The sequence below is a fragment of the Bidens hawaiensis genome, unplaced genomic scaffold (assembly GCF_021521415.1).
Source record: "Bidens hawaiensis isolate Kalapana, Puna unplaced genomic scaffold, B.hawaiensis_p1.1 tig00024946_1, whole genome shotgun sequence".
Taxonomy (NCBI): domain Eukaryota; kingdom Viridiplantae; phylum Streptophyta; class Magnoliopsida; order Asterales; family Asteraceae; genus Bidens; species Bidens hawaiensis.
Window position 1 is genome coordinate 45,309 of NW_027493958.1, and position 288,358 is coordinate 333,666.

The 288,358-nt window shown below is 36.6% G+C and overlaps 2 protein-coding genes, 1 long non-coding RNA gene and 2 pseudogenes across 5 annotated transcripts; 2 read left to right on the top strand and 3 right to left on the bottom strand.

Moving 5' to 3' along the window:
• Positions 1 to 44,585: 44,585 nt before the first annotated feature.
• LOC143570383 (uncharacterized) lies at positions 44,586 to 126,553 on the bottom strand. Its single transcript, XR_013141920.1, has 3 exons — positions 126,433 to 126,553; positions 122,576 to 122,713; positions 44,586 to 44,656 (listed from the first exon to the last, which is right to left on the bottom strand). It is a non-coding gene; the product is annotated as an uncharacterized LOC143570383 (long non-coding RNA).
• LOC143570382 (uncharacterized) lies at positions 44,665 to 51,189 on the bottom strand. Its single transcript, XM_077056045.1, has 5 exons — positions 51,129 to 51,189; positions 50,197 to 50,426; positions 49,941 to 50,086; positions 45,509 to 45,627; positions 44,665 to 44,785 (listed from the first exon to the last, which is right to left on the bottom strand). Exons 2-5 carry the CDS (start codon positions 50,409 to 50,411, stop codon positions 44,684 to 44,686), a joined length of 582 nt encoding a protein of 193 aa, XP_076912160.1. The 5' UTR covers positions 50,412 to 50,426; positions 51,129 to 51,189; the 3' UTR covers positions 44,665 to 44,683.
• Positions 126,554 to 134,042: 7,489 nt separating the features above from the next.
• Positions 134,043 to 138,546, top strand: LOC143570385 (phosphoethanolamine N-methyltransferase 2-like). The gene is made up of 12 exons (XM_077056046.1): positions 134,043 to 134,087; positions 134,168 to 134,283; positions 134,933 to 135,070; positions 135,147 to 135,284; positions 135,534 to 135,677; positions 136,393 to 136,503; positions 136,740 to 136,884; positions 137,337 to 137,617; positions 137,695 to 137,856; positions 137,936 to 137,989; positions 138,178 to 138,252; positions 138,368 to 138,546. Exons 1-12 carry the CDS (start codon positions 134,063 to 134,065, stop codon positions 138,461 to 138,463), a joined length of 1,485 nt encoding a protein of 494 aa, XP_076912161.1. The 5' UTR covers positions 134,043 to 134,062; the 3' UTR covers positions 138,464 to 138,546.
• Positions 138,547 to 142,218: 3,672 nt separating this feature from the next.
• Positions 142,219 to 149,062, top strand: LOC143570387 (uncharacterized; annotated as a pseudogene). The gene is made up of 5 exons (XR_013141922.1): positions 142,219 to 142,325; positions 142,387 to 142,436; positions 142,842 to 142,968; positions 147,890 to 147,994; positions 148,341 to 149,062. The product of XR_013141922.1 is annotated as an uncharacterized LOC143570387 (transcript).
• A 1,792-nt stretch (positions 149,063 to 150,854) lies between these two features.
• Positions 150,855 to 162,757, bottom strand: LOC143570386 (phosphoethanolamine N-methyltransferase 3-like; annotated as a pseudogene). The gene is made up of 9 exons (XR_013141921.1): positions 162,587 to 162,757; positions 162,333 to 162,476; positions 162,013 to 162,123; positions 161,758 to 161,902; positions 151,692 to 151,972; positions 151,451 to 151,612; positions 151,305 to 151,358; positions 151,092 to 151,166; positions 150,855 to 150,999 (listed from the first exon to the last, which is right to left on the bottom strand). The product of XR_013141921.1 is annotated as a phosphoethanolamine N-methyltransferase 3-like (transcript).
• Between the last annotated feature and the right edge of the window lie 125,601 nt (positions 162,758 to 288,358).

The window sequence follows — 288,358 nt, forward strand, 5'->3', positions numbered from 1 at the left end:
CCGCCGCATGGTCATTCAATATGGTTTGGAGTTCTGCTGCGGTTAGGTTGATGTTACCGCAACCATGTCCAGCGTTTCTTCCAGCCATCTCCTAGAATCACAGCATAAAATGTTAGACATGAATTCTCGGTTTCATATGCAACACACCATACATGTAATAAAAGGTAGGTAAGAAAGAAAAAAAAAAGAAGCAAACATCACATCACAACCATAATATAATCCAAATAATAATTCATGATTAAAACCATTGTATTCGCTACAAAGTATTTTAAACCAATCCTTAAAATCATAGAAAATAATAGTCTGGATGGAGACAACCCCTCCATCTAGGTGTTATCATCCTTAGATGTCATCGTCTGAGGACACCTCTAAGTGTGCCTCCGGCTCAGCCGGTTCTTCCCCCGGCTCCTCTTCGGGTTCCTCCTCGGGATCTTCCTCAAGTTCTTCCTCAGGTTCTGCTGCATTCTGAGCAATTTGCGTCTGTAAGATATCGCATCGCTCTAGAGCTATCTCTGTCCGGGATCTTGCCACAAGAAGTTGCTCTTGCAAATCTATCATCTCTGCTTGCATTTTTCTCATAATCTTCATCTGCTGATCATTAGTATCCTGCACTTCCTTCATAGCCGCTGTCAGGCGGGAAATTTCCTCCCTAGCCTCGGTTCCATCTCTTATCAATCCGGAAACGTTCGCTCTCGCCGAGCGCATAAATCCCGCGTCACGCTCTAAACAGGAAACAACAGCTGCAAGAACACGCTCTATAGGTTCGGTTATGGATGGTAGGGTGTTGGGGTAAGAAGGGCAGCTCGGGTGAGGTAGTGGAGGAACTTGTTCGTGATAAACCATACGCCTGATCAGACTCGGGTACCAATCCCAGCTAACGTCGTCGTCATACATGCCTCCATATACGCGATACCTCTTCGATGCAGGGGCTTCTAGTTCCGGGGCTACTCGGGGTGGCGACGAGGTAGGTAGCTGCGGTTCCTTCCCATGGGCATGAGTCACCTGATCGGATGATGATGATGATGATGGTGGTGGCGTCGACATCCCTACAGGCAAGTCGTGTATGTGCGCGCATGAGTGAATGAGGTAAAGAGATAAAGATAAAGAAAGACTAAATAAAATATATATGCGGTGCATAGAAATTATAACTAATGGGTCGTTGCGGTTATAGTCTAGTATGCATGCAATTTCTAGTTCGCTATAGGCTCTGATACCAATCTGTCACACCTTCAAAATCCACTAACGGAGTTTTACCGTCAGAGGGTGTGAACTAACAGGATCGGAATCATTAGTTATAATCAAACACCATAAGTAAAGTTTTCAAACCACGAAACATTTAAGTGTAAATAAGTGCGGAAGCGTAAATTCATAAACCAAGTGTTGCGTCACGCAGGACGACTTAAAACCCAATTAATAACAGTTTAAAAACAAGTTTGCAAAAACGATAGAGTTCAATGTAATGCATGTTCCTATACCGCGCGCCCGCCTCGGCTACCTGAGAATAACATACTAAAAGTGTCAACACGGGGTTGGTGAGTTCACAAGTTTATATAAATAAAGCGTTTGCGTGTAAGTGTTTGCGTTTTGCGTTTGCGTTACCAGATAATGTTATGTCAATTATATATCGATAGGTATCTAGCCTATACAACAAGTATTACTAAGTGTTCGACACCGAAGCTGACTGTTTATCAATTGCCTTGCCACCATGTCTACCACGACCATGGAAAATGTGTTTGCCAAAATTACACCCACTCGACCTCCAGTCGAGTTTAGAGTTGGGTGGGGTTTGTCAAACCCAGTAGTACTACTCAACAGTGACTCGCTATTATCCTAATATTAAACGGTTCGATGTTATGAAGGACTTTAGTTGGTTCGCTTGCCACTTAGCCTTACAAGTGATATATAATTAATAACAACATCTAAAGCGTTTTGGAGTATGTTATCTCCCCAAAGTAAAAAAGCGTTTAAGAGAGTAAAAGGGGAACGTGAAACTCACTGTTTGCGAAGAATTCAAAAACAAGTCAACCGAGAGATGCGCGTCACAGAAAATCCTCACTAGCGTTCTAAAACAAGAATGAGATTTTCTAAGTGTTGGAACTATTATTGAGTCCCTAGACTCGGCACATAATACCTATGCACGAGATACGTTTCGTGTTTCGTTTGTGAATTATGTGTGACTCGACAAACACATTAGTGACACGTTACATATGTATACAACTACTTAAGCATCAAATACTAACATTGTACATTACTAGTAAATTATTCCCCACCAGGGGCAATGTAGTCAAAACATAGCAATTATCGATCAACAAACACGTTTCATGTATTTTCACATAGTTCAGCAGCTAGTTTTATCAAGACAGATTTCTACTTGAAAGATTACTCTATTCAACAGATCATAACATATCAATAATTCACCAAAAATCTTCACAAAAGAACACATGAGTTAGGTTTCCCGAAATATTTTTATTGGATTTTTATTCCACATAGTTTTCTCACAAAGACCAAAACATTACAGTAAACTCACAGCAGTCAAAATCATGCGCAACAGAATGATATTTGTTATTCCCGTTAAATGGTAATTCCAATTAATGCAATACCAATTGGGTTAGTTTCTTAACTCAACATGTTAACCTCCAGAAGTGGAACCAACCCATTTGGTCTTGTAGTTTATGAGATATGATAATTACAAAACAGCCTAACAGCAGACCTCACAATTCTGACTTGCATTTCAGTTTTGTAAAATAATAAAAGTTAACTTTTACACGTCCAAATATTACAAACTTGGACTTTATAGAAACTAGACTCAACCTGGTACACCTTAATGTTAATAATTTCGACCAATTACCACATTAACATTCAGTTACAGTTGTCTAAACATAACTTACAATCTGCCCAGTACCAGTTTTGACCTTTGATCACATTTAAATCGTTTGAGCAACCAAAACACCTCTAAATCAGGCGTGGTTGGGTTTTCTGAAATCTAGACTCAGAGTACTACCTTTTAGACTCATAAATAGTCCAGTTTGGTTTTATATTTAACAAGTTACACCTCGTTCAAGTTTAACTATCCCTGCTGTCAAAAATCAGCAAGCACACACAACCGTCTAGCATGCATCCTAAGCATACGACATATCCTCAAACATGCAATAAACATAATTATCCATAGAAATCAGTAGTAAACCCTCTAGGGTTTACGAAAAATCAATGATCTAACAATCTTTCACCGTTCAACATCACAGATGATCATTTAAATCAATAACCAAAGCATAATCAAGCATCATCTAATCAAAACAAAGCATATGAACACTTAACATATGATATTAGAAAATTAGGGTTTATGTTTATACCTTAAAAACGCAGAAACAACCAAGAGGAAAGTGAGGGATGACTAGAAACAAGTGTGGGATGCCCCGATTATGAAAAACAAGGCCAAAACGGAAGTGATATGGTGGTTAGGGTTTTTATTATTATTTAATAATAATGATATTACACAAAGGCCCCTCTACTTTTAGTTATTACTTTTCTAGTGCAAAATAGATTTTTTTGCATCTTGAGTTAATGTTCTACACAATATTATCAAATAACACATAAGCCTAACACATAACTATCAAATACTTATTGTTTTGAGGTTTGTCGTTTGTTCACTAATGGTTTTCGTCAACTCGTTTGCGTTTCGGTGCAATCCCGAAAGACTACATGTGTAGCGATTGTCAAGCGTCATTTAAAAACCCTAGTTTAAATGTAATGAGATGTGCATTATAGATCAAGTGATCTTAAGTTTGAATTTGACGGAGTTTGAATTAACGGAGTTAACCTGAAATTGACGAGTGTCACATCATTCCCATGTTGAAAAAATTTTCGTCCCGAAAATTTGAGTCAAGTCGCGATGGGTGTCTGAAAAAGCAAGAAAAATTTTCAGTTTGTCATATCATCCCCTAGTAGAAAGAAATTTCGTCCCGAAATTTAATTCATACCTCTGGTGATTTCTGACGGTTTGACGGCTTTCGCGGTTTTTGGTGTTTGGTCAACCCTTCAAAAAGGTGAGGATACTTTTTCATCATTTGGTCTCGCGTTCCCACGTGAACCCTGGTCCACGTCTCGAGTTCCAACGAACCTTAACGATTGAAATTTTGCTGTGCATGAGTGTTTTGGTTTCCCAATCCAAAACTTCGACTGGTTCTTCGATGAAGCGTAGCTGTTCATCAACTTGTAACTCGTCCAAAGGGATTGCTTGGGTTTCATCGGAAAGGCATTTCTTCAAACTAGATACATGAAATACATTGTGTACGCTACTGAGTTCCGTTGGTAAATCCAGTCGGTACGCTACCGGACCAATGCGCTCAGTTATCCGGTAAGGGCCAACGTATCGTGGATTGAGTTTGTTTCGCTTTCCGAAGTGAACTACACCTTGTGTTGGGGATGTAATTGGTGTGGGTGGGAATGTTTGTAAGTATGTGGGAAGAGTTTCTGGTATATATGGTTCATGTATTGGCTGGCTTTGGTCTTGGGTAAGGGTTTGGGTTAAGGGTTGAGTTGGTCTTAGGTTTGAGGTTTCAGGTGGGCTTTGGGTTAGGGTAGGTGGTGTTTGAGGTGGGGATTGGTCATGTGGTGGTGGTGAGTAAGGTGGTGTGGCTAAGGGTGTGGTTGGTGGTGTTGGAATGGGTGTTTGTGGTGGTGTGGGTAAAGGCTGCTCCCCCCCCCCTTGATCCTGTACAGCATCAACAAAAACTCCTTCAGCTCCTCCTTCATTACCATCTCCTACATTATCATTGTCATCACTATCATCAATCTCCATCTTATCATCATCCTCCTCCTCTGAGGTTAATTCAGGAACAGGCATAATCTCAGCATCATGGTTAACCAACCATGGTAAAATATCAAGTTTAGCATTTGGATTGAATCTGCTTGTTCTAGCCAGATTAGCAATCCTTTTGTAGGTGTTTGGATTCTGCAACACATGTGTTGTACCCATTGTGGGCAAATCTTATAGCTCATGATTGAAGATTATCTGCTGAAACCTGGGATAGGCTAGGAATTTATCTTTGTTTGCCTTTTTCAATATGCTTACCATTCCCTCAAAAAATCATCTTTGAAAAGTTGAATGGTAGATCATACACCACAGCAACTGTAGCATTGGTTAAGTCACGACTCATAAGATTCCAAGATCCCATTCGAGGGGCAAAGCCCTGAATAAGATGATGAATCAAATATATTTACAAGTTTGGGAACATCCCCTTTTTAAATTGTCCTTCCTTCACGTTCCCTTGATAACCCATTGTATTCACAAATATCTTCAGTAGATGATCGATTGTAAAGTGAATAGGATTGTATCATCATCATGTAACTCAAGACATCTTCTGATTAGTATTTCAGTAATATGAATTTCCTGTCTTGCCACGGTAGCTTCGATCCACCTACCATTTATATCATCAACTGATTGAGCTGAGCGCCAGGAATCTAGTAAGTGATTTCAATACAACACCGGGCACTCTGTCAAGGCAAAGCGTATATTTGATCGGTGTAGCCACCTTGTCATCAGAGCCACATCCTCATTACCTGCAGTAACTTGTAACAAAGCACACATATTGTGCTTGTACTCAAACGGGTATGTCGGTTTGTCACCCACCATATATGTTCAAACAAATAAACATATTCATAGCAAAAGTTTGTCAACAAGTTCATAGCTTTAAGCAATATTAGGTTATAATTTGAAGAAGATAAGAAGAATTTTCCTGTAAGAACCTGATCTCTGAAAAAATAGAAACCTACACAAGAAACAGAGAGTTAGTAAAAAATGAATAATCAATGCCAATAATCACTCAATCGTTGTTGGAAAACACTTAATTGTTTCTTACCGAGTCGGATTGAGTGGGCTGACTAATTAGGGTTAGGACGTTTAGATTATTGCAATAAGGCGGTTGAATTTCTGAAACGAGAGTGAGAGAGTGGAAGGTGAGAGAGAAAAGTGGCAAAATTTTCTCTAACTCCCTCTTATATACCTTTTGAAAGTGGTTTTAAATGCATTTTGCCGTGTAGTGAGTTAATAGCTGTCAAACAGTATTATTAACCATTTAAAAATATTCACATTTAAAACCTTGCTCGATAAAGTTCTTTTAAAAAATCTTGCTCGGAAAAGTAATTATTCAAAGCTTGCTATGAACCTTCCACTATCTCAAAGCTTGTTCGTTCCAGAATTAATTCAAAAATTATAGGTTATTTTTAGAAATAAGGCTAAGAAAATACAATGAAGGAAGCTTACTCGAAATACAAGATTGCTCGAGAAATGAATCACAAGACTAATAATCAAGTATAAACTATCAAAATAGGCAACCTTGCTAGGAATCAGTTAAGATCCCCAAATAAATACCTTAGACATACTTCTAATAACAAATCATGCTCGAATAACTGAACCTATCACAAACCTTACCCGAATATTTCAAAAAGTTCACAAATATTCAGTCAATTATACTTTGAAGCAAAGTATGCTTGAAAAACTTCAAGAATACAAAGTGTGCTAGAAAGGAATTCTAAACACAAAGTGTACTCAAAAAGTAAAGATTTGAGATTACCAAGTATGTTAAGAGAATATTTGAAATTTTCAAAGTGTGCTCGTAACATAAAGTGTGCCAGGGAGACAATGTTTGCCCGAAAAACACATATAATTTCAAAGAATCATATTCACATGTAACACATAGCTTGCTAGAATGAGTTTAAAATGTAAAAGTAACACCTAAGTGTGCTATAAAGTCTAAAAACATTGAAGCTTGCCAGAAATAACGTATTCAATCACAAAGCATGCTAGTATGACTTAAACAACCTATAAAACAGTTAAGTTTGCTAGAAAGTTTAGAATTCAATAAAGCTTGCTAGTGAATAGTAACATATCCAATAGCTTGCTAGTAAACAGTTGTACTCCCAAACAAAATGGTAAAGTGTGCTAGGCAGTACAAACTACATAAAAGCTTGCTAGAAATTTCATATACAGCATTCAAAAATGCAAAGCTTGCTAGAAATGATTCAAATATTCTACAAAACAGTTAAGTGTGCTAGAATAACTTGAATTTGTTAAAGCTTGCTAGTAATAACATATTCAAATTTCAAGTATACTCGAAAGGGTTAAACTTCAACTAAAACAGTCAAGTCTACCCGAAATAATGTAAAATACCAAAGCATGCTCTAAATTTATAAACTTCGACAAACAACATCTAAGTGTGCTCGTAAAGGTTGAAAACATTAAACCTTACCCGAATATACGTATTCAAACCTTTTGAAGGTAAAATGCAACTCTTTTTGACTTAAACTGAATATCAATCAAATTTATCATTAAAAATCAATGTTTAATAGCAAATGGTGCATTTAGAGATCAAATTTCAATTATCATTCCTTTCAAAATAGTTTCTATCTTTTATGAAAAAGATCTCAATCATGGGATCATATTGACTAAGTAGCTTCTCAATTACTTCATTCTCAGCATTATTATGACAAATTAGACAGATTAACAGCAGGTCTAGACTTATCATGAATTTCATCTCTTTGGTGATATGATTAAGGTTCATTTAATATGCATCATACTAAATAGATAACACATATTATTTTCTGATGCTCCATATCTATTCTCAAGGCTTACTTGGCTTTCTCCAGATCACCCCGAATTGACTCCGACCCCCGGATATATGGTCAAAACCTTTTAATGACAGAACATTTTAAAATTTTAGATATTTCTTTTCAAGTCTTACAAACATATGTGAGGTTGAACGTTTGACTTATAGGCCACACTTGTTGGACTTACGTGCCTTTCATTCGGAATGTTAAAAGGACTTATATGATTGCTTCCACCCCTATAGTTCTATTATTAACCCTCATGTTTGCATTTTCTTTATAAAAGTTTGTGAATATATATCAACTTTTGGTTGAGTAAATATTTGAAATATGTAGTTCACATTTGTTCTTTGTCATTCTTAAATAAGATATATCATTTTTGGTGACCAAATACCAACGGGCTCGTGTATGACTAGATATTCACTTTTCTGCCTATCATTTGAAAAGATGTATCTTGGAACATGCATAGACAACAATGTAACTCCACATTAAGTTTAGCAGTTTCTTTATGTTTATATCACCTTAGATTTTACACATCATGGAAAAGCAACCATACATGTCAATGACTACACTAAGTGTCTTTTTTAGCCTATTAAATCTTTATGATTGGCTAAGTAATCAATGTACTGTCATTTCCCAATTTAAAAATTCAGTCACCCCAATTACTCTTTATTTTTAGGTAAATGGCTATCATGTTTGACCACAAGTGGTTAACAGGACCAAACATATATGAGAATACATGTCCTTCAATATAGAGTTATTGACATAATTTTAAGTGAAAGAATAAAACAAGTTACAACTGCCCCAGATGCTTTCAGTCTTCAGGTTAATGGTTATCCTTTCAATCTGAAAACAGATGACAGGACCAAACATATACAAGTATTTGTCCTTCCAACTTGAGCAAATGACATAATTTAAGCAAAAGTAACTCTTTGAGTCTTTTCATTGAAAATCCCAATTTTTAAGCTTATATAAAGCTTTGAACTGAATAGTATTATTATATCGCACCATTAAACAACATGCTCTGTTTTATCAAATTGTTTTGAACAAAAGCTCCTTAAAACTCTTCATTTGAGCATATCTTTTGACACAAAAGCACATTTTGACACAAACAAGTGTAACATATTCAAATCAAAATCATCAATGACATCATTAAAACGGGCAGACTTCACATAATGCATAGTCTAACAAATCCTAATAATATCACATTATATAAGGCACATAATCAAGATATCAGACAAGCACATATTATAAAGTCAAATCAAGTACTTATCTAGATATCATACACATTCACTAATCATTATCCAAATCATCAGAAATACCTAGGATTAACAGTTAATCATTTAAGCACAAATCAGTGAATAGCAAACAGAATCACATTCAAACATAAAAATTTGTAGATCCTCTACCAAAATAGTCAATTAGCACATAGAGGCACACACACATCATACAAACATTCATAAAGACTTTGAAAAGATTGTCAGTTTGCACAGTAAGCACACATCATTAATCAGACTTCATTTGAGTTGATCATTCTCAGGGCTTTCAGAAGAAAGTTGAATTTGGTTCTATCAAGTGGTTTTTTGAATAGGTCAGCCAAATTATCACTTGTATCAACTCTTTTTACCTCAATTAAACCTTTTTCACTACAATCCCTTATAAAATGATGTCTGATTCAATGTGCTTAGTTTTGGAATGTTGAACATGATTTTTAACAATAAAAGATGCAGCAGTGTTATCAATGTAAATAGGGGTGTTTAAGAAATTCAGACCATAATCCAACATCTGATTTTGAATGCAGAGGACTTGTGCACAGCAGGCAGATGAAACAATATACTCAGCTTCTGCAGTTGAGATTGACACTGTAGTCTGTTTCTTGCATTGCCATGACACCAATCTGTCCCCAAGAAATTGACAACCTCTAGAAGTAGACTTCCTGCTTATATTGCACCTATCATAGTCATTATCTGTGTAGGCAGTCAGATCAAAGGACTGGTTCTTTGGATACCAAATTCCTAGATCTGGTCTTCCCTTCAAATATCTAAAGATTCTCTTCACTGCATTCATATGAGAAACCTTAGGACTTGACTGGAATCTTGCACAAACACAAATAGCAAACATGATATCTGGCCTTAAAGCAGTCAGATACATTAGAGATCCAATCTTTGCTCTATATTCATGTTCATCCACTGGCTCCCCTTTTCATCTGCTGCCATCTTCTCTTTTGTATCCATAGGATTTGAAGCAGTTTTCATATCATTATACTTGAATTTGTCTAATATGTCCTGCACATACTTATACTGGTATATGGAAATCTCATCAGTCTTCTGTTAAACTTGTAGACCAAGAAAGAAGTTCATTTCTCCCATTGAGCTCATACTGATGTGTTGTAAAACACACTTACTTTACGTATCATTTTATCATGTTTTAAGTACTTTATTATTTTAATTATTAAGAGTTATAGCTTGTTTTTGCTTAATTTTACAAAGTTGGATTGATTACTTGTAGGTTTTGTGTTTTAAGGAAAAAAAGTTAAGTTTGGAGACTCCAGGGGCCTATTTGATCAAGTTTTAATACTACAACTCAAGGCCTGAGCCAAGCCTACAGGTTAGAAGCCTTACATGCTTATTATATTAAGTAAAAAAAAAAAGAAAACCCTAAGCTGGCCATAATCTGCGACCGGAAATCAGCAAGGGAAAATAAGAGAAGAAAGGTTTGTGGCGGCTGTTGTGGCGGCTAGAAAAGAAGAAGAAGAAGAAGCTTAAGACAACTTGGTACAACATTTAGGCATCATCCCTCATCGTTTGTTTCAGCTATAATTTTAGGTAATCACTCATAAACTTTGTTTTTTGTTCAAGAACCCTAACTAGTTGATTTGATCTTTTACTTTGGATTGTTTTGCAAGTAACTTGAAGATTGACTTGTGTTTCGTTGTTATTGAATCTTAAATGAGTTTACTTATGTTTATGTTGATGTTTATGATGTTTAACTTAAATATATGTTGCTGTCCAAAACTAATGTTAGGCTAAACTAGTTAGTTCTACCTAGGTTAGATGATTATTGTTAGGTTTTAGTAAGTAAATTGGATTGTTGATGATCATGATTTGAATTGTTAATGTAAAGTTTGGTTTAATATTGAATTAGGTTGTGTTTATTGTCTGTGTTTTGATTAATAATACTCAATTACCTCTTGCTTTGATTGATTGAATCGATTTTGGTTAATTTTAGCTTGTTTGAACTCTTTACTTTGTGTTTAGAGATTGTTTGCGGGGTGATCAACCGTAGTGTTTAGTTGGGTATATTAGTTAGTTAAAATCAGCCGGTAGGCACCTTCTTAGAGACCGAGAGGTGATAGGAAGTAGGTTCGTCTCATAGCTTTTACTTGTTAGGATTAGGATCGCGCGAGAGCGTGTTCGGTTCTTGTCGGGTTTGGGTTTGTGAGCTATTAGTTGACCTAATTTCAGTTAAACTAAATTGTTCCTCTATCCTTGGTTGTGTAGTATTCGTCTCCATTAGGGTAGTGTGTCGGTGAGACCGAGAGGAGAGTCGACATTAGAGCACTTTAACAATTCGTAACCCGGTTAGGTCTTAAAATCAACTAAGGATAGGTTAGGGTTTGTTAGTGAGACCGAGAGGTGATCTAGATTTCTTGAGTGAACCTTAGTTGTGTCATCCTTAGGAACCGGTGTCATGAGATTCTACAATCCATTAGCTTATTATAACTTCAATAGGATACTTACCTAGGTAAGTGTTTTCTCCATTGATAAGGCTCGTTTTCAAAGTTTCGTCTAGTCTTGTTAAGTTTAGTTAATTAAGTTAGTTAAAGTAAGTTAGATTAAATAGTTAATAATTAAAAATCAATTAAATAATATTATTCTTAGGTGAGTCTGGTTAGGGTTAAGTAGTAAATGTGTTTTCAAGTGTCCTTGTGTTCGATACCCGGACTTCCTTAGGTCTATACTATTTGTGATCGGTACACTTGCAGGTTGTGTGTGGATTCGTTAGATTTTCGTTTTATAAATTTAAAGCTTAGTTGTGAGTTATTTAAAAAGGGCATATCATCTGTCACACATCACATACTGTATTTGGATTTCAGCACCCCTTCAAACTCCATGCATCAACATAAACTTGCAGCAACAGCAAATCTCTTCCTTTCTTCTTGTAAAAGTGGGTCTTGTCAATGGCTCCCCTTTGGAAACCATGTTCAAGTAGATGATTGACAACTCATTATACCAAGCTCTTGGAGTTTGATGCAGTTCATACAAGGCTTTGTTTAACTTATACACCTTGTTAGGATAATCAGGGTCCTCAAATCCTGGTGGCTGAGTTACAAACACCTCCTCTTCTATTTTTCCATTTAGGAATGCAGATTTGACATCAAGTTGGAATACCCTTATATTCTTTGAGGCAGCATAAGCCAAGAAAATTCTTATTGTTTCAAGTCTTGAAACTGGTGCAAAACTTCCTCAAAGTCACTCCCTTCTTCTTGTAGGCATCCCAATGCAACAAGTTTGGCTTTGTTCTTAATCACAATACCTCTTTCATCTTTTTTATTCCTGAAAACCCATTTGGTTCCAATTGCATATTTGTTTCTTGGCTTATCTACAAGTTCCCACACTTGCAGATCTCTGAATTGATCCAACTCTTCTTGCATAGCTTCTACCAAACTGTTGTCCTTCAATGCTTGAACAATGTTCTTGGGTTCTATTTGGAATAAAAAGCAGGAGTACAAACAGATGTTTGCAGATTCAGATGCACTTCTTGTTACTCTTTCATAGATGTTTCCAATGATATTCTCAGGGGGGTGATTCTTTTCAACATAAGAGGATTGAACAATTATATCAGTGGACACATTATAATCTAGATTTGTATCATTGAGATCAGGTTCATTAATGATCAAATCAGTTGTTGCATCATGAAACTCTGGTGCTTCTTCATTGTTCAGTTGAGAGGTTGATGCACCATTGTTTCCAACATTCAAAGTTTGAAACAAGTCCTCAAATCTTGCATTTCTTCTTTCTTATGTATTATCAGGATCTTCTTATTCATTATTCTGATCTTGAACTTGGTCTAGAACTTGTACATTTTCAACAGTAGAATGATGCTTAATGAAATTATATTCTTGACTTTTTTCAACAACATTTGACCACAGCTTGTCCAAATCAAGATTCTTTGAAGATTCTTCTGTAACCACACTTGTCTTATACATAGCTTCATCGAAGTCCTCAAGATAAATCTTGAAAGACTTGATTTGCTTTTCAAGATCAAACAGCCATGCAGCACCATCAACTGTATTGAATTGATTTTCATTGAACACAATATCAGATGATTCTATCACACTCAAATGGTCATTGATATATACTCTATATGCTTTTGAGTGTGTATAGTAACCAACAAAAGAGAAATCCAAGTATTTTTCTTGAAACTTACTGAGATAATCCTTGGTGTTCAGTAATGAACATTTGCATCCAAATGGCTTGAGAAACTTGATGTAGGGCTTTCTTTTAAACAAAATCTCATAGGGAGTTTTGTCTAGTCTTTTGTTGAGAAGCACTCTATTCTGAACATAACAGGCTGTGTTAATTGCTTTAGCCCAAAATGTGACAGGCAGAAAAACATCGGCCAACATGGTTCTTTCAGCTTCTATAAGTTGTCTGTTTCTTCTTTTTGCTACACCATTTTGTTCAGGAGTTCTAGGAGCAGAGAATTGTTGAAGAATTCCTTTTGCAGTACAAAACTCTTCCATTAGTCCATTTTTGAACTCTGTACCATTGTCACTTCTCATTATCTTTACCCTTGTATCCAATTGATTCTCAATCCTAGTTACACAACTCTTGATCAACTCAGCAGTCTCATCCTTCGTACTTAGGAAATAAACCCAAGTGTATCTTGAGAAGTCATCAATGATCATAAGACAGTATCTTTTCCTGCCTATACTTGGGACACTTACAGGACCAAAGAGATCCATGTGAAGCATCTCAAGCACACGATCAATTGAGTTGATGAGTTTTTCTTTGTGAGAAAACTTGTGCTACTTGCCCTTCTGACATGAGATACAGTTATCATCCAATTTGAACTCTCTTGTAGGTAAGCCAATAACATGCTCACCCTTCACAAGTCTGTTCATGTTCTTCAGATTCACATGACACAGTTTCCTATGCCACAATTTTGACTCATTTTCAGTGGCTTTAGAAACAAAACAGGTACCACCCCTTGAAACAGCATCCTTCATGTTTAGTTCATATAAATTTTCATTCCTTGGGGACATCATCATTATCATGTCCGTAGGGATTACAAATTCAGGTTGAAGAATGAAACAGTGAGAATCATCAAACCCAACTTTATAAACTTTATCACACATCTGAGATATGCTTAAAAGGTTATAATATAACCCTTCCACATATAAGACATTGTCAAATGTGACCTTTCCATTTGTCAAGATTCCCTTTTCAACAACTTTACCACCATTTTCATCACTACCAAAGGCTACTAGACCTTCAAACTTCTCTTCATAGTTGACAAGTGACCTTTTGTCACAAGTCATGTGCCTGGAACACCCACTATACATGTACCATACTTCATTTAGTAGAGTGGATGGTTCCTGTGAAGAAGAAGATGCAGCCTCACTTTCAACTTTAGCCATTAGAGCAACATTGGCTTTTGTGATGTCATCTGCATGGTCACTCCAATCAAAATCTCCCTCTTGTTGTGCAGCCAGTGCTATATTCCTTTGTTTCTGGGTTGATTTTGATTGTTTATGTTAGGGTTATTTGGAGCATTTGGAGGATTTTGGTTGTTTCTTTGGTAGTTCTGGTTCTGGGGCACCACCTACTGGTTGTTCATTGGGGCCTGCTGGTAGTTGTTAAAATTGGGGTTGTTGGTTGTTGTTTCTTGAAACTGGAATCTTGGTTGTTGGTTCTATTATTGGCTCACTTGGAAGTTTCTTGGCTGGTTGCATTCTCTAGCAAAGTGCCCAGGCTATTGGCAGTTATAACAAATGGCCTTTGACTTGTCAAATCTGATTCTTTCATTAGGCCCTGATAAAAGAGATTTACCAGTCCTATTATATAGCCTTTTGCTTCTAAGTTCCAAGATGGCAGCCTGCCATTTCAGGTCCATGTCTTCAAGGTCATCTGCATCAATCTGTTCCAAATCATCTTGAATGACACTTGTGTGAATCATGTTTTTGGCAACAAAAGCATTGTAGGACTCTGTAAGCATAGAGAACAATGCTTGAGTTTCATTCCATTGACCACTGTTTCCACCAGCATAAGGTAAATGTCCACTTGCCATAGAGGCAGATTCATTGTCATCTATAAGTTGGACATTAAACCTTGATTGGTTTCCTGGGTTGCTTGTACTCCCACCAACAAATGCTTTTGGTGTATCAACACCATGTTCATTTGGTTCCTCTATGATAGGGATCAGTTGTTGGTTTTTGGTAGACAAGTTTCCCATAGGTGCAATAAGTGCATTGGACACATGGAAACATGGCTTTTCTTCTTTTATCATTTCATTCTCAATCATCTCTATCTCAGCAGCTTGAAGAAAGCAAATCACATCATCCAGCTTGAGTCTTTCAAAGTTTAGCTTTTGGATATGAACTTACTAGCTGTATACCATTATTTGGTCAATGATGATAACAGTTTAGTGTTCAAGTCAGAGTCTGTCATCACATAATCAGTGGTTCTTAGATCATTCACAATGGCTAGAAACCTATCAAGAATTGATTTCAATCTTTCTCCATCTTTATACTTGAACCTCTCAAGTTGTTGATTGAGTCTTTGCTTCTTAATGTTCTTCAGCTCTGTATTTCCCAAAAACATCTCAAATATTGCATCATACATAGCCTTGGCTGTTGTATGATGTGCAACTTTTGTGAGAAAATCCAAGACATCAATTTTCCACATATCCTGTCACCCTTCATCTTCAAATAATCAACAATAAGCAATAAATCTTCATCAAAACAGCAACAAACAAGCTCTGATACCACTTGTCGGTCCCATATTGATCACTCAAACTCACAATAAATGTCACAACCCACACAATAAATGTGTCGACAAGAGGGTTGATGACGTTGCTATTTATGGTAAGATTAGTTATTTGTTAACGGCGGAATCACTAACAAATACTATATGTTGCTAAAGGATATTAAATGTAACAAACACAAACAATCACTCAAAAGATTTCCATTTATAGAAGGTGTTCATACAAATGTAAATCTATTAGGGTTTCTTGTAATGAATGTTTATCCGTACAATCCTAGGATAGCTGTCACACTCAAATCAAGAATATTCGATTAGTCTGAAAAGTGTAAAGTGGCAAATCCGTGGTAGGCGTGCCCTAAGTTATTCTATTTATAGGCCTGCGACCACCTGACAGCTGTCCTAACTTCTAGAAACCCTAATGATAGTTACATAATCATATTACATATTAAAAACATATTAAGTGTAAAAGCATGTCTTCTGGATAGGCTTTGTGCCATTTGTCTTCTTCAAGTAGACCTGGTAACCTTTAAGTGTGCTGGTAAACAGTTCTCTGGGTAGACTTTACTTAAAGTATTTTCCTTAAAAAATACTCACCTAGCAGACTTCAATCTTCTTGACCATAGCAAACTTTGCTCGATACGATCTAACGAGCAAACTTGTTCTTCAGAGATCCTTTCAACTCTTTGTTAATGAATAACTTATTAGCAAATCCAAGTGTGTTGGTAGCACTGTAGCTTGCTCGGAGTTGAACCATGCCCGACGAAGTCCTTAAGATAATTATTTATCAACTTTCATCAAGCATGCTCGGACCACTGTTTTATTAAAGAATACCTTTCTGGATCTTCCAAATACTTGGCTTCAAAAGCTTGGTTAACCGAGAGGCTACTCGGAAGTAAACCTTGCTTGGCTATGAAGAACAACCTTGCTAGACATAGTGAACCCTGCTCAGATTGGCACTAAGGAAGACTTCAAAAAGATAACCTTGCCCGAAAGGCAAAATAACTTTCTAGGACAAGTAAAACCTTGCTGGGAGGTCCAAGTGTGCTCGGTTTCCATACTTAGTCATAACTGAGGAGTGTTGAGAAGATTCCAATCTCCCTTAATCTCCTTTAAGTCATTTCGTGTCAGATCTTTGACTCAACAGTGGTTGAAAAATTCTATAACGTTCTTACTCCTGAAACCCAACAGCGGTTCAATACCACCGCCGGAGGTAACATGCTCGATAAACATACCATAGAGGAGGCTGAAGAAATGTTCGAGAGCATAGCATTAGGGGATCAGCATACACCAAGTAGAAGGTATGTCTCGGCTACCAAGGACGCAGCCATCTCAGCATCATATGGAGTGCATCATGTTGATCAGAATACGAGTGTGTCAGCATATGTGGAGGCACTAAAGAGGGAGATTAAAGAGCATAAGTTGCAAGCTCGTAGGTGCGAGATATGTCGTGAAAATCACGAGACAGCCGATTGACCCATTGATTCTTATAAGGAGGTAGATTTTCTTGCTAATAACAACCGTTCCTTCAATTCAGGGTGGCGAAACAATAATTCTAACTCTAATTGGCGAGCGGGTAACTCCGGTTATCAGCAACGCTAGTATCTGTTCCAAGAACCCGCCCCCGAACCTGATCCTGTACCAAATAGTACTTCCATGATCGAGGAGATGTTGGCTAACCAATCTCAATTGTTAAATCAGCTCTTACAAAGTGATACCAGCACCAAATCAATGCTTTTGCAGCATGAGACGTTTATGAAGGGACAACAGGTTGCATTTCGGAATCTCGAGGCTAAGTTTGGTGAGTTGTCCGCAAAGATTGATCAACGACCCTCGAGGAGTCTTCCAAGTAACACCTTCCCTAATCTCAGTCCCACCTATTCTAAATCATTTCAAAATGCTCAGTCCAAGGCAGTGACCACCCGAAGTGAGAGAGGTGTCGTTAGAGATACACCAAGTGAGGAAGAAGTTGATGAGGAGTTGGAGATAGAGACATTGCCTGACAAGGTGAACCCGAGGCGGGGCCCATCAAGTACCTCACGGTCAGGCGATGCATTAGTTGAGAAGGAGAAGCAAGTTGAGAAGAAACTGGTGCGCGTCTATAAGCCAAAACCGCCATATCCCGGTCGTCTAGTGAAGAAGAATGATTCGAAGCAGTACTCTAGGTTTCTCGACATGCTTAAGAAGATCCATGTGAACATTCTGTTTATTGAAGCTCTCGCGAATATGCCAAAACACGCCAAGTTTCTTAAAGATTTGCTTACAGATAAAAAGAAACTTAAGGAGCTTTAGACTGTTACTCTTAGTGAGTAATGTTCTGTCGTTGTACAAAACAAACTTGAGGAGCTTTACCATTCCTTGCTTGATTGGTAATCTTCATGTTAGCAATGCTTTGGCCGAACTTGGTGCAAGCATTAACCTCATGCCCTATTTTGTGTTTGCCAAACTTAACGTGGGAGAGCTGCTTCCCACCCGAATGAGTATCCAGCTGGCAGACCGATCTGTGAAGTTTCCAAGGGGCATTGTGGAGACCATGTTGGTGTAGGTGGACAAATTCATCTTTCCGGTCGACTTTGTCATTCTTGATATGGATGAGGACTCAAACGTTCCGCTCATCCTCGGTCGTCCTTTATTAGCCACCGCACGCGCTCTCATCGATGTTGCCGATGCCAAATTGACTCTTCGAGTTCATGATGAAACGGTCACATTCGACGTGCAGAAATCCATGAGGCATACTCAGCAGCATGATGACACTCTCTACTTCATCAGCACTTTCATGATCGTGTAGGCGACTACCTTATGAAGGTCTGCGAGAGGGATACGTCCGACACTTAAATCATCGATGTGGAGAATCAGTCATTCGAGATGACAGAATTTGATTTTGAGTTGCAGAAGAAGGAGGAGCAGCAGTTACCTGAGACAGGAGGACACGAGCCGATCATGGGTTCCCAAATCTTTTCTAATGTCCTTGCGGTTGAAGAACGAGAGTTTCCGATAGAAAAACCATCTGTTGAGAACCCCCCATCTTTAGAGCTGAAAGATTTACCATCTCACCTTTAGTATGCGTTTTTAGGGGAGGAGTCTCAACTTCCCATCATCTCTTCGAGTTTGGAAAGGAGAAGTTGATGGTTGTTTTAAAATTTCATTAGCTTGCCATCGCATGGAAGCTTATGGATATCAAAGGTATAAACCCATCATTTTGCACACATAAAATCTTTATGGAAGACGAGTTTAAACCTGTAACGATTCCGACGAAACCAGGTATACCCTAACCGGTAGACATTAGTTACGTCATATGTAACGTCGGGTACATGAGTTACCATGGTAATTATACGAGAAAACATGATTCATTGTATTGATTGTACGTGAATATATAATTCACCGTATTGAATATGCGATCGAACGATCGATAGTTATTGAAACCCGAATGATTCGAGGGTTCAATTATAGACGAGATATATGATATTTAGTGATGACTACGAAGTATTAAAGCTTCGGGATAAGTGATTTACGGCACAGAAAGAGAATTTCGATTTAATGGTACGTCGGTACCTTAAACGAAACCTTTAATACCAAACCGAGCAAGAGACGATCGATCAAGCCGAAAAAGAGGCACGATAATTAATGATATGATGTTTTAAGTTAATAAACATCATGGTTTAAGTTTTTAAAGTTTTTAAATCGGTTTTATATAAATTTCTTTTTTTAAAGCCGAAAAACGACCGTTTTAAGCCGAATTAGACGTTTAACTGAAAAACGAACTGAACCAGATTATCCAAAACATTATCCAGATTACGGAAATCGGAATGAGTGGCTAGAAATGAAGTTGTGGGACCCCCCACCCATCCAACATAGGCCGATCGGACTATCAACACCACCAAAACAATTCATTTTCTTTTTTTACAAACACAATCCCACAAACCATGAATTCTCTCAAGTTCTTGAACCAAAACCCGAGTTTTCAAGCAAGAACACAAGGTAAAAACCGAGTTGTAATCGTGTTTATCTTCCTTTCTTAGGTTTTCTTTCAAGAAAATGAGGTTTCAAATGAAAAATGGGTGAAAACCCGAGATGAAACCGATTCTTGCATGATCAAGTGATGTATACGTGTTATACAAAGGATCTTGATCCAAGAAATGAGTTAAACGAGTCAAAAACGAATTTTTACGGTTAAAATCTTTGTTTTTATATCATAACCGTAACCATGAAAGAAATGGCTTGATCGTGAGTATAACTTGCTTGGTATTGTGGTATGTTGTTTGTAGGCTCTGTATTTAGTGGTAGATAAGGCGGAAAGATGAGTTTGTAGCTTGTAATGGCGGAAAACGAAAGGTATATTCGGTTTTTGTCGGTGTATGTGTTTTTGGACAGATTGTTGGTCGTTTAGAGTTAGGTCACAAAATTTTACAGAAGTGTTAAACACATGGAAATATGAGTTTTGTGAATTTTTGGTAATTTTTGGATGAAGGATGAATATTTGGTGAATTTAATGCTTGGTTTTGGCCAAAAATGGTGAAAAATAGTTAAATATCATGAAAAATTCTGGAAACTTGTGGATAAGCTTTTTATAACATATAAAAGTCACACACAAAATTTCAGGTTCATTGGAGAAGTCTAAGTAGGCTTTTCGGTAAAACGAGTTCTAGGGATTTCTAGCTCAGTTTTGGTAAAAAGGGGATGTAAAAGAAGATTTTGGTTCTGGAAAAATTACAGGGGACTATGTTGATGGCAGGGGACATCCAGGAAAAATTTGGGTTTTTCTAAGATCGTTTGGTATTTACGACATATTTAGTGTTTAAATGGTATTTAAAAATAGATAAATAAATTTTAAATATAAGAATTAATTCTGGAAATATTTTTATAAAATTCCCCACTGTTAAAAAGTGATTTGGCCAAAATTTCAAGATCCGAGGGTAAACGGATAATTAATTGTGCTAATTAGCAAACTTTTAAAGTTAAAACGCGTAAACCGGTGAAGTTCGCATAAGCGAGCTGACTGGTGTATAAAAACCTTAAAAATGGACTATTTTCATATAATTGAGTTAAACAAGTAAAAATGAATCATCCGAAAATAATTCGGATGATTTGAGTATTTTTAACCGATTTAACAGTTTCCGGTACGCCAAAGACGGAAACGGGTCCCGAGGTCAATCGGGGCGTCTAAACCGAGTACTAATTTCACCACTTTAACTAAATTATCAGTCAACAACGATTTTCGGGTCGTGTGTGACCAAACTCATTTTGAAACATAAAACGGATATTCGTGCTAGGCACGCAAAACGAGAAAACGACTAATAGAAATTGTGACCATGGAACTCTAAACGACATCACAATCTGAGTCCGGAGAAGTGTTTCTGGGTTAACATTTCCCCGGAACAGGTACAGTACTGGGTTAACAGTGTCCCCAGATGTACCGATTGATAATTATATAAACAATAATTGCATAATAACGATCGTAGGGATCATATTACAGATTGGACGTGTTAACTGATATTGATTGTTGTTACCTGCTTGCATGTGCTAAGGTGAGTTTCACGGGCCCCTTTTTACTGAAATGTTTTAAATATTTTCCCGGGGCGGAAAGCATGTTTCTATCAAAATGTTTAAGTACATGCTGATCGCATGGAAATGAATGTATTTATATAATGTTTATTGTACGGGAATCGTACGGTAATGTATTAAAATGGTAATTGTCTGAGTTGTTAATATTGTAAGGTCCCGCAACAGTATTCTGGGTTAACAGTGTCCCCAGAGGTTATTAAATGTATTTCTGGGTTAACAGTGTTCCCAGAGGTTATTGGAAGTGTTCTGGGTTAACAGTGTCCCCAGAGGTTAGTGGAAGTGTTCTGGGTTAACAGTGTCCCCAGAGGTTATTGGAAGTGTTCTGGGTTAACAGTGTCCCCAGAGGTTATTAAAGGTGTTTATGGGTTAACAGTGTCCCCAGATAATATTATATTATGATATGAATTTATCATGGTTTACTAAAATTGTGAAACTCACCAACTATTCGTAGTTGACCCGTTTTCTCACATGCTTTTCAGGTACAACTAAGATAAAGTGATTGATTACGTGCTAAGTGCTTAATGTGTGTAAGGTTTGCGTGCTGGACGTTAGGATACATTATAACAATTAGAATTATGAACCGTATTGTATGTTGTGTGTATCACCTAGACGGTAATGAAAGATGAGATAATGTAATTTTGAAGTATACTAATGCATTCGGTTTTCTTTATAAACAATGTGGTTGATATCAGAGGTGTCTGTTGCATCCCGTTTACGTTTCCGCTGCGGTTGCGGGGTGTTACAGAACTTGGTATCAGAGCCATTGGTTATAAAAGAATAGGATGTCTTTAAAAGATACCTAAAATATAACCAGTAGCTCAAGTGTTATAGGATCTGAATATCAACTAATAATTTATTGTGACGAGGTCTGGATGAACTTGGAAGGACAAGTGAGTTATTATGGTCCAGAACATAATAACAGACTTGTCCGCACGAGGGAATTCAGGGGAAGTCATGGGGTACATTAATAGGTAAAAATGGCAACATATGTGTTAAGTATATAGTATTATTTATACGTGCTAATGTGTGTATATATATATGTACATATCTTATGGGTACATGTATTGAGAAATGGGACCCGGATAAGGAACCGGGGAAGGAAATAATAAAAAGTACCGAGGATGCCGAAATTTCTAGAGCATCGGTTGATGATAAGTCTAACTTGTCGGGCCATAGTTATGATAGTACCAAGTTAGATCTCCCGTTTGACATTAACCAGAAATATCTAGTAACCGTCACTCCCAACCAAAATTGATGAATCCCTTACCCTACCAACACCGGTACCGTATATCCTAATAACCCCAGATGTTCACCCGAACCGTCGACCCTCACGTACGAACGGATCCGCACCTGAACCCATTCTTATCCCATTAAGGTAAATAAATAAATAAAATAATAATAATACTAAATTTGATAATAAATCAGCAGATAAAAATAATATATAGAAATATATATATGTATTGCTCACTCACAAACATATGAGACGGACCAATTTCAGATCGAGAATTACTGATTTTAGCAAACCTAGAACGCCTGAGGACATTGACTGAGCCAGTGATAGAGTTCCCATAATAGTAATTAATAATATTTGAAGGCAACCCATGTAGCGCGATTACCTTGAACCTTGCAACTCCCTATGTTATCCTTACATCTGATAGATGCCTATACCCATGTGTACTCGAATAGAATGATTACCCATACACAAAGAGGTGTTGGAATCATTATAGCATAGTTGGTTATTCGTTCGTAGGTGGTATACCGTGTATGACTGATATACGAATAGACACGGATATTATAACTCCGTGGTATGTAATTGTTTGGTGCTCACGGTGAGCATGTATCGGTTATGCTGACATGCAGACGGATATTGAAATCAAGCATATTAAACATTGATCTTTGTTGAGAAGATCTCTATGTCAGTTAGTGACAAGGGTTATGAAACGTATTTAAAAGTTAACCGACGTCAGATTAAGTCCGTATGTTATTATATTTGTGGGACATATATTTATACTAGATGCCGGTATGTGTAATATATATGATAATATTTGGTGTGTATGTGTACCTGCTGTTATGATTGAACTGGTAACGAGTTATACGGTGAGATTAGTATTGATTACTGCGTACGGGATGAGTACGGCAGAATGACATAAAAAGAGTAACTCCAATGATGGAGATTGATATGATTCAGTTGATTGCTCAAGGATAGCAGATGATGATACCGAATGAAGTATCACAGATCACTGCTAGTGTTGATGCGAATGTGAACGCAGAATTATAGAACGAGCAATCACAGGATTATGAATATTTCAATTCTTAGTGGTATTACTAAGAGTGATAATGTTCCACCGAATGCTATTATGACCACAAGTATTAGTTATATACTAAACCTGAATAGTAGTCGTAATAAATTAGATCCGGTGTGAAGAATATAATTATCGGTTGTGTTAAAGGGATTATTAATAGTTTACAGATGGTAAAGGGAGGAATAGATTAGCGAGTGGATGGAAAAGATCGAAATGGTTAAGGATATTGGTAAGAGTCTAGAATATTGTGTAGTGAAATATGCTACAGATATGTTGGTAGATTATGTTGTATCGTGATGGAACACGATGGTACAAAAATTATAGTTTGAAAATTATTACTCAGATGATATGGTCAGGATTTAAAATTCTAGTACCGGAGCACTCTTATTCGAGTAATTGAGTTCAGAGATTTGAAACTGAGCTATGAAAGATAGAAATGTTGTGTGCTGATCACTTAGAACGCGCTAATCGTTTAAAGGAATTGTCATGTCTGGTAACATGACTAATTACTCCTGAAACTAAGCGAAGTAAGTGCAATATTGGGGACTAACTCCATCGATAAGGAGTATAGTCAAACCTGTAAAATATACAACCTTTGGAAGGGTTGTGTCGCAAGCCAGCATTGATATATTTGATTCTATGGGAAGGGGAATGAAAGGACGTTAGGTGAAACGTCGAGTGTTAAATAAGGGAAATGGTAAAGGTATAGTGCAAGATAGACTTGCGAATAAGTAGGTACGTCCTACAACCCAGAATTATACTAAGACTAGTTCTGTTGCGAAAACATGAACCGCATAAAGGGTCCTTCCTTAAATGTGGAAAATATGGTTATCGGCAGGATGAAGAATGTCGGGTGATAGTAGGCCACAGGTGTGATAGAGATAGACGTAATGTCCCAATTGTAGAACCAATTGAAGCCATGTGAACCGGCAACCCCAACTCATTCGTGTACAACCACTCCGAATCCAACAACTTCAATAACAATCCACCCAAAGAAATCAAATTATGCCAAACAGTTGTATTTGCTATGAATGTGGCAGTACAGAACGTTTCAAGAGAAATTGCCCAAAGTTGAACCAAGGTGTAGTTGGAAGACGAACCTCATGACAAGCATCAACCTCTGATCAAGCAAGGAGCCGCGCTTTTGTGAGTAATACGAATAAAGCACGTCATGATCCAAAGGTGGTATTAAGTATGTTGTAGTTTCAAATCAATAGGCACCAGTGATTTTTTTACGGTCGTCGATAGTAGTTAATTCCTGTTAATCTCCTACCCTTTGGAAAGATACCGATTAGTGAAACTATAGAACCCTATACTGTAGAATCGCTAACGGTAAATCCCTAATGGTTAACTAAATTGTTCGGAATTGTCCTATTATTCTGAACGATTAACCTTTCCCTATTGACCTACGACCAACAAAGTTAAGAAGTTTTGACGTAATAGTTAACATGGATTGGCTAACTCAACATGAAGCTGAGATCAAATAGGAAAAGAAGATGATTAGAAGCTCTCTTTCGGACGATGAAGCGATTAGATACAGAGAAAAGTGTACGGTATTATGTTACCACTCTAATCTCATCTTGAGATGTTATAATATTTACGACAAGAAGACGTGGTGTATTTAACAAACGTGATTGCCAAAGTATTTAAAAGAAAACATATAGAAGATATCCCGGTAGTGCGCAAATTTCCACAAGTTTTCCCAGAAGAACTTCCAGGATTACCGCCAACCCGACAGGTCGAATTCAGAATCGATTTAATACCTCAAGCTGGCCCTGTTGCTAAAGCATCTTACCGACTTGCACCATCTGAGATGCAAGAATTATCCAATCAGTTACAAGAATTGCTGGATAAGATTTTATACGACCTAGTTAGTCACCATGGGGTGCACCAGTTTTAATTGGGAAATGAAGGACGGAAGTGTTAGGATATGTGTTGATTAGGGAGAATTGAATAAAGTGACGATCAAGAGTAGGTGCTCACTTCTTCGAAGTGAATGATCTGTTTAACCAACTGCAAGGGACGAATTATTTTTAGAAAAAAAAAATTGATCGTGGATATAGTTATCACCAAATGAGAGATCCAAGAGGAAGACGTTGCAACAACAGTGTTTCGGACTCGCTACGGCCATTATGAATTCTTAGTTATGCCTTTCGGGCTAACAAATGCGCCGGCAGCATTCATGGAACTCATGAACCGAGTCTGTAACTTTATTTTGACAAATTTGTCATAACATTCATTGATGATATTTTAATATATTCGCAACGTAGAGAAGAGCACGAGCGATGGATAAGGAAAATTGTGGAAATGTTAAAGCAAGAGGAGTTGTACGCGAAATTTTTGAAATGTGATTTTGAATAAAGAATGCATAATCCCTTGGTCATGTTGTAAAGCAACAAGGATTTCACATAGAACCAAATAAGATAGAAACCATTAAAATTGTGCTAAGCGCCGATTTTAAGTCTCCCCGATAGAGACGATGGTTTTGTCGCGTATTGTGACGCATCGCGTAAAGGGTTAGGATGCGTGTTGACGCAGTATATTAAGGTTATAGCCTATGCTTCCCGACAGTTAAAAGTACACGAGTAAAATTACACTACTCACGACTTAGAACTGGGAGCGGTTATCTATGCACTTAAAATGTGGAGACATTGTCTCTACGATACGAAGTGCACCATCTTCACTGATCATAAAAGTGTGCATCACACATTCGATCAGAAAGACCTAAATATGAGGCAACGAAGATGGGTTGAGTTGTTAAACAATTAAGACTGTGACATCCGTTACCACCCGGCAAGGCTAACGTCGTAACCGATGCCTTGAGTAGGAAAGATCGGGTTAAGCCATTGCGAATGAGGGCGTTGGGGATGATAGTCCAGTTGAACCTTCGAACCTGATTCGAGACGCTCAACGTGAGGCGTTGAAAGAGGAACATTTGGAAAAGGAAGGACATTACGGCAATGAGAAAAGTTCGAACAGCGCATGGACGAAATTCTATATTTCAAAAATCGGGTTTGGATCCCGACCCTCCATGACCTTCGTGAATTAATCATGGACGAAGCGCATAGATCGAAATATTCCATACATCCGAGATCGGATTAGACTATTGATGATACGGATATCTGAAAGGATTTTTATTAATGGCCGAGTTTGGAGAAAGATATGGTTACGCGTGTTGGTGAATATTGGGTTATGCCAGAGATAAGGCTGCACACCGAAAACCCTAGGGAACGCCACGACGACAGAAAATTCGCCAATGATAGTGGGAATAGATTACAATGAATTCTTGCCCAAATTCCTGATGGTGAAATGGTATCTCGTCGTGGAGTACCATTTTCAGTGATCTCAGATCAAAATAGTCATCCTACTTCCATTATTGGAAGGCGGGGAAGGAAGCATCGAGAGCTTGAAGCTTTCTATGGGTGAAGTAATTATCACCAATTTGTAAATTGAAAATGGGCGTCAATCAAGCCATAAGATTTGAATTGATTCGAGAAACAACCAATCGGATTTATAATATTTAAGACAAGTTGAAATCAGCGCGTGATTGGCAAAGGGTTTATGCCAACGTTCAAAGGAAACCTGTGTCCCTGAATAGAGGTGACAAGGAATTTTAAGGCATCACCTTAGAGAGAGGTGATATGAGGTTTGGCAAAACCGAAAATAGCTTCTTAATAAGTTGGACCCCATGAGAACTATCTCCATGGTTGGTCATTTAGTTATCGATTAAAGTACTCTAGGGGCTAAGTACTATACAGGATATTTTGCCATGTATACGGATTGAAAAGTGCCTAGGCGTTGAGGCAACGAAAGTACTAGTAATAGAGGTACTCATAGAAGACATGTTTGATATCATAAATAATTCCGTAGAGATAGTAGACGGAAAACTAAGCAGTTGGACATACCAAGCGTTATTAATTAAGATTAAGTGGAAATTCACAGGGAGGACCAGATTATACTTGGTAACGCGAGGGTGAATTCTGAAAGAAAACCCCCCACCTTTCTCTCGAAAGGAGATAGTGGGCGTGTAAAATTTCGAGGACGAAATTTCTTAACGGGGGGAGAATGTAACGATTCCGACGAAACCAAGTATACCCTAACCGGTAGATGTTAGTTACGTCATATGTAACGTCGGGTACATGAGTTACCATGGTAATTATACGAGAAAACATGTTCATTGTATTGATTGTACGTAAATATATAATTTACCGTATTGCATATGCGATCGAACGATCGATAGTTATTGAAACCCGAATGATTCGAGGGTTCAATTATAGACGAGATATATGATATTTAGTGATGACTACGGAGTATTAAAGCTTCGGGATAAGTGATTTACGGCACAGAAAGAGAATTTCGATTTAATGGTACGTCGGTACCTTAAACGAAACCTTTAATACCAAACCGAGCAAGAGACGATCGATCAAGCCGAAAAAGAGGCACGATAATTAATGGTATGATGTTTTAAGTTAATAAACATCATGGTTTAAGTTTTTAAAGTTTTTAAATCGGTTTTATATAAATTTCTTTTTTTAAAGCCGAAAAACGACCGTTTTAAGCCGAATTAGACGTTTAACTGAAAAACGAACTGAACCAGATTATCCAAAACATTATCCAGATTACGGAAATCGGAATGAGTGGCTAGAAATGAAGTTGTGGGACCCCCCACCCACCCAACATAGTCCAATCGGACTATCAACACCACCAAAACAATTCATTTTCTTTTTTTACAAACACAATCCCACAAACCATGAATTCTCTCAAGTTCTTGAACCAAAACCCGAGTTTTCAAGCAAGAACACAAGGTAAAAACCGAGTTGTAATCGTGTTTATCTTCCTTTCTTAGGTTTTCTTTCAAGAAAATGAGGTTTCAAATGAAAAATGGGTGAAAACCCAAGATGAAACCGATTCTTGCATGATCAAGTGATGTATACGGGTTATACAAAGGATCTTGGTCCAAGAAATGAGTTAAACGAGTCAAAAACGAATTTTTACGGTTAAAATCTTTGTTTTTATATCATAACCGTCACCATGAAAGAAATGGCTTGATCGTGAGTATAACTTGCTTGGTATTGTGGTATGTTGTTTGTAGGCTCTGTATTTAGTGGTAGATAAGGCGGAAAGATGAGTTTGTAGCTTGTAATGGCGGAAAACGAAAGGTATATTCGGTTTTTGTCGGTGTATGTGTTTTTAGACAGATTGTTGGTCGTTTAGAGTTAGGTCACGAAATTTTACAGAGGTGTTAAACACATGGAAATATGAGTTCTGTGAATTTTTGGTAATTTTTGGATGAAGGATGAATATTTGGTGAATTTAATGCTCGGTTTTGGCCAAAAATGGTGAAAAATAGTTAAATATCATGAAAAATTCTGGAAACTTGTGGATAAGCTTTTTATAACATATAAAACTCACACACAAAATTTCAGGTTCATTGGAGAAGTCTAAGTAGGCTTTTCGGTAAAACGAGTTCTAGGGATTTCTAGCTCGGTTTTGGTAAAAAGGGGATGTAAAAGAAGATTTTGGTTCTGGAAAATTTACAGTGGACTCTGTGGATGGCAGGGGACATCCAGGAAAAATTTGGGATTTTTCTAAGATCGTTTGGTATTTACGACATATTTAGTGTTTAAATGGTATTTAAAAATAGATAAATAAATTTTAAATATAAGAATTAATTCTGGAAATATTTTTATAAAATTCCCCACTGTTAAAAAGTGATTTGGACAAAATTCAAGATCCGAGGGTAAACGGATAATTAATCGTGCTAATTAGCAAACTTTTAAAGTTAAAACGCGTAAACCGGTGAAGTTCGCATAAGCGAGCTGACTGGTGTATAAAAACCTTAAAAATGGACTATTTTCATATAATTGAGTTAAACAAGTAAAAATGAATCATCCGAAAATAATTCGGATGATTTGGGTATTTTTAACCGATTTAACAGTTTCCGGTACGCCAAAGACGGAAACGGGTCCCGAGGTCAATCGGGGCGTCTAAACCGAGTACTAATTTCACCACTTTAACTAAATTATCAGTCAACAACGATTTTCGGGTCGTGTGTGACCAAACTCATATTGAAACATAAAACGGATATTCGTGCTAGGCACGCAAAACGAGAAAACGACTAATAGAAATTGTGACCATGGAACTCTAAACGACATCACAATCTGTGTCCGGAGAAGTGTTTCTGGGTTAACATTTCCCCGGAACAGGTACAGTATTGGGTTAACAGTGTCCCCAGATGTACCGATTGATAAGGTTAAAGATTATATAAACAATAATTGCATAATAACGATCGTAGGGATCATATTACAGATTGGACGTGTTAACTGATATTGATTGTTGTTACCTGCTTGCATGTGCTAAGGTGAGTTTCACGGGCCCCTTTTTACTGAAATGTTTTAAATATTTTCCCGGGGCGGAAAGCATGTTTTTATCAAAATGTTTAAGTACATGCTGATCGCATGGAAATGAATGTATTTATATAATGTTTATTGTACGGGAATCGTACGGTAATGTATTAAAATGGTAATTGTCTGAGTTGTTAATATTGTAAGGTCTCGCAACAGTGTTCTGGGTTAACAGTGTCCCCAGAGGTTATTAAATGTATTTCTGGGTTAACAGTGTTCCCAGAGGTTATTGGAAGTGTTCTGGGTTAACAGTGTCCCCAGAGGTTAGTGGAAGTGTTCTGGGTTAACAGTGTCCCAAGAGGTTATTGGAAGTGTTCTGGGTTAACAGTGTCCCCAGAGGTTATTAAAGGTGTTTATGGGTTAACAGTGTCCCCAGATAATATTATATTATGATATGAATTTATCATGGTTTACTAAAATTGTGAAACTCACCAACTATTCGTAGTTGACCCGTTTTCTCACATGCTTTTCAGGTACAACTAAGATAAAGTGATTGATTACGTGCTAAGTGCTTAATGTGTGTAAGGTTTGCGTGCTGGACGTTAGGATACATTATAACAGATAGAATTATGAACCGTATTGTATGTTGTGTGTATCACCTAGACGGTAATGAAAGATGAGATAATGTAATTTTGAAGTATACTAATGCATTCGGTTTTCTTTATAAACAATGTGGTTGATATCAGAGGTGTCTGTTGCATCCCGTTTACGTTTCCGCTGCGGTTGTGGGGTGTTACAAAACCTGTGGTGTAGCCGCAGAGGAGGCTTAACCCGAACATGCAGGAGGTTGTCAAGAATGAGGTTATTAAGTTGCTCGATGCTGGTTTAATTTTTCTGATCTCCGACTCTGCATGGGTTAGCCCTGTTCAGGTGGTCCCTAAAAATGGCGGTATGACAGTTATCACAAATGAAAAGAATGAGCTCATACCGACACGGACTGTAACAGGGTGGCGAGTTTGCATCGGCTACCGCAGACTTAACGAGGCCACACGAAAGGACCACTTCCCGCTACCATTCATCGATCAGATGCTTGAGTGTTTTTCAGGACAGCAGTTCTACTGTTTTCTTGACGGCTTTTCTGGTTATTTCCAGATCCCCATCGCACCGGGTGATCAGGAGAAGACCACATTTACATGTCCTTTTGGCACATTCGCGTACCGACGCACGTCATTCGGATTATGTAACGATCCTGCTACATTTCAGCGGTGCATGGTGGCCATTTTTCATGAATTAATCGAGGATTCCATGGAAGTCTTTATGGATGATTTTTCTGTCTTTGGGAATTCTTTCGATGACTGTTTGCGTAACTTAGATCGAGTGCTCGCTAGATGTGAAGACACGAACCTTATGCTTAATTGGGAGAAATGTCACTTTATGGTTCGTGAGGGTATTGTTTTAGGTCATAGGATTTCTAGTGCGGGGATTGAGATAGATAGATAGAGCTAAGGTAGACACTGTTTCCAAACTCCACCGCCCACTTCCTTGAAGTCTATTCGTAGTTTCTTAGGTCATGTGGGATTCTACCGCTGATTTATTAAAGATTTCTCGTAAATCTCCCGTCCGATGACCGAACTTCTAGAGAAAGATAGGCCGTTAGATTTTAGTGAAGAGTGTTTGAGGGCCTTTGAGTTAATTAAGGAGAGGTTAGTGAGTGCTCCTATTCTTGTTGCTCCCGATTGGAATCTTCCGTTTGAGATCATGTGTGATGCGAGCGATTTTTCTGTTGGATCCGTAGCGTCGAGAGAAATATTTTCATCCCATCTATTACGCTAGCAAGACCCTTAACGATGCTCAGGAGAATTACACCACGACAGAGAAGGAGCTTCACGCGTGCGATAAATTCCGTTCCCATCTCGTACTTTCTAAGACTGTCATTTTCTCTGATCATGTGGCTCTGTGTTACTTGTTTGCTAAGAAAGATGCGAAGCCCCAACTCCTTCGTTGGATCCTTTTGCTTCAGGAGTTCAATATAGAAATTAAAGATAAAAGAGGAGCTGAAAATGTCACCGCCGATCACTTGTCGCAGCTAGAGAATTCCGACATGGGAATTGGTGATGATTTCCCGGGTGAGACTCTACTGTAGGTAAAGGTGAGTGATGAGGGGTTTCCATGGTTTGCTGATCTTGCGAATTATCTATCCTCTGGTGAGTTAGTGCCTGGACTAACATACAAGCAAAAGAAGAAGTTCTTTGCAGATATCAAGTTCTACATCTGGGAGGATCCATACTTATTCCGTATTGGTTAAGATCAGGTGATTCGAAGATCTGTTTATGGTGATGAAGCTTGTAGTATTCTTCGACATTATCAAGAGGGCCCGACCGGTGGCCATTTTGGTGCGACTTATGCCGCCAAACGCGTGTTTGATGCAGGATTCTATTGGCCGACTATTTTCATGATGCACATGAGTTTTTTCGTTCGTGTGACGCATGTCAGAGAGCTGGTAACATCTCATCCCGAAATGAGATGCCCCAAAACCCCATCTAGGTGGTTGAGATCTTCGATATATGGGGCATTGATTTTATGGGTCTGTTTCCTATGTCAAGAGCGAACAGATACATACTCGTTGTTGTCGACTACGTGTCCAAATGGGTAGAGGCTCAAGCCTTACCTAAAAATGACGCGCGAGTTGTAGTGGGATTCCTTCGAAAACTATTAGCTCGATTCAGTAGTCCTAAGGCCCTGATTAGTGATCGGGGTACCCACATTTGTAATGCTCAGATGGATAAGGTTCTAAAACGTTATAGGGTCACCCATCGACTTTCTATGGCCTACCATCCTCAGACTAGTGGTCAAGTGTAAAACACCAATCGTGGCATTACGAGGATCTTAGAGAAAACAGTAGGGAACAGTCGCGGGGACTGAGCTGAAAAGCTAGATGATGCACTATGGGCCTTCCGTACTGCATTCAAAACGCCTATCGGGACCACTCCCTTTCGGCTAGTTTATGGAAAGGCGTGTCATCTCCCCGTTGAGTTAGAACATCGTGCATATTGGGCTTTAATATCCGTAAATGTTGATATATCTGCGGTGGGAAAGAGTCGTTTTCTTCATATTCATGAGGTTGAGGAGTGCGGAACGAGGCATATAAAAGAAGTTAGGGGTATAAGGAGCGGACAAATGAACGTCATGTTAAACATATTAAGGGGCCCCAAGAGTTTAAGTGTGGGGATAGAGTTCTTCTGTGACACCCGGTAATTTCCCAATCCCATAAACCAAGTAATCAACCTAACTATTAGGTGATTGTGAATGTTATGCGCGCCATGTTAGGATCAGCGCGGTCATATGTTATATGCGCCATGCGCTGATGCGATGCGCGCCATGTTAGGATCAGCGCGGTCATATGTTATATGCGCCATGCGCTGATGCGATGCGCACCATGTTAGGATCAGCGCGGTCATATGTTATGCTGCGCGGATGTGTTGTGTTTTCATAACTTAATTTTATGTCGTTTCTGTCCAATGGGTTAGCCGCCTCGCTTGATGCTAAGGCGGGTGCATACCTCTTCAATAATCAAATCATTTTGTGCGCGTGCGGAAAGGGAACTAACCTCCCCGCATGGCGGGAACATTGAGAGCTAGTTTGTGTGAAGCTCCAAGATGGAATTGACTTCAACATAACTGATCACTATGTTGAAATACCAAGACCTCATGGAGAATCTACAAATGAAACTCAACGTCCCTGACTACGAGAAGGTTACGCACCTACCCGCATCAATTAAAAAGGAGTTATGTGAGACACCTGCGGGAAGAATCCCCGCGGGACACCTTAAAACTAAACCCTTTACGCATGAACGTCTGCACAGAAACCAACCACCTTCTCGCTTAAATCCAAAAATTCACCCTGTTAATAAACTCTGAGAGCGCTGGTTCCAGCAGAGCCAGATGGACTCGCAGGATTCCTTATAAGGACGCATGCGCAGTGATACGCGCAGGATTCGTTACAAGGACGCTTGCGCGAAGACCAACTGGAGCCGCCGGACCCACAACGTTCAAAGAAATGGCCTTCACGCAGAAGGCTATACGCGTAAGGCTACACGAACAAAACACTTAGTCTATCCTTCAGATGTAAGGGGATTACCCCCGCCCAGAAAGAACCAATTGCGTGTTTCAGAGATTTTTACCTTTTTGACTGCACACTGACAACAGTACCAGGAAAAGTATACTGTAACACGAAATGTCAGCTGTCAGCCGCACCTACTCTCACCAACCACAGTCCTGCATGTACTGTCAAATCCATCAGAATCTTTATAACCACTCCCTAGGACCATCACCCCCATCCCTAAATAAATAATAATAATAAACCCCATACCTTGTCATCATTACACCCAATATAAATAAGATTTCAATCCCCTAAATCAAGGGATTGTGTTCCCTTGAATTTGCCTATAAATAAGTATCAATTCATGAATAAAAGTATCACACAAACACACTTCAAACTCCTCTCTTAAACCTGTAATTCTGCACTAACCATCTCCCAAGCATCCGTTTCCAGTTCCATCGCTAGGTAAGCCGAAACTTTAGTCTTAAGAATTACTTTCCTGACCAACCCTTATATTCTTCGATTTCTTGATCTTAATATACATATTTCTTGTTATTTAAACATATTCTAGACTTCCAATTTCGAGGCTAACATCAGGAAACCCGAATCTCGTTTAATCTCTCTCTAAACCATCACTTAACAAGAATCACAGGTGAGTCTCACAGCCCCTATTTTCACTGTTTTTAATCTGTTTTCGGGGCGAGGGACACGTGTTTAAATTATGTTTTATCATGGTATATTTACAAGCAATGCAAACGATTATCTGTTCATGGTGTTTATCTTGGTTTTCAATGTAAGTGCGCAAGTTTTAGACAGTGATCACTAGTCCGTGGAACTCTAAGGGTAGGGACTGCTGTGTTTGATCAACCCACTCGTAGGGGTCGCACCTCTTTGCATAGACGAGTGCCTAGTATGGTCATGGGGTAGTACTACTGGTAAAGCCCGCTCTAGGGGTCGCACCTCTTTGCACGGACGAGCGCCTAGTTTTCCGAGCACAACGTCCGCGCGTAACCCGCGGGACGGTATTGTTTTAGCTCGTAGTGGCAGCGCCACTTTGCATGGACAAGCCCGGTTTTCAGAAATGTCCGCGCGTAACCCGCGGGACGGTTTTATCAAGCATATGTTTTAATGGTGTTATCAGAAATCTGTTTCAATATGGTTTTATCGAGGATATGATGCAATACGATTTATCAAGTCACCAAAACTTGTGAACTCACTCAGTTTATACTGATTCAAATGTTTTTACGTGTCTTTCAGGTGATAATTAGTAGCGCAAGGAGTCACACTTAGAGCACTTCAAGCAGAACATCTATAAAAATGGTTTTTGGAAGATTTTAGTTCTATCCCTTCCACACGCGTGGTTGCTCCCGCCGTGTAAGGGGATATGGCGCGGAAATCTTCAACGTTTTTCATATGTGGATGTTTTTATATGTAATTCTAAACAATGTAATGTATTTTGTACTAGACATTTCATGCGCAATGGAAATTTTATTTGAATGTTTGCAATGACCCGTGCTTGATTATCAATTCCCACTCGCGCGCGCCCGGCTGTTTCCGCCGTTTAGGGCCGGGTGTGACAGATTGGTATCAGAGCACTGGTTATAGCGAACTAGGAAAGAAGTTTTAACCTAGACTATAACCGTAGGGGAATCGCATGAAATATTTTGCAAAGAAAATATTTTCAAAAGAAAAACCACACACACACTTAGGAACACGGGCCACACAATGTCTAGTGAACACTAAGGATAAGAACATTATGTGCTCAGGGTACATGCGCTAAGTTTGATATATTTTCGTTCTCTTTTAAGAAAAATGAGAATGCCTCCAACCAGAGCCACGGGAATTACCATGACACCCGAGGAACTCGCAGAAATAATCGCACAGGCGATCGCAACGCATGAGGCCAGCAAGGCCGAATCAAGTCAGGGTCGTCAAGAGACCGAAACCCCAGAACCCGAATCAGGAGCTTTGGACAAAGGATGCTCCTATAAGACATTTATGGCCTGTAAGCCTTGGCCATTCAAGGGCACCGAAGGGGCCATTGGGCTCTACAACTGGATCGACAAAATGGAGACAGTTCTCTCCATTAGCGGGTGTAGTGAAAATCAAAAGGTCCTTTACGCGACCTGCATGTTCCAAGAAGCGGCCTCGTCTTGGTGGAAGCTTCAAGTGAAAACATTGGGACGAGAAGTTGCTCTCCACAAGACCTGGGAGGAGCTGAAGGAAATGATGATGAAGAAGTTCTGCTCTCGCGCCGAAATTCAGAGTCTACAGCAGGAATTTTTGAACCACACCATGATAGGAACTGATATCGACACCTACAACAACCGATTCAATGAACTTTGCCAGATGGTGCCGGATATGGCGAACACGGAGGAGAAAAAGATAGAGAGGTATATTTTTTGGTTACCCCATGTTATCAGGGTTCCGCTCAATGCCGCAGCGCCTCCAACCTTTGATGAGGCAGTGGCACGGGCCATCACTCTTACAAGAGATACGGTCCGTGTGGGCATGTTGACCTCGCGCGGGAACGAGCAGCGAACCTCTGACCCCAAGAGAAAATGGAACTCTCACCACCGAGGGTCCGACTCCAAGCAACCACCATTCAAGAAACAGGAGAGCGTAAGGGCTTACGCGATACAAGCCCTGGAGCCACCACGAAGAGGGTATAATGGGCCTCGCCCATGGTGCAGCAGATGCAAGTATCACCACGAGGGTGAATGCGCAAGCATCGTATGCGCCAAATGTAGCAGACCAGGGCACAAGGCGATAAACTGCCAGAAGGAAGCTGGAGCAAACGACAACTGCTACGCATGCGGGAAGCCAGGACATTTCAGTCGGAATTGCCCGCAAAAGAGAAACCAAGCTCGCGGGAGAGCCTTTGTGATCAGCGCGGGCGAAGCAAAAGAAGAACCGAATATGGTAACCGGTACGTTCCTACTTAACGACCATTTTGCATCTGTCTTATTTGATACTGGCGCTGACCTAAGTTTCATATCCACTGAGTTTAAAAACTCCCTACGCCTAGTAACCAGTAGGCTAGACACGCCTTATACTATAGAACTAGCCAATGGTAGGCAGATACGCGCGAACGAGAGGACTGAGCAATGTGTATTGGTCATGGGAGGTCACGGATTCAATATTAACTTATTGCCAATAGACTTGGGAAGTTTTGACATTGTGGTAGGCATGGATTGGTTAGTCGAGAACCACGCGGAAATTATTTGCCATGAGAAGCAGGTTCGGATTCCACTGTTGAGCGGGGAAACCTTAGTAATTCAAGGGGAAAGAAGTGGAGTTGCGATAAAACTCATTTCGTGTCTAAAGGCGCGCAAGTGCCTGAGGAAAGGATGCTACGCCTTCCTGGCGCATGTAGTAGAGAAGAAAGGAGATGAGCGAAAGATTGAAGACTTACCAGTGGTGCGTGAATTTCCAGAAGTTTTCCCTGAAGATTTGCCCGGATTACCGCCACCGCGACAAGTCGAGTTTCGAATCGACTTGGTTCCAGGAGCTGCACCCGTAGCTCGAGCACCTTATCGACTAGCTCCATCCGAGATGCAAGAGCTATCCAATCAGTTGCAGGAACTATTGGATAAGGGCTTCATACGCCCAACCTTTTCACCCTGGGGAGCTCCAGTACTTTTTGTAAAGAAGAAGGATGGTTCATTTAGAATGTGTATTGACTACAGGGAACTGAACAAGCTGACAGTCAAGAATCGGTACCCCTTACCGAGGATTGACGACTTATTTGATCAGTTGCAGGGATCCAGTTATTACTCGAAGATAGATCTACGGTCAGGAAACCACCAACTTAGGGTCCATGAGGAAGACGTGCCGAAGACAGCCTTCCGAACTAGATACGGCCATTATGAGTTCTTAGTGATGCCTTTCGGGCTAACTAATGCGCCGGCTGTATTCATGGATCTGATGAACCGTGTGTGCAAACCATACTTGGATAAGTTTGTGATTGTGTTTATAGATGATATTCTGGTTTACTCCCGAACCAGAGCTGAGCATGAACAACATCTGAGATTAATTTTGGAAATGCTGAAGAAAGAAAAGTTGTATGCAAAGTTTTCTAAATGTGAGTTTTGGCTTAGAGAGGTTCACTTTCTCGGTCACGTTGTAAACGAGAAGGGAATACACGTCGATCCTTCCAAGGTCAAAGCCATCGAGAATTGGGAAGCGCCAAAAACACCAACTGAGGTGAGGCAATTCCTAGGACTAGCTGGCTATTATCGACGTTTCATTGAGAACTTCTCCAAGATAGCTTTACCTCTGACTGCGCTAACTCAGAAAGATAAGAAGTTTGATTGGGGCGAAAACCAGGAAGCAGCGTTTCAAATGTTAAAGCAAAAGTTATGTAGTGCGCTAATTTTGTCGCTACCCGAGGGGACGGACGACATGGTCGTCTACTGCGACGCTTCACATCAAGGACTCGGATGTGTCCTTATGCAGAGAAACAAAGTCATAGCGTATGCCTCTCGTCAACTCAAGGCCAATGAAAGGAATTATACAACGCATGATCTGGAACTTGGAGCAGTTGTTTTCGCGCTAAAGATTTGGCGCCATTATCTTTATGGTACAAAGTGTTTGATTTTTACGGATCACAAGAGCCTTCAACATATATTTGATCAAAAGGATTTAAACATGAGGCAACGAAGATGGGTTGAATTACTGAATGATTATGATTGTGAAATAAAGTATCATCCTGGAAAGGCGAATGTGGTAGCAGACGCTTTAAGTAGGAAAGAGCAAGCAAAGACGCTACGAGTTAAGGCTCTAAGATTGACCATTCGCGCAGACCTCACTACCCGCATCCGAGAAGCTCAACAAGAAGCCTTGAAATCAGAGTTTGTCAAGAACGAATCCCTTGGGGGTATGATTAAGAATTTGGAGCTCAAAGAGAACGACACTCGATATTTTGCTAACCGCATATGGGTCCCTCTTAAGGGAGGATTGCGTGAGCAAGTGTTAAACGAAGCTCACAAAATGCGGTATTCCGTACATCCTGGCGCAGACAAGATGTACCAAGATGTTAAAGCGCTGTATTGGTGGCCCAATCTTAAGGGCGACATCGCGACGTATGTCAGTAAGTGCCTGACGTGTTCGAAGGTGAAGGCTGAATACCAGAAACCGTCGGGGTTGCTTCAACAGCCAGAAATTCCCATGTGGAAGTGGGAACAAATCTCCATGGACTTTATTACCAAACTGCCAAGGACACCTGGGGGTTACAACACGATTTGGGTTATTGTAGACCGGCTAACTAAGTCAGCACACTTCCTGCCGATCAAGGAAACCGATAAGATGGAAAAGTTAGCCCGATTGTATATTCGAGAAGTAGTTTCAAAACACGGAGTTCCGGTATCCATCATTTCTGATAGAGATAGTCGTTTCACCTCAAGATTTTGGAGATCGTTACAATGGGCTTTAGGTACTCGTCTTGACATGAGTACGGCTTATCATCCCCAAACAGATGGACAAAGCGAGCGAACCATTCAGACATTAGAAGATATGTTGCGCGCGTGCGCAATCGATTTCGGGGGTAGCTGGGATACTCATCTCCCATTGGTTGAATTTTCATACAATAACAGTTATCACACAAGCCTCAAGGCTGCGCCATTTGAAGCCTTGTATGGGCGCAAGTGTAGGTCCCCACTGTGTTGGGCTGAAGTGGGTGACAAGCAAATGACTGGTCCAGAATTGATCCAAGAAACGACGGACAAAATTTTCCAGATACGGGATCGCCTAAAGGCAGCGCGCGACAGACAGAAAAGCTATGCAGATGTGAGAAGAAAACCGTTGGAATTTCAAGTAGGGGATAGAGTACTTTTAAAAGTCTCTCCATGGAAGGGAGTCCCCCGTTTCGGAAAGCGAGGAAAGTTAAATCCGCGATACATCGGACCATTTGAGATCCTGGAAAGGATCGGTCCAGTTGCTTATAAACTCCATTTACCCGCCGAACTTAGTGGAGTTCACGACACGTTTCATGTATCCAACCTCAAGAAGTGCTTATCTGATGAAACGTTAATTTTACCATTGGACGAGGTTCATATCGACAAACAGCTACACTTCGTGGAAGAGCCTATAGCAGTAACCGATTGGAAAGAAGAAAAGTTGCGAAGAAGCCGAATCAAGTTAGTAAAGGTTCAATGGAACTCAAAGCGTGGACCTGAATTCACTTGGGAAAGAGAAGACCAAATGCGCAAAAAGTACCCATACCTCTTCCAAAGGATAGTTCCTACCAGCGACACCTCCTAAATTTCGGGACGAAATTCTCCTAACGGGGGGAGAATGTGACACCCGTTAATTTCCCAATCCCATAAACCAAGTAATCAACCTAACTATTAGGTGATTGTGAATGTTATGCGCGCCATGTTAGGATCAGCGCGGTCATATGTTATATGCGCCATGCGCTGATGCGATGCGCGCCATGTTAGGATCAGCGCGGTCATATGTTATATGCGCCATGCGCTGATGCGATGCGCGCCATGTTAGGATCAGCGCGGTCATATGATATGCGCCATGCGCGGATGTGTTGTGTTTTCATTACTTAATTTTATGTCGTTTCTGTCTAATGGGTTAGCCGCCTCGCTTGATGCTAAGGCGGGTGCATACCTCTTCAATAATCAAATCATTTTGTGCGCGTGCGGAAAGGGAACTAACCTCCCCGCATGGCGGGAACATTGAGAGCTAGTTTGTGTGAAGCTCCAAGATGGAATTGACTTCAACATAACTGATCACTATGTTGAAATACCAAGACGTCATGGAGAATCTACAAATGAAACTCAACGTCCCTGACTACGAGAAGGTTACGCACCTACCCGCATCAATTAAAAAGGAGTTATGTGAGACACCTGCGGGAAGAATTCCCGCGGGACACCTTAAAACTAAACCCTTTACGCATGAACGTCTGCACAGAAACCAACCACCTTCTCGCTTAAATCCAAAAATTCACCCTGTTAATAAACTCTGAGAGCGCTGGTTCCAGCAGAGCCAGATGGACTCGCAGGATTCCTTATAAGGACGCCTGCGCAGTGATACGCGCAGGATTCGTTACAAGGACGCTTGCGCGAAGACCAACTGGAGTCGCCGGACCCACAACGTTCAAAGAAATGGCCTTCACGCAGAAGGCTATACGCGCAAGGCTACACGCACAAAACACTTAGTCTATCCTTCAGATGTAAGGGGATTACCCCCGCCCAGAAAGAACCAATTGCGTGTTTCATAATATTTCTTTAAATATGAAATTGGTATGTATTTTAGAAGAAATTTGAAAAAAGACCGTTGTTGGTATCTTGTGGATTTTAAGTAGCACAAGTTACTTACAGTATTTAGTCAGTTTTTGTTTTCTCACTTAGAACTTTTACAGAATGGTAACTAGAAAATTCATGTGCATGTATAATATATACACGACGGGTGGACCTTAGAACTTTTTTCACATTGGTCGGGAATTTTTATCGGTTGTTAAGTATTGTGTTTTTTTATGGAGTTGTTATTAAAATTTCTTGAATATGTGGTGTTTAAATAATTAAGATGAAAGTTTGAACATATACTAAGTGTATTTAATATTATATCGACTCTATTAAGTTTTAAAGGATAATATCGTCCAAATATATAATATATGGAAACGTGTATAGGAAATTTAATAGCATGTCTATCATCTTAGAGGGGCCGGGGCACTTGTGTGGGTAGGCTTTAATGGTTTTTTATCACGTGACAAACTCACCCCTATATATATGGGTAGTTTTCCAAATAACAATTCATGGCAAATGTTTACCGTGAATATACTACTCTTGAGACCTTTAAAGAATTAAAAACACCCATTAATAATCAATTAATTACACATAAAATTTTAGGGTACTTGTGGGTATGTGTTGTCATTGATTTTGTGGTTTGTGGGTACTTGAGGGTAGATATGAAATAACGATGTAGGATTGGCCGATGCATGGGTAGTACCCATGAGTGCCCTTTCCCCTATTGTAGTTTGTATTGACTTGATATCCTGTGATTTTTGAACTAGAAAGTTATTTTGTAACCTAACAGTGTTTGAACTTGATAATTGTTATGCATCCTATGATATTTGAATTAAAAGGTTCTTTCGTAGCTTAAATTGTTTGAACTCGAGTCTTGTTGTGTTGTGCATATATAAAATTCATTAACCAACTCATATAGAACAATATTAGTGTTGGATTTTCTTAAAATGAGAAATTTGTACGTATTTTAGAAGGATCTTGAAATAATGACAGGAAAAAAATAGAGATGAACTGAGTGGGTTAATTATGATTAATTCTAAATATGGGAAATTAGTATGTATTTTAGAAGGAACTTGAAATAAGACAAGAAAAAAAGATAGACAAACTTAGTGAGTTGATTATAATAGTTTCGTGAAAATGGGAAATTGGTATGTATTTTATAATTAACTTGAAAAAAAAGACTAGAAAAGAAATAAACGAACTAAGTGAGTTGATTATAATTGTTTTTGAAAATGGGATATTGGTATGTATTTTTGAAGGAACTTGAAAAAAAAAAGAGAGGAAAAGAAGAGAGACGAACTGAATGAGTCGATTATAACTAATTCTAAATATGGAAAGCTGGCATGTATTTTTGAAGAAATATGAAAAAAAACAAGAAAAGAAGATATACGAATTGAGTGAGTTGATTATAATTATTTCTGAAAATGGGAAAGTGATCTGTATTTTAGAAGGAACTTGAAAAAAAGACAGGAAAAGAAAAGGAACGAACTGACTGAGTTGATTATAATTATTTCTGAAAATGAGAAATTGGTATGTATTTTAAAATGAACATGAAATATAAACATGAAAGAAGATGGACGGACTGAGTGAGTTAATTATAATTATTTTTGAAAACGGGAAATTGGTAATGTATTTTAGAAGGAACTTGAAAATAGGACAATAAAAGAAGAGGACGAACTGAGTGAGTTGATTATAATTAATTCTGAATATGGGAAACTGATATGTATTTTAGAAGGAACTTGAAAAAAAAAGCATGAAAAGAAGAGAGACGAATTGAGTGAGTTGATTATAATTTTTCTAAAAATGAGAAATTGGTATGTATTTTAGAACAAACTTGAAAAAAAAGAAAGTTGTAGGTATCTTGCTGGTTTTAAGTAGCACAAGTTACGTATAGTATTTAGTCAAAGTTTTTTCTTTCTCACTCAGAATTTAAAAAAAATGGTAACTGAAAAGTTAATGTACATGTATAATGTATATACGAGTGGTGGACCTTGGAAATTTTTTAACACAGGTCAAATTTTATCAGTTGTTTTACTCTTGTTAAGTATTAAGTTTTTGTTCATGGGGTCGTTATTAAAATTTCTTGAATATCTAGTGTGTAAATGGCTAGAATGAAGGTTAGAATGAAAGTTTGACCATATGTTAAGTGCAGCGCCGTCCCCGAGAATGATAAAAAAAATTAGGCCTCGTGCGAGATAAATTTTGGGCCTCCTCCTTATAATATAAACTCGTTAGTTATATATCAAAAAACCAAAATATGAATGCAACTGTTGTGAATAAAACAATACAAAAGTAGTGTATCAAAATGAACAAACTTAAGCAAATTTTAAAGCTTTCCTAGCGTTTTGGAAAGCAAAAGTCTGGATCAAGTCTTTACAATCCATACCTTCTAACTTCTTCTTTTGGGAAGCAAACCTTAATGTAGCTTCCTTTATTTACGTTTTTGGCACTGATAAGATAGTTTTTAGAAACGGGAGACATGATTTCTAGACAAAAATGAAAACCAAGTATTACCAGTATATCAAACAAACACAAAACTACACTAGACAAACCCAAAAACTCGAGATTCATAGATTTTTATCAAGAAGTTAAAAAAATATTTTCTTACAGGTTTAAAAAAAATATTGTTATAGAAAACTCCTATTAGACACACAAAACACTTCCTCCCGAAAAGAGTTTATAATAAGAAAAATAAAATCTCCAAACAAATTGTCAGTGTATTAAATAGTCTGGCTCAACGAACACAACTTTCATCATCAAAAACCCATTTAATTTCTAGAATTTTAAATATAAACGATTTTCCAAGCATAGAAATCATATCATCGAGTTCGATTAAAACAATACCTAAAATCAAGATTCAATTTGCAAGCATAAAACTAGGTCAAACATCCACTAACAGAAATGAATAAAAACCATACCTTCAATTCTTGTGGTCTGCTTGCTTATCTCCAATGGTTTATCCCTTTGCCCGATCTCCAGACTGCATATGTATAACAGAAAACCCTATTGGGCCTGCATATCTAAAACAAAAGGTTAAAACCATTAGCCAACTCATGTAGCAGTAGAACCATATTAGTGTTTCATTTTTACATATATAAATTTAATACCCGTTCACTTAAGTTATAGCATGTTTCGTTTTTCATGAAAAATATTTTAATTTAATCCCTGTAAAATTTTTAGGCTATATATTTACATTTTTAAATTTTAAGAAATAATCCAGTTTAGCAAGTTTTGATGTTCAAAAACGATTTTTATCATGTTCGGTTTGGCTTCAACCAGTTTCCAACGGATATATCTCAAACCGATTTCAAACTAGCGGATGGTTGGTACCGGTTTCTATATCGGTTTAGAAACAGATTTATTGACACCTCTAGATGTGCCTCCTGGTTTGAATATGATAATTATAGTTTAGAGGAACTTATACAATGATGTACTCGGGCAAATCACATGATGAAAACACAATATTTCCCAAATACACTCATTTTTAATACAATCTATTGGGACATCTACTTCTTAAACTAGAATCCATTATGTCAATAAAAGGAGACTGTGTAGACCACTTTTCTTCGGTGTTTTCGCTCAAATGCAGATATAATATCATCAATTACATCCTCCCACCCATTAGTTTCTTCAAGCTGCACATTGTACAAACAATGAAGTAGTTGATTAAGGTTATATAAAACTTTAATGCATATGTGACTTTTTATATTAACTTTTTTAGTTAATGTATTGAATAAGTTTATAATGACTATCAAATCAATTCGATTGACTGATTCTAGGAGATAGGAGTGTAAATGAGCCAAGTTGCTCGTGAGCTAATTGAGCTCGGCTCGCTAAAAGATCGAATCAAGCCAAGCTTAAGCGAGCTTGAGCCCGAGCTTAAAAATTATTAGCTTATTAATAAACTAGCCCGACTTCACTTATCAAGTTCAAGCTGACTCACAAGCCTAAACAAACCAATTATGTCTATAGAGTTAAAATCATATAATATATATATTATAATATTATATATAACTATTTATTATAATATATAAATTTATGATAAAAATAACTAGAAATATATAATGTGTTGTATATAAAAATAATAATAAAAATCATTATAAATGTATACTTAATTAATAAATAATAAGCCAGCTAAGCTCGAGCTTTAGAGACGGAGCTCAAAACGAGCCGAGCTCGAGCCTCCTAGCCCCGGCTCATTTTGGGTGAATTTCAGCTCGCTTGACCCACTCAAATTGTCACCTTTGACAGATTCGACCGCTTGTAGTTGAATTTAACAGGAATTAACTAACTTTAAGCGAAATGGATGCAATAGAAAAGAGATGGAATTTTAAAAAAAAACAAGAGATAGTGCAGACCTCTTGACATAAAGTTAAAGTTTGGCGAGCACCAATTGCAGCCTCCTCATGATTATCTTTTACTTCCAAGTTTATCACTAGCACCGGTTTCAAAAGAACATGATCACGAGTATGCAGATCTGCATACAATAAAACAAGTTTCAGAAACAGTAATAACCCAACTCCACTTAATGATTTTTAAAACTGCACGATGTAGATTACTGACGATATGTTGTTTGTCCATTAAAATATTTGAAACAAGTACAAAACATGTCAACCTGTTGACTGAATTATCTGATTCAGTTTGTTTTATAAAATGAGCCTCATAAGAAAACTCATTCAAATATGGAATCTTAGTCGCACGATAATGCACTAACAAAAGGCACCTATAATAACTCGTGCAAAGAAAATCTAACTATGACAATAAGTTCATTAAACTCTTCTTTTAGTGTTTAAAGCTATAGAACAATACCTATACATGGGGCAATTTCAAATCTCTCCTTTAAACTTGCAAGCTATCATATTCCCACAAATCATGCTTCAAGAGCATTGTAGATTATGCATTAAAAACTAGTACTGTAATTTCCTTCAAGTTCAGAGAGGGATATAAGAAATCCCCCTTTTAGACCTATCTAAACTCTATAATAAACAAATACATTATCTGTCAGTTGTCATTCTAATATTCATCCATTTTATCTCTTTCCCACCCATGCTATTTCCCTTCAGTTGTTTCACACGGATCCAAGGTCCAACCCATTCTCGTTCTACTAACCCTATACAGAATTTCATATCACGCTACGATGGAAACAAACATAGTATCGGATCCCTGAATCCATCGCCTTCTTCTTGCCGAATTTCATATCAATCAATCAAAATCAATCAACCGTGATATCAGTCGTGTTCGGTTTCAGTCAGGTATTTTGTTTATGTTGCTTCTGTTATTCGATTTAAAGAATTAAATAAACCTTAAATCAATTTCTATTGATCAATCCAATTAATCCTAAACCGATTGTTGTTCATCAGTTTATTTGTAGAGTGTTTAATGTGTGATTACTGAAGTTTACAAATGGTTCCACAAATTCGGTTTCTAATCTGATAGGGGTCTGAAGTTTGTAGTAATCTCCTGTTCAGGCGATTGATTTAGGTCTCAATTCAAATACTGAATGGCAATTTGGGTTAATCGGTAAAGGTTTTTCTCAATTCTCATTTTATTTTGTTATCCAGATTTAGGTCTGCTTATTCTAATATTCTATTCAGCCCAAATTTAATTTGCTAATTGCTATTGCTCTTATTTAGCAGCGTGTAATTACATTTTTTAGGTGAAATTCAGTTGATCTCTGCTAGAACTCTTTTTACATTTGACATTGCTTTTAAAATTCAGTAAGCATTGCTTCTTTTTTTTGCAAGCATTCTTTATAGAGGACCGATTCGTTGCAAAAACATCCCCAGAATGATTCTGATTCCTAGTAATTACCATTGTGGATTTCACTTTGCTATTTTCATTGTTTATTTGTTTAATATCAAATAAACTATATTTATTGTTGTATCTGTGATGAATAAAGCCACTATGCATTGGGGTGCATTTGGTCATCAAATATCAATACAAAGCTACAGATGAATGATTAAAGGACCTAAAAAACTGAAGTTAGTTTTTTTAATGTTTACATTCCATTCTATATTTTAGTTTAAATTCACACAACCTTCTTTTTCTATGTAATTTTTTGTCCTATGAAAAGTCAACATATGTTTAAGCCGGTGGGATATGCATAAGATTGAAGATGTTTTTTTCTTTAAATTTGGATAGATTATTATTTACAAGTTTGAGGTATTAAAAATAAGTTTAGGTGACTTTCTATACGTTCCTCTCTTTTAATCTGTTTTGTTTTAAGGTTTTTTTTTTTGTTTTTAAGTTTTGCCCATGTTACCCATTAGAGGGAAATAAATGTAAGTTGAATTGACCCATTGATAAGTGAATGGGTACCTGTCAATACTGGTACTTTTTTTGGTGTGTATGAGTGTATCAAAGCGAAATGAATCGGTTGACATAGTTAGAAAGGTTGTTCAGGTTATTTTGATATCATAGTTATAAAATGCGACAGGCGCACACAAGGCGAACATGCCTCTCCTAGGGGGTAGGCGCTAGGCGCAAAAAAAGTGTGGCCTGAGACAAAAAAAAGTGCACTTAAATAAAAAAAATCACAAACAAAATTTAGAATGGCAAACAATATTTTATTCAAATACCAAAACAATTCAAAAGCATAATCCTCAACCATAGTTTCCAAAATCATATGAAAATCCAAAATAACCAAATTGTTCATACTCAAAAGCAAAAAAATTCATAAAGTAATAAATATATAAAAGAAATCAAAAAAATTAATAATCTCATAATCTAAAACAAAAATTAAAACAAAACAGAATATTAATAAGCTCATAATCTAAAACAATATATATATATATGAATTGCTAACCTGTTTTCTTCTGGTAGCAGCTGGTAGGCTTCTTGATATGTGATAATAAAGTTTAATGCGTTCATTAGATAGATAGAGATTAACTGTTAATTATGTTAACCCCATAAATATTTGGTAAGTTTTTCAGGTATTTATCAAATAAAATCAAAGTAAATAAAAAAAATCAAAAAAATATGCACATGCCGCCTTTACTCCTAAAATGTCGACTTTAGTTAACCAAGGCGGTTGACTAGCGCCTCGCCCTGAAATCTCGCCTAGGCGCAGGGGCGCACCGTTTTTAATAACTATGGTTGACATTAGTTCATTTATTTAGTAGCATTAACTATTATAGGTTTTGTTTTGGTTGAGGAATCAGGAGGGGTATAGTAACAAACTAATCATTTAAGATGTTGATGATGTAGTGAAAGGTGGTCAACACTTAAAATATGTGAACATAAAGGATTTGAATGAAACATGACTTTAAAGTGAAAACTTGGTCAAAGTATTTAGTTTCATCATGTCCTGCAAGCTAGACATTTAAAGGGGCCTTGATTTCACTTGTATTGAGCATATGCTACTATGTTTATAACTATTTATTTTAGCTACTCATTCATATGCTACTTGGAATAAGTGTTGATATATGCAAGGTTATATATCAAATATTGTTCGTGAATATAATAAGGTTTCTGATCTTTATTTGCTGGAGGAAAAGAGATGTTATATGGCCAGAACATATACTAATTGTTGTATACTGATGTAGTGTTAAGCGGATGATTTCATTGTTGGAAAACCATGTTTTTTTCTCTCATGGAGGATTCAGTGCCACTTAAGCGATGGGGTTAGTAATTCGGCTATGATGAATTTGGCTCAAAACTGGTGTGGGTTCTTTAGAGGACCTGAAGGATGTCAAAAGCTGGGAAAGAATTTGCAGTCTTTTTTATGAGAAAATAATTGTAAAAGCAAGAGTTTTGGTCAACATCAAGTTATATTTGACCAAAAAGTCAAGGCAGTAAATAACAAAAACAACAAAGTCAAAGCTGTTCTCATTGGGGAGATGATCGAGAGACAAAATGTGTGTCTTGTGATGCTGCTGTCTAAAGGTTTCGACTTTGACCAAAAAGAAAGTCAAAACTATAAAGCCTTTGAAGATACGGATGGTCCTTAGGACTGGACTTATCATGTATTTTCTTATACTTTTGTACAAAAGATACGGTTTGATATATAACTTAGCATTACGGCTTATATTTATAACCTTAGCTTGAGTTCTGGATGAGTTTTCTTTTACTCTACAGTTTATGTTGTGGTTATAAACATTATAATTGTTGCTTAAGATCCATAAGTTAGGTAAATATGATGTCAGAAATACTATTTAGTTTTTATAGTTATAGGGAAAGTTAACATACAAATGAAATTAATGTGCTAATTGTGAGAATCAAGTAGAATAATTATATATGCAAGTAGAGTAATTATGTAATTACTCTACTTGTATATTGATAGGAATCATGATCTAGTATTAGCCTAAATATCATTTGTCTATTTTGGGAGGGGTTAAGTGCAACTTATACTTCTATAAATAGGTATTGATAGCTAATAGGGAGAGGAGAGTATGTTTTAGGTTTAAGATGGCATTGCCATGGCTCCCGTGTATGCGGTGAGAGAGGGCTAGGCCCGGGAATATCTTGTAATCTTTCTTTACGTTTATAATAAAATAACCGTTCTTCCTTTTATCCCTACATCTTCTCTAAATTCAATATATAACATATCAAACCCTAACATATATATAATTACTCTACTTGATTCACACGTTTAGCACGTTAATTTCATTTGTATTTGATCCAAACCCTATAGTTATTATAGAAAAGTAATTGGGAATTTATGAATTATACCGTTTTCATTGTTCAAACCGTGTAAGACATGGGTACCTAGCCTAGTACATGAATATAAGAACTACATATTTGTATAGGCATATTATGTAAGACAACAAAATGTAAAGGCAAAACACTAACCTTCAACCACCATATCAAATACTTTTTCTTCAAATGTAAACACAACATCAAAGTGTCCATCCGGGCCATTTTCTTGCCAACGTTGAGGAGCGGTTTTAACCCCCAAGTTCCTTTTAAGCATTGGAAGAATGCCATTGCGTTTATAGCTAAAAATAATCAAGAATAACAATCTAATTCTTAACTATGTACAACCTCTTAATGCACAAAAGTAAGATCAAACAGACTAATATAATAATATTAAACAGAACAAGGATACAGCTCGAGATCTTTACGCCTAAGTTCATCAAACATCTGCTTGTAAGGGGTCCCAAACTCATACACATTTGGCTCTCGTAACGAAGGACCCGGGAGCTTAACGTGGGTCCCAGTTCCGTATGAGCAAACATCAAAGCCTTCCCTTTTTAGTAGAAAGTGAGCCTCCATGCTTCTGTTCTGATTTGAAGAGCATACCATTGCATATCTAAGTCTCATTGGGCACAGTTTTTTCTGTTAAAATTAAGGTGATTCTTGTTAATATATAGATTATTAAACGTTGTTATTTGTTTGAGATTGAACATTGAAAATTTAGCAATCGATTAAGCATTAGGCCTGTAAACGAACCAAAAGCACACGAATGGGGGCATGTTTGTGTTCGTTTTTAGCACGAACATGTAATCGTACAAATATTTTTGTTCATGTTCATTCATTAAGAAAATGTGCATGTTCGCTCGTTTAAAACCTAAACAAATAGTTCATGGCCATAAACAAACATAACTGAACTAATATAAACATACGCAGATTAACATAAGTTAGCATTAATGAACACAAACGAACAAGTCTGATACATCACAATTTATTTGAAAATGAATTGCTAATAATAACTAAGCCCATCCATGTTCATCTATTTAACTTTAACCGAACACGAACAAAACATCTTTTTGTTCATGTCCGTGTCTGTTCATGTTTGTTTAAAACCTAAAGGACCAGTTTAAGAACATAAACAAACAAACATAAACGAACTTCCAATTGCCTTAACAGTTGATGATTTTTTCTTTTAACGAAACCCTAAAATAAAAACCTGTCCGGAGAAACGAAACCCTAAACATTCAACCTTTTTTATTTTAATTACAATCAGAAAGTGCAAATTAAATAAAACCCTAGTTGTATTGTATGTATTTGTGTGTGCGCGTATGAAATAATAATAATTACCGGAGAAGGAAGAAACAAGTGACCGGAGTGGAGGAGGAGGAGGCTGAGATGGGATGATCGATAAAAAGAAAGTTTTAAATGGTAAGCTTGAGCTTTGTCTAATTTTAAGTTTACTGTTTCTTTATTTATATGCACCACAGCACCAGGTTAGTTACCATGTAGCATAAGTAGTTTTTTTAATCTTAACATAATCTGAAATACTAAAAAAAAAATGTATCATGTATATAAAGATATATTATACAGTAAAAGAATTACATATTACCCTGTTTAAAGATAAAAAATTGTTAGAAAATTCATAAATCATAAATTGTTTCTTTATTATTTTCTATATAAAAACTTAATTGCAAATGACAATTTTTTTAAAACAACTCGTGGACCAAAACTCATTCTATCTTAACATGTTTTGTTATGAACAATGTTTGATACTTTAATCGGTTAAAGTAACCAACCCGTTTCCGTTTCGTATTGGTTACTTATAAAAAATCTAATATTAATAACTAATGCAATACATTTTATATTAAAAAAGATTAACATATTTATGATGGTATTAATTCTTTTAAATTAGGATGGAATTATTAAAAATTTAAAAATGAAATATTAAAAAGAGAAATGTAGTTAATATGAGAGAGATGAGGGAAAACTATTTGACTAAAACTACATATTTCGACAAACCATAGGGACGAAAACGCAGTTCATTCAATAATAATAGATTGAAAAGAAATAAAATATAAAACTATTAATAAGAACGAGAAATATATATTTAAGATGAGAGAAATGAGAAAATTTTGTGAGGAACACTTATATGTAATGACATATGGCATTAAGACCCGTGTAAAACACGAGTTAGAATAAATAAATAAATTTGTTTAGATAATAACACAATGTAAATATGTTCAAATGATATAAATATATAATATATGGTAGAATAAATTAAATATCAATATGAAAATAAAAGTTGTTGAAAATTCACAAATCTCTAAATATTTTTTGTATACAATATTTGTAATTTTAACCTACATATCAAAATTAGTAGTTTCGTTTTTTTTTCAACTTTAGATAATGAAACACATAACCTACCATGCGTTAAAACAGGTTGTCTAAAAAACAAATCAAACCATCTATAGTGATTGACTTTAGCTTTTATTAATTTTCATTGCAAAACAAACATAAAGTTAAAATTTCTTTATTTGAAATTAATTATTTTATCTAAATCAACGTGAAAATTTGTTACTTATAAAAGCTAAATATTAATAACTAATACAACATACTTATATAAAACTAAAAAATGTATTAAAAAGAGAAAATAATTGATTAAGAAGGAAAAAAAAGTTAAATATAAAACTATTAATAAAAAAAGAAATGTATTTAATAAGAGAGAGGGGTGGGAAATTTTGTAAGAAACTATCTTATGTGATGTCATGTGGCATTAAGAACCATTATTTATTATATAGTATAGATTAGTTTCACCCCTCCCATGTAATTAGGGCTGTCACTTTTACCCGAAACCCGAAACCCAACCAGAGAAAACACGTACCCGAACCCGTACTAACCCGACCCGAAAAACCCGAACCCGAGAAAAGACTAATCCGAACCCGAACCAAATTAATTCGGGTTGGTTCTCGGGTTTGATTTATAAATTTCAGGTCAACCCGAATAAACTTTTAGTTTTGAAATTAAATATATTTTTAGATATACTAGGCTTAGTCTTAGCCGCTAACGTTATCAGAATCTGGTCCTAATCGGTTGTTGTCATTACAACTATTATAGATCGATTGTTTATTTAGTTAGTATATGTTTTCCGTTTATTACTAATAGCAACCGTAATCGAACAACCAAATCACGTGTAATATAAGACGATTATGGTTCGAGTTAGTTTTACACTTCTTTTGGATTGTTTTATCAAGTTATGTTGGTTTATTATATGATTATTTGTTTAGGAGCAAAAAATAATATGTTGTTTTAGTTTTAGCATTGTAGTTTATTGAATTTTTTTGCATTTTGTTTTGCTTTATAGGATACTCGAAACCCGATTAACCTAACCCGAACCCGAAAAACCCATAAGAGATTCGGGTTGGGTTTCGGGTCAAGATTTAAAACTTTGAAACCCGAAGAACCCGACCCGAAAAACCCGAAACCCGAAAAACGAACCCGAAGAACACCCCTACATGTAATACACGAGCACCACCCGACTTAAGGGGTTTTTTCTCAAACACAATTATCGTAGAAATCGCTAAGCACTGCCAAGTTGATCGGGGGTTGCGAGTACCCGACCGAGTCAGGGAGTAGTCGAAAACAACTTGACGAGTACTCGGCTTAGGCAGAGGTTACTCGTCAAGTACTTGGTGTCTAGCATGATTTTGCAACCATCTCAAAAATATATATATAAAAACAATTAAAAGCAAATATAAATTAACTAATAAATAATTAGTTAGTCGAGGCCTGAGCCCAAACTTGAAAATCAATTCGCGAGCCAAGCTTAGGTTTTTCCTAAAACAAAAAAAAAGGTTGAAATGAGCTTTTAGCTCTCATAAGTCAAAACGATCCAAGCGAGTTGTCGATTCAGTTACATTAAATTAAAGAAGTAAATAAATTTAGAACCAAATAAGTGAAATTGAGATAATACTTGATGCATGGACAAGCATTTACTTAATATAACAACTAATAAATAATAAACGAGTCAAACTTGGGCTTGAAAACTTTTAGGATTAGATGGTTTACACCATGACAACTGTTGAGAAAACAATGGTTTAAACTTTAATCCACCTTAATGTTTTGATGATGACTTAATTAATCTATTGTGACGTGAAAACTGTTTTAGTTCATCATTTATGTTATATCTCACACATATGTTCCTTAACACTTGATTAGTCACCATTAGTCACAATTAAGTTTGTTCAATCATTTAATAAAGACTACACACTTAAAATCAAAGATGTTGGAATTAACATGTTCTAATCTATGAAATGTTACATGAAAATTTCTACATCAACATTGGGTAACACAATTCTGATCAAGGAATCTTTAATTCATTGTTATGCTAGATTTAGTTTCTATCATGACTGCTACTTAATTTAATTGGGTAACACATTTCTATTATAACAGTTTTTCTGGGTTCGCTAATTTTAGTTTGGTTTTTTCGATTACAGGTTTTTTCAGTTTCATGCACACCATAGCAAGATGGTTCATTTCATATTCATTTTCGCATGCATCTAAGACCGAACAGAATTTATAAATTTTCATTTGTAATTTGAATTTTAAGTACTATCTAAAATTTAAAAAGTAGTGTTACCCAAATTGCGATAAGCAATTAATTATGAAGTATGAACTAACAACATTTAGGCCCAAAGTTCAAAGATTGGTAAGAATGACTTCGTAGTTGTGTTTGCTAACTATATGATTCAAATTAATAGGTTTTTTTGTGTGCTCATATCAGTCAGGAACTACTATTAATCCATTGAAAAATAATAAATAATTTATTCAAGCTAAGTTGTTAACTTTTATAAACTTAGGAAAAGTTTATAAAAATATACTTTAACATATTTGTTTAAATATTTATTTATAGAAAATCAAATAGTACTCGAATGAATCATTCTTTTAAGATAATATATTTCATTAAGACCTTGCATTAGTAATTTAACCATCATCAAACGGGTAAGTCAAACTAATAGAAGAAAAGGTTTAAAGCTTTGGATGAACAAACCAAAGTTTGCTTAACCAGTTAAGCGAAATACTTGAGTTTATCTACAAAGATGAGTGAAAAGTGATAAGGACACTTTCCCACATGTGAAAAACATGCAAATGAAGGCAAAAAGCAAGATAAATATTTCACGTGGCGTTCAAATTGTCAAAACCATATTTCTCGTTGGGGATCGATCGTCGGGCACCAGTCAACAACCTAGCATCTCACATGCTTGGTTATAAATAAAAGGCTTATTCAAACTAAGTCTTTTCCCATTTGATCTACAACTTCTACACAATTTTAATAGATAATATCTTCTAAAATTTTAGAAGAATTCAAGCTTCAAGGATCAAGAAGATTATATTAAAAGCTAGAGCAAAATGAACCACACATGTATTTTGAGCAGTCACCACTAGAGATTGTACTAGTGATTTGAAAAGTGAGGATTCGTCATTTTGTTGATGATTTGAGAGAGTAACACATTATCTTGACATTGTGTTGTTTTGTATTGGGTTAGAAACTCTATCTTGATATAGAGTTCATTAGGGATTAAGAGAAGACTCGCTATCTTGACATAATGAGCATTAGAAGAATTGTAAAGCTAAGCCTTGGTGTGTTTAGTAAAGAAGGAGATCACTCCCTTTGAAGAGTGAGACGATTGTATCGGTGATCCCTAGCGTTTAGGAAGACGACTAGTGAAGAAAACTCTCGACCGGTAGATTGGGAAGAGAATGTAGAGTTAATTAGTTAACATTCCCTTAAACCTCTATAAAGCAACATATCTATACGTAAACTCTTTACTTATTTTTATTTATGTTTATATGTTGTGAAAAGAGTTTAACAAAGTCATTAACTCATTAAAACCAAATTAAAATCTATGAAAAACTATTCACCCCTTTTCTTGTTTCCTACAGTTGGTATCTGATGGTCGGGTATTTTGTATATATATTAGTGTATTAATTATGTAGTTTTATTGAGTATACTGTTAGAACTTTTGTACTTCATACGTGCTTTTGTATTTCAGGTAATTGATTGTTAAAGATGCTAAATGCGAGACCTGTACGAGCATGGAATGATATCTCGTGAAGACCGAAGCATTATTTGATGTCTTGGGAAGTGTTACAAGGATTTGGGAAGAGTATGGATGAGAAATCATAAGCCGATGCTAAAAATGAACAAGATGGGTTGACAAAATGCGACCTTGAAGTAAAACGAGCATATCCTGAGCTAGAAAATGAGTTATGGGAGCCATAATATATGAATTTTGGGTCTCTCAACGAGAGGAATATGAAAATGAGGTTTTCTCAGGTCGCGATATGTGATGGGATGGTCATATGTCCATCGCGTATCGCAATGGACATAAAAAACGAGAAAATTAGGTTATAATGATATTCTTCATGATAAAGAACCCTAACTCCGTTTTTACGAACCAAAGGAGATTCCAGCAGCTCCAAGAGGCGATTTCCACCATCATAGCTTGTGCCAAGACCCTCCGCATGATTCATATCACCCGTATCGAAGATTTGATGATGTCTAGGCTCGGCTAATCTCCTAGAATCGCACATGGGATGTATAGTTTGTAACCTTTACAGTTTTCTCATGTGATTAAGAACACTTGTGTATTATTATTTATGATTGATATATGATTATTGATGTTTAGTATTTCTGTGTGTCCGGTCGGTTTAGGTTTACGTTGGTCTAAACGATCTGTTACCAGTTGCTAGATAATTAGTCATATAACTGTTTGGTTAGATTGAATACGATAAAACATACAATTTCCCTTAACTGAGTCACACTGGCAAGGACTGTTTGATAACCAGTGACGTGTGTAAAGTAATTGTTGATGTCTAAGGTTTTGTCTGATTGATCAGTTTTCAGTTAATTGTTAATAATTAATCTGTTAGGTTGCATGAGATAACTGTTGGTTGCTTACTTGAATTCCCGGGTGTGATTTGTTTGTTAACTGCTTAATACTCGTTTACTTGTTCGTTGCTTAGTTCTTTAAATTCAAAATATTGCTTGTGTGATCAGCACTAAAAAAATCATTCACTTCATAATTAGAAATATTTTACACTAATACATTGACCACATACTCCTTGTGATACGATACCCTACTTGCTCTAACTATTTAGAATAATTAGGTTTTTGATTGACTCAAACGACGGTCATCAGTATCAGAGCAAGTTGCTTAAAAGGTTTTCAAACTATGTTAAAAACTTTGACTTAGATCCATGGCTCAAAACTACGTAGTGTGGAATTTTATGTTAGACCAAATTTTCTTGAAAATGAAGGTTATTAGTTATTATGTACTTGTAAGTTTGACTGGATTGTGCGTCAAAGAAAGTTTGTACTTGTAACCATATGATTAGTCCATGATGTGGCATCTTCTCAGAATACTTTTGTATCTTTCCCATGTTGCGTGTAACGACTCATCATCATCGGTCCGAAATCCGGTAATGATGGCTCGATATTTGGCAGTTTTATCAGGCGGAAAGTATTTGAGGAGAAACTGTTTAACCATCTCATCCGTTGGTGATGGAACCAGAGGGAAGAGATTCTATCCATTCTAAGGCTTGACCCCTTAGAGAGAAAGGAAAGAGTTTGAGTTTGATATGATCTTCTGTACAGTTTTGAATTTTAAAGGTATTGCAGATTCGTAAGAATCGAGATATATGAGAAAGAGGGTCTTCGTCAAGGAGACCATGAAATTAAACTGAATTTTTCATCATATGAATGGTGCTTGATTTGATTTCGAAATGTTCGGTGATATCGGGTGGAGCCACTCCATTGCCATAACCTTCGAGAGTTGGCTTGGCATATTGGCTCATGTTTGGTTCATTGTTTTGTGCTTCCATTATTTCTTCGGTTTGATTTTCTCCTGATGCAGTGGCGTCTACTGACTCGTCTTTGATTGTTTTAGCGATTTATGCGGTCCATTTACGTATTCATCGACGAAAAAGTCGTTCCGGTTCAGACATTGGAGAAACAAGCCCAGGTCCGAATGTAGAGGATATACATGGGATTAAATAAAATTTAGACTATTTAATACTAAATTAAAAGTTAGTGAAAGTTAAACTAAAGGTTAGGCTAGCCTTTAAAAAAGAAATCTAATCTAATAGTTAGTAAAGAAAATAAAAGTTAAAAATTTATACAATTATAAACAACGATTAAATTAAAACTTGGATCGTTCTTAGAAACGTACCGTTTCCTCGGCAACAGCGTCAAAAACTTGATGTGTGTGTGGGTGCGGTTATAAAATATGATATGGGAGATTTAGTTTTCGCACAAGATCGTGTTTTAAAATTATAAAAGTGATTTCTACTAAGACTACACACACAAAAAATAGGCAAGTGTATATATCGTATATGTAGAATAGTATTGGTAAGAACCAAGTATCAATCCGTGGACACAAATGTTTCTAATAATAAATCTTCGTGTTACTTTAATCTGAGAGTTTAATCATTTTGGGGTTGATTTTCAAACTTTAATAAAAATACTTATATATAATATATAGGTGTCAAGAAGAGAAATTCTAAATGAGTAAATCAATTATATGAAGGCTACCATCTAAGATCAAGAATCCACTCCATTCTTCCTTGATGATTTTAAGTAAACATGTGATAAACTTGCCCTAATAATATATGATAGAATAGTCGCTCATTTCTAAGTGAACATATTCTATGACATAAAAGAAAGTAGCATGCGTAATTTCAAGTCCATCCTTGCTTAATCCCATACAACCATGAGAATGCCAATGAAAGTAGGCAAGTAGTTTAGTAAAGTAGAAAGATTAGGATTGACTTTGATTTCTAAAATACCAATTCTAACAACTTCGGGTGGTTATAGTTTAGTCATACAACCTCTCCTTGGTTAATTTAATTAGGTTATATTTACACATTCCATTAACATGTGATTTCTTTGACTAGCATGATAACCTAAGCAATAGTGTTAACGATGTTATTTCAAAATTATCAAAACTAGATAAATAGATCATAACTTATATCTCATCATTTCTAAGTACAATATAAGAATACATGTTTTATCTTGAATAAGTTATCAAGGTATTATTTTTACCATTTCTAGTCTCCAAGAACATGAGTGAATCATGAATGATTATTAGTCATCAACCTTGATGTATTGAGTTAAAGTGATAAAACATTTCTTCATGAAAGGATAATTGCAAAATAACCATGTACTTTACTAAACTAAATCGCATGTTCAACATAATCATCAAGTAAAACAAAGCTTATTCATTGAAATTAGATGGTAAATGGAGTTTAGCTCATAATGAGCATGGTTATGAACATTAAAATAGATGAAGATAACAAACACATGATCAAACTAGAATAATCTAACCAAATGTGGATGAATCTTCCTTCTTCAATGGTGATGGATGATGGTGATGATGGATGATGATAGCCTCCAAACCTTCAAACTCTCCACAAGACCTTCAATATGAGTGTAAAGTGGGTGTTTTATAAGAGAAACCCGTATAGAAGTTTTCTTCAAGCACACCAAATGAGTGCAACATGCTCCTCTATTTATAGGTTGTCTGGGAAACTAGGCACGACCCCGTGCTCCATGAGGCACGCCCCCGTATCCAGGTGTCCAGTCGCATTAAATGCTTTATCAAATCGTACATGATGACTCACCACGGGGGCGTGCTTCGTGAGGCATAGCCCCGTGTTTTTGGGTGTCTGTTATATCTTCTTTTGTCTTTTCTGAAAGGTGGCCACGACCCTGTGTCCAGCTGTCCGATATTTTGCCTTTTCTTGTAGATTTTTGTCTTTTCTGAAAAGTGAGAACAGCCTTGTGTTCTATGAAGCATGGCCCCGTGTTTCCTGAAGCACAACACCATGTTCTCTTAAGCATAGGCCCGTGTTCTCTGAAGCATGGGGGTATAATGCTATTTTCTTTGGTTTTCTTTGATTTTTCTTTGGCTTTTCATTCGTGTCTTCGTTTGAGGCTTGGGTTTACCTGAAAATATATTTTAAGATGATAATTAGCTATTTGAGCTATATTATTTGATGGAAGTTGCAGTTTTTATAGATTATTTGATGCTAAAAAGATGTATAATTTTATACATCAGAAAACAAGACTGAATCACTTAATGTCCATGAAGTAATCATGAAAAGGGATAGTGATAACCATTGAAGAATCAAATGATCTTATTGTTCTTCAAATGAATGAGCTAATTAGAAACCTTAAAGTCCATGAAGTAATCAAGAAAAGGGATGACGAAATCTCCAGTCTCAAAAAAGAAGAAACCAAAGCCCATAGCTCTTAGGCCGTTGGGTATAAAAACTGGTTTAAGCTTAGAACTTATCAAACCGCTCAAGACCGGTTCGGTTAGGTTAACGGGCTTTAAGAAAAAAACGGTTTTAAATCTAGTTTGATTGTGAAATGGCCGAAGTGCTATAGGAACCTACAGTCCGGTTGGGTCTTGGGATTGGGAACCAATTTGATTGAAATGAGTTTTAGATATGAACCAGTCCGGTTTCTGGTTAACCATTTCCAGATCGGTTTTTTGTGCAACTCTAATCGTAAGTCTTATGAAATTGGGCCTCCGTGGATAGATAGTGCCAGCTCAACACTAGCGATGTTTCTAGGGTTAAATACTTGAGTTCCCTTCTCTGAATTGAATTGGTGAGGTGCTCCTGGACTAATCGTAACTCTATACGCCGCCACGGTACGAAGTGTGTGTTGTGAATCTATTTTTTTAGCTAATTTGTTGATACTAATTTTACATGTGTTTGATTCTCTTCTAGTTTTGCAGCATTCGAAATGGCTAATCAAGCTACAGCATTCTCGCACCAGGCGTAATTCGTTTTGTTTAAATATGTTTCAAAATGTTATATTTATCTAACTAATATAATATGTATTATCTTACCAGAACAATCTTACGTTTAATCTTCTTGCTTGTACGGGAGGGAATTGGGTTGACGTTGATGGATGTGCCCAGTATGTAGGGGCAACTAACAATCGCATGTGCATACTTCCACAAAACATTGGATTCGATCAGTTTACTCAAGAGCTAAGGCAGTTTTTTAATTATGATGGACATATTCGAATGGGTTACAATAGTTTGTTTCATCAAGTTATGGTTGTGGTGGAAGAAGATTTCAATAATTTTATGTTGTTTGTCAACCCTTAGGATCCACAATTCCATTTTATTTTGGCCCACTGCCTTGAGTTTATGTTGGAATACTTATGTTGGAATGTTGTTGACGGTATTATGAACCGAATTGGTATTGATGGTCTATGGTTGTTATGGTTTATTATATCAAATTACTATTTGCATATGTATTCTGAACCATTACCGTTCAGAGACGAGAAATATGATTTTGTATGTTATCTTTGTGTTGCCTACATTTTGGTATTTTTTACTCTATTTGACAGGCTGGGAGCTCTACTACCTCAAACATGACATTCAGGTTTGATTTTATCTCTGGCTTTATTTAAATAATTTGTAAGGTAGAGGTTAAATTTTGTTCCGGTTTATTGTTTGTAGTGAAGCTAGTTGTAGATCTATTGTTTCTGTGTTGTATATATTGGATTTGCACTTGTTGTAATCATAACTTCATATCTATGAGTATTTGCTGTTGAATTTGCAATTTTATTTGATATATTGAAGAAATTACAAATTTACGATCACATTAGGCATCATAGTCTTTAGTCGGTCTGTCAAAAATTTGTTTTGATTTTGTATCTAAATAGATTAATCCCCAAGGTTATATGTACGTTAAGATTATGTAGGGTTTTTAATCAACCTGTCTTCAAATTTGCCTGCATTTTAGATCTACATAGGCAAATTTGGCACAATATAAATTTGTTGCTTGCAGAAGTTTATATTTATTCATTGTCAGGTCTTATTTTTTCAGACATTGCTAAGGTTCAACGGGCTTTTGTATGATATCCAACTAGACTAGTGTTAATTAAGTATTGATTGATGTCATAATTTGAAATGCATGTATTGTCTTTCTGGTGTTCATATCAATTTTGACGTTGACTTTAATAAGTCAACAGATCTTATTCATTAAGTGTTCATTCGTTATTATTTTAGTAGCATTCGTTCATCTTGTGAAAAATGAGCTTCAATCGTGCACAATGATTAACGAATGACTTCATTCGTTGAATTTCTAACGAATGAGGATGTGTTACTCATAACGATTGTGCTTTTTATTTTAGATTTTAACGAATGTGTATATTCGTTAATAAATTTTGAATGAATAAGATTTTTTGTCATTCGTTACACTTTAAAGTATAATGAAAGAGGGAAATCTTGTCATTTAAATGTACATTTCAAAATAATTAACTTGTTTGTTTTGCAGAAATGGCTAACAATCCTCAGGTGAATATTCCCGAGGGTGAGGGCGAGGGCGAGCAAGAGCAGCATGTTGAGAACCCCAAGGCTCAACAACATGAAGAAGCTCAAGTTGATTTACCATATGATAAGAAACACATTATTTGTGCTTTCTTAAAGAATATTTCTTTGGATGAGGCATATTCGGGAGTGTGATATCATTCTTGAAAAGATCACGAATTCACCATGCTATATCCACAGATCTGCCTATATATTTTAGCGTCATTCAACCGTTTTGAAGTATTGCTAAGTGCATTTCGGGAGAGAATCACATTGTTGCAACGATTCAAGATAAGAAGATTGTAATGCCCCGTTACCGGTGCCCTACTTTGGACGTTGGATTTACTCATAAACACAGTTCATAATATCAGAGTTAATAAAAACATTCGCGGAATATTAAAACATTCAAACCATCATATTACAAAACCATACTTTGTTGTTTTAACGGGCATTCAAATTATTTAAAACATAAAACATTGTCTTTTGAATAACATAACATTTCTTGAGATGTCAGCTTCTTCAAGTTCATGCCATGTGCTTCCTCTTATGCAAGCTGTCTCAATCTACTCACCTGCGTGCATACTAAAAGTCAGCTATGCTGAGTAAGTTCTAGTTAATCATACAACATACAATCTGTTCTCATACTTGCACACGTGCCCGAAGGGGTGTATCTTTATCATACTTACACTTCATATATAACTATCCATCCTATTTAAAGAGCCTTCTGCCCTATAACCTCACAGATATTATAAGGGTCTGGTCCCTAACATCAAAGATATTATAAAGGGTCTGGTCCCCAACATCACAGATATTATTTGGGTCTGGTCCCTACCATCACAGATATTATTAGGTTCCGGTACCTACCATCACAGATATTATTAGGGTCTGGTCCCTTTGTTTCATGCAACTGTACCGTACCTGTTCTTACATACTTTCATTGACAATACGTGCAATCTCCGAAGAGCGTTCACGTACCATCAACATAACATACATACATTATGCATACATCATATATTCATACATACATCATATCTTACATCATACTTATCCGAAGATCGTTCACGCACCGTCAAGCAATCATCATACATAAATCATACAGGGCATACACTTACCACTTAAGGTAAGTGTATTAACTATCACATCGAGTATGCACACAGCCCCGAAAACATAACAAGGAAGTGGGGCTAGAAACTCACCTGAAGTCAGTTACGTTCACCGTTAATAGTTATTCCTTTCTTCAGCCGGGCACGGCTAACTGTATAATAATTACAAGCATCAATTAACTATCGCTGCTCATCTCGCGTCTCTAGTCTAATTATAACCCTCAACGAACGGGGGCCCGGGGGCAGCGCCCCAGGCAGCGGGGTTCAAGGGGCAGAGCCCCTGGCTGGGGTTAAGCTGCCAGGTCAGCTTGAAAAAATTTTATTTTCATTAACTGTCATAACACATTTCCATTAGGATTTTAACTCATTAATAATTTTCTAACTTAAAAGTTCAAGGGTTTCTTTGCACTTAAATCATTCATTTCTAAGTCCATGGACCATTCTGTCATTTAAGTAAACTTCCAGTTCACTACTGGGCTTTTTAACGAATTGGTTTGTCATCACGAATTGAACCTTATGACGAATTGGCCCTTATTAACGAATTGGACCTCCTAGCGAACTGAACCTTTATAACGAACTGAACCTTCTAGTTCATTATCTCATTTTAACGAATTACTATAACGAACTGTGGTTAATTCGCTATCTTTTTTCTTGACGAATCTGGTTGCGAACTAGGGCTGGTTCGTTATACTTCTTGTAACAAATTACGTGGCGAATTACCTCTAATACGTTAACGAATTAGGGTTAGGTCAGAGAATGTCAGAAACATTCTCTGACATGTTTACCTCGTACCAGCCGCCGTCGCCGGAAAACCGCAAATCTCCCCGGAAAAACGTATTTTCACCGTTTTACACCGTTTTTCATCTTTTTTCGTCCCGTTCGATCCAGATCTGAGCTAGGGTGATCCTTAAACTCATATTAGGTTCGGTTTATACCCAATTCTACCCGGATCTCGTGACTTAAACGGTTTAACGGTGTCGTCTAGTCGTTTCATGACCATATCTAACGGGTTTAAACTTATACAACATCATATTATCATAACCTCGGGTCGGTGCTCAGTTTCCTTCTTGGTTTCGGCTAGAGAGAGAGACTAGAGAGAGAGAGAGAGCTTAAGTGTGTGTTTTGGGTGGTGTAAGGGATGTAGGTTCCCTGGACGGATCACACGAGATATCCCGGTCTACTCAGGTGCGGAATCCCTGCGTAGATCGTTACGAGCGTAGAAAGCAAACCAAACAAACACACACGAACAAACCGAAACACGTTATATATTAATAACCGAACTCACGTGATATGAATCACTGATACAGACTCTCAACAACTCGATCGACTCAAACGACTAACTTGAACAACTCTAAACCAAGCCGTAAACTGTATTATAAATACACGACAACTTCGCCTGATATGTTCAGGCGAAGTTGTCCATAACTTCGCTTGTTCAACAAGTTCGCCTAGGCGAACTTGTTAACAACTTCGCTTAAACAAAAACATAAATAACATTACAGACTCGATTACAGACACTAGACTATGAACTACTGACATTTATGCACCAACAGACTCCCCCTTGGCAGTAGCTTCATATCTTGATCTTTAAGCTCTTGTCTTGTAATCCTGTATCTTCACGCATGCACTCCTTCTCTAACACAAACTGACACGACTCTTTGATACTTCCTCGCTTCATCCTTCCAAGCAGGAATATAAAAGATTTTCTTCTCATTAAGCACCTTCAGATCAACTTGCGATAAGTTTACCAAATGCATCGGATCGTAAACTCTAAGGAGCTCTTGTTCATCCTCGTCTTCCATCACTGCCTCTGCTGTCTCACAATCCACGTACCACCACTTTATGTCTTTAAGCACATCCTTGGGCATTAGTTTCATCGGGACTTCTTTCAGGCACCGGATCGGTTTATACTTCATTACCATCCAAGGTTTTCCATCATTTCTTAGACCTCTATCCTTGTCCTCAACAAGTTTTCCCTTTTGTTGCTTCAACAGCTCAAACTTCTTCTCTTTTATACTCTCTCTCCAAACAATTTTCTCAATGACTCTAGCCATATTATCGTCACTTCGATTGATTAACCCCAATCTGGCTAAGTCTTTCACTTCACATTCCGGCAGTGTATTCAACGACCTTAACATTCTTTTAAAATACTGTACGCCGTCATACCGTTTGAGCACAAAGAGCTTCAACTGCTCATCATAGATCCAGCAAATAATCCCTTTCTTCGCTTCAGCATAGCCTTTGATATTATAATTCTTCTTGAACATGATTGGAACAGCAGGCTTTTTAGTCTTAATAAACCAATGAGCATATCCTTCTTTCCACCTAGGCTGCTCCTCCCACTCTGTCTCATCATTCTCCATCTCAGTACCAATATCGGCTTTCTCAACATCTGGGATCTCGTGTTCAACATTTTCTTCTACTATCTCACCCTCTTCAATCTCATCTTCAATCACAATTTGTGCGCCAATCTTCTCAATCTCCTCAATCGGCAGCACATCATCATCAAACATATCATCATCTTCTAGCATATCATCATTCAATTCTTTCAACGCATCTATCACATCATCATCATCATCAACCATCACCACCTCATCACCACCAACTGCACCTGCAGACTCCCCCTGAGCTATGGAAGTCCCAAGAGCTTGAGTAGTTCTTGGCAACTCACCACCTGCACCTTTCGGTGCATTGGGATCATCGTCTCTGTCATTTCTCTTCTTCGTCCTTAACTCGTCGCCTCTATAGCCTGTCTCCCCCTGAGATGCCAAGAACTCCTTCATAGCATCTATAATTTGCCCATGTTCAACCAGGAGGGACGACTGTAGTTGATTCTCTGCTACAAGGCGCTGAATAGCCTGGGTCTGGATAAATTTTATCCTCGATTGCTCTGCCACAACCCGCTCAAGTGCAGCTATTCTCTCCGAGTCTGAGAGGGTTGCATCGAAATCAAACCTCATGTTAGATGTGTCTTGAGTATACTGAGGAGGGATCTCGAATGTAACCGGGACTTCAGAAGCAGTTGTGGACGTAACCGCAGGTGGTATCGTGACCGACAACCCTGCAGTTGCGACGACCGTCGACTCTACAAACCGTGCCACCACCTCTGAAGGAGTAAGCGTTGGAGGTGGTAACGACACAATCTCCGGAGTCGTCGTCTGTAGTGTGATGGATGGGATGCCGACAGCTGATGTAGCCACCACAGGAACATCTGCGGCGCTTGTAACCTGTACAGAAGTAGGAACAATCGACATACCTGACAGTGCGGATGGAGCAAAACGTATAACTCGTGAAGTCTCTCCAGCTCCCATACCAGCACCTGTCCTTTCACGTCTTGATCGTCTGATCAACTTGTGTATATCCTCCTCTTCTTCTTCTGACTCACTATCATCCACTGTCCTCTTCCTTTTCCCCAACGTCCTCTCTCTAGTCACCAACATCCTCCTCGCCTCATCCATAACATCGTCAAGATCTGAGTCAGCCACTGTCGTAGCTGCTCTAGTTACACTCACTTCCCTAACCTGTGCAGCAGAGACCTGCACTTCTTCATGTGGATCAAAACGATCCATGTCAAAGAATCCTTGGCCGCCAAATGCAGCATCAAGGTCAACATCCTCCTCAGCCGATACAACAGGCACAGTAGGTACATCTCGAGTTGCTCCTGCCTGTTGTGGTTGAGGGTCTCTGAACTCGTCCCCCCGAGCTGGCACATACCCCGGGTTTATCAAGTACCGGAAGAGTGGAGTATGCCTTGGACGCAGTTCAGGCTTGCTCCTCGCACTGGATGTACGGCATTGAGCAAAGATACGTTTGCTCACATTCTCCACGTATCTTATCGGGCGTCGTTGAGGCAAATTCGGAGCCACATGGTTCAAGATCATCTGGATGAATCTTGGATACATTATGAACCGCTCACGAGCTATCGCCCTCCTTTGTCTGTCGATCTCATAAAAGACCATCTGACTGAAGCTATAACGTTGTTATAGGTCAGTGCAGTCATTGCGGACTGCATGGTCGCACCCATTCCGTCAGTACCCGCCTTCCTCCCAGACATACATACAATCATGACGTGCATGAGGAAGCGCCACTGATCGAGCAGGAACCCCTTCCGTCTCTGGGTATCGCCCAATGGACCAGAATAGCCCATTCTTAGAAATGCTCCATCGCGAAACGGAGCAACAAACTCCGTAGGGTCATCCCTAGTCTCCTCTCCAAAACGTAACGCCACCCGTATCTGTTCAGACGAGAACTGAACTTCCTGGTTGTTGACTGTTGCCCTCAAAACCGGGGGCTCAACACAACAATCGTACTCCACCGTCTGCCAGAAGTCCTCGATATTGGGTAAGGATATCGGCAGTGTCGTCGTGATTGCGTGGAATATCCTCGAGCGTAGGAGGAATGTGATTATCTCGCGATAATCCTCCACACCACTCGCTTCCGGGTCTAAGGTGATGAACATGTTGTGACCTGGGAAGAATTGCCTCTGATTATCTCCTCCGTCATCTCCTCCAGCACCTCCAGCACCGGCAACAGCAGCCATCTCTGCAACAAACGAACCAAGTTAGATAAACATTAAGACATAACACAAGTTCGCTTGTTACCATGAGCGAAGTTGTGATAAAGACTGTATAGGCGAAGTTAAAGTTGGGGCGAAGTTGGGAACAACTTCGCTTCATCTTTAAGTTCGTCTAATAATTGTTAAGTTAAAAGGATCCAGGCGAAGTTAATGATAACTTCGCCTCACCACAACATCGCCTCAGGCGAAGTTGAGCCTCAGGCGAAGTTACAGATAACTTCGCCTAAACCTTAAGTTCGCCTGAATCTGAATAGGCGACAGTAAGGATTTCGAACGACGTGCCGTTGGCGAATTTAACGATTGTGGAGATTAAGGACTCTTAAACACAAGTTTTTAAGGATAACTAGACGACCAGTTTGTACATGACCACGTGAAAACTAGGTTTGAAATCGGGTTTAAGGATCGATCGGCCGAGGTTATCAACCGGTTATCGAAACAACCTTAGATTAACGTCAAAGAACAGATAACACGATGTAATGACCCAACCAACCTTTAAATCGGTTTGAAATCGAAGAAAGAAAATCAGATAATAATGAAATAAGTTCGCTGTGATAATCGAGATAAGTTCGTTGATATTGAAAGTTATGAACAGATGACTTTTAAAAATACTTATATAGGGGCGAAGTTATACAGGCGAAGTTACGGTTAACTTCGCCTAGGCGAAGTTATTCTCAAGTTCGCCTGTTTAACAACATCGCCTATATTTACAAAATCAACCCTTTTAATTTGAACATTTTGCAATTAACTTTTAAAACTTCCCTTTAAGAATCAAATAACACGATCAAGTTCAAGTAACCTTTTATAAAAGCATACAACTACATAAAAAGAAAACTTTTAACAATTAAAGTATAAGGGATCAAATTTCAGTCTCGATAGGGATCACTACTGTTTTAGAAAAGATCCGAACAGGAATCATACTAACTACGTGACTGTCACATAGATCCGTGTTTAGCTGTATTATGACATATAGAGACAGGTTGTAAGCAGGTAAATAACTTAAGATGGTTTTCATCGTTTCTGTGATACGAGTTAGGTTCAATTAAGCCTCAAAATTTAAGTGGGCAACAACTCAGAGATTATGATGTCTCCTATCTATTCTCAAAGCGTATTTGGCTTTCCCCAAGTCACCCCGAATTGACTTCGACCCTTAGTGTCTGATTAAGTTTGTAATTACTCTTCATCTCCTTCCCGTTCTCTTTCTTATTCCATGATTAAGAAGTCTTGATATGTTGAACTCTAGAATGTTTCAATAACTCATAAGTTTTTTTTTTTTTTTTTTTTTTTTTTTTTTTTTTTTTTTTATGATAAACATTTACATAGACTTCAGAGTAGTAAGCAACTGCAAGTCCCGAATCTGGATCACCGCAGTTTCTTGAAATGCTATCCTCACGGGAATCAGAACACACATGGGCTCGTGTATGACTGGGTAATCGCTTTTCTGCCTATCATTCGGAAAGATATATATGAAGACATGCAAAACTCGTAAGGAGTTTCCACGTAAAATCAAGTAGTTTTAGTTTGTATCACATCTACTTTTACGCACCATAAAAAGTTACCATGACATACAATGATTGTCCTAAAGCCTTTTAAGCCTAATAACTTCACTAGTTAAGCACACAGAATCAGTATATCTATCATTTTCCAAGGTTGGATCAATTTTCTGTTAAACATAGCTAACGAACTTCTTACGAAGTAGTAGACTTGAAAAATAATTTCATTTCCCTTAAAAAATTTAACATTAATCGCCCCGACCAAAACAAAGTCTTCAGGTAAACGGCTATCCCGAAGATCTAATGGATCATCTGGACCGACCACATACTAGTATGTGTCCTTCTAACTAAGTACGATGATCAACTAATTTTAAGCGAAAGAATGAAAACTCATCATAAACCGCCCCGGACACTTTCAGTCATCTGGTTAATGGCTATCCTCAAAATCTACAAGTAGAAAATGAGGACCAAAACTTATCCGAAGACAAGTCCTTCAAACTGAGGTAACCGTCATGTTTTAAGCGATAGTGATTTTTTTTTATTATAACTTGAAAAGCATGGTTACTCGGGATTGATCATCCCATTCAACTCAATAAGGTTTTGAAATCTCGTTTTGTCAAACGCTTTAGTATATAAATCAGCGAAATTATCAAGCGTATCCACCTTTTCAAGCACAATCAGTTTCTTCTCAGCACAATCCCGTATAAAATGATGACGTATGTCAATATGTTTAGTTTTACTATGTTTCACGAGATTGTTAGTTACTGAGATAGCAGCTGTGTTATCAATGCAAATAGGTGTAAGTAAGAAATTCAGACCATAGTCGCGCAACTGTTGTTGAATCCAAAGAACCTGGGAGCAGCAGTTGGATGCTGCCATGTATTCTGCTTCACAGGTTGAAATTGCAACTGAAGTCTGCTTCTTGCATTGCCACGACACCAATCTGCCACCAAGAAACTGACATCCTCCAGTTGTTGACTTCCGACTCTGATTGCACCCTCCATAATCAGAATCTGTGTAAGCGACTAGCTCCAAGTCTCCTCCTCTCGGGTACCACAACCCCAGCTTCGGTTTGCCCTTGAGATACCGCAAGATCCTCTTCACACCCTTCATGTGAGATTCCTTTTGGTTTGCCTGAAAACGAGCACAAAGACAAACAGCAAACATTATATCAGGCCTAGAAGCAGTTAAGTACATTAAAGAACCTATAATAGCCCGATACTGAGTTGGGTCCACATCTGCATCACCGTCTGACTCAGCACCCAATTTGTGATTGGCGCAGATTGGAGTGTCGAATGGAGTGCTGTCCTCCATCTTGAAGCGTTTGAGCACATCATAGACATACTTGGTCTGATGAATGAACATCCCATCCTTCTTCTGATTAACCTGCAATCCTAAAAAGAAAGTTAGTTCACCCATAGCACTCATTTCAAACCTTTTCTTCATGACGTCCTCAAACTCCTGACACATGGAGACTTTAGATGCAGCAAAGATAATGTCATCCACGTAGACTTGCACCAGCAGGAAGTCGCTTCCTTCTCTCTTAACGAACAACTTGCTATCAATCTTCCCTCTTTCAAAACCATTTTCAAGCAAGTAATCTGATAAAGTTGAATACCAGGCACGAGGTGCCTGATGTAGTCCATACAATGCCTTGCTCAACTTGTACACGTGATCAGGAAAGTCTGGGTCAGGAAAACCCGGAGGCTGCTCAACATATACAACCTCATCAACTTTCCCATTCAGAAATGCACTCTTCACATCCAACTGAAATACCTTCATCTTTTTATAAGCAGCGAACGCCAAAAACATTCTAATGGCTTCCAACCTTGCCACCGGAGCGAACACTTCATTATAATCAATACCCTCTTGTTGATTAAATCCTTTCACAACTAGCCTCGTCTTGTTTCTTATGATAATCCCTTTCTCGTCTCTCTTGCACTTAAACACCCATTTTGTGCCTATCGCATGCACATGCTTTGGTTTTTCAACCAAATCCCAAACTTCCATTTTCTTGAACTGAGCCAACTCTTCTTGCATAGCTTCGACCCACGAGCTGTCCTTGAGAGCCATTTGATAATTCTTCGGTTCAATCTGGCTGATAAAGCAGGTGTACAAGCATTCGTTGATTATCCCTGTCTCCTTGATGCTTGTGTAAACACAGGTGTGCTCATTCAAGCTACGTCTTGTTTGTACACCGGAGGACACATCACCAATCACATTCTCCAAAGGGTGATCTTTATGAATTCTCGTGGTCGGAACAGAACCAACATGCAAATTGTCTTCCAAGTTAGAAGAGAGCTCGTCAATGGTTGTTTCATGCTGAGAGTGAAATGGATTGAAAAATTCTTCTTCAGTCGAGGCAGTAGGTGTATCGACAGCATTTGATGAGGAAGGTTGACATTTATCGATCAGCTGTCTTTGCAATAGATTTTCTTCCTCATCAAGGATCATCTTCGTAGCAACTCTCTCTTCTTCTTCAGCAATATCCAAATATGGTATGTTAAAAGACTTAAAAAGTTTAACATAGTCGAAAACCTCAGCAGGTCCGTTGCTTGGTTTTGGCGGTTGGTAACTTGTGATATCGGTGTTACACACCACCTCAACCTTGCTGGTCGATGTATTGAAGACACGTCTGTTGGGAGTCCCAACAACATAACCGACTAAGATTCCTTCATCGGCGACTTCACAAAATTTAGAATTTGTCTTCAAAATCGAACAAGGGGACCCGAATGGTTCAAGACCACTCAAGTTGGGCTTTCTCCCATGCATAAGCTCATAACACGTTTTACCAAGTCTTTTAACAGTTAAGACTCTATTCAGAACATAACAGGCTGTAGAAACAGCTTCAGCCCAAAACACCACAGGAAGCTTCGAATCAGCCAGCATAGTTCTGGCTCCTTCAATTAATGTTCTATTCTTCCTTTCAGCCACTCCATTCTGTTGCGGTGTATACGGAGCGCTGTATTGGTGTTCAATCCCTCTCTGAAGACAGAAGAGCTCCATCTCAAAATTCTTGAACTCCGTTCCATTGTCACTTCTGATGAACTTAACCCTTTTATCCATAACGTTCTCAACTTTGGTAATCAAATTCTTCACCATCTGAGCCGTTTCGTCTTTTGATTTCAGGAAATACACCCACGAATATCGTGAGTAGTCATCAGTGATCACCAAGCAATAAGAAGTTCCTCCTAGACTTTTTGCATTCACGGGACCGAAGAGATCCATGTGAAGCAACTCCAGAGTACTGGCAATTAAATTGACTTTCTTGGTGAGATGAGATTTCTTGTGCTGCTTTCCCTTCTTGCACGCTATACATTTATCTTCAAAATTGAAATTCTTCAAGGGAACGCCCAGCACAAGTCCATTCCTGACAATGTGGTTCATCTTCCGAAGATGAATGTGCCCCATTCTCCTATGCCACAATTCGGACTCTGATTCACTCGCTTTTGTCATAAGGCATGATTCTGCCGTGGCCATTTCAGTTGATCTCACATCCATAATATATGTATTTCTTTCACGTGGAGCCTTCATCACAATCCACTCCTCTGGTATCTGAAAACCAGGTTTCAACACGATCGCCTCATTCTTTGTAAAGTGAACGGTGTACTCCTTATCACAGATCTGCGACACACTCAGCAGATTGTGCTTCAATTCTTCTACAAAGTTAACCTTCTCCAAAGTCATCTTTCCATTTGACACCGTTCCCATTCCTGTAATCTTGCCACCACTTTCACCGGCAAAGCTCACTCTCCCTCCTTGAACAGGTTTCAAATCGTGTAACAAGTATTTGTTACCCGTCATGTGCCGGGAACAGCCGCTATCTACAACCCAAAGATTGTTGGCAGCCCTGTTCAACTGTTCCTACACAATAAAGCAAAAGATTAGAATTTAGGGACCCAAGACCAATTGGTCTTGGATCTATACATCCCAAACTTTGGCTTTCCAAAGTTAGTATCTCGGTAATTCCTGTAAGTCCCATTAGGATATCTCATTGAAGGTTGATAGTGAGGCCTACCAAACCTTTGTGAATTGAAAGAATTATAGCTAGTGGTTTGGTTATAAGCAGTGTAAAACTGAGATTTGTTTCTATGAAAACCTGAATTAGTCACATTTTTGAATTTTAAGTGGTTTTCATTTTTAGCAGCATGATAATTACTATTAGGTTTATTCTCAGCTTTAGTAGGCCTTACACCTCTGAATCGCTGCTTCAGAGGGCAATTTGCAACAAGATGTCCTAATTGATTACATCTAAAACAACACCTATGCTCAACCTTTTTATCAACCGGTGTTTTAGATGTCGAGGCTATATTACCGCCCGTTCGTCTCACATATGGTGGGATGTACGGGTTTAGTGGAGTACTCCTTTTATTTGTTTTATCTTTTTCTCCACTCTTGGGTAACACAACCTCCTCTTTTGCCTTACCAGACTCGGATGACTTATCCGAATCTGACGAGACTGGACTTTGATCAGAAATTTCAACACTTGAAACAGGCGAACTTGTTTCGCCTCTACTAACATTTGGTTCTTTAACCGTTACTTTAATTGGCACTGTCTGAGAAACCTCAAAGTCAACAGATTTCTGAACACTAGGGTTAAAAGTGTAATTGTGATTGTATGGTGGTGGAACCTCATGATAACCGATTCCTCCTCTCTTAGCAGAGGAACCTTGATCACTAACAAGGTGATCAAGAATAGCAGAAGAATTTCTGAACTGCTCCAGTTTTCGATTCAGTTCCACCACTTTCACCTGGTGGTCAGCAATCTGTTTTTCTCTCTCAGCAATTAGTTTGGTCTTTTCTTCCAAAACTTCATAACTTAAATCAATCACTTCAATTTTTTCAGCAAGTTTTGTTTTTAGACTTTTAACATCTTTTTCACAAGCTTTTATTTTGACTTTATAACTATTTTCTCTTGCTTTTGTAAAATGATGGTCTTCTTTTAAGGTTTTAAATTCAGCATCCAACCTAACATACTGATCGGTTATAGTTGCTAATTGCTCAGACAAGTTTTCACATTTTGAACATGTAGGTTTAGAACATACCTCGGAGAGCTGGTCATTGACATCTGCCATAAGAGCTTTTTCTTCTTTGGTAACCTTCTTACTTTCTTCAGTGTCAACCTTCGCCAGATTTTCCTGCTCAAAAGTTTCTGTAGAATGCAGGTTCCAGTTGTATTCACCATCTTCTCTGGACATCATGGCACTATAATCTTTTCTACCCTCACTTTGCTGTGGAGACCTACCATGACTTCGTTCCACACGCTCATTCCTGCATTCTTTTGCAAAGTGACCGTTTTGTTGACAATTGTAGCATCTCACCTTTGCCTTGTCAAACCCCGGCTTTCCACCGACAAACTTCCTTCCCGTCTTTCTCATAAACCTTTTTACTCTTCTCACGATCATGGCCATTTGCCATTGTAAATCCATTTCTTCCATATCGTCAGCATCAATCTGATCGTAATCTTCATCCAACATAGCTGGATCAACAACCTTCCCTTGAATGTAGTTCTCATAGGAAGCAATAAAAGAAGCATAGAGACCAAACTGCTCTTCAGCAGACTTGACACTCATAGGCATCTTGGAGTAGTTGTTGCTGGGAGAACTTGGAGAGCAACTACTCTTGCTTACCTGGGGTTGAGAACCACTCGATCCACTTGCTACATAGCAAACATCCCCATTTGTGTTAACTGACACATGCCCCTCATTTGATGAGTTGGGGCCCGACTCTCCCTTTGTGTAGTAGGCAGCAGATTCAGTCTTCGATCCTGAGCTAGTGTTGACTTTAGCTCCATACATACCTGGATCTTGAACCTGATCCATAGGTGTCTCTTTCCTGACCATGTTAAGCTCAAAGGTTCTGAGCTTGTTGACTGTCGTTTCTAGATCATATGTGGGAAAGTCTTTGTCTTCCCTCATCAGCACAGTGTAGAAAATGGAATAGTTGCTCAATTCAGTCATCAGATGGTAATATCGAGTGATAATATCATCTAAGGATTCATTCTTCAAATACTTGAAGACTGAGAACTGGGTTTTGAGCAATTTTATCTTTGAAGCCCGGATTCCTACATTCCCTTCAAATCTGCTCTCAAGAGCTTCCCAAAGCTCTCTTGCTGATGTGTACTTTCTAAACGTATGAAGGATCTCTTGTGGAAGAGCCATAGTAATAGCAGCATGAGCCTTGCTCTCAGCCTCATACATCTTTTTCTCTTCTTCTTACATTTTACTATACTTCTTGATTTGGTCACGACCTTCATACTCCATAATTGGTGGAATATAACCATCCTGGATGCATACCCACATCTTCGCATCCTGGTATTTGACGTACTGTATGAACCGATCCTTCCATGCAACGAAATCGGTTCCCTTCAGCAATCTTGGGGCCTTAGTAGCTGACCCTGCTTCAACTTCCATCTTCACTAACTCATAGATGTTGATCGACGACAACTTTCCCGAAAAGTAAGAAACCTGAAAAGTTAATTTTTTTTTTTTTTTATATTAAAGTACTGTAGGCGAAGTTACGGATAACTTCGCTTGAAGTAGGCGAAGTTGTAGAGAACTTCGCTGAAGAACTTCGCTGATAACACTGCTGATTAACTTCGCTGATTCTTAACTTCGCTTGAGGTAAGCGAACTTAAGAGGTAGGCGAAGTTGTAGAGAACTTCGCTTGAGTTAGGCGAACTTGAGAAGGTAGGCGAAGTTGTGGATAACTTCGCTTAACCTTATATCTTCGCCGAAACCCTACGCACAGTGACGGCAACTTCGCCTGATGAACACGAAGTTTCTGCAGATCTGTAAATCGGATTTTAACGAGGTTTTTGACGGTGTAAAGGCTTTAACACGATGGTAGGAGGTAAGAATGATCAAAAGCACAGAAAACACGTCCCGCGAATAGTCGAAACGGGACGATTTCTACACCCGCGTGAATATCCCGAACCACACAATCGAGCAAATGCTCTGATACCAATTGTAGGTTTCCTGGACGGATCACACGAGATATCCCGGTCTACTCAGGTGCGGAATCCCTGCGTAGATCGTTACGAGCGTAGAAAGCAAACCAAACAAACACACACGAACAAACCGAAACACGTTATATATTAATAACCTAACTCACGTGATATGAATCACTGATACAGACTCTCGTCAACTCGATCGACTCAAACAACTAACTTGAACAACTCTAAACCAAGCCGTAAACTGTATTATAAATACACGACAACTTCGCCTGATATGTTCAGGCGAAGTTGTCCATAACTTCGCTTGTTCAACAAGTTCGCCTAAGCGAACTTGTTAACAACTTCGCTTAAACAAAAACATAAATAACATTACAGACTCGATTACAGACACTAGACTATGAACTACTGACATTTATGCACCAACAAGGGATATGTGTAAATGAGAGAATAATTGGTGATTATGGTTTATATATTTAGGGATCATGGGCTTAAGCCCATGGTCTTTTTCCTTCTTTCATAACCCAAGTCCATAACCCGTATCCATTTACCCAACACTAGCCCGACTCATAATAACTCATATTTCGTTTATTAACCGAAATCAGAAAACGAGATGTTACAGTTTGTTAGTGCACTGTTTTGCGTCTCGGCCTTTGTTAATGTATTTTGAATAATAGTTAAAGTATTAAGGGTATTTTGGTAATTAGTATATGGCACATTCGCTAATGTATTGACACATTCGTTAGAGTAGTTAATAATGAATGTGTCTCCGCGTGTCATTAGTCCTCATTCGTTAGGGAATGTTAATGAATGAGGCTAATGTATAAGTCCATTCGTTAGGATAACAGATGTTGTTAAAGTATGATAGCGTATAAGTGGCTCATTCGTTGGGGTCTGTCTAACGAATGAGACCATCTTTTATATATACCATGTAACATATTGTGATTTACAACAGTTCTTCATTTATCAAGTTTGCTCTCGTTACTCTGTCCAATTCACCTCTCAACACACACAATTAACGTAATCAATCGTACCTAAACTATAACATATCATAAGACTAGATCCGTAAAGTATGAACTCGTAATAAATCAAATTAGGTTCTCTTACTTTTGCATCGTATGCCTTTTAAACTTATATGTTATGGATACTTATACGGCGGATATCTGATCCTATATATACTCATCTTATACGCCGGATAATTCATATCTGTTCTTGTTGAGACTTACATGTTGCATTAAAATAACATCTAATTTGCATCTACTGAGTTGTTATTCTATCAAAAATTTTAGCTAGCCTAGTGATTAACTCACTGAGTTAACTATTCAAGGAATTAAATAGTTACATGTTTAACATCACAATGTTTTAGGAAGTTAAATACATTTCAAGTCTGAACCAAATTATAAGATATCTTTTATATTCCATTAAATGATTTCCAAATTCGTATTGACATTAAAACCAAATTATTAAGAACTAGTTTTTGTATCCGGCGCATTGCGCAGGGCCAGGTCGGATCTTTTTATGAACCAGTTGTGTTACAATAGTGAGTCAACGCGAATTCGGCTAATATCAATTACGTCTATTACGATATAAGCAATATTGGTAAAACTCAAGCGTTAAAACCTAAGAAAAAAGTTCTTCAAATTAATAAACCAATAAAATATTAAAAGAAATGTTTATCCGGTCGGTTAACCCGGATGTTGGTAAACGGGGGCGTTGTTGGTGTCGGACGTTGGGGCGGTGAATCGATAAAACCTATGCGTTGGTCAAACTCGAGCATTGTCAGTCGTGGGCGTTTCTGCAATGAGTCGATGCAAAATCGGTCGGTTTTAGTTACGTTCATTAGGGTACCGGAAGTAAATCAAACATGTCGGTAAAACCCGGTTGTTAGTAAAACGTAGCTTTGTCGTCCCGAGTGTTGTGGCGGTGATTCAGTAAAATCCGAGCGTTGTCGATCCCAAATGATGAGACGACGTGAATAACCATTTAATTATCAATATAAAACAAAAAAAACAAAAACAAAACACAATATATATATATATATATGCAGTCCAATCAGAGCATGCGAAGTGGACCAATCATGGTCCAACGTCACCAAACTTCTTATTTATAATATATAAATAAATAGAATAATTAGTGAACTGGTATGAATCACCACCGACAATCTCTTGCGACAATAGTTTGTATGACACAATTTCAAACCAATTATATGCATTTGTCTCCTTAATAGTGTTTTTGAATAGTAGTTTTAGTATTATAATATCATGTGATTGTAACGAAAGTTTGGCATCCCAGTAAGATTAATAATTCTTACATTTCTTATTCCCTTGTCTCTTGTTAACTTCAAAGTTCATATATTATTCTAATAAGCTTGTTATAGTTAGAGCTAATATTATAACACGTTATCAGCACGAGCCGCTTATATCCTAATCAAGAAAGGTAATAGACACAAAGGTATCCACATAAGCATCATAAACACTTCTCTAATTATGTTCATTGAAAATATATACATATATAAGTAATAGCAATAATGTGTATAAACATTGTTATTAAAATTTGATAACTATTCTAACTTTTATTTATATATGCACACTAATATTTCATTTAGAAGTTAGATTTATTTACACTAACAAATTTTATTCTTATTATTATTATTCATACTAGTTATTTTATAAAAATAAACTTTATTTATTATCTTACTTTAAAATAATTAATATTATATATATATACACACACACACACATACAAACGGTAATGTTACCGTTATAAAACGGTAATATAACCGTTGTAAAATGGTTATGAATTTTTAACTATAAATAACCAATTATCAATCTCAAATATTTCACAAATACAAAAACTTTCTTCTCGGGAATACTCAAGATAATATTTGGAAAGATGATTCATCCGGTTTTAATGTTAACTACCATAATGTTGATAATCTTATTGTTCTTAATTTGTAATCTCCCACCTAGAGAGTTTAATCTTTTCTTTTTTCTTTATCTATTTATAGCTCTTTTATTTCAATTTTAATAAGTATGCAATTCTATTATTTATCTTATTTGTGTTTAGTATTAAAATGGCAAACATCGCAAAACTTGAATTTCCGGCTCTTAATATCACCGGAGATAACTATATGTCGTGGACGGCACATGTTAAACGACATCTCAAGTCAATGGGTGTTTTGAATACGATAACAGTGGGAAATAATTGCGAGGATCAAGACAAGGCAAAAGCCGATGTCTTCCTCCACAAACACATTGACGAGATGCTACAATTTGAGTATTCAAATTGTGAGGATCCATGCATTTTGTGGGAAGATTTAAAAAGCAGATTTGATCATCAAAGGGAAGTTCTACTTCCCTCTGCTAGAGATGAATGGAACAATCTTAGGTTCCAAGATTTCAAAAAAAGTAAATGAGTACACCTCTGCTTTGTTCAGAATATGCTCAACGCTCCGATTTTGTGGGCAAACTGTTACTTAGGAAGATATGTTGGAGAAAACTTTCTCCACATTTCATGCATCAAATATAACCTTGCAAACGCATTATCGATTGCAGAATTTTAGGAGATACTCTGATCTAAATGATTACTCCTTGTAGAGAAAAAAATAACGAATTATTGATGAAAAATCATCAATCTCGTCCCATAGGTTCATTAGCAATACCAGAAGCAAATGTTGCTCATAAAATTTCTCATAGAAATTCTGGTCATAAATGGGAACAAGGTCGTGGACGAGGCCATGGACGTGGTCGTTGTCATTTTGACAGAAGGCATTTTAATGATCGTAAACATTCATTTAAATGGAACACTAATTCTTACGGTCGTGGCCGTGGTCGTGTCGTGGTCGTAGCCAGAGAGCCAATAATGTTCCATATAATACCAATTCCAACCACCATAATAAGTGGAATGAAGCTGGTAGGTCCGAAAACAATGGCACACCCTGTTTTAGATGTGGAAGTACAAACCACTGGGCAAAGGCCTGTCGCATAGCTCCACATCTGTGTGAACTGTACCAAGCCTCTCTCAAAGGAAAAGAAAAAGAAGTGAACCATGTTGATAACTTTGGTGATCTCAATGCTGATCTGAGCATTGCAGACTATGATTTGGATCTCTGAAACAAGTGTTGATTGACGAGAATAATTATATGCAACAATTAAGTGTGTTTCACATTATCTTTAGTTATGTAGTTTCCTTCATGTACTGTTTGTTTTTCAATTAAAAAAAGTTCTTATTAAAATGTCACAATGTCTTCGTTATACACTTATTATTTTTCTTAATACTTTCAAGATTTAAAATGAAAATCATTGGAGCACAAGATCACACAAGTGAAGAAGATATATGTTTAGCGGATAGTGGAGCCACACATACTATACTTAGATCTAAAAAATATTTTTATAAACTGAAACCAACAAAAGGGATCATCAATACAATATCAGGTCCTACAAACTTGATAGAAGGAGTGGGAAAAGCTAATTTAGCATTACCAAATGGTACAAAGCTCAAAATAGAAAATGCTTTATTTTCCCCAAAATCAACAAGAAATTTGTTGAGTTTCAAAAACATATATCATAATGGATATGATACTCAGTCAAGGACTGTTAGTAATGAAAAATATTTGCATATCATAAGCAAAGATCAGATATTGGAAAAATTGCCAATGCTCCATTCTGGTTTGCATTATACATATATAAATGTGCCTCAAGCACATATGGCAGTCAAAGTAAATTGTTGCGATTCTGGTATCATAAACTTATGGCATGACAGATTAGGCCATCCAGGATCCACAATAATGAAAAGGATCATTGAAAATACACGTGGGCATCCACTGAAAGGTCAAAAGATCCACAAAATAGATAAAATGTCTCAATGTACATCTTGTTCTCTTGGCAAATTAATTACAAGGCCTTCGCCATTAAAAGTCGATAAAGAAACACCAATGTTTCTTAAAAGAATTCAAGGTGACATATGAGGACAAAATTCATCCACCATGCGGACCATTTAGATACTTCATGGTCTTAATAGATGCATCCAGCAGATGGTCTAATATCTCTTTATTATCAACTCGTAATGTTGCTTTTGCAAAATTTCTTGCTCAAATTATCAAATTACGTGCACATTTTACCGATTATACTATTAAGAGAGTAAGGCTTGATAATGCGGGAGAATTTACATCACATGCTTTTGATGATTATTGCATGTCTGTGGGGATTGTTGTAGAAAACCCTATTGCTCATGTACACACACAAAATGGCTTAGCCGAGTCGTTGATCAAACGCCTACAGCTAATAGCTAGACCATTAATAATGAGGACAAAACTCCCTGTTTCTATTTGGGGTCATGCAATTATGAATGCTGGGTCATTAATTCGTGTGAGACCAAGTACAAATCATAAGTACTCTCTCACACAACTTGTTTCCGGAAATGAGCCAAATATCTCTCACCTTAGAAGTTTTGGGTGTGCCGTGTATGTTCCTATTGCACCACCACAACGCACAAAAATGGGTCCCCAAAGAAGGTTGGTAATATATGTTGGATATGAAACGTCTTCCATCGTAAGATACCTTGAACCTTTAACAGGTGATGTATTTACAACACGTTTTGTTGATTGCCATTTTAACGATACAATGTTCCCGGCATTAGGGGGAGAAATGAAAAGGCAAAAAAGAGATATATCATGGTGTGTGCCATCATTGTTACACCTAGACCCAAGATCAAAACAAAGTGAGACAGAGGTTCAAAAAATAATACATTTACAAGAAATTGCAAATCAGTTACCTGATGCATTTACTGATATAAACAGGGTCACTAAATCTCATATACCAACTGCTAATGCTCCAGGTCGAGTTAAGATTCCAAGCAAGAAAAATAATAATAATGCACCTCATGAATCCCAAAACGTTTAAAACGTGGAAGGCCAATCGGCTCAAAGGATAAAAATCCTCGAAAAAGAAAGGGCCCTGAAAAGGATACTGACCTTAAGGATGGAATGATTGACAGAACCTTCTATCAGGAAATAATAAATAATATAACATTCCTTCAGGAAAAAATAAATGATTCCAATAAGGAATTGCCAATCAACTATGGTCAATCACATATAATGTGGGATCGAGATGAAATGGAAAATATTGATGATATATTTTCTTATTCTGTGGCAAGTGATATCATGGAAGAAAATGATGACCCTAAACCAAAATTTGTAGATGATTGTAAAAATCGACAAGATTGGAACAAAGTGAAAGATGTTATGCAAGCTGAATTAAACTCACTAAACAATCGAAAGGTTTTTGAACCTATTGTCATTACACCAAAGTCAATGAAACCTGTAGGATATAAATGGGTTTTTGTGAGAAAACGAAATGAGAAAAATGAAGTTACAAGATATAAAGCAAGACTTGTAGCTCAAGGTTTTTCTCAAAGGCCAGGAATTAACTATGAAGAAACATATTCTCCTGTTATGGATGCTATTACGTTTAGATATTTAATCAGCTTAGCAGTCTCTAAAAAAATTAGAGACGTAGGATGTTGTCACAGCTTACTTGTATGGATCACTAGACAGTGACATCTATATGAAAATTCCCGAAGGATTTAAACTCCCCGAAGCATTAAGCTCAAAGCCTAAGGAAATGTATTCCATTAAGTTACAAAGATCCTTGTATGGACTGAAACAATCTGGAAGAATGTGGTACAATCGTTTGAGTGATTCCATTAAGCTCAAAGCCTAAGGAAATGTATTCCATTAATTCTAATCTTATTTGTCCATGTGTCTTCATCAAGAAGACACCATCAAGATGTGTGATCATAGCTGTGTATGTTGATGATATCAATTTAATTGGGACATAAAAAGAAATTAATGAAGCGATTGCCCTTTTAAAGAAAGAATTTGAAATGAAAGACCTTGGAAAAACCAAATATTGTCTTGGTTTACAAATTGAGCATATGCATAATGGGATACTTGTGCATCAGTCAACTTATACAGAGAAACTCTTAAAACATTTCAATATAGACAAAGCAAACCCTTTAAGCACATCGATGGTTGTTAGATCACTCAATATTGACAATGATCCATTTCGTCCTTGCGAAGATAATGAAGAGATTCTTGGTCCCGAAGTACCATACCTCATTGCAATTGAAGCACTTATGTATCTTACTAACTGTACAAGACCTGACATTTCTTTTGCAGTTAATTTATTGGCAAGATTCAGTTCATCCCCTACTAAAAGACATTGGAATGGCATTAAACATATTTTTCGGTATTTAAAAGGAACTACTGATTTAGGTTCATTTTATCCTAACGATTCAAAAGAAGGGTTAGTTGGTTATGCTGATGCAGGTTATTTATCTGATCCCCATAAAGCAAAATCTCAAACTGGATACGTATTTAAGAATGGAGGAACTGCGATTTCATGGCGTTCTCAGAAACAAACACTCATTGCAACATCTTCAAATCATGCTGAAGTCATTGCATTGCATGAAGCTTCAAGAGAATGTGTATGGTTAAGATCTATGTCACGACACATATTGATTTCTTGTGGACTAGAGAAAGATCGAATCCCAACTCCTATCTATGAAGATAATGCAGCTTGTGTCTCGAAAATGAAGGAAGGGTATATCAAAAGTGACAGAACAAAGCATATACCACCAAGATACTTTGAGTATACTCGGGACCTTATTAAAGACAACCAGATTGAGATGAGATATGTCCAATCCAGCAACAACTCAGCTGATCTTTTCAAAAAAGCACTTCCCACAACATTATTCAAAAAACATGTCTATGATATTGGCATGCGCCATGTACGGACGATGTAACGACCTGCAACTTGAGGGGGAGCTATATACTGCACTCTTTTTCCCATTGGGTTTTTCTTTAGCAAGGTTTTTAATGAGACAATACTTCAAGACCCCAAATTTTGAAATGGTGTAATCCGAGGGGGAGTGTTATGAATCACCACCAACAATCTCTTGCCGACAATATTTTGCATGACAAAATTTCAAACCAATTATATGCATTTGTCTTCCTAATAGTGTTTTTGAATAGTAGATTTAGTATTATAAATATCGTGTGATTGTAATGAAAGTTTGGCATCCCAGTAAGATTAATAATTCTTACATTTCTTATTCCCTTGTCTCTTGTTAACTTCAAAGTTCATATATTATTCTAATAAGTTTGTTATAGTTAGAGCTAATATTATAACATGAACTACTAATGTCTAAAAAGACATTTTTTTCTTTATGGATTTAAATAATGCCATGTTAATAGTTCTATTACAAAACCATTTGTTAATGTAACATCCCGTTTCTCGAGTTTCGGTTAATAAATGAAAAATGAGTTATTACGAGTCGGGATAGTGTTGGGTACGTGGATATGGGTTATGGACTTGGATTATAAAGGAAAGGAGGAAGGACCATGGGCTTAAGCCCATGATCAATATATATATATATATATATATATATATACCTTTAATCACCCATTTAATTTCATTTCACACATATTCCATACACCATCAAAAGAAACACTTAAGCTCTCTCTCTAGTCTCTCTCTCTAGCCGAAACATAGAAGAAGAACCGATCCCGACCTAAGGTAATTATAGTATGATGTTGTATGAGCTTAAACCCGTTAGATATAATCGCGAAACGACGAGCCGACACCGTTAAACCATTTAAGTCACGAGATCCGGATGGAATCGGGTATAAACCGAACCTAAGATGAGCTTAGGGATCACCCTAGCTCAGATCTGGATTGAACGGGGCGAAACACGGTTTTTCCGGCGAATCCGCGGTTTTCCGGCGGAGGCGCCGCCGAAAAAAGGTAATACGAGGTAAGAATGTCAGAGAATGTTCCTTACATTCTCTGACCTAACCCTAATTCGTTAAAGGAGAATTAACGAACTAGGGGTGATTCGCCAAGTAATTTGTTAAAGAAAGCATAGCGAACTAGCTTCAGTTCGTGTTCAATTCGTTAAGGGAAAAGATAACGAATCACACTTGATTCGTTATAGTCATTCGTTAAAGGAGATAACGAATTGGAAGGTCCAATTCGTTACATGGACTGATTCGCTACATGAACTGATTCATCAAAGGACCAGTTTGTTATAAGGTCCAGCTCGACCCCAGCCAGGGGCTCTGCCCCTTGGACCCTACTAGGGGTTGCCGCCCCTAGACCCCGCTGCCAGGGGCGCTGCCCCCGGACCCCCGTTCGTTGAGGGTTATAATTGGGCTAGAAATACGATATGGATAGTGATAGTAATTAATATGTGTAATTGTTATACAGTTAGTCGTGCATAGCTAAAGAGGGGAATAACCGTAAATGGTGAACGCAACCGCATTGAGGTGAGTTTCTAGCCCCACTTCCTTATTATGTTTTCGGGGATGTGTGCATACTCGATGTGATAGTTAATACACTTACCTTAAATGGTAAGTGTATGCCTTGTGTGATTTATGTATAATGATTGCTTGATGGTGTGTGAACGATCTTCGGATACTGCATGTACCGTCAGGTAGAAGTTAAGGATATGATTGATATGTATGATATATGAATGATGTATGTATGAATATATATGATTTATGAATAATGTATGTATGATATGTTGATGGTACGTTAACGCTCTTCGGAGATTGCACGCATTGTCAAGGAAAGTATGTAAAGGACAGGTATGTTATAGTAGTACGAATGTAGGAAACCGACCCTAATAGTATCGGTGAACATAGGGAACCTACCCTAATAGTATCGGCGAATGAAGGAACCGACCCTAATAGTATCGGCGAATGTAGGGAACCGACCCTAATAATATCGGCGAAGTTAATAGAGCGAAATGCTCTTAAAACATATATGTACGAATGGAAGTATTATGTAAGTATGAAAGAAAGGACGAAAGGACGAATGTATGTACGCATGTAAGTAAATATGAAGGTGTGTACCTTCAGGTGCATATGTCAGTATATGTATGTATTGTATGTCGTCTGGTTAACTAAAACTCACTCAGTGTAGCTGACTTTTAGTATGCACGCAGGTGAGTAGAATGAGGCAACTTGCTTGAGGGGAAGCACATGACATGGATTTGACACTAGCATCCCAATGAAGTGTTATGTTATGATATTTAAAAGACAATGTTTTATGTTTAAATAATTTGAATGCTCGTCAAGACAAGGATGAATGGTCATGTAATGTAATGGTTTGAATGTTTTAATATTCTGTGAATGTTTATATTAACTCTGATATTATGAACTGTGTTTATTAGTAAATCCAACGTGAAAAGTGAGCACCGATAACGGGGCTTACAGTTAATATGTTAGTTTTAATTGTTAATTTGCTATTTTGTAACTGAGAGTTTAATTGTTAATTTGTTAGCTTTTAATTAGTTTGTAATTGTTGTTAGTTTGTAATTGTTTTTAGTTTGGTAGTTTTTAATGTGACGAATGTTGTCTAACCCAAATTATTTAACCAACTAGAAAAATTTTTTGTCAGCCCTATGAAGTTAAAGCATCTAAATATTGACCCACCTAAAAAAATAAATCTTGGATTCGACACTGCTTATCATGACTTATAAGATTTTCTTCACTCTTATGTCCTAACATTTTGTCACCTCATTTTATGTAAACCGCCAGAGAGTATCCCTTCAACCATGGTTGAAACTTCATCGTCCATAGTAAATATTATAGATGTGTCTGAGTAAGAGAAGAGAGACAAACTAAGTGAGTTGATTATAATTATTTTTGAAAATGGGAAATTAGTATGTATTTTAGAAGGAACTTGAAAATTAGACAGGAAAAGAAGAGAGACGAAGTGAGTGAGTTAATATGGGAAACGAGTATGTATTTTAGAAGGAAATTGAAAAAAAAAAAAGACAGGAAAAGAAGAGAGACGATTTGAAGGAGTTGATTATAATTATTTCTGAAAATGGGAAATTGGTATGTATTTTAGAAGGAACTTGAAAAAAAAAGACAAAAGAAGAGAAACGAACTGAGTGAGTTGATTATAATTATTTTTGAAAATGGGAAATTGGTATGTATTTTAATATGAACTTGAAAAAAAAAGACTGAAAAATAAGAGAAACAAACTGAGTGAGTTGATTATAATTATTTCTTTAAATAAGAAATTGTATATAATTGGAAACTTGAAAAAAAGATAGTTGTTAGTATCTTGTTGATTTTAAGTGGCACAAGTTAGTATTTAGTCAGTTTTTGTTTTCTCGGTTAGAATTTTTACAAAATGATAACTGAAAAATTCATGTACATGTATAATATATACACGATTGGTGGACCTTAGAACTTTTTTCACATGGATCGGGAATTTTTATCGGTTGTTAAGTTTTGAGTTTTTTTCATGGAGACGTTATTAAAATCTCTTGAATGGAGTGTTTAAATGGTTAAGATGAAAGTTTGACCAGATACTAAGTGTATTTAAATTTATATTGACTCCATTGAGTTTTAAAGGATAATATCGTCCAAATATATAATATATGGACGTTGGTAGGAAATTTAATAGCACATTTATCATCTTATATTGTAGCTTGTATTTGCTTGATATCCTATGATATTTGTACCCGGAAGTTATTTTATAGCATAAAATGTTTGAACTTGATACTTGTTATGCATCATATGATATTTGAACTAAAAGGTTCTTCTGTAGCTTAAATTGTTAGGACTCGAGGCCTGTTGTCTTGTGCATATATAAAATTCATTAACCAACTCATATAGAACAATATAGTGTTGGATTTTCTGAAAATGGGAAATTGAGACATATTTTAGAAGGAACTTGAAAAAATGACAGGAAAAGAATAGAGACTAACTGAGTGAGTTGATTATAATTTATCGTAAATATGGGAAAGTAGTATGTATTTTAGAAGGAACGTGAAAAAAGATAAGAAAACAAGATAGACGAACTTAGTGAGTTGATTGTAATTAAATTTGAAAATAGGAAATTGTTATGCATTTTAGAATAAAGTTGAAAAAAAAGACTAGAAAAGAAAATAAACGAACTGATTTAGTTGATTATAATTGTTTTTGAAAATGAGAAATTGGTATGTGTTTTTGAAGGAACTTGAAAAAATACTAGGAAAAGAAGAGAGACGAATGGAATGGGTTGATTATAATTAATTCTGAATATGGGGAACTGGTGTGTATTTTTGAAGAAACATAGAAAAATGACAAAAAAGAAGAGAGACGAACTAAGTGAGTTAATTATAATTATTCCTGAGAATGGGAACCTAGTATGTATTTTAAAAGGAACTTGAAAAAAAATACATGAAAAGAAAAGAGATACGAACTGAGTGGGTTGACTATAATTATTTATGAAAATGGGAAAGTGGTATGTATACTAGAAGGAACTTGAAAAAAAAGATAGGAAAAGAAGAGAAACGAACTGAGTGAGTTGATTATAATTATTTCTGAGAAAATGAAGAAATGGTATATATTTTAGAAGGAACTTGAAAATCAGACAAGAAAAGAAGTGATACGTATTGAGTGAGTTGATTATAATTATTTCAGAAAATGGGAGAGTGATACGTATTTTAGAAGAAACTTGAAAAAAAGACGTGAAAAGAAAAGAAACAAACTGAGTGAGTTGATTATAATGATTTCTAAAAATGGGAAATTGCTATGTATTTTAGAATGAACTTGAAAAAAAAAAGAAAGAAGAGGGAAGGACGGAGTGAGTTGATTATAATTATTTTCGAAAATGAGTAATTGGTATGTAGTTTAGAATGAACTTGAAAAAAGACAGGACAAGAAGAGAGAAAAACTGAGTGAGTTTATTATAATTAATTCTGAATATGAGAAACTGGTAAGTATTTTAGTAGCACTTGAAAGAAAAATATAAGAAAAGAAGAGAGACGAACTAAGTGAGTTAATTATAATTATTTATGAAAATGGGAATTTGGTAAGTATTTTGTAACAAACTTGAAAAAAAGTTGTTGATATCTAGCGTATTTTAAGTAGCACAAGTTACGTACAGTATTTAGTCAAAGTTTTTTTTTCTCACTTAGAATTTTAATAAAATGGTCACTGGAAAATTCATGTACATGTATAATGTATACACGTGGGGTGGACCTTGGAACCTTTTTAACACAGGCCGAAAACTTTATCGTTCGTTTTACTCTTGTTAAGTATTGAGTTTTTTGTTCATGGGGTCTTCATTAAAATTTCTTGAATATCCAATGGCTAGAATGAAAGTTTTACCATACGTTAAAGTGTACATAATATTATATTGACTATTTTGAGTTTTGAAGAATAATAATGTCCAAACTATTAAATATATGGAAACGTTGATAGGAGCTTTAATAGCACATATGCCATCTTATATTGTTTATGCTTGTATAGGCTTGATATCCTATGATATTATCTAATTTTTATAAACGTGTAGGAAAACACATCCATGTGATGGATGAAAATTTTCAAGCCAATAAGTGAGGATTGTCTCCCCAAATAGTGTTCCTCAATAATAGTTTGCAATAGTGAAGTTAGTATTATAAATATCAACGTATGTAACAATAATGGATATATCAACAAAGTTACTTATTCACCTATTCCATCTTCTCTTATCTTCAAAGACCAAACAAACAATCTTATTACAGATAGTGGTGATTATAACACGTTATCAGCACGAGCCGCTTATATCCTAATCAAGAAAGGTAATAGGCACAAAGGTATCCCCATATGCATCATAAACACTTCTTTAATTATGTACATTAGAAAATTATATATGCATACAGATACTAAGTAATAACAATAATGCGTATAAACACTGTTATTAAAATTTGATAACTATTCTAAACTTTTCATTATGCATCTAATTTTTACTTTCATCGCAACTAACATTTATTTATATATGCACACTAATATTTCATTTAGAAGTTAGATTTATTTATACTGACAATTCTATTCTTATTATTGTGTATGCTAATTATTTATTTTATGAAACAAACTTTATTTAATAGCTTATTTATTATCTTGCTTTAAAATAATTAATATTATATATATATAGACACACACATACAAACGGAAATATTACCGTTTTAAAATGGAAATATAGCCGTTATAAAACGGTTATAAATTTTCATTATAAATAACCAATTATCAACTCCATTTCATTTACAACAAACATTATTCTTCTTAAGGTTATCCACGATAAAGTTTTCAAATGATTCACCCGGTTTTAGTGGTGGTCACTATAATGCTTATATTACTTCTAATTCTACTTTTTAATCTCCCACCTGAAGATTTCGGCATTTTCTTTTTCTTTTATTTGTTTATAGCTCTACCAATGTATTGTATCTCATTGTTGATTGATATATATGGATTCTAATATTTATCTTATTATTTTCTCTATTATGTATTAGCAACAAAATGTCAAATATCTCAAAACTTGAATTCCCTACACTCAACATTTCTTGAGAAAACTATACGTCTTGGATAGCTAATGTCAAAAGACATTTGAAATCAATGGATGTGTTAGAAACAATCCAAGAAGTCAATGAGTGCTCTGAACAGGATAATGCAAAAGCTGATGTTTTCATCCATAAACATATAGATGAATTACTACAGCATGAGTATTTTAATTGTGATAACCCATATATGATATGGGAAGATTGAAAAACAGATTTGGTCATCTAAGGGAAGTTTTACATCCTACTTTTAGAGATGAATGGAATAGTTTTAGGTTCCAAGACTTTAAGAGGGTAAATGATTACACCTCTGCTTTATACCGAATTTGCTCAAAGCTAGAATTTTGTGGGTATCCTGAACAAATAGAAGAGATACGAAATGAGTTAGTTGATTATAATTATTTCTGAAAATGGGAAATTGATACGTATTTTAGAAGAAACTTGAAAAAAAAAGACATGAAAAGAAAAGAAACGAACTGAATGAGTTGATTATAATTATTTCTGAAAATGGGAAATTGGTATGTATTTTAGAATGAACTTGAAAAAAAAAGGAAATAAGAGGGACAGACTGAGTGATTTGATTATAATTATTTTCGAAAATGAGAAATCGGTATGTAGTTTAGAATGAACTTGAAAAAAGACAGGACAAGAAGAGAGACGAACTGAGTGGGTTGATTATAATTAATTCTGAATATGAGAAACTGATAAGTATTTTAGTAGGACTTGAAAAAAAAGATATGAAAAGATGAGAGACGAACTAAGTGAGTTGATTATAATTATTTATGAAAATGGGAATTTGGTATGCATTTTAGAACAAACTTGAAAAAAAAAGTTGTTGGTATCTTACAGATTTTAAGTAGCACAAGTTACGTACAGTATTTAGTCAAAGTTTTTTTTTTCTCACTTAGAATTTTAATAAAATGGTCACTAGAAAATTCATGTACATGTATAATGTATACACGAGTGGTGGACCTTGGAACCTTTTTAACACATGCCGAAAACTTTATCAGTCGTTTTAATCTTGTTAAGTATTAAGTTTTTTTTTTCATGGGGTCGTTATTAAAATTTCTTGAATATCCAATGGCTAGAATGAAAGTTTTACCATACGTTAAAGTGTACATAATATTATATTGACTATTTTGAGTTTTGAAGGATAATAAGTCCAAATTATTTAACTTATGGAAACGATGATAGGAACTTTAATAGCACATCTGTCATCTTATATTCTTTATGCTTGTATAGGCTTAATATCCTATGATATTATCTAATTTGTTATAAACGTGTAGGAAAACACATCCATGTGATAGATGAAAATTTTCAAGCCAATAAATGAGGATTGTTTTCCTAAATAGTATTCCTCAATAATAGTTTGCAATAGTGAAGTTAGTATTATAAATATCAACGTATGTGACAATAATTGAGATATCAACAAAGTTACTTATTCACCTATTCCATCTTCTCTTATCTTCAAAGATCAAACAAATAATCTTATTACACATAGCGGTGATAATAAGACGTTATCAATACGAGCCGCTTATATCCTAAATAAGAAAGGTAATAGGCACAAAGGTATCCCCATAAGCATCATAAACACTTCTTTAATTATCTGCATTAGAAAAATATATATGCATACAGATACTAAGTAATAACAATAATGTGTATAAACATCGTTATTAAAATTTGATAACTATTCTAAACTTTTCATTATGCATCTAATTTTTACTTTCATCGCAACTAACTTTTATTTATATATGCACACTAATATTTCATTTAAAAGTTAGATTTATTTATACTGACAATTCTATTCTTATTATTGTGCATGCTAATTATATATTTTATGAAATAAACTTTATATAATAGCTTATTTATTATCTTGCTTTAAAATAATTAATATTATATATATACATACACACATACAAACGGTAATACTACCGTTATAAAATGAAAATATAGCCGTTGTAAAGCGGTTATAAATTTTCATTATAAATAACCAATTATCAACTCCATTTCCTTTACATCAAACATTATTCTTCTTAAGTTTATCCAAGATAAAGTTTTCAAAATGATTCACCCGGTTTTGGTGGCGGTCACTATAATGCTTATACTAATTCTAATTCTACTTTTTAATCTCCCACCTGAAGATTTTGGCATTTTCTTTTTCTTTTATTTGTTAATAGCTCTACCAATGTATTGTATCTCATTGTTGATTGATATATATTGATTCTGATATTTATCTTATTATTTGCTCTATTATGTATTAGCAACAAAATGCCAAATATCTCAAAACTTGAATTCCCTGCACTCAACATCATTTCTTGTGAAAACTATATGTCTTGGACAGCAAATGTCAAAAGACATTTGAAATCAATGGATGTGTTAGAAACAATCCAAGAAGACAATGAGCGCTCTGAACAGGATAATGCAAAAGCTGACGTTTTCATCCATAAACATATTGATGAATTACTACAGCATGAGTATTTTAATTGCGATAACCCAAATACGATATGGAAAGATTTGAAAAATAGATTTGGTCATCGAAGGGATGTTTACTTCCTACTTTTAGAGATGAATTGAACTATCTTAGGTTCCAAGACTTTAAGAGGGTAAATGATTACACCTATGTTTTATACTGAATTTGCGCAAAGCTAGAATTTTGTGAGTATCCTTAAAAAAAGAAGAAGAGATACGAATTGAGTGAGTTGATTATAATTTTTCTTAAAATGGGAAATTGATTCGTATTTTAGAAGAAACTTGAAAAAAAAGACAAGAAAAGAAAAGAAACAAACTGAATGAGTTGATTATAATTATTTCTGAAAATGGGAAATTGGTATGTATTTTAGAATGAACTTGAAAAAAAAAGGAAATAAGAGGGACAGACTTAGTGATTTGATTATAATTATTTTCGAAAATGAGAAATCGGTATGTAGTTTAGAATGAACTTGAAAAAAGACATGACAAGAAGAGAGACGAACTGAGTGAGTTGATTATAATTAATTCTGAATATGAGAAACTGGTAAGTATTTTAGTAGGACTTGAAAAAAAATATATGAAAAGAAGAGAGACGAACTAAGTGAGTTGATTATATTTATTTATGAAAATGGGAATTTGGTATGTATTTTAGAACAAACTTGAAAAAAAAAAGTTGTTGGTATCTTGCGGATTTTAAGTAGCACAAGTTACGTACAGTATTTAGTCAAGGTTTTTTTTTCTCACATAGAATTTTAATAAATGGTCACTGGAAAATTCATGTACATGTATAATGTATACACGTGGGGTGGACCTTGGAACCTTTTTAACACAGGCCGAAAACTTTATCGGTCGTTTTACTCTTGTTAAGTATTGAGTTTTTTGTTCATGTGGTCTTCATTAAAATTCCTTTAATATCCAATGGCTAGAATGAAAGTTTTACCATACGTTAAAGTGTACATAATATTATATTGACTATTTTGAGTTTTGAGGGATAATAATGTCCAAACTATTAAATATATGGAAACGTTGATAGGAACTTTAATAGCACATCTGTCATCTTATACTTTTTATGCTTATATAGGCTTGATATCCTATGATATTATCTAATTTGTTATAAACGTGTAGGAAAACACATCCATGTGATGGATGAAAATTTTCAAGCCAATAAGTGAGGATTGTCTCCCCAAATAGTGTTCCTCAATAATAGTTTGCAATAATGAAGTTAGTATTATAAATATCAACGTGTGTGACAATAATGGAGATATCCACAAAGTTACTTATTCACATATTCCATCTTATCTTATCTTCAAAGATCAAACAAATAATCTTATTACAGATAGCGGTGATTATAACACGTTATTAACATGTAAGGCCCCGTTGCCGGTAGCCCTACTTTCGTGTTGGATTTACTCATAAACGCAGTTCTAAATATCTGAGTTAATTAAAACATTCGCGGAACATTAAAAACATTCAAACCATTACATTCCATAACCATAATTCTTGTCTTATCGAGCATTCATAGTCATTTTAAAACAAAACATAGTCTTTTAAAATAAAACATCATAACAAAATCTTTAGATGCCAGCTTCATCCAACTCTGCCATGTGTCCTCCTTAAGCTACCTACCTCATTCTACTCACCTGCGTGCATACTAAAAGTCAGCTACGCTGAGTGAGTTCTAGTTAATCACATACTCATACAATACCTTCTTACATTTCATACTTAACCTCTTAACTTTCTTTCATACACACATAAGTGCATATACTTTCATTCTTACCTTCATACTTTCTTTACGTACATAATCATACGTTTTAAAGAGCCATTCGCCCTATAACCTCACAGATATTATAAGGGTCTGGTCCCTGACATCACAGATATTATAAGGGTCTGGTCCCTAACATCACAGATATTATGAGGGTCTGGTCCCTAACATCACATATATTATTAGGGTCTGGTCCCTAACATCACAGATATTATTAGGCTCTGGTCCCTAACATCACAGATATTATTAGGGTCTGGTCCCTTTGTTTCGTGTAACTGTACCGTACCTGTTCATATATACTTTCCTTGACAATACGTGCAATCTCCGAAGAGCGTTCACGTACCATCATCATAACATACATACATTATGCATACATCATATATTCATACATACATCATATCTTTCATCATACTTATCAATCATATCTTAACTACCACCTGACGGTACATGCAATATCCGAAAATCGTTCACGCACCGTCAAACAATCATCATACATAAATCATACAAGGCATACACTTAACACTTAAGATAAGTGTATTAACTATCACATCGAGTATGCACACAGCTCCGAAAACATAACAAGAAAGTGGGGCTAGAAACTCACCTGAATCCTGTTACGCTCTCCGTTAATCGTTATTCCCTTCTTGAGCTGTGCACGGCTAACTGTATAATATTTACATGTATCAATTAACTACTACTACTCATGTTGTATTTCTATCTTTATATAACCCACAACGAACGGGGGTCCGGGGGCAGCGCCCCTGGCAGCGGGGTCTAGGGGCGGCAGCCCCTAGCAGGGTCCAAGGGGCAGAGCCCCTGGCTGGGGTCGAGCACATATTTCATTAGGTTTTTAATTTATTTCCTAATTTGCTAACTCCAGCGAACTTATCATTAAGCGAACTTAACAATAAGCGAACTTATCATCAGCGAACTTGTATACAAGCGAACTTATACAAGCGAACTTATACAAGCGAAGTTGGCCACCAGCGAACTTAGCATGTAGCGAAGTTTAGCCATGAGCGAACTTATTTGGCAGGCGAAGTTATAGCTTGGCGAACTTAGCTGTAGGCGAGGTTACCTGCAGGCGAAGTTGCCTAGCTGCCGCCTCTGTTCAATCTTAATCCCCCAAAATCATCATCGTTTTAATGAGAAATCCATGGGTATGGTATTTGACTAACCCGCGATCATTCCTATGGTCGTTTTTGGATATGGTTTGACCCGAAAACACGTAAAGTTTGGACCTTTGATTTCACAAACGTTCAATACTAGTGTTAAGGGTTCATTACTCGAGCCGTCTCCATTTTCGGGTTCATTACACTCGTATTTATCATCAAGTTTACAACTTTATGTTTCGATTACACCCGATCTACTCTCGTTCTAAGTTTCAAGGCTAAACGTTTATAAAAACGTAAACTTTAGGATCAAAACATACCTTTTATACGTTCGGTTGGTCGCGTTTTTGCTTGGTTATCTTGTATCTAGCTCGTATATGAGAGATCTATTGCTATTCGATGTTCGTTGGTCGTTTCACCCTCTTCCTCTCTCTCGCCCGTAAATAGAAATAAGGAAGTGGGTGTTTGTTTTTGAGTGTGTAGAGATTAGGATGGATATAAATGAGGGTTTAGGGTTTTAGGTTGGTTTAAGAGGGTATAATCATACCTCTTGAAGCCCATGGACCTAAAGCCCATTACCACTTAATCCACCTTAATTAATTCAAGTCCATGTTCTTTATTATACTAATTAATTATTCAGGTCCGATAACCAAATACGAGAATTTAGGATGTTACACAACACGATCCGCTTATATCCTAATCAAGAAAGGTAATAGGCACAAAGGTATCCCCATAGGCATCATAAACACATCTTTAATTATGTACATTAGAAAAATATATATGCATACAGATACTAAGTAATAACAATAATGTGTATAAACGTCGTTATTAAAATTTGATAACTATTCTAAACTTTTCATTATGCATCTAATTTTTACTTTCATCGCAACTAACTTTTATTTATATATGCACACTAATATTTCATTTAGAAGTTAGATTTATTTATACTGACAATTCTATTCTTATTATTGTGCATGCTAATTATATATTTTATGAAATAAACTTTATATAATAGCTTATTTATTATCTTACTTTAAAATAATTAATATTATATATATATACACACACACATACAAACGGTAATATTACCGTTATAAAATGAAAATATAGCCGTTGTAAAGCGGTTATAAATTTTTATTATAAATAACCAATTATCAACTCTATTTCCTTTACAACAAACATTATTCTTCTTAAGTTTATCCAAGATAAAGTTTTCAAAATGATTCACCTGGTTTTGGTGGCGGTCACTATAATGCTTATACTACTTCTAATTCTACTTTTTAATCTCCCACCTGAAGATTTCGGCATTTTCTTTTTCTTTTATTTGTTTATAGCTCTACCAATGTATTGTATCTCATTGTTGATTGATATATATTGATTATGATATTTATCTTATTTTTGCTCTATTATGTATTAGCAACAAAATGCCAAATATCTCAAAACTTGAATTCCCTGCACTCAACATCATTTCTTGAGAAAACTATATGTCTTGGACAGCAAATGTCAAAAGACATTTGAAATCAATGGATGTTTAGAAACAATCCAAGAAGACAATGAGCGCTCTGAACTGGATAATGCAAAAGCTGATGTTTTCATCCATAAACATATTGATGAATTACTATAGCATGAGTATTTTAATTGCGATAACCCATATACGATATGGAAAGATTTGAAAAATAGATTTGGTCATCTAAGGGATGTTTACTTCCTACTTTTAGAGATGAATTGAACTATCTTAGGTTCCAAGACTTTAAGAGGGTAAATGATTACACCTATGTTTTATACTGAATTTGCGCAAAGTTAGAATTTTGTGGGTATCCTTAAAAAAAGAAGAAGAGATACGAATTGAGTGAGTTGATTATAATTTTTCTGAAAATGGGAAATTGATACGTATTTTAGAAGAAACTTGAAAAAAAAAGACATGAAAAGAAAAGAAACGAACTGAATGAGTTGATTATAATTATTTCTGAAAATGGGAAATTGGTATGTATTTTAGAATGAACTTGAAAAAAAAAGGAAATAAGAGGGACAGACTGAGTGATTTGATTATAATTATTTTCGAAAATGAGAAATCGGTATGTAGTTTAGAATGAACTTGAAAAAAGACATGACAAGAAGAGAGACGAACTGAGTGAGTTGATTATAATTAATTCTGAATATGAGAAACTGGTAAGTATTTTAGTAGGACTTGAAAAAAATATATGAAAAGAAGAGAGACGAACTAAGTGAGTTGATTATATTTATTTATGAAAATGGGAATTTGGTATGTATTTTAGAACAAACTTGAAAAAAAAAGTTGTTGGTATCTTGCGGATTTTAAATAGCACAAGTTACGTACAGTATTTAGTCAAGGTTTTTTTTTTCTCACATAGAATTTTAATAAAATGGTCACTGGAAAATTCATGTACATGTATAATGTATACACGTGGGGTGGACCTTGGAACCTTTTTAACACAGGCCGAAAACTTTATCGGTCGTTTTACTCTTGTTAAGTATTTTGTTTTTTGTTCATGGGGTCTTCATTAAAATTTCTTGAATATCCAATGGCTAGAATGAAAGTTTTATCATACGTTAAAGTGCACATGATATTAAATTGACTATTTTGAGTTTTGAGGGATAATAATGTCCAAACTATTAAATATATGGAAACGTTGATAGGAACTTTAATAGCACATCTGTCATCTTATACTTTTTATGCTTGTATAGGCTTGATATCCTACGATATTATCTAATTTGTTATAAACGTGTAGGAAAACACATCCATGTGATGGATGAAAATTTTCAAGCCAATAAGTGAGGATTGTCTCCCCAAATAGTGTTCCTCAATAATAGTTTGCAATAGTGAAGTTAGTATTATAAATATCAACGTATGTGACAATAATGGAGATATCCACAAAGTTACTTATTCACATATTCCATCTTATCTTATCTTAAACAAATAATCTTATTACAGATAGCGGTGATTATAAGACGTTATCAACACGAGCCGCTTATATCCTAATCAAGAAAGGTAATAGGCATAAAGGTATCCCCATAAGCATCATAAACACTTCTTTAATTATGTACATTAGAAAAATATATATGCATACAGATACTAAGTAATAACAATAATGTGTATAAACATCATTATTAGAATTTGATAACTATTCTAAACTTTTCATTATGCATCTAATTTTTACTTTCATCGCAACTAACTTTTATTTATATATACACACTAATAATTCATTTAGAAGTTAGATTAATTTATACTGACAATTCTATTTTTATTATTGTGCATACTAATTATATATTTTATGAAATAAACTTTATATAATAATTTATTTATTATCTTGCTTTAAAATAATTAATATTATATATATACACACACACACATACAAACGGTAATATTACCGTTATAAAATGAAAATATAGCCGTTGTAAAGCGGTTATAAATTTTCATTATAAATAACCAATTATCAACTCCATTTCCTTTACAACAAACATTATTCTTCTTAAGTTTATCCAAGATAAAGTTTTCAAAATGATTCACCCGGTTTTAGTGGTGGTCACTATAATGCTTATACTACTTCTAATTCTACTTTTTAATCTCCCACCAGAAGATTTCGACATTTTCTTTTTCTTTTATTTGTTTATAGCTCTACCAATGTATTGTATCTCATTGTTGATTGATATATATTGATTATGATATTTATCTTATTATTTGCTCTATTATGTATTAGCAACAAAATGCCAAATATCTCAAAACTTGAATTCCCTGCACTCAACATCATTTCTTGAGAAAACTATATGTCTTGGACAGCAAATGTCAAAAGACATTTGAAATCAATGGATGTGTTAGAAACAATCCAAGAAGACAATTAGCGCTCTGAACTGGATAATGCAAAAGCTGATGTTTTCATCCATAAATATATTGATGAATTACTGCAGGATGAGTATTTTAATTGTGATAACCCATATACGATATGGAAAGATTTGAAAAACAGATTTGGTCATCTAAGGGAAGTTTTACTTCCTACTTTTAGAGATGAATTGAACTATCTTAGGTTCCAAGACTCTAAGAGGGTAAATGATTACACCTCTGCTTTATAATGAATTTGCGCAATGTAACATCCCGAAATTTCTAAAAATAATATTTACTATATTATTTATTTATGATGGAAAAGTTTACTTGAGTTAGTAGAGAAGTAATAAAATAATAAAGATGGAAGGATAAGTAGGCTAATTAGATGTAATTAACTATGGACCAAAAAGGAAAGATGGGCCTAAGGTCCATGGGGTTAAGGGAGTATAAATACTCCTTAAAACCCTAATCCTTTCCATTTTCATACATCTTTACACCATAGCCTACACCATCAAAACACACACTTAACCCAATTCCCGTTTTTGAGAAAACCACCCACAAAGACACAAAGATTCCCGGATATCTAGTCATCGGATCGCTCTCAAATCTTTACTGAGTGTTCAAGGTATACAAATGAATATTCCCACCGATGGGATCTTTGATCAGAAGTCGGGAAATACGGTTTTTATCAGCAAAACCGTAGCAGCTCAAAACATGAAGATTCCTGCCACTGTTCAGCTCTCCGGCGACTGTGGTGGCAGTTTCCAGCGAAGGTGAGCTGATGGGTTTGTATATTGGGACGAGACGATTCCGTGGCCGCTTGAATCACTCAAATCGGAGTTCGTTTGTTATGGTTTTGAGCATCTCGAGTGATTTCAAACAAAAACCTCAACGGTACATTTTTGTTAAAAAGGTTTAGTTTTCATGAACGGATTTACATGAAAATTGGTAGGATGATAGATCGGGTCTAGACAAATCGTAACGTTGCAAACTTGAAGATTAAAATGGACTTAACGAACTTATGGTTATGAACGGCTCGTCTAAAATAAACCTTAGATCTAGTTTGGAACGTTTTAAGCCTAAAGGTCCAAACTTTATGGTTCCCCGGATTAAGACTTATCCGGAAATGGATGGCGGAACGTTTATGGGAATGGTTAGCATCATATCAAGGTTTAAATGTTGTTAAAACCAAACCCATAGCTGCTGCTGGTATACTTCGCTTACTGAATAAGTTCGCCTGCTGGTTAACTGAATAAGTTCGCTTGCTGGTTAACTGAATAAGTTCTCCTGTTGGTTAACTTCGCTTACTGAATAAGTTCGCATGCTGGTTAACTTCGCTTATGTAAGTTCGCTGACATTCAGGTTCGCCTTTATCTAAGTTCGCTTATATATCTAAGTTCGCTTATATACCTAAGTTCGCTTGTATATATAAGTTCGCTTATATATATAAGTTCGCTTACATTAAGACCCGGGTACATGGCGACTCGTATTTGTATACTTACAGGTGTACACACGCGATGGTATGCCTTGTAAGGACTTAAGAGAAGGTTAAAATAAAGGAAAACCATAAAAATGCTAAGTAGAAGTAAGCTAATACAAGGCCGTTAGATTAGATCAAATGAGTATTGATACGTGTAAATTGTACAGTCAGCCGAGCTCAGTTAAAGAAGGGATTAACAACTATAGGAGGATGAAGCAGAGTTCAGGTGAGTTTCTAGCCCCATTCCTTGTTATGTTTTCGGGGCTGTGTTCATACTCGATGTGTTGTAAATATATTTATCCTAAGTGATAAGTGTATGCCATATGTGATATATGTGATAGGTATGAATGATTGTTCGTCGGTACGCGAACGATATTCGGATATTGCGCGTACTGTTAGGTTATAAATAAAGGTACGAATATTATATATGGAAGATGTATGAACATTACAAATGAACACTTGTCGGGGCGTGAACGATCTTCGGATATTGCACGTATCGACAAGGGGTATGGTTGTTAAATGAATGATGTAAAGAACACCTAGAGTGTTCTTATGCTATAATGTAATTATTGTATATGTGAAGTATGTGTATACAGGTACACTACTGGTATGTGAGTCCTACGTTCGACATAGTAAGTTAGGATGGCGAATCCCTCTAAATTCTGTTGGACCTAGACTCGGCTGGTGATGGCGTAGTTAAGAACTGCGGGCCTTATACGTGATGTAGATGATAGATGTAGACGTATATAGGGACGGTGGGCCTTATACGTGTTATAGGATATAGACGCCAACGTAGATAAGGACTGCGGACCTTATACGTAATGTAGATAGGCGTCAGCACGGGAAAGGACTGTGGACCTTATACGTGCTATATTTGTGTTGTGGTAGCATAGGGGAAGACTGCGGACTTCGTACGTGCTATGGTTATAGGTGATAGACGCCAACGTAGATAAGGACTGCGGACCTCATACGTATTGTAGATAGGCGTCTGCACAGGAAAGGACTGTGGACTGTATACGTGCTATACTTGTGTTCTGGTAGCACAGGGGAGGACTGTGGACCTCGTACGTGCTATGGTTTAGGTTGCAACATAGGGAAGGACTGAGGACCTTGTACGTGTTGTTATAATAGGATGGTACAGGGAAGGACTGCGGACCTTGCACGTACCAAAACTTGTTAACATAGGTAAGGACTGCGGACCTTTTACGTGTTCACGACCTTGGGTACAGGTATAGACGGTGGACTATGAACGTACTCTTGGTAGTCTGAGGCTAGTGATTGTAGATATGTATGTATGGTAGTAGGGTAATTGACTAAGTATGGATATGTATCTTCGGGTATGTATGTATGTATGATATACGTATGTATTGTGTGTCGCCTGATTAACTAGAACTCACTCAGCGTAGCTGACCTTTAGTATGCACGCAGGTATACATGTTTATCGAGATGGCATGAAGATGACGCGTGGCATGGATTGAACGGCTGGCATCTGAAGATAGAAGAAATGATGTTTTAAAATATGATATTTTATGTTATGGTTTTAAAATAAAGATTAAATGATTTGTAACAGATGACTGATGTTTTATACTCCGCGAAAGTTTTAATAAACTCTGATTTGTAGAACTGTGTTTATGAGTAAATCCAACGCTAAAGTAGGGCACCGGGATCGGGGCCTTACACGCAAAGCTAGAATTTTGTGGGTATCCTTAAAAAAAGAAGAAAAGATACAAATTGAGTGAGTTGATTATAATTATTTCTGAAAATGGGAAATTGATACGTATTTTAGAAGAAACTTGAAAAAAAAAGACATGAAAAGAAAAGAAACGAAATGAGTGAGTTGATTATAATTATTTCTGAAAATGGGAAATTGGTATGTATTTTAGAATGAACTTGAAAAAAAAAAGGAAATAAGACGGACAGACTGAGTGATTTGATTATAATTATTTTCGAAAATGAGAAATCGGTATGTAGTTTATAATGAACTTGAAAAAAGACAGGACAAGAAGAGAGACAAACTGAGTGAGTTGATTATAATTAATTCTGAATATGAGAAACTGGTAAGTATTTTAGTAGGACTTGAAAAAAAAAATATATGAAAAGAAGAGAGACAACTAAGTGAGTTGATTATATTTACTTATGAAAATGGGAATTTGGTATGTATTTTAAAACAAACTTGAAAAAAAAAAAGTTGGTATCTTGCGGATTTTAAGTAGCTCAAGTTACGTACAGTATTTAGTCAAGGTTTTTTTTTCTCACATAGAATTTTAATAAAATGGTCACTGGAAAATTCATGTACATGTATAATGTATACACGTGGGGTGGACCTTGGAACCTTTTTAAAACAGGCCAAAAACTTTATCGGTCGTTTTACTCTTGTTAAGTATTGAGTTTTTTGTTCATGGGGTCGTTATTAAAATTTCTTGAATATCTAATTGCTAGAATGAAAGTTTTACCATACGCTAAAGTGTACATAATGGATATATCAACAAAGTTACTTATTCAACTATTCCATCTTCTCGTATCTTCAAAGACCAAACAAATAATCTTATTACAGATAGTGGTGATTATAACACGTTATCAACACGAGCCGCTTATATCCTAATCAAGAAAGGTAATAGGCGCAAAGGTATCCCCATAAGCATCATAAACATTTCTTTAATTATGTACATTAGAAAAATGTATATGCGTACAGATACTAAGTAATAACAATAATGTGTATAAACATCGTTATTAAAATTTGATAACTTTTCTAAACTTTTCATTATGCATCTAATTTTTACTTTCATCGCAACTAACTTTTATTTATATATGCGCACTAATATTTCATTTAGAAGTTAGATTTATTTATACTGACAATTCTATTCTTATTATTGTGCATGCTAATTATATATTTTATGAAATAAACTTTATATAATAACTTATTTATTATCTTGCTTTAAAATAATTAATATTATATGTATACACACACACACATACAAACGGTAATATTACCGTTATAAAATGAAAATATAGCCGTTGTAAAGCGGTTATAAATTTTCATTATAAATAACCAATTATCAACTCCATTTCCTTTATAACAAACATTATTCTTCTTAAGTTTATCCAAGATAAAGTTTTCAAAATGATTCACCCGGTTTTGGTGGCGGTCACTATAATGCTTATACTACTTCTAATTCTACTTTTTAATCTCACACCTGAAGATTTCGGCATTTTCTTTTTCTTTTATTTGTTTATAGCTCTACCAATGTATTGTACCTCATTGTTGATTGATATATATTGATTCTGATATTTATCTTATTATTTGCTCTATTATGTATTAGCAACAAAATGCCAAATATCTCAAAACTTGAATTTCCTGCACTCAACATCATTTCTTGAGAAAACTATATGTCTTGGACAGCAAATGTCAAAAGACATTTGAAATCAATGGATGTGTTAGAAACAATCCAAGAAGACAATGAGCGCTCTGAACAGGATAATGCAAAAGCTGATGTTTTCATCCATAAACATATTGATGAATTACTACAGCATGAGTATTTTAATTGTGATAACCCATATACGATATGGAAAGATTTGAAAAACAGATTTGGTCATCTAAGGGAAGTTTTACTTCCTACTTTTAGAGATGAATGGAACTATCTTAGGTTCCAAGACTTTAAGAGGGTAAATGATTACTCCTCTACTTTATATTGAATTTGCTCAAAGCTAGAATTTTGTGGGTATCCTAAAAAAAGAAGAAGAGATACAAATTGAGTGAGTTGATTATAATTATTTCCGAAAATGGGAAATTGACACGTATTTTAGAAGAAACTTGAAAAAAAAAAGAAAGGAAAAGAAAAGAACCAAACTGAGTGAGTTGATTATAATTATTTCTGAAAATGTGAAATTGGTACTTTAGAATGAACTTGAAAAAAAAGGAAATAAGAGGGACAGACTGAGTGATTTGATTATAATTATTTTCGATAATGAGAAATCGGTATTTAGTTTAGAATGAACTTGAAAAAAGACAGGACAAGAAGAGAGATGAATTGAGTGAGTTGATTATAATTAATTCTGAATATGAGAAACTGGTAAGTATTTTAGTAGGACTTAAAAAAAATATATGAAAAGAAGAGAGACGAACTAAGTGAGTTGATTATATTTATTTATGAAAATGGGAATTTGGTATGTATTTTAGAACAAACCTGAAAAAAAAAGTTGTTGATATCTTGCGGATTTTAAGTAGCACAAGTTACGTACAGTATTTAGTTAAGTTTTCAAAATGATTCACCCAGTTTTGGTGGCGGTCACTATAATGCTTATACTACTTCTAATTCTACCTTTTTATCTCACACCTGAAGATTTCGGCATTTTCTTTTTCTTTTATTTGTTTATAGCTCTACCAATGTATTGTATCTCATTGTTGATTGATATATATTGATTCTGATATTTATCTTATTATTTGCTCTATTATGTATTAGCAACAAAATCCCAAATATCTCAAAACTTGAATTCCCTGTACTCAACATCATTTCTTGAGAAAACTATATGTCTTGGACAGCAAATGTCAAAAGACGTTTGAAATCAATGGATGTGTTAGAAACAATCCAAGAAGACAATGAGCGCTCTGAACAGGATAATGCAAAAGCTGATGTTTTCATCCATAAACATATTGATGAATTACTACAGCATGAGTATTTTAATTGTGATAACCCATATACGATATGGAAAGATTTGAAAAACAGATTTGGTCATCTAAGGGAAGTTTTACTTCCTACTTCTAGAGAAGAATGGAACAGTCTTAGGTTCCAAGACTTTAAGAGGGTAAATGATTACACCTTTGCTTTATGCTGAATTTGCTCAAAGCTAGAATTTTGTGGGTATCCTAAAACAGAGGAAGAAAAGCTAAAGAAAACTTACTCCATGTTTCATGCATCAAATATAAACTTGCAAACACATTATCGATTGTAGAATTTTAGAAGATACTCTGATCTAAATGCATTACTCCTTGTAGCAGAGAAAAATAATGAATTATTGATGAAAAATCATCAATCTCGTCCCACAGGTTCGTTAGCAATACCAGAAGCAAATGTTGCTCACAAAAATTCTCATAAAAATTCTGGTCATAAATGGGAAGAAGGTCGTGGACGATATCACACCCCAACCTATGGCGGAAATTCTGGGGCGTGAACTGATGGCTCACAGCTTTTCAAAGGTTACTATCAAGCAAAATTATAAGTTTCAATATCTATTAATCAAATCATAAATAAACAATTACAATAAACATCTATAATTAAGTTCTTGTATCTTTTCTCTAATATGCATCCTAAGTTGCTTCAAACAATCTTGATAATCACGTCACATGATGACCTGCATATGCGTATAAAATAGAATTTTGTCAACAACACATGTTGAGTGAGCAACACACCTGTTTAAATGTACATATAGTATATATAAAAATAAGTAATTGCAACAAGTCATATGAGAATAACAAATTAACCAAATGAGCAAGTATAACTGAGATGTCGAGAAGCACAAAGGCTATAACGACTGGCTTATGATCATACTATTCTGCAATTATGTTGGACCTCTCCTGATGCGGAAGCATATAAAGCAAGTAAGCACATAAATAAGTAAGGTATAAGTTGCTAACACATAAGACAATAGTTGCAGTTTTGAGTATAAGTATATATGAGAAATATAATTTACGCATATGTCCCCAAAACGTGGAAAACAAGTAAAATAGGGGAATGTGGTACTCACTTCAATAGACTAACAAAAGTGAAAAGAGAAATATTAAGAATGACGATATGCGGAAATCACGCGTTGACACTAAAACCTAATAAGGAAAATGGAATGCGGATACGCTAAGTTAATGAACTATATCGGATAAGCGAGTTCGATAATTATAAAGCTATTAAGTCATATTATATTTTTTTTATTCATACTCAATATTATTTAAGTAAAATACATCTTTAAAAATATTTATTAGTTTGTTTAAACAGTTAACAAGTTTGTCCATTTATATATATATAACCAAAAATATTAGTTTACGTGGTATTATATATATGTATATATACATACATGTATATCTAAATACACATATACGTACATACACAGACGAAAGACGTGAGAAAACAAGTTCTGAAATTTGGTTCTTAATAAAATATAAAATAATTTATTTAACAATTATTATTACTATTACATTAAATAAAGTGGTATTATTTATACATATATATGTATATTTACATACACATATACACATGGACGGAAAAAAGATGCGGGAAAAACACAAGTATTATTGCCGGTTTATAAAAAGACAATTTATTTATTAGTTATTAATGTACGTTATTTATTAAAAAGGGTTTTAAGGATAAAATACCAAAAATAAACATTAACTGGGGTAACAGGGACTCGAACCCGCGATCTGACACTGTCACACCCCGACCAAAGGCGGCGGAATATGCCGGGGTGCAACGTGATTGGACAAATACACAAGACACTATTTAAAGTGACAATATTTATTCAACCCATTTTATTTCAACAAATCAATAACAACACATCTCGTTCATATAAACAAATAGCAATCATATTGTTCATTTTTACTTATACCCTAATAGTCTTGGTAACGTTTTCCGTTAAGCACTCGAGTCAACAAAAGTCAAACCTGTAACATTTCATCAAATAAAGTTTGTCAACACAAAGGTTGGTGAGCAATTCATAAGTTTGAGCATATAAGTATATAGTAATAAAAAGCCACAAAACTTGTATATGAAACGATAAATAAAAGCAACAACTTGGATAAATTGACAATCGCTAATAGAATTACGTTAGCGCCACATAGCTACAAGGGGTTGCCAAGTAGTCTAGGATTTAATAAAATATCGTTAATTGCATTACGTTAACAACACCTTGCTACAAGGGGATGCTAAGTAGTCTAGGATTTACAGATTTAACCAACCGAAAGCGATAAACACATAGACATATAGCATAGAACACCAAATCAAAAAAATATTTAAGTAATGTATACAATCACGTTTGTGGGTTTAAATTCAAGTAAATAAAGCATTTAGTTTGATAAGTATGAAATGTCACCCCAAAACGAAAGATGGAAAAGGGGTATGAAAGTACTCACGTCGATTGATGAATTGAGAACTAATTAATGATGGATATATAGAAAGCTTGTAAACAAAACGAACGAATCCGATTTGAAACGATAAACACCTTAGCTAAAAATAAATAATGTAATATATTAATGAACTTGAAACCATGATGAAACTATATTTGAAACATTGAACGAGAAGGTTCTGTTGTTAATCGGGTTACCGGTTAGTTTGTGAATGATTAGGGACTCGTACTTAATTGATAATTAAAATAAAGTAATATTATCTTATTGTGATTTTAAATAGCTAAACCGATATTAAAAGAGACAAGATGGGTTTTAAATCAAAGGTTTGGTTCTATAAAAGATAATAAAGCTTATAATGATATTATTAATGATAAAAATAGTAAGGATAATAATGACTTTAAAAATTATGTTATATATATATATATATATATATATATATATATATATATATATATTGGTATATAAGATATTAATAATAACAATAATTATTATTAGTAATACTAATATAGTATAATACTAATAATAATAGTTAAAGAATAGTAATCTTAGTATTTATTAAAGTGTTGTTGATAATAGTAATAATAATAATAATGATAAATAATAATATTGGTAGTAATAATGATACCATCCTCGATGTTGGTTCGATTTCTAAACGGGTTCCCAAAACAAATATAACAATATTATTACTAATAATTAAATGATAAACGACATATGATTTTAATAAATAATAATATGATCGTTAATAATAATAACAACTTCAATATTTAATAATAATAATAATATATAATAGTAATACTAAATAAATGATAATCATAATAATAATAATCATATTAATTATAATAATAATACTTATAATAATCTTTTGAAATAATATCCAGAAAAATAATAATAATAATAATAGATTTGTTAATAATAATAATAATAATAACAATAATAATAATCGTTAAAATAATAAGTTTTATACATTTAAATAGTTTTATACCGATTATATGACTTTTAACAACAATAACACAAAATCGGTTTTAACGTGGGACTCGAACTCAGGTTTGACAAGTCGACTCAACAATCTAAACCCGAAACAAAATATGTTAACAATCCTATTCCATATTTTATATAACAAATTAAAACCAAACTCTCCCTCAATATAAACACCCAATAACCCTTTCCTTAATCTATTTAATTGAATCCGAAAACGAACTCGATAATGAAATCTTAAAATCAAACATCAAGTATTATGTTAAGCCAAGCAAAAAATCCGTAAATTAACAATACCTACTTGAAGCCGGAGTGGAGGGAAGCAAGGGATCACCGGAAAAAAACGAAATCAGAGAGAGGTAGAGAGAGAGAGAAGCCGTGAGAGAGAGAGAGAGAGCGAGAGAGAGAAGCCATGAGAAAGAGAGAGAGGCAGCGAGAGAGAGCTGCAGGACTGAGTAGACGACAGCCTGTTCTCCGATCGCCAAAAAACGAAACTGAAGGGGAAAGGGGGAGGAGGGGGCTGCCGGAAACGCGATGGAGGGTAGGAGGGGTGGTTTTGGATGGCTGCGGTGGAGGTGGTGACCGACAGGGGGCGACGGCGGCCGCTGGAAATGGCGCCGGCCAGGGTGGCAGCTGTGATGATAAATAAGATAGGGTTAGGGTTTTTTTTTGCTTATATAGGTGGGTTATAGATGTTACTTTTTGGCCCCTCAAGTTTCAATAATGGTTTAATACGAGCTTAAAGGTTTGTATAACTCATAACGACTTTACGAAAATCATTTTGAACTCCTTATGTTTTTCTTAACGATAATATAATATGACAAACATCAATTTATTTACAATCGAGGTATAGTATAATATTATATAATAAATAAATAAGGTTCTAAAATGTTGAGTTGGGTTTACGTATTAAAAGTTTACAAAAACGAATATAATTCGAGATCTGAATTTGACGAATGTCACAGAGACTCTTTAACCATTGTATTAACCAGCCGGGCTACCAGCTACATGCCACTAAGATCAGACACAATTAAATATAAACATACACAGATTCAACCAGGCTTGATTAAAAACCATAACAATTACATTTGACCAAATTTTTTAATTGTAATCAGTTACCTCGTTTGACGATGTTAGGACGGGTTAAATGCTCCAACAGTGGCCGGCGATGAGAAGTAACGACCGCACCAGCAAATGATTATGATTGATCAATTAAATAGAGGGTTAATGATGGTGGGGGTGTAAGGATACTAGTTAGTTTAATTGAATTTATAACATCAGTTTCATGCATAACAAGTTAGGGTTAAGGTCGGCTAAGCATAAACGATTTGCAGATCAAATTGATTCGTCTTAACAAACTAGTCGTGTCGGTTTAGCCAGATTAGGTATGTATATCATTAGTTTGATCCAATTTCCAAGTTTTGTGTCGAGAATTCAGGTCCAAGGCATTCAATTGAAATCGGGTTTAAGGAAAACGGGTATGGGTGAAGAATTTAGATCAGGATACGGGTTATGGTGACCCATTTGTGCAAATGGGTTATAACAATTTTCCTTGTAGCCCCTTATTGTTTGAGAATGGGTACAAAGAATAAAAAGTTATAGTTTGGGTTATTTTTGCCTATACAAAGAAAGATATAATAAATATATTTTATATAAATAATGTAAACAATTAATATATTAATAACTAATTTCCTCGATAAACGAAATATTTAAATAAATAACCCGAACATCGAACTGAGTCAGGTGTTTAAAAAAATATAATTTTGAAAACCCGAGTTGTTACAGACGTGGTCGTGGTCATTTTGACAAAAGCCATTTTAATGGTCGTAACCATTCATTTAAATGGAACACTAATTCTTATGGTCTTGACCGTGGCCGTGGTCGTAGCCAAAGAGCCAATAATTACCATGTTCCACAAAATAATAATTCCAACCAACACAGTCAATGGAATGAAGCTGGTAGGCCCGAAAATAATGGCACTTCCTGTTTTAGATGTGGAAGTACAAACCACTGGTCAAAGGCTTGTCGCACAGCTCCACATTTGTGTGAACTATACCGAGGCTCTCTCAAAGGAAAAGAGAAAGAAATGAACCATGTTGATAACTTTGATGATCTCAATGCTGAGCTGAGCATTGTAGACTTTGATGTGAAACTCTGAAACAAATGTTGCTTGACGACAATAATTATATGTAATAATTAAGTGTGTTTCTCATTATCTTTAATTATGTGTTTTCCTTCATGTACTGTTTGTTTTTCAATTAAATAAAGTTCTTATTAAAATATCATAATGTCTTCGTTATACAATTATTATTTTTTCTTAATATTTTCAAGATTTAAAATGAGAATCACTGGAGCACAAGATCAAATAAATGAAGAAGATATATGTATAACGGATAGTGGAGCCACGCATACTATACTTAGATCTAAAAAAATATTTTTATAAACTGAAACCAACAAAATGGATCATCAATACAATATCAGGTCCTACAAACTTGAAAGAAGAAGTGGGAAAAATTAATTTAACATTACCAAATGGTACAAAGCTCAAAATTGAAAATGCTTTATTTTTCCCAAAATCAACAAGAAATTTGTTGAGTTTCAAAAAAATATACCATAATGGATATGATACTCAGTCAAGGAGTGTTCGTAATGAAAAAATTTGCATATCATAAGCAAAGATCATATATTGGAAAAACTGCCAATGCTCCATTATGGTTTACATTATACATATATAAGTATATGTGCCACAAGCACATATGACAGTCAAAGAAAATTGTTGTGATTCTGGTATCATAAACTTATGGCATGACAGATTAGGCCATCCGAGATCCACAATGATAAAAAGGATCATTGAAAATACACATAGGCATCCACTGAAACATCAAAAGATCCAAAAAATAGATAAAATGTCTCCATGTACATCTTGTTCTCTTTGGCAAATTAATTACAAGGCTTTCGCCATTAAAACTTGATAAAGAAACATCAATGTTTCTTGAAAGAATTCAAGATGACATATGTGGACTAATTCATTCACAATGTGGACCATTTAGATACTCCATGGTCTTAATAGACGAGTCCAACAGATGGTCTAATATCTCTTTATTATCGACTCGTAAGGTCACTTTTGCAAAATTTCTTGCTCAAATTATCAAATTATGTGCACATTTTCCCGATTATACCATTAAAAGAGTAAGGCTTGATAATGCGGGAGAATTTACATCGCATGCTTTTAATGATTATTGCATGTCTGTGGGGATTATTGTTGAACACCCTGTTGCTCATGTACACACATAAAATGGTTTAGCCGAGTCGTTGATTAAACGCCTACAGCTAATAGCTAGACCATTAATAATGTGGACAAAACTCCCTGTTTCTATTTGGGGTCATGCAATTATCCATGCTGGATCATTAATTCGTGTGAGACCAAGTACAAATCATAAATACTCTCCCACACAACTTGTTTCTGGAAATGAGCTAAACATCTCTCACCTTAAAATTTTTGGGTGTGCTGTGTATGTTCCTATTGCACCACCACAACACACAAAAATGGGTTCTCAAAGAAGGTTGGGAATATATGTTGGATATGAAACGTCTTCCATCATAAGATACCTTGAACCTTTAACAGGCGGTGTATTTACAGCACGTTTTGCTGATTGCCATTTTAACGAGACAATATTCCTGGCATTAGGGGAGAAATGAAAAAGCAAGAAAGAGATATATCATGGTGTGTGCCATCATTATTACACCTAGACCCAAGATCAAAACAAAGTGAGACAGATATTCAAAAAATAATACATATACAAGAAATTGCCAATCAGTTACCTGATGCATTTACTGATATAAACAGGGTCACTAAATCTCATATACCGGCTGCTAACGCTCCAGCTCGAGTTGAGATTCCAAGCAAGCAAAACCATAATAATTCACCCCATGAATCCCAAAAACGTTTAAAACATGGAAGGCCAATCGGTTCAAAGGATATAAATCCTCAAAAAAGAAAGGGCTCTGAAAAGGATACTGACCCTAGGGAAGGAATGATTGACAAAACCTTCCCTCGGAAAAGAATAAATGATATAAAATTCCCTCAGGAAGGAATAAATTATTCCAATAAAGAATTGGCAATCAACTATGGTCAATCACATATAATGTGGGATCGAGATGAAATGGAAAATATTGATGATATATTTTCTTATTCTGTGGCAAGTGATATCATGGAGGAAAATGATGACGTTGAACCAAAATCTGTAGATGATTGTAAAAATCGACAAGATTGGAACAAATGGAAAGATGTTATGCAAGCTGAATTGAATTCACTAAACAATCGAAAGGTTTTTGGACCTATTGTCATTACACCAAAGTTAATAAAGCCTGTAGGATATAAATGGGTTTTTGTGAGAAAACGAAATGAGAAAAATAAAGTTACAAGATATAAAGCAAGACTTGTAGCTCAAGGTTATTCTCCGAGGCCAGGAATTGACTATGAAGAAACGTATTCTCCTGTTATAGATGCTATTAGGCTTAGATATTTAATCAGCTTAGCAGTCACTAAAAATTTAGAGATGCGTCTTGTGGATGTTGTCACATCTTACTTGTATGGATCACTAGACAGTGACATCTATATGAAAATTCCCGAAGAATTTAAACTCCCCGAAGCATTAAGCTCAAAGCCTAAGGAAATGTATTCCATCAAGTTACAAAGATCCTTGTATGGGCTGAAACAATCTGGAAGGATGTGGTACAACCGTTTGAGTGATTATTTGATAAGCAAAGGATACACAAATAATCTTATTTGTCCATGCGTCTTCATTAAGAAGACAACATCAGGATATGTTATCATAGCTGTGTATGTTGGTTATGCAGATGCAGGTTATTTATCTGATCCCCATAAAGCAATATCTCAAACTGGATACATATTTAAGAATGGACGAACTGTGATTTCATGACGTTCTCAGAAACAAACACTCGTTGCAACATCTTCAAATCATGCTGAAGTCATTGCACTTCATGAAGCCACAAGAGAATATGTATGGTTAAGATTTATGTCACGACACATATTGATTTCTTGTGGACTTGAGCAAGATCAAATTCCAACTCCTATCTATGAAGATAATGCAGCTTGTGTCTCGCAAATGACGGAAGAGTATATCAAAAGTGACAGAACAAAGCATATACCACCAAGATACTTTGAGAATACTCGGGACCTTATTAAAGACAATCAGGTTGAGATGAGATATGTCTAATCCATCAACAACTCAGCTGATCTTTTCACAAAAGCACTTCCCACAAAAATATTCCGGAAACACGTTCATGATATTGGCATGAGACACGTACGAAAAATTAATGACATACAACTTGAGGGGGGGCTATATACTACACTCTTTTTCCCTTAGCTAAAGTTTTTCCCACTGGGTTTTATTTAGCAAGGTTTTTTTTAATCAGGTAGTAATCCAAAGATCCCGAGGTTTGAAAATGTGTCATCCAAAGGGGAGTGTTATAAACGTGTAGGAAAAAACATCCATGTGATGGATGAAAATTTTCAAGCCAATAAGTGAGGATTGTCTCCCCAAATAGTATTCCTCAATAGTAGTTTGCAATAGTGAAGTTAGTATTATAAATATCAACGTATTATAACAATAATGGTGATATCAACAAAATTATTGATTCACCTATTCCATATTCTTTTCTCTTCAAAGATCAAACAAATAATATTATTACAGATAGTGGTGATTATAACATAATTATATATATAGATAAAAATCAATTTTTTGGTGCCACAAAAGTTTTTTAAGACAAATATTTGGGCCTTTATGTAATTACTTTCAAAGATTATACAATCTTTCTATTTGGTTTAATGGCTTTGGTCAACTATCCCAACTCTCTCTCTCTCTGATGATGCTTGCCCAAGTTCAAGTTTCCAATCCAAGGTAACGACTTAATTTTTTTTGTTAGTTATCCTTGTGTGTTGCATTATTAGTTGTTGTTTCATGAATATTTGTTTTTTTTTGTTTTTTTTGGTTTAATATAACGAGATAATCTAACATAATTATCTTTTAGGTTTGGTTCACGTACGTGTAAAATGAACCTAATGGATATCAATGAATTCGTGTCGACTCACCGCCGTAACGACCGAGTTTTTGTTACAAATGCGTTAACTTGACGGACTTATTATTTGGGTTTAGTTCTAAATTCACGTCGACTCGTCGCTACAACGACCATGTTTTATTGACCGAATAAACTTTTATTTATATACATATTATTGTTATTTTTGTATTATAAGCTATACAAGTCAATAATATTATGAGTATTTACTAATTTGTTATATATGTTTAATGTCTGTACCAGTACGAACCTAACTCATCACAATTGAATTTATGCCCGCTACCGCAACGCAACGAGTTGCCACCTAGTTAGTATAAAAGAGAACTTTGGTGCCACAAGGTGGCCTACTTTTGTTTTTATATATGTAGTAATGGTTTTGATAGTTGGCATATGTGAGGGTGTTGGTGGGATGCTGTTGTTTGTAAGGTATAAAGTGTTTCTTTTGGAAAGCAGCCAAGGTTCGAATCCCTCGTGGTAATGATGGTTTCTTTTTTCATTTTTTTATTTATGTTTTTTAAGTAGAATGGTTTGTCATACAGCAATGACGGGGTTTTTTTAATTGTGTTATATATGATTTTGTGTATGGTAGAAAGAATGGTTTCTCTTTTAACATTAACTTTGGTGTGGATCGAATAGTTGTGTTGTTAAGTGAAATGACCGAATTTACGTACAATCGCCGCATTTAGTTTTAGTATCGGTACAATAACGAAAACTGACCGGATAACAATTTCTTTTTATTTTCGTCTTGTTTTTTTAGTTTCGATATCGTAACGAACGTGAAGAGACCGACCAAATTTGTGTAGACTTATTGTCTCAACGCCTCGGATCGACAAAACTCGGGTTTTACCAAAGCCAAAGCTTTAATGACCGACGCCACCCCATTGGTCCACCTCAGTTTTTAGATTGTTATTAGATTTAGTTCCGATGCCATAACGCACATAACCACAACTGACCGAACTCGTGTCGACTTACCGCCTCAAAGCCGACACCTAAAATGCTTAGGTTTTACCAACATTCGAGTTTTACCAACCTGTCTGGCGCAACGCGCCAAATGAAACACTAGTTTGAAGTAAAAAAGTTCTTTTGTAGCTTAAATTGTTTGAACTCGAGACCTTTTGTGTTAGTGCATATATAAAGCCATTAACAAACTCATATAGAGCCATATTAGTATTTCACTTTTACATATACGAATTCAATACCCTTCAACTTAGTTATAAGACCATGTATAGTCATAATGCCTTATATGTGGGCATTTTGCGACATGTGGCGTCCAGTCAGTTTTCCAACTTTTGCAAAAAAAAGAGGGTTTAGTCATAACTCTCCACCCTTGGGCATTTTGCATCACGTGGCGCCCAGTTACTTTTACACTTTTTTATTTTTTTAATTTAAAACTACATTAAAATAAAAAAAAAATACATTAAATTTAAAAATAAAAACTACATTAAAATTTTAAAAAAAAGTTACAATAATAATAAGTTGTCAATTCCTTCCTTATAGGTTTAGGTACCAAGTTTAAATTATTAAGGTTAGAGGAGGGGTTATATAGCAAAATGCTCAAACAAAAATTAATTAACCCCACCAACCCCCTACCTTTCTTCACTTCTTCTTCATCTTTGTCTTCTCTTCATTTCAAACAAGGCATAGGCGCACCATGGCTAGGAAGAAATCTAGCCCAAATTGTGGTTCAGTTATGGTCCGATTATGGTTCCAACTAAGGTAAAAAAAATCATTATACTTATCGATTTAGTTCAATTTGAACCCATTTTCATCTAATGTTTACCTAATTTCGGGCTTAAGAAAAAGAAAAAAAGACAAGAAGCATTTCAAAATGTGTGCCACTTGAACGTTATGTACAAAACGTTGTTTGAAAATGCCGACCAAAAACGTCGGGGGGGGGGAGTGTGCCCCCGACGTTTTTGTCCAAAACGCGGCCATAATGCCATGAGTACGGGTCGTCTAACATGTTTTGTTTTCGTGAAAAATATTATAATTTGATCTCTTTAAAAGTTTTAGGCTATATATTTACATTTTTAAATTTTAGGAAATAATCCAGTTGAGCAAGTTTTGATGTTCAAAACTGATTTTTTTATGTTCGGTTTGGCTTCAACCAGTTTCCATTGTATATATCTCAAACCTATTTCAAACTAGCGGATGATTGGTACCGGTTTCTATATCGGTTTAAAAATAGGTTTATTGACACCTCTAGATGTGCCTCCTGGTTTGAATATGATAATTATAGTTTAGAGAACTTATACAATGATGTGTTATCTATTTGGGCAAATCACAGTATGAAAACACAATATTTTCCAAATACAATCTATTGGGTCATCTTGGTTTGTTACGCCTGGGTTTGATGAGTTGGTCATTAGGGCTATTGAATAGGGTCGGGCAGACGAATGTCTTGCCTTTATTCTTAAATAAAGGCTTGGGCTAATGCTAAAAAGGAAAGGGATTCAACTTCCATTAGGGTAATGAAGAATGTTAAACACCCACGAGCTTAGTAAAAGGTAGGATCTAAAAAGTTCCATGCATGAACTCGAGTTGAGAAAAATCTCTGACCTGAAGCAAAAAGTTAGGATTAAATGGGAAGTTGTGGGAGATGAAAATTTGGGTTTTTTCCATGAATTATTAAAAATAATCTCAAGAATGGTAGAATTAACGGGTTGTCAGTTAATGGTGTTTGGATCTCCGACCCAGTTCTGTTGAAACTCGACGCTTTCGAGTTTTTCAAACATAAATACAAGGAACCACCAAAAGAAGACCCCAGTTTGTGAACAATGGTTTCAAAAGGTTGTCGGATGTTGAGAAGGACTTATTAACAACACCTTTTACAGAGAAAGAAGTCAAGGATGCGATCTGGGGTTGTGGTAGTGACAAGGCACCGGGTTCGGATGGGTTTTCCTTTGGGTTTGTGAAGCATTTTTGGGAAATTTAAAAGCTGACTTCATCAAACTATTGGAGGAATTCTATACCAGGGGTAAGTTTAAAAGGGGGTGTAACTCCTCCTTTGTGAGTTTGGTACCTAAATTTAAAGACCTGTGAAATCTTGCGGACTTTAGGCCAGTCAACCTTGTTGGTTGTTTGTATAAAGTGGTTGCAAAGGTGCTGGCCAACAAGCTGAAGTTGGTAATTTGTTCGGTTATTAGTGAAGAGCAGTCGGCCTTCATAGCTGGAAGAAACATTTTTGATGGGGTTCTCGTAATAAATGAAGTGTATTCGTGGTTGAGAAAAATGAAAAAACGTGGTTTATTCTTCAAAGTGGATTTTGAAAAGGCATATGACACGCTCAATTGGGGGTTTATTGATTCGGTGATGAAACAGATGGGGTTTCCGCCACTTTGGAGGAAATTGATAGCAATTTCGGCTCGAACTTCAGTTCTTGTCAATGGGTCTCCCACTGTTGAGTTCGATGTGCGTAGAGGGATTAGACAAGGTGATCTGATGGCGCCGTTTCTGTTTTATCATTGCTATGGAAGCCCTCCATATAGCAATGGTGAAAGCTTGAGAGATTGGCCTCATTCATGGCTTGCGACTGCCAAAAGACGATCCAAATCTGACTCATTTCTTTTTTGCGGACGACGTTATGTTTTTGGCGGATTGGTCGGTTTCAAACTTCCATAACTTAGCACGAATACTCAGATGCTTTCACTTATCCTCTGGTTTAAAAGTAAATTTTGAAAAAAGCAAAGTATTCGGTGTTGGGATAAATCAGGCGGGTATTGATGACTTGGCTGGTATTTTTAACTGTCAGTCGGGTGCTTTTCCATTCATCTATCTCGGTCTTCCTATTGGTTCCAATATGAATCTTATTAGGAATTGGGATCCGATTGTAGGAAAAATGAAGGCTAGGCTGTCAAATTGGAAGGCCGATTCGTTATTGTTTGGTGGTAGGTTGACAATGTGCAAGGCTGTTTTAGGAAGTTTGCCAACTTACTATTTATCGATCTTCAAAGCTCCGATAACCGTGATAGAACAATTGGAACGGGTTCGAAGATGGTTCCTTTGGAAAAATATTCGGAATAATTCGAAGATAGCTTGGTTCACGTGGGACAAGGTTCTTGCTCCAAAAAGTTTAGGAGGGTGCGGTCTCGGTAGTATTAGAGCGGCGAATCTTGCACTTCTTACAAAATGGTGTTGGCGTTTCCGAATAGAAAAAATAGATTATGGGCCCGGATCGTTTCGGCGATCCATAGTGGTACTAGAAGTTGGAAATCCATCCCGGTGAAGGCTTCGATCCCGGGTGTGTGGAATAATATTTCGAAGGTTAATAATGATTTAGCAAATGTATCAATCGATGTGGATGGTTATTTTATACCACGAATTGGAAGAGGTAATGCGCACTATTTTTGGCTTGATCAGTGGGGTTTGGAAGATAACCTTAAGATCTTGTTTCCAACTCTGTTCGCCTTGGAATCTAACAAATTCTGCACGATTGAGGAGATACTAAACTTAGTTCAAAGTGATAGTTGTCCGCATTGGGCATGGAAACGAGGTTTGTAGAAAGACAGTTCCTTCAAGTATGTTGGGGTCGGGTTCAAAAACTGGTCTCTGTTTCGTATGAGGATGGGGGTTGGTTCTGGGCCGAGGATGGTTGTAATGCGTTTTCTACCAAAGGGCTACGAAGGGATATTGAATATCTTATGTTTGGGCAAGAAAATTATGTGCATCAATGGCTGAAGTGGGTACCAATTAAGGTCAATGCATTCATATGGCGAGCGGTTGTTAATAAAATCCCCAACTATGGATCGCTTACTAAAAGGGACATTCAAATACCAGATGTGATGTGGAAAAGATGTGGGAGGTCAAATGAGGATGTAGACCACCTATTCTTTGGGTGCAGTATGTCAAGAATAGTTTGGGTTGGTATTCATCAGTGGACCGGTAATGTGCTTAAAACAATCAATTAAATATTAACTAAACTAAACTAAACTAAACAAGTAATAAAAACTAGACTTAAGACTCAACTACACAAAACACCAGCAAGTGAACCGGTCAATTGTACTAAAGCTAAGTAAGTCCGGAATATCGAACCCACGGGACTCTATAAATTACGTTAATTAACTAATTAGACTTGACTTACGACACGACTATTTATTATTAATGTTTAAAGGGGGTTTTTAAACTAAAATTTAACTAAGAAAGCAAATTAACAAGAAAACGAGAAACAAGCAATTAAACACAAGATCGAAAGCAATCAGAGAAGGAATCTACCTAGGTAAGAATCCCATGTATCAACAATCATCAAGCAATGGACAAATAACATGATTAAGGAAACTGATTTCTAAACGTATTCATCTAACAAACCCTAAGGACCATTGAGTGAATCAAACGAAATCCAAAGAATGAATATTAGATTATTAAGCAATCGGTTATATTGACTTCCTTACGGTTATCAAATAAGGTTAATTAATAGTATCTAAAGCAAGCAATCTTACGAAACACAAAACTCTAGATAACTTGATAAACTAACATGACATCATGAACAAGGATCAACACAATAAGCGAGAATATTGCCACTACTATCCTAGCATGCAATTGACAAAGACACATGAACAACTCCTCACCTTACAGCTATTGGAATTTAGCAAAGCATTTAAAATCCTAATCAAATATTAACAAGCTTCTATGATTTAATAGGCATATTCAACCATAATAATCAAAAAACCAAGTAATGATTAAACATGAACCCTAATATCTAAAGAACACAATCAATCGAAAGCAAGATCCATGTGAAGCAATAATTAATAATCAATCAAGATAATAAATACTTATACACATCATGAAAACAAAATCAAGTCTTTTACTATTAATAAATGAAACCATAATCAAAGCATAAGTCCAAAGCAAGAATCAAGTCTCAAACATGTTCATCAAACCTAAGTAGACATGGTAGCATAGTTATAATCAAAGACAAATAACTAAAACAAAAGAGAATCATGATAGATAGTGAACAAAGATGATGAAAAAGAACGAAAGAACCCCTCTTAATCGACCCTTGAACACTTGTATGAAAGCTCGATGATCCTCCTTGATTCCTAGCCTCAAAAGCACCTTCAACACCTTGGTTCTCCTCTCAAAATCGGCTACTAACAAGCTTAGAATCAGCTAGGGTGTAAAGATATATATATATATATATATATATATAGAACGCATAATGGGCTTGGACTTGCAAAATATGTTGACCAGAAGGCCCTAGGCGCCGCGTGGCCGCCATAGCCCCTCACCTTCGCGTGCGGCGGCGCCCTCAAAAAGGGAATTTCGGATTTTTGTTGTTTTTTTCTTGATTATTCTTTATTAAATCTTGATTAATCTCTTCTTAAACTCCAAGTAACATTGAGAATCTTCTAGAACTTGTTTCCCTTGCTTCTCCACGCCATCATATATATGAAAACATAACAAAACATTAGTGAAGCATTCACGTAATCATCGACAAGCAAAACGAACAAAAGACGAACTTAACCTTTACATGATATGATCGAAAGAATTAGAGCTTCACACTCAAGACACCAAAAGATATAAAACATAATAAATAGATAAAACTTGACTCAAAACCTTAAATAATAAAAGATAAACGAAACTCGAACTAAAACGAACTCAAACTATTAAAGAAACATAACTTTACACGGAATTCGAGATGTATAAATAGATGTATATCAACTGGGCTCAGGGTGGATGAGTGCAACTCGTTTAACCAAGTAGTTTTTTTTCCGTTTACAATGTCAATTGATGGTAAGTCAAGGAACTTGGTCTACACGATTATTTTATCTACGTGTTGGTGGAAATGGAAGGCCCGAAACGCAAAGGTTTTTAGAAGTTAAAATATTGGAGCGGAGAAGATATTGGACAACATTAAAATCAGCTCGTTCACGTGGCTCAAACACCGTGCTAAGATGGCTACTATTGAATGGTCTAGTTGGTGTTATTTTGTTTGGTCTTGGTCTTAGTTGTTGAAGTTGACATTCTGTCTGTTGTTTTTTGTGGCTCTTTTTTGTGTTTTGTACATTGTTTGGGATTAGCTACTGGCTAGTGCCTATTAATATTATTGTTGTTCAAAAAAAAAACCTACGGCCACTACTTTTGAAACTAGAATCCATTAGGTCAATAAAAGGAGATTGTGTAGACCACTTTTCTTCGGTGTTTTCGCTCAAATGCATATATAATATCATCAATCACATCCTCTCGACCATTAGTTTCTTCAAGCTGCACATTGTATAAACAACAATGAAGTAGTTGATTAAGGTTATAAAACTTTAATGCGGGTCAAGCATGCCATGGCAGGCTCAGATTGCCACATCAGCATATGTGACTTTTTATATTAAAAGTTTTAGTTAATGTATAGAATAAGTTTATAACGACTATCAAATCAATTCGTTTGGGTAACTCTACGAGATAGGAGTGTATGAGTCAAGTTGCTTGTGAGCTACTTGAGCTCGGCTCGCTAAAAGCTCGACTCAAGCCAACTTTGAGCCTGAGCCTAAAAATTATTAACTAGTTAATAAACTAGCCCGACTTCACTTATCAAGTTCAAGCTGACTCACAAGCCTAAACAAACCTATTATGTCTATAGATTATATATCATAATATATATATATATGTGATTGATTTCTTTTGAGAACTATTTTGAGTAAGAAGAATTCGAAAGAACTTAACGTAACAATTTTTTTTTTAATTTTTTTTACACGTATGTAATACGTAAGTGTAAGTAACGTAAACAAAATTACAGTATTTTTTTCACACCGAATCGACTTATTACACATGTGTAACTAACATTTAAACTTGTATAATCATCAAAAATCTTTATTCTCTCTTCTGATTCATTTTGTAATCAGATTTATTCCCAGCTACATATTCCATACTCATTTAATTAAATGTGTGGTTCATATTAAGTTTTTAAGTTCTTACAACTTATCAAGGTTCTCAACATATCACCCCTATATATATATATATATATATATATATATATATATATATATATATATATATATGGGGGTTGTGTTATAATAAAAACCTTGTTGAGTTGTGAAAACCCTGAAACCTCTATCTAGACCACATATTCAAATAATTCAATCGATTTGTGTTGTCCAAATTAAAAATGAGTAAAAAACTAAAATCAATTTCAATAAACATTTAAATTAATACAAAAATGGCAATCTAGTAAATTCACTCTAAACACTTTTCATCTTTCTCTTTCATCCCATCATTTCAACTTTATATTTGCTACTTTTTCTCTTACAGCATCTCTTTTTTTAACCAGTTTTCAACTTTCTCTTTTTTCTAACCACTTTTTAACTTTCTATCTCCTCTAACCACTTTTCAACTTTCTTTTTTTTTTCTCCCATCATTTCAACTTCTTTCCTCACAAGTTTCCGATTTGCTTTCAACAAAATCTGCCTTACTCCGGCTCTCTTTGGAAATTTGTCACACCACAAGCCGATCTCTTAGCGGGTTTAGGTATGGAAGTAATATAAAACATATGTTAATTGTATAAAAAAACATATGTTACTTGTTTAAAGCATATGTTCAAAAAACATATGTTAATTGTGTAAAACAAACAACGTACTAAAACACAACAAAAAACATAAGTATAATGATATAACATATGTTCAAAACATATGTTAATTGTTAAAAACATATGATCGAATTAGGGATTTACAAACATCAGATTCACCTACCAATATAAACTAAAACCAAGTAGTGTATATTAACAACAAATTATTTTCATTATATGCAAACACACACTCAGATAAGAAAATGATAGATTGCCTTTAAAAAATTTTGGTCAAATGATTCTTCAACTTAAACAAAAGCTAACAAAAAAAATCCTAACTTTAACAACATTAGTCAAAGGTAATAAAATTGTATATAAAAACTAGTAATGAAAACATTTAGCCTCAATCTTAAATAAACTAAAGAAAAAACATAATTAAGCAGAAAACAACCCAATATCAATCAATAACAATTTAAATTGAAAAAAAAAACAAGCCAAAACAAACCAAAATTAAAAAACAAATACCCTAAAAATATAGAACTTTAATTCCATTAAAATCAAAAAGCCATATATAATTTTTAACAAACTTCAAACAAAAACTTCTAACTAAAAAGTAAAGGTTCAAACTGGAGGTGTGTTCCGGCAACCCTTTTTTTTGATAAATTAATTATTAACTAGAAAAAAATGTAGACCCAAGTTCACAAAAAATAAACACAAACCTGATATGACAGGTCTAAGCATCAACGGATGGTTGGAACCACCGGTAGGTTGTGAGAAAAAGGTCAGCCACCGGAGCGGCGATTGCGAGGAAAACGGCCACACCACCTACCGTCACTAACATTCCACCATCACGGTGTCATCGTCCACCGTCACCGGATGAAACAAGATCATATCTGAAAAAATGGATGAAACAAAATCATATCTGAAAAAAAATGTAGGTGAGGGGCTAAAAAGTCATAAATTAAAGAATAACATTCAAAATAAGATCAAATTTGGAAAAAAAAATGGTGAGGGTGCAGCAAGTCGGTAGTTACCGGGAAATAATGGTGATGTTGAAACAAGATCAAATCTCTGCCCGTCATCATTAACTCGAACCGCTAACCACTGATTCCTCAAACCGGCCTTCATTGTTGTTTTGCAACACAGAGAGAGAGAGAAAGAGATGGAGAGACCATGTATTTTGAAGAAAAGATGTGATTTATATTTTATTGTACAGGAGGAGAGAGAGAGAGAGAAACTATGGAAAAGACCAACATGCCCCTTTATAATTATTGAATGACAAAATGGCAAAACTTGTCCTTTATGTTTTTACGTTTTTTCAATGGTTGTCCTTTAGCAAACATAATGATAGAAAACATCATTTATGTTCAAAAAAAACCTTTCATGGTTCATCATTTTCAGTAACGTGGGTTAGTTTTTCTAGTTAAATCCAGTCATGTGCATCTCATATGAGGGCGATTTATTCTTTTTAATAAATGAAAAATATATATTTATTAAAATATCAGTGGGCCACTAAATTAATTAATAATAAAATAATATATGCTGCATAACATCCCTACTGCACCACTCGTCCCTGGCCGGCAACCGTCACCATCTTCGACAACCACTACCATCGCCTAAACTACAACCACCCCGTGCACTCCCCCATTCTTTCTCTTTACACTACCACCACCACCGGACCACCACACCACCAATCCACCATACCCTAATAGCTACAGACCACCGCCACCAATCAACTATATCCCTCTGTTTCACCTCGCCGGAACCCTAGAAGTGTCCGGAATTGCACAAATTAGCCCCAAAACACCTTGAAACGATGACATATGCTTTACAATTACCGGCGTCATAGATTAAAAATGGAGCTCCGATTTTTAATTTCACACCAAATCGAAATTGTCGGACTTAATAAAACCATAGAAAATCAAATTCCCGCTAGAAGATCTGTCATGTCTGCACCGGTGGCCCAATTTTGGGGTTTCTTCTTACTAGATCTGAACCTTCTGGTTGAGGATGTTAACAATGGTGGAGTGTCAACCAGGTTTTCATTCTGTACTTTCCATATATATATGTGTGTGTGTGTGTGTGTGTGTGTGTGTGTGTGTGTGTTATTATGATAAAAATAACTAAATAATATATTATATATTGTATAAAAATAATAAAATTTATTATAAATGTATACTTAATTAATAAATAATAAATTAGCCAAGCTCGAGCTTTAGAGATGGAGCTCAAAACAAGACGAGCTCAAGCCTCCTCGGCCCCGGCTCATTTTGGGTGAATTTTAGCTCGCTTAACCCACTCAAATTGTCATTGTTGACAGATTCGACCGCTTGAAGTTGAATTTAACAGAAATTAACTAACGTTAAGCAAAATGGATGCAATAGAAAAGAGATCGAATTTTTTTTTTTAAAAAAAAAGAGATAGTGCAGACCTCTTGACACAAAGTTAAAGTTTGGCGAGCACCAATTGCAGCCTCCTCTTGATTATCTTTTACTTCCAAGTTTATCACCAGCGCGGGTTTCAAAAGAACATGATCACGAGTATGCAAATCTGTATACAATAAAACAAGTTTCAGATAACCTATACTAGTCGTATAAAACTAGTCATACGCGTGCTTTGAAAAGAGATGGTAAACTAACAATTCGTATAGATTACACCAGTGTTTTGATACCCGGCCCGGTCCGACCGGGACCCGGTGCCAATACCGATCCGGGTCGTAGTATACAACTCGTTTTCTAATAGACCGGCCGGGTCTCACGGGCGCCGGTTGGACCGGACCCGGAGGTTGGATCAGCAGCTTTGTTATTTTTCTTTTTTTCTAATAACCAGATCTGAATATATTCACAAAAACACACAAACTAAACCCTATATTCACTCCATCTAACCCACCACCGCCGCTCCAAAATCATATTGTTTGATCTCGTCTCGTCCCAAATCCATTATCAAGTCACAGAAGGTAAGTAATTAATTATCCCCATCTTCTTATCATCGGCGCTCTAGATCTGTGAATTTGAAAACAAAATGGAAGAGAAAGAAGACATTGCGAACTAATGCCAGATTTGATGTGGTATTAATAATATTGGTGGTGAACAATGGTAGAAGTGAGCGGTGGGGTTGACGATGGCTTTATTTCATTTTAGGTTTAGAAAAGAAGAAGAAGATGATGAGCGGCAGTGTTGGAGAGAGAAACAAAACGTTGAAATATCTTCATTTTAGTATGGTAAATATTTTTGGAATGATAATAATATCAGTTTTAGTCCACTGATATAACTATTTTACTTATTTAATCATTTAAAGTTTCAATAAATATTAAATAGTCCATCAACATGAATAATAAGAGGGGACTGGGTGGTCGGCGATGGACCATCCATTACGCGTTATACCACCACGAAAACCGTGTCCAAGAATGTGACCGTTGGGGGGGGGGGGGGATTTAATAATAAAAAAAAACTATATAAATAAACAACATTTTAATCCAACTCAAAACCAAATCCAACTCAAACACTCTCAATCTTCTACTACAAAAACCTATTTCTTCACCACTTCAATTCAAAACAAAAAAATATGGAATTTCCGAGTAACTCGTTTCCGCTAGACACCGATAGCTCTTCGTCTTTGGACGATGAAATTGCCAAATGGTTCCCGTTGTTATATAACGAACTTGAAGGCCCAAGCCGTCCAAAGAAAAAAAATGGCGGATCCTGATCGTATACATGCCCACGAAGTGCTAATGAACGACTATTTTGTGGAGGAGCCGAAATACAATAACGTGACATTTAGGGAACGGTTTCGTTTGCCGAAATATTTATTTTTAAAGATTGTAGCCGACGTCGAAGCAAGCGAAGAATGGTTTCAAGAATCTTATGACGCGAGGGGCAAACGAAGTTTACGGCGCTTCAAAAATGCACATCCGCTATTTGTTAGTTAGCGACAGGTAACCCACCCGACCAATTCGATGAATACTTACAAATGTCTCAGAGAACTTCACGTGAATGTCTACAATTCTTTTGTAACGCGATTATTAAATTGTATGGCAAAGAGTTTCTATGAAAACCAACAAGACACGATATTACACGTCTTTACGCCGCGCATGAGGCTAGATGACATTTTCCAGGGATGCTCGGTAGCATCGATTGTACAAATATCGAATGGAGGAATTGTCCACGTGATTTTCGAGGGGCGTATGTAAGGGGTGATAACAAATGACCGACCATCTCACTTGAAGCGGTTGCGTCAAATGATTTATGGATTTGGCATTCTTATTTTGGTGTTCCTAGCTCAAACAACGACTTTACTTTTCTGTACATGATGTACACAAAATTATACATCTTTTATACATCAAATACGCTCCAATCTATGGTATTTCTTGGGAATTTTAGTTAGGAAATGACACTTCACTTGTTTAATTTGAATTTCCAGGGATAAACAAGCTAATAAAAGAGAAACGAGCAATTTTCTAGAAGAAATGGTGATGAAATGCACTTCCAGCGCTAAGCATGCCCCATGCCCAGGAAGACACAGCCCAATGCATAGTTAGGAACATCCATGCGCTCTTTCAGGCATAACCTGATGTCTACTATAACAAATAGAAAAGTACAATTTATCATCTAGCAAGGTCAAGCACAGCCATGTGCCCACTTTGGCACAACCCGATGCCTAACATGATGTAAGCAAAAAGGATTGTTGTCGGCCAACAAGGGTTCACACAGCCCATGCTTGAATTGGTACACCCTGATGGTCAAATGTGTGCACATGCTCCAAGTACAAAAATATTCTGTTAGAGATTTAGGGACCAGCATGGGCTGTGCCGAATTTGGCATGCCAAGTGCCTCCTGCAACAGTTTTGCCTATAAATTGGCCTCTTGTGTTCTCTTCTAAACACACCCAATTACATACACAAAAAACACTCCATTATCACCATAATTCCAGAAGATTAAAGGCAATAAGAAGCTCTTGAAGATCCATACAACATCAAGAAGGAGTTCAAAGCATTCACATAATCATCTAGCTTGGTTCTTGGGCTAGATTATCTTAAAGTTAATTATGAATGCTATGTTCTTTTATTTTGATGTATATTTCATTATTATCATGAGCTAAACTCTTCATATCACTTTAACTTATGATGAAACTTGATAACTTTTGATGGTTTGTAATAATATATGTTAATTTTATGTTGAAATAATGACTAATTCTTGGTTATCCTTTGATGAAATATTGTGTTTAAACAATTGAAATTAATATACAAGAATTATAAATGGTATATCTTGTTATGTTGAAAGACTCTTGATTTTATCATTTATTTATAAATGTTGTTCTTGCAACTTTATAACTTTTAATCTAGAAATAGTTAAAATAATTCTTGTATATTAACATGAAAATTTGTTTAAACACATATCCTCATGTTTAGATTTGAAAAGATTGAACATTTGTATGAATTGATATTCTTGTTAAGTAATATTATAAGTATTTTGTTAACACAACTATTTTGATATTACACTTGGGTTGAAAATTCATAAATTAAAGGAATACTTGAACTTTGTCTAATTTAATCAACCATAGGTGGATTAGGTGTTTTTCATGTAATATTTCCGAACGGTTGTTAGATTTGAGTTTCGTAATTGAATGATAATCTATATCCTTAAATTTCAACATAAAGGTTCACTTACAATTATGATTTTAGGTGATTAGTTTGTATAATTCATACTAGTTTTTCAAAAAATCAAAGGAATAGTTATCTATAACTAGTGACTACTATTTTTCATAATAAATTAAAAGAGTGAATTTATCATATACTTGAGTTTACCATCATAAGAAGTCAAGTGGATTCTAAAGTTAAGGTGATAGCTTTTAATTCTTGAATCTCTCCATTCTCGTATTTTTTGCTTTGTATTATTGTTATAAGTCACTTTAAAAATTACTTCTAAAAACTAAAAACTTTTAAGATATTTCTTACGGTTATCTTAAAATGCAAAGATTTAATATTGAAATTTACGTGTCCACAGATTGATACTCGGTTCTTACCGCGACTATACTACTTACACGATTGGTACACTTGCCATTTGTGTGTGTTTTATTAAGTTTAAGTGAAAACCATTTTTTAAATCCGACAAAGTGTGAAAAATCTTTAATAAATATATATATATATATATATATATATATATATATATATCTCACAAACATCAGTACACATCACCTTTGTTTCAGAGCGTAACAGATGGTACCGCACCTTTCTGTCCGTATTTTGTCCACGGGAGATATTACAAACGTGGCTACTATCTTGTTGATGGTATCTACCCGCAAAGGTCTGTTATTGTGAAAGCCTTTCCGTTCCCTGTCGAGACCAATGAAAAGGCGTTCAAGAAGTTACAAGAATCGGCAAGAAAAGATGTCGAGAGAGCTTTCGGTGTCTTAAAGGGTATGTGGTGCATACTTAGTCGACCGGTTCGTGCAATGAAAAAACCCACGATCTCTAGCTTCGTATATGCATGCATCATATTACACAATATGTTAATAAAAGAAGATGGACTTGCAATTTCTCCAGATTGGGTGTCGGATCCTCCTACTCAAGTAGTAATTGGGTGTTTTTAGAAGAGAACACAAGAGGCCAATTTATAGGCAAACTGCTCCAGATTGGGTATCGGATCTTCCAACGCTAAGCATGCCTCACGCCCAGGAAGACACAACCCAATGCATAGTCAGGCACAGCCATGCGCTCATTCAGGCATAACCTGATGTCTAATATAACAAATAGAAAAGTACAATTTGTCATCTAGCAAGGTCAAGCACAGCCACGTGCCCACTTTGGCATAGCCCGATGCCTAACATGATGTAAGCAAAAAGGATTGTTGTCGGCCAACAAGGGCTCACACAACCATGCTTGAATTGGCACACCCCGATGGTCAAATGTGTGCACATGCTCCAAGTACAAACATATTCTGTCAGAGATTTGGGGACCAGCATGGGCTGTGCCGAATTTGGCATACCATGTGCCTCCTGCAACAGTTTGCCTATAAATTGGCCTCTTGTGTTCTCTTCTAAACACACCCAATTACATACACAAAAACACTCCCTTATCACCATAATTCCAGAAGATTAAAGGCAATAAGAAGCTCTTGAAGATCCATACAACATCAAGAAGGAGTTCAAAGCATTCACATAATCATCTAGCTTGGTTCTTGGGCTAGATTATCTTAAAGTTAATTATGAATGCTATGTTCTTTTATTTTGATGTATATTTCATTATTATCATGAGCTAAACTCTTCATATCACTTTAACTTATGATGAAACTTGATAACTTTTGATGGTTTGAAATAATATATGTTAATTTTATGTTGAAATAATGACTAATTCTTGGTTATCCTTTAATAAAATATTGTGTTTAAACAATTAAAATATATATACAAGAATTATAAATGGTATATCTTGTTATGTTGAAAGACTCTTGATTTTATCATTTATTTATAAATGTTGTTCTTGCAACTTTATAACTTTTAATCTAGAATAGTTAAAATAATTCTTGTATATTAACATGAAAATTTGTTAAACACATATCCTCATGTTTAGATTTGAAAAGATCGAACATTTGTATGAATTGATATTCTTGTTAAGTAATATTATAAGTATTTTGTTAACACAACTATTTTGATATTACACTTGGGTTGAAAATTCATAAATTAAAGGAATACTTGAACTTTGTCTAATTTAATCAACCATAGGTGGATTAGGTGTTTTTCATGTAATATTTTCGAACGGTTGTTAGATTTGAGTTTCGTAATTGAATGATAATCTATATCCTTAAATTTCAACATAAAGGTTCACTTACAATTATGATTTTAGGTGATTAGTTTGTATAATTCATACTAGTTTTTCAAAAAATCAAAGGAATAGTTATCTATAACTAGTGACTACTATTTTCCATAATAAATTAAAAGAGTGAATTTATCATATTTTTGAGTTTACCATCATAAGAAGTCAAGTGGATTCTAAAGTTAAGGTGATAGATTTTAATTCTTGAATCTCTCCATTCTCGTATTTTTTGCTTTGTATTATTGTTATAAGTCACTTTAAAAATTACTTCTAAAAACTAAAACTTTTAAGATATTTCTTACGGTTATCTTAAAATGCAAAGATTTAATATTGAAATTTACGTGTCCACGGATTGATACTCGGTTCTTACCGCGACTATATTACTTACACGATTGGTACACTTGCCATTTGTGTGTGTTTTATTAAGTTTAAGTGAAAACCCATTTTTTAAAACCCGACAAAGTGTGAAAAATCTTTAATAAAAATATATATATATCTCACACACATCAGTACACATCACCTTTGTTTCAGAGCGTAACAGATGGTACCGCACCTTTCTGTCCGTATTTTGTCAACGGGAGATATTACAGACGTAGCTACTATCTTGTCGATGGTATCTACCCGCAATGGTCTGTTTTTATGAAAGCCTTTTCGTTCCCTGTCGAGACCAATGAAAATGCGTTCAAGAAGTTGCAAGAATCGGCAAGAAAAGATGTCGAGAGAGATTTCGGTGTCTTAAAAGGTAGATGGTGCATACGTAGTCGACCGGTTCGTGCAATGGAAAAACCCACGATCTCTAGCTTCGTATATGCATGCATCATATTACACAATATGTTAATAAAAGAAGATGGACTTGCAATTTCTCCAGATTGGGTGTCGGATCCTTCTACTCAAGTTCCCGTTCCTGAGAATGTGCAATTAGACTTGCGGGATGAGGATATTAACCATCGGTTGAGATATGATCTAGTTGAAGTTATAGGTTCTTTAGATTTAGAATTTCCGGATTCGAACGATGAGTAGATTGTTTATTATAACTTCTATTTTTTAGTTATAATTTTTAAGTTGTAATATGTTCTATTAAAATAATGTTTTTATTTTTTATGTTGTAAAAAAAAAAATAAAATAAAATAATAGTTAAACCATCACATCACACCACACCACCATCCTTACTAAATTCCATCACTAGTGATGAAAATACCATCACAATGAACCACCCCCTCCCACTAATATATATAAAAAGTAAATATATTATTTATGACGTCATCCGGGTCAATGACCGATCCGACCTTTCGAGTCGGTCCGACCTGTGACCCAGTAAGTTGTTCGGCTCTGAAAACATTGGATTATAGTCGTATGTAAGGTAGAGGTGCAAAAAAAACCTGAACCCGGAACCGGACCCGAAATAAATACCCGGAACCGGTTTTTCTAATACCCGGGTTTTTTATACCCAAACCCGTACCCGACCCTACCCATAGGGTACGAATAGGGTATGCATTTTGGCACTAAAACCCGAACCCGAACTGAACCCGATTTGTACCCGGTAATACCCGAAAACCCGATTTGTACCCGGTAATACCCGTACCCGAAACCGGGGTTTTCCAATACCCGAAACCGGGTATTTCAAATACCCGATGTATACCCGAAAAATACCTTAAAAATATCCGAATAATACCCCTAAAAAGTGTAAACTTTTTAAACCAAAAAAATACAGGAAAAAAACCCGTAAATAGGGTTTTTTCAATACCCGATAATAGGGTATTCAAATACCCAGATTTAGAATACCCGGTGCTATACCCGACTCGAACCCGATGCATAGGATATGATTTTTAGAGACAATACCCTACCCGAACCCGACCCGATTACTACCAATACCTGATCATATCCGTACCCGGTCATACCCGAATCCGGTTCTATACCCGAACCCGGGTATTTAAAAACCCAATTTATTCACCTCTGGTGTTTGACTTTTGAAAGGTGAAGCATGACCCTAAAATAGATGAGATGGCACGTGAGAAGCTCACCTACCACCACCACCAATCAACCATTGTGCCTATAAATACCCACAAACCAGCAATCAACCAATCAATGAATGAGTGTTTACGTTTGAGATCCAATTTCTATGCAGCAGAAAGGCCGATCATTCAACAGCAGATCCAGATCATTCTCAAGATCTCGCATTGCAATTGAAGGCTCATAATCATCAAATCAAACCCATTTCATATTTCTTATTCTTGTTTCAAAATCATCCTGTGCAATGGCTCCTGTTGTTATTAATAATGGTGGGTACTACTGGGTTGGTTGTTATATGTTTCCAATAGCATTTTGTTGTTTAATTGAATATTATTATTATTATGTGCAGGTGAAGAGCGTGAGGTTCAGAAGAATTACTGGATGGAGCACACGGTGGAGCTGACTGTGGAAGCCATGATGCTTGATTCTATGGCTTCTCATCTCGACAAACAAGAAAGACCCGAGGTACACTCATTGCATTTATTTTCTGTCTTATGTTGGTTCATTTTTGTTCTTACTGCTTTCTATAATCTTATCAATTACACTTGTAGATCATCTAATTTATATTATTTTTATTTTCACTCTTTATTGATTTGGATCTGTTTGTAGTCGATATTATCTATGCTACTGGATTCATTCATTTTTTCATGTAATGACAGTTTGTTTGCATATTTGTTTTAATAATAATAATCTGTTAACAACCGAGTTTTTCTTTTTTATTTTGCAACATATAATGTAAGGTTCAAGTATACGAGCTGCATTATTCTTTCAAATAACAATTATTAGCAGAATAAATTTGCATTCTATATTTATGTTTACATTCTAAAAACTTCTTGCATTTGTGGTAATGTATTTATGCTAAAGCCTGGATTGATATGTCCATTTTGATTGCATACAGTATGCGCATTTATGCGTGTTTTGCAAATGGTTATTAATACTGGATAATTAAAATCAGATAGCCAGTTGTAATAAAGCGAGCCTAAGAGTATATAGTATTCAGTTGTGTTTTTTAAGTTACTTGAAGTTGTTATAATAATACAAACACATGTTTGACAAATTCAAATTATTTAAGAAATAAAAATATAAAATGACCATATTCTTATTATTTTGTTAGGTACTGTCACTACTTCCATCCTATGAAGGGAAAAGTGTCCTTGAATTAGGAGCGGGAATTGGTCGTTTTACGGGTGAACTAGCCAAAAAGGCGGGAAAAGTAACAGCCCTTGATTTCATTGAAAGTGTGATAAAAAAGGTATGCATCATTCACCACTGAAAATATGCTATATTTATTTACGGGTTATTATTAATGTTTAAGTTTAACCTTGCAGAATGAAAGCATCAATGGACACCTTAAGAATGTGGAATTTATGTGTGCTGATGTCACCTCACCTGACCTAAACTTTCCAGCTGAATCAATGGATTTAATCTTCTCAAACTGGTTATTGATGTATCTTTCTGATAAAGAGGTGAGTATGAAATCAATTCATTAAACAGGTCTTGTTGACCCGTTTGATGAAACAAGTCGATCCGTCAAACCTTTTATGTCCCATTTAACGTGACCTTCTAACCCGTTTACTACCTTTCTAACTTGATTACCACCCGTTTACGACCTGCCAACACATCAACCTTTTGTTTTGATTAATGCGTTAAACGGGTCGTGACACAATTTCATGAATAATCTTTTTGCTATTTTTTGTTGTAATTTGTGGTTACAGGTTGAATATATTGCTGAAAGACTTTTGAAATGGGTGAAAGTGGGAGGATATATTTTTTTCAGAGAGTCATGCTTTCATCAATCCGGAGACCATAAAAGAAAGCACAACCCGACACATTACCGTGAACCTAGATTCTACACCAAGGTGAATTTATATTGACCTTGAACTATGAAAATTTGGGTGTTTTACTTACTAAGGACTCTTAAGAGGTCAAATCAATGCTGTCAAATTTAGAGGTGTAGCCAAGTCAAGCTTGAGCTCAGCACGCTTAATTTTTTGAGAGCTCAGCACGCTTAATTTTGTAAGCCTGAGCTCGAGCTTGGCTCATTTTGAGTTCATTTCTAAAGCTCGAGCTCAGCTTGTTAGTAGTTTTTCAACGGCTTTCCTAGTTTATTATTTATTAATTAATTTACATAGATTTTTAATTATTTTTTTAGTTATTATTTATTAATTAATTTGCATAGATTATAAATTATTTTTATCACATAATATATATAATTTAGTTATTTTTACCTTAATTTTATGAATGATAGGCTTGCGAGCCAGCTCGGGCTTAGGCTTGAGGTCGTTTAAGCTTGGACGATTCCAGCTTTTAGTGAGCCGATCTTGAGTAGCTCAACAAACGGTTTGGGTTGTTTACAATTATATCAAATTGTTTGTATTGCTGATATTGATTAGTACTTAAAATTATTTAGAAAGTTTACAAAATATTCCAGTTTTCATAAACATCCCAAGTAGGCACTTTTTGCAAGTTGTTACCATATTATAGGAATATTCTACAAAGACATGTAATGATGGTCTTGTAATTAGTTGAACGTGTATACCTTAAATCGTTTTCTTGTTGGGTATGGTTTTGTAGGTGTTCAAGGAATGTCACACATCCGATGCATCTGGTAATTCGTATGAACTCTCTCTAATTGGGTCGAAATGCATTGGAGCTTATGTACGCAGCAAGAAAAATCAAAATCAGGTAAATCACTGTCCTTGGAATGTTGATGCGCGAGTCAGAAATGGGTTGTCATAATGCATAAAGAACAGTAGTAACATTAATAATCAAAATCTTTGAATAAAGCAAACATGTATAAATTAAAATCACAATTAAAGATACTTTCTTTCAACCCATGTGACCTGTTTCGTTTTTAGCTAAGCTTTTTTATTTGATACATGTGACACTAAAAATAACCCAAACTGTCACCTCGATTGCAGATCTGCTGGATATGGCAGAAGGTGGCGAATACTGATAATGATAGGGGCTTCCAGCAGTTCCTGGACAATGTGCAGTATAAAAACAGTGGCATATTACGCTATGAACGCATATTTGGACCTGGGTTTGTGAGCACGGGGGGAATAGGTATCTTTTTTCAAGTTTTTTGTTTTTCTTATCTGTTTATTTTGTTTTAATTTTTTTTTGTGGGACAAACAAATTTCATACAAGTTTAGTTTTCTGGGGTAAAGTAAAATTACATGTTTACCTTTTTAACGAGATGTGCGAGAACTTTACTTCCCATTATTGAGAAAGTACGTCAACTCGGGTTATACAATGATTGCCCATTAATATAATAGTAACTATTTCTGTTTTACTTAACCTGTTAATTATTTATTAAATTCAAAAAAAATGTAGAAAGATGTGTTGGCGGGTCAACTCAACCCGTTGACCCATTACCCACATCTATATTCAAAGATAACGACTTTGAACAAGAAATGTGAATGTTCTTTAGTTTGCATTCTTGTGTCTTTCTATAATTCTTAGGGAGTGGTTTGTTTTATAAACATTAATAAACTAAAAAATTGTATTGCGAGCAGACACAACGAAAGAATTTGTAGCGATGTTGGATCTGAAACCGGGGCAGAAAGTTCTGGATGTTGGATGTGGGATTGGAGGAGGCGATTTCTATATGGCTGAAAACTTTGATGTTGATGTTGTTGGCATTGATCTTTCTGTTAATATGATCTCATTTGCTCTTGAACGCGCCATTGGCCTCAAATGTTCGGTTGAGTTTGAGGTAGCTGACTGTACCAAGAAATCTTATCCCGACAACACGTTTGATGTCATTTATAGTCGTGACACTATCCTCCATATTCAAGTAAGCTTCTAATTATGGTAACAGATTATAAGTTATAATTATGTTTATCTTATTGTTTTATGTTATGTTTTTTCAAGGATAAACCTGCATTGTTTAGAACTTTCTACAAGTGGTTGAAACCAGGTGGCAAGGTTCTTATTAGTGATTACTGTCGAAAATCTGGAACACCGTCTGAAGATTTTGCAGAATATATCAAGCAAAGAGGATACGATCTTCATGATGTAGAAACTTATGGCCAGGTATAAAATAAATATTATTTTTTGTTAGTTTATATGCGAGTCTGTTGTGTGTATTGATTATTTTACTTTTGTTCTTTAGATGCTTAGAGATGCAGGATTCGGAGACGTGATGGCAGAGGATCGGACAGAACAGGTTCTTTCATTAAACTTCATTGATCATTTTGTTCAAAAAATTAAATTATTATTGAGAACAAGTTCTTTCATTAAACTTCATTGATCATTTTGTTCAAAAAATTAAATTATTATTGAAATAATATGCTAGTCATAAAAAGTTGTATTTCAACATGTTAAAAAGTTTACCCAACCCGTCGGTTTTGACAGTTCAAGGAAGTCCTTAGGAGGGAACTCGAAAGGGTTGAGAAAGAAAAGGAAGAATTCATCCATGACTTCAATGAAGTAAGTGCATTTACTTGTCAATTTGCACGTGGATAATTATTTAAGAACACAAGGGGAGGGGGGGGGTTAAATTGTGAATATGTTGATGTGTTTATGTTGAACATGATATGTGTAGGAGGACTACAATGATATTGTTGGCGGTTGGAAGGCGAAGCTGGTGAGGACTGGTTCTGGGGAGCAGAGATGGGGCTTGTTTTTTGGGAAGAAGTGATTGCATTGGAATGAAATGGTGTTTTTATATTTTTCAAAATAAAAGACTGGTGCTGAGGCTCAGATATCTTATGGGTTGTGATCTAATTTAACCCCTTTTGACATATTTTTCATTGTGGAAGTTTGATGTGTGTTATTGACCTTTAATGCGTTATTTGTGCTTTTATATATTATGTGTACTATGAGATGTGACTTGCATTTGGTTTTAATTTAATGATCTAGTGTTGCCAACACCCTCAAAACATTAAAATGCTTACAAATATTTATTCTTAAAAACAACATTTATCAAATTTAACCCCTTTTGACATATTTCATGGTCAAACCAACACGTGAAGAGTTCCTTGTTTTGAGTAATACAATTTATAAATAATTTTGAATACTAACAAAAATAAACAAAATAGTAAGAATTTTAAATGAAATCATGAACTTTAAATCATGTGATATAGTTTATGAAATCTTATTTAAATACAACGGTGTAGTATTAATTAGAGCTGCACAAATCGGGTACACCTTGAAAACCCGAACCGGTTCGGAACCGGTTTTTTTCAACCCGGGTAGAGAATGACACCGGTTCCAGTCAGGAACCGGTTCGGTTCCCGACCCGAACCGGTGCCCAGATATGCGAACTTTTAAGAACCGGTAGGGTATGAACCGGAACCGGTTTTTACGTAAAAACCGGTTCCACCGGTTTTTTTTGAAATTTAAAAATTAGAGCCGTTAGGAACCGGTTCCAACGGCTATATAGCCGTTTTTGACCGTTGGAACCGGTTTTTTAACTATAAATAGGGTATTTTCTTACTAATAATAGCAAGTTTCAAAACTATCAAACACACTCCAATTCCAAAACCATAAAACACACTACAAACCGAAATTAACCTTAAACCGACCACAAATGGCATCCAATGATGACGTTGTTATGGTGATCGAAACAACAAGATGCCCCGATGTTTGGGTCCATTACGATTTGTGTCTCATGACCGACTCACATGAGTTGGCACGTTGCAAATATTGCTCGAAGTTTCTTAAAGCAGGGTCCAACTCGACATTACGAAAACATACGAATAAGTATTGTCGAGAGAAAAAAAGATTGGAAGATAAAAAAAAGGAAGTGGGAGAGTCGTCCGGCTCTACAACCCAAAAATAAGTATTCCCGGATTAAAACGACGGACTTTGTTTTTTATGTTTTAGTTGTTATGTTTAGTATCGTTTATGTGTTAATAATGTTTGTAATAGTTAGTTTTTAAATAAATAAAATGTTCGTCGTTATTAAAAAAGTAACAAAAATTAATCGAACAAATTATAATAAAACATATAGTACAATTCTTCTTCGTCGAAACAAATAATTTTACCAAAACAAATAATTAGTCGAACAAGTTACAAATAATTTTACCAAAACAAATAATTACAAGTAATGGTGAAACAAGTAATGGAAACATGTTATATATAGGTTTGGCCCAAAAACCGGTTCCAACGGCTATATTACCGTTGGAACCGGTTCCAACGGATATATTGCCTCAAAAACCGGTTCCAACGGCTATATTACCGTTGGAACCGGTTCCAACGGCTATTTGGTGTCTAAAAAACCGGTTCCAACGGCTATATTACCGTTGGAACCGGTTCCAACGGCTAGTTTGACTTTTTGTTTGACCCTTGAAAAAAAACCCGTCGGAACCGGTTTTTCCGGGTACGACCCGAACCGGTTCCAAATAATAACCGGGTAGGAACCGGGTTGGAACCGGTACTGAAATATATATAGTAGAACCGGTCCCGATTTTCGGGTACAAAAATACCCAAACCGGGTATTGTTCCAACCGGGTTGGAACTGGAACCGGTTCCGGTTCGGTTCCACCGGTTAGGTTCCGGAACCGGTTTTTTTGTGCACGTCTAGTATTAATACATAATTGAAATTCAAATAATGATGTAAATCAGAATAATTTATAAAAATAAAGTGTGGATGGTTAGGAGTGGGCTTCAAACGCACACAAACAAATAATATGAAAATGAGAATTCTGTTTAAAGCTACCTATCTCTACGAGCTACAACTAAAATAGATCACTATTGCTTTGTGCTCTCGTAGTACTATTTAATTCTTAAAGAGACTATTTATGAAGTAAAATAAAAGAAGAAATAAGTAATGTCTTCAATTTGCTGGCACTTTTTGTCTTGTAAACTGGCCCAATAAGCAAATCCAACTTCTATAAACCCAACATAAACATTTTTAGTGTTCACTCTCTCTTGCCACAAGTTAGGGTGGGTCTAGGATTGCTTATTTAAGTCTAAACGGACATTAAATGACTTATTGGCTTATGAATTTTGTAAAAAGAAGTTTTTAAAAAACTATTTATGTGATGAGGAAATGTGCAATTACTAAAAGCGACAATTCTTTTTAATAAAGTAGTTGGGTTTCAAGGGGTGTAATGATGATTACAAATAATGAGGTTAAAAAAAGTCAAAATCTCCTAACTTGTCAAAGCAACTTATTCACGATTTCTCATAAGTTAAAACAAAAGGTCCTTAAAAGTTCGCAAAACAATTTATTAACTTTTAACATCGTATCATGGAGCTTTTTGTGACACGTGACGTTTTAGTAAGCAATTGGTACATGGTTTTGTCTCTCGGTTTTTGTGTAAAGTATGTTGGTATTAGAATAATGTCATAAGGGTGTTTTCGTAAATGTATTGGCACATTCGCTATATGTTAGGCACATTCGTTACAGTAGATAATAACGAATGTGTCCCCGTGTTATTAGTGCTCATTCGTTAGGGAATGTTAACGAATGAGACTAAGGTATATGCTTATTCGTTATGGTAGCGAATATGATTATAGTATGGATAGCGAATGAGGCTCATTCGTTAGGGCATGTCTAACGAATGAGCTTATCATCTATATATAGTCTCGTAACTTTATTCTAATTAACGATTCTCATTTATTCCGATTTCTTACTGTTACTCTGCCAACATCTACTTTCAACACACTTACACACAGTTAAAGTAATTGATCTAGACCTAATCGTATAACCATATCAAATACTAGACCCGTAACGTAAACATGCTCGTATTCGCTCAAATCATGTTCCCTCAAGTTGTTATTTGATTGATATCTTCCTATGTTTGCAAGGGTTTCTTGAAAAATTACTGCAATTTGGGTGGTAATACATGATTTAAAGATATGTTTGACTGAGTTCAAGACTGCAATTGTTCTTCGATTGTTGATTGTTTTGTTCGAGACTGAAACCTGATTATGTAGGCTACGAGTGTCTGTCGTTTACTTCTTTTTGAAGGACTTTGATCCTGACAATGTCGGCTACGAGTATTCGGCGGATTACTTATGTTGAAGGGGACAATTCTTGGATGGATTGATCTTGTTGAAGAATGGAATACGAGTCTTGTCATCGGATTGAAAAATCAGATCGTTCAGGATTGATTAATAGAGGTTGGGAAAAACTGAAGTGAAAGATAATGATCAGGTGTTAATGAAGATGTGTGACGAGGTCATATGTAAAGATCTAATTGCTTTACCGGTGATGATGGATAGCTGATGGCTTACGACTGATTGTTGAAAGATTGAACCATATCATTAGACTAGCTGCCTCATTCATTAAGTTAGAAGCACATAGCGTATGGAGTCTCATTCGTGAAGTTAAGTGCCCATTCCAAGTTTCCAACACCAACACAAGACGTATGTGGGCCCATGACGTTCCGTGAATCATATTTATAAGGGAATATCCCATATATTTCACACTGGCAGGCAGGCAAGTATGGCAGATGAGAAGAAAGCAGAGGTGTTTGAACACAACAATGGGAGCATGAAGGTGATTGTCTCCAACTACGGCTGCACCATCACCTCCCTGATAAACACGGTAGGTACCTATTCTATTCTATTTCCCTTGTTTTCAAGCTTTCTAATTTCTAAATTTAAATAAAGGGAATTTGGATGATGTTGTTCTTGGATTTGACACTCTCGATCCCTATCTGGTGGTTCAGTCACTTTCTTATTTCTTTCTTTGCAAAATTAGGGATTGTAACTGGAGTTTCAACTTCTTTATTCTAATCCTGCTGCTTTTAATCACATTTCAAGATTATTTCATTACTACTGTCAATAGTCCGATGCGATTAATAAGTACTATAATATTTGGGCCAATCTGGACCGCCTTTCACCAACTAAGTGAAATCGAATGGCTAGCATACCGGTTAACGATTGATTGATTAATCCGTGACTAATCGCAATGTCACTCGCTTACTTATCAGATTCTCATTCTTCACATCACAATAATCAGTTTATACACCCTTTATCCCTTTCTAGAATGACATGTACTCTTGGTACTATATTCTAATTTTCATTATTATCTACATATGCTGCCTGCATTTATGTTTCATCAGAATGGCTTGGCCCCCTACTTTGGTTGCATTGTTGGAAGGGTTGCAAACAGGATTAAAGAGGGGAAGTTTAAACTCAACGGGACCGACTACACTCTGCCAATTAACAACGGTCCAAACAGTCTCCACGGTATGCTATAATCTCATTACTTTTTCTATAAATATTGGGGCTTATGGAAATTCTTAAACAACGTAATATTTGTTCTGCACCCCTGGATGTGGTTGGGTAGGATTAAGAATTCTAATTTGGATTATATATATTAGACATATTAGATTAGATATTACAATAATTATATTAGAGGGATCTAATTGTAATATAGTCTAGTATATAAACACTCTCGTACAGATTATTATCTATTCAATAATACAAGATCACAATTACACATGTTTAACTTGGTATCACAGCCAGGTTTGTTAACCCTAAACAGCCGCCATACAACAAGGTTTTTTTTTTCCCCTCTCTTCTTCTTCATCATCATCATCAATCCATGGCTCTTCTTGCTGCCTTTACTACCCAAGAGAAAACATCCCACAATTCCCACAAGTTTGCCTTTACCCTATCCCCTACAAACTACATGTATTGGAAAACAATGATTCATCCGTTTCTTGTCACAAACATGTTTGGCTATATCGATGGAACTATTCCATGCCCCCCAACCGTGACCCATAATAACCCTAATCATGCTACGTGGGTTGCCAATGATGCCCATGTCCGTATGTTGCTTATCTCTACAGTATCTAAAGCATCTTTTCATCATGTTCAGGGGGACACGTCTAGGGATCTCTGGCTCTCCCTTGAACGTGCTTACGCACCACATACTTCGTCTCGCGAGTTTACCTTAAAACAACAACTCCTAAGGATTGAGATGAAAGGCGATGAAACACCTACAGCCTATCTATCTAGGGCTCAAGAATATGCCAAAGCCCTTTTCAACATTGGTGAACCAATCAAAGACAAAGATTTGGTCATGTTAGCTATCTCTGGTATTCGTGAAGAATATAATGGACTGAAGTCAAACCTTCTGGGCCGTGAAAAACCCATCACTTTTAATGAACTACCAGGTTTACTTGCTAACCTTGATTTTATGATTCAAAAAAATCAGCCCACACCACCATTATCCCAAGCATTCATGGCAGCAACCAGCACCCATCTTAACACCCCTACTGCCGGTTTCGAGAGCCACACAACAGCTAACCAGGCTCATCTTCTTGCTGTCCAACAATTAGCCTTACAACTCGGATATCACCTCACACCATCGGCTCCCTCACAAGCTTTCTATAGCTCTCGATCTACTCAAAACAATAGGGGACGTGGTTACAATAATAATCGTGGCCGTGGACGCAATTCCAACAATCGACAAACTGGTGGCAACCGAAGTCAGTTTGAATGGGCCTCTAACACAAACACTGTTTACGGTTCATGCAACCGATGTGGTATTGGTCACATCCCATCTCTTTGTCCAAACAGGGATCCATCAACAGTTCGTACACGACCCTCTGCAAACTTTGCTGACCATCGGTCTACTACATCCACAACTTGGCTCCCAGACACTAGCGCCAATAGCCATGTCACACCAGATCCTGCAAGCTTAGGCACATCAGAAGCATATCATGGTGATGATGCTCTTCATGTTGGCAACGATATGGGTTTACCTATTTTTCACATCGGTTCCACTCATATTTCCTCACCTCACAAAACTCTTTCGTTATCTAACATTCTTCATGTTCCACAAATTCAACGTAACTTGTTATCTGTTCAAAAATTGTCTTGATAATCATGTCTTCTTTGAATTTCATCATTTTTTCTTTTGTGTGAAGGATATAACTACACGCACCACAATACTCACGGATCCAAGTAAAGATGGTCTCTACTCTCTTGTCCTTCCACAACTTCAGTCTATTCGCAAGTTCGCCTTTTCCGCCACGCGTGCTTCTTCAGCTGTATGGCATCAACATTTGGGACATCCGCATCATGAGCTTTTAAGAACTATGTTATCCAAATATTTACTTCCTGTTTCTGATAAAACTTATAATAATGTTTGCACTTCTTGTAAATTGGGAAAATCTACAAAACTTTCTTTGCATAATTCTTCGTTTCATAGTAATCATATTTTGGATTTGGTATATTGTGATGTTTGGGGTCCCGCACCCGTTTTATCATATGATGGTAATCGGTATTTTATGTTATGTGTTGATCATCATTCAAAATACATGTGGATTTTTCATTTGAAACAAAAGTATGATGTGTATTCGGTTTTCAAACAATTTATTTCCATGGTCGAACGACAATTTAATACAAAACTTAAAAATGTTCAAACCGATTGGGGTGGCGAGTTTCGCAATCTTTCCACCTTTTTTACCTCGCTCGGTATCATTCATCGTCGGTCTTGCCCCCACACGAGTGAGCAAAATGGCATAGTCGAACGCCGAAATCGTCATGTGGTTGAGACGGGTCTTTCCCTTCTTGCTCAATCGTTTGTCCCACAACGTTTTTGGCATTTTGCATTTGACACAGCCGTCTATCTCATTAACCGCATGCCATCTCGTTCCAATTCTTGCAGGTCACCATTTGAAACGGTCCACGACCGTCCACCAGATTATTCTTTTTTACGGGTTTTGGGTGTCAATGTTTCCCGTATCTTCGACCGTATAATCCCCATAAAATGGATTTTCGGTCGATGCCATGCATTTTTCTCGGTTACAGCCCTGTTCACCATGGGTATCTTTGTTTAGATCCTACAGCCGATCGCCTCTATATCGCTCGCCATATGCGGTTCAATGAAAACTACTTTCCCTTCCAGCCACAACCATCACCTAAACCTTCGGTTACCGACTCTACTCTATATACCGCCTTTGTCCCATCTCCACCACCCCCGACAACCGAACCAACATCAGAATCCAACCCATCTATCACCCATATAGCCGCCGAACAACCAGCCAACCCCAGCCCACCGACCACCTCTATTGCTACCGACCAACCAGCAAACTCTAGCCCACAGACCTCACCTGTGACTATTGAACAATCATCCGATCACTCGTCTTCCTCTACCTTTTCCAACAGCCCTATACCCACCCACCAAACACCGTTACAAAACCCACTGCCAACACTAAACTCTAATTCAATTCCAACACCACCGCCTCCGCTTCCACCTTCTCGTACTCGTCCACCTAATCTTCGGCCAAATCCGAAACAACGTGTCCGATTCGATCCATCTGCCTTTCACAGCATCAGCTCATCACCCGACACTGAACCTGCCACCTTTACCGCTGCTAACAAATACGCTGAATGGCGTCACGCCATGGCTGAAGAGTACTCAGCCCTTGTTAAGAACGGAACATGGTCTCTTGTTCCACCTGTTTCTGGTGCTAACGTTATTGATTGCAAGTGGGTTTACAGGTTAAAGCGAGACAAACATGGGGCTCTTTCTTGATATAAAGCCAGACTCGTTGCAAAAGGATTCACTCAGCAACCAGGTGTTGATTTTCATGAAACTTTCAGTCCGGTAATAAAATCTGCTACTATCCGAGTTGTGTTATCCTTAGCTGTTACCCGCAAGTGGTCCCTCCGACAACTGGACGTTCAAAATGCGCTCCTTCATGGGAACCTTGAAGAAACAATTTACATTCGGCAACCACAAGGCTTCATTGATAAGACAAGAGCTACTCATGTTTGTAAGCTTCACAAGTCTCTTTATGGCTTAAAACAAGCTCCCCGAGCTTGGTTTACTCGTCTCTCGACTGCCTTACAACGGCTAGGATTCATGGGTTCTAAAACAGATCCTTCTCTTTTTATATACAACTATCGTGGTACACTTATCTATTTTCTAGTTTATGTGGATGACATAATTGTGACTGGGAACAACTCGGATGCCATTAACAAGATTGTTGCTAAAATCAGTGCCGAATTTGCTCTTAAAGACCTAGGTGACCTCGATTATTTTTTGGGAGTGGAAATTGTTAAACAAGGTTCAGATATCATTCTTTCACAAAAGAATTACATTCTGGAAATTTTACAACGAGCTGGTCTATCCAGAGCTAAACCGGCTTCTTCCCCGATGAGCACATCTGTTCCGTTATCTTTAGACGACAGCTCCTTGTTTTCTAATCCGGTCAAATACAGACAGTTAGTTGGAGCACTGCAATATGTTACTTTGTCTAGGCCAGATATCACATTCGCTGTTAATCGCGTATGTCAGTTCATGCATGCTCCTACTGAAAACCATTGGCAGCGGTTAAACGTTTTCTCAGATATCTTCTCGGTACTTGTGCTTATGGTCTCCTTATTCGGCATGCTTCTGGGTCTACTCTTCATGCATTTGCTGATGCCCATTGGAATAATCTTCAGGCTTACTCTGAAGCTGACTGTTCAGGGCAGGGTGTCCAGTTGATCGACGCTCCACCGGGGGTTTTGCTGTTTACCTAGGGTCTAATCTGATTTCTTGGACAGCTCGCAAACAGCGTACCGTTTCTCGGTCATCTACCGAATCAGAATACAAAGCTATAGCTGACACTGTCGCTGAACTTACATGGCTTGAATCCTTGTTACGTGAGCTTGGTATTTCTGCTAATTCTGCTCCTACACTTTGGTGCGACAATCTTGGTGCTATTTATCTCTCGGCTAACCCGGTTTTTCATGCCCGAACGAAACATGTTGAAGTAGACTTTCAGTTTGTCCAAGAAAAAGTTGCTCGAGGGGGGTTACTTGTACAATTCATCTCAACTCGTGATCAGATTGCTGACATCTTCACTAAGCCGTTGCCGACAGATCGATTTTTGTTTTTAAGATCCAAGCTGCAGGTCGTTTCCCGGCCTCAGCTTGCGGGGGAATATTAGACATATTATCTTAGATATTACAATAATTATATTAGAGGGATCTAATTGTAATATAGTCTAGTATATAAACACTCTTGTACAGATTATTATCTATTCAATAATACAAGATCACAATTACACACGTTTAACTATATATATAATATACAAGATTATAGATGTCGTACAGAATCAATCATGTAAATTACTAATTTTATTTCACTTGTATTTTATTCTTGTAGGCGGGCTTAAAGGATTTGACAAGGTCGTTTGGGGAGTCGCAGAACATAAACAGGGCGACAATCCTTCAATAACCTTTAAATATCGTGCTCGTGATGGGGAAGAAGGTAATTCCGTTCTCTGTCTCTCTCATGCTGATTATCTGATTAGTATCGACTTCAAGTTTTAATAGTTGGTTTTTACTTTTTAGTCTTTGAATAAACATAATTCGTTGCTTCTCATTATCAGATTATATTATTAATATCTTTTGGTATCCGTCAAAACCTGTTAGGGATTTCTCGTGGAACCCATGAATAAGACAGTTGGATTCGAACCTAAGACCTCTGATATGTATATAAATGGTTTTTTAGTAATTTCTTTGCTCTTTTGAACTGTTTTGTTATAATTTCTTCACGAACTAAATATCCTTATTTTTTTTGTTAATTTGATTCTGACTATCGTTGTTGCAATCAGGTTACCCTGGAGATCTTTCAGTCACCGCAACTTGCACTCTCACTTCAAAAACCACATTACGTCTTGACATGGAAGCGGTTCCCGAGAACAAACCGACCCCGGTTAGTTTAGCTCAACACACCTACTGGAATCTAGCTGGCCACAACTCGGGTACCATTCTCGACCATTCAGCCCAAATATTTGCAAAACACATCACACCCGTTGACCAAACCCAAATCCTGACTGGCGAAATCAAGCCCGTTGAACAAACCCCGTTCGATTTCACCACCCCGAAGAAAATCGGGACCTCAATCCACGAGGTCGGTGTCGGGTATGACCATAACTACGTGCTCGATTGCGGGAAGAAAAGGCGGGGTTAATACATGCTGCAAAACTTAAGGATCCGGTTAGCTCTCGGGTTCTTGATCTGTGGACGAATGCACCGGGATTGCAGTTTTACACGGCTAATTATGTGAACGGGATTGTTGGTAAAGGGGGAGCGGTGTACGGGAAGCACAGTGCGGTTTGTTTGGAGACGCAGGGGTTTCCGAACGCGGTTAACCAACCGAATTTTTCATCGGTTGTGGTTCACCCTGGTGAGAAATATGAGCATACTATGATGTATGAATTCTCTGTTGAGTAAGGGGTTAAATGTTTTTGGTTTGGAACTAGGTGATAATAAGTTGGTGAAGTTTGTTTTATGGGTTGAATAATGTTTGACCAACTATTTATGATTTTGACTTTTTTTTTTCTTTTTGAAAAAACAATCGAAGTGTTTAGTAAATTAATTTATTATACAAATCAAATTTTGGTTGCAGAGGCCAAACAAAAACTTTATTTAGAGGAAATGTTCAGAAGTGTTTTATGTGATAATGGAACGATATAGTAGAACATATAATACTTTAAACTGCACGGTCAAGTTATTCTACAAAAGGTAACAAAAATGAGAAGCGTGAGAAGTCATAAATAATTGACATGTGTCAAGTGGGGACAAAAAAAAGGGTATAGAGGTAATTGTACACATTTTCTCTCTTCACATGCAAGGCACATGTAAATACCCCTATCATTTTAGAACGTTTATAACTTTTTCGTATGATATTTTTTTAAAAAAAAAGTTCATCATAATAACAAGCGTTTTTTTATCTTTAATATGAGTATGATTTTTGTTATATAAAATTTTAAACAAAAATCACGACATTGTGTCTTTTTGCTTATCATTGTGTCTTTTTTCGCACACCATTGTGTCTTTTCGAGTTTTCGAACACCATTGTGTCTTTTCGCTTATCATTGTGTCTTTTTTCGTCATTGTGTTTTTTCGCACACTATTGTGTCTTTTCGCTTATAATTGTGTCTTTTTTCATCATTGTGTCTTTTCGCACACCATTGTGTCTTTTCGCTTATCATTGTGTCTTTTTTCGCTATTGTGTCTTTTCGCACACCATTGTGTCTTTCCGCACACCATTGTGTCTTTTCGTTTATCATTGTGTCTTTTTTCGTCGTTGTGTTTTTCGCACACCATTGTGTCTTTTCGCACACCATTGTGTCTTTTCGTTTATCATTGTGTCTTTTTTCGTCATTGTGATTTTCCGCACACCATTGTGTCTTTTCGTTTATCATTGTGTCTTTTTTCGTTATTGTGTTTTTCGCACACCATTATGTCTTTTCGCTTATCATTGTGTCTTTTTTCGCCATTGTGTCTTTTCGCAAACCATTGTGTCTTTACGCACACCATTGTGTCTTTTCGTTTATCATTGTGTCTTTTTTCGTTATTGTGTTTTTTCGCATACCATTGTGTCTTTTCGCTTATCATTATGTCTTTTTTTGTCATTGTGTCTTTTCGCACACCATTGTGTCTTTTCGCTTATCATTGTGTCTTTTTTCGCCATTGTGTCTTTTTTCGTCATTGTGTCTTTTCGCACACCATTGTGTCTTTAACTTGAAACGTAAAACACAATGGTGAATACGTATAACCCAATGACCGAAAACGTAAAAAAACAATGATGAATACGTATAACACAATGACTTAAAACGTAAGACACAATGGTAACTACGTATAACACAATGGCCTAAAACGTAAGACACAATAGTGAATATAATGACTTGAAACGTAAAACACAATGGAAACAACATATTACACAATGACACAATTAACAACAAAAAAACACAATTAAAAAACCCATTAATTTTTTTTATTTTTATATAACAATATGATACTCATATTAAAGATAAAAAACGCTTATTATTATTGTGAATTTTTTTTTAAAAAATAATGTCGTATGAAAAAGTTACGGACATTTTAAAATGATGGGGGAATTGACATGTGGAGAGAGAAAGTCAACAAAGGTGTGTTATTACCTTCATGCCCTTTCCATCAATTTTTATTTATTAAATTAATCTCAGTCATTCAAATACAAGATCAATGGACTGAATTCCTTCTCAACCTTCTCATTTTTGTTGTCCTTTGTATTTTAACTTTACCCTTAAACTGCAAGCCACAAGTAACATTTGAGCCTCAGCCTAGTCTTTTATTATAAAAAAAAAAGATATAAAACACCATTCATTCCAAGGCAATCACTTCATTTTTGCGAAAAACAAGCCCCATCTCTGCTCTCCCTCACCAGTCCTCACCAGCCCTCACCAGCTTCGCCTTCCAACCGCCAACAATATCGTTGTAGTCCTCCTACATATATCATGTTTAACATAAATAACAGTTAACTCCTTTCGTGTTATTATATGATTATCTCGTGTGAATATACAAGCAAACACACTCACTTGGGTGAAATCGTGGATGAATTCTTCCTTTCCCTTCTCCACCCTTTCCAGTTCCCTCCTAAGTACTTCCTTGAACTACCAAAATATCAAACATGTAACTTTATAACTGGTTAAAATATAACTTTTTATGAATACTTAGTGTGGTAGATATGATGATTACTATGTTATTTCAACAATCATTTAATGATCAATGAGGTTATGAAAGAAAAGAACCTGTTCTGTTCGATCCTCTGCAATCACCTCTTCGAATCCTGCATCTCTAAGCATCTAAGGAATAAAAGTAAAATATTAATGCACAAAACACTTAAACATATAAAGCAGCAAAATGTTTGTCTTCATTTATGAGTTATTTGATTTACCTGACCAGAAGTTTCTACATCATGAAGATCATACCCTCTTTGCTTGATATATTTTGAAAAATCTTCGGATGGTGTTCCAGATTTTCGGCAATAGTCAGTAATAACAACTTTGCCACCTGGTCTCAACCACTTATAAAAGGTTCTAAACAATGCCGGTTTATCCTAGAATAAAAACATCACATAAACGAATAAGATAAACACATTTATAATTTATAATCTATTACAATAACTAGAAGCTTACTTGAATATGGAGGATAGTGTCACGGCTGTAGATGACATCGAACGTGTTGTCAGGATAAGATTTCTTGGTACAGTCAGCAACCTCAAACTCAACCGAGCATTTGAGGCCGATTGCACGTTTAAGAGCAAAAGCGATCATATTAACAGAAAGATCAATGCCAACAACATCAACAACAAAGTTTTCAGCCATATAGAAATCGCCTCCTCCGATCCCACATCCAACGTCTAGAACTTTCTGCCCGGGTTTCAGATCCAGCATTGCAACAAACTCTTTTGTGGTGTCTGCTCATAATGTTTACAAGTTTTACCCACAACACCAAGCTTTGTGCGTGTTCGGACCCTAGTTGAATCGTGATGACGTATATGGGTCGTTACGAACTTAGAAAGAATGTAAAGAAGACAATCAAGGAGGATGATATATTTCAGAGTGATTATTACAAGTTTTGTTATTTCTCTGCCTCCTCATATCCTTGTGCTTCACCTTCTTTATATAAGATTTCTGAGGACCTCTCTTTACCCTTCTTCTCTTTGACCGTGCCCTTGACCGACGGATTTCTCTCTTCACCACCGAACCTACAGATGGTCCTCTTTTACCTGCTGGGCCCTTCCTTTCTCCTTCATGCATGCGTGTGGCGGTGTCTGACTTGAACAGTGATCACCTTTTTCTTCTACCCAGATTATTCCCGCTCATTTAAATGTCTGGACTGGACTTGGGCTTCTTTGTTTAATGGGCTATACTGTTGTTTATGGGTTATACTGTTGTTTATGGGTTATTCGTCTTTGGGCTGGGCTTATTTGGATGTCACCTCTTCAAGTCCCCCAGTCCATTGACCTTGTTATTTATGATAAGGTTAGTGGACTTGTTATCTTTTACTTCCTGCTTCCTTTTCTTGGGCCAACCGATCTCTTGGGCCTGCAATCTCTTTTTGGCCTCTTCATTTAGGCGGCAAAAACTTCACCATTCCCCAAGAAGCTATCAAATCAATTTAAATCCCTTCATTATTGCCCCTTACCCACTTTCTCACACTTAGCATTTCCTCTTCCTTTCTCCGGTGACTCTCCATCTCCTTCCCTGTCGTTCCAACCTTTCTTTATGCCAGGTTAGTTTCCATTTTCCCTTTATCATGAGTCGCGAGGGTGTGTCTGTTATTACTTCTAAACTTACTCAAGAAAGGATGCTTACTTTATGTTCTCGGTACCGCATCCCTGTGTATCTATCACCTGTTCTTCCTAAACCACATGAAACCGCTTTAAGCCGTCCTGATCTCATAACTATTTACACCAAAAAACCTGGAATTCGCTAACGTTCGTTATCCTCTTACTAATTTCCAGACTGCCTTATTGAAATATTATCGTCTGGCCTTTTCTCAAGTACATCCATTGGGTTTTTTACGGGTTACAACATTTTGAGATGGCTTGTCGTGCTTTGGATGGGTTGGCCATGGTGTCGTTGTTTCGTAGGTTTTATCGGCTCAAGTGTGATGGTGACTGGTTCACCTTTGAACGGCGTCCAACTGGCAAAAATCCTCCTTGTTATTCGTACATGCCCACTGGTTTTTATCCTCGAGAGTGGAAGGATAGCTTCTTTTTCGTTTCTCCGAACTTCACGCCCGGCCTGAATCGCCGTCGTTTGTCTTCCTCTGCTATTAATGATCCCACTCCAGGCTCTCCTACAAGCCAAAAAGACCTATACAGGCGGTTGATTGAAAATAAAACTGAGGCGGTCACTTTTCCTGAACCCTTGCTGTACATGGCCGGGTTGAGCCAGATATGGTCTGATCCGTTAACTCGTCCAGCCATACTTGAGGGTGGGCGAGGTCGTTCATCGCGTCTCCTCCCTGTATTATTGCTATTGTTGTTCATATGCCTGTTTATTGTTTCTCATTGTCATCTTTGTGTTGTTTTGCAGAATTGAGCCTGATGGAAACCCTCAGAAGGGTCCTTTGAAAGCTGCAGCGTTTGTGACTCTTCCTGTGCCCCTAGCTTACAGCTCGGACGTGAGTACTCCGGCCAGCTCTGCATCGTTAGAAGTGGCTGCCTCTGATGAGGGTCCTCTCCCGATTGTCGAAGATACCCCCAAGAGGAAGAATCCCTTAATGGAGAAGTACAACACTTCTGTGAAAGAGAGGCTCCGGAATGCCAAGCGTCCTTATCTGGGAAAATCTTCGACTTCTTCCCTTGCCCATGTGTCGTCTCATGAAATTGTTGATCTGGATGGGGATTTCTCTTTTCCTGTGGTTACTCAAGCTGAGAAAGGTGTAGAGGGTGGTTCCTCCAAAGGACCCGAAGCTGACCCCAAAGGCAAACAAGTTCAGTTGTCAGATGATCCTCCTATCGATTCCCCTTCTTTTGGTCCCGATAGGCCTCATGGTCAAGAGATATTCGTCCCCAAGTGGAATGTTGTCGTAGGGTTTTGTATCAATACTCCCGAACAGGCTCATGATTATTTGACTGAAGCTGTCCCTCCGGCTGACTATGACCACATACAATCTTTGTCTATTAACTCCCTTGTGGGCGAGTTTGGAACTTATTTGTATCGGACTATGGCTCTGGGGGCGGCCACACGTCAAGCTGTGATCGATGCCGATCGTATTCTTCGTGAGAACCAAGAGGAAATAGCCGGGTTGAAACGTGCTGCTGAGAAAGACAAGCAAAGAATCCAAGATCTTCGTTAAAAGGTCGTCCTTGCTGACGAGAGGATCTTGGAGCTGTCCAGTGTGGAGACGGCCTTGAACGTGTCGAAGGATGAAGTTGCTTCTCTGACTGCTGAGCTTGCGGCCTCCCGTGCTCGTGTAGCCGATCTTGAGTCAAAAAATGCTTCATTACAGGGGACCAGCAGAAGATCGCTGAGGTATGTTTGATTTCTCTTTCTCTTACTTTTAACTAGGTTTTTCAAACTCTAAATCCGTCTCTCTCTTTTTTTTTTCTTTTTTTTTTCAGCTGGAAGCTTCTCTTGGACATGAAAAAGCGAAGTATGAGTCCCTCAAGGGGAGGTTGAGGCCACTAGAACTGAACAGGAGCAGGTTGTTGTAAAGTTACAAAACGAGGTGAAGGCCATTCGCGAGGATCGTGCATGGATAGTGAAGGAAGGTTTCGGGATGGTCTATGAGAGCGCTCGATCTTGCCGTGAGACTGACAAAGCTCGTGACACACTAAATCGAGCCCTTTTTTCTTTCGGCTTTCAACACGGGCTCAAAGATGGGTATGACCATAGTGCTCAGGGGATCCCGATACTTGCTGTTCCCTCGTACTCTAGTACTGCAGAGGCTGAAGCAGAGGAAGCCTATCGCGCATATAATACTCACGTTCCTCCTATCTTGCACCAGTTGTCTGTTGATCCTGACATTTTGACTGATGATATCAAAGCATTGTCTTCTGTGGTTGATCCTGCTTCCCCACTCCCGTGATGGTTTATGTTTCTGTTTAATGGTTACCCTCTTTTGTGAACTGTTTTATTTTGGTAATTTATGTCTACCTCTCTGAGGTTGAAACTGTTTTAATATTGTAGCCGTTTGAGGCAGTGTTAGACTTGTTGATAATTAGGTATTATGTTTTGAAATGTTATGATCTGGGTTTCTTTTTCCTTGGTATGGCTTCTTGTATTCGCTTGGTTAACCGGTTTTGAGCCTATCAGCGAGGCCTTCCTTATGTCCTTTGTGACATAAAGGATGTATTTTATGAGCTCATATGTTCTCTCGGGGAGAATGTGTTAAAGTATTGCTTGCATATGTATATCAAGGTGTTTATCGAAAAGATTCATTACTTAATATGTCATTTTACAACACACAAAGTTACAAAAAAGAACATTTATCGTCCGGTTGCCATGTGTTGATGCCCTCACGGAGAGGTTATTTTCGAAATGCTCGAGTTCTCTTAGGAGCCACGTGGTTTTAGAGACGTTACCAAAAAGCCTTCCGGGCCATACCATCGTGTGCTCCATAGGCCCCTTGTTGGTTTCAAGCGTAATATTTCCTAAGTTGCATAGAGTTCCAAGTGCGTGGAACCTCTTCCCCCGTGTGGTATGCCAGTTTATACGACCCTTTTTCCCCGGCCCAAATAACTTGGTACGGTCCTTCCCATCGGGGACCTAATTTCCCTTGGTCCTCCTGTCTGCTCGCCTCATTTTCTCGTAACACCAAATCTCCCACTTTAAACTTGACCTCTCTAACTCGGGCATTATAATACTTCTCCATTTTTTTCTTATACTCGGTCTCCCGCCGAGCTGCCATTTCTCTCCTTTCTTCTGCCAAGTTTAAGTTTATCCGAAGGTCTTGCTCGTTATCTTGTTCCGTCATGACCACCCCGCCTAGTTGGGAGGCCGATGTCTACGGGTATCATAGCTTCTCTTTCGTACGTTAGGCTGAAAGGGGTCTCTCCGTTACTTGTCTTTGGCATGGTCCGGTGAGCCCACAAGACATGGGGCAATTCATCCACCCATGAGTTGCCGGCCCAGGCGATTCTTGATCTCTTCAACAATGCTCCGGTTAGCCCTCTCAACTTGTCCGTTTGCCTGGGTATGGGCGACAGACGTGAATATTTGCTTGATTCTCAACTGTTCACACCAATCTTTGAACACGCCCCCAGCGAATTGCTTGCCGTTGTCGCTGACTATAGAGTGAGGCAATCCGAATTGGCAAACAATGCTTTCCCAGACAAACCTTTTTACTTGCTGCCCTGTGATGGTTACGAGGGGTTTCGCTTCGACCCATTTCGTGAAATAGTCAATGGCGACCACTTGGAACTTCGCTCTTCCCGTCCCCTCGGGGAATGGTCCAACCAGGTCTATTCCCCAATTCTGGAAAGGCCACGACAAGCTGACTAGTATGAGATTCAGTTTAGGTTGTCGCGTGATGGGGCGTATATCTGGCAACTATCACACCGTTGTATCTCCTTCAAAGAACTTAAAAACATCGATGGCCAGTAGTAACCAGACCTCATGGCTCGATTTGCCACCATCTTGGCCCCCATGTGCATCCCACAAATACCCTCATGTATCTCTCGTATTAAATATTCGGCCTCAGTTGGGCCTATGCACTTCAAGGAAGGACCCAGATACGATTTCCTGTAGAGACCTCCTTCAATCATCTCGTATTGTAGAGCTCGTACTCGCAATCTGCGTGCCTCCTGCTTGTCTTCCGGTAATATTCCCTTTCCCAAGTATTGCACAAACGGGGTCATCCAATTATCCCCAGGTGTCTCCACGGTTGACACCTCGACTTCCATTATGGACGATGCGCGGAGTGTTTCGAATTTCACATCTTTTGCTAAATGATCAAAAGCGACAGAAGCCAACTTGCTTAAAGTGTCCGCCTTCTTGTTTTGGCTCCGGGAAACATGTAGAACCTCGGCTCCCTTCGAAACCTTTCATCAGTTCCTTGACTTTTTCCAAGTATTTTATCATCTTTGGGTCTTTGGATTCATACTCTCTTTTTACTTGGTTAGCCACTAATAATGAGTCGACATGAGCCTAAACACGCTTGACCTTCATTTTATGAGCCATCCTTAGGCCTGCCAAAAGTGCCTCGTATTCGGCCTCATTGTTGGTGCTGGGAAAATCTAGTCGGATGGCGTAGGTTAGCTCGATACCCTTGGTACTTATAAGGATCAATCCAGCCCCGCTACCATCTACATTAGAGGCTTAATCGGTGTAGAGGCTCTAGTGGGGTTGGTCCGAGATCTTTCTCGTCTCCTGGGATGATTCCTTTTCAGGTTCTTCCCGATTGGGGTCTTCTTCGTCCTCTCCTAGCAAACTCTCAGTGATGAGGTCTGCCAACACTTGTCCCTTAAAAGTTGTTCGGGGCTTGTACTCGATGCTGTGATCCCCTAATTCGATTGCCCATTTGGCTAACCTTCCCGACACTTTCGGCTTGGTGAGCACTTGTTGTAAAGGTTTGTCAGTCAATACCCTTATCTCGTGGGCTTGGAAATACCGCCTTAACTTTCGGGCTGTATAAATGAGCGATAGTACTAGTCTTTCGATGGGAGAATACCTCTCCTCAGGGACCTTGAGTGTGCGGCTGACAAAATAGATTGGTATTTGTGCTTCCCCTCTTTCTACCATGAGCACCGAACTGATGGTGCGGCTGGTCTGGGATAAGTAAAGTATCAGCGTTTCCCCTGGTTGGGGCGATACGATCAAAGGGAGTTCGCACAAGTGCGTCTTTAAATCTTGAAAGGCTCTGCCGGCTTCCGTATCCCAACAAAATTTGTTCTTCTTAAGGCTTCTTCTCAAAACAGCCATAAAAGGGAGCGTCCTCTCAGCGATTCGGGATAGGAAACGATTGAGGGCCACTAATCTCCCATTTAGTCTCTGCACCTCTTTGATGCTCTTGGGAGGATCCATCTGTAGCAACACCTCCACCTTTTCTGGGTCGGCCCTTATCCCCTCCTTGGTCACTAATACCCCCAAGAATTTCCCTTCTTCAACTCTAAAAGCATATTTCCCTGGGTTGAGTTTCATGTTTGCTCCCCTTAACGTCCGAAAGGTTTCATTAATATCCTCCAACATCCTATCTTCGTCGGTACTTTTTACGACTAGGTCGTCCACATAAATCTCCACGTTTCTTCCCCTTTGCTGATCAAACAGTTGATCCATGAATCGTTGGTACGTGGCTCCAGCGTTCTTCAGCCCGAAAGGCATCTTGGTGTAGCAAAAGGTTCCCTCATTGGTGTAGAAATCCGTCTTCTCCTCATCTTTTTGACTCATCTGGATTTGGTGATACCCCTTGTATGCGTCTAGAAAACATCTCAACGGGAAACGTGCTAAAGATTCTATCTTCTTCTCGACTTCGGGCAGGGGATAGGAATCTTTGGGGCACGCTTTATTCAAATCTTTAAAGTCCATGCACATTCGCCAGTTGCCATCTGATTTGGCTATCATTACCGGGTTTGATATCCAACGAGGATATTTAACCTCTCGAACTATCCCAGCCTGCAGTAACTTCTTCGTTTTCTCCAACACTGCTTGACTCTTCTGGGGACCCAGGCTTCTTTTCTTCTGTTTAACGGTTCCATCCAGTGGAACTCGTCAAGGCTGTGTTGTACAAGGTTTCTGGGGACCCCGGTCATATCTTCGTGACTCCATGCAAAAACGTCTGCATTTCGTAGCAACATCTTCTTAAGTCCAGCCTTCCCCCGGTTTGATAATTGAGCTCCAATTCTGACTGTCTGCTCAGGGTAGTCCCCGTTCAGGACCCATTCTTCAATTCCCTTGGGGACCTTTTTGGGTTTACTACCCATACCGATGCTAGCAACAATTTCAGCCGACGATTTAATGGTGGCAACCCCCTTGGGGGTCGGAAACTTCAAACATCCATGTAACATTGACGCCACGGCCCGTAAAGCTTTCATACCTGGCCTCCCCAGAATAACATTGTATTTAGAGGGTGGAGCCCGTACCACAGAGAATCTGAGGTTTACCGTTCGTGTTCTTTCCCCATTTCTCAGCGTCAGAGGTAGCGCGAGGGAGCCTAGGGGCTCCACTACCTCTCCCTAGAATCCCATCAGTGGACATACATCTTCCTCCAGCCTGCTTCTGATTTCTCTTTGGAGTCGGACAAAGCAATGCTCGTACATCACTTCTACCTCGCTTCCTCCGTCCACATGCACCCGGGCTATTCGATGTCCCGCTATACTGGCGGATATATTGAGTGGCATTTCTCGAGCCTCTCCTTCGTCTATTCCAGGGAAAGTGAGGGGTGTTTTCAGCCATGCCGAGTGAGCGGCCCAAAGTTCCATTCTCCCCCTCTTGGCATTCATCCTATGTTCTTCCCCATCCTCTTCCCTTTGCCTGACCATGTAAACGTAGTGCTTGCCGTCCCCTTCTTCTTTGACTTGGGCTGGAGAGTCCCGGGAAGGCGGTGGAAGTTGTCCCAATTTGAGAGCCGTTTCCCACAATCTCTTCAATTGCACGCAGTTTTCAGTGGTGTGTTCCGTACTCTTGTGATAGTTGCAATACCCCATCGCGTTGGGCTTGTATGCTTGTTTGAATGGACTAGCCCCCTTAGCAAGGTATTTGGCCTTATCTGCCAAAAGGATGTCTCCGGGCATCGGAGGGCATCTCTCCTCATATGTCGGTCTGTATCGGATTCCTTCGGGTCAGGCGTTAGTCGTGAACCTCGCTTGTCGGTCTGATGGCGAGTAGGAAATGGTTGCCGGGGGTCGGTATGGGGAGAACCGGGCCTTATCGGAAGGGAACCTTCCCTTGCTGGGACTCATTCCTTCCCCAAACTTACTCCATTGCTCGCCTTGGGGACAACCCTTTTAGTTTCCCATTCTCACAGCTTTGTCACCGTATCTTTTCCTCTGACAAAAGCTCTTACCCGGTCCATGAGCAGGTCAAAGGTGGTGGGGAAATCTTCCCCCAATTTCTCCGTGAGCTGAGAGAACCTTACTCCATTGATGAAACCACTAATCTTCATGACCTCCGAGACGCCTTTGATGTTCATACTTTTAGTGACGTACCTTTCCATAAATTGCTCCACCTTTTCGTCATCTCTTCTTCTTATGTGCAAAATCTCGTTGGGATTCTTTAATGCTTTCCTTTGCTGACTGAAGTTTCGCAGGAACTTCTCTCTTAATTCTTCATAACCGTCAATGCTCCCTGGCTCCAGGCTATCGAACCAGATCCGGGCCCCCCTGTTAGAGTTTGCGGGAACATGAGGCACCACGCGGGCATAAACCATCTGCTCACCATGCCCGCTCCTCTGAAGGCGTGCAGGTGATCCTCTGGGTCTTGTGTTCCGTCGTATTTGTCTACTGTGGTGGGGTATCGCAGCTTCGGGGGCAAGGTCGCTTCTGCGATAAGTCTGGTGAACTTCGACATATCGGACGTATCCGAGGGTCGATATGGTGTATCAAGGCCCCCTGGTGGTCCCTTTTCCTTTCCCTTGGCCTCGGCCAGAAGGGTCACCAGCGATTCCAGCAGGTCTCCCGACTCTTTTTCTTTGAGTATCGCTTCTTTCCCCGCATCAGGGGTTTCGAACAACAAGCGACCTTTAACCGACATGGGTTTCTCTTTTCGCTCTTGTTCGTCTAGGCATGCCTTGAGCTTGTCTCTATGTGCTCGGATGAACTCGGGGGTTATCTTCCACCCCTCTTTGAGATTCTCTCCATCTTTTATTCTCTTCTAAGGGCTCTTCTCTCTCTCGGTCTCATCTTCAATTAACACGGGCCCTCCGTCTTCATTGGTTTCCTTTTCGGCTTGTTGCACCGTACTTCCGTCACCTCCCGGCATGTGGATTGTACTTCCTTCTTCTGGTCCCCGGAGAAGCGTATTCCGTCTGAGTCAGGACCAGCCATTCTTTCTGACATGAGTTGTAAAAACCTTCAACAAAGAAGGTCCCAGGGATGGCGCCAATGTTCGGACCCTAGTTGAATCACGATGACGTATATGGATCGTTACGAACTTAGAAAGAATGTAAAGAAGACAATCAAGGAGGATGATATATTTCAGAGTGATTATTACAAGTTTTGTTATTTCTCTGCCTCCTCATATCCTTGTGCTTCACCTTCTTTATATAAGATTTCTGAGGACCTCTCTTTACCCTTCTTCTCTTTGACCGTGCCCTTGACCGACGGATTTCTCTCTTCACCACCGAACCTACAGATGGTCCTCTTTACCTGCTGATCCCTTCCTTTCTCCTTCATGCATGCGTGTGGAGGTGTCTGACTTGAACAGTGATCACCTTTTTCTTCTACCCAGATTATTCCCGCTCATTTAAATGTCTGGACTGGACTTGGGCTTCTTTGTTTAATGGGCTATACTGTTGTTTATGGGTTATACTGTTGTTTATGGGTTATTCGTCTTTGGGCTGGGCTTATTTGGATGTCACCTCTTCAGTGCGCAATAAGTTTACAACTTATAGGACTGTGTAGATGGTTATATCATTATATGGCTCATTCAGATGAGGTTATAGATTTTAGAGTATGTTAATTTAAAAAACCAGCTTTGTATAGTGAAGACCTTGTATAAAATTGATTATTATTAAAACCAAATTCTGTTTGTTCCATAAAAATTAAACAAAATGAAAATATACAGAAAACAATAAGTTGACACTTTGATATACCTATTCCTCCTGTGCTCACAAACCCGGGTCCAAATATGCGTTCATAGCGTAATATGCCACTGTTTTTATACTGCACATTGTCCAAGAACTGCTGGAAGCCCCTAACATTGTCAGTATTTGCCACCTTTTGCCATATCCACAAGATCTGCAATCGTGGTGACAATTTCGACCCATTTACTTTTAAATTCATCAATTTAGTGTTATCATTACTATTTATGTATTACAATTTTGAAAAAATCATTGTAAAGGGAGTACCTGATTCTGATTTTTCTTGTGGCGTACATACGCTTCAATGCTTTTGGACCTGACTAGAGAGAGTTCATAGGCGTTACCAGATGCATCGGATGTGTGACATTCCTTGAAGATCTACACAACCATACCCAACAAGAAAACCATTAAAGATTTAGACATTCATTGGACAATTTTTGTAAAGTTTATAAACAATTTGACAGCATTGTTTTGAGCTCGCAAGTCAACTGATTCATTATTTGTCCTATCAAACATTAGTTTAGATACTTTTGACGAATAATAAAACAACATTTCCTTAGCTTAAGGTGAGTATACATATTCATGACCTTGGTGTAGAATCTAGGTTCATGGTAGTGTGTCGGGTTATGCTTTCTTTTATGGTCTCCGGATTGATGAAAGCATGACTCTTTGAAGAAAATATAACCTCCCACTTTCACCCATTTCAAAAGTCTTTCAGCAATATATTCAACCTGTAACCACAAGTTATAGAAGACCCGAGTTAGGGGGTGTCAATCGTGTTGGGTTGGCATGTTGAATTACGTGAACACGAGCCATATGTTTATTCATGGCTTAGACTCACCTCTTTATCAGAAAGATACATCAATAGCCAGTTTGAGAAGATTAAATCCATTGATTCAGCAGGAAAGTTCAGGTCTGGTGAGGTAACATCAGCACAAATAAATTCCACATTTTATGGTGCCCACTGATGCTTTCATTCTGCAAGAATTATAGATTTGAATATTAATAATAACCCATAGCTTATTATTTTCCATGATGAATGATACATATATACCTTTTTTAACACACTTTCGATGAAATCGACGGCTGTTACTTTTCCCACCTTTTTGGCTAGATCTCCCGTAAAACGACCGATACCCGCTCCTAATTCAAGGAGACTTTTGCCTTCATAAGGTGGAAGTAGTGACAGTACCTAATAAAAGAGTAGTACACATGAGAAGTAAGTATATTAGAAGACTGAGGCATTTGGATTTGTGTTTTGCGTTTTATGTGCGTTAATTACATGCTGTAAGTGGGATCTTACTAGGTGCATTTGTTATATTCTAATTTCTTAAATAATTAGAATTTGCAAAACACACAAACATCTGTTGTCTGTTTATATGATTATCACAGCATCAAGTAAAAATCATTCAAATATTATTTCTCAAGCGCGTCTTATTACAACTAGTTATCAGGTTTTGATTATTAAGTATCAGTTATCACTTCAAACACACATAAAAAACCTCCTCATTGCAATAGAAATGGACATATAAGTCCAGGCATTAGCATCAATACATAATGAAGATGAAGGAAAGGGTTTTTTTATGAAACGATTTTCTACATAGAGATAACTTTTAGTTTTTTAATGTTGAGTTTGTTGATTATATATAATACGTCGACATTATAAAAACCAATATACTTTCTTATTTTTCATGAAAATGTCCTTAATCCAATTTTGACATAATAAATTCTCTCAACTTGCTTACAATGTACGTATCTATTGCAACAAACGTGAGGAAGTAGCATAATCACTAAAGATATAGAAACTATCTAGTTGATTTTTCGTCGACGTGGAACTAGTTCGACTCTTTTGCTAATGTTGAACATTACCTCATCAATTTCTAACCACTAAAATGTAATTTCAGTTTAGTCACTAGCTTGGATAGAAACTTTATCATGTGAGAAGGGCTAGAGGTGTTTATCACTTTATCCATTGGGTGCCCCATGGCTCGAACATGCATAAATGGTTTGAATGACATCGGGAGGTCGCTATACTATGTGAGTACGAGGTGCTGGCGACATATTCATTTGGAATGACATCGGAAATTAGTGTTCTCCCGAAAATCTGACGAATAGGACTCTCCCCCTTAACTGTTGTAGCATCTTCAGACGAATTTTTGCGAGTATTCAGTTTCTGGCTGAGTAGCGGATGCGGGTGTGTCTTCATTAAATGGTTATGTGACATCATCATCCAGAATTGGAGAGATGTGAGATAATTCATGAGGGTCATCTTTCTCAGCATCTGCTGTAGCACTACCTGATGGTTCAGTGTTGATGACCGGATGCACATTGAACGGTTTGAAAAGTTCATTGTAATCGAATAACCAGTCCGGACCAACACGAGCATCAATCTCGTTTTCTTCCAACCAACGAACATCAAAGGACTCTAGAATATGTTTGTTTGACTTATTGTAGACCCTGTAGGAGTAATGGCCCGCATAACCAACAAAGTAACAATCATGGCCCCAAATTTCGGAGTAGACTCGAGATTCAGTAGAGTGCATGGGCAACCAAATGCTCTGAAATGCGCAACAGTAGGCTTATGGCCATAGACAATCTCATATGGTGTTTTCATTTGTGATTTGTTGATTATCACCCGATTCTGAACATAACAGGCCGTATTAATAGCTTCTGCCCAGAAAAACAATGGCAGCTTAGAATCACACAACATAGTCCTTGCCGCTTTGATAAGAGTTCTGTTTCTCCTTTCAGTCAGACCATTTTGTTGTGGTGTCCGTGCTGAATTATACTGACGAAGCACTCCCCTCTCTGAACAGAAATAATTCAATGATGCATTCTTGAATTCCGTACAATTATCACAACGTATTCCCTTCAGCTTCAAATTCAGTTGGTTCTCCATACGCACTATGAACTTCTTGATAAAAAAATGCAGTTTTTTTATCTTATTTGACAAGAAAAACACCCAAGTAAAACGTGAGTAATCATCAGTAATAACAAGACAATAAGAGCTGCGAGAAAGACTCAAGACATGAACTGGACCAAAAAGATCCATATGTAGCAACTGCAAGACTGATGAAATAGTGTTAATCACTTTCGGCTTATGAGATTTTCCATGATGTTTACCCAAAGCACAGGCCACACATTTTTCAATAGTTATGAAATCTTTAATGGGTAGCCCACGTTCCAAATCATTTTTAGCAAGATGACTCAATTTTTAGTATTAGCATGACCAAGACAACGATGCCATAGCATGACATTATGTTCTGACACTTTTGAAAACAAACATGTTATTTCATCAGGAATATTTTTGTTCATGTCGATCACATAAGCATTATCTTTTCGTTGTGATCGAACAAGAATCAAGTCTTCTGGTATAATTATACTAGGTTTCAAAATCAAGCACTCCTTTTTAGTAAAGTGAGCTGAAAACCCCCTGTCACAGATTTGTGAACTCCGTTACTTACAACACCCTTTTGTGTAACATTTTCAAATTTTAGAACACCGTTACTTACAATACCCTTTGGTGTAAGCTTTCCCTTTTCTCCTCCCGCAAAGGACACATACCCACCATTAAATGTTTGAATGTCGTGTAGTTGTGAAATGTCTCCTGTCATGAGCCTGGAACAGCCAATATCAACATACCAAGGTCTGATGATATTTCTCCATAGCTGTCCCTGCACAAAGCGCGGGATTAATTAGACTTTGGTACTCAGTCCATAGTTACACTAGGTGACCCTGATTCATCTAAAGTTATCACAGGTTGCCATGACATACCCTTTTTATCATCAAACGTAGAGTTCGCAGACTATTTTACCTGAGACTTAGGTAACCATTTATGTGTACCATTTAAGACTTGGCATTATATGTACAAATGGTTGACTTTATTTCCGGTGCTTTTGGGTTAGAAGGACACGTTTTTGTCTTTTCTACTTGTTTCGGTTTATAATGTGTGTTCGTTTTTGAAACCGAAACACCTTTTCTAACCCCATTGCGAAACATGTTATGCTTGGTATGATGAGGACTAAACCTGCCAGATTTGTTTCTGTTCCAATCATCGTTAGAGGGATTAGCCTGATTATGCATGAATCTTTGCTTGTACGAATTATGAGGAATATAGGGCATATTCCACTGATAAAATCCATAATAGGGAACATATGGACGATGTGGACAATTTCTGGCAATATGACCAGAAGTGCCACAATTAAAACAAGTTTGACATTTTATGTTGAAATCACTTTGCGCAACTCCTCTTCTGGACTGGTTTAGGTGGTAAGTATTTATTGAAAATTTTTGAATTTTTAATCTTATTGGAAACCACATTATCAGAATTCAAAGTTTTAATAGAATTAACCATACAAGAATCCTTGCTCTTTAAAACAGAGCCCATAAACAGTCAGAACAATAGAATTCAAAACATGTAGTTTTAAAGAAACATCAGAAACAATGTCATTATTAAACTCAAAACAAGGGTCGTCGTCCTCATCAATCCATTCCTTCACAATTACTTTTTCTGCACATGAAGCAAACATGTTAGAATCGTTCACTCCTGAAGTGGACACACTTGCGTTCATAGAATTAGCTCCATCATATTTTTCTTGTCTGTCGTACTTCATGTCCTTTACCTTTTGTTCCTGTTCTTTGGTAACTGGAGTACTAACATAATTGTGGTTGTAGGGTGGGGGAATTTGACCATATCCTATGCCATTGCCTTCATTTTCTTTCCACCACAATTGACTATCAGTCATTGAGTTAACTACTTTACCGGAACCCTCAAATTTTTAAAATTCTAGTTCAGCCCTTTCAAATTTACTAGTTAGATTTAAAATTTCCATCTTGGAGGCTTCCAGTTTAGCAGTTAGTTCAGCAATTTCTTGTTTGGCGTCTAGTTAATGACAGCATTTTATACTGAATTCAGACTTAAGCTTAGATAAATCCTTTTGAGTTGCTTCTATTTTATCTAGAAAGCCTTTTTCGTTTTTCTTGAGTTTAAAATTTTCAGATTTTACCCTTTCCATGTCTATAAAATTCTATCTTATCAACACAATCTTGAGAACATGGTTGAAAACTTACCTCAGATGAGTCGGGAGAAGTGAACGCCATATATGCGAATTGAAGTTCCTTGACTTGCTCCTCAGCAACATTTTCCTCTTCAATGTCTTCAACATTTGCAAAATTTGCATTCTGATTTCAAAAGTTGAGAGCAGCCATCTGATCCTCCAAAGAAAACTGTTCAGCAACCAACCCCCTTCCACCATTTCCCGAACTACCCCCAACCTCACCTCTAGCATTACCCACTGGAAGCAGCGCCCTTTCCGTGTTTCCTTCTTTCACTGGGTTAGTACATTCACGAGCAAAATGACCCGAATCGTGACATTGGAGCATCTCAGAGTGTCTTTGTTAAAGCCCACCTTCTGGTTATTAGGCATATTCCAATTGTTTCTACCAGTCCTCTTAGTGAATTTCTTGGCCCGAAATACCGCCATGGCGATTTGCCAAGAGATATCCATTTCTTCAACATCATCAGGATGGATCTGATCGAGCTCAGCAGCAACTACAGGTTGGACAAAGTCTCCAACTAGAAATTCATTATAGCAGTTCATGACTCCCGTCAATAGAGCTATGTTCTCCTGAGTCTCTTTCGAAATGGAGGGAATTTGATTGGAGTTGTGACCATGAGCCACACTAGAAGATGACGATTGAGTAGACTTGGTGAAGAAAAATGGAGCTGGTTGAGGAGGAGTTGAGGATGATTGGCCTTGAGTGGATCGAACATCTGAAAGTGTTTTTGGGGTGGAGGTTGCTGAGTGGCCTTAAACATAGAGAAACTGTCTTGAGAAATGAGAGCATTGTTGGAAGAATCGTTATACCCGGCTGCACTATAAGAGTTCGCATGATTTATTGCATGTTGCTTGTCATCCATATCACATGCCTTGATAGTAGCCATCATCTCAGAGAGGGACTCTGGTGATATCTTTGGTCTTCTTGATAACAACAACATTCATATCCCAATTCTTTGGCAAAGAGTTCACCAGCATGTTGTTTATCTCAGAGGTTGCTAGATAAATGCTTGCGGATCTCATTTCAGTCTCCAGGGCTATGAACCTTTGAAGTTGAGTCTCCAGAGACTCTCCCATAACATGGTTAAACATATTGAACTTTTGTCGCAGCGGGTCTTGGCGACTTCTTTTCATGTCTTCATTTCCTTCATACACCTCAATCAACGCCTCCCATAATTCTTTAGCAGATTGCAGTTCTCTAAAACCAAGGGCAATCTCAGGTGAGAGTGCCATGGTTAGCGTTGAAAGCGCCTTCTCATCCTCCTCAACCTTAGAAAAATCATCATCATCATACAAAGCAACGGGCTTCACAATAATTTCAGTAGAATTAGCACGTTGATAAGTAATTCTTTGAGCCCCCCTAACAATACTTCTCCAAACCTTGGCATCCTTCATCTTAATGTATTTCTCAAACCAAAACTTCGATTCACTAAAACCCTCATGAGACAAGATACGGGGTATACGAGTGGTGGTCCCCATTATAGACTCGAGTTCTTGATGGAGTGAAGTGTTGGTTTGACTATTGCTATTAGTTTACTATTCCATGATTAATTAAATTACTTCACAAGAAGTCTATGTCCAAATATCTTTAAAGTCCAAAACACAGAGCCCAAAATCACGTGGATCAGTCCCAAAGGTAGATACAGTCGGGTTGACCGAAATCCAATGATGACTGACAACTAGATCAAGTCAACAGAGAACCAAAACCAATGTTGACCAAGAACAGACGTTGACCGAGAACTGATGTTAACCAAGAACTAATGTGGAGAAACACAAAAGTTGGTCGAGAACTCAAATCTTTTGACCGAAAACTCAAAATGTTGACCGAGAAGTCAAAAGTTCTGCCGAGAACTCTTATTTTATGCCGAGAACTCCGTTTTTAAGCCGAGAACCAATGTTAATCGTAACTAACTTCCGAGAAAACTAGGATTTGATTTGTTTCCAAATAAAAAACCAATATTTTAACAAAATAACAGATCCTTCTCTTCTTCGATGGACAGTTCGCTAGAAACACTAACAACACCACCAATAAGCAAAGATCTTGAATCCTTAATATAATAAAAACAAGCCTGTATAGGTCTAAGGCTCTGATACCAATTGTAAGGTCCAAGATGGATTTCAATTATGATATCAACGGATCTAACTGTTGGTGCGGAAATCCGACAGTAGACGATTTAAGAACAAAGAGTACATAAACGAAGAACACACAGGATTGCTTCAAAACACACATTATATTCAACGTCGGGTGCTTAAGCACAATGATTAAAACCTCGTCTAGAACTACCTTAGACGGACAAAAACCAACTGAATGAACAACCTACAACCCTATACAATAAGTTCTATATATAGGGTACCCACCATGCAAGCCCAACCATAGCCCAAAGCCCACCGAGGTCCATAAGGATCTTGGTTTACATACGCAACCGAATAATAATACAAACTAAGTACAAACCATCTAATTTAGGCCCAACAAATATTTTCAGTAAAAGTTTGCTCGGAGAAATATTCCAGCACACTTATGGTTTACAAGGTCTGCTTGACAAAGACAAAGCTTACTGGAAGACCTACTTACACTTGTAATTTTTTGAATATGTTATATATCAATCATTAGGGTTTCTAGAAGGTGTCAGGTGTGCCTATTTAAGGAAAGTTTAGGTCACATTTATGAGGGGGACACACTGGAGACGCAATAGGTGATTTTGACGGTTGATTACACTTTCTTAACAAACAGAATATCCCGTATGGAAAGTAGCCTTCACCTAACATTCCACCTAGAAACCCTAGAGATTTTCTCTGTATTCTGAGTTAATATCAATGGAAATCTTTTGAATGACTTGTGTGTTTTGTCATCCATGTGTTCTTTAAGTAGCATCTTGAATATCATTGATTCCGCCTTTAATATTCATTGGGTTTTCACATAACCATCTTCGTACCCGTCTTGTCAACATTTAGTTGGTGGTTACGAGGTTGATAGTGAATTATCGATCTTGACATGTGGTATCAGAGCTATATTTTGCTCTTGTGAAGACCTATTTGTTGCTGATTGTAAAACTCTTTACTGAATATTACATGATTTTAAAGAAGAAGATGATGACGTCAGTTGAGCACTGTTTCATTGAACTGTGACGACAACCGTTTTATTCTTCATTTTTCAGATCTACAATCATCTAGGGTTTAAAAGTATTATAATATCATATATACCTTGTTTATTATTTGTTTTGAGTCTAGATCTTGGTTTAATCCATCTATTTTCATCAGATTCAAAGATTGTATCCTCATAGTTGAGTATTTTTCAAAGTTTGTTGAAATTTTTAAGTAATTTTCATTTAAAAAATTATTCAAAAATACCAAAAATATGTCTGAACAAATGGATGACCAAAAGGTGTCTACTAACAATATTCCAAAATTGTTAGGTCAAGAAAACTACATAAAGTGGAAAGTCCTGTTTGAGGCTATTGTTTGCTACAATGACACTGGAAGGTGGAACTCCATTAAAAATGGTCCTTATGTTCCAACTGATGGTGCAAAAAACAATCAAGCCATTGAGTGACAAATGAGGAAAAAGGATGAAAATGCACTCTCCATGTTAAAGCTGGGTCTGTCATGGGAAATATTGACAAGTGTGAATCATCACACAACTGGTAAGGCTATGTATGATGATTTGGTAGAGTTGTTTGAAGGAAACACTGAATTAAAGAACATTAAGAAAAATAGGCTGAAGCAACAGCTTGACAGGTTCAAGTTCAAAGAAGGAGAAAGATTGAAATCAGTGTTGCAAAGGTTTGTTACAATAGTCAATGAAATCAGAACAATTGATCATGCTATCATTGATTTTGATCTAAACATGAAGTTGTTGTCTTCTCTACCTGGCAAATTTTCCTAATTTCAAGCTAGATGATGTGATTTGTTTTCTACAAGCAGCTGAACATGAGAGGATTGAAATTAATATGATATAGGAAGAGAAACCAAGCTTTCAAGTTGCTAATGCTTTAATTTCTCCAATAGGAAACTTTCAACCAAAAATCAACAAGAAGTTCCCATCATTGAAGAACCTAGTGAATTCAATTCTGAGTCTCCAAGGATGTTTGTGGCAAGACAATGTGGATGCCAAAGTGGAAAGCAAAGATTTAATGTACAGTAATTGAATGATGGTGATAGATCTTCAATGTCAAGTGGACATGCTCCTTATGTTACAGGAAACAAAAACCAAGGGAATGAATATCAAGCACTATTCTCAATGTTCACTGAATTATACAATGCCTTTTTGGCCAAAAATCTGCTTTATACAAGTGTGGATTTAGAGCAGATTGATGCTGATGATAAGGAAGACATGGATCTTAAATGGAAAGATGCAATGTTGGCTGTTAGAAGAAAGAGACTGTACAACAGAACTGGAAGGTCTACATCTTCTAGACCAAATGGCAATATTGGATTTGATAAATCCGAAGCAATCTTCTAAAACTGTTTGCAACCTGGTCATTTTTCCAAAGAATGCAACAACCAAGACAGTTTCAAAACAACAACAACCTTCAGAGAAATCAATTCCTGTCTCAAAACTAATCTCAAGGTCAACAACAGAGACAATTCTGTAACAACAACTTCCAACAATAGAACCAATAACAAATCATTCCTCAACAACAACCTTTTCAATGAAATCAACAAATCCCTCCTCAAGCTCATACCAATCGAAATATAAACACTGACATTCAGCCGAGAAACCAATGATATGTTGCTATAGCCCAACAACCACAAGATGGTTTGTTTGATTGGAGCAATCATGCTGAAGAAATTGAAAAGACAGATGTTGCTTTTATGGCAAATATTGGTGATCAGGCTTAATCCTTAACTTCACAGGTACATTCAAATCTCACAACTTCTGAATTACTTGAAATGAATGATATATTGAGAAAGGAGATTGGTTAGTTGAAAACTGAACGTTTCAAGAAGCAGAGTATAAATATTGTGTATGAAATGAGTGAAATCACCTATGAAGATCAAATAAAAAGTTTAGACCAAGATTGTTGGACAGTTATAAAACACAATCAAGGTACACCACAGAGATAGAGGTTTTGAAGAAGATGTACCTTGAGGAAAAGATAAAGAACACTCAACTTCAAGTTGAAGTTGATTTTCTTAAAAATCTGTGGAAAACTGAAGAAGAATAAAGAAGAAGAGAAGTATAAAGTTGTTCCACCATCATTTAATGACAATTATTCATTAAAGGTGGACAAAGAGAAAACATGTGAATATCTTGAACAATTCAAGATAGTCTTTGTAGAAAAAGTGGAGTTTGTTGAGAATTATAAAATGGTTGATGTTGATGTGGAGAGAGAATTTGTTTTGATAACTATTGAAACAAAAGAAAACAGAGTTGAAAAATCAGTTGGAATTCAAGATTCTGTGAATGATCAAGAGTACAGTGTGTCAAGTGAAGAAAACTCTAGTTTGTCAAGTGATCAATTCTCAAGTTCAAGAAGCATAAACGGTAAGGACTAAAAAAGAGTGAATTCAAAAAAGAAGATTCCAAGACTACCCAAAATGACTCAAAAAATGAGAAAGCACCATGATCAGATGAGAAGAGAACATAAATCCTTTTATAGTTGTGGTGGCTATAAAGGAAAGTAAAAAACAATGACACTCAGACAAGCAAAGTGTCATAGAGGAATCAAGTGTCAAAGTCAACAAGAAGAATGATGAAATCTTCAAAAATGAAGATCATTTTCTGCCAATCTATCAAGTGTTTTCTAATCATTGATTGTTTGATGTAGAAAGTGTGGAAGATTATGTAAGAAGATGGTCAATACAAAGAAGTGAAAGAATTGAAAGCTCAATTAAATTGGAAAAGATAAATTTTGTGAAGAGTTCAATGGAGAGAGGAGATGAAATGATTGAAAAATTCTTGCGATTCTCAATCAATTTTGATTGTCAAATTACTCATCAAAATACCATTGGAATTGATCCCACAAGACCAAATGAAAGACTTATAAGGGGAAACTCAAGTTAAAGATTCAAAGGTCAAGTATGGTGCGAAATCTGTGATGTTTATGGTCATCACACTGATTCCTGTTAAGGAAGGTTCTCTCCTGAACCATTTCATGTTCCAGGCCATACAAAGTTCGGACAAGATTTTGCTTCTACAAGAACATATACACTGAGTATTTAAATATAGGAAAGAAGAAAGTTGATGATGAAGCAAAGAATGATGAAACATTTGAGCAGAGAGGAAGGTTGATTACCAAGAGACTTAACAGATGTCCATTTGGTTAAGTCTCAAGATTCTAAGAAATCTTATGATCCTGAAAAGTCAATAAACAATGAAAGGAAGAGTAAGTTGAAAAAGAAGATTTTCAAAAGAAAGCAAGGCAAAGAACTTACTAGTGATGAAAATTTCTAATGAAACATGGTTATAAACCACATGGGTTCTTGTGGAAACCAAAAGTTGATGCTCCAATGATAATCATCAAAAGGAAACTGTAATTGAAGAATGCAAATGCATAATTCCCTACTTTGGAAACTTATTTCAAACTGGTTATGAGACTAATGATTCTTGTGAATTGGTTAATGAGGATCCAAAACCAAATGCAACTGATGATGTTGCTAATGACATGCAAGCTGAAAAAACTTGTAATTCATCACGTAACTAATCAGTTCCTTTAAAATTGTGTAGGAGCAATCCACGTAACTGAATGATGAATAGTGTATGAATAATGGATGTTCAAGGCATATGACCTGTGATAAAAGATCGTTGGTCAACTATGAAGAAAAGTTTTAAGGCCTAGTTGCTTTTGGTAGTGATGAAACTGGAGGGAAGATTGTGGGCAAAGACATTCTCACTAATGGGAAAGTCTATTTTGATAATGTTTTTCATGTTGATGGTCTGCAATATAACCTTTTAAGCCTTTCACAAATGTGGGGTAAAAGGGTATAAAGTTGGATTTGATGAATCTCACTATTCATTTTGAAACTTGAGTTTTGATTCCACCAGACATGATAATGATGATGGCACCTAGAAATGGAAACTTATATGAATAAAGAATGAAGGATGCCATTTCTAGAGGTGGAACAAGCTTTGTCTCCAAAGCATCTAAAAATGAATCAAAATTCTGGCATAGAAAGTTATGTCATGTAAAACTCAAGAGCATGAACAAACTCGTTAGTGGTGAATATGTTATTGGTTTACCAACAAGAGAGTTCAAGCTGGATGATAAATGTTCATGTCAAAAAGGAAAGCAACATAAATCATCTCACAAACCAAATCTCTTAAACCCAATTGAACAAATACTTGAAGTGTTTCGTATGGATCTCTTTGGTCGTGTAAGTGTTCCAAGTATTGGAAAAATAGATATTGTTTGGGGATAATTGATGATTATTCAAGATTCACATGGGTATACTTTCTAAGCTCAAAAGATGAAACTGCAGAGATGACAAAAAATTGTGTAACCAGGATTGAGCATCAGTTAGATGCAAGGGTTAAGGTTATGAGAGGTGACAAGGACTTTGAGTTCAAAAATGGGACCATGACTAAATTTTGTCAAGTTAAAGGAATTTTTCAACAATTCAGTGCTCTAAGAACTCCTGAACAAGATGGTGTTGCGGAAAGAAGGAACAGAACATTGATATACGCTGCAATGACCATGCTTGCAGATGCTTAGTTGCCTATAAAAAATTGGGCAGAGGCAATTCACACTGCATGTTATGTTCAAAACAGAGTCGTTTTAAACAAAAGACAAGAGAAAACTCCCTATGAGATTTTGAAGAAAAGAAAGCTCTACATCAAATTTCTCACGACATTTGGTTGCAAATGTTTTCTGTTAAATACTAAAGATTATTTGAACAAGTTTCAATCAAAATCTTTAGACTGATTCTGATGTGTGATAGATGATTTCCCTTTTTAACTAACTCACAACTAAGCTTTAAATTTTTAAAACGAAAATCCTAACGAATCCACACACAACCGGCAAGTGTACCGATCACTAATAGTATAGACCTAAGGAAGTCCGAGTATCGAACACAAGGACACTTGAAAACGTATTTAATACTTAACCCTAACTAAGACTTACCTAAGAATAATATATTTTAAATGATTTTTAATTATTAACTACTTAACCTAACTTACGTTAATTAACTTAAAACACATAACTTAAGAAAACTAGACGTAACTTTAAGAATAAGATTTATCAATGGAGAAAACATCTACCTAGGTAAGAGTCCTATTGAAGGTATAATAAGCTAATGGATTGAAGGATCTCACGACACCGGTATCTAAGGATGTCACAACTAAGGTTCACTCAAGAAAGCTAGATTACCTCTCGGTCTCACTAACAACCCTAACCTACACTTAGTTGATTTTAAGATCAAAACCGGGTAACGAATTGTTAAAGTGCTCTAATGTCGACTCTCCAAAACCGAAACCGATTCAATCAATCAAAGCAAGAGGTAATTGAGTATAATTAATCAACCTCTAAACACAAAGTAAAGAGTTCAAACAAGCTAAAATTAACCAAAACCGATTCAATCAATCAAAGCAAGAGGTAATTGAGTATAATTAATCAAAACACAGCCAATAAACACAATCTAATTCAATATTAAACCAAACTTTACATTAACAATTCAATTCATGATCCTTAACAATCCAATTTACTCATTAAAACCTAACAATATTCATCTAACCTAGGTAGAACTAACGAGTTTAGCCTAACATGATTTTTGGACAGTAGCAAACAATTGATTTAAACATACTAAAACTTAACAAAAACATAAGTAAACTCATTCAAGAATCAATCTCAATCAAACACAAGTCAATCTTCAAGTTACTTGCAAAACAATCCAACATAAAAGATCAAATCAACTAGTTAAGTATCTTGAACAAAAACACAAAGTTTATGAGAGTAATACTCAAGTATATGGCTGAGATTATGAGTGTATATGGTCCCTAGCTACTGTCCACAACCGTCCTTAGCCTCCTTCTTCTTCCCGTGGCTCAAGAATTGCAAAAAAACGAATTTTTCCTATTGAATGGGGGCATTTAGGGTTATTTTGTTTCCTAGTTGGCTGCTGATTTCGGGATTGATGGCCGTTAGGGTTCTTTTCTTCAATTAACTTAATATATTATGCATAAAAGGCTTGGATCTTGTGGGCTTGGGTCGGGCCTTGAGTTGTAGTCTTCAAAATTGATCAAAAAGGCCCCTAGAGTCTTCAAACTTTACTCTTTTCTCCATCAAAACAAATAACCTACAATGAAAATTTAATCTTTGTAAAATCAAGAAAAAACCATCCATAACTCTTATTAATTAAACAATTAAGTACTTAAAACATGATAAAACGATACGGAAAGTAAGTGTGCTTTACAACACATAAAACATCCCCACACTTAAGTCTTTTTCATCTCTGAAAAAGTCTAATGCAGTTGGATCATAATCGGAAAATACAGTCTTAAAAACATATAGGTTAATTTTTTTAAAGCATAGAAGAACACAAAAAACCGCGATCACCGATATTGTTATCCACTTAAACCCATGCCTTAATCTTTACCGGGACAAACAAGATCCGACAATAATATTACTCAGTGGTTTACACAATTAAGACCCGCTTATTTTCAGCTTTCACCGGACCAGACCACCCCAAATTGACTTAAACCTCAAAGTTAGCAGAATTAAAACTTTTGTTGCTCTATTTTTTCATGAATAGTTAAGACGATCAAGGGTATTGTTTATCCACCTAAGCTTAAGCATCAAAGTCTACCAAGCAGCCATTAGATACGATTAAGGTTCAATTAATTAATAGCTAGTGTTCCCCATATGACATATCCCCATTATCAAGCAATACACCGAAACCATCACCATAGGTGAGTATGCAAAATTTCATCTGTAGGGCTTACATGTAGCGTGTCCCTTGTGGTCCGTTTCTTAATGGTAATGAGACGCTAGAAAGGGGACCCCGCATGGCTAACAGCGTGAATGATCAAGTCTGTAGTGTATTTGTACTTTTGTACTTTTGTGATCATGCTTAAAGACTTATAAGGGTTTGCTCTTTTTGGCTTTATTTTAAATATCCACAACCCCACTTAGGAATTGTGAATACCCAGATGAATAGATTGCATACAGACCCATGGTCTCCGGACCCGAAGCATCCCTTCAATACAAGATTTAATGTTATAAAACTATACGCCAATGAGGTGTAAAAGACTAAACTAGCAGTTACCCAAGCATCATATGATAACGTATTCAAATTTTTAAAACTCATGATATTTCCACTTTTCATACCAAATTTGAGGCTTGAGTATGGCCCGACTTTTCATTACTTATTTTCCACGGACAAAACGCTTTACCCACAAAAGATTTTCGTTTTAACCATTTTATCAAATTTGCCCTTTCATTTTCAAGGCTGAGCCTACCGAGACATCCCAAGTTAAGTGCGTTTTCTTTTATTTATCACATATTATTAGTAGTTTGAAAAACCGATTTCCAATAAATATCATATCTCCCACTTTAACGCAAAAAAAACTAAATTCAAGGGACATTTTTCTTTAAAACTTTTATTTTTCAAAAATTTATTTATTTTTCTTAAAATTAAAAACGTCAATTCTCCATACCACAATTAAATTTCACATTGTCCTCAATGTGAGACAAGGAAAAGACAAAACTAAACATAAAGAAAAATAAAGTGGAACAGACTCCCCTGGTATATGTGATCATGCAAGTGTGCGGTGAATCATGTTCATCGCCCTCCTATTCGTACGCAAGCTTAAAACTCCAGTGCTCTCTATCAAGCTATCACTAACGAACGAAAGCGGTAATCCTTAAGCAAATTGCATCCCCACAATTGGTTTAAACTCCATCTCATAAACCGTTATCAACCAATCAAGGGATAACCTGCAAGTAAGAGATGAGACACCAGGCAAAACTCGGAAATAAAAATAAAATGAAAATAAAAATAATAACAAAAGATATTACCCGGATGTCTCCCGGGAAGCGCTAAGTTTATTGAATAGACTTCAGCAGGACTCGCTCCCGAAACCTCAATCAGGAGGCTTCTCCTTTATCCTTTTCCCATCGATGCTCCTCAATACTCTCCTCTTACAATTGGTCGGGAAGAAACCAATTGCACAACTCTCACGGGCCCGACCATATGAATTAAACTCGGCCCACCAACTCTTGAATTCCCCAAAAAATTATCCCCTAAAGTGAAACGGGAGTGATGAACTCTTCTACACACCATGATCTCTGAGCCTAGATATTCTCTTTATTATTTTAGCCAACTTTTAAACCTCAACACGTCCCGAATGGAGATTGAGTAGGGTTCATGTTTTGGTTTTTCACATTCCAAGTGCAATGGTGGAAAGACTGATTCACCGACTACCTCATGGCTCTCCTCACAAGGCTCATTCTTGATCCCCGCTCTTGGATTGTTATACAATAGATCCTCAAGCAACTTCAAATCACCAAGTGGGTCAAACTCTCCTTCATCTGTCATGGTGAAATCCATCAACTCTTCACCAAATTCATCCTTAAATTCTTCCTCCCAAGAGGGAACATACTCCTCTACTCTCTGTTCCTCCATTCTAGTATCTTCAATCTCACTCAGGGTTTCAAACAAAGGTGGAATATATTCCAAATCCTTTCTAATGGCGAACAATACATCTTCCATTATTGACTAATTCTGGGGTTGGCTCTAATATATTTCCCGATAAGTCTTTATACCCTAAGAAGTTCCCCATTTGATCATATGCAAATTGGTATGGAGGAGGCTATGCCACAAGTGATTCCCATGGAGCTTTCTGTGCCTCGACTTCTATCCTCCTTCACTTATAAGCATCATGTACCCAGTGATCTCCGCCACACACTTTGCACCGTGGCGTTCCAATGTGTCGTCCGAACATACTTCCTGTAAACAACACTCAACAGAAAAGGATCACGAGCACCAGATAAAAATAGAATAAAATACTTAAAATAAAATTAAACTAAAACTAAACTAATTAAAATAACTAATCTAATCTAATATACGAAAATACGATAGGTAAATCCTAACTCGGGTCGTTCTCAATACGCCTCTAACCGTGTCCCCGGCAGCGGCGCCAAAAACTTGATGTGTGAAAGATGATTGCCCTTTTTAACTAACTATCAGGTCCCCGATTGTTGGTAGATCGTTAATAAATTAAGTCATAACTCACACAATAAAGTGTTGACAAGAGAGTTAATGACGGCTTGCTATATTTAGAAAGAAAACCATTTGATAAAGGCGGAATCAATAACAAACGATTTAGTTGCTGAACAGTTAATCAAAGGTAACTAACACACAAGATTCACTCAAAATATTTCCATTTATAAATAATCAAATCATACAAACGATAATCTATCTAGGGTTTCTTGATGGATAGTTGTATCCGTACGATTCTAAGAACGGCAGTTTCTCACAAATATTCTCTCTTAATTCGTATTCAGCCGCTGCTAGGAGGCGTGCCCTAATTATTCCTTTTATAGGCATGACACCTCCTTTACAGTTGTCATTCCTTCTAGAAACCCTAAATATAACGTACATATTCAAAGCTTTGCTAAGTGTAAAATAAGTCTTCCGGGTAGGCTTTGTAGAAGTAAACTTCTCCGAGTACACTTTGTGCTCTGCCTACCTTGTTAGACTTGATAACCTTGAAGTGTGTCTGGGAATAGTTTTCCGGGTATGCTTTACTTGGAGTATTTTCCAATGGAAAATACTCACCAAGCAGACTTCAATCTTCTTGATTATTTCAGACTTTGCCCGACATAATCCAACGAGCAACCTTGTTCTTTAATGGTCCCATCGACTCCTTTCTTGGAATTAGCTTACTAGCAAAGTGTGCTTGGGAGCACTGTACCCTGCTTGAGTTGAACCCTACCCGATGTTACTTGAGTTATTTCATTACACATCAAGCTTACTCGGACCACTGTATTATTAAAGAATACCTTGCCAAATCTTCCAATCACTTGGCTTCATGAGCTTGGTTAACCAAGAGCTTACTCTGAAGTAAACCTTACTCGGCTATGAAGAACAAACCTGCTTGATATAGTGAATACTGCTCGGGTATACACAAAAGAGTGAACCCTGCCCAGATATCCACTAAAGAAGACTTCTTGAATATAACCTTGCCTGATAGGCAAAATATCATGCTCGGCTACGTAAAACCTTGCTCGGAAGTCTCAGGTGTGCCCAGTTCCATTCTTAGTGATATTTGAGGAGGTTGAGAAGATTCCAATCTTCCATATGATCAGTTTTTGGGTCAAATCTTGACTCAACAATCTCCCCCTAGATTGGAACACCTCAGCTATCCCAAAAAACTTCTACAGTTACTTACACATAATTAAAAATACACATCAAATCAAAGTCAAATTACATATTCAAAAACATAAGCAAATTACATATTCAGAATTTTGTCCGAAGACATTACATAATAAATCCTATTCTAAGAATCTTGTCTTCTCCTTGCATTGTGGGAAGCTTGTCTTCGATTCACAATCACAGTTGTTGCCCTTTGCCTGAAGATATCAAGGATTCAGTAGTGAGTGTGACCTTCAGGAATGACCATATCCCTTATATCCATCAGATCTTCATTGTGCAAATAAGTCAAGTATTCATCTCTTTTGATGATCCCCAATATATGCCCATCAGAGTTTTTAAGAAAATAATGGTCATCATTTTCTTTATATTCAATCTCAGCTATGATGCTATTCTTCCGAACTGTGTAATTGGGGCTTGTCATTCTTCTCTCAGAGCTTATGCAGGTATTCATGTTTGACACACGATTCCTATCTTTGACATTCAACTTGTAATATAGTTCAGCACTGTCCATCTTTTTCAGCTTTGCAGTCCTTCTTGCTTTATTAAGTTGAGTCATTCTCCAGCTTCTCTTTTCTTTTAAGAATGGGAATCCCCTGTCAACTTCATTTATTAAATACTTTGAGAGATCATTCTGCTGTCTTCCAGCCATCTTATTTCTGTCTCGATAATCATACAAATTAAGTGTGGCCATTCTTTCCAGTTGTTCTTGAGTGTATTCAGCAAAATCACTTCTCACAACTATGTCTTTCAGCTGTCTGCTTTCCATAATCACTTTCAGAGATTCAGAGACTGAATCATAGTAGAGATCTCTTGGAAGATCCACATTGGATTGTGGTCTTGCTGTTCTTTGGGATCCGACTCTTCTAGATTCACCTTTACCTGCTTGTTGGTGTCTTCTTGAGATTAGAGGCCTGAATGGAATAGACTTCATAGGTTTGCTGGGCCCTAACTTGAAAGTTTTGATGAAAATTGACTCTACCATTTCAGGTGGGAGGTTAATAAGGTCTTCAAAGTTTTTTCCTGCTTCTTTAGAGAGAATAATCATCATTTTCTCTATCCCAGGATTGTTTGACAATCCTGCAGGCACAAATCTTCCATTAACAAAGCTTCTAGGGTTCTTACCCTCCCTCAGAACCTTTTCCCATTCAGACTTTTGAATATAGAAAATTTCCTTCAAGTCCTTCTTTTCTAGTGCATTTAAGGTGTCTTCATCCATTCCCCTTTGATTAATCATAATATTCCTCAGAATTTGGATCATTTCTTCATTTTCCCATGGAACTATAGGTTCATCAATAGGTTCAGGTTTTGGTTCTTCTGGGATTGGTGTTTCAATAGTAGGTGCTTCTTTTGATTTTTCTTGTTCAGCTTGAACCTTTTGTTTCTCCCTTAAAGTCATTATCATTCTTTTCTTCTTAGGAGGTTCTTGTTTAGCCTGAGCTCTCCTGGACTGTTCAGCAGATGGTTCAGATTGTATCCTTTTGAGTTTTTCTTTTCTTTTCATGTCGTTGAAAATTGTATCAACTGTGGCTTTATCTAAACCTTCAACCATTCCAGGTTTCATCCCTTTCTCCAACAAGTAGCCACATTTTCCTCCAAATTTTTCTTTAAAAGCTTCAAGCATCTCAGCTACCTCATTTTCCTTTATAAAATTTTCTTTTACTTCTTCTCTTTTGCTTTCATAAGCTTCTTTCAACTTTTCTATCTTGAAGTGAGATAAACCTTTTTAGAGTACCCATGAGTCCTCAAATAATCTCTGTATTTCTGTGCATCTTTGTTCTTTGTTCCATTTTCTTCTTGATTTCATCTCTTTTTTATCTAGCCTTCTCTGCAATTGATTATCATTCAAATCAGCTAAGGTTTCAAAGCTTATCCCATAGCTCATCAGTTTCATAACTAATGGATTTTTCTTCTTAGCATCCAATATACTTTGCTCAATGTTTTTCCTTTGCTCATCAGCCATTGTGACTTGTGGGGATATAAAATCAGCAGTTTCAACACTCTTTCCCTGATCATCTTCATTATCATCATCAGTTTCATCAGAGTCATCCTCCTCCTCAGTTGTTTCATTAGCATCATCTATTTTAGGTTCATAAGGAGTTGGATTTTCAGGGATTGGTACATTAGGTACTCCTTCAGCAAACTCACATGGCTTCTGTGTTTTCAAAGGAACTGCCCTAACAGGACTACCTTGCTCGGTTTCTACAAAATATTTGTTCTGATCATCCCATTTCCCTTTCTTGGCAGACTCAGCTCTTTCAGCTGGTTTGGATGAGTATGGTTTATCCCTCTTTCTTGAGTATTTCTTTCCATACTTCGGATCATCCACACACTCCCATTCATCTGGGTTCTGTCTAATATCATCTTCAATCTATTGAGCCCATTTCTTTGCAGCCATTGAGGCAATAGATTCACCAATCTCTTCTTCCACATTCAATTCCATATTCACATTGGTTGGTTCAGCAGTTTCTCTCTCTGGTTGACTTTGAGGTTGAAACATGCTGACCACCATGGCTAAAGAGTTATTTACTTCCTCAACTCTGTTTAGTTTGATCAAAGCCTCAATAACTTCTTGATCATCAGCCTCTTCTTCATTTATCATCTTGGCAATATTGGCTTGATTGATCAAAGCTTCCTGCTCTGCTATCTCCTCAGGAGTCAATGTTTGGGCTAGTATTTCTCTATCCCTTATTTCTCTTACAAAATTCTCAAACATTCTCCTTGCAGCAGCAGAAAACTCTTCCTCCTCATCCAACACTCTCTCTTTCACAATATCTGCCTTAATAGGCTCCTCTTCATAGACTTTTGCCTTTCCTTTATCCAATCTCCTTCTTACATCTTCTTCATCCTCATACTGTTGATAATAATCTATTTCTTTTTCTAGTGCTTCCAATTCTGGATCATGCTCTACTCTCTTGGAACATGCTTGTTGATCAGTTTCTGGTTCAGTGTGTGTAAGTTCCTCAGTAGCAGCATTTTCATCAATAATTACATCAGTCAATTCTTCATTTATAACATCAGTCAATTCTTCATCTACAATATCAGTCAAATCTCCAGTGGCCACATTCTCTTCATCATTCATCTTTTCAATTTCAGCATCAGTGGCCTCTTCTCCTCTCACCTCCTCTTCATCCACATCTCTCCATACAACATTCATCACTTCATCATTCACATCATAATTTTCCTCTCCCACATCAGATTTATCACCTTCATAATCCACATCCTCCATCCTCCTTTCTTCACTCTCCTCCTCATTATCATAAGCATTCATAATACTTGTCAAACCATCAACATTTCTATCACTTGCCTCCTCCATCACTACATCTTCAACATCAGTTGGCTCAATTATATTCTCCCCCTGTTTTGGGGCAGCTGAGGTCTTCTCAACCTCCTGCTCCAGGGTTTGAATTTTTAGCATTGCACGTGCCAACTTATCTAACAGCAACACATTCTCCTTGGTTACCTCCTCATTCCTCTCCTTCAACCTCACATTTTCCAACATTAGATTAAGGTTTCTTTGAAACAAAAAGTTGTCAGCAGGAGGGGTTATTGGCGGTGAGGTAGAGAATATGTTTTCACTAGTGGATGGTAGTGGGTTGATGTTTGGTATTAGAGGGTTTTCAGTATGGGTGATGGTAAATGTGAGTGGTGTAGATGATTCAGGTGGGGTTTGAGTTGTGGTTTGAGTTTAGATATGGGTAGGCTGGGTTGGGGTGGTGATTGAGTATGGGTTGGGCTTGGAAAGAATGGTTCTGTTTGTTAGTGGTGGGGATGTTTGTGATGATGTTTCAGGTTGGCTTTGGGTTAAGGTTTGGGTTAGGGATTGTGTGGTTTGGTCTTGTGGTTGTGGTGATTGGTGTAGAATGGGTGGTGATGATTGTGGTGGTGAGTGGTTTAGGATGGGTGATGGTGATTGTGGTGGTGATTGTAGTGCCAAAGGTGTGGATGGTAAAGTTGGGATCGGTTGGTTCTCCCCCCTGATCAGGTACATCAACAATCATGGCTCCTCCAGCCCCTCCTTCATCTCCATCATCATCTGAGCTCTCATCGTCTTCATCATCTTCTCCTTCTCCTTCATCAATTTCCTCATCCTCCTCTGAGCTTAGCTCAGGTACTGGCATAATATCCAAGTCATGATTCAACAACCATGGCAAAATCTCAAACGGAATGTTTGGATTAAATCTGTTGGCACATCCTGGATTTTTAATTCGTTTAAATTTGTTGGGATTCTGCAGAGTATGAGTAGTGCATATGGTGGGTAAATCACGCAACTCCCTATTGAAAATTATATGCAGAAACCTGGGATATTGCAGAAATTTGTCCTTCTCATTCTTCTTTTGATTTCCTACCATTCCTTCAAAAATCATTTTGGAAAAGTTGAATGGTAGATCATAAATGATAGCAACAGTTGCATTTGCTAAATCACGACTCATCAGAGTCCATGATCCCTTCCTTGGGGAAAATCCTTGAATCACATGATGGATCAGAAATCTGTATATCATAGGGAACATACCCTTCTGAAATTGCTCATCGTGTATTGTCCCCTGGTATCCCATCGTTTGTTCGAAAATTCTTAGCATGCGACCAGTATTGAAGTTGATATGATTGTGGTCGTCATCGTGTAGCTGCAAGCATCTTCTGATTAGTCTTTCTGTTATACGTACTTCTTGTCTTGCCACTGTAGCTTAGATCCTTCGTCCATTTATGTCATCATACAGTCTTGCTGAGTGCCAGAAATCAAGTGAGTGATTTCTATAAATGATTGGACACTCAGTGAAGGCAAAACTGACATTGGATCTTAACAACCACGTTATCATCATCGCCACCTCCTCATTGTCAGGAGTAACCTGCAACATGGCGCACATATTGTGCTTCTTTTCAAAGGGATACTTCGGTTGATTATTATCTGCCATATCCGAAAACAAACACAATCAACCATATTCAAAGTGAAATTAGTAATAAAGTACATTACTTTAACTAATTTCAAGGTATAAAATTAAAGAAGAAAGAGAGAAAAATCATCAAGAATCTGTTCTTCGAAAAGTTTATAACCTAAACATAAAAACAGAGTGTTATCATATAAATACATAATCAAAGCCCATTAATGTCTAATTGTCATCGTAAATCATATTATTATTGCTTACCGAGTCGGAATTAGTGGGCTGGTAAAGTTAGGGTTTGGATTAAGACGAATGCGATAAGTCGGTTAGGCTGATTTTAGAGTATGCAGTGGAAGGAGAGAGAGTGAGGGAAAATAATGTTGAAAAATATCTTTAACTCCCTCTTATATACCTTTTGAAAGTGGGTTTTAAATGTATTTTGTCGTGTAGTGTGTTATTAGCTGTCAAACATAATAATCTTATCCATTTAAAACCTTACCCGATAAAATTAAAATGTCAAACTTTGCCCGGTAAAATTTTCATTATAAAATTGACAAAGTTTGCTCGGTACTTTACACTTACAAACCTTGCTTGGTCAAGCGAAGTAATTTAACGTCAAGTAACAATGAAGAAAGATTATCCGAAATACTAGATTTATTGAGAACTTAATCACAAGGCAAATTATCAAGTACAAAACATCAAATAAGCATCATTGCTAGGAATCAATTAAGATACTCATATAAATTTCTCAAATATAAATTAAATAACTCAATCTAGCATAAACCCTAGCAGAATAAGAAACACATTCAATCAATCATATTTTGATGCACAGTGTGCCCGAGCAACCTTCCTAATTTATAGTGTGCCCGAACAACCTTCTTATGCAAAGTATACTCGAATAACCTTACTAGAGTATATAGTGTGCCCGACACGATATCTAGCAGACAGTGTACTCGAAAAGTCAAATTTTGAAATTACCAAGTATATTGAGGGAACAATAGTGTACCCGGAATATAAAGTGTGTATGGAAGAAAAATTCTGCCTGGAAACACTTGTAATTTCAAAAAAATCACAATACATAGCATGCCCAAAATTAAATTAAACATAAAAACACCCAAGTGTAATATAGTCTAAAATTTCCAAAGCGTGCCCGGAAATCCTATGTTAGCACTAAGCTTGCTAGGATAATCATACAAAATCAGGCGTGCACGGAAATTTAAGTTCTAAGTAAATTAATGAACTCTACCCGAGAAAGTTAAAATTCTTCCAAGCCTGCCCGAAAATAAGAACCTTAGTCCAAAGTGACTATGCTTAGTCGGAAAGGTTACAGAACATCAAACCATACCCGAAGATACATATTCAGACCTTTTGTGCCCGGGAGGGTTGGAAAACATCAAACTTTACCCGAAAATACATATTCAGCCCTTTGAGGCAAAATGCAACACTTTTTTGACTTAAAACCACTTGGCATGACATTTTTCAAATATATTTCATTAAAGATCATAGTTTTAAGAGCAAATGGTGCATTTAGAGATCAAAATTCAGTTATGTTTCTCTTCAAAACATTTATTTCTTTAACTGAAAAGATCTCAAGAATGGGATCATATTGACTAAGTAGCTTTCTCAATACTTCATCCTCAGCATTATTATGACAACATAGACAGGTCAACAGTAGGTCTAGACTTAACATGATTTTCATTTCTTTGGTGATATGATTAAGTTTCAATTAAGTTGCTGAAAATTTAATGGATAACACATGTTATGTTCTGATGCTCCTTATCTATCCTCAAAGCTTATTTGGCTTTCTCCAGATCACCCCAATTTGACTTTGACCCCCTGGCTTTAGTTAAAAACTTTTAATGACATAACTTATTTGTTTGATATTTCTTTTCAAATTGACAAACATATTTGAGGTTGAACGTTGGACTTACAGTTTAGATAAACAAGCCTTTCATTCAGGATGTTTAAAGGACTTATATGATTGCCCCCACCCTTGTAGTTCTGTTATTAACCCTCATGTTTTTATTTTCTCAATAATAATTTGTGAACATAAATCAACTTTTGGTTGACTAAATATTTGAAATTAAAGTAGTTCACAGCTGTTCTTTGTCGTTCTTTAGAAGATGTTTTATTTTGGGTAACCAAAAACCAACATGATTGTGTATGGATAATCACTTTTCTGCCTATCATTTGAAAAGATTTATCTAGGAACATGCATAGACAACAATGTAACTCCACGTAAATCTTAGCAGTTTCTTTAAGTTTATATCACCTTAGGTTTTAAAAATCATGAGAAAGCAACCATACATGTCAATGACTGTACTAAGAGTCCTTTTTAGCCTAATAAATCCATATGATTGGCTAAGTAGTCAATGTACTGTCATTTCCCATCATAATTCAGTTTAATATTCAGTCACCCCAATACCTCTTAATTGTCAGGTAAATGGCTATCCTGTTTGATCACAAGTGATTAACAGGACCAAACATAAATGTGAACATATGTCCTTTCAAAGTCAAAGTTATTGACATACTTTTAAGTGAAGGAATAGAAAACAAGTTATAATTTGCCCCAAATGCTTTCATTTTCTGGTTAATGGCTATCCTTTAAATCTATACAGATTATAGGACCAAACATACATGTGTATGTCCCTCCAACTGAGCAAATGACATAATTTTCAGCAAAGATAATACTTGAGACTTTTCATAGAAAATCATTTCTTCTTTTAAGCTTATATAAAACTTGAACTGAATAGTATTATCATATATTTGCACCATTAACAACTTGCTCATATTTTGATCAAAAATCTTGTGATTATGCAAAATTCATTGGAAAATTCATTTTATAATTTAATTTTGACATAAAAACACATTTTGACATAAACAGTTGTAACATATTCAATTCTTAATCATAAATAACATCATCAAAACAAGAAGACATTACAATCATTCATAGTCTAGCCTATCCTAATAATATCACATGATCAGATAGCACACATAAACAAACATTTCATCATGACATCAGACAAGAAAATCTCAAATTTGACACTATAAAACATTACTTATCATAACATCAAAGTAGTTAACTAACAAGAAATTATAAGCATCAATGAAACCTAAGTTGCACAGATAATCACTTAAGCACATATTAGTTAACACAGAACAAGTAACATATGCAAACATATTCAATCAACATTCAGTGAGTTACTTCAAACAATATCATCAATTAGCATATAAAAACACCCACTAAGCACACATCCTCAATCAGACCTCATCTGAATTGATCATCCCCAGTGCCTTCAAAAGAAAGTTGAATCTGGTTCTGTCAAGTGGCTTGGTGAATAGGTCAGCCAAGTTGTCACTTGTATCAACTCTTTTCATCTCAATCAAACCTTTTTCATTGCAATCTCCGATGAAGTGATGTATGATTTCAATATACTTAGTCTTTGAATGTTGAACTGCATTTTTAACGGTAAAATATGCAGCAATAATATCAATAAAAATAGGAGTGTTCAGAAAATCCAAACCATAGTCCAGCATTTGGTTCTGAATCCAGAGAACTTGGGCACAGCAAAAAGATGCAACAATGTATTCAGCTTCTGCAGTTGATATGGACACAATGGTCTGCTTCTTGCATTGCCATGACACCAGCCTGTCTCCCAGAAATTGACATCCACCTGAAGTTGACATCCTGCTCATGTTACACCCATCATAATCACTGTCTGTGTATGCTATCAAATCAAAAGATTGGTTCTTTGGATACCAAATCCCCAAGTCTGGTCTTCCTTTCAAATATCTAAAAATTCTCTTGACAGCATTCATATGGGAGACTTTTGGACTTGATTGGAATCTTGCACAGACACAAACAACATACATAATGTCAGGTCTTGTAGCAGTTAGGTACATCAGGGATCCAATTTTGGCTCTATATTCATGTTCATCCACAGGCTCCCCTTTTCATCAACTATCATCTTTTCTTTTGTGTCCATTGGAGTTGAAGCTGTTTTGAACTCTTGACATTTGAACTTATTCAAAATTTCCTGCACATATTTAGTTTTGTAAATGAAAATCCCATCAGCTTTCTGTTGAACTTGCAGTTCCAGTTAGAAGTTCATTTCTCCCATAGAGCTCATGCTGTATTTGGATTTAATCACCCCTTCAAACTCCATACACATTTGTTCATTGGTTGAACCAAAGATGATATCATCTACATAGACTTGTAACAGCAGCAAATCTGATCCCTTTCTTTTGTAGAAGAGTGTCTTGTCAATGTCTCCTCTTTGAAAACCATTCTCAAGAAGATGGTTTGACAATTCATCGTACCATGCTCTAGGAGCTTGATGCAAACCATACAAGGCTTTGTTTAACTTATACACCCGGTTAGGATACACAGGATCATCAAAGCCAGGAGGTTGAGCAACATACACCTCTTCATCAATCTTTCCATTTAGGAATGCAGACTTGACATCAAGCTGGAACACCTTAATGTTCTTTGAGGAAACATATGCAAGAAAAATCCTGATAGCCTTAAGTCTTACAACTGGTGCAAAGACTTCCTCAAAGTCTATTCCTTCTTCCTGAAGACATCCTAGTGCCACAAGTCTAGCTTTATTCTTAATCACAATACCCCTCTCATCCTTTTTGTTTCTGAAAATCCATTTTGTTCCAATTGTATATCTGTTTCTTGTCTTGTCAACAAGATCCCAAACATGTAGATCTCTGAACTGAGCCAACACCTCTTGCATTGCTTTTACCCAACTGTTGTCCTTTAAAGCTTGAACAATGTTCTTTGGTTCTATTTGGGATAGAAAGCAGGGGTACAGACAGATGATTAAAGATTCAGAATGACTTCTTTTAACTCTTTCATGTATATCACCAATGATGTTTTCAGAAGGATGATTCTTTTCAACATAAGGGGTTTGAACTATCATATCTGCAGACATATTTGTGTCAAGATTTGATTCATTGAGTTTTGGTTCTTCAATGATCAATTCTATTTCAGCATCATGAAACTCTGGTGCTTCTTCATTATACTGTCTTGAGGTAGATGCACCATTGTTTCCTATATTCATTCTTTCAAACAAATGTTGAAATCTTGCTGTTGATACAGCTTCTTCTTCATTGGTTTAGTTGATTGGGTTCTCATTCTGAACTTGATTATTTTGCACTTTCCGATTATCTTGATTAACATCTGCATGATCTTGTTTTGGACTGTGATTGTTCCCTTGATCATTGCCTTGAACTTGATCAATAGTATCACTTGAGGGACCCTTTGTAATTGTATATTCCCTTTCTTGACTAGCAACCTTCTTCCACAACTTTTCAAAATCCAAAGTCTTCTTCTCTTTCTCTACAATAACACTTGTCTTGTAAAATGAATCATCAAAGTCTTTAGAATAAATCTTGAAAGACCTTATCAATTTCTCATGATCAAACAGCCATGCTGCACCATCAACTGTGTTGAGCTGATTTTCATTAAAGACAATGTCAGATGATTCAATTACACTCATATGATCTTTCACATACACTCTCTATGCTTTTGAGTGTGTAGAATAACCAACAAAGAAGCAATCCAAGGATTTTGTTTGAAACTTGTTCAAATAATCTCTTCTGTTTAGAAGAAAACACTTGCATCCAAAGGGCTTGAAGAACTTTATATAAGGCTTTCTATTATAGAAAATTTCATATGGTGTCTTGTTATGCTTTTTGTTGACAAGTACCATGTTCTGAACATAGCATGCAGTATTAATGGCTTCAGCCCAAAATGTAACCGGTAGATTTGCATCTGCTAGCATGGTTCTTGTAGCTTCAATAAGTGTCATGTTTCTTCTTTCAGCAACACCATTTTGTTCAATAGTTCTAGGAGCTGAGAATTTCTGAATTATTCCCTTTTCTTTACAAAATTCTTCCATGACTCCATTTTTGAACTCTTTACCATTATCACTTCTCATTGTTTTAACTTTTTTATTCAGTTTGTTCTCAATCATTGTCAAACAGCCCTTTATCAACTCTGCAGTCTTATCCTTTGTACTTAGAAAATAAACCCAAGTATATCTTGAGTAATCATCAATGATCACAAGACAATATCTTTTCTTTCCTATACTTGGCACACTTACAGGACCAAAAATACCCATGTGAAGTAATTCAAGTGCTTGATCAATTGAGTTGATGAGCTTTGTCTTATGAGAGGATTTGTGCTGCTTGCATTTCTGGCATGAACTGCAATGATCTTCTAGTTTGAACTCTCTTGTAGGTAAGCCAATGACATGTTCACTCTTAACAAGTCTGTCATATTCTTCAGATTCACATGACATAGTTTCCTGTGCCATAGTTTTGACTCATTTTCAGTGGCTTTGGAAACAAAACATGTACCACCCCTTGAAACAGCTTCTTTTATATTAAGCTCATATAGGGTGCCATTTCTTGGGGCCATCATCATAATCATTTCATGTGGGATTACAAATTCAGGTTTTAAGATGAAACAGTGCGAGTCATCAAAACCAACTTTGTAACCCTTATCACACATTTGTGATATGCTAAGCAGATTATACTGGAGTCCTTCAACACGAAACATATTGTCAAATGAAACCTTTCCATTGGTTAAAATTCCTTTTCCAACAATCTTTCCTCCATTCTCATCACTTCCAAATGCCACAGGACCTTCAAAATTTTATTCATAATTAACAAGTGACCTCTTGTCACAAGTCATGTGCCTAGAACATCCACTATCCATGTACCATATGTCATTCAGTGGAGTGGACTATTCCTGCACAAAAGAAAAGGTTTGATTAGTTGAGTGATGAAGTGTAAGCTATCTCAACTTGCATCTCATTAGTTTCAATTTCAATGGCAGCATTGGAAGTGAGTGTTGTTGGTTCAGGATCTTCATGAGTGACTTCATGATTATCTGAGTTGTCAGTTTCATATCCACACTCTCTTGGAGTTTTCACAAATGAAGTAGTGTTCTTGAATTCTTCAGATGCATTGTCAGCTTCTTGCACAACATAATTATTCTTTTCTGAATAATGTCTTACACCATCAACCTTTTCCACGTTAGTTTCACACTTTGGTTTCCAAAGAAAACCTTGAGGTTCATATCCATGCTTTAACAAGAACTTCTTATCACCTGTCAGGTCAGTGGGTTTCTTTCTAGGAAAGATACATCTGTTCTTTGTCTTGTCACTTCTTGGTGAACCTTGAGAGCCATCAGATTTGACTGATTGTGTGTCTTGTTTGGAACTGATTCTCAAAGGCTGAAAGTTCTTTTTGACACCTTTCTCATTCTTCTTAGGAGACAAACTTCTTCTTACTGATTTAGTCACTTGTTTCTTTGTTTTGACTTCAGTTTTCTTTTTATTTCTTGTCTCCTCAGCTGATTTCAATTCATCTGCACTTATTGTTTCCTTTTTACACACCTTTCCCTTACCAGGGTATGCATCATACTTTTGCTTGTACAGAACAAAGTCTTGTCCATACTTTGTTTCATCTGGGACACGAAAAGGTTTGAAGTTGAATCTCTCATTACATGAGTCTGTGTGATGACCATATTCATCACACTTCTTGCACAAAACCTTTCCCTTGTATATTTCATGTTCATTTGCTTTCTTAAACCTTTCACTTGGTTTAGGTGCTTTGACTCCAAGTGTCTTTTGAGTGTTCAGACCATCATAATCAATTGAAAAAGGAACAAATTCCTCAATCTTGATATCTTGTCTTTCTATCTTGCTTTTGACAAAGACAATCTTTTCCATAATCATAGGTTCCTCATCTTGGCTTTCTCTATGTCTTGACTGTCTTTTCTCATATTCTTCCATGGTTTCCACCTCTACAATGTCAAACACCTCATGACTAGAAAAGACTGGATAAACAGGGATAAAGTTTCAACATCAACAGTTTCAGTCCTTTTTCTTGTTGTTTTGTTTTATCCTTTCCAACACAGCTTTGCTTGGAGGCCTCACTGCATTGTAGCTTATCTTCTTCCTTTCACAAATGTCAAAGGACACATGTTCTCTTTTCATTCTTTTATTTTGCTTCTTCATTCTTGGTGTGACAGGTGGGTACAATGGAAGTTTGTCAATTGATTCAGGTTTCTTCACTCTTCTTCCTCTATCAACAGCCTTGATCTCTTCATCAGTTATTTAATCACTTAATTCACTCAAATCATCTTGATTAAGATCATCAGAATCAAAGTCATCTTCAGAGACTTGCACTCCAATTGATTTTTCTTCTTTTACCCCTTCCTTAACCACAAACTCACCTTCTGCATTCACCTCAACATTCTTGTACAAATCAACAAATTCTTCTTTGTCATGAAAGACATTTTTGAATTGTTGTAAATATGCATCTCTTTTCTCTTTATCAACTTTTGGCATAAAGTTGTTGTTGAATGGTGGTGGAACTGCTTTGTATTTATCTTTCTCACTCACTTGGTTTAGAATACCACATATGTTTCCTGTGGAAACCAAGTTCTTCAAGAATTCATTCTCAACTTGCAGTTTTGTGTTCTGCACATTTTCTTCAACAATCATCTTCTTCAACCCATCAATCTCAGTGGTGTACCTTTTCTAAGCTCTATAACTACTTATGCAGTCATCTTCTAAACTTTTAATCTTTTCTTCACATATCATCTCACTAGCCTCATATCCATTGATGATACTTTTCTTCCTAAAACAATCACTTTCCAGCATGCCTACTTTTGTTTTTAGATCATTGATAATTTCATTTAAATCAATAGTAGGATCAGAGTGTACCTGAGATGATGATTCAGCTCCTTTCTCAATAAATGCCATAAATGCCACATTTTCCCTCTTGATATCATCAGCAATGTCTTCTTCATGATTGATCCAGTCAAAATTAGCCTAATGTTGTGTGGTTACAACCACTTTCCCTTGATTCCTGGGTTGATTTTTATTGGATGGAACTGAGTTGTTTGGAATAGTTTGAAGGTTTTGATTATTGTTTCTTTGAAAGTTTTGATTCTGAGGCACAACTTGATGATTATTGTTCATTTGAGGCCGTTGATAGCTGTTGAAGTTGGAATTGTAGCTATTGAAGTTGTTGTTATTGGGATTGTTGTTTCTCTGCTGATTCTGTTGATATTAATGCTGTTGATTTCTTGACTGGTTTTGGTACTGGTTCATCTGAAAATTTCTTGGCATGTGACATTCTCTGGCAAAATGACCAGGTTGTTGACAGTTATAGCAAATGGCTTTGGACTTATCAAAACCAATTCTTTCATTTGGCCCTGATAGAAGTGATCTGCCAGTCCTGATATACAACCTCTTGCTTCTAAGAGCCAACATTGCTGCTTGCCATTTCAAATCCATGTCTTCCAAATCATCATCATCTATTTGCTCAAGATCATCCTGGATGACACTTGTATGAATCAGATTTTTTGCTATAAAAGCATTGTATGATTCTGTAAACATGGAGAGCAAAGCCTGTGTTTCACTTCCTTGGCCACTTCCTCCACCAGTGTAAGGTACATGTCCAGTAGCCATTGAGGCAGAATCAGTATCATCCATCAATTGGACATTGAACCTTTGACGGTTTCCATGATGACTTGTACTACCACCAACAAAAGATTTAGGTGTATCCACACCATGCTCAACTGGTTCTTCTATAATGGGAATCTGTTATTGATTTTTGGTTGACAAGTTGCCCATTGGTGCAATGAGAGCATTAGTGACCTGGAAACATGGCTTCTCTTATTTGATCATTTCATTTTCAATCATTTCAATTTCTGCAGCCTGAAGGAAGCACACTACATCATCCACTTTCAAATCATTGAAAGTTGGCTTTTGGAGGAAGAATTTGCAGGCAGTGTACCATTCCTTGGTCATTGAGTTAAGCAGCTTGGTATTCAAGTCAAAATCAGTCATGACATAGTCAGTGGTTCTTAGCTCATTCACAATTGCTAAGAATCTTTCCAGGATTGACTTCAATCTCTCTCAATCCTTGTATTTAAATCTCTCCAGCTGTTGTTTGAGCCTTTGCTTTTTGATGTTTTTCAATTCAATGTTTCCCTCAAACATTTCAAGGATTGCGTCATACATGGCCTTAGCTGTGGTGTGATGTGCAACCTTGCTCAATATTTTCCATGACAAACCTAGTTTTATCATGGCTAAGGCCCTGTCATCCACTTTCCTTAATCTGTCTCTAACAACAGCAGTTGCATTAGCACATTCAGTAGTGTCTTGTGGACCATTCTTGATCGTATTCCACATATCCACATCATTATAGCAAACGACTGCTTCAAATAAGACCTTCCATTTTGTGAAGTTTTCCTATCCATAGAGTCTAGGAATCTTATTAGTAGACACCTGTTGTTCTTCGTAACCAGACATTATGAAAATCAAAATCAATTGTTCTGTAACAGACAAGTTTTAAAACAATCAAATCTGAAAACCGGTTGTTCAGATATGATGAATCTAGTGCGATTAGAACAAGAAACAGATTTCAAAATTCAAGCTTTAATTGAAATAAGGAAGAGAAAAAACCGGAAAGATGTAGATCTCAGAGGTAGCTGGCGTCACTCTTTAATGGAACAGTGTGTAGCTTACGTCACTGTTATTCAAATCTTCAATCAGCAACAATTTCTTACTAAAATAGCAGTGACCAGCTCTGATACCACTTGTCAAGTCCCCGATTGTTGGTAGATCGTTAACAAATTAGGTCAAACTCACACAATAAAGTGTTCGCAAGAGAGTTAATGAAGGGTTGCTATATTTAGGGTTTCTTGATGGGAAAGTTGTATCCGTATGATTCTAAGAACGGCTGTCTCTCACAAATATTCTCTCTTAATTCGTATTCAACCGCTGCTAGGAGGCGTGCCCCAATTGTTCCTTTTATAGGCCTGACACCTCCTTTACAGCTGTCATTCCTTCTAGAAACCCTAAATATAACGTACATATTCAAATTACATATTCAAAGCTTTGCTAAGTGTAAAATAAGTCTTCTGGGTAGGCTTTGTAGAAGTAAACTTCTCCGAGTAGACTTTGTGCTCTGCCTACCTTGTTAGACTTGATAACCTTGAAGTGTGTCCGAGAGCAGTTTTCCGGGTATGCTTTACTTGGAGTATTTTCCATAGGAAAATACTCACCAAGCAGACTTCAATCTTCTTGATTATTTCAGACTTCCCCTGACATAATCCAACGAGCAACCATGTTCTTCAATGGTACCATCAACTCCTTGCTTGGAGTTAGCTTATTAGCAAAGTGTGCTTGGGAGCACTGTACCCTGCTTGAGTTGAACCCTACCCGATGTTACTTGAGATATTTCATTACATATCAAGCTTACTCGGACCACTGTATTATTAAAGAATATCTTGCCTAATCTTCCAATCACTTGGTTTCATGAGCATGGTTAACCAAGAGCTTACTCTGAAGTCAACCTTACTCGGTTATGAAGAACAAACCTTCTTGATATAGTGAATCCTGCTCGGGTATACACAAAAGAGTGAACCCTGCGTAGATATCCACTAAAGAAGACTTCTTGAAGATAACCTTGCCCGATAGGCAAAATTTCATGCTCGGCTAGGTAAAACCTTGCTCGGATGTCTCAGGTGTCCCCGGTTCCATATATATTGATATCTGAGGAGGTTGAGAAGATTACAATTTTCCATATGATCAGTTGTTGGGTCAAATCTTGACTCAACACTAACTCACAACTAAGCTTTAAATTTATAAAATGAAAATCATAATGAATCCACACACAACCGGAAAGTGTACCGATCACTAATAGTATAGACCTAAGGAAGTCCGAGTATTGAACACAAGGACACTTGAAAACATATTTAATACTTAACCCTAACTAAGACTCACCTAAGAATAATATATTTTAAATGATTTTTAATTATTAACTACTTAACCTAACTTACTTTAATTAACTTAAGAATACTAGACGAAACTTTAAGTATAAGATTTATCAATGGAGAAAACGTCTACCTAGGTAAGAATCCTATTGAAGGTATAATAAGCTAATGGTCTGAAGGATCTCACGACACCGGTATCGAAAGATGACACAACTAAGGCTCACTCAAGAAAGCTAGATTACCTCTCGGTCTCACTAACAACCCTAACCTACACTTAGTTGATTTTAAGAACAAAACCGGGTAACGAATTGTTAAAGTGCTCTAATGTCGACTCTCATCTCGGTCTCACCGACACACTACCCTAATGGAGATGAATACTACGCAACCAAGGATAGAGGAACAATTTATTTTAACTTAAACTTGGTCAACTAGTCGCTCACAAACCCAAACCCGACAAGAACCGAACCCGCTCTCGCGCGATCCTAATCCTAACAAGTAAAAGCTATGAGACGACCCTACTTCCTATCTGTCGGTCCCTTTGATTTCAGCTGGATCTTGATCAATCAAGTCATAACTCACACAGATTAATCGTGTTGATAAGAGAGTTAATGACGGGTTGCTATATTTAGAAAGATATCCGTTTGTTAAAGGCGGAATCAATAACAAACATATGGTTGCAATACATAATCACAGGTTGAAGGCACACTCAAGATTCACTCAAAAGATTTCCATTTATATAATGTTAATCATACAAAAGGATAATCGATTTAGGGTTTTCTAGGAATCCTAAGACAGCCGTCACACAATATTTTCTCAATAAATGAGTTTGTCTTATCCGAATTGTGTGTTCTGCCTGTCTCTCTACCTATCTCTCTGGCGGCGTGCCCTAAACATTCTATTTATAGGCCTGCCAACCTAGGACAGCTGTCATTCCTTCTAGAAACCCTATCTGATAATACATATTCAAATTACATATTCAAAATAAAACTAAGTGTAAAACAAGTCTTCCGAGTAGGCTTTTCATTAATCTTCAGTCTCCGAGTAAGCAGTGTACTCGGCCTTCCTTCAGACTTGGTAAACATAGAAGTGTACTCGGGATCAGTTTCCGGGTAGACTTTACTTAAAGAATATTTTACAAATAAAATATTCACCGAGTAGACTTCAGTCTTCTTGGAATTATCAGACTTTGCCCAACAAATCCTTACGAGCAACCTTGTTCTTCTATGGTCCAATTCAACTCTTTGCCATAAATAACTTATTAGCAAAGCGTACTCGGGAGTACAGTTCCTTGCTTGAGTTGGACCTTGCCTGATGTTACTTAGAGATATATTCCATTTATACATCAAGCTTGCTCGGACCTTAATTATTAAAGAATACCTTGCCCGGTCTTCCAATCACTTGGCTTCATGGACTTGGTTGACCAAACCTTACTCGGAAGAGTAAAATACTTGGTCTTGAAGAACAAACCTGCTTGACAAAGTGAACCTTGCTCGGAGATACCAAATCAGTGATCCTTACTCGGGAATTCACTGATTAGCATACCTTGCCCGGATATCCACTTAAGAAGACTAATTGAAGTAAACCTTGCCCGGTAGGCAAAATCTCGTACTCGGCTAAGTAAAAGCTTGCTCGGATCCCAAGGTGTGCTCGGATTCAATAATTAGCAGTTTCTGAGGAGGTTGAGAAGATTCCAATCTTTCATAATCTTCATTTAGGTCAAATCTCCTAATTTGGGTCAAACTCTTGACCCAACAATCTCCCCCTAGATTGGAACACCTCAGCTGGCCCAAAACACTCTATGGTTACTTACACTCAGCAAAATACACATCAAATTAAAAGTCAAATTTCATAATCAAATTACATAAACAAAATTACATATTCAAAAGTTTGTCCGAAGACATTACAAAACAAAGCCTATTCTATCTATTCTGTCTTTTCCTTTCATTGTAGGCTGTTTGTCTTCTTAGCTGTATTACTGATGCAGCTCTTTCTCTGAAGATATTAAGCACTTGGTAGTGAGTGTGTCCTTCAGGTATCACCAAGTCTCTTATATCTATTAGATCATCATTGTGTAAACAATTCAGATCTGCATCCTTTTTGATTATAGCCAAGACTTTTCCATTAGAGTTCATCAGCACATAATGACCAGTGTCTTCTTTGTATTCCACCTTAGCAATGACACCGTTCTTCTGTACTGTATAGTTTGGCCTTCTCATTTTTCTTCCCAAGTTTATACACGTATTCAGGTTGGACAGTGGATTCTGATATCGGACACTTATTTGGTAGTTCAGTTCAGCTCTGTCCATTCTCTTTAACTTCTCTGACCTTTTTGATCTGTGGAGTTGAATCATTCTCCAACTTCTCTTTTCTTTCAAAAATTTGAATCCTTTCTCAGCTTCTTCATGCAGGTACTTTGATAAATCATTCATTTGTCTACCTGCAGATCTGTCCCTGTTTCTGTAGTCATACAAATGGAGTGTGGCCATCCTTTTCAATTGTTCTTCATTAAACTCACGGAAGTCACTTCTGACCACAATCTCTCTTAGTAATCTGCTCTCCATAATCACCTTGAGGGAATCAGTGATTGAATCATAGTACAGCTCTCTTGGTAGATCCACATCAGATTGTGGTCTTGTTCTGTGTTGTACTGAGCTGCTTGATTCACCTCTTCCTCCTTGACTTCTTCCTCCTTGACCTCTTCCTCTAGGAAATCTTTGATGAAACGGAGGTCTGAAAGGAATCGATTTCTTGGGCTTTTGAGGTCCCAAGTTGAATGTCTTTACATAAATAGCCTCCACCATCTCAGTAGGAAGGTTGGCTAATTCAACTATATCTTGTCCAGTTGCTTCAAGTTCAATTAACATCTTAATCATTCCTGGAGTTTTTGCCAATCCAGCAGGTACAAACCTACCATCGGCATAGTATCTTGGATTTTCTCCTTCTCTCAATGCCTTTTCCCATTCATCCTTTTGAAGGTAGAAGAGAGTCTTCAAATCCTCTTTCTCTAAGACATTAAAGTCTTCTTCAGTCATCCCTCTCTTATTTATCATTATGCTTCTTAGGATGTTTATCATTTCCTCATTCTCCCATGGCATAAATGGTTCATTTTCCGGTTCAGGTTTCACATCCTGTTGAGGGATAGGGATTTCAACATGTTTGACTTGTTCCTTTTCTTTTTCCCTTATAGTCTGAATTCTTCTTTTCTTCTTTGGTGGCTCATCAGGTACTTCAGTTTGAATTGAGCTCTCAGTTTGGACCCTTTCAGATTTTTCTTTTCTTTTTCTTCTGTTATACTGATCCACAATTGTCTTTTTATCCAAATTCTTATCAATTTCAGGCTTCATGCCTTTTTCCAACAAGTATCCACACATTCCATTAAATTTTATTTTTCAATTCTTCCAGCTCAAGTTCTTCATTTTCTTCAACACACTTTTCTACAACTTTCTCTCTTTCACTAATGTACAGATCTTGCAATTCGTCAACAGAGAAATGTGCCAAATCTTTCTCAGAGTAACCATGTATTCTCAGATAATCTTTGTATTTCTTGGCATCTTTGTTCTTCTGTTCCATCAGCCTTTTGGCTTCCAACATACTCAGCTTAATGTTTGCCCTGTGTACATCAGTCATTTCGACTTGTGGGGACATAACATTAGCAGTTGCACCAACTTTCCCTTCATCATTCTCAGGTTTATCATCATTGTCATCATCAGAGTTCACAGAGTCATCCTCTTCTTCAGTCAGCTCATTCATAGCATCTATCTTTGGTTCATCAGGAGCTGGATGATCTGCTTCATCTCTAGTTGTTATATCAGGGACACCTTGCACATGTTCATCAGGTCTTAGTGTTTGCAAGGGTGTTGCCCTTATGGGACTTGCTTTATTATCAGTTTGTTCAGCTGCCCTTTTTCTTCTCTGATATATCTTGTCAAATCTTGGTTTTTGAGTTTCAGGTACTTTTATCCTTTCGGACCAGTTGTCAGTAGGGTTTTTCCTCATATCTTCTCTCACCTGTTCAGCCCATTTCTTGGCCGCCTTTGAGGCAATTGACTCACCAATCTCCTCCTCAGGAATCATACCAGTATTCAAAACGGCTGGTTCAGCAGCAGTTTCAGATGTTTGACTTTTAGGTTGAAACATGCTGACTACCAATGCCAAAGAGTTGTCTACTTCCTCAACTCTGCTCATCTTAATCAACTCTTCTATAACTTCTTGATCATCCACATCTTCAACCAGTTCTTTTTCAAGGTTAGCTTGTCTGATCAGATTTTCCTGCTCTGCAATCTCTTCTGGAGTTAGAGATAGGGCTATTTTCTCCCTCTCCATAGATTCTTTGATTATTCTTTCTTGCTCTTCAAGAGCAGCAGCTGCAGCATCATCCTTAAATGTTACATCTTTCTCAGCATACACAACAGGCTCCTCCTCTGTTGCTATCCCTTTACCTTTTTCTTTCCTTTTTCTCAACTGCTCTTCATCTTCTTCTTCATCAGATTTTTCATATTCATCAATCTCTTTGAACAGTTGTTCTAGTTCAGAATCATGCACTGCTCTCTTGGAACTAGCCTCTTGATCATCTTCAGGCTCAGTGTTTACCAGTTCCTCAGTAGCAGCATTCATATCAGCATTCTCAACACTCATTTCCTCATCTACAATCTCAGTTAATTCTTTTGTAAGCACAACTTCTTCATCATTTAACTTTTCTTTTTCATCATCATTGGTTTCTTCTCCCCTCACCTCCTCATCATTCTCATCACTATCATCATAATTGTTCATAATCATCTTCAAAGCATCAACATTATCAACACTTTCAACATCAGTCATACTCACATCAGTATCATCCATATTCTCCCCCTGTTTTGGGGCAGCTGAGGTCTTTTCAATCTCCTGCACCAGGGTTTGAATCTTCATTTCAGCCTCAGTTAATCTTTTCAATAACATAACATTTTCATTTGTTACCTCCTCATTCCTTCTTCTCAACACAACATTCTCATCCATAACCTCCTTAACCTTTCTTCTCAACTCATCATTTTCCAACATCAACTCAAGAATTCTTTGGAATGTATCAACATGTGGACTAGTAGGTTCTGATGTAGAAAGTGGTTCAAATTCAGGTTGGTTTGTGGTAGGTAGTGGTGATTGTGTTTGATATGTAAATGTATCAGGTAGGCTCAAGGGTAGTGTTTGAGGTGGGCTAGAAATGATCGGTTCTGATTGGTTTAGGCTATGAGTTGGTGGTGTTGGTGGTGTCTGTGGTGGTGGTGATTGATGTGTGGAAGTTTCAGGTTGGTCTATGATAAGCGTTTGAGGTGGTGTTTGATGGTGGTGAGTGTGGTAGTATAGGAATTGATTGTTCAAGTTCTTCTCTGTGCTCCCCCTGTTCAGGTGCTATAATCTCCATTTCTAAACCAACTCCACCTTCATCTCCATCAACATCATCATCATCAGACTCACCTTCATCACTGTCATCATCATCTCCTGCTTCCTCCTCTGAGCTCAGCTCAGGCACATGCATTATAGCCAAATCATGGTTCAATAAACAAGGTAAAATTTCAAAAGGGACATTTGAATTAAAGGTATTGGAGACACCATATTTCTTGATTCTTTTGTAAGCATCAGAGTCTAGCAACTGATGTGTCCCTCCAACTGTTGGTAAATCTTGTAGTTCTCTATTGAATATGATCTGCAGGAATCTTGGATATTGCAAAAATCTCTTTCTTTCTAGTTTCTTTAGATTCCCTACTAATCCCTCAAAAATCATTTTGGAAAAGTTAAAGGGCAGATCAAAGATTATCTCAACTGTGGCATTTGCTAGATCATGACTCATCAGAGTACATGATCCCTTTCTTGGTGCAAATCCATGAATAATATGATGTATTAAAAACCTGTACAGCATTGGAAACATACCCTTCTGAAACTGTCCATCATGGACATTTCCTTGATACTCCATTGTTTCTTCAAAAATTTTCAATAAGTGTGCTGTATTGAAGTTTATGTGATTTTGATCATCATCATTCAGTCTTAAACACCTTCTGATCATTCCTTCTGTGATCTGAATCTCCTGTCTGGCCACGGTTGCCTCTATTCTTTTTCCATTTACATCTTCAACAAACTCTGGGGATCTCCAGAAATCCAAGGAGTGATTTCTGTAAATTATAGGGCTTTCAGTAAGTGAAAAGTTGATGTTTGACCGTGCCATCCACGATATCATTCAAGCCACTGGTTCATTTTCTGGTGTCACTTGTAGTAATGCGCACATATTGTGCTTTGGCTCAAAAACATACTTCGGCTCGTTGTCTGCCACATCTGAAATACACAAACAAACATATTCAAAGTGAAATTAGTTATAAAGTTCAGTACTTTAGATAATTTCAAGTTATAAGAATGAAGAAGATAGGGATAAATCTTCAAGAACCTGTTCTTCGACAAATTTATAACCTATACACATAAACAGAGTGTCAGTAATCAAATACATAATTACAGCCCATTGTAGTCTAATTGAGATCAGAAAACATATTATTAATGCTTACCGAGTCGGAATTAGGGGCTGATAAAAATTAGGGTTAGGATCGACTTAGAATTTAGGAAGTCGGAGAGGTTTCTTTGAGTGTAAGTATTTTGCAGTGGAAGGAGAGAGAGAGAGGGAAATAATGTTGAAAAATTTGCCTAACTCCCTCTTATATACCTTTTGAAAGTGGGTTTTAAATGCTTTTTATCATTTTGTGAATTATTAGCTGTCAACCAGTAACATTATCCACTTGATATATTAAAAACATTTAATTTCATTTAAGATCATAAGACCTTACTCGAAAGATTAGTATATTCAAATTCTACTCGGTATACTTCCATATACAAACCTTACTCGGTCAAACTTTGCTTGGAGGATTTTCATTTTTGAATATACAAAGTTTGCCCGAATTCGTCTATATATCAACCTTGCTCGATCAAGTAAATTAATTTAAAGTTAAGACAATAATAAAGAAAGCTTACCCGAAATACTTGATTTCTTGAGAAATTAATCACAACGCAGATAATCAAGTATAATCATCAAATAAACATCCTTACTAAGAGTCAATTAAGATCCCCACATAAATTTCTCAATTTTAAATTAAAACTTATCTAGCATGAACCCTCATAAGAATCATAATCAATTTTATCATAATCAATTAACATATTCAATCACACATTCATTCAAGTATGCTTGAAAACATAGTGTGCTCGAGCAATCTTTCTGGAGAATAGTGTGCCCGAACAACAATCGTATGCAAAGTATACCCGAATAACCTTCATATAGTACAAAGTGTGCCCGGAAAGGAATTCTAGCAGACAGTGTACTCGGAAAGTTAAGTTTTGAAATTACCAAGTATATTGAAGGAACACAAGTGTGCCCGAAATATAAAGTGTGCTCGGAAAACAAGGTTTTCCCGAAAACACTTGTAATTTCAAAGAAATCATACACATATCACAGAGCATGCTCGGAATGAAATTAAACACATAAACATTTAAGTGTGCTATAGTCTAAAATTTCATAGAGCTTGCCCGAAAATCCTATGTTAGAACTAAGCTTGTTAGGATAAACACATTCAATCATCAGGTATGCCGAACAACAATCTTATTCAAAGTATACCCGAAAAATGACAGACTTAAACAGTAATATCTAAGCGTGCCCGGAAAGATTAACAAACCTTTCCTAAAAACATATTCACACAAATTACAAAGCTTACTCGGTGTAAACTTAAGTTCACAAAGTTTGCTTGGAATCATAATTAGCAAATAACATGCATATCTTGCCCGAAACAAGAATTACTTGTTAAAAGCTAACTATAACAACACATAATCATCTCAAGACTTCAAGCTTGCTCGGGAAATAAGTACAACAGTGTACTCTACCCGGAAGGTGTAAACACTTCAAAGCATGCCCGAAAATCATAAAGTTAGTCAAAAATGACTAAGCTTACTCGGAAAGGTTAAAAATTATCAAACCTTACCCGAAACAACATATTCACACATAATCAACTGTTTCGTACTCGGAAAGGTTATAGTTCATTAAACCTTACCCGAAACAACATATTCACACATAATCAAGTCAAAAATGACTAAGCTTACTCGGAAAGGTTGAAAATTATCAAACCTTACCCGAAACAACATATTCACACATAATCAAGTCAAAAATGACTAAGCTTACTCGGAAAGGTTGAAAATTATCAAACCTTACCCGAAACGACATATTCACACATAATCAAGTCAAAAATGACTAAGCTTACTCGGAAAGGTTGAAAATTATCAAACCTTACCCGAAACAACATATTCACACATAATCAAGTCAAAAATGACTAAGCTTACTCGGAAAGGTTGAAAATTATCAAACCTTACCCGAAACGACATATTCACACATAATCAAGTCAAAAATGACTAAGCTTACTCGGAAAGGTTGAAAATTATCAAACCTTACCCGAAACAACATATTCACACATAATCAACTGTTTCGTACTCGGAAAGGTTATAGTTCATTAAACCTTACCCAAAAATACATATTCAAACAGTTTGTGCCCGGAAAGGTTATAATGCATCAAACCTTACCCGAACTTACATATTCAACCTATTTTAGGCAAAATGCAACACTTTTTGACTTAAACCACTTTGTCAAAATATATTTTTCATTTCAGATCATAGTTTAAGAGCAAATGGTGCATTTAGAGATCAAATTTCAGTTATATTTCTTTTCAAAACAATTTCTTCCTTTTACTAAAAGATCTCAAGAATGGGATCATATTGACTAAGTAGCTATCTCAATACTTCACTCTCAGCATTATTATGACAACATAGATAGGTTAACAGCAGGTATAAACTTAGCATGAATTTCATCTCTTTGGTGATATGATTTAGATTCATTTAAAGCATAATGCATTAATGGTCAACACTATGCTACGATGCCTCATATCTCTTCTCAAAGCTTATTTGGCTTTCCTCAGATCACCCCAATTTGACTCCAACCTCCTGTATTTGGTCATAAATATTTTTGTATGACAGAACTTATTGTATTTTTTGTATTTTAGATTCAAACATATCTAGAGGTTGAACATTGGACTTACAGTTAGCAACATGCCTTTCATTCAAGATGAGACAGTTTTTGCCAACATCTTTGTAGTTCTAGTTGTAACCCTCTAGTTTGATAAAATATTTAAAACACTTATCAACTTTTGGTTGATTTATTCATTCTTTCCCTTGTTTTTGATATTTTCTCAAATTTTCTTAAAGTATGTTCCTTGTCATATTTAAAGATGTTTCATTTTTGGTTGACCAAATAACAACAGGCTCGTGTATGACTGGGTAATCACTTTTGTGCCTATCATTCGGAGAGATTTATCTTGAGTCATGCAAAACAACTATGCATCTCCACATAAAGATTAGCATATTCATTATGTTTATATCACCTTAGATTTTACATCATCATGGGAAAGCAACCATGCATGTTAATGACTATACTAAGGTCTTTTTAGCCTAATAATTCCATATGATCAGCTAAGTAGTCAATGTACTATCATTTCCCAAAATACAGTTTAATATTCAATCACCCCAATATCTCTTCATTGTCAGGTTAATGGCTATCCTGTTTGACCAGAAGTGGTTAACAGGACCAAACATACATATGAGTATATGTCCTTTCAAAGTCAGAGCTATTGACATAGTTTTAAGTGAAGGAATAAGAAACAAGTCATAATTGCCCCAAATGCATTAAGTTTTTCAGGTCAATGGCTATCCTTTGAATCTATAGAGATTTAAGGACCAAACATACACAAGTGCATGTCCTTCCAACTGGGCAAATGACATAGTTTTCAGCAAAAACAACTACTTGAGACTTTTCCCAAAAAAAAATTCCTTCTTTTAAGCTTCTTGAAAGCTTGAACTGAATAATCTTATCATATCTCTACACCATTAATCAACTTGCTCATGTTTTGACCAAAATAAAGTATTTATGCAAAATTCATTATAAAATTCATTGAATGACTTAATTTTGACATAAAACACATTTTGACACAAACAGTTGCATCACACAATCAAATCTTAATCATTCTTAACATCATCAAGAAAAAACAGACTGTACTAACATTCAATGTCTATCCTATCTTAACAATATCAGAAGATCAGATAAAGAACATATTCAAGTAACCATAAACATGTGATTACTGATGACATCAGACAAGTATTTAATTTCACCCAAACAGATCAAACTACTTATCATAACATCAGATAAGTTAACATGATAGTCAAGAATTATCATCAATTTCAAACAAATTGCACAGATATTTACTTAAGCACCTATCAGTTAACTTCAAAACAGTGACATATTCAAGATATATTCAATCAACATTCAGTTGAAACATATTCAATATGTGTAATCTCTAATAAGATAATCAGTTATCACAGAGAGACACACATATAAACAGTTAAGTCACACTATATTTAACATACTCAGTAACATACTCAGTAACATATTCAGTAACATATTCAGCAACATACTCAGTAATATATTCAGCAACATATTCAGCAACATATTCAGCAACATATTCAGCAACATACTCAGCAACATATTCAGCAACATATTCAGTAACATATTCAGTAACATATTCAGCAACATATTCAGTAACATATTCAGTAACATATTCAGCAACATATTCAGTAACATATTCAGCAACATATTTAGCAACATATTCAGCAACATATTCAGCAACATACTTTAGTAACATATTCAGCATCTGTGACCTCTTCTAAATTTTTCAGGTAGCACATAGAGGTACACAACCAAGCACACATCCTTAATCAGATTTCATCAGAGTTGATCATCCCCATGGCTTTTAAAAGAAAGTTGAACCTGGTTCTGTCAAGTGGTTTGGTGAATAGATCAGCCAAGTTATCACTTGTATCAACTCTTTGCATTTCAATCAGACCTTTTTCACTGCAATCTCTTATGAAGTGATGTCTGATTTCAATGTGTTTAGTCTTAGAATGTTGCACAGGATTCTTAACAGTAAAATATGCAGCAGTATTATCAATCAGAGTAGGGGTGTTTAGAAAATTCAAACCATAATCCAGCATCTGATTTTGAATCCAGAGAACTTGTGCACAGCAGGCAGATGCAGCAACATATTCAGCTTCTGCAGTGGAGATTGATACTGTAGTCTGTTTCTTGCATTGCCATGACACTAGCCTTTCACCCAAAAACTGGCATCCCCCCTGATGTTGACTTTCTGCTCATGTTACATCCATCATAATCACTGTCTGTATAAGCAACCAGATCAAAGGCTTGATTCTTAGGATACCAAATTCCTAAGTCTGGTCTTCCCTTCAAATATCTGAATATTCTTTTCGCAGCATTCATGTGGGAGACTTTTGGATTTGACTGGAACCTTGCACATACACACACATCAAACATGATATCTGGTCTTGTTGCAGTCAGATACATCAGAGATCTAATCTTGGCTCTGTATTCATGTTCATCTACTGACTCCCCCTTTTCATCAGCTATCATCTTTTCTTTGGTGTCCATTGGAGTTGAAGCAGTCTTGTAATCATGACAGTTGAACTTGTTCAAAATGTCCTGCACATATTTAGTTTGGTGAATGAAGATCCCTTAAGCCTTTTGTAGAAATTGCAGTCCCAGAAAGAAGTTCATTTCACCCATGGAACTCATGCTATACTTGGATTTCATCACCCCTTCAAACTCCAAACACATAATTTCATTTGTAGATCCAAAGATGATATCATCAACATAGACTTGTAAAAGCAACAAATCTGACCCCTTTCTTTTGTAAAAGAGTGTCTTGTCAATGGCTCCCCTTGTGAAACCATTTTCAAGTAGATGAGTTGACAGCTCATCATACCATGCTCTAGGAGCCTGATGCAGTCCATAAAGGGCTTTGTTTAACTTGTACACCCTGTTTGGATACATAGGATCCTCAAAACCTGGTGGCTGAGCTACATACACCTCTTCATCAATCTTTCCATTTAGAAATGCAGATTTAACATCAAGCTGGAATACTCTAATGTTCTTTGAGGCAGCATATGCAAGGAAAATTCTTATGGCTTCCAGTCTTGCAACTGGTGCAAATACTTCCTCAAAGTCTATCCCTTCTTCTTGAAGACATCCCAGTGCTACAAGTCTAGCTTTGTTTTTAATCACTAAACCCCTTTCATCCCTTTTGTTTCTGAAAACCCACTTGGTTCCAATTGCATATCTGTCATATGGCTTGTCTACAAGATCCCACACATGTAGATCTCTAAACTGTGCCAATTCCTCTTGCATTGCCTCTACCCAACTATTGTCTTTTAAAGCTTGAGCAATGTTCTTTGGTTCTATTTGAGATAGAAAGCAAGAGTACAGACAGATGTTTGTTATCTCAGAATGACTCCTTGTAACTCTTTCATGCAAGTCACTAATGATATTTTCAGCAGGATGATTCTTTTCAACAGCAAGAGTTTGTATTATCATATTTGTAGACAGATTTGTGTCAAGATTTGTTTCATTGAGTTCAGGTTCTTCAATGATCAAATCAGGTTCTGCATCATGAAACTCTGGTGCTTCCTCAATGTTTTGTCCTGAAGTAGATGCACCATTGTTTCCCAGATTCAAATTTTGGAATAAGTCTTGAAATCTTTCTGTGGTGACAGCTTCTTCATTTGATTAGTTGCTTGTGTCACTCTCATTCTGAACTTGATCATTCTGTACATTTGGACTGTCTTGATTGTTCATAGCATGATCCTGTTCAATGACCTTGCTTGAGGAGCTGTTCACAAAAATGTATTCCTTTTCTTTTCTAGCAACCTTTTTCCACAATTCTTCTAAGTCCAATTCTTTCTTCTTATTCTCTGCAAGTACAGTGATCTTGTAGAATGAATCATCAAAGTCTTCAGAATAAATCTTGAATGACTTTATTAACTTCTCATGATCAAACAGCCATTCTGCACCACTGACTGTGTTGAACGGATTCTCATTAAAAATGATGTCAGAAGACTCTATCACACTCATGTGATCTTTCACATATACTCTGTATGCCTTTGAGTGAGTAGAATATCCAACAAAGAAACAATCTAGTGACTTAGTTTGAAACTTGTTCAAATAATCTCTAGTGTTCAAAAGAAAACATTTGCAACCAAAGGGCTTGAAAAACTTGATGTAAGGCTTTCTATTATTGAAAATTTCATATGGAGTCTTGTTATGCCTTTTGTTTACAAGCACCCTGTTTTGAACATTACATGCTGTATTGATTGCTTCAGCCCAAAAAGTGACAGGCAAATTTGCATCTGCCAACATGGTTCTGGCAGCTTCTATCAAAGTTCTGTTTCTTCTTTCTGCCACTCCATTTTGTTCAGGAGTTCTAGGAGCTGAAAATTGTTGAAATATCCCTTTCTTTGTGCAAAATTCTTCCATAACTCCATTCTTGAACTATGTACCATTGTCACTTCTCATCATCTTGACTTTCTTATTCAGCTTGTTCCCAATCATTGTGACACAACCTTTAATCAACTCAGCAGTTTCATCTTTGGCACTTAGGAAATAAACCCAAGTATATCTTGAATAGTCATCAATGATCACCAGACAGTATCTCTTCTTTCCAATACTTGGCACACTCACATGACCAAAGAGATCCATGTGAAGTAACATAAGTGGTTGATCCATTGAATTGATGAGCTTTGTCTTATGAGTAGACTTGTGTTGTTTTCCCTTTTGACATGAGTCTCTAACTTGAATTCTCTTGTAGGTAAACCAATCACATGTTCACCTTTGACCAGTCTGTTCATGTTCTTCAAGTTTACATGACACAGTTTCCTATGCCACAATTTAGATTCATTTTCAGTGGCTTTGGAAACAAAACATGCACCTCCTCTTGAAATGGCTTCCTTCATATTCAACTCATACAAGTTTCCATTTTTTGGTGCCATCATCATAATCATTTCAGGTGGAATCACAAACTCAGGTTTTAAAATGAAACAGTGTGAATCATGAAAACTGACTTTGTAACCCTTATCACACATTTGTGATATGCTCAGTAGATTGTACTGAAGACCCTCAACATGAAATACATTATCAAATGAGACTTTCCCATTTGTTAAGATTCCTTTTCCAACAATCTTTCCACCATTCTCATCGCTCCCAAAAGCTACTAGACCTTCATACTTCTCTTCATAGTTGACAAGAGATCTCTTGTCACAAGTCATGTGCCTAGAACAACCACTATCCATATACCATATGTCATTAAGAGGAGTGGACTGTTCCTGCACATACAGAGAAAATTTGATTAGTTATGTGATGAAGTGCAAGTCTTATCAACTTGCATCTCATTAGATTCAGTTTTAGTCACAGCTTGGGAAGTAAGTTTTGTTGGTTTATGATCTTCATTAGCCTATTCTAAATTGTCTGAATGATCAGTTTCATAATCACACTCTCTTGGAGTTTTGACTGGTATTCAGCTGAGTCAGTGACATACTCCTGTATCACATAATCCTTCATCTCAGAGTAGTCTCTTACATCAGCAATTTGTTCAGCCTTACTCTCAGTCTTAGGTTTCCAAAGGAAACCATGTGGTTCATATCCATGTCTTAGTAGAAACTTCTCATCACCAGTGAGTTCTGTTGGTTTAATTCTAGAATGTGCATCTTTTTTTCTTGTCTTTTCACTGCTTGATGATCCTTGAGAGCCATTAGATTTGACTGATTGAGTATATTGCTTGATTCTCACAGACTGATAGTTCTTGTTGGTCAATTTCTCATGCCTTTTAGGAGATTTGCTTCTTCTTTCTAGTTCAGTCATTTTCTTGTCAACCCTTGTCCTCTTTTCAGATTTCTTCTTTTCTTTGTTCATGATTTCATTGCCACACACCTTTCCTTTTCCTAGATATTCATCATACTTCTGTTTGTACCGGACAAAGTCTTGACCATACTTTGTTCCATCTGGTACATGAAATGGTTTGAATTTAGATCTTTCATTACATGAATCTGTGTGGTGACCATATTCATCACATCTTTTGCACCAAACCTTTCCCTTGAAGACTTCATGTTCTTTAGGTTTCTTGTATCTTTCACTTGGCTTAGGTGTCTTGACTCCTAGAGTCTTCTGATTCTTTAAACCATCAAAATAAATTGAAAAAGGAACAAATTCCTCAATCTTGATGTCTTGTCTTTCAACTTTGCTTTTGACAAAGACAATTTTCTTCATAATCAAAGATTCCTCATCACTGCTTTCTCTAACCCTTGTCAATATTTTCTCATATTCTTCCATACTTTCCACTTCTCCAACATCAAGCACGTCATGACTAGAAAAGATTGGATAAACTGGGATAAAATTTTCTGTATCAACCTTTTTATTCACCTTCTTCTTCTTGTTGTTCAGTTTTATCCTTCTCAATACAGCCTTGCTTGGAGGTCTGACTGCATTGTAGTCTATCTTCCTCCTTTCACAAATATCAAAAGAAACATGTTCTCTTTTCATTTTGTCACTCTGTTTCTTCAATTTTGGTGGGATTGGTGGATACTTTGAAAGTTTATCCACAGATTCAGGTTTCTTATATTTTCTTCCTCTTTCAGCAGCTTTGATTTCCTTTTCAGTAATTTGATCACTCAAATCACTCAAATCATCTTGACCCAATTCAAATGAATCAAAGTCATCCTCAGAGACTTGAACTCCAATTGACTTATCCTCTTTTACTTCTTTCATAATCACAAATTCTCTTTCTTCATTTACTTCTAACTTTTTGTACAAATCAACAACTTCTTCCCTGTCTTGAAAGACATCTTTGAATTATTGCAAGTATGCATCTCTTTTCTCCTTGTCAACTTTTGGCATAAAATTGTTGTCGAATGGAGGTGGAACTATTTTGTATTTGTCTTGTTCTTTCACCTGATTCAGTATACCACATATGTTGCCAGTTGAGACTAAATTCTTCAGAAATTCAGTTTCAACCTTTAGTCTTGTGTTTTGCACCTTTTCTTCAACTAACATCTTCTTTAATCCATCAATCTCAGTGATGTATCTGGTTTGAGTTCTATAAATGATCATGCAATCATCTTCAAGGCTTTTAATCTTTTCATCACTGATCATCTCACTTGCCTCATACTCATTTATGATACTTTGTTTTCTGAAACACTCACTTTCCAGCTTGCCTACTTTTGTTTTCATTTCAATGATAAGTTCATTTAAATCAACTGTAGGAGCAGAGTGTACCTGAGATGATGATCCCTTTTCTTTCTCAATTATGGCCATGAATGCCACATTTGCTTTCCTGATATCATCTGCAATGTCCTCTTCATGATTGCTCCAATCAAAATTTCCTTCATGTTGTGTAGTCACTGCCACATTTCCTTGATTTCTGATCTGATTTTGATTTGTTGGAACAGTGTTGTTTGGAACATTTTGAGCTGCTTGAAGGTTTTGATTGTTATTCATTTGAAAACCTTGATTCTGTTGCACACTTTGTTGTTGATTATTCATTTGAGGCTGAAAGTTGTTGAAGTTTGGGTTGTAGTTGTTATTGAAGTTGTTCATTTGATTGCTGTTGTTGTTGAATCTTGGCTGATTTTGTTGGTAATTTTATTGACCTCTTGGTTGATTCTGTTGATATTGATGCTGACCTCCTGGTTGTTGATTCTGGAATTGATTCATTTGAAAGTTTCTTGGTTGATTGCATTCTCTTGCAAAATGACCAGGTTGTTGACAGTTGTAGCATATTGCTTTTGACTTGTCAAAACCAATCCTGTCATTAGGACCAGAAACCAGAGTCCTACCAGTTCTGTTATACAGCCTTCTACTTCTCAAACCCAACATGGCAGCTTGCCACTTCAAATCCATGTCTTCCAAATCATCTGCATCAATTTGTTCCAAGTCATCTTGTACCACACTTGTGTGAATTAGGTTCTTTGCAACAAATGCATTATATGACTCAATAAACATAGACACCAAGGCTTGTGTTACATTGCTTTGACTATGTCCTGTTCCAGTGTTAGGAACATTTCCACTTGACATAGAGGTAGAATCAGAATCATCAATCAGTTGCACATTGAACCTCTGCTGATTTCCTTGATTACTTGTGCTACCCCCAATGAAAGATTTTGGAGTGACAGCATTATGTTCAACTGGTTCTTCAATAATGGGAATTTGCTGTTGGTTCTTGGTGGACAAATTTTCCATTGGTGCAATCAATGCATTTGAAACATTGAAACATGGTCTATCTTCCTTGATCATCTCATTCTCAATCATTTCAAGTTAAGCAGCCTGAAGAAAGCATACAACATCATCCAATTTCAATTCATTGAAATTTTGCTTCTGAAGGATGAATTTGCAAGCAGTATACCATTCTTTTGGCATTGAGTTGAGTAACTTTGTATTCAAATCAAAGTCAGTCATTACATAATCAATTGTTCTCAACTCATTCACAATACTTAGAAACCGTTCTAGTATTGATTTCAACCTTTCTCCATCTCTATACTTGAACCTTTCCAACTGTTGCTTCAATCTTTGCTTCTTTATGTTCTTTAGTTCAGTATTCCCTTCATACATTTCAAGGATGGCATCATACATTTGCTTGGCTGTTGTGTGATGAGCCACCTTGGTCAGAATCTCCCAAGACAAACCTAGCTTAATTATAGCTAAGTCTTTGTCATCTACCTTTCTCATTTTTTCCCTTACAGCAGCAGTTGCAGTAGCATTTGCACCTTCTTCAATAGCAGTTTGTGGACCATTCTTGATGGAGTTCCACATGTCAATATCATTGTAGCATACGACTGCTTCAAAAAGTACCTTCCATTTGATAAAGTTTTCCTGTCCATACAACCTAGGTATCTTGTTAGTAGACACCTCTTGTTCCTCATATCCAGACATTTTGAGAAATCAAAAATCAGTTTCTTTAAAAGGAATTTCAAAATAATCAGATCTGAAAATAGAATGCTCAGATTTGATGTTTCTGATGTGATTAAAACAAGATTTAGATATAAAGATTAAAACTTTAATTGAAATAAGGAAGAGAAAACACCAGTGAATTGTAGATCTGGAAGAAAATGAAAAACAGAGCTGCTGACGTCACAAATCAATCGAACAGTGGTCTGCTTACGTCATTCTTCTTCAAATCTTCAATCAGCAACAATCTTTCTAAAAATAGCAATAACAAGCTTTGATACCACTTGTCGGTCCCTTTGATTTCAGCTGGATCTTGATCAATCAAGTCATAACTCACACAGATTAATCGTGTTGACAAGAGAGTTAATGACGGGTTGCTATATTTAGAAAGATATCCATTTGTTAAAGGCGGAATCAATAACAAACATACAGCTGCAATACATAATCACAGGTAGAAGGCACACTCAAGATTCACTCAAAAGATTTCCATTTATATAATGTTAATCATACAAAAGGATAATCGATTTAGGGTTTTCTAGGAATCCTAAGACAGCCGTCACACAATATTCTCTCAATAAATGAGTCTGTCTTATCCGAATTGTGTGTTCTGCATGTCTCTCTACCTATCTCTCTGGCGGCGTGCCCTAAACATTCTATTTATAGGCCTGCCAACCTAGGACAGCTGTCATTCCTTCTAGAAACCCTATCCAAAAATACATATTCAAATTACATATTCAAAATAAAACTAAGTGTAAAACAAGTCTTCCGGGTAGGCTTTTCATTAATCTTCAGTCTCCGAGTAAGCAGTGTACTCGGCCTTCCTTCAGATTTGGTAAACATAGAAGTGTACTCGGGATCAGTTTCCAGGTAGACTTTACTTAAAGAATATTTTACAAAGTAAAATATTCACCGAGTAGACTTCAGTCTTCTTGGAATTATCAGACTTTGCCCAAAAAATCCTTACGAGCAACGTTGTTCTTTTATGGTCCAATTCAACTCTTTGTCATAAATAACTTATTAGCAAAGCGTACTCGGGAGTACAGTTCCTTGCTTGAGTTGAACCTTGCCTGATGTTACTTAGAGATATATTCCATTTATACATCAAGCTTTCTCGGACATTAATTATTAAAGAATACCTTGTCCGGTCTTCCAATCACTTGGCTTCATGGACTTGGTTGACCAAACCTTACTCGGAAGAGTAAAATACTTGGTCTTGAAGAACAAACATGCTTGACAAAGTGAACATTGCTCGGAGATACCAAATCAGTGATCCTTACTTGGGAATTCACTGATTAGCATACCTTGCCCGGATATCCACTTAAGAAGACTAATTGAAGTAAACCTTGCCCGGTAGGCAAAATCTCGTACTTGGCTAAGTAAAAGCTTGCTCGGATCCCAAGGTGTGCTCGGATTCAATACTTAGCAGTTTCTGAGGAGGTTGAGAAGATTTCAATCTTTCATAATCTTCATTTTGGTCAAATCTCCTAATTTGGGTCAAACTCTTGACCCGACACTATCACCTCTCGGTCTCTAAGAAGGTGTTCACCCGCTGATTTTAACTAATTAATATACCCACTTAAACTCTACGGTTGATCATCCCGCAAACAACATCTAAACACAAAGTAAAGAGTCCAAACAAGCTAAAATTAACCAAAACCGATTCAATCAATCAAAGAAAGAGATAATTGAGTATAATTAATCAAAACACAGCCAATAAACACAACCTAATTCAATATTAAACCAAACTTTACATTAACAATTCAAGTCATGATCATCAACAATCCAATTTATTCATTAAAACCTAACAATATTCATCTAACCTAGGTAGAACTAACGAGTTTAGCCTAACATGATTTTTGGACAGCAGCAAACAATTGATTTAAACATCATAAAACTCAACATAAACATAAGTAAACTCATTCAAGAATCAATCTCAATCAAACACAAGTCAATCTTCAAGTTACTTGCAAAACAATCCAACATAAAAGATCAAATCAACTAGTTAAGTATCTTGAACAAAAACACAAAGTTTATGAGAGTAATACTCAAGTATATGGTTGAGATTATGAGTGTATATGGTCCCTATCTGCTGTCCACAACCGTCCTTAGCCTCCTCCTTCTTCCCTTGGCTCAAGAATTGCAAAAAACAAATTTTTCCTCTTGAATGGGGGCTTTTAGGGTTATTTTTTTCCTAGTTGGCTGCTGATTTCGGGATTGGTGGCCGTTAGGGTTCTTATTTTCTTCAATTAACTTAATATATTATGCATAAAAGGCTTGGATCTTGTGGGCTTGGGTCGGGCCTTGAGTTGTAGTCTTCAAAATTGATCAAAAAGGCCCCTAGAGTCTTCAAACTTTACTCTTTTCTCCATCAAAACAAATAACCTACAATGAAAATTTAATCTTTGTAAAATCAAGCAAAAACCATCCATAACTCTTATTTTTTAAACAATTAAGTACTTAAAACATGATAAAACGATACGGAAAGTAAGTGTGTTTTACAACACATCAGTTTCTTTGTTGGATATTCTTCTTACTCAAAAGCATATAGAGTATATGTGAAAGATCATTTGAGTGTGATTGAATCATTTGATATCATCTTTAGTGAAAATCAGTTTAATACTGTTGACGGAGCAACATGGATGTTTAATCAAGATAAGTTGATTAAATTCTTCAAAATCTATCCTGAAGATATTGATGAAGCTTCTTACAAAACAACTGTCCCTAAAGCGACTTCTGTAAAGAAAATCGATTTAGACAAATTATGGTCTAAAGTTGCTGATGAAGATCATGAGTTCTCTTTTAACAGGAAGATTTCTGAAGAAGATGAAAATGAAGTTGAGCAAAATGAACAACTTGATCACCCAAAAGATCAAGAAAATCAAGACATTGCTTATGATGAACCAAATAGCCAGCAAGATCAAAATCAAACGTACAGATTGTCAAGATTTGAAAATTTATTTCAAAATTTGAATATGTTAAATGATGTTGCGTCAAAATCAATTCAGAATGTTGAAGAAGCAGGAATGAACAATGAATCACAAGATTTAATCATTGAAGAACCTGATCTTAATGAATCAAATCTGGATTTAAATTTAACTTCTTATCAAATCATTCAAACTTCTTCTGTTCAAAGAGATCATCCTGCTGAAAACATCATTAGTGACCTGCATGAAAGAGTAACCATAATTGCATTTGAAACTGCAAACATTTGTTTGTATTCCTATTATCTATCTCAAACTGAACCTAAGAACATTGTTCAAGATTTGAGGCACAGTAATTGGGTAGAAGCTATACAGGAAGAGTTATCTAAGTTCAGAAATCTGCAATTCTGTTAACTAGTTGACAAGCCAAGAGGAAAGTATGCAATAGGCACCAAGTGGGTTTTCAGAAATAAGAAGGAAGAAAGAGGAAATGTAATGAAAAAAGGCAAGATTAGTTGCACTTGGATGTCTACAAGAAGAAGGGATTGACTTTGAAGAAGTATTTGCTTCTGTAGCAAGGCTAGAAGCAATAAGAATATTCTTGGCCTATGCTGCATCAAAGAATATAAGAGTTCTTCAATTACATTCAAAATCTGCTTTCTTAAGTGTAAAAATAGAAGAGGAGGTGTATGTCACTCTACCTTCAAGTTTTGTGGACCCTGATTATTTAAATAGAGTATATAAGCTTAACAAGGCTCTATATGGATTACATCAAGCTCCAAGAGCTTGGTATGATGAGTTTTCTAATAACTTGCTTGCTAATGGTTTTTAAAGGGGAGCCATTGAAAAGAACCTCTTCTATAAGAAAAATGGAAGAGATTTCCTTCTACTTCAAGTTTATGTTGATGATATCATCTTTGGGTCAATAAATGAACATTTGTGTTTAGAGTTTGAATAAGTCATGAAATCAAAATACTGTATGAGCTCTATGGGTGAGAAGAATTTCTTTCTTGGATTACAAGTTCAACAAAAGATGATTGGAATATTCATTTGTCAATCCGAGTATGTACAAGACATCTTAACCAAGTTCAAATGTCATGATTTGAAGACTGCTTCTACTCCAATGGACACACATGAGAAGATGGTAGCTGATGAAAAGGGGGAGCCTATGGATCAACATAAATATAGAGCTAAGATTGGATCACTGATGTATCTGACTACTTCAAGACCAGATATCGTGTTTGCGGTGTGTGTTTGTGCAAGATTCCAAACAAATCCTAAAGTCTCACATATGTTGGCAGTCAAGAGAATCTTCAGATACTTGAAAGGAAAGCCACACTAGGGAATTTGGTATCCAAATAACAATGCATTTGATCTTCTTGCTTAACTCAACATCTGGTTGGTGTCAATTATTAGGAGACAAGCTAGTCTCATGGCAGTATAAGAAGCAAACAACAGTGTCAATTTGAATTGCTGAAGCTGGATATATTGCTGCATCTGCTTGCTGTGCTCAAGTTCTATGGATTCAAGATCAACTGCTTGATTATAGTCTGAGTTACTTGAACACTTCTATTTTCATTGACAATACTGCTGTTTTGTTCATTGTTAAAAATCATGTTCAACACTCAATGACCAAGCATATTGAAATTAGACACCATTTTATCAGAGATTGCAATAAGAAAGGACTAATAAAATTAAAAGAGTTGAAACTAGTAAAAACTTGGCTGATTTGTTCACGAAGCCACTAGGTAAGACTAGATTCAACTTTTAATTAAAAGCTTTAGGCATGATCAACTCTGATGAAGTCTGATTGATGATATATGCTCACATGTGCTAATTGATTATCTGTTTAATAGTATTGAGTGATTTGTGTGTGAATATGTGAATTTTCTATGCTTGATATGTTCTTGAATGACTATGTATGACTTAGGTATCTATGATGCTTAAGTATGACATTATAATATGTTTCATGATAACCTGATGAGTATGACTGTGACTGACTTAAATTGTCTTATTTGCATACTTATACGAATATGTGTCATGATCACTGCTTTGAAATGACAATGCATTATGTGCTTAGAACAAGTTAGATTATACATGATTATCTTGTTTAGGACTTCATGTTAGACTACTTGTGCTTATGCATTAATGTGATGTGCTAATTATGTTTGATTATGTAACAAGTTGTGTCAAGAGTTTACTTTGGTCATAAAAACTTTTGCGTTAAAATGAACATCTTCAAAGAAGTTCATCAAAGTAAAATATTTTTGACAAATGAGCAACTTTATGGTGTTGAGACATTATAAGATTATTCAGTTCAAGCTTTAAAGAAGCTTAAAAGGTTTTTCAATGAAAATTGATTCAACTTCTTGGGAAATGATAGTAGATTGATTATCTATACCAATCATATGGGTTTAATAGGTAGAAGAGACTATTAGAGCAGTCATTGGTATGCATGATAGCTTTTCATGATGTGTAAAAACTGAGGTGATATAAACAAAATTAATATGCTAAACTTAATGTGGAGATACATTGTTGAAATATGCATGTTTCAAGATAAATCTCTCCAAATGTTAGGCAGAAAAGTAACTACCCATTCATACACAAGCCTATTGGTTTTTGGTCACTCAAAATGAATTATTTTATAAATTTGACAAAGAACAAATTTGAGAAAAAGGATCATACATCACCATTGTTGATAAAATTCCAAAATTTAATAAAATTAAAAACATGAGGGTTTAAACTAGAACTATAAAGGTGGGGCATCAATGTAAGTGTCAGGACCGATCTTCCTCACTAGAAATCAGTCTCGTGACCAACAACAGTGTGTTGACAAGAAGGTTACAAGGAATGCTCTAATGGAGATCCAATGAACATCAAAGGCGGAATCAATGATATTCAAAGTGTTGCTAGATGAACAGACATAAAACAAACACACACAAGTCACTCAAGATTTCCATTAATATTATCAAGAATACAATGAAGATCTATTAGAGTTTCTAGGTGGAATGTTTTTTTGTGAGGCAAATTTCCGTAGAATAATATTCCCTTTACAAGAAAGTGGTAGCCGTCAAATCACACAATATTCGCTCTAGTCCATTGTCTTAAATGTGCCTAAAGTTTCCTTAAATAGGCACACTTGACACCTTCTAGAAACCCTCATGATTGATACATAACAATTCAAACGTTATAAAAAATATCACAAGTGTAAACAGGTCTTAGAGTAAGCTTTCATCTTTGACGAGCAGACCTTGTAACCATAAGTGTGCTTGGAACAGTTCTCCGAGAAAGCTTCACTTAGAATATTTTCCTAAGAAAAAATTCTTCAAGAATACTTCAATCTTCATGATAGTATCAAACTTTGCTCGATAATATCATACGAGCAAACTTGTTCTTCTTTGATCCCTTCAACCTTTTGTCTTTAACTTATTAGAACAAGTTTAAGTGTGCTGGTGACACTGTAGCTTGTTCGACATTGAAACTTGCTCCTTAGAAGTTCTTAGAATAATTTCTTTATAACGTCCTTCAAGTGTGCTTGGACCACTGATTATTAACCCTTGCTCGATCCATCAAAATACTTGGTTTTAGCATGGTTAAGTCAAGGGTTTGCTTTGAAACAAACCTTGATCGACTTGAAGAACAACCTTGCTTGATGAAGTGTAGTTCGCTCGAACTAACACTTAGAAGAATTCTAGAAGATAACTTTGCCCGAATGTAAAATACCTAACTTGAATAAGTTCCAGGCTTGCTCGAAGGGCCAAGTATGCTCGTATTCCATACTTAGCCATTTCTTGAGGAGGTTGAGAAGATTCCAATCTTTCTTTGTCTAATCTTTATTCCAATAATCTCCCCTAGATTAGAAGAAACTCAGATGCCCCAAAATTCCTTTAGCTTACTTACACCTTTCAAAAATACACATCAAATTCTAAAAGCAATAAATTACATTACTTAAAGAAAATTTACATATTCAAAAGCTGTCACTTGGACATTACATATGAAAATAACATAATTATAAATAGAAACAATTCAATCAACATAAGAAGTTCAAGAACTCCTTATTATTCATCATTTTTCTTATTTATCATTTGGTTATTAGTGGATCTTCTTACTTCTGTTGCCTTCTTTCAACTTCAGAAATTTCAGTTCATTTTCATGTGAGATTGTATGAAGTGGTTTCCCCTCATTATTTCTCAGCAAGAACCTTTCATTTCTCTCATCATACTGAATGTTTGCATTTTGTTCATTTCTTTGGACTTGTGGGATTTGAGCATTTATTCCGCTTTCAATGATGCTACATTATTTGATAACTAAACAGGGTTTCTGAATTTATTCTACATAAACTTTTGTTTTTGTTCAGAAAGGGAAATCCCAACTTTTCTTGATCTCTCAAATATCTTAAAAATCATATTGCTGTGTACTGGTAGACCCGTGTCTTTTCCGATAATCAGACAAGTGCAGTGCAGCCATTTCAGCCAGTTGTTCTAGAGTAAAGTATTTGAGATCTTCCTTGAGAGAGATTGATCTTAATTCTCCATTTTTTATCAGAATTTTCAGATCCTCTGCTCTAGGGTCATAAAATAGTCCATTTAATAAGTGTTCATCATTAATTGAAAGATTTTTGGCTTCAACTGTTTCCCCTTTTGTGGGTTCAGACACCTTGAAACACGTTAGTTTTGGTTTCTTGAGGTATACCCTGGCCTTTTTCTCTTCTTTGCATTATTGAGTTTAGAGAGTGAAGAATTTGGCTTGTCAAAAGATACTTTGACTTCAGGTTCCACATTCTTTGACATATGAGTCTTTTTTTTGGACACTCTCTTATTATTTTCATTACAATATTGAGCAGTTTTGTTTTCTTCTTTCAGGAGTTTTCCTTTTAATACCTTGAAATTACTCATGAGTTCTTTCTTTGTCATGATTTTCACAGTGTCCCACCATACTTGCACAAAAAAATTTCATTTTTCATCTTCTCTTTCTATTCTTTTTCATTTGCTAAATCAACATTCTTGACCGTCTTTTGATCATTTTCATCATCGAAGACCTTTGTAATTTTATCAATCACAATGTCTAGTTTTTCATTTACAGCCTTCTCTGTCTCTTCTTTCTGGGTCAATTTGAGTAGTGAAACGATCAATCCCTTTGGAATTTCTTCATCATTTAAACATTTATCAATTACATCTTATGGGATTTCTTTTTGATTTATATTGTAAGATTTATCCCTTGATCTCTTCTCAGCTTCAAATTGTTCCAATATTGTTCTTTGCTCTTCAATTTCCTTTTCAGAGATCATCTGGTTCGGGAACACTCTGTCTTGAATTTTTGTCATTCTTTGTTCAAAGACCATTTTGGCTTTTAATTCGGATTCAACAATGTACAAAACATCTGCATTTCTTTTTAGAGAATTAATGAGCTGCATTAGATCAGTTTCCAATGCAATTGCAATTCCTTTTTCTTTGAGCTTCTTTCTTTCATTTACATGACTTCTTTTTCTTGAAAGTCATTGGTATTTTTGTAAATAGAACTTTTATCATCATAAATTGATAGAAGATTTAATGAATTCTCCCCTGTTTTGGGGCATCCGAGGTCTTCTCAACCTCAGACTTCAGGGCTTGAATTTTCTTTAAAGATTTCTTTAGTTCTTCTTTAAATTATGATAGATGATTTTTGTAGGAATCAGGACAAGCCGGAATGGAATCCATTTTGATCTGTGATGTTAATCAAAAATAACGCCCTTCTTGCGGTGCACGCATATAATGTATATACGTGTGAACCCTCGGGTGGGCAAAAGTGAAATTGCACTAATTTTGACGTTATATTACTAATCTCGTGAAAATAACGTTAAAAGTGGCGGAAGGTTAATCAGGCATCATGAGGTGGCGTTGATAGCCAAAAGACAAGGGTACATGCACCGATCAGCCTGTGTCCCAATGATTGAGTTCTTTGTGCCTTATTTCCAAGGCTTGATGCAAAACTACTATCGAGCCGGGGGTCTCATCGGAAGTAGCCTCTCTATCCCTATGGGGTAGAGGTAAGGCTGTGTACATCTTATCCTCCTCAGACCCTACTATAGCTTTGCTATTGGTGGGATATACTGAGTACGATGATGATGATGATGATGATGATGATCATGATGATGATGATATTAATCAAAATACACAAAAAATAGTTATTAGTCATTTAATCATGAAAGTTTTATAAAGAAACATAAATAAGTGATTAAAAAGGTTAAAGGTAAAAGATGATTCGATTCAAACCGCCTTCTTTGAACAATATGGATACCTACACATAACACAAAGATATGAGTTAATCTTGAAATTGGAAATCTTTGATTTGATTAAAATACGTCGGAATTAATTAATAAGACATTTGAACTGTCTGATTGACAAAAGTGACAATAGATTAAACAAATGACAATATGGGTGTAAGGTACAAATATGCAATTGGTTGAGAGAAAAGGTATTGAAAAATTTCTTTTGATTCCCTCTCTACTATTTTACACCAGGTATTTGAAGGTAAGGGTCAAACATATTTGTCGTTTAGTAAATAAATGCATCCAATCACCATTTTCAAACTTCAAATACAAAAATTTTATAAGGGCAACTCTTACTTGAATTCCTTACCATCATAGAATTTACTAGATTATACTTAGACAAACGAAGAGTTAACAATGTTCAGAGATATACATTCAAGTACACTAGAAAACGCGGTTTGCTCGACAATACTTCAAAAATACAAAGTATGCTTGAGAAGACTTGAAATATTATTTTTTAATATAAAAGTGTGGTCAAAGTATAAAGTGTACCCTGGAAGTAAAGTTTACTTTAAAGCATCTGAAATATGCAAGTATGCTTGGAGAACACTTGAACTATTATTTTAATATACAAGTGTGCTCTAAGCATGCAGTTTGCTCGATAAATAAAGTTTACTCGAAAACACTTGCAATTTCAGAGAAAGTTTTCAGACATATTCAACACTTAAATAAATCAATATTTTATCAAGTATACATGAAGATATACCATGTTTACTCGATAAAGCTAAACAACAAGTAAATAGTCAAGATTACTCGAAAAATATTCATTTTGATCAAATTCAATCCAAAGTCATAAAGTATGCTTGAACTAGTCTAGTTTCAACTAAAACACCTTCATCAAGTATGTTTAATGACTTGACCTTCTAATAAAACACTTAAGTTTACTTAAAAGTGCATAAACATCAAAGTTTACACAAAGATACATGATCAGACATATTCATAGCAAACAAGTATCAAGTATGCTCGAATGAGTTTGAACTTCAAATAAAACACCTAAGTTTACTCGAAAGTTTAAAAACATCAAAGTTTACTCGAAATTACATATGCACACATATTCAGAGTGAAAATGCAACACTTTTTGACTTAAAACTTATTGTAAATAGTTTTTCTCATTTACGTTTAAAGTTTAAGAGAAAATGGTGCATAATGAGATCAAATTTCAGTTCAATCATTTTTTAATCCATTTCCCTTTTATGAAAAGATCTCAACATGGGATCATATTGATTTTCAATACTTCATTCTTAGCATTATAGTGACACATTAGGGATGTTAACAACAGGTAATAACTTAGCATTAATTTCATTACTTTGGTGATATTGCATAAGGTTCAATTAGTTGGATAATACAAAAATGTATAACAATTATTGCAATGTGACTCTTCTCAAAGCTTTTTTGGCTTTCTCCAGATCTCCCCAAATTGACTTCCCTGATATTTGGTCAAATATTTTTCATGACAAAACATTTATACTTTTTAAGATTTATTTTTTCAAAACTTTTCAAACTTTGAGGTTGAACGCTGGACTTACATGCCACACAATACGGACTTACAGGCCAAGTAAAGAATATCCGGAAAACTTTTGGATGCCCAAACTCTGTAGTTCTAAATTAAACCCTCATGTTTGTAAATTTATCAACTTTTGGTTGATGCATAATCCTTTTTGCTCAAATGTGTTCTTTGTCATATATGTAAAATGTTTCATTTTGAGTGACCAAATACCAATAGGCTTGTGTATGACTGGGTAATTACTTTTCTGCTCATCATTTGGAGAGATGTATCTTGAAACATGCATAACTCAACAATGTATGTCCACATTAAGTTTAGCAAATTCGTTATGTTTATCTCACCTCAGTTATTACACATCATGGAAAGCTACCATACATATCAATAACTTCACTAATAGTTTTTTCAGCCTATTAAATCCATATGATTGGTGTAAATAATCAATCTACTATCATTTCCCATAAGGTTGGATCAATTTTCATTGAAAAAACTTTTAAGCTTCTATAAATCTTGAACTGAATAATCTTATCATGTCTCAACACCATTAACTTCCTCAGTTTGACAAAAAAGATTTACTTTGAAAGACTTCTTTGAAAAATCTTATCTTGTCTTTTCTTCAACTCAACAATCTCCCCTAGATTGGAATACCTCAGCTGTACCAAAATACCTCTAAGGTTACATACACTTATGAAGTACACATCAAATTTATTGGAAAATCAAATTACACAGAATAATCAAATGTTTTCAAATTTGAAATTCTGTCCCAAGGACATTACATATCAAGCCTAAGCTATAAAAATAGTCTTCATCTTCCATAGCTTGAGGCTTCAGTCATTCTAATCAATCTCACACACGCGACTCTTTCTTTAAATAAGAATAACTCCCTTTGATGATGATAATTGGGGGGCAGAGTCCATCTGATTATATCCCCCAAGTCCTCTTCATGAAGGAATTCCAAATATGCATCATCTTTGATGATGCCCAAGGCCAGTCCATCAGAGTTTCTGAGGACGAAGGATTCATCTTTTGGTTCAAAGACAATTTCAGTGATCCTTTCATTCCTATGGACTTCATAATTGGGCCTTGTCATCTTCCACCTTATACTCAGACATTCCATCTAATTAGCAAGAGGGTGTTTGTTCTTCATATTTGACTTGTATGTATCTTCAATATAATTAATCTCCCTCATCCTCTTCACCCTTCTATTCCTTTCATATTCAGAGAGTTCCCATTTCCTTATCTTTCTTAGCATGGGGAACCCCCTTCTGGCTTTACTCCTGAGATGCTTGGACAGTTCATTCTGTTGTCTTCCAGCAAACCTATGTCTGTTATGATAATCATACAAATTCATGGTTGCCATCTCAGCCAGCTGCTCTTGTTTGAACTCTAAAAAGTCATATTTAAATATAATATCCTTCAACTCACCACTCTTCATAACCATCTTTAATGATTCAGTTTGAGCATCAAAGAAGAGCCTCTTAGGTAGGTCCACATCAAATGGTGACCTTTGTTGTCTCTAGTGTGTGGCTCTTGTGTTAAGAATTGGGACACTTACAGCTGAGGGTCTAGAAGTATGTTTCTTCTTTGTGACCAGGACCCTCACATGCACATATTTCATCTCAAATATTTCAACTATCTTCTCTTTAGGTAGCATCACCAAGTTCAGATAATTTTCTCCTTCTTTAGACAGAGTAGTGATCATACCCATTATCACATCATCAGTTGGACCTTCAGGGACAAATATTTGTGTTCCAATTAGCTCCACCTTTGGTCTACACTGGAATTGTAAGAGTTTCCTCTACTCCACCTCAAGCTTCTCCCACTCAACCTTTTTAGTGTAAAACAAATCCTTAAGTTGACTTTTTTCAAAGTTGTCAAACACCCCTTCAGCCATCCCTTTGCTAAGCATCAAGTCTTTGAGGGACTTGTTCTTATTCTCGTCTTCCCATGGCTCCAAGTGTTCTACTGGTTCCTCCTTCACAAGTACCACATCTGGAACCTTTGATGATTTATTCTTCTCTGCCTCATATGATGACAATTTTTCTTCCCTGCTCAGGCTTTTTGTTTCATCACTTCTCCCCCTAGCCTCCATCAATCGGAAAAATAAAATAATCTTTTCATTTTCCTACTCCTCCTTCTTTTTCATCTTCTCCTTCTCAACCAAGGTCACAATTATTGGCTTTTTGGTTGCTCTTTCAAACTCATCCTTCCTTGACAGCCTTTTAAAATGTGTTTCAACTTGTTCCTTGCTTAGGCTGTCAACAATTTCAATTGAAAATCCGTGGTCGATCAGATACTTACACTTTCCTCAGTATTTATTAGACAATCTTTCAAGTTTTTCTTTTTGATTTGTTTCCCTCTTCATCCTCTCCAGCTCATCTCTCTTCACTGCTTCAACAGTTGTAATGTAGGCATTTTCCAACTGGTCAAACATCATGTGGGTAAGATCTTTATCAAAAAATCCATGCAATCTCAAATATGTAAGGAACTTTTGAGTATCCTTATTCTTCTTCTCCACCCTCCTTTTCACATCTCTAGCTTCACTATCAAATAATTCCTACAACTCCTCATCAATCATGGGATTCAGGGTTTCATACTTGTAACCATGTCTGATCAGGCCTAAAATCTTTGGATCACTTATTTTCGACCTTTTCAACATCTCTTGAATATTCTCCCTATGTTCATCAGTCATTGTTACATCAGGGATATTAGGAGTATCATAAATCTCTGGTTCTAACAAGTCATCCGAAGCATTGATTTTTGGTTCATCATCTACAGGCTCATCTTCAACTTCATCAGGAAATACTACTTGTAGAAGTGTGACACGAAGTGGACTTTGTTTCTTAGGTGGACTTGATTTCTTTGGTGGGCTGGGTTTATTAGATTTTTCTTGCTCATCTCCCCTTTTTCCCATATTTACCCCATGATTCAGGGTCCCAATTTTCAGGGTTGTTCTTTAGATCATCTTCAGATTCTTTTATCCAATTTTCAGCTAATATATACACAACATTTTTAGCAGTATATTCATCCGGTACTATAACATTCCAATATTATAATAATATAATAATAAATAAAGAAAGTTGCGTCGAGTTGTCGTGTGATAATATTTAATTAATAAATAATATATGAAAAGGTCATGGACTTGGATAATTAAAAAGGATTAAAGGGTAATGGGCCTTAGGTCCATGGGCTTCAAGAGGTATAAATACCCTCTTAAACCATCTTAAAACCCTAACTCTCATTCCATCATTTCCATAATCTCTACACACACTCCAAACACACACACCTTCCTTACTATACATAAACGGCCAAGAGAGAAAGAAAGAGATCTGAAACCAAATCAAGCTAACTATTACTAGATCTTCAATATACAAGTTAGATCCAAGGTTTAAGATTGATAAACAAGCTAGACGAAACCAAACAAACCTATAAAGGTATGTTCTTGATCTTAAAGTTTACGTTTTAATAAACGATAAGTTTTGAAACTTGAATCTAGAGTAGATCGGCTTTAAACGAACATTAAAGTTGTAAACTTGACGTTAATAATGAAAGAAACGAACCCAAAATGGAAACGACTCGTTAAAAGGAACCCTAAAAATCTAGTCTTGAACGTTTAAGGTTTAAAGATCCAACCTTTATGATTCCCCGAGTCAAGCCTTATCCGGAAATGGTCACGAGAGTGCTTAGCATCATGTTAAAGGTTTATGTTAAAGGTCTATATGTTAATTAATCACAATAATAATAATAATAATAATAATAATGGTATGTGAGCAGTGGGTTAGGACCCATCTGTGACCTTGGGTTGCCCAAAACCCATCAGTCCCAAACCCAGATCAATAGAGAACCATCAGGTCATCACCATCGATCACTTTAAGTAGAACTTAATTACTCTGCTTGACCGATTACAAGTTGAATCGCTAACAATGGAGACTCGTTTACAACAAAAATTACATACAATATGGATATACATATATATCTCGCATACAAGCCTGAAAAATCGATTACATTAAAATCGCATACAAATCTGAAACACTTACAAATTGAACTTGCATACAATCCTAAACCAATTACATCTGCCCCGCTTACATAATGAATCGATTAAATTAAACTCGCTCACAAGCAAGATCGATTACAACAACTAAATCGATTACAAATTGAACTCGATTATATTACAACCAAGCACTGGTATTACAAGCTAAAGATTACTCTTTTACACCCATAGAACTCGATCATAAATCCAAGATTCGATTACATAAATAACTCGCTTACATGGGATACTCGATTACACTGTCAAATCTATTACAATTTGAGCTCGATCACTTTATAAATCTCTTACACTGAAAGATCGATTACATTAAAATTCGATTACAAATAAACTCGATTACAACCTGAGTTCGATTATAATGAACTCGAACACCTTATCCTCGATTACAATAGAAATCCAATTAGAACAGCATCTATTACAATGAATCCTCGATTACAAGGAGGATTTGATTACAATGGAGATCCGATTGGAAGGAGCCTCGATTACTTCAGCGGCTGTAAGAGGAACAAAAAGAAAATGAATGAAATGAAGAAGAAGAAGAAGAACGAGTAGTTGGTTTAGAATGAGTAGGTTGGGCCTTGTGTCCTTAATTATTAATATCACAACCCGGCCAAAAGCTTAGCCAAGCCCAAATGTCTCCCAAGCCCTATTACTCCTTACACTCAATTACTTGGGCCTAGCTCAAACTTCTTGATCAAACACGGAGACCATCCTAGCTCGTTTACAATAATGTCTGAGTTCAAGAAAAAAGAAAAGAAAGGATAAAGCACGATTAGGGATTTTAGAATGAAAAGATAATATTAAGATAATCTAAAAGTCCTTTATTAATAATAAAATATTAAAGAAAGAAAATGGAATATTAAATAATTAAAAGCCGTATACACTAGGATTTATATAAATTATCTAAGTATCATGTAATACAATGACCATAGATTACTCCAGACATAGAACCAATATTAATACGTGTACCCTATATACAGTTAGCAGGGCACAATTAAAGAAGGGAACTACGATAAACGGAGAAAGAAACAGGATCCAGGTGAGTTTCTAGCCCCTTTCCTTCTTATGTTTTCGGGGCTGTGTGCATACTAGATATGATAGTTAATACACTTACCTTAAATGGTAAGTGTATGCCACATATGATATATGTGATAGATACGAATGATTGCTTGTCGGTATGTGAACGATCTTCGGATATTGCACGTGTCGGCAAAGGAAATGATCTCTAAGTTATTATAAGTGTGTGAATGTTATGGTGTGACTTGCTTATTATGTAAATGTAAACTGATAGGAAGTGTGTTGTAGACAAGTAGATGAAAGTGTGATAGAAGTGGCAAGGGGTTTATTAAGGGTGTTAGTGGCATGACGATAGTACGTGGTAGGGTAAGCCTATACGTGCCTTCGTTATTAAAGTGGCATAACGTGAGTGCGTGGTAGGTTAAGCTTATACGTGTCTTCGTTATTAAAGTGGCATAACGTGAGTGTGTGGTAGGGTAAGCCTATGCGTGCCTTCGTTATTATGTGGCATAACGTGAGTGCATGGTAGGGTAAGCCCATACGTGCCTTCGTTATTAAGGGGCATAACGTGAGTGCGTCGGAGGGCAAGCCTCTATGTGCTTCCATAAATAAGTGGCTAAGACGTAAGGGCCAGTTAAGTTGTTAAGCGGTAAGGTAAGCAGTATAGATAGTGGACTATGTGTCTTCGGACATGTATATAATTGCATGTAATGGTTGTATGTAAGTTGCTTGATTAACTAGAACTCACTCAGCGTAGCTGACTTTTAGTATGCACGCAGGTGAGTAGAATGAGGCAGCTAGCTTGAGCGGGGCACATGGCAGACGAATAAGAGACTGGCATCCGACGACTCAAGACATTTTTACATTATTGATGTTTATTTTGAAGGACAAAAATGTTGTTAAGACATGTTCGCACAGTAATATGTGATATTTAATCAAATGTTTATATTCCGCGTAAAGTTTTTAATTAACTCTGATTTGTAGAACTGTGTTAATGAGTAAATCCGACGCTAAAGTGAGGCACCGGTGACGGGGCCTTACAGGTAGCACCTGTCTTTCATCGTTTATCTTTTCAGTTTCAGGTATAGGCTCAGATGTAGAGGTGTTCTTGAATTGGTGAAGAACTAGATCTAGAGACTTGTCAGCCTCTTCAGCTTGTTTCAATTTGATTAGTCCTTATATCACCTCTTGCTCAACATCCCCTTCTTCATTCAACTCTTTTTTCAGCTCAACTTACTCCAACAAAGTTTTCTGCTATTCAATTTTCTTCAATGGTTAAGACTCTTATTATCATTTCCTCCAGAACAATTTTATGCCTTTGAGCAGATTGTTTAGCACTATCATCCACATCCATGATATCATTAATAGACTTTGTTTTGTTGAATCCCAAGGGTTCCCTCATCACAACTGGTTCACTGGGAAAGTTCTCAACTTGATCAATAATATCCTCCAATTCTTTATCATCATTCTAATTAGTAGCCTCTTTCTCAATATTCTCAACATCATCAACCTCCTTCTTAGTCATCTTCTCCACAACATTCTCAATCACCTCATCATTTACATCATAATTCTGTTCACCACCATCAGATTCATCACCATCATAACCATCTTCAACATCTCTCCTCTCCTCACAATCATCATCCTCATCCTCACTCCCATAAAGAACCGAAAGATTTAATCAATAAGTCTTCCTCAATCACATCATCCTTCCTCACCTCTTTGACCACATGAGGATTCTCCCCCTGTTTTGGTACAACTGAGGTCTTCTCAACCTCAACCTCCAGGGTTTGAATCCTATATTGTGCCTATGCCAATATGGACTCTAACTCATCATTCCTCTTCTTTAAATCTTCATTATCTCTCCTTAGATCAACAGTGACAATCACAGATTTCATGTATCTGTCAAACGAAAGAGCATCAGGGGAAGGGGATCTGGAAGGAGAATTTAAGAATGGGTCAGGGAAATTGGTTTGGAGTTGGATGGGTTCATGGGTTGGGATGGTTTCATGGTTTGGGCTTTCAAATATATTTATGCTAGTGGATGGTAATGGGTTAATGTTTTTGAATAATGGTATGGATTTGTAGGTGTGGATAATTTCAAAGGTTGGTTAGTCAGTTATGTGGGATTCTCTTGGTGATTGGTAGGGTGTGTTAAGCTGGTTTATTAGGTGTGCTGAGATATGTTCAGGAATATATGGTTCATGGAAAGGTAGGTCTTGTATTGGGATAATAGGTTGGCTTAGGATTTAGGTTGAGGTGGGCTTTGGGTTTGGTTTTTGTCTTGGTGTTGGATTTGGGTTTGAGGTGGGCTTTAGGTTTGGTTTAGGTTTTGGTCTTGGTGTTGGATTTGGGTTTGGCTTTATGGTGGGGTTTGTGTAGGTGTGGACGGGATTTTTGGTTCATTGGCTTGGTTTTGTGGTGGGGATGGGGTTTGTTGTTGGGGTGGGCTATTGGGTGAGGCTGGTGGTGTAGGTAATGGTTGGTTTAAAGGTTGATTCTCCCCTGAGCCTCTACATTATCAGCATCAACAACATTTTCTTTACGTCCTCCATATCCTTCATCATCACCATGATCACCTCCATCATCAGACTCATCATCAGAACAATCATGACTCTCATCATCTTCCTCATAGCTCACATCTGGAACAAGAATTATCTCCTAATTGTTGTCCAACAACCAAGGAAAAATATCAAAATCAAATTCAGGGTTAAAGCGACTTGTGGATGCCAACTTTCCTATCCTTTCATAGACATTTAGATCTTGTAATATATGTGTTGTTCCAATAGTTGGCAAATTGGTTAACACCCGGTTGAATATGATATGCAAAAATCTTGGATAAACCAAGAATTTATCCTTATCTTCCTTCCTTACATTGGATGCATAACCTCAAAGATCATATTGGAAAAGTTGAATGGTCTTCTATAAACAACTGCCACGGTGGCATTTGCGATCTCTTGACTCATTAAAGTCCATGATCCTTTCCTTGGTGTAAACCCATGCACAATGCAGTGTATCAGGAAACGGTATAAATTAGGGAGCATGCCCTTTTTGAATTGTCCCTCATGGACTTCACCCTGATAACCCATAGTCTCCTGAAATATTCTCAATAAACGATCAGTGGAGAAATGGATTGGGTTATCAATATTAGCTTGTAGTTGCAGGCTTGCCCGTATTAGTTGTTTAGTGATTAGAATCTCATGGCGTGCCACGATGGCCTCTATATGCCTACCTCCTACATCATCATATAATTGTGCAAAGGGCCAAAAATCCAGTTGATGGTTCCGGTATATGACTGGGCTCTCAGTCAAATCAAAACAATTTTTTGATTGTTGTAACCATCTTAACATTTGTTCCACTGGCCGGTTATCATCGGTTACTTGAAGAAGCGCACACATATTGTGTTTCTTCTCAAACGGATTTGCTGGAACGACAGCCATATATGTATATACACAAACGAAAACACATTCAAAATAAAGATTAGTCATAAAGTTCACAACTTTGATATGTTTTAGGTTATAATTTGAAGAAATGAAAGAATTTCTTTAAAAACCCATGCTTCGAAAAGTTAATAACCTACTGAGAAAAACATAGACGTTAGTGATAATGAAATTAAAGGACTAACAACACATATTAATTGTCGAAAAACACTTAAATGAAGCTTACTTAGTCGGATTAAGTAGGCTGACATAGTTAGGTTAGGAAAAATAATGAACGATTGGAATTCTAGAAAGAGCGAGTTCAGGCAATATTGCAATAGTGGAAAGAGGGAGAAAGTAAAATGAAAATTTTTCTAAGTACCTATTATATAGTGTACCCTTTGCATTTTGAAAGTGGGTTTTAAAAGAATTTTGTCATTTTGTGGGAAAAAGTTGTTAAAATATCTCAGTAAATGTCTTCCCTTTTAAAACCTTGCTTGATAAATCATATTTTACAAACCTTGCTCGGAAAAGTTTATTCACAAAGCTTTCTAGGTAAAAGTTATTTACAAAGCTTGCAAGGTAAAGTCCAGTTTTCAAAGCTTGCTCGTTCCAGAATTTGATCAGATATTATAAAGTAATTAAAAATAATTCTAAGTAAATAAAATGAAGGAAACTTACTTGAAATACAAGATTGCTCAAGAAATAAATCACAAGATAAATAATCAAGTATAAATCATCAAATAGGCAACCTTGCTAGGAATCAATAAAGAATCCCAAAATAACAACTTAGAGACATTTCTAATTGTCAACCATGCTCTAACATCTGAACATCAGAAACCGTGCCCGAAAACACTTAAAACAGTTAACAAATATTCATTCAGGTATACTTTGAGGAAAAGTATGCCCGAAAAACATTAAGAATGCAAAGTGTGCTAGTGAAGAGTTGTTATCCTTTGATATACAAGTGTGCTCTAAACACAAATGTACCCGAAAAGTAAAGTTTGCAAGATATTTTCTGAAAGTACCAAGTATGATGAGAGAACACTTGGAATGATTTACCAATTTCCAAGTGTGCCCGGTAAACCAAGTTTGCCCGAAAACACTTGTAATTTCAGAAAATCACACTTAAAATCATGAACTATGCTAGACAAAGACTCATAACGACTAAAAACAACCAAGTTTACTGGAACCAAGAATTTAAAGAATATTCAAACAAGTTTCACATAATCATCAAGTATGCTAGATAGAACTAACCTTTTGAACATCCAAGTTTATGCGAAAGCTAATAGATATCAAAGTGTACCCGATAATACATGAATAATTCATATAAGCATTGAAAATCACAAAGCTTGCTCGAATGAGTTAAATTTTCAAACAAAACACCTAAGTGTGCTAGAAAGTTTCAAAACATCAAAGCTTGCTAGAATTAGATCAAAAACATCAAAGCTTGCTTGGAAAACAGATTCAGACATATTCAAGATTATAATGCAACACCTTTTGACTTAATCTTATATTTGAAACAGTTTTAATCATTCAGATTCAAAGTTTAAGAGCAAATGGTGCATAATGAGATCAAATTGCTGTCTTAATTCCTTTCAAACCATTTTCTTTCCTTTTGTGAAAATATCTCAACATGGGATCATATTAATTAAGTCACTTGTCAATACTTCATTCTCAGTATTATTATGACATATCAGGCAGGTTAATAGCTGGTCTAGGCTTAGCATGAATTTCATTGTATTGGTGATATGCTTAAGGTTCAATTAATTGAATAAATCATAAATGGATAACACTTATTGTGCTATGATGCTCCATATCTCTTCTCAAAGCTTATTTGGTTTTCTCCAGATCGTCCCAATTTGACTTCAACCCCCTGATATTTGGTCAAAAATTTTGTTTATGACAGAACTTATTAAATACTTTTTACTTTTCCTTTTCAAACTTATGAGGTTGAACGTTGGACTTACATGCCATCCAGACTTACATGCCTTTCATTCGAGACTTGACAGGACTTATTTGGATGCCCCCATATCTGTATTTCTAGTTTAAACCCTCTTTGTTTGATAATACTTAAAAACTTCTAAATACTTATCAACTTTTGGTTGATTTATTATTGTCATATTGCTAATATTTATGTTCTTTGTCATAGTTATATAATGTTTCATTTTTGGTTGACCAAATACCAACAGGCTTGTGTATGGCTGGATAATCACTATTCTGCCTACCATTCGAAGAGTTTTTATCTTGGAACATGCATATTCAACAATGTATCTCCACATTAAGCTTTGCATTTTCTTTATGTTTATATCACCTCAACTTTTACACATCATGGAAAGCAACCATACATATTAATGACTGCACTAATAGTCATTTTAGCCTATTAAATCCATATGATTAGCAAAATAATCAATGTACTATCATTTCCCATAAGTTTGGATAAGTTTTCATTGAAATACCTTTTAAGCTTCTATAAAGCTTGAACTGAATAATCTTATCATATCTCAGCACCATAACAAACTTGCCCTGTTTTCTCAAAAATGTTTTGGGTAAAATATTCTGAAAACTTTTCATTGAGCATGCAATTTGACATAAAAACATACTTTGACACAACAATAAGTAACATATTCAAGAACAAACATAATATGAATGACACCATCAAAACAAGCAGACTCGACATAATGTACATCCTATATTGATTATGCATTATCTATCCTATCCTAATCATATCATCACATCAGATTATCCACACAATCAAGACATTAGATAAGCACACACCAATAGATCAATCCAAAAACTTATCTTGATGTCACACACATTCACTGATAATAAACCTAAGCATCAAAGATACCTAAGTTACACAAGTAGTCATTCACAACACATATTAATTAAAATCAATCACATTTTCAAGACCTTTCTAAATATAGTCAATTAGCACAATGAGCACACATAATCAATCAGACTTCATTAGAGTTGATCATTCCCAAGGCTTTTAGAAGAAAGTGGAATCTTGTCTTGTCTAGTGGCTTGGTGAATAGGTCAGCCAAGTTGTCACTAGTGTCAACTCTTTTCATTTCATTAAGACCTTTTCATTGCAACCCCTAATAAAATGATGCCTGATTTCAATTTGCTTGGTCTTGGAGTGTTGAACGGGATTTTTAACAATAAATAATGCAGCAGTCTTATCAATAAAATTAGGAGTGTTCAAGTAATTCAGACCATAATCTAGCAGTTGATTATGAATCCATAGAACTTGTGCACAGCAGGCAGATGCAACAATGTACTCAGCTTCAACAGTTGAGATTAACACAGTGGTTTGCTTCTTGCATTGCCATGACACTAGCCTGTCTCCAAAGAATTGATATCCTCCTGATGTAGACTTCCTACACATGTTGCAGCCATCATAGTCACTGTCAGTATAATCAAGTAGATAAAAGGCATGGTTCTATGGATACCATATCCCTAAATCAGGTTTCCCTTTCAGATATCTGAAGATCCTCTTGACAGTAGTCATGTGAAACACCCTTGGACTTGATTGGAATCTTGCACACACATACACACACACAGCAAACATGATCTCAGGCCTTGAAGTAGTCAGGTACAACAAAGATCCAATCTTTGCTCTGAATTCATGTTCATCAACAAGCTCCCCCTTTTCATCTGCTACCATCTTTTCATGAGTGTCCATTAGAGTTGAAGCATTCTTGAGATCTTGACATTTGAACTTATTCAAGATGTCTTGCACATACTTTGATTGATAGATAAATATACCATTAGTCTTTTGTTGAACTTGCATTCCAAGAAAGAAGTTCATTTCTCCCATTGAGCTCATGCAATATTTGGACTTCATCACTTCTTCAAACTCTAGATACATCTGTTCATTTGTTGAACCAAATATAATATCATCCACATAGACTTGAAGTAGGAGTAAATATCTTCCTCTTTTCTTGTAGTAGAGGGTCTTGTCAATGGCCCCCCTTTGGAAACCATTAGCAAGCAGGTGGTTAGATAACTCATCATACCAAGCTCTTGGAGCTTTATGCAATCCATACAAAGCCATGTTTAACTTGTACACCCTGTTAGGATAATCAGGATCCTCAAAACCTGGTGGTTGGGTCATATACACCTCCTTTTCAATCTTTCCATTGAGAAAAGCAGATTTAATATCCAATTAGAATACTCTTATGTTCTATGAGGCAGCATAAGCTAAAAAGATTCTTTTGGCTTCAAGTCTTGCCACAGGTGCAAAGACTTCCTCAAAGTCAATCCCTTCCTCTTGTAAGCATCCCAAGGAAACAAGTCTTGCCTTATTCTTCATTACAATCCCTCTCTCATCCCTCTTGTTCCTGAATATCCATTTTGTTCCAATAGCATACTTTCTCTTGGCTTGTCTACAAGTTCCCACACTTGTAAATTCCTGGTATTGAGCCAACTCCTCTTGCATTGCCTCTACCCAACTACTGTCTTTCAAAGCTTGAACAATGTTCTTGGGTTCAACTTGGGATAGAAAATAGGAGTACAAACAGATGTTTGCAGATTCTGATGCACTTCTTGTAACTCTTTCATTAATGTCTCCAATGAGGTTTTCAGGTGGATGATTTTTTTTAAACATAGGAATATTGCACAATCCATCAGCAGACACATTTGAATCAAGATTTGTGTCATTGAGATCAGGTTCATCAATGACCAAATCAGCTGTTGCATCATGAAATTCAGGTTCTTCTTCAGTTAACTGTTGTGAAGTGGAAGCAACATTATTTCCAATATTTAAATTTTGAAACAAAGTTTCAAATCTTGCTTCTCTTGCAGCCTGTTCTTGACTCTGATCATGTTGGTTGCTAGGATCTTCCTCATTCAAGACATGATCATTTTGAACTTCTTGACTGTCCTGGATATAATGTTCTTGATCTTGTCCTTGATCATGACCCTGGTCTTGATTTTGAACTTGATCTTGAACTTGTTCAATTTCAACAGTTGAGGGATCCCTAATGAATGTATATTTAGTTATTTTACCAACAACCTTGGACCACAGTTTATACAAATCAACTATCTTTTGATAATTATCTTCATGCACATTTGTTTTGTAAAAAGTTTTATCATAGTCTTCAGGAAAAATCTTGAAAGACTTGATTAACTTCTCAGGATCAACAGCCATGACGCAACATCAACTGTATATTAAATTGATTCTCATTAACTATCACATCATATGTCTCATTCACACTCAAATGGTCTTTCACATAAACTCTATTGGCTTTTGAGTATGTTGAACACCCAACAAAGAAACAATCTAAAGATTTTGATTGAAACTTGTTCAGGTGGCCCTTGGTATTCAACATTGAACATTTGCAACCAAATGGCTTGAGAAAATTGATGTGGGGCTTTCTTTTAGACAAAATATCATAGGGAATATTGTCTTAAATTTTGTTGAGAAGTACTCTGTTTTGAACATAGCAGGCTGTATTGATTGCTTCTGCCCAAAAAATGATAGGCAGATAAGCATTTGCTAACATGGTTCTTGCAGCCTCAATGAGTGTTCTATTTCTTCTCTCTGTAACACCATTGTGTTCAGGAGTTCTAGGTGCACTAAATTGTTGTAATATTCCTTTTGAGTTGAAAAATTCATCCATTACCCCATTCTTGAGCTCAGTACTATTATCACTTCTCATGACCTTCACCCTCGCATCCAATTGATTCTCAATTCTTGTCACACAACTCTTGATTAGTCCAGTAGCCTCATCTTTGGTACTTTGGAAATAAACCCAGGTATTATCATCAATAATCACTAAACAATATCTCTTCTTATCAAAACTTGGAACACTCACATGATAAAGAGATCCATATTAAGAATATCAAGCACTTGATCAGTTGTGTTTATGAGTTTTGTTTTGTGTGAAGATTTATGTTGCTTACCCTTTTGACACGAAATGCATTTGTCATCAAATTTGAACTTTCTTGTGGGTAAACCAATTGCATGTTCACCTTTAACAAGTTTGTTCATGTTCTTTAGGTTGACATGACAAAGCTTCATGTGCCACAATTTGGTTTCATTTTCAGTGGCTTTTGATACAAAACAAGTACCACCCCTTGAAATGGCATCTTTTATATTCAATTCATACAGATTTCCATTTCTTGGAGCCATCATCATAATCATATCTGGAGGAATCACAAAGTCAGGTTTGAGAATAAAGCAATGAGAATCATCAAACCAAACCTTATAACCTTTATCGCATATTTGTAAGATGCTCAAATGGTTATATAGAAATCCTTCCACATAGAACACATTATCAAAGGTGACTTTTCCATTTGTGAGTATTCCTTTCCTGTAACGCCCTGGAATTTGACTGGTAAACTAAAATCAAGAAATCATCGGAAACTATACACTTTGGGTTCTGGACGATAAGTTCGGAATCCATATCATTGGAAAATCTGTTTATTTCAGCTAAAAATGTTTATTTCATAAAAAGAACTTTTATGTTTGAAAAATATTAATTTTGTGTTTTCGAAAAATAAAAGGTTTTTATTTAAAAAGATTTCAAGCGATTACTTGAAAAATGATTTTTATAAAATTTTTACTGAAAAGTTCTAGCTCGTTAAAACTTATGAACTCAGCTAGCCTTGACCCGTAGGTAACCGAAACCCGAACCCGATAGAACCGAGTATATAAGCGTAGTGCAAGAACAAACTCCAACATTTTCTTTCATCTCTTCCACACCCACACCCAAACACCCCAATTCTAGAGAGAGAGTAGTGAGAGAAAGTTGTTCAATCCAAAATTCGAGTTCACCAATCTGTTTATTGTTGTTTTTGGTAAGATCTTCTTGAAAATCATACGTTTTTATCATCAAATCCGGCCCCGAATCGAGCAAAAACCCCAACTTATATTTCAAGTGTGTTCTTGGTCAAAAATCGTCATTTTTGGTGTCAAAAATCATACTTTTGTTGTTATAAACGTTAGGAATCAATAGCCCTATGGATTCCGAGCATTTCCATGTATAAAACATTGATTTTGGGCGAAAAATCATGAAAATCGTCAAAATCCCGTAGGTTTCTCCGTCATCCGGCTTGAAGGAGTCGAATAGACCCCTATTCGGTCGAACCATCTCCTATTCGGTCGAACAAGAGACCATTCGTTCGAACCAGTGGGCAAACGAACAGACTAACCGAATCAGAGTACACATTCGACCGAATACGATTGTATTCGACCGAATGTACATCCTACTCGACCGAACGAGTCCTCAATCGACTGAACGTGTTCTTCCCAGCCCCCTTTGACCGAACCAGTACCATATTCGACCGAACAAGTAGCTGATTCGATCGAACCTGCCCTTATTCGACCGAATGTGCCAGAATCAGCTTGTTTTCAACTTTAAATCTTGGTTTTTGCTCGAGGTCACGTAGGCTTATACTCTTAGACTTAAAGCGTGTTGTTAACCTATTATGTCCTTGTCTAGACTTAGAGGATCGACGTTTGGCAGCACTCGACCACCCTAGCAACCATACTTAGCCAACAAGGTGAGTTCATAGCCCCCCCTTTTTTTTTCTTTTAAGCTTTTCAAATCATTGGGGTGGAAACATGGTAACTGTACACGTTTTGACAAAACTCATTTATTCAAACATTCTTTATCATAGACATTCTTGGCAAATCTTTTGCAAACAATGAACATTGGGGAAACAAGTAATCATGGCAGGTTACTCATACCTTAACTTTCTCGGAAGTTGTGTATGTCTAATCAGTTATTCAGGAGTAAACATGGGAATCATTGATCGCTTAGGGAACAATGGACGTTTGGAAATCAAAGTCATGTGCCCTTTATACGTTATCATGAAAACACATCATTCATTGGACAGTCTAGTGGTCGTGTGAACATAGGCAGTATAGGTCACACTAGTGCATATGTTTGGTCTCCAAGTGGTCGATTGGTAGACAGGCCGTCACTAGATGTGGGATTCTAAAGTGTTCGATTTAGAATACACGTGACCTATGGGGTTCTTAAGTGTTCGATTAAGAATCCGAAGGATTTCCTAAGTGATCGATTAGGAATCCAAGAGATACTAAAGTGGACGCCTTAGAATTCTCTCATGGTATCCAAAGTGATCGATTTGGGTTACCATCATGGAAATCAAGTAGCATCGTGTGGTCTTGTGTGGGTTGATGTCAGGTCTCGTGTGATCATTATGCATTATCATCATTATCATCAAGACATGGTGACATATGATTCTTTGGTATCTTTATACATATATCCTTGATATCATTACACCTGTATGCATGGGAATAATACTTGGGATCATTATACATAACTCTTGCAGTCTTGGTTGAGTTGATAAGCATACCCAAGCATGGTAGGATAAGTTGTAGGAGTGGTGGGTTAGCCGATGGTACACCCTATATATAAACCCCTACAACTTAGTCTAGTATGCTTGTGTAGGGCTTATCACTACATTATTAGTTAACCTATCTTTATACCTTGGATTTACAAATATAAACAAGCTTAGCAGAGTAGGTTGTAGGAGTGGAGGGTTAGCCGATGGTACACCCTATATATAAACCCCTACAACCTAGTCTGGTACGCTTGTCTTGTCTTACAAACCTTTTTAAAACCGGGCTTTATACCCAAGCATGGTAGGATAAGTTGTAGGAGTGGTGGGTTAGCCGATGGTACCCCCTATATATAAACCCCTACAACTTAGTCTAGTATGCTTGTGTATAATCCCTTTTTCCTTAAACCTATGAATTCACTCATCTACTTTATGTAGTTGACGTTTTTGTTACATGTTTTCAGGAAATGAAGCAGGAAGTAGCAAATAGCTGATAGAGGCCTTAGATGGAAGACATTTAGGATTGATGTTAGCATTATCTGTTGTAATGGAACGAATTTGCTACCTGTTGAATTGTTGAAATGTTGACATGTTTTAAGTTTATGCATTTAGACTTTTAAATCTATTGTGCTCAATCAATCACGACCCCGTCGCCACGCCTCGGTTTTTCCGCCAATTACGACCGGGGTGTGACAGATTGGTATCAGAGCCAATGGTTATAGGGAATTAGGAAACCGACCTAGACTATAACCTAGGACCCTTGACTCTAGATAATTCATGCATCACTATCACATGCCCACACTTATATGCTTGCTATGTGCTTATGTGTTGCATCATTAACTGTGAATCTAGTAGCGATGTACTCTTTGGCAATTCCTTATCCAGTTATTCTTTATTCTCAATTTAACTAATGCGCATTCTTATTCTTTTATAGAATGCCTCCTCGTCGCTCATCCGTCAATGCTGACCCCGCTGACCTCGCTGCCCTCATAGCGCAGCAAATTGCAGCAGTTCTCCCGGGTCTGGTAAACAACATGAGGCAAGAAGGAACCTCGGGTGCACCACAAGCCCCAGAACCGAATCCCACTCTTCAGGCCGATAAGCTCTATAAGGCTTTTACCAACACTAGGCCTACAAGTTTTAGTGGAACCGAGGGAGCCGCTGGTCTTCTCCAGTGGTTCGAGAAAGTCGAAGCTTCATTCAACATGTGCTCCTGCCCGGATGAACTCAGGGTCAAATTCGCGGCGAGTATGTTCCACAAACGGGCTCTCACGTGGTGGAATAACGAGATAAGAACCAGGGGACGAGACGCGGCCCTAGCCCTGCCCTGGGCTGAGTTTGTTGAGCTAGTCACGCAGGAGTTCGTTCCGAGAACCGAGATCCAGAAACTGGAGGCTGAGTTTAGGGCGCACATGATGAAGGGCGCGGATCACATGAAGTACACGGAGAGATTTCATGAACTCTCCTTATTGGTGCCCCATATGGTTACCCCAGCTTCTCGCGCTGTCGAGCAATACATCAGCGGTCTTCCGGACTCCATGAGGGGCATTGCGGTTGGAGTTGACCCCACTACACTTAAGGCAGCGATCGATCTCACTGCCCGTCTGACCAGGGAACAGCTCAAGTCTGGTGTTCTGCAACAGGATAAGGGCAAATCCTCCGAGGGGAAAGCGAAAAAGGGGAGCAATAGGAAGCGGAAAGCGACCAACTTAGCTGCAATCACTGATGCTACGCCTATCAACTCCATAGCCCCCGCTCCAGCCACAACAGCTCAGGGAAGACCAAGAAAGGAATATACTGGGCTACATCCCAAGTGCAACTTATGTTCTTATCATCACCCAACTAGAGAGTCGTGCCGCAAGTGCACGAATTGTGGACGATTCGGGCACCTGGTGGAGCGATGCAGGAGTCCTGGCAACCAACTGGCTGTGGGGAATGCTAACCCTCAGCCTAACCCTGCTCGAGGCTGCTTCGAGTGTGGCGCTATGGACCATTACAGAAATCGATGCCCCCGCGTCACCAACATCCCTCCGGCTCGCGGGAGGGCTTTTACCATTGGAGCTGCCGAAGCACGCCAAAACCCCGATGTTATTACTGGTACGTTTATTCTTAACAACAACTGGGTGTCTGTCCTATTTGATACAGGAGCTGATAGGAGCTTTGTTTCTTGCGAATTGGTTCCTTTGCTGAAATTAAAAATTTCCGAGTTGGACCCTGCCTTTTCTGTTGAACTTGCTAGTGGGGAGTCCAAACAAGTGAAGTCTGTCATCCGAAATTGCACCCTTACTCTTGTCACCACATCGTTCAGTATTGACCTTATACCTTTTCGTCTTGGAAGCTTCGATCTAGTTGTGGGAATGGACTGGCTGTCCAGCAATCACGCGGAAGTAATCTGCGCCGAGAAACTTATTCGTATCCCTTTACCTTCTGGCGAAATTCTAACTATTCAAGGCGAAAAATCGGGTGGATGCCTAAGGATCGTCTCTTGCTTAAAGGCCAGTCGGTACCTTCGAAAGAAGTATCCCGCATTTCTAGCTCATGTTACTCTCAAGGAATCCGAAGACAAGAGACTGCAGGACATTCCAGTTGTGCGTGAATTTTCTGATGTTTTTCCCGAAGATCTGCCTGGACTTCCTCCTAGCAGGCAGGTGGAATTTCGTATCGATCTTATTCCTGGTGCTCTCCCTATTACTAAGGCACCGTATCATCTAGCTCCGTCGGAACTTCAAGAATTATCAAATCAGCTTCAAGAACTTCTTAGCAAGGGATTCATTCGCCCTAGCTCGTCTCCATGGGGAGCCCCAGTACTCTTCGTCAAAAAGAAGGACGGGACTTTCCGTATGTGCATTGACTACCGGGAGCTTAATAAACTCACCATCAAAAATCGGTACCCGTTACCGAGAATTGATGATCTCTTTTATCAGCTCCAGGGTGTTACGTTTTTCTCTAAGATCGATCTGCGTTCTGGTTACCATCAGTTGCGTGTTCTGGAAGAGGATATCCCGAAAACTGCGTTCCGAACTCGTTATGGTCATTACGAGTTCATGGTTATGCCTTTTGGAATGACCAATGCTCCCGCCATCTTCATGGATCTGATGAATCGCGTCTGCCGTCCATATCTTGATCAGTTTGTCATTGTTTTCATAGACGATATTCTCATTTATTCTCGTTCGAGGACCGATCATGAGCTTCATCTCAGGCTTATTTTGGAGCTTCTCAGGAAAGAGCAACTATATGCCAAGTTCTCCAAGTGTGAATTTTGGCTAAGGGAAGTTCAATTCTTGGGACATGTCATCAATGTCGACGGCATTCACGTCGACCCTTCCAAGATAGAAGCCATCAGAAATTGGGTAGCGCCTAAAACACCTACCGAAATCCGTTCATTTCTTGGTCTGGCCGGTTACTACCGCCGATTTATCTCAAACTTCTCCAGGATTGCCTTGCCTTTAACCACTTTGACCCAGAAAGGGGAACCTTACGTGTGGGGACAAGATCAAGAGGAAGCTTTCCAAACTCTGAAGAATAAGCTTTGCCATGCACCAATTCTATCACTTCCGGAAGGTGACGATGACTTTACCGTTTATTGCGATGCTTCGAATCAGGGCCTCGGTTGCGTTTTAATGCAACGAGGGAAGGTCATCGCTTACGCTTCTCGACAACTCAAGGTGCACGAGAAGAACTACGCCACACATGACCTGGAGCTGGGTGCAGTGGTGTTTGCCCTAAAAATCTGGAGACATTACCTGTACGGTACAAAGTGTGTCATTTTTACCGATCACAAGAGCTTACAACACATCCTCAATCAGAAAGAGTTGAACATGAGGCAGCGACGCTGGGTCGAACTTCTCAGCGATTACGATTGTGAAATTCGCTACCACCCGGGAAAGGCTAATGTGGTGGCTGACGCATTGAGTCGTAAAGAAAGGACCCAGCTGTACTCTATTCGGATTCAATCCAACCTTCCTTCCTTAATTCGTGAAGCTCAGAATCAAGCGCTTGTGAATGGTGATCTCAAGGGCGTTTTGTCATGTGGAGCCGAGCAGAAATTCGAAACCAAGTCAGACGGCATCCTCTATTTTCTTGACCGAGCGTGGATCCCGAACTCTGAGCCTCTTCGGACGCTTATTCTAAATGAAGCCCACAAGTCCAGATACTCGATTCATCCAGGCAGCAACAAGATGTATCAAGATCTTAAACCCCATTATTGGTGGCCCGGGATGAAGAAAGATATCGCTTCGTACGTGATGAGATGTTTGACTTGTTCGCGAGTCAAGACAGAGCATCAAAGGCCGTCTGGGCTACTTCAACAACCTATTATTCCTCAGTGGAAGTGGGAAGAGTTAGCTATGGATTTCATCACCAAGCTACCACGGATGCCTAGCGGTCATGACTCAATTTGGGTTATTGTGGACATTCTAACAAAATCCGCCCACTTTATCCCGGTTCGTGAAGACTACACTACGGAAAAGTTGGCGCGGGTATACATTCGTGAGATCGTTTCCCGTCACGGTGTGCCTAAGGGCATCACGTCTGATCGTGACAGCAGTTTTTCTTCCAGGTTCTGGAAATCTTTGCAAAAGGCCTTTGGGACAAGTGTGAAGCTTAGCTCTTCCTATCATCCAGAAACTGATGGGCAGAGCGAGAAGACCATACAAACCCTAGAAGACATGTTGAGAGCTTGTATCCTCGATTTCGGTAGTAGTTGGGAAGCTCATCTGCCACTGGCAGAATTTTCTTACAACAATAGTTACCACGCTACCATTAAATGCGCGCCGTTTGAAGCTCTTTACGGCCGCAAGTGTCGCTCTCCCTTGTGTTGGTCCGAGACCGGGGATTCACAGATCATCGGCCCCGAACTAATACAGGAGACAACCGATCAAATTGCTTTCATTCAACAGCGACTCAAAGACGCTCGTTGCCGGCATAAGTACTACGCCGACAAACGACGCAAGCCACTCGAGTTTCAAGTAGGTGACCGTGTCATGCTGAAAGTTTCCCCCTGGAAGGGCATAGTCCGTTTCGGGAAGAAGGGAAAGTTCGCTCCTAGATATGTTGGACCATTCAAAATCCTTGAAAGGATCGGACCAGTTGCCTATCGTCTTGAGCTGCCACCGGAACTCAGTAGAGTTCACAACGTTTTACATGTTTCGCAATTAAAGAAGTGTCTTGTTGACGAGGCCCTTCACATTCCCGTCGACGAGGTTCGAATTAGCGACAATCTGCTTTTCGTTGAAGAACCCGTTGAGATCATGGATCGCGAGGTCAAGAAGACCAAGCGTAGCCGCATACCGCTTGTGAAAGTTCGATGGAATAACAAACGCGGACCCGAGTTTACATGGGAACGCGAAGATCAGATGAAGGAGAAATACCCTCATCTGTTCTCTTAGTCTATATTCTTGTAATCTAATTGTCTAGAAGTCAATATAAATCTGCAGCATGTATCAAATAACTGTGTTATTCAATGAATATCATGTTGCCTTGTTATGCTTATAAGTATTCTTTTATTTGCATCCACAAATTTTGGCTACTCAGGGCTCATGCTGGAAAGCACAAGTCATATCTACTCAATCATATAAACCTTGGGGAATTTATACATCATTTAAGCCAAAATTTGTCATCATTCTAGCATTCATGGAGCATGGTTGTGTGTATGTGTGTGGTGTCGTGTCAAATTTTCTAGCCGCACGCAATAGAGTTTATACATTGATACAAGGTGAGCTCGTAATTATAGTCCGGAATATAATTGCATCAAGGTCAAAGGTGTATACGTGTATAAGCAATATGCTATTGTGCAACTAGGAGTCGTGAACTCAAGGTTCGTGTAGGGAATTATTCGACAAAGGTTGAAGGAGTGGTGGGTTAGCCGCTGGTACACCCTATATATAAACCCCTTCAGCACGAGTTGAATATGTCTGAAGCGAAACTTGGAATTAGGGACTTATAGTTAGCATGGCAGCTGTGAGACATTAAATTCAAGAATTATTGAGGGAATTATTCACAGAAGATTGAAGGAGTGGTGGGTTAGCCGCTGGTACACCCTATATATAAACCCCTTCAATCCGAAATGAATATGTCTGATGTAAAGCTTGAGGGTGATGCCTTGTAGTGGAAAATAGTGTGTCGTCCTGTGTGTCATTAACCTAATAGGAGTCGAAGGAGACACTCAAGTAAGGTTGAAGGAGTGGTGGGTTAGCCGCCGGTACACCCTATATATAAGCCCCTTCAGCTTGATTTGGGTGGTATCTGAGACGAATATTAGAAGTAGTGGCGCATAGTGGTCATCATGGGATCATGTAATCTTAATCATCGTTGCATCAAGTATACTAAAAATCTAAATTTCGGGACGAAATTCCTCTAAGTTGGGGAGGATGTAACGCCCTGGAATTTGACTGGTAAACTAAAATCAAGAAATCATCGGAAACTATACACTTTGGGTTCTGGACGATAAGTTCGGAATCCATATCATTGGAAAATCTGTTTATTTCAGCTAAAAATGTTTATTTCATAAAAAGAACTTTTATGTTTGAAAAATATTAATTTTGTGTTTTCGAAAAATAAAAGGTTTTTATTTAAAAAGATTTCAAGCGATTACTTGAAAAATGATTTTTATAAAATTTTTACTGAAAAGTTCTAGCTCGTTAAAACTTATGAACTCAGCTAGCCTTGACCCGTAGGTAACCGAAACCCGAACCCGATAGAACCGAGTATATAAGCGTAGTGCAAGAACAAACTCCACCATTTTCTTTCATCTCTTCCACACCCACACCCAAACACCCCAATTCTAGAGAGAGAGTAGTGAGAGAAAGTTGTTCAATCCAAAATTCGAGTTCACCAATCTGTTTATTGTTGTTTTTGGTAAGATCTTCTTGAAAATCATACGTTTTTATCATCAAATCCGGCCCCGAATCGAGCAAAAACCCCAACTTATGTTTCAAGTGTGTTCTTGGTCAAAAATCGTCATTTTTGGTGTCAAAAAGCATACTTTTGTTGTTATAAACGTTAGGAATCAATAGCCCTATGGATTCCGAGCATTTCCATGTATAAAACATTGATTTTGGGCGAAAAATCATGAAAATCGTCAAAATCCCGTAGGATTCTCCGTCATCCGGCTTGAAGGAGTCGAATAGACCCCTATTCGGTCGAACCATCTCCTATTCGGTCGAACAAGAGACCATTCGGTCGAACCAGTGGGCAAACGAACAGACTAACCGAATCAGAATACACATTCGACCGAATACGATTGTATTCGACCGAATGTACATCCTACTCGACCGAACGAGTCCTCAATCGACTGAACGTGTTCTTCCCAGCCCCCTTTGACCGAACCAGTACCATATTCGACCGAACAAGTAGCTGATTCGATCGAACCTGCCCTTATTCGACCGAATGTGCCAGAATCAGCTTGTTTTCAACTTTAAATCTTGGTATTTGCTCGAGGTCGCGTAGGCTTATACTCTTAGACTTAAAGCGTGTTGTTAACCTATTATGTCCTTGTCTAGACTTAGAGGATCGACGTTTGGCAGCACTCGACCACCCTAGCAACCATACTTAGCCAACAAGGTGAGTTCATAGCCCCTTTTTTTTTTTCTTTAAAGCTTTTCAAATCATTGGGGTGGAAACATGGTAACTGTACATGTTTTGACAAAACTCATTTATTCAAACATTCTTTATCATAGACATTCTTGGCAAATCTTTTGCAAACAATGAACATTGGGGAAACAAGTAATCATGGCAGGTTACTCATACCTTAACTCTCTCGGAAGTTGTGTATGTCTAATCAGTTATTCAGGAGTAAACATGGGAATCATTGATCGCTTAGGGAACAATGGACGTTTGGAAATCAAAGTCATGTGCCCGTTATACATTATCATGAAAACACATCATTCATTGGACAGTCTAGTGGTCGTGTGAACATAGGCAGTATAGGTCACACTAGTGCATATGTTTGGTCTCCAAGTGGTCGATTGGTAGACAGGCCGTCACTAGATGTGGGATTCTAAAGTGTTCGATTTAGAATACACGTGACCTATGGGGTTCTTAAGTGTTCGATTAAGAATCCGAAGGATTTCCTAAGTGATCGATTAGGAATCCAAGAGATACTAAAGTGGACGCCTTAGAATTCTCTCATGGTATCCAAAGTGATCGATTTGGGTTACCATCATGGAAATCAAGTAGCATCGTGTGGTCTTGTGTGGGTTGATGTCAGGTCTCGTGTGATCATTATGCATTATCATCATTATCATCAAGACATGGTGACATATGATTCTTTGGTATCTTTATACATATATCCTTGATATCATTACACCTGTATGCATGGGAATAATACTTGGGATCATTATACATAACTCTTGCAGTCTTGGTTGAGTTGATAAGCATACCCAAGCATGGTAGGATAAGTTGTAGGAGTGGTGGGTTAGCCGATGGTACACCCTATATATAAACCCCTACAACTTAGTCTAGTATGCTTGTGTAGGGCTTATCACTACATTATTAGTTAACATATCTTTATACCTTAGATTTACAAATATAAACAAGCTTAGCAGAGTAGGTTGTAGGAGTGGAGGGTTAGCCGATGGTACACCCTATATATAAACCCCTACAACCTAGTCTGGTACGCTTGTCTTGTCTTACAAACCTTTTTAAAACCGGGCTTTATACCCAAGCATGGTAGGATAAGTTGTAGGAGTGGTGGGTTAGCCGATGGCACCCCCTATATATAAACCCCTACAACTTAGTCTAGTATGCTTGTGTATAATCCCTTTTTCCTTAAACCTATGAATTCACTCATCTACTTTATGTAGTTGACGTTTTTGTTACATGTTTTCAGGAAATGAAGCAGGAAGTAGCAAATAGCTGATAGAGGCCTTAGATGGAAGACATTTAGGATTGATGTTAGCATTATCTGTTGTAATGGAACGAATTTGCTACCTGTTGAATTGTTGAAATGTTGACATGTTTTAAGTTTATGCATTTAGACTTTTAAATCTATTGTGCTCAATCAATCACGACCCCGTCGCCACGCCTCGGTTTTTCCGCCAATTACGACCGGGGTGTGACATTTCCCCACAAAAATTCTTCCATACTCATCACTCCCAAATGCAACAGGTCCATCAAATTTCTCTTCATAAATTACTAGTGACCTCTTGTCACATGTCATGTTACTGGAACATCCACTGTCCATATACCATACTTCATTAATTGGTGTTGACTGTTCCTAAGTTGAAGAAGATCCAGCTTCATTTTACACTATTGACATAAGTGCAACATTGGCTTTACTGATATCTTCAGCATGATTGCTCCAATCAAATTCTCCATCTTGTTGATGAGCATCCAATGAAACATTTCCTTGGTTCCTGGGTTGGTTAGCACTGTTTTTGTTAGGATTTGGGGGAGCTTGTGGATTGTTTTGAGTGTTCCTTAGATACTGTTGGTTTTGTGGATTACTTGCTGTTGTTGGTTGTTGTAGTTGAAGTTTCTTTGGTGACCTTGGTATTAATTCTGGTACTGGTATTGATTTTTTGTTTGAACATACTGATTGTTTTAAATTTCTGGGTTGATTGCATCCTCTGGCAAAATCTCCTGACTGTTAACAGTTGGTGCAAATTTCTTTTGATTTATCAAAACCTATCATGTCATTAGTTAGAGACACAAGGGATCTTCCAGTTCTATTAAACAATCTCTTTCTCCTCAACGCCAACATAGCAGCCTGCCTTTTTAGATCCATGTCTTCTAGATAACTTGCAACAATTTGCTCAAGATCATTTTGAACAACACTAGTGTGGATCATATTCATGGCAACAAAGGCATTTTATGAATCGGTGAACATTGAGAACAAGGCTTGGTCTTCATTTCCTTGACCACCATTTCCACCACCAAAAGGTGTATGTTCACTGGCCATTGAGGATGAGTCATTGTCATCAATCAATTAGACATTGAATCTTGATTGTCCACCTTGATTACTTGAACTTTCGGCAATAGAACTCCTTGGTGTATCTCCACCATGCTCACTTGGTTCTTCAATAATTGGAATTTGTTGTTGGCTCTTTGTAGACAATTTACCCATTAGCGCAATGAGTGCATTGGTTATTTGAAAACAAGGCCTATCTTCCATGATCATTTCATTTTCAATCATTTCAATCTCTGTTGCTTGCAGGAAGCAGATCACATCATCAAGTTAAAGTTCAGAAAAGTTTGGTTTCTGCCTAATGAATTTGCTGGCAGTATACCATTCTTTGGATAAAGATGATAACAACTTTCTGTTCAAATTAGCATCAGTGATGACAAGATCAGTTGTTCTGATCTCATTAACAATTGTCAAGAACCTTTCCAACACAGACTTCAGTTTTACACCGTCTTTATACTTGAATATGTAAAGTTGTTGCTTCAACCTTTCTTTCTTGATATTCTTCAGCTCTGAATTTCCTTCAAACATCTCCAACAAAGCATCATACATGGCTTTTGCTATTGCATGGTTAGAAACTTTGGTAAGAATATCCCATGATAGACCTAGCTTTAGCATGGCTAAGGCTCTATCATCCTTCTTTCTCATGGTCCTTTCAACCGTTTGAGTGTTTGCTGTGGATGCACCTTCATGAACATATGGTCCATTTTTTATGGAGTTCCACATCTCAACATCATTATAGCATACAACAGCTTCAAACAAAACTTTCCATTTGACCCAATTTTCCTGTCCATAAAGTCTGGGAATATTTTTAGTAGACACTTCCTGCTCATCCATAGATCCAAACATCTTTTTGGTATTTTTTGGAAAATATTTTAACTCAAAAACATAGCAAACTAAAAGTAAAAACTTAACAAATTTGAAAAAATCAACAGATCTGTGGACTAAATCCCTAGATCTGATAGATCTGGATGGATTATCCCTAGATCTGATAGATCTTTTTGGTAAGAAGACACTTTTAAACCTATAAAATACTATAGATATGAGAAAAATAAAGAACAGGGCAGCTGATGTCACAGTCCAATAGAACAGTTGTCAACTGACGTCATTCTTTGTCTTTAAATTAGCAATAATCCGCAATAGTTCTTTACCAAAATAGAGAAAACAGCTCTAATACCACTTGTCGGTCCCAGTGTATGTCTGTCACACCCCGACTAGGTAGTTGCGGAAGCGTAATACGGGAATGTAACAGATAACACTGGTATCAACAACATTGTTTATAAGGAAATTCATAACTAATTTACATCATAATACATGGGTTGGTACTAAGTTTACAAACTAGATGTGAAAAACACATAACCGGTTTACGAGCTTCTTATATAGTATTACATCTGCGTCTATTCACAGCTATTCAACTTTCTTCCTAACACCAAGCATGTAAGCAAATCATTCCACTTTTGCTTTACCTGAAAAGCATGTTAAAACGGGTCAACTACGTCTAGTTGGTGAGTTTCAAGTTTCACGAGTATCAATGAAATCAGTTCACGAGTTCGTAAAGTTTACAGTGTGAATGTATGTATGTCTGTGTATGATGTATTATACTAAGCCACAAGTGAAACCGAAACGAGCTAAAACACATGGCCTCCACTGCCCATAGCACTCCCGTTGGCATTTAACAGCCAATTTGCCCCATGTATGTACTATGTCTAACACCACATAGCAGTATGTAAATATAATGACAATGTGCAACTGGTTTTACATATGTTCCGGCTTACCCCACCGGCTCTGTCACAGTTGGGTTTGTCAAACCGATAGTACTATCCACACGCCACCGGCACGAAGTTAATCACTTGTGTTTGTGGGGACTTGTCAAGTGTTAGTACTTAGATAATCCACATCATCACACGTTTTCAAGTATATCAGTTTATGTAAACATGCTTTTCACCCCAAAAGTTCGTAAAACAGTTTAGAAAGTGGGGGTCGTGAAACTCACCTTATCGTAGTTCGCACAGAAATCACGTATCAAATAGTCAGATGTCTCGTTTATAGCCTGATTCCTATAAACGGTATCGTATCGTTAATACTAGTACAATGTTCAAGCTAAGTCGGGCTGTATAGATAATCTGGGTATAGCTGTTAGGCCCAGAACATGACCATAGTCTTAGATTGTGACGTTGTATACTATGAAATGTTTAAAACTGGATTTGGCTCAGTTTCACCGTTTTCCGAGCCTAGCTCAGTTGATCGTTTATACGTTTCGGGATTAGGTAAGATCATATAAAACTTAAGTAAATATATTGGTTGATAAAATGATTTGATTTATAAAAGAATTTTAAGGTTTCGGTGTCTGGTTTGACCGCAGGGTTCGTTTCCGTTTTCATACGGGTTTGATTATACAAAACGCGTACAATCCACCCGAATTGTCCGGAATTCTCGTAAAAAGTTCGTTTTTATCAATATCATTCAAAAATATGATATTTGACCACTTTTGACATTTTGACATACCAGTCAGTCCGTTAAACACAAAACTGCCGGTTTCGTTAAAACAATTATAATTTAAATCTTTAATAAATCATAACTAATTATGTAATTACATATAAATTATGTAAATTTTTGTAAAAATACATTAAGACATGGAGAATTTTATAAAAATATTTCCAAAAATTTTATGATTATTTATTTATTTATAAAAATTCATTTAATAGGTTATAATCATGTAATAAATGGCCCGTTTATATCAAACGACCTCCGAAAAATCCCATAATTTTTACCAATGGTCTCAATGTGACTACATAGCCCCTGCAAAATTTCCAGAACCTAACTCTTTTGACAAAATGCCTTTTTGTGCGTTTTTCGGCTGTTAAAACTCGGTTCAACCATGGCTGCACAAACCATACTTAGACAATTCCAATGATTCCCAAACTTTACCAGTGATCTTACCATCCCATATCAAACTCCAAAGCCAAGTTTCATAATTTTTCAATATGTTTTGCTATTTTTCCCAAATAAACGCCCATAAACGGGAATAAATTCACCAAATATTCTCCGTTTATCGAAAAATTACCAAATTTGAACAGGCACTCATTTATATGATCCCTAATGTCCCTGAAAATTTTCACAAGCTAACAACAAGCACGTCACAACCTAATACTAAACAGCCCCTAAACGAGTATTACGGGTTTACCTTGTCGGTTTTCGATGAATTTTGCTAGCTTAAACGACTTTCCGGGTCTCGGGTTGCAAACTCAGTATATCTACATATCATATAACATCAAACCAAGCATAAATCATCCATGTAACAGCCTTGATAATTAGGGTTTCGGTTTTGGGTTCAAACCGAACTTTCTAACCGTAAAAACGTTGTATTCATGTTCTAATCCGTGTTTTTGACCAAAAAAGTATATGTTCCAGGTTTGTAAACATGTTTAACATCAAAACATAATTTTACTTGATTTTTAGGGTTTTTGGATGGTTAAACATGTTTAACACTAATTAAATCATGTTTATATGATAATCATATGGATCAAACTTTGCTAAAACTTGTTAAAATTGAATCTTACCTTAGGGTTTTTGAAAGAAGGTTGAGAGAACAGGGGCTGGAGCTGCTGGACTTGAAATATTTGTATGTTATAATGAATAAGATAGCTTAGGATGAAAGTTATAAAAAGGTGTGTGGTGTATAATTTTCTAGCCGATCGGAACTATGAAGGGCTCCTTAATGGGCTGTTTTGGCCCATTAAATTATGCATACAAGCCCAAACATGAAAAGCCCATTTTAAATTTAGTTCGGGTCCAGTTTTTCGCAAGAAAATTAATTCGGGTGTGAGAAATAACGTAAAAACGAGTGTTTTTCAGCTTATTTTTGTAAAATAAGAAAAACGTACTGACTCGTTGTAAAATTCCAAAATATTTTCACGGATGGCTTAGAACATGTCATATAAGTGTTTTATAAATCTTTTTCGGCTTAACGGATGCTACAATGCTTGTTTTGATATTAACGATTGCGTTTAAGCTTATAGCGTATCGATAAACGAAACCTTTTTCGTTTAAAGAGTTTTAAACGTACCGAGGCCTAAATATCAATATGTTAGCCTCTAAAACATATATATAACTCGTATATGACCCCTCAGTATGTATACGGGTCATAGTTAGTATCAGTCGGTTACTCGTTTAAACACTACGAATTAACCGATTTATCGTTTACTTGATACGTAATGAATATAGTGTACCCCGTTTTGTCATGAATGTCACAATGTCAATCAATGGATCAATAACTTGTCGTAACCCACACACATAGTGTCGATAAGAAGGTTAACGACTTACTATTTATGGTAAGAACAATAGTGTATTAATGGCGGAATCACAAACGCGCTAAATGTTGCAAGACAGACACAAAAGGTAACAAGACACAATATAGCTCAAAAGATTTCTATTAGTATTATGAATGAAACAACGAAAAATCGAATAGGGTTACAGAGTGGAATGTTTGGATTATATGGCAGATTTCCGTGTGGGAGTGAGTTAGCTGTCAAATCACAGTCAGATGTAGGGTATCGTGTGTCATTGGCATGCCTTAAATTATTCAATTTATAGGCCTGCCCTGACAGATGACATACTTTCTAGAAACCCTAATGATACAGATATTAAATATTCAATCATATTACAAAAGATTGTAAGTGTAAATAGGTCTTCGGGCAAGCTTTACAGCTTTTATCTTCATCAAGCAGACCTGGTAACTAAAGTGTGTTGGGGAATAGTTCTCCGGGAAGACTTTACTTGGAATATGTTCCTTAAAAAAATATTCATTTAGCAGACTTCAATCCTCTTGACCATAGCAAACTTTGGTCGATATAGTTTTACGAGCAAACTTGTTATTCAGAAATCCCTTCAACTCTTTGTTAATTATAACTTATTTGAACAAACCGAAGTGTGCTGGGAACACTGTAGCTTGCTCTTGAGTTGAACTTTGCTAGTAAGAAGTGCTTAGATAGATTCTTGATCAACTTCCTTCAAGCTTGCTGGGACCACTTTTTCTTATATAAACCTTACTAGATAGATTCTTTAGCTTTGTTTAGTCAATAGTTTACTAGGAAAGAAACCTTGCTTGACTTGAAGAAAAACCTTTCCAGACAAAGTGAATCTTGCTCGGTTTAACACTTAAGAGGAATTCTAGAAGATAACCTTGTTGGGAAAGCAAAATACCTTGTTGGGATAAGTAAAATCTTGCTGGGAGGCCTAAGTGTTGTCGGTTTCCATACTTAGCCATTTTTAGAGAGGTTGAGAAGATTCCAATCTCCCTTAGGTCTTTTCTTGTCTTTTCTTCAACCCAACATTTACAATTGTCTGAATTAGTATTTTTCAAGTAAACTTGACTCTTTACTTGTTGTTTAGATCTTTCGAGTAAACTAATTATGTTTTTGAGCATGCTTGTTACACTATTGATTTATTCAAGTTTTGATTATGTCTGAATACTTTATTTCTGAAATGCATATGTATTCTAGTAACCTTTGTTTATCGAGCAAACTTTATGCTTCAAGCACACTTGTATATTAAAGAAATAAATATCTTAGGTGTTCTTCAAACTTACTTGCAAACTTTAAGTGTTTTTGAGCAAACTTTTTTTCTCGAGTACACTTTATACTCTGAACACACGACTATGTTAAGAATTAACATTATAAGTGTTATCAAGCATGCTTTGTAATTTTAAGTATTTTCGAGTTAACTTTTTTTTTCATGTATACTTAATAGTATATCTCTAAACAATGTGAACTCTTTGCCCGTTTAAGTTTATTCGAGTAAATTTCAATTTCATAGGGTATTCTAGTAAAGTTTGACAGATAGGAATATTTCCAAGTTACTATATTTAGATCTTCATTGATTTCGAGCAAAGTTGTCTACTTGAAAAAATATACTTGATTATATGGTTTTTGATTAATTTCTCGAGCAACCTAGTATATTCGAGTAAACTTCTTTCATTTTGTTCACTTAGTATATTTCTTTTAACTTTAAAACATGAGTAAACTCTGGAAACGAGCAAGCTTTGGTGAAATACTTTATCGAGCAACCTTTATGCTTGAATATTTAAAATCTGGGTTTGGCAATACTTATGTACTAAACAACAAAAATCATTTAAAACCCACTTTCAAATGTACAAAGGGCTTACTATAAAAGAGGGACTTAGAAACGACCTAAGTTACCCAAACGTTTCTCACAAATCCTTTCCAAATATTATCATCCACCTGATTCCCACTTGGTATTCTTTAATTGAATAATTTCCGACACTTATTATATAGGTTTAGATCTTTAATTTTCAATTTTACTAACATCTATGTTTATAGTGTAGGTCACTATATTGTCGATGAACAGGTTCATAAAGACTATCCTTATATAATTTATTCCTCAATTATACATATATGCATGTTCATTTGATGTTCATATTGGCTAATTTACGCTTTGAATGCATGTTCTTATTTGTATATGTGTAGAAAATGGTTTACAAGTTTGAGCCGAAGCACAACATGTACGCATTTCTCCAAATCACTGAGCAGAATCGCCCGTTGGAGCTCATGATAAATTGGTTGATGCGCTCTAACCTGAGATTTTTCTTGATGGAAAGCCCAATTATCTACAGAAATCATTATCTAGATTTTTGGAGATCTAGGCCACTATTCTGGGCAGGGAGGTCAAAATAACCGAACATCTTATTAGAAGAAGCCTCCAGTTAAATGATAATTTTGAAGTTCATTTATCATATTCCCTACATAGACTATTAAGAGTATTTCAAGAAACTCTGAGCTATCAAGGAAATATAAAAGGACAATTTCAGAAGTGGATGTTTCCTTTGCTCTACCGTTTCCTAATTCACCATATTATTCAGAGCATCACACCAAGGAGAGGGACATGGACCTTGATGAGCAGGGAAATAGCTACTGCAACTATAACTGTGTAGTATGACCACCCATTTAATTTCTCAAGAATGATTTTTGAAGGTTTGATTACAAATGTGAGGGAGGAAGACGATGACAGATTCTTGATGTATCCATGATTTTTGCAAATAATTTTTAACATCTTACATCCAGATTTGCCAACGGCTAGTACTACACATGTGCTACAAGATCCTGATGTTTTTAGAAGGCTCAACAAGTTAGGAGCAACTAGCCAGTTGGAACCAGAATTGGAGTTGACATCCTTCCGTGGTTGGTGAACAATGAAATGGAGGTTACGGAGGTTTCTGCTTCACCTATGGTGAGCAGTGTTGATGAGAGTGATGAAGAGGATGAAGATGAAAGTGAATCTAATAATGATGATGGAGGAGATGAGGTTGTGCATAAAGAGATAGTACAAGTTGAGAGGGAGGCACCAGATGATGAGGTTTTTTCAAACATTGTACAACAGGTGTCAACTCTAACACCACCTGTTTCACCACCACCACAATAACCACCACAATCATCACCACAATCCCAAATCCATGAGCCGTATATCCCTTCACCACCTCACTTTCCCCAAACTTTTGAGCCAATCATTCCCTCACCACCATCTTCACCAAAAACCCAAACCCAAACACAAACCCATACCTACCAAACTGACCGAAAACCTTATATACCAGAACTATTCCTTCCCATCTCATAAACCAACCCAACACACCTTACTAGTCACCAACACACTCAATAAACATTGACCAAAATGATATTCCTTTATCCCCACCTATCCAAAGCCATATACCTATAATCCAAACCACAAACCCTTTACCCCGCACAAGCTCTGAAATTATTCAAAGCCCAATTCACCAAGTTCAACCAACCCAACCTTCTGAATCTTTTAAATCGGACCCTTTCACCTAATCCCAAATTTAACCTCATGCTATTTTAAAAAGAAACTTTGATCTTATTGTGGAAAACGGCGATTTGAGAACTGAAAATTCTTAGCTGAAAGAGAAGAATAAGAAGTTGGAATCTCATCTGAAACAAGCTTTGATCAGAATTCAAACCCTAGTGTCTAAGGTTCAGAAGACCTTAGATGCACCAAAACAGGGGAGAATGTCCACGTAGCTAGAGATGATGATTCACTTAAAACTGAATGGAATGGTTTATTTTAGTGATGATGATGATCAAGTAGAGGAAGGGAGGTTGATGAGAAAGTGGATGTCAATGATGTGATTGTTGATAATGTTGGTGTGGATGTGTTTGTTAATGAGAAAGATGCTGAGAACGTAGCTGTTAATGATGAGATTCTAACTGATGCAGAAAGTGATAAAATAGTTATGTCGGATGAAAATACTGAAGAAGCTGTTATTTCTAGTCAGACTGTTGTTCTTTCTGATAACACTAGAGAAATGAATGATAATATTGAAGAAGTCAGGTCTCAGCAGGTAAAAGAAAAGGAGGAAATTTATGAGGAGTTGGAAGAACTGTTTAAGGAGATATATGTAACACCCCGTGACCGCAGCGGAAACGTAAACGGGATGCAACAGACACCTATGATATCAACCACATTGTTTATAAAGAAAACTGAATACATTAATATACTTCAAATTACATTATCTTGTATTTCATTACCGTCTAGGTGATACACACATCATACAATACGATACACAATTCTATTTGTTATAATGTATCCTAATATCCTGCACGCAAATCTTACACACATCAAGCACTTAGCACGTAAGCAATCACTTCATCTTAATTGTACCTGAAAAGCATGTGAGAAAAAGGGTCAACTACGAATAGTTTGTGAGTTTCACAATTTGAGTAAACCATGATAAATCCATATCAAAATATAATATTATCTGGGGACACTGTTAACCCAGTACTGTACTCATTCCGGGGGCAATGTTAACCCAGAATTACGATGTAATTATGCTGAGCCCACAAGTGAAACCTCTGACTATCACACACAACCCCCGTGGCATATCCTCCGCCCACGGGCCCGTGGCATATCCCCCGCCCACGGAACTGCCCCAAACCGCTATGTCTAACATTACATAGCAAAATAAATAACAACAAAATAGACATGTGCAACTGGCTGGGAAACATCAGCAAATCCATGCCGGACCAGTTGGGTTTGTCAAACCAATAGTACTATCCACACTCTACCGGCTTTCAGTTAATCGCTCGTGTTCCGAGGCCTTAGAATGTTAGCAACTCAGACAATTACCATCTTAGTACATTTCCGTACGATTCCCGTACAATAAAATATATGTAAATCCACGCAAATCCATGCGTTCAGTATGTACTTAAACATTTCAGTAAAAACATGCTTCCGCCCCGAGAAAATATTCGAAAACAGTTCAGAAAAACGGGCTCGTGAAACTCACCTTAGCACATGCAAGCAGGTAACAACAATCATTATCAGTTAACACGTCCAATCTGTAATATGACCCCTACGATCGTTACTATACACTCATATTAATATAACTTTAACCAAGTTAACCGGTACATCTGGGGACACTGTTAACCTAGCACTGTACCCGTTCCGGGGGCAAGGTTAACCCAGAAACACTTCTCCGGACTCAGATTGTGATATCGTTTAGAGTTCCATGGTCACAACTACTATTAGTCTTTTTTCTCGTTTTGCGTGCCTAGCACGGTTATCCGTTTTTACGTTTCAAAAATGAGTTTGGTCACACACGACCCGAAAGTAGTGGTTGACTGATAATTTAATTAGAGATGTGAAATTATAGCTCGGTTTAGACGCCCCGATTGGCCGCGGGACCCGTTTCCGTCTTTAGCGTACCGGAAACTGTTAAATCGGACAAAAATTACTCAAATCATCCGAATTATTTTCGGATGATTTATTTTTACTTGTTTAACTCATTTATATGAAAATAGTCCATTTTTAGGGTTTTTATACACCAGTCAGCTCGCTTAAGCGAACTTCACCGGTTTACGCGTTTTAACTTTAAAAGTTTGATAATTAGCACAAATAATTATCCGTTTAATCTCGGATTTTGAAATTTTGCACAAATCACTTTTTGACAGTGGGGAATTTTATAAAAATATTTCCAGAATTAATTTCTATATTTAAAATTTATTTATCTATTTTTAAACACCATTTAAACACTAAATATGTCGTAAATACCAAACGATCTTAGAAAAATCCCAAATTTCTCCTGGATGTCCCCTGCGATCCACATAGTCCCCTGTAATTTTTCCAGAACCAAAATCTTCTTTTACATGCCATTTTCACTAAAACCGAGCTAGAAAACCCTAGAACTCGTTTAACCGAAAAGCCTACATAGACTTCTCCAACGGACCTCAAATTTTTTGTGTGAATTATAAATGATATAAAAAGCTTATCTGCAATTTTCCAGAATTTTTCATGATATTTAACTATTTTTCACCATTTTTGGCCAAAACCGAGCATTAAATTCACCAAATATTCATCCTTTGTCGAAAAATTACCAAATATTCACAGAACTCTTATTTTCATGTGTAGAACATCCCTGTAAAATTTCATGACCTAACTCTAAACCATCAACAATCTGTCCCAAAACACATACACCGAACATAACCGAATATACCTTTCGTTTTCCGCCACTACAAGCTACAAACTCGTCTTTCCGCCTTATCTACCACTAAACACAGAGCCTACAAACAACATACCACAATACCAAGCAAGTTACACTCACGATCAAGCCATTTCTTTCATGGTTTCGGTTATGATTCCAAAAACAAAAATTTAACCGTAAAAATTCGTTTTTGATTCGTTTAACTCCTTTCTTGGACCAAGATCCCTTGTATAACCCGTATACATCACTTGATCATGCAAGAATCGGTTTTCATCTTAGAAACCTCATTTTCTTGCAAATAAACGTGAATAACTCGATCATTACCTCTTTTTCTTGCTAGAACTCTCGGTTTTTTGATGAAATTATTGAGAGAATGAATGGATTGTTGAATGTTGATGTAAAAAAAAAAGAAATGGAATGGGGTTGGACCATGGAGTCCGATCGGCTTGTATGAGGGGGTGGGGTGGGACCCGCCTCTTCATTCTTAGCCACACAATTGGATTTCTGTAATCCGGATAATGTTTTGGATAATCTGGTTCAGTTCATTTTTCGGTTAAATGTTTAATTCGGCTTAAAACGAGGCTAAAACGGTCGTTTTTCAGCTTAAAAATGAAATTTATATAAAACCGATTTAAGAACTTTAAAAACTTAAACCATGACATTTATTAACTTAAAACATCATATCATTAATTATCGCGCATCTTTTTCGGCTTGATCGATCGTCTCTTGCTCGGTTTGGTATTAAAGGTTTCGTTTAATGTATCGACGTACCATTAAATCGAAATTCTTTTTCTGTGCCGTACTTTACTTATCCCGAAGCATTAATGCTTCGTAACATCACTAAAAATCATATATCTCGTCTATAATAGAACCCTCGATTCGTTCGGGTTTCAATATCTATCGATCGATTAATCGCATGTTCAATACGATGGATTATATATTCACGTACAATCAATACAGTGAACATGTATTCTCGTATAATTACTATGGTAATTCATGTACCCGACATTAAATATGACGTAACTATTGTCTACCGGTTAGGGTATACCGGGTTTCGTTGGAATCGTTACATTCTCCCCCCGTTAAGAAATTTCGTCCTCGAAATTTTACACGCTCACTATCCCTTTCCGAGAGAAAGGTGGGGGTTTTTTCCTTCAGAATTCACCCTCGCGTTACCAGGTATAATCTGGTCCTTGCTGGGAATTCCACTTAATCTTAATCAAAAAAACTTGGTGTGTCCAAACTGTTTAGTTTTCCTGTCTACTAACTCTACGAAATTATTTATGATATCAGGCATGTTTTCTATGAGTACCTCCTTTACTGGTACTTTCGTTGCCTCGTCGCATAGGTACTTTTCAATCCGTATACATGGCAAAACATCATGTATAGTACTTAGCCCCTGGAGTACTTTGATCGATAAACTAAATGACCTATCATGTAGATAGTCTCATGAGGTCCAATATATTAAGGAGCTATTTTCGGTTTTACCAAACCTCATATCACCTCTTTAAGGTGATGTCTTAAAAATGCCTTGTCACCTCTTTCTAGTGACAATGGTTTCCTATGAATGTTGGCATAAATCTTTTGCCAATCTCGCGCTACTTTCGACTTATCTTAAATATTATAAATCCGTTTGGTTGATTCTCGAATCAATCCAAATATTATGGCTTGAGTGACGCCCATTTTCGATTTAACAAATTGGTGATAATCACTTTACCCATAGAAAGCTTCAAGCTCTCGATGCTTCCTTCCCCGCCTTCCAATAATGGAAGTAGGATGACTATTTCGATCTGAGATAATTGAAAATGGTACTCCACGACGAGATACCATTTCACCATCATGAATTTGAGCGAGAATTCGTTGTGGTAATCGTCATGGATTGGGATGAAATGCGAGGATTGGTTAATCGATCCGCGATTACCCAATTTTCCTCATGCCTTTGATATATCTTGGGAATTTGCGTCCCGAAATCCAATGTAATTTATTCCCACTATCATTGGCGAATTTTCTGTCGTTGTGGCGTTCCCAAGGGTTTTCGGTATGCAGCCTTATCTCTTGCATAACTTAAATTTTCACCAACATACGTAACCATATCTTTCTCCACACTCGGTCATTAACAAAATCCTTTCAGATATTCGTATCATCAATAGTCTAATCCGATCCCGGATGTATGGAATATTTCGATCTATGCGCTTCGTCCATAATTAATTCACGAAGGTCATGGAGGGTCGGGATCCAAACCCAATTTTTGAAATAGAGAATTTCGTCCACGCGCTGTTCGAAATTCTTCTCGTTGCCGTAAAGTCCCTCCTTTTCCAATTGTTCCTCTTTCAACGCCTCACGTTGAGCGACTCGTATCAGGTCCGAAAGGTTCGACTGGACTATCATCCCCAGTGCTCGCACTCGCAATGGCTTAACCCGATCTTTCCTACTCAAGGCATCGGCTACAACGTTAGCCTTGCCGGGGTGATAACGGATGTCACAGTCATAATCGCTTAACAACTCGACTCATCTTCGATAAATATGAGACTGCGGTCTCTTATCATCTATAAAATTTGTACATTTGCGTCGTACAAAGGATTATGAGTTGGGTAATGCTAAAATTTCTTTAATAAACCGCTGATAGTCTCCGGCTAGTCCTAAAAATTGGCGCGTTTCCTTTGGCGCCTTGGGTGACTGCCAATTTTAATGGTTTCTATCTTATTTGAATTTATGTGAAATCCTTGTTGCTTTACAACATGACCAAGGGATTATGCTTTCTGTATTCGAAGTCACATTTCGAAAACTTCGCGTATAACTCCTCTTGCTTTAACACTTCCACCATTTTCCTTAAACGTCGTTCGTGCTCTTCCTTACGTTGCAAATATATCAAAATATTATCAATGAATGCTATGACAAATTTGTCAAAATAAAGTTTACAGACTCGGTTCATGAGTTCCATGAACATTGCCGGCGCATTTGCTAGCCCGAACGGCATAAATAAGAATTCATAATGGCCGTAACGAGTCCGAAACGCTGTTGTTGCAACGTCCTCCTCTTGGACTTTTCATTTGGTGATAACTATATCTAAAACCAATTTTTTTTTAAAAGTAAATCGTCCTTTGCAGTTGGTTAAACAGGTCGTTCACTTCGAAGAAGTGAATACCTATTCTTGATCTTCACTTTATGCAATTCTCTCTAATCAATACATATCCTAACACCTCCGTCCTTCATTTCTCAAATAACACTGGTGCACCCCACGGTGACTAACTAGATCGTATGAATCCTTTATCCAACAATTCTTGTAACTGATTGGATAATTCTTGCATCTCGGACGGTGCAAGTCGGTAGGGTGCTTTAGCAACAGGACCAGCTTGAGACATTAAACCGACTCTGAATTCGACCTGTCGGGTTGGCGGTAATCCAGGAAGTTCTTCTGGGAAAACTTGTGGAAATTCGCGTACCATCGGGATATCTTCTATATGTTTTCTTTTAAATACTTTGGCAATCGCGTTTGTTAAATACACCACGTCTTCTTGTTGTAAATATTATAGCATCTCAAGATGAGATTAGAGTGGTAACATAATACCGTACACTTTTCTCTGTATCTAATCGTTTCATCGTCCAAATGAGAGCTTCTAATCATCTTTTATTCATATTTGATTTCAGCTTCATGTTGAGTTAGCCAATCCATGTTAACTATTTCGTCAAAACTTCTTAACTTTACTGGTCGCAGGTCAATAAGGAAATGTTAATCGTTCAGAATAATAGGACAATTCCGAACAATTTAATTAACCATTAGGGATTTACCGTTAGTGATTCTACAGTATAGGGTTCTATAGTTTCACTAATCGGTATTTTTCCAAATGATAGGAGATTAACAAGAACTAACTTCTATCGACGACCGTAAAAATATCACTGAAGCCTATTGATTTAAAACTACAACATATTTGATACCACCTTTGGATCATGACGTGCTTTATTCGAATTACTCACAAAAGCTCGGCTCCTTACTTGATCAGAGGTTGATGCTTGTCATGAGGTTCGTCTTCCAACGACACCTTGGTTCAACTTTGGCAATTTCTCTTGAAACGTTCTGTACTGCCACATTCATAGCAAGTACAACTGTTTGGCATAATTTGGTTTCTTTGGATGGATTGTTATTGAAGTTGTTGGGTTCGGAGTGGTTGTACACGAATGGGTTGGGGTTGCCGGTTCACATGGCTTCAATTGGTTCTACAATTAGGGCATTACGTCCATCTTTACCACACCTGTGCCTACTATCACTCGACATTCTTCTTCCTGCCGATAATCATATTTTCCACATTTAGGGAAGGACCCTTCATGCGGTTCATGTTTTCACACCAGAACTAGTCTTGGTATAATTCTGGGTTGTAGGACATGCCTACCTATTCAAAAGTCTATCTTGCACTATACCTTTATCATTTCTCTTCTTTATTACTCGACGTCTCACCTAACGTCCTTCCAGTCCGCTTCCCATAGAGTCAAATATATCGATGCTGGCTTGTGACACAACCCTTCTAAAGGTTGTATATTTTACAAGATTGACTATACTCCTTATCGATGGAGTTAGTCCCCAATATAGCGCTCAATTCGCTTAGTTTCAAGAGTAATTAGCCATGTTACCAGACATGACAATTCCTTCAAACGATTAGCGTGTTCTAAGAGATCAGCACACAACATTTCTATCTTCCATAGCTCAGTTTCCAATCTCTGAACTTAATTACTCGGATAAAAGTGCTCTAGCACAAGAATTTTAAATCCTGACCATATCATCTGAGTAATAATTTTCTAACTATAATTTTGTACCATCGTGTTCCATCACGATACAACATAATCTACCAACATATCTGTAGCATATTTCACCCCACAATGTTCTAGACTCTTACTAATATCCTTAACCACTTCGATCTTTTCTATCCACTCGCTAAACCATTCTTCCCTTTACCATCAGTAAACTATCAATAATTTCCTTAACACAACCAACAAACATATCCTTCATACCGGATCTAATTCATTACGACCACTATTCATGTTTAGTTTATAACTAATACTTGTAGTCATATTAGTATCCGGTGGGACATTATCACTCTTAGTAATACCATTAAGAATTGAAATATTCATTTTCATGTGATTGCTCGATCTATAATTCTGCGATCACATTTGCATCAACACTAGCAGTGATCTGTGATACGACATTCGGTATCATCATCTGCTATCTTTGAGCAATCAATTGAATCATATAAATCTCCATCATTGGAGTTACTCTTTTATGTCATTCTGCCGTACTCATCCTGTACGCAGTAATAAATACTAATCTCACCGTATAACTCGTTACCAGTTCAATCATAACAGCAGGTACACATACACACCAAATATTATCATACATATTACACCTACCAGTATCTAGTATATATGTCCCACAAGTATAATAACATATGGACTTAACCTGTCGTCGGTTAACGTTTAAATGTGTTTCATAACCCTTGTCACCAACCGACATATAGATCTTTCTCAACAAAGATTAATGTTTAATATACTTGATTTCAATATCCTTCTGCATGTCAGCATAACCGATACATGCTCACCGTGAGCACCAAACGATTACGTACCACGGAGTTATAATATCCGTGTCTATTCGTATATCCGGCATACACGGTATACCACCTACGAACGAATAACCAACTATGCAATAATGATTCCAACACCTCTTTGTGTATGGGTAATCATTCTACTCGAGTACACATGGGTATAGGCGTCTAGCGGATGTAAGGTTAATATAGGGAGTTGCAAGGTTCAAGGTAATCGCGCAACATGGGTTGCCTTCAAATATTATTAATTACTATTATGGGAAACTCTATCACTTGTTCAGTCAATGTCCTCAGGCTTTCTAGATTCGCTAAAATCGGTAATTCTCGATCTGGAGGTGGTATGACTCATATGTTTGAGATCGAGAAATATATATATATATTTCTATATATTATTTTATCTGCTCATTTATTCTCAAATTTATTATCATTATTATTGTATTTTATTTTATTTTATCTTATTTATTTAGTTACCTTAATGGAATATGTAACGATTCCGGCAAATTCAGGTATACCCTAGCCGGAATATACTATTTACGTGTTATTCAATACTGAATATATGAATTATAATATGTTTATACGAGTATATAAGATTCACAGTACGAATTATACTCGAATGAACAGTTAGTCGTATTAGAATTACGATTAACCGATGAACGGTTATTGAAACCCGAACGAATCGGGAATTACATTATAGACAAAATATATAATGTTTAGTGATGTTTACGAAGTATTAAAGCTTCGGGATAAGTGAATTATAGCACAGAAAAAGGATTTCGATTTATTAGTACGTCGGTACGATAAACGAAACCTTTAACATCAAACCAAGCAAGAGACGATCGATCAAGCCGAAAAAGATGCACAATTACCGACAATACGATGTGTTAAGTCAATAAACGTCATGGTTTAAGTTTTTAAAGTTTTTAAATCAGTTTTATATAAATTTTAATTTTAAGCCGAAAAAACGACCGTTTTGGTCTCGTTTTGAACGGAATTAAACGTTTAACCGAGAAACGAACTGAACCAGATTATCCACAACATTATCCGGATTACGCAATCCAAATGTGTGGCCATGGTTGGACTTGTGGGCCCCCCTCCTCACCTTACTATGGACCGATCGATCCATAGTCTCCCACACACACACTTCATTTTTCTTTTTTCCACCATCTTTCTCCCAAAATCCTCTCAACCTCTTCATCATCCATCCAAAGATCCAAGTTTTTAAGCAAGAAAACGAGGTATAGACCGAGTTATAATCGTGTTATTCTTCTTTTCTTGATTCATTTACAAGGAAATGAGGTTTCAAATGAAAAATGGGTGAAAACCCGAGATGAAACCGATTCTTGGAGGATCAAGTGATGTATACAAGTTATACAAAGGATTTTGGTCCAAGAAAGTAGTTAAAAGAGTCAAAAACGAATTTTTACGGTCAAAATCTTTGTTTTGATGTTTTAATCGAAACCATGAAAGAAATGGCTTGATTGTGGGTATAACTTGCTTGGTGTGGTGTTGTTGTGCTTGTAAGTGTTGTATCTAGTGGCTAGCAAAGGCTAGAAACCAAGATCTTTGCGATCTAACGCTAGAAAACACAAGATAGTTCGGTTTTCGTGTGATTTAGTTATTTTGGACAGATTGTGATAGACCTAGAGTTGCGTCACGAAATTTCACAGAGATTATCTACACATGATAATATGAGATCTGTGAATTTTTGGTAATTTTTGGATAAAGGATGAATATTTGGTGAATTTAATGCTCGGTTTTGGCCAAAAATGGTGAAAAATAGCTAAACATCATGAAAAATTCTGGAAACTTTAAGATAAGCTTTTTATAACATATAAAAGTCACACACAAAATTTCAGGTTCATTGGAGAAGTCTATGTAGGCTTTTCGGTAAAACGAGTTCTAGGGATTTCTAGCTCGGTTTTGGTAAAAATGGCATGAAAAGTGAGTTTTTGGTTCTGGAAAAATTACAGGGAACTATGTGGGTGACAGGGGTCATCCCAGAAAAATTTGGGATTTTTCGAAGGTCGTTTGGTATTTTCGACATATTTGGTGTTTAAATGACGTTTAAAAATGGTTAAATAAATCTTAGATGTAAAAATTAATTCTGGAAAAATTTTATAAAATTTCTTACTGTCAAAATATGGTTTGTACAAAATTTCAAGGTCCGAGACTAAACGGATATTTATTTGTGCTAAATGGAACTTAAAAACAAACTTTTAAAGCTTAAAAAGTGTAAACCGGCAAAGTTCGCCTAAGCGAGCTGACTGGTGCATAAAAACCTTAAAAATGGACTATTTTCATGAAACTAAGTTAATCAAGTAAAAATAAATCATCCAAAAATAATTCGGATGATTTGGGTAATTATACCCGATTTAACCGTTTCCGGTGTATTAAAGACGGAAACGGGCCCCCGCGGCCAAACGGGGTGTCTAACCGAGCTCTAATTTCACCACTTTAATGAAAATATCAATAATGACTATTTTCGGGACGTATGTGGTCAAACTCATTTTTTTGAAAACTTAAAGACGAATAACCGTGCTAGGCACGCAAAACGAGAAAACAAACTATCGGTAGTTTTGACTAAAGAACTCTAAGTGATATCACAATCTATGTCCTGAGTAATATATCGGGGTTAACATGGTCCCCGGATCGTGTACGGTACTGAGTTAACAATGTCCCCGGACGTACCGGTTAACACGAATTTAAGTTATATTGATAGAAATTGTGTAGTAACGATTTGGGGATCGTATTACAGATCTGTACCAGTAGCTGTGCACCGTAGTACATCTTGCTCACAAGAAGGTGAGTTTTCACGAGCCCCTTTTTACTGAACTGTTTTAAATATTTTCCCGGGGCGGAAAGCATGTTTCTATCAAAGTGTTTAAGTACATGCTAATCGCATGGAAACGAATGTATTTATATAATGTTTATTGTACGGAAATCGTACGGTAATGTATTAAGATGGTAATTAACTAAGTTGCTAATATTGTAAGGCCCGAAACAGTGTTCTGCGGTAACCGAGTCCCAGAGGTTATTAAATGTGATTCTGGGGTAACAGAGTTCCCAGAGGTTATTAAATGTGTTTCTAGGGTAACAGAGTTCCCAGGGGTTATTGGAAGTATTCTGGGGTAACAGAGATCCCGGAGGTTAATCGATATGTTTTGGGGTTAATAGAGTTTTCACTTGTGAACTCAGTATAATTACATCACTTACTTATGATTTTTATAATGATTTGTCATGGTTTATTTAAATTAGTGAAACTCACCAACTATTCGTAGTTGACCCGTTTTCTTTACATGCTTTCTAGGTACACTCAAATCGGAATGAGTGATATGTGTTCGATGCTGTGCGCTATTTTGTGGAAGTCTAGAAATCTATATTTTGCATTAAATATGATAATGTACTATCGGTAACACTTATGTGATAACGCTTAGATGGTTATGAAACTCAGAACAATGTAATATGTTTAAATTAATGTAGTGGTGTTTTCTTTATAAACAATGCTGTTGATATCAGATGTGTCTGTTGCATCCCGTGTACGTTTCCGCTGCGGTTACGGGGTGTTACAGAATAAGAATGGGTTCAGGTACGGGTCCGTCCGTACGTGAGGGTCGGCAGTTCGGGTGATCATAGGGAGTTATTAAGATATACGGTACCGGTGTTGGTAGGGTAAGGGATTTATCAATTTTGGTTGGGAGTGACGGTTACTAGATATTTCTGGTTAATATCAAACGGGAAATCTAACTTGGTACTACCATAACTATGGCCCGATAAGTCAGACTTATCATCAACCGATGCTCTAGAAATTTCAGCATCCTCGGTACATTTATTATTTCATCCCCGGTTCCTTATCCGGGTCCTATTTCTCAATTTATGTACCCACAAGATATGTACATATATATATACACATTAGCACGTATAAATAATATTATATACTTTACACATATGTTGCCATTTTTACCTATTAATGTACCCCGTGACTTCCCCTGAATTCCCTCATGCGGACAAGTCTGTTATTATGTTCCGGACCATAATAACTCACTTGTCCATCCAAGTTCATCCAGATCTCGTCACTATAAATTATTAGTTGATATTCAGATCCTATAATACTTGAGCTACTGGTTATATTTTAGGTATCTTTTAAAGACATCCTAATTCTTTTATAACCAATGGCTCTGATACCAACTTCTGTAACACCCCGTAACCGCAGCGGAAACGTAAACGGGATGCAACAGACACCTCTGATATCAACCACATTGTTTATAAAGAAAACTGAATATATTAATATACTTCATATTACATTATCTTGTATTTCATTACCGTCTAGGTGATACACACATCATACAATACGATACACAATTCTATTTGTTATAATGTATCCTAATATCCTGCACGCAAATCATACACACATCAAGCACTTAGCACGTAAGCAATCACTTCATCTTAATTGTACCTGAAAAGCATGTGAGAAAACGGGTCAACTACGAATAGTTGGTGAGTTTCACAATTTGAGTAAACCATGATAAATCCATATCAAAATATAATATTATCTAGGGACACTGTTAACCCAGTACTGTACTCATTCCGGGGGCAATGTTAACCCAGAATTACGATGTAATTATGCTGAGCTCACAAGTGAAACCTCTGACTATCACCCACAACCCCCGTGGCATATCCCCCGCCCACGGAACTGCCCCAAACCGCTATGTCTAACATTACATAGCAAAATAAATAACAACAAAATAGACATGTGCAACTAGCTGGGAAACATCAGCAAATCCATGCCGGACCAGTTGGGTTTGTCAAACCAATAGTACTATCCACACTCTACCGGCTTTCAGTTAATCGCTCGTGTTCCGGGGCCTTAGAATGTTTGCAACTCAGATAATTACCATCTTAGTACATTTCCGTACGATTCCCGTACAATAAAATATATGTAAATCCACGCAAATCCATACGTTCAGTATGTACTTAAACATTTCAGTAAAAACATGCTTCCGCCCCGAGAAAATATTCAAAAACAGTTCAGAAAAACGGGCTCGTGAAACTCACCTTAGCACATGCAAGCAGGTAACAACAATCATTATCAGTTAACACGTCCAATTTGTAATATGATCCCTACGATCGTTACTATACACTCATATTAATATAACTTTAACCAAGTTAACCGGTACATCTGGGGACACTGTTAACCCAGCACTGTACCCGTTCCGGGGGCAAGGTTAACCCAGAAACACTTCTCCGGACTCAGATTGTGATATCGTTTAGAGTTCCATGGTCACAACTACTATTAGTCTTTTTTCTCGTTTTGCGTGCCTAGCACGGTTATCCGTTTTTACGTTTCAAAAATGAGTTTGGTCACACACGACCCGAAAGTAGTGGTTGACTGATAATTTAATTAGAGATGTGGAATTATAGCTCGGTTTAGACGCCCCGATTGGCCGCGAGACCCGTTTTCGTCTTTAGCGTACCGGAAACTGTTAAATCGGACAAAAATTACTCAAATCATCCGAATTATTTTCGGATGATTTATTTTTACTTGTTTAACTCATTTATATGAAAATAGTCCATTTTTAGGGTTTTTATACACCAGTCAGCTCGCTTAAGCGAACTTCACCGGTTTACCGCGTTTTAACTTTAAAAGTTTGATAATTAGCACAAATAATTATCCGTTTAATCTCGGATCTTGAAATTTTGCACAAATTACTTTTTAACAGTGGGGAATTTTATAAAAATATTTCCAGAATTAATTTCTATATTTAAAATTTATTTATCTATTTTTAAACACCATTTAAACACTAAATATGTCGTAAATATCAAACGATCTTAGAGAAATCCCAAATTTCTCCTGGATGTCCCGTGCCAGCCACACAGTCCCCTGTAATTTTTCCAGAACCAAAATCTTCCTTTACATGCCATTTTCACTAAAACCGAGCTAGAAAACCCTAGAACTCGTTTAAACCGAAAAGCCTACTTAGACTTCTCCAACGGACCTCAAATTTTGTGTGTGACTTATACATGATATAAAAAGCTTATCTGCAATTTTCCAGAATTTTTCATGATATTTAACTATTTTCACCATTTTTGGCCAAAACCGAGCATTAAATTCACCAAATATTCATCCTTTGTCCAAAAATTACCAAATATTCACAGAACTCTTATTTTCATGTGTAGAACATCCCTGTAAAATTTCATGACCTAACTCTAAACCATCAACAATCTGTCCCAAAACACATACACCGAACATAACCGAATATACCTTTCGTTTTCCGCCACTACAAGCTACAAACTCGTCTTTCCGCCTTATCTACCACTAAACACAGAGCCTACAAACAACATACCACAATACCCAGCAAGTTACACTCACGATCAAGCCATTTCTTTCATGGTTTCGGTTATGATTCCAAAAACAAAGATTTAACCGTAAAAATTCGTTTTTGATTCGTTTAACTCCTTTCTTGGACCAAGATCCCTTGTATAACCCGTATACATCACTTGATCATGCAAGAATCGGTTTTCATCTTAGAAACCTCATTTTCTTGCAAATAAACTCAAGAAACGAAGATGGAAACGTGAATAACTCGATCATTACCTCTTTTCCTTGCTAGAACTCTCGGTTTTTGGATGAAATTATTGAGAGAATGAATGGATTGTTGAATGTTGATGTAAAAAAAAAGAAATGGAATGGGGTTGGACCATGGAGTCCGATCGGCTTGTATGAGGGGGTGGGGTGGGACCCGCCTCTTCATTCTTAGCCACACAATTGGATTTCTGTAATCCGGATAATGTTTTGGATAATCTGGTTCAGTTCGTTTTTCGGTTAAATATTTAATTCGGCTTAAAACGAGGCTAAAACGGTCGTTTTTTCGGCTTAAAAATGAAATTTATATAAAACCGACTTAAGAACTTTAAAAACTTAAACCATGACATTTATTAACTTAAAACATCATGTCATTAATTATCGCGCATCTTTTTCGGCTTGATCGATCGTCTCTTGCTCGGTTTGGTATTAAAGGTTTCGTTTAATGTACCGACGTACCATTAAATCGAAATTCTTTTTCTTTGCCGTACTTTACTTATCCCGAAGCATTAATGCTTCGTAACATCACTAAATATCATATATCTCGTCTATAATTGAACCCTCGATTCGTTCGGGTTTCAATATCTATCGATCGATTAATCGCATGTTCAATACGATGAATTATATATTCACGTACAATCAATACAGTGAACATGTATTCTCGTATAATTACTATGGTAATTCATGTACCCGACATTAAATATGACGTAACTATTGTCTACCGGTTAGGGTATACCGGGTTTCGTCGGAATCGTTACAATATATGAAGTGCCACCTACTGTGGTCAGGGAGGTTGGACCATCTAGGCTCCTGGATGAGGAGCAAGCAAGAATCATGCAAAAGGATTATGTAATAGGTGAGCATGAAAGCCAACTGTAGCCCCTTAAAAGAAAATTAGACGAATCAAATGATCATATTCTATTTGTTGATGAATCTGCTGAAAAGGGAAAGAAATTACATGACAAAATTATGAATGATGGTTTCAAATAGACATTCTTCATCACATGTTTACAAAAAAGGAGATTGAAGAACAGATGATCATAATGGAACAGATTCAGCTTAAGAAGAAATTGAGTGAAGATAAGGGGGAAGTTAAATAAGAAGTAATAGAAGGGCTATTGAAACTACAATTGCTGAACCTTCCTCTGAAAACACTAATAAGCAATTGGTTACAAATTATGATTCTAAAAGGATCCAGAATGAAATGATCAAGAAAGCAAATAATAAGGTTATTAAAAGTCTATCAAATGAAATACAATCATTTGAAAGAGAATGACCCATAAAGCGTGTCAAGTGTGTGAGGAGAAAGAAGAGGTTTGGAAGTAATATACCAGGAGAATTGATGCCAAAGAAGAAGAAGAAGAAAAATATGAATGAGAAGAAGCATGGGGATAATGTTGGGATCAAAATTTGTTCAAGGAAGATTGTAATCTTCTCAACCTCCTGAAGATATGGCTAAGTATGGAATTCGAGTAAACTTGGCACTTTGAGCAAGCGTAGAACTTATTCAAGCAAGGTATCTTACATCGAGCAAGGTTATCTTCTGGAAATCTTCTAAGTGTTAGTTCGAGCAAACAACATTTCATCAGACAAGGTTGTTCTTCAGTCGAACACGTTTTGTTTCAGAGCAAACCCTTGACTTAACCAAGCTTAAACCAAGTAATTTAGTGGGTAGAGCAAGGTTTCAGTAAACAATGATCTCAAGCACACTTGTAGGAAGTTGATGGAATTATACTCACGAATTCTACGAGCAAGGTTCAACCTCGAGCAAGCTACACTACACCAGCACACTTAGATTGTTTGAATAAGTTTAAGACAAAAGATTGAAGTGATCAAGGAGAACAGCTTTGCTTGTAGGATATTATCGAGTAAATTTTATATTATTTTAAAGACTGAAGTCTGCTTGAAAAATACTTTCTTTTGAAAATATTCTAAGTAAAGCTTGCTCAGAGAAATGTTGCAGCACACTTATGGTTTACAAGGTATGCTCGACAAAGACAAAACTTACTCGAAGACCTGTTTACACTTTTAATATTTTGAATACATTTGAATATTTTATATAAAAATCATTAGGGTTTCTAGAAGGTGTCAGGTGTGCCTATTTAAGGAAAGTTTAGTTCATATTTATGAGAGCATAGAATAGGTGATTTGACGGCTAATTAAACTTTCTTAGCAAAATGAATATTTCATACAGAAAGTATCCCCCGCCTGATATTCCACCTAGAAACCCTAGAGATAGTCCTTGTATTCTGAGTTCATATCAATGGAAATATTTTGAGTGACTTGTGTGTGTTTTGTCATTTTTGTGTTACTGGAGCAACACCTTGAATATCATAGATTCTGCCTTTGATGTTCATTGGGTTTTCATATAAGCATTTTTCGTAACCGTCTTGTCAACATTTAGTTGTTGGTTACGAGGTGATAAATGAATAATCGATCCTGAAAAGTGGTATCAGAGCTTCATTTTGCTCTTGTGAAGACATATTTGTGGTTGATTGTGAAGCTTTTACTGATTATTACCTGATTTTGAAGAAAAAGATGATGACATCAGCTGAGCACTGTTTCATTGAACTATAACGTCAACAGCTCTGTTCTTTAATTTTTAGAACTGGTTACTGTCTAATCTCAGATTTACCTTGTTTACTGTTTGTTTGAATCTAGATCTTGGTTTTATCCATCTGTTTTTATTAGAGTCAAGGATTTTATCCTCATATCTGATCAATTTTCAAAGTTTGTTGATGTTATTATGTAATTTTCATTTCTAAAATTATTCAAAAATACCAAAAATATTTCTGAACAAATGGATAACCAAGAGGTGTCTACTAACAAGATTCCAAGGTTGTTAGGTCAGGATAACTACATCAAGTGGAAAGTTTTGTTTGAAGTTGTTGTTTGCTATAATGATACTGAAATGTGGAACTCCATTATGGATAGTCCTTATTTTCCAACTGATGGTGCAAACACCAATCAAGCCATTGACAGACAAATATGGAAAAATGATGAAAAGGCACTCTCCATGTTGATGCTAGGACTGTCATGGGAAATCTTGACAAGTGTGAATCATCACACAACTGCTAAGGCCATGTTTGATGATGTGGTAGAGATGTTTGAAGGAAACACTAAGTTGAAGAATATCAAGAAAGATAGGCTGAAGCAATAGCTTGACAGGTTCATGTTTAAAGAAGGAGAAATGTTGAAGTCGGTGTTGCAAAGGTTTGTAGTAATAGTAATGAAATCAAAACAACTAATCTTCCTATCATTGATTTTGAATTGAACAAGAAGTTGTTGTCTTCTCTATTTGGTGAATGGTACACAACTAGTAAATTTATCAAAGAGAAGGAAACTTCCCAAACTTCAAGCTAGATGATGTTATCTATTTTCTGCAATCAGCTGGGCATGTGATGATTGAATATCATATGATAAAGGAAGAGAAACCAAGCATTCAAGTTGCTAATACTCTAATTTCACCAATGGGAAACTTGGCAACCAAGAATCAGCAGCAAGTTCCTATCATTGAAGAACTAAGTGAATTCTATTATGAGGCTCTAAGATGTTTGTGACAAGCCAATCTGGCAGCCAAAGTGGACAACAAAGATTTAATGTCCAGATGATGGTGATACCTCTTCAATAGAAAGTGGACATGCTTTTTATGTTCTAGAAAACATAAATCAAGGGAATGAATATCAAACATTGTTCTCAATGCTCATTGAATCATACAATGCCTTTGTGGCAAAAAAAATTGATTCAAACAAGTCTGGTGCAAGAGGATCTGGAGCAAATTAATGCTGATGATTTGGAAGACATGGATCTTAAATGGAAACCTGCCATGTAAGTCGTAAGAAGCAAGAGACTGTATAATAGAACTGGAAGGTCTACATTTTCTTACCAAATAACAGGATTGTATTTGATAAATCCAAAGCAATTTGCTATAGTTGTCAACAACCTGGTCATTTTTCCAGAGAGTGTAACCAACCAAGATAGTTCCAAAACAACAACAACAATCAAAGAAATCAGTTTCAATCTCAGAACCAAGCTCAAGGTCAATAACTGAGACAATACTATAACAACAACTTCCAACAACAAATTTTTCCTCAACAACAACCTTTTCAGAGAAATCAAGAAATCCCTCCTCAAGCTCCGACCAGTCAAAACAGAAACAATGCCACTCAACCAAGAAACCAAGGAAATGTTTCTATAGCCCAACAACCACAAGATGGGTTGTTCGACTGGAGCAATCTTGTTGAAGAATTTGAGAAGGCAAATGTTGCTTTTATGGCAAAGATTGGTGATCGAGCTGAATCCTCAACATCACAGGTACATTCAAATCTTATAACTTTTGAATTACTTGAAATGAATGATATATTGAGAAAGGAGGTTGGTCAGTTAAAAACTGAATGTTTCAAGAATCACAACATAATTAATGTGTTTGAGATGAGTGAAATAACCTATGAGAACAAAATTAAATGTTTAGAACAAGATTGTATGGACAGTTATGAAACTCAATCTAGATACACCAAAGAGATAGAGGGGTTAAAGAAGATATACCTTGAAGAAAAACTAAAGAACACTCAACTTAAAGTTGATGTTGATTTTCATAAAAATCTTGTTGCAACTAGTAACATTTGAGGAAAATTGAAAAATATTAAAGAAGAAGACAAAATATAGGTTGTTCCTCCACCCTTTAATGACAATTAATCATTAAAGGTGGGTAAGGAGAATAGAGGGGAATATCTTGATCAATTAAGAAAGTGTTTGAATTTAAAGAAGAATTTGTTGAGATTTATAAGATGGTTGATGTTGATGAGGAAGGAGAATTTGTGGTGAAAACTGTTGAAACAAAAGAGAAGAAAGTTGAAAGATTTGTTGGAATTCAAGTTTCTGTGAAAAGTCAAGAGTATAATGTGTTAAATGAAGATAACTCTAGTGAATCAAGTGATCAATGTTCAAGCTGTGGTAGTATGAAGGGAAAAGACAAGAGTAGAATAGGTGCAAAGGACAAAATTCCTTTGTTACCAAAAATTACTCCAAAGATGAGGAAACACCATGAGCATATGAGAAGAGAACATAAATCTTTTGACCTTTGTGGTGGGTTTAAAGGAAAGAAAAGCAATGACACTCATACAAGGAAATTATCATAAAAGAAATCAAGTGTCAAAGTCAACAAGAGGAATGATGAAATATTCAAAAGTGAAGATCATTTTCTGCCAATTTATCCAGTGTTCTCTAATCATGAACTATTTGATGCGGGAGATGTAGAAAGCATGGAAGAATATTTAAGAAAATGGTAAAGACCAAGAAGTGAAAGAAATGAAAGCTCAATAAAATTGAAAAAGATAAATTTTGGTTATGAACCATGTGGGTTCTTGTGGAAGCCAAAATGTGAAGTTTAAATGATAATCATCAAAAGGGAAACAATCATTGAAGAATGGAAAAGGATAATTCCCTACTCTGTAAACTCATTTGAAACTAGTTATGAGACTGGTAAGTCATGTGAATTGGTTTATGAGGATCCGAAACCAATTGCAACTATTGATGATGTTGCTGATGAGTTGCAAGCTGAAATAGCTTGTGATTCATCACTTAACTGATCACTTTCTTTTAAATTATACAGGAACAATCCACATAAGTGAATGATGCATGGTATATGGACAGGGGATGTTCCAGGCACATGACCTGTGATAAAAGATCATTGGTCAACTATGAAGAAAAATTTGAAGGCACATTTGAAATTGGAGGGAAGATTGTGGGTAAATGCATTTTCATTGATGGGAAAGTTTCCTTTGATAATGTTTTTCATGTTAAAGGTCTGCAATATAACCTTTTGAGCATATCACAAATGTGTGATAAAGGTTATAAGGTTGGATTTGATGAATCTCACGGTTTCATTATGAAACCTGAGTTTGTGATTCCACCTGATATGATTATGATGATGGCATCTAGAAATGGAAACTTATATGAACTGAGAATGAAAAATGCCATTTCTAGAGGTTATGTCATGTGAATCTCAAGAACATGAACAAACCTGTTAGAGGTGAACATGTTATTCGTTTACCATCAAGAGAGTTCAAGTTGGATGATAAATGCATTTCATGTCAAAAAGGGAAACGTAAATCATCTCATAAAACAAAACTCATAAACTCCATAGAACAAGTGCTTGAGATGCTTCATATGGAACTCTTTGATCTTGCAAGTGTTTCAAGCATTGGGAAAAAGAGGTATTGTTTGGTGATTATAGGTGATTATTCAAGATTCACATGGGTACTCTTTCTAGGTTCAAAAGAAGAAGCTACAGAGTTTATCAAAATTTGTGTTACCAGGATTAAGAATCAGTTAGATGCAAGGGTTAATGTTATGAGAAATGGCAACGGCCCTGAGTTCAAGAATGGGATAATGACTGAATTTTGTCAATCTAAAGGAATATTTCAACAATTTAGTGCTCATAGAACTCTAGAACAAAATGGTGTTGTAGAAACAAGAAACGGAACATTCATTGAGGCTGCAAGGACTATGCTTGCAGATGCTTACTTGCCTGTAACATTTTGGGCAGAGGCAATTAACACTGCATTGTAACATTTTGGGCAGAGGCAATTAACACTGCATGTTATGTTCAAAACAGATTCGTTTTAAACAAAAGACAAGACAAAACTCCCTATGAGATTTTGTACAAAAGAAAATACATCAAGTTTCTCAAGCCATTTGGTTGCAAATGTTTTAAGTTAAATACTAGAGATTGTTTGAACAAGTTGAAATCAAAATATTTAAACTATTTCTTTGTTGGTTATTCTTCACACTCAAAGGCATATAGAGTTTATGTAAAAGATCATTTGAGTGTGAATGAATCATCTGATATCATTTTTAATGACAATCAGTTCAACGTTGTTGATGGAGCAACATGGTTGTTTGATCTAGAGAAGTTGATTAAATCCTTCAAAATCTATCCTGAAGATATTGATGAAAATTCTTATAGAACAAGTGTTCCTGAAGCAAATTCTGAAAAGAAAATTGACTTAGACAAACTTTGGTCTAAAGTTGTTGATGAGGATCATGAGTTCTCTTTTAACAGGAAGATTTTTGAAGAAAATGAAAATGATTTTGAGCAAAATGAACTACTTGATCATCCACAAGATCAAGAAAATCATGACATGAATAATGATCAAACAAGTGACCAACAAGATCAAGACTAAAATGAAAGACTATCATGATTTGAAACTTTGTTTCAAAGATTGAATATGGGAAATGGTGTTGCATCAACATCAACTCAGAATGTTGAAGAAATTGAAATGAACAATGAATCACCAAATTTGATCATTGAAGAAGCTGATCTAAATGACTCAAATTTTGATTCAAATTGGCTTCTCCTCAAATCATTAAAACTACATATGTTCAAAGAGACCATACTGCTGAAAACATCATTGGTGACCTGCATGAAAGAGTGATCAGAAGTGCCTCTGAAACGACAACCATTTTTTTGTATTCATGCTTTCTATCTCAAATAGAACCCAAGAACATTGTTCGAGCTCTGAAGGATAATAATTGGGTAGAAGCAATGCAGGAAGAGTTAGCTCAGTTCAAAAAACTGTAAGTCTGGGAACTAGTTGACAAGCCTAGAGGAAAATTTGCAATTGGTACCAAGTGTGTTTTTCAGAAACAAGATGGATAAAAGAGGGATTTTAATGAAAACAAGGCAAGATTATATGCACTTGGATGTCTACAAGAAGAAGGGACTAACTTTCAAGAAGTCTTTGCTCATGTAACAAGGCTAGAAGCAATAAGAATCTTCTTGGCCTATGTTGCACCAAAGAATATAAGAGTGTATGTCACTCAACCTCCAGGTTTTGAGGATCCTGATTATCCAAATAGAGTATATAAACTTAGCAAGTCTCTATATGAACTACATCAAGCTCCAAGAGCTTGGTATGATGAGTTGTCCAATCATCTTCTAGCTAATGGTTTTCAAAGGGTAGCCATTGACAAGACCCTCTTCTACAAGAAAATAGGAAGAGACTTACTTCTACATCAAGTTTATGTTGATGATATCATCTTTGGATCTACAAATGAACATATGTGTTTAGAGTTTGAAGAGGTCATGAAGTCTAAAACTATATGAGTTCTATGGGAGAGATGAATTTCTTCCTTGGATTGCAATTTCAACAAAAGATGGATAGAATATTTATTTGTCAATCCAAGTATGTACAAGATATTTTAAACAAGTTCAAATGCCAAGACTTGAAGACTGCTTCTACTCCAATGGACATACATGAGAATATCGTAGCTGATGAAAAGGGGGAGCTTGTGGATCAACATGAATATAGAGCTAAGATTGGATCACTTATTTATCTGACTGCTTCAAGATCAAATATCATGTTTGTTGTGTGTGTTTATGAAAGAATCCAAGCAAATCCTAAAGTATCTCATATAAAAGTTGTCAAGAGAATCTTTAGATACCTGAAAGGAAAGCCTGACTTATGTATTTTGTATACCAAGAACAATGCTTTTGATCTCCTTGCCTACACAGACAGTGATTATGATAGATGTAATATGTGCAGGATGTAAACATTAAGTGATTGTCAATTCTTGGGAGATAGGCTGGTATGAAGGAAGTGCAAGGAGTAAACAATTGTTTCAATTTCACCTACTAAGCTGAATAAATTGTTTCCTCTGCTTGTTGTGCTCAAGTCCTATGGATTTAGAACCAACTGCTTGATTATGGTCAGAATTACTTAAACACTCCTATTTCATTGATAATATTGTTGCTTTGTTCACTGTTAAAAATCCTGTTCAACACTCAAAGACCAGGAATATTGAAATCAGACACCATTTTATCAGAGATTGCAATGAGAAAGGACTAATAGAAATGAAAATAGTTGACGGTAGTGACAAGTTAGCTAATTTTTTCACCAAGCCACTAGATAAGACTAGATTTAAATTTCTATTAAAAGCTTTAGGCAAGATCAACTATGATGAAGTCTAATTAATGATATATGCTCAATGTGCTAACTGATTATCTATTCAAAGTTCTTGAGTGATTTATTTGTGATTTGCGTGTGAATATGTGAATTTGTTATGCTTGATAAGTGCTTACATGAACATGTCTGACTTCGGTATCTATGATGCTTAGGTATGCTTTTGTGATTAAGATTCATCATAGTATGATGAGTATGATTAAATACTCTTTGAAATGTTTATCTACATACTTGTCTAATAGCTTGATCAAGATTAGATGGTCTAAAATGATTATGTTCTTAGGGCAGGTTAGACTTTGCATGTTTTATCTTGATTAGAACTTCATGTTAGCCTCCTTCTACTTATGCATTAACGTGATCTGCTAATTATGTTTGATTATGTTACAATTTGCATGTGTCAAAATTTGTTTTGGTAGTAAAACTTATGTGCTTAAATGAACATTTTCAAAGAAGTTTTCAAAGTAAAATAATTTTGACAAATGAACAATTTAATGGTGTAGAGACGTGATAAGATTATATAGTTCAAGCTTTAAAGAAGCTTAAAAGGTTTTTCAAATGAAAATTGATCCAACCTTATGAGAAATGATAGTAGATTGATTATTTACACCAATCATATGGATTTAATAGGTTGAAAAGACTATTAGTGCAGCCATTGATAAGTATGGTAGCTTTCCATGATTGGTAAAAACCGAGGGGATATAAACAACATTTATATGCTAAACCAAATGTGGAGATAAATTGTTGAAATATTCATGTTTTAAGACAAATCTCTCCAAGTGATAGGCAGAAAAGTAACTACCTAGTCATACACAAGCATGTTGGTAGTTAGTCACTCAAATTGAATCATTTTATATATAATATAAAGAACAAATTTGAGAAAAACGATTACACATCAACCAAAAGTTGATAAAAGTCAAAAACATGAGGGCTTAAACTAGAACTACAAAGGTGGGACATCAATGTAAGTCCTAAACATCTTGTAAGTAAGGCATGTAAGTCCGTATTACGTGGCATGTAAGTCCAACGTTCAACCTCAAAGTTTGAAAAGTTTTGAAAAGTTGAATTTATTAAGGAATTTTTAAATGTTCAATCATTAAAATACTTTAACAAAATATTATGGGGTTGAAGTCAATTGGGTGATCTGGAGAAAGTCAAATAAGCCTTTAGAAGGGATATGAGACATCATAGTGCAATAAGTGTTATCGATATAAGTATTATGCAAATAACTGAATCTTAAGAATATCACCAAAGTAATGAAATTCATGCTAAGTAATTCCCTGCTATTAACCTGCCTAATGTGTCATAATAATGCCTAGAGTGAAGTGTTGAAAAGTGACTTAATTAACATGATCCCATGTTGAGATCTTTTCATAAAAGGGAAAAGGATTTGAAATGATTAAACAGAAATTTAATCTCATAATGTACCATTTGCTCTTAAACTTTTAACCAAAATGAGAAAGCTGTTTAAAAGTAAGGTTTAAGTCATAAAGTGTTTACACTGAATGTGTCGGAATATGTACTTTCGAGTAAGTTTTAATGCTTATGAGCTTTCGATTAAACTAAGTTGTATTATTTGAAGTTTAACTCATTCGAGCACACTTGATAAATGTTTGATATGATTATGTCTGACTATGCTTTGAATATGGTTTTCGAGTAAACTTGGGTTTTTTATTTGAAATTTGTCTATTTCAAGCATACTTGATAAATTCTGATTGAAAATGATCTAAATAAATATTTTTCAAGTAAAATCGAGTATTTATTTATTGTTTAGCTCTTTCAAGTAAACTTGGTATATTTTCGAGCATACTTGTAAAAATATTGATTTACTTAAGGTGTTGATTATGTATGAATACTTTGTTTCTGAAATTGCAAGTGTTTTCGAGTAAACTTTGTTTATCGAGCAAACTTTGTGCTTCAAGCACACTTGTATATTAAAATTTTAATATCTCAAGTGTTCTACAAGCACACATGCAAATTTCAAGCGTAATCAAGCAAACTTTGTATCTCGAGTACACTTTATCTTTGAGCACACATTTATGTTAACATTTAACATTATAAGTATTCTCAGGCATACTTCATGTCTTTGAAGTATTTTCGAGTAAACTTTGTTCTCTGAGTATACTTAAAAGTACATCTTTGAACAATGTTAACTCTTTGTTTGTCTAAGTAGATTCGAGTAAGGTTTGACATTTAGGAATATTTCTAAGTTACTATATTGGGATCTTTATTGATCTTGAGTAAAGTTTTCTACGTAAACAAATATACTTGATTGCAAGGCTTGTTATTAACTTCTCGAGCAATCTAGTATATTTGAGTAAACTTCTTACATTTTATTTCCTTAGTATATTTCTAATAACTTAAATTATTCGCTTGATTTTTGGCGGTCAGCGAGGCTTTATGATGATGTGAATGGGAGAAGGATTGAAGCCACTGTAGCAAATCAGGAGATTCGAATAGACGAAGGGGTTATTAGAAGATGTTTGCAGTTGAATGACGATAATCCAGATTCGATTCACTTAACAACTGACCAACTTTTCAAGATATTCGGGCAGATGATGGGTTATCAGGGGACAGTGCATGACGGACAATTCCAGAAGGGAATGTTCCCTAACATATTCAACTATTTAATACACCACATCATTCAGGGTTTTGGCTCTCAAAAAGGCTAATGGACTCTTATGAGCAACTTAAAAAAGGCAAACAAATATAAATTCTTAGCCTATCCCAGGTTCCTACAAATCATATTCAATCAAGAGTTTGAGGGATTTCCTGTTACTGGAGTCACTCATGTGTTACAAGATCCAGATACATACAAAACATTGCAACTTTGAGTAGTACAAGCAGATTCAATCCTGATGAGGTGTACGACGATTTACCATGGTTGATGATTGATGATATTGAAATTCCTCATTTGCATGAGATTTTGGCAGAAGAAGAACAAGTAGAGGAGAGTGAGGATGATGAAGGAGATGATGGGGATGATGATTAAGATGAAGGAGATGATGACAATAATTATTCAGGAGATGATAATGATGATGCTGATAATGATGATGGTAAGGCATAAGGGGGTGATGCAAACTTTGAAGATGTAGCACAATCTCAGGGGGAGTCACAGATCATACCAACACCACCAACCACAACCTTTGACACTCCACCTCAAACACCACCCTACACACTATCACCAATTGATCAAACATATCAAACTCCACCACAATCAACATCTTTCTGTCAAACACTAAATGACCAAACCACCCAATCTCCACCCACTCACAAACCCATCCTAACCCTAACCCAAACTGAAACCTTAAGCCAAACACCACCTCACATCCAAACCCAAACACCACTTCACATCACAAACCAAACACCACATGAAACCCAACCCCAAACGCAAACCACAAATCCTTTACCAGAACATTTCACATCTCACCACCCACTACACCTCCCTATATTTCCAACCTTTACAAGGGAAATTTTGACCTGATCATTGAAGCTGTAAGACTGAGGGGAGAATATGCAGAGTTAAGGAGTGAGAATGAGGAGCTGAAATCTCAGTTGGCCCTAGCCAATTCACGAATTCAAACCCTAAAGCAAGAGGTTGAGAATACCTCAGCTTCCCTAAAACAGGGGGAGAATATTATTGAGCTAACTGATGCTGCTGGTACTGATGCAAGTGTAAAGTCAATTGATGCTGATGGTTTAACTTGTTTATTAAATGCTTATGATGATGATGAGGACAATGATGAAAGAAGAGCAGTAGATAAAGAGTATGAAGCAGTTTTATCTAAGGTAGAAGAACAAAACTATGGTGTTAATAAGGAAGTATTGAATGTTGTTGATAGAGAGGATGATGAGTTTGTGACAAATGAAGAGGGTGTAGAGAAGGAAGTTGATGGAAATGTGATTGATGACCATGTAGCTACAGCTGATGTTGATAGTGATATGCAAACAGGTGTTTTCACTGCAACTGAGGTGCAGACTGATGTTTTGATAAGAGTGAATGCTGCAGCTGAGGAACCAGTTGTTACTGAAACTGCTGAAGAAGGTTCCAAGAATAATGAGCATGATAGAGAAATGGACAATTTGGATGAAGACATTGATGATTTTCCTTCTGAAACAGAAAGTGATAAAAGAAGAAGGCTAGCCAAAGGCAAAGCCATTGCTGAGAAGGTGATTGAGCCTATTAGGGTAGATACTGAAGAGGAAGAGGAAGTAGATGAGGTTGATGCTGCTGCTGCTGCCAGAAGGCTAGAACAAGTAGTGAATGAAACATGGGAGAGGGAACACATTGCCCGAATCCTAACTACAAAAGAGTTGGCAGAGCAAGAGAAATTGATTGAGAAGGCTAATATTGCAAGAACTTTAGATTAGGAGGAGGAAGAAGATCAAGGGGTGACTGAGACCTTGATTATTTTGAAGAAGACTGAGGACGTGGATAATTCACTTGCCATGGTAGTGAGCAAATTTAGTCAACCTCAAAATCAGCCTCAAAATGAAACAAATTCAACAGCTGAGCCAGTGAATGATATAAATATGGATCTAAATTATGAAGAAGTTGGTGAGTCTATTGCATCAATGTTCGCAAAGAAATGGCTAAGCAAATTAAAGAAGAAATC

Excerpts from the sequence above, each read along its gene's own strand:
- LOC143570382 (XM_077056045.1), bottom strand. The coding sequence starts at position 50,411 with ATGAGACTTAGATATGCAATGGTATGCTCTTCAAATCAGAACAGAAGC. Across the intron at positions 50,087-50,196 it reads AGGCGTAAAGATCTCGAGCT|CTATAAACGCAATGGCATTC; the intron begins GTATCCTTGTTC and ends GATTATTTTTAG. Across the intron at positions 44,786-45,508 it reads CTTTAACTTTATGTCAAGAG|CTTGAAGAAACTAATGGGTG; the intron begins GTCTGCACTATC and ends TACAATGTGCAG.
- LOC143570385 (XM_077056046.1), top strand. The coding sequence starts at position 134,063 with ATGGCTCCTGTTGTTATTAATAATG. Across the intron at positions 134,088-134,167 it reads TCCTGTTGTTATTAATAATG|GTGAAGAGCGTGAGGTTCAG; the intron begins GTGGGTACTACT and ends TATTATGTGCAG. Across the intron at positions 136,504-136,739 it reads GCAAGAAAAATCAAAATCAG|ATCTGCTGGATATGGCAGAA; the intron begins GTAAATCACTGT and ends CCTCGATTGCAG.